Genomic DNA, 227,789 nt, shown 5'->3' with positions numbered 1-227,789 from the left:
GCTGCACATTGGTGGTGGTAGAGGGGAGTCCCCATTACCTGTAAAGCGCTTTGAGTGGAGTGTCCAGAACTTATTATAACTGTAAGAGAAGTGAAGTGAAGCAGCACTGTATTTATATTGTGGCGCCATCTGCTGGTGTCATACAATACAGGACACCAACTAGGGTACTGAACCCTTTGGATATGTTGAGAACCGATAATTTGGCCTTAAATCCAGTAGTAAATAGTAGTAAAAAGTGTCCCTTGGCCATCCTGTTTGCCAACTGAGCCATGTTTCCTATTCTGTTCTGTATTAGTATTTGAGCAAGCCCTAAACTGCTGTCTGTATTCTCAGTCTTGTGCAGTGAGGTCACCTTGCAGAGGTCTCCAGTGTCTGTGCACCACAGTGTGGAGCTTTCCAGCCCCCTTGGAGTGACAGAATGAGCAGCACCCATGGAGGTGGATAGGGTGAGGGTGGGCCATATGTCGGCACAGGAAGCTGCAGGTCACTCTTCATGCCCCGAGATTGGAACAAGCAAAGAGGAAACATAGCTAGCGAAGGGCAAACCTTAGACATTCTAGTTTAATAAATACTGCTGTCTTCAATGAATGAATATAACTTGGACATTTTGCATAGGTAATGTAAGATATATAATTCAGTTTTCCAGTGCTGCATACCTGCTTTGGATTAAATCAATGTTGAGAAAGGTTTCTGTTTAATACTCCATGAAGTTGTAGTTATTGTGTATCACATAAAGCAATGTCTAGTGAAATTTCTTTGCTGAAAAACATTTATAGCAGTCAAGCATATTATTTAAATGCTTTTCAGCCAGATGCTAGCTCTTTGCATGTTTGTAGCTATTAGTGGCTGCAAATCAAATTCATTTTTTTCTAAATTAGGTTTTTCACAAAGATCTCAAAGTGTTCAGGGTCACATGGAATCACACTGGTATCATTGCAGCAACAAATTACCTGAGCAGATTAAAAGTCCTGCAGATATACAGCTTTTGAAAGCAGATAATGGCTATTCAGTTTGAATTTAACAGAATATTTTGTTTAAATACAATAGTCAATCTCTTAATTTCAGTTTGCCATGAAATAGTACTGGTTTTATATTTCCTTGTTATGTGCAATATTTCACTTACTATTAATACTGTTTTGTAATACAAGTACCATAGGCATATATAATGTGTAGCACTGCAAAATATCAAAACTTTAGTCATATATAAGTAAACTTAAAGGAATCTTATTACTTTAATTGCTGCAGTTCTGTGACACTTTCCTTTATTACTTAATCTTTAATCACCATTAATTCTGCTAAATATGTCAGAAGCTAATGGAAATTTGCCATTATTTTGCAGACTGACAGGTAATATTTAAACTGTGTTTTATTTAGGTGAACATTATGTGCTTGGCAGGTGCAATGTATATAGCAGCTCAGAGACAAGAAGACTAATTTATAGTTATTAACTAGAATAATAGTATTTAAGCCCACAGAGTATTGTACAGCGGTCTCTCACAGATCCCATATAACCTCATTTAAGCAATGTCATGAGTCGGAACAGATCACTATCAAGTCTGTCACGCTTGTCATAACTCTGTACATAAATGAAAGACATTTCATCCCCAGAGGAAGGCCTAGAAAAAAAGTGTAATTTAATGGAGTTCAGGATCTGTGTAGACTCCTGGAGTTTGCATACATTAACATTACAACTGTAAGTAAGAGGGAACCTGCTGGCTGGTTTCATTTAGAACACAAATGAAGCATTTGGTCTGTGGGCTACTGGCTATTGGATGTACATTTAAAAATGTGAATAAAATCTCTGAAATAAATGGAAGTGCCAAGGAATGTACAATTCATTCCTTGAGAGCAGACAGCAGGAAATGATGAGAAGGAAGAGTTGTTCGCATGATAGTGTTGGCAGAATATGTGGGTCTTGTTTGTCATCTGAACATCTTACAGCTTTGGTAAAGGATAGTATAGTTTCATAACACTGGATTTGAATTACACTGAGATCCAAAATGCTTGAAGGAAATCTTCATTAATTTGGAGTGTAAAAGAAAAGGTACATCCAGGACATTTACCAACGTCTTTACTCAACAATGTATTTTCAAATTTTGCCAACTTATAAACATAGCTGTTTTAAAGTGATGTGAAACTTGAGTGATGAAAACTAATCACTTATCATGCAACACTTTCTAGAGATAAGATACATGTGTATGAAAGAAGTTTGAATGATGTCTCATATCGTCTGTTGACAAAAGCAAATATCTTCTCTGTCAACCTTTCAGGCCATGGTACAGCATATTCAATATTCCATTATAGCTTGTAATATTTTTGCCTGGTCTCCTGTGATTCTAGCAGTTTATATTTTCACGCTCTGGTAAAATTATTAGTTCTGCAAGATATCCACTAAACTACATTCCTAAAATGTTTTACTGATGCAGTGTTAAGGGAATATTCTACTATTAGTAAACCATTTTCCACAGTCTAAAACAAATTTCTGTACTATAACACTTTCACTAATGTTTTTTTTTTACTTAATAGTATTTAATAGTCAAGTCAGAACAAAGTATTATGCCATTATGTTTAGTTTACAGTGCCTTCTGTTTTCAGGTTTGTAATATTTCTATTAGTGCTATTTTAAACAACAACAAGTTGACATCTTTATTTTAGTTTCAAAATGGGAACAATATCTTAAAGAAAGACAAATAGATCAAGAACACTATCAGTACAGGCAAGTGTACTGTATATCTACTAGAGTACATCCATATGTAGAACTTTTACTCCTACATGAACCCTCTAGAGAATTATGCAACAGTAACAAAGGCCTAACAAGTCTGAAAAAAATAGAATTTTTCAGGTCTGTGAGCTATGTCTACCAGCACCCCCATCTTCCAGTTTTATCCTCACAAATATTCACTGCATCTGTGAGGTGGTCCAATACTAGTCATCTTCATGAATCCTTCATGAAACAAGAAGGGATGAATCTAGAACAGAAACAAAGTATAATTTTCAGAAATCAAGGAGATTTTAGTAATCTGTCATCTCAAATATTCTGGAGGTATTTGTGGGGACATTTCTTACTTCTATAATATTGAATATTAAGGTTCCAGGTGTACTCAGCTTTGCCTTGCTGTTCTCTAATGAATAAGAGATTATGTTGCTGCACAATACAAAATTGTTTTCTAGGGTGTGTCCCTTATGGAGGTTCAGTGTTTCTTGTAACATCATGCAATTGTGCTCACATTGTTTCTTGCACCACAGAATGAATAAGAATTGTATTTTTTGAGCCCCTGCCTCAAGAAGGCAGCCATTCCCATACACAGTGGGTGTAGAAAGTATTGACCTCTATTGTATTTTGTTGTTTGCTGGAAAACTTAATTTTGATAGGCTAAAAAATAAAATCAGTTATAAATAAAAACCCTAAAAATCTTATTAATGCCCCATAGCATTAACATTGTTTGATAAGCTTTAATATTCTTTAATATTTAATATTATTTAATAATAATTCTTTAATTCTTCTAAGTTAAGTTGCCTTCAGAATTTGCACAATATGTTGATTGGAATCTACCTGTGTGCAAAGTTATCAAGCATTCAGATTGAAAATACATGTCTTTGTAAGGTTAAATACAGTTGCACATTGCACAACAAAGCAATATGAACACAACACAACACAACACAACACAACACAACAACTAAGGAACAGAGTTGTGGACAGACACAACTCAAGCGAGGCATATAAAAAAATCAAAGGCACAAGGAGTACCGTTCAATTGAAGTGAAGGACACATAAAACTATTTGGAATTTTCAACAACACGGTCATTCTCCAAAACTCAGCAGCTAGGCAAGACGTACATTGGACAGCAAAACACTCAAAAGGCCAAAAACCACCCTCAAAGACCTACAATGCCTCATAACTGAGATGAGAGAAACCGTGAGTGAGTCAACAATTGCTCAGGTAATCTACACATTTAGGCTGTATGTTAGACTGGCAAAAAGGAAGCCATATTTGAAAAAGGCTTGCGTGAAATCTTGAATATGCAAAAAGGCATGTACTGTAGGAGCCTCTGAAATGTGGAAAAATATTTTGTGGACTGATGAGTCAAAAATTGAGTTACAGTATTTGGCCTTAATGCTATGAGTTATTTCTGGCTAAAGAAGAGCACTGCTCATCACTCAAAAAATAACATCCATGAAACATGGTGGCAGCAGTACAATGTTGTTGGTTGCCTTTAACTGGCAGGAATCTTAGCTGTGTCAAAATAGAGGGCAGAATGGATTAATGAAATATAGGCAGGTCATGGAGAAAAACCTGGAACAGTCTGCAAAAGACCTGAAGCTGGGACAGAGATTGATATTTAAACACGACAATGACCACAAATACTAAGCCAGAGCAATCCTTGAGCATCTTAAAAAGAAAGGTGGAAGCCCCTGAGTGGCCTAGTCAAAGTGCCTCAGTAGCCTGCAACAGCTGGATTAATTTTGCAAGGAAGAGTGGGTGAAAATGAAACCTGCAAGAGGTGAAAAGCTGGTTAAAATATACCGCAAAAGAGGCTGTAATTACTGCAAAAGTCTGAGCAAGTACATATTAAATGATTATGGTGTCAGGGGGATGAATACCAGGGTGTATTCAGAATGTCAGGGTGCTCTATTTTTCATAAAATTTGCTTTTATGGTAAGTATTGTTATGTTCCTTCAAAATGTTAAGTATGTTTGTTAATCCTACAAAAAATCCCGTTTTGAAGTTGTAACACAGCAAAATGTTATCTTGGGGGGGGATTAGGGGGTCAATACTAGGGGGTCAATACTTTCAACACCCGCTGTAGCTCATTCCATTCCCTCACCAGAAGACCTGTTTCTGGTTTGTTGTTTGTTTTTGCTTAAAAGGTAAACATAAATATCTGTTGCCCTGTCCACACAATTTTGTTCTGTTTTGTAGAATGGTCTAAATAAGCTGCAAAATCACTTATTAAAATGAAAGCAGATAGCACAATAGGAAAGAGCTGCATGGAAGAAATTAAAGATAGTAATAGAACCAGTCCAATGTATGAAATACAAACCTGATAACCTTTTAGGTACAGTATATTCCCCCACTTGTGAACACTGTCTATATTTCATCCAAGCACTAAGCGATCAGGAATTACTTAAATATTTGTCCTTAAGTCTAGTATTTAATGTACTGTACCTCAGTAATGCTAGGACATCTTCCATTTATCTCATTCCTTGCTGAGGATCCTGTTTGTCAGGTTGATTTTGTCTGTAAATTGTCAACAATTGTGTGTCTGGTCATTCAGTATACACAGAAAAGAATGAGTAAATATACTTGGTCAGGAAATCTGTGGTCTGTGACAAAAATTACATGAATATGAATGTGGTACAAAGACTGTGGTACCAGCATCATGCTCTGCAGGGACTTCAGCATTTCCAGGATTAGAAATAAATGTATGTACTGTATATGACATTTTGCATTACTTTAATAAGGTTAAATATATTTGAGGACTGCACACTTCCCTGATTGCCAGATTCTATACTTTTGTGTCACATATCAAATTAACCAGACCTGTGATTAATCTTCATACAAGGCAGTATCCAAAAGAGTTGACACATTATTAATTTACTTAATTAAATCTCTTATTAGATGTTGGAGTCATCCCCGATAATTACGTGTTCTCTGACTCTAAGACGTCTAAGTCACTGTGCAAATTGTTTGTGCAAACGGAATGGTATTAAAAGGATTAAATGCATTGTACTCTTTTAATGTCATTAGCGTCATGCAAAGAAATTGCTTTTATACACCTTGTATTAACCTTAATTCCAAACTGTCATTTTTTAGATAATCTGTTACTCTTTATTCAACACATGCCAGGTTTACAAAGTGAAATGCACTGCCTGATCATGAATAGCTAAGAGTTTATATTGGTAAAAGATTAAAAGCGCTTTACCTAAACTTCACTAAGTTATGAGAAGAAATATGACCAATTTTTAACTTTGCGACACAAACTTCTTAGCTTATGGGATATGACAAACCTGCTCATTGCAGAACACTGATAAAGCCAGCTTCTGTATAATTTAATAATTAATGGACACATATGATTTAATTAATATTTGTCAGGGCTAGTTTAAGAATCAAGGAACTTCTTGGATCCAACTATTGAAATGACTTGGAATGAAAAGTGAATATTTCAGTAACCCTTTTGTATCAATCTGCAGACAGCATTACATTTTTTTAATGCAATACACCATCTTAGTTTAGTGCCTCTTACTTTAACTGTCCAAAATGCATTTAAGAGACGGTGATCGTGCTCTGTGTAATCTTAGCAGTGTATAGACATTGACAATAGCCATTTAAATAACCAGGATCTGCACATTAAGAACATCTATCTCTATTTAAAATGATCTATTTAAAATCAAACTAACTTTAAAATATAATGTAATTTCTTCTCTGTAAAAAATAGCTACTTTTCAATAAGTAGTCTGAACCAACTAGTTTCAAGGTTATTCATATCATACAGTTTATTTCTTTCCATTGAACGCCAAGAACACAGAAGCTCTTTCATTTATGATAGACCTAAAGATCACTAAAAATCCACTATAAGACTTTATTACTGTATGTTAAAACCAACTTGTAATCATCACACCATGGTTATCTGTGGTGCAGTGCCGTGGGTGGTCTGACAGGAGACAGCACTCAGTAGCTCAATATCAGAGCACTGGTCTTGCAGTGAATTAAACCTTAAATGTGATGGTTACTTGATAGCTTGATTAGACGATTGACTGCCTGATGATTGTCAGAGGGACAGGGAAGCAGCCTGATCATGTTTTCATGGGCTTGGCTGAAACTAGGGAGTTTCACTACCACTACCTGTGATTGCCATAGAGTGAGGGTTGCCAGATAGAGAATGGTGATCCTCTCCTGTCATTGTCTGGTCTCCTGGAGTTTGGCCCACATGATCCACCAATCTCCCTTCAGGTCTCAGGTGGCTCTGTTAGCGGCAGGAATGTTCACTTGAGATGTGCTGCCATGGTAGATTTGCCTTCCATTCCTTCAGGGCCATCCAGCCCAGGCAGCTGAGGTCCCTGCTATGCGCAGGGAGGGCCCTGACGTCACCGTATCCGAACGAGCTCCGCTACGCCTTGTACACCTAAAGGGCATTCTACTTCTGTCCTGTTCTTAGTTCCCTGATATTATTCATGTCTTTCTGGTGTATCTTGTTGTGTAGCCTATTTACTTCCTGTGTCTGTTCTGCTCCTGGCTCAGAGGGTATGGATGTCCCGAGACCCGTCTAGCACCAGGTCACTCCTGTCCGTGGCCTGACGGCATAGGTTTCTTTACCAACATTGTCTGACCCCCTGAGCCTGGGCTAACCCCCGTGTTGCCCCTTTTGTCGATACGCATAGGGTCTTTACTGCTCTCCTTCTCATTCCACGGCTTGCCCTTCCAATATCCGTGACAAAAGGCTGAGTAAAATCTGGGAAGCAAAGAATTGGAGCTGAAGTACCTCGGTCAGAGGGGAAGGAGGATGTCTGCATAGCAAATTTCATTCTGCACTGGGTCAGAAATCCCTTGCAGCCATTCAGGTTGCTAGAGTACAGGAGTGGAGGGCGGATCTGCAGATCTAACTGGGCACCTGCCACGGTTTGAGGCTATGGTAAGTCTGCCAGGATGGTGACGTGAGGCATGGGAGCCTGAAGGTATGTACTGTAGGTGCTGACAGGGAGGAAACTGCATACATCATGTCCTTCATCTCTTGCAGGACTCCCCACAACATAGCTGTGCTTGCCTCTTGTTGAGCTGCTCCTAACCTGGGCATTACAGTAATGAAATTCAGTAATGTCAGTTCACGATGACCAAGGCAGATCATTGTGAGCAATTCATTTCCATTCACTCAGTGTCATTGTCATAAAAATCAGGAGGCAGTACAATGAAGAATATGAGTTTGGTCTACTTCAATTATACCAATGTTCTCCTGTACTCTAGTTGACCATTGTATAAAACATACAGAATTAGTTGATATAGAAAAATGTATGGATCGGTGAGCCCCAGTTCACTTTACTAAGCAGATGTTATCCAGTTCTTTAACAGCCTTACAAGTGAGATTGTAAAATCATTCATGCTTAAAACATGTGCTTATTCTATATCCTGTAATTAATTAGCCTTTTAATTAGTAATATGTTAGTACACATGCACACACTTGATGTCAATAAGCAAAGTGAGTATTGCTTACGACACACCAACCCCACTTTAATAATTCTATATTAATTTAAGAAAAAGAACAATTTATGTCTATTGTATTACTGCCTGTTCTGACATTTTGAATTGGTTGAAGGGAAAGTTGTCCTTTTTCTAACAAAATGTAACATTGATCAACTATTTTCTGCTAATACAGTTATTTGAAATTTAATCTCCATATAACCTCAATTTGTAAAATGGACAGGAAAAAAACACGTTTCAACGAGATATTTGTGAATTAATGTATGCTATTCAGCTAACTCTTATCCACAAAATGAGTCATAGCTCTTTGGCATTGCAAAATATCAATCTAGCAAGTTTTTGAAAGCACTTGACTACGGTAAGTCTGTGTTATGTCTAGATCCTTCATTAGTGAACTATTCAATATTTGCTAGTTTATTTGTGGCCTTGTACAGTAGGTTTAATAAGCATGCCATCCTTTCTGGGGAAAAAAAAATATAAAAAAAAAGAGTTTTAAACTTTTTCAGCTATGAGAAGCCTTTCTTAAATTCCCATTAATCTGGAGAAACCATTTTCTAAGGCGAAGATAAGGTGTAATTCAAATAGTGAGCTGTCAGAATCTCCACTCCTCATTTAATTAACAGGGCAAGATTAGAGTTTGACATCCTCCTGACTTTTTTGTTTTGAAATGTAAGTGATAAAATGAATTGTTAAACAGAAGTACATATAATTACATAGCATATAATTATCACACTGCATTTGGTCTCATCATCCGCAAGGTGATAGACCTTACCTTTGTCACTCCAATACCTTATCATTCTCTCTACGCTTTCCGACCTTTCAAATCGGCAGTCCTACCAAAGTTTGTCTTCTCCAAGTCAGGATGGAAGCAACTCTCTCTCCTTCTCAGACAAGCACCTCTTTCCTATCCACAGAAAACAGATAGCTCCCTATACCAGCGACAATGTCCCTCTTTGACTCCCATCTTTCAGATGTAGTCACCCCCTTCATGGAAGACTGGAACAATCACAGTTGCTTCCTCCCACCCCAGCCTTTCTCTTCCCATTTGTCTTTTCCATAATCCACTGTCCCTCCACTCTCTTCTTCACTCAGTTTCTGCTTAAACGCCCAACTCACTGCATCATTAACCTGAACCTACTCTATCTTCATTCCATTGCTTGTTGCCCTTTTCTCTGTTCCTAAATTAGCATCTATAAGCAGTCACAGTTGACTTTTCCCCCCATCCACTGGTGTCCTACTGGTGCAGTGTCTGACTTTGACTCTTCATCCCCAATCACTCAACAAGCATCCACCCACACTTCTATCTGAAGTGCACGAAGTTCTGCAAAGTAGTAATTCACTAGCAGTTCCTAATTTATTTCCACTGTTGACCTTGGCTTCTCTTTCCAGTTGGGACAACATCTTCTGCTACCCACTGCAATTTCACCTGTTTTTCTGTCTCTTCCGTCACTTGTGCACTGAATTGCATTCCATCGTCTGTATTATACACGGTTCTTATTCACTCCACACTACAGAGTATATTCTCTCATGGGTATGTCTATTAAACCTTGCATATACAGTACAAACTGACACAACAGAAAAACCTCACCTAACAATAGCTCTTTCTTTTACGTAATCTGTATTTTTGTTATTCGGTTAATCTTTTTTGTGTTTTTTGGACCTTTGAGTTAATGCCAAGCACTAAAATATTCCGTACACTATCTCTTTATATTCATCATCTCATTATGTTAATTAGAATTAGAATTTGATCGAAAGACTGAAGTGGAACTGTTAAACAAATGTTCAGGAGGATGTGACATTGTAATCTCATAGTATGAGTCATACTTTCTCTGTTTTAAGTATAAATACTCACCTGCTGAGCCCCCTTAGGCACATCTGTTCTAGCACCCATCTCTCCATCCCATCTTCACCCTTGCAGATGCCATCCTCTTTCATTCCTATAAGTAACGGGGGTTTGTCAGTCTAGAATTTAAAGCCAGGGATGTCATAACCTCAGCCAGGTGAGGTGAGGTCAAACACTAGAATATTCAGTATGCTATCCCTTTATATTCATCTTCTCATAACACCAGACTACTGAATCAGTTCCTGGAGCATGATTGCTGTTTATTTATTTGCAGAAAAACAGACTTACTGCTTTGAATTGTGTATATAGAAAAGGAGACCTAATACAAGAACTAAAAGCATCAATTCCTTACTATTACGACACACAAATCAGAACACCAAATTAAAAAAATAACTTTTTAAAATCTGTTGTGCTTTGTGTGCATATTAAAAGCAAAGTAAATATTGCCTGTTGAAGTCTTTTTGTAACTATATTTTTTAACCTATGATTCATTCCTTAACTGTGAACTGCACCCAATTTCTGCAATTATCCCATAGAAAATCTAGATAAATTAAAGAAAGTAGATCCAAAACATTTTGTGTCCATTACTTTTTCTCCTTTTTTATATGTAAAGTATCCAAGCCTAAGACATGAAAACATTTGAGTATTCATAATAGGTTTGCTTTGAAGTCACTGAAGTGTTGGTACATCGGTCACATGATTGTGCTGAGGAAAAAAAACCCCATAAAGGCCTTTTGCTTCATCAGTTTGGCTTCTGTTCTCCTTCAGTGTTAGCACTGAGCTGGCAGCTAATGACCCAAGGCACAGGATTTCTTCAAATATATCTGGACAGATACAATAGAAATAATGAACAATGCGGTTGTCTTTCTCAGAAACTAACAACATTGTTTTTTACAAGGAAAAAACGTGATACAAAGGGAGTAATTAAATTACTTTTCCCGCACAAAATGAAGCGTAAAAAATCAATCATGAAATTTAAAGCTGCTCTGCCATTGAAGTAATTATAATAATTGCAAAAACGTGTTTTTAATCAGGTCAGATCTACTTGAAAAAAATTGTAAAATTTTTAGACCTAGACTGAAGAACAGAACAGGAAAATGCATTTGTTCATTCTAAAGTAGTCATGAAAATTTTTTTTATGATTAAACACACTGTCTACCATTGAACCCCAAATATTTTATCTGTCACTAGTTCTAAAGATAATTTAATAACACAAAAATCTAAGATCCAAATTGGATTGTTGAAGGGGAAATATTAAACTTGAGATTAAACTTTTAAAAAAACTAAACATGCTGAAAGTTTCTGGTGCATTTTCTTTGATTGGAGTAAATACAGATTAAAACGTTTGAATGCTTAAACATAATGGAGAAAGGTTCAGCGCATTGGTTTTTGGGAGTCCCAGCATGAAGCCACCATCAGAGAGAAGGCTTGAGGGTGACTGAGCTTTCAAGGTTAAATATTACCTTCCTCAAGAGAGAAGATTGCTAATACAAAGCTCACAGAAAACTAAGAAAGAACCAGGTAAAGGCATTTCTTTGAGATTGATGTTGAAACACTTTTCTCTACCATCTCCTAGAAAGCTTTTGCATGGAATTTTTTATTTAAAAGTTTGATTTTTATGGAGACTTTTACCTTAGTTTCATATAAACATATGGCCCTGCCTGCTCAACATACATCTGAAGTGGAAATCGTATCCTCAAAATGATGTGTGAGTTCCTCGCTTGCTGATGACACCACATGTGATTGGGTTATTTTATATTCAGGAAAACATAATCAGAAGGTTTCAATTGCATTCCTATGACTTTTTAGATTGTTTGAACTGGATTCCCTGTTAGAAGTATGCATGGTTTTAGATATGGAAAACCCTGTCTGGTCTATACAAAACAGTAAGTGCCTCAGCAAGTCAGTTTTTCTTTTGTGTTTGTTATGTGAATTAAATTTCTGTTAGCCAGAGTTTCAGGGACCAATCTATCTGTTTAGTTTAGTCATTCTTTTTTGACCATTTCTTTGTCTTTTGCCAGTTATTTTTTTTAATTCCCAGTAGATTTGGATAGCTATGAACCCTGCAGCCGCACAAAGGAGAGGTATTATAGCCAAATTCCAATCCACCAGCCTTGGAGCCATTAATTTGTTTTTAACCCAGGCACCATGGCCCCTGGGGTACCCAAGGTTCAGCACTGATTGAAGAAGTGCCATGTCCCTCACTGATGGCACTACATGCCTGCATGTGCCCAGGATGCCACAGGCATCTCTAAGAGCCAGGAGAGTCCTGACATAACTAACGCCTCCTACCCTCAGTGCTCAGGGGAATCCCTGTCACATTTGTCTCTAGTGACTTAATCTACAGTAGGCTCGAATCCATGATCATAGAGCTCTGCCTACACTCAAGCATTTACCTTTCCAGATCAGCCTATCAAAAGGCCATTTTTTATTTTTTATGGTTGAGCAGCTATTGTAAAAAATCATATAATATGACCATGTGGCTCCAATATTGACAACTCTCCACTGGTTGCCAGTGTGATACAGAACAGTTTTAATGTTCCCCATATTATGTATGAAGCGAAGCTCTAAAAGGGCCAGTCTTACCTGCTTGAGTGTCCTTCTAATCAAATATACGACAGGATGCAAACTATCTTGAAATCCCAGATTCTTAAAAATCACACAGGATGTTGAGCATTTAGCTGGCAGGCCACTAAATCTTAGACCGATACCAGCCCATTTAAAAGAAGCCCTGTCTCAAACTTAATATACTGTATACAAAGTCATTGCATTTTGACATTTTTAATTTTTCTTCTAATAATTGATCCTTTTTTTCTTCATTTATTCATGGTATGAATTTAGTCTTTTGCACTATTTTGTCCATTATTCAACAGAAAATTGTTTAAAAGCCTTGCTTGCTGTCCTAAAATGAGTATATTCTGAATAAATAATACATTGTGAATGGCTTTAGTCCTTAAAATATTTAAAATGCTGTTGTTCATGAGGTTGTGCACCATATTCTCCGTTTCTGTCTTCTTGGTTTCATAGGACTGGTTCATTTTCCTCACAATGCACCTTTGTAGAATATTTATTAAGTATGAATTTTAAATGTGAATTTTATTGCAAAATGACTTTCAAATAAAACTTATGTAAACATTTAGCATTGGCTATATGACATGAATCTTCTTCAAAATTAGGTCCTGCACAAACAGTTTAGATCACAATAGAAAGTGACAACAATTATACATCACTGATACTTGGAGATTGTTATAGCAATGGGAAAAATGCAGAAATTAGTTGTCTGAACAGTTTTAAAACGGTATGGTTTAACTGAAGTACTGAATTTCCAATATGAAGTAGTTCTGAACTATAAAAAAGACAGATCAGGTACGCAAACTTTGATTTCCTGAACAGAATTATTTTTTATTGTAGACTTTTCTTTCAGGTCCTTTCTGAGATTCAGGTTCTTTGTGAAATAGTAGTGATTTCTCTGTTCAGCTGCCAGTTACTAAACATGGAAATGATAAGCTAGATCTATATGGAAGTACGACTCAAGAAGGCCTTTTGGGTAGCTATCGGTTTTTAAATAAACTAACACTGACATGCCTGTTCCCAGATGCTTAGTGAAAGCAGGATTGTGTTCAGTTTGCTTTTCACTCCATTAAGTAGCAAGGTATGTCCCAGTGTGGAGGGGAGGAGAAAAAAAACAACAAAACACATTGTATGTATACATTTAGATGATTGTTTACTAGCTGTAAAATTACTAGCTGTAATTTTAAGGATGTACTGTATACTGTATATACAGTACTGTTTTTGATGTTGAATAGTTGAATACAATCAGAGGGCAAAATGAATTGTGACTTAAAATGGATAAATAGGTGTTTGATTTAAAAAAATACTGTTCTAGCTCTTGTGCAAAAAATCTGATTTTTTTTTTTAATTTTGCATTCCAAGTAAAAAAAAAATCTAATTTTTTCAGACCATATAGCTCAGAGTTATGTGTGTACTGTACCGTATGTGTGCTGTACAGTACTGTACAGTACAGTATATGAGGAAGGAGATCTGTTTATAATTTCCATAAAACCAAAACCATGAGAAACAATGTTCCTAGCATTATTTTGTCTGGTAACTCCAGCTTGTCTGGATACTTTTAATGAGCAGATACATTAGATTCAATGTTGACCACAGTGACTTGCCGTTTTACCTGAGTTCCAGTCTTTCCTGTCAGTTTAAAATGACAATTACTGTATACCATGTGCCTTACCTTATCACCACATTTCATACCAAAGCACTTTACAGAAACTGACACAGACTGCATCAATGGGATAGGGTACGCGATCCAAATATTTCTGTGATCTGTTCATGAGAGGATACAGACTATGCCTTTTGATATTTGTTCTTGAGCTGTAATTTAAAGAGATTTGATTATTCTTTTTGAAGAACACAGTACAAAAAGTGTTTCACATTGTGGAATATGACAGCATTAGGATGCGGGTGGCTTGCCTGTCTGAGACAACCCTGGATTCATTCCTAAAGCTTTACTCTTTGTAATTATTTTAGTATGCCAAAACAAAACCTCTTTGTCTCAGCCTTATTATACATGTAGTATACAGTAAGTAACACCATTGTTTTTGAACAAAAACAGGTTGTTCTTCAAATTGTTCCATTCATCTAGTTTATGTGCAGTTCTTACATCTTAGTTCTATGATGATAGAGTGTTGTGTATTGTATGTTTGCTCAAATACTTTGATTGGGGTAGTGCCTTTGTTTTGTATCATGTGGTATCGAAGCTGGGGATTGTGATGAAGCACCTGCACGTACCTGTGACTAGTAAAGTAGTGAGTTAGACACATTCATGTGAAATGTCTCTTGTAAAAAATGAAGGGAAAGGCTTAATGAGCAAAGAATATATTAGGAAGTTACATGAAAAGACAATGTTCTTCTCTTTACCTGTCTAAGCTCATTCCAATTAAAATCTGAACTCGGCAAAACAAAACTACTTCAAAATGTGAATTATTGGAGAGTGTTTGCATTTAAAACAAGAATCACCTGCTGTGAATTGTATCACATTCACTGTTCTGCAAGAATTGCCTGTAATTGTTCAATGGTTTTTGGTTCACACTGGTTTGACATGTGCCATTAAAATAAAAAAAGAGATGTATACACTGCTTGTCACTGGGCTCTGAATGAAACTTACAAACAGAAACTTACTTACTAACAGACAAGCCTGCAAGGTTTCTACTTGCTGACCATCCTGGACCTACCAAACCATGAAAGATTCCAAGTAGGGATTCAGTGTAGTCTACCACTATCAGACACACCTTCGTGTCTCTAGAAGGTTGATCATGGTTCAGCCAATGTTACTGAACTTTTTGATTGGGAAGCAGTTGTTTTTCCTCAGGAATACAGGAATGTCCCAGGACTTCCAAGGCACTTCAGTGATCTACTTCTGGTGTCCTCTCCAGTAAGATGAGTCACAGTTGATCAACATGTTCTGTGTTATTAGTTCTCCAAATGAGATGAGGCTAATTACAAGCAATTACAGTCATGTTTCATACATTAGCACCACTAAAGAAAGACATGTTGTGCTTCATTAAAGCCGGCCAGAGCATTTTAGAACAAGCGTACCAATGTCATTGCAAATTAAGATTGTCTGGGAGCCAAAGTCTTCGGCATTTCATTTGGTTAAACTAATTATTTTTTGTTTTTAGCATTTTAGGTTATTGCAAATTTCAGGTATAGTCTAAAATGTTTTGAAAAATATATCCAAATTCACTATGCTTTTTAGGTGTAATGAAACAAGTTCTGCTCATGAGAAATAACAGTTTTACCACAATACTTTTTCATAATCACAACAGTACTCATGGTTTTTGCAATGGTTGACTAGCTATTGAAAATTGATTCTGCTGATCTTGATGTTGTTTTGCATATGTCTTCTTTTTATTCTTACAATTTCAGTATTTTGCAATGCTGAGGCAGTTTGCAATCAAGGTGTGAATGTTTTGCAAATAGACAGATGGAACAGGAAGTGGTGAGCTGCAGAACTAGAGGGAATATCTGCTGGGAAGTATCACAGGGAAATGCAGGAAAGGCATACAGTATCACCTCCTTTGTAAGATGGAATTGAAATATAGCAGTTGAGGAAAAGCAGCTTCAGTCCGATAACAACTTTTGATGAACCTGAGGTTCTGCCCCCAGACATTTGAAAAGCACCCAATTTCTCCATGAGCACATGACTCTGTGTTGTTGTCTGGCCTCCCTCACAACTCTCCCTCACACACCAAATGTCTCTCCACCCAGCTGGGCATTCAGTTGTGAATTCTTCACCTTAGTGTGCATGTTGATTGTAAGGGTTCTTTTAAGTACTGTACAGTATATCTGGTTCTTTTGTTTTTTCTGTATCATTTGTGCTATGATAGTTTAATTGCAAATATCACTGATTGGCACAAGTGGGAGAAAGGCAGTGTTTGGGGGCTATTTTAACTTGAGCTATGCCTAAAACGGCTGTGTTCTTGTTGGGTATAGTGTGCTTTTTTCCCTCTCTTTTTAAGGTCAAACAGCAGACAGTTATCCTAACAGAAACAAGTGATCCTCAATTCCAAAACACCTGTCAATTACTACACAGTCAAAGATGACACATTATCTGTGTGGGGATGTTGAGCCGGCTGTCTGTATTAATTTTGTGTCTCTTTTGTGAATCTTTATTTTTATGCTCATTTTTTTAAATGCTTGTGCTGCTGGTCTGTGGGTGCACTGGTGGTTCTGTGTGTCAGCCTGTGTGGGGTTGTAGCACCTTAGAAATTACAACTGTAGGTGGTGTAGGCGGCTACAATACTGACAGGGTGGGCACCATTTTAACACAATCATGGCCTCTGAGCACAAGATGAGTGAACAATATGAAAATTGGCAGTAATAGCAAGAAATGTGATGAGCTTAGATAAGAAAAGTGTTCGATAGACCTGCACGTGGAGAATCTTGTGCTTTGGTGGGTAGGTCAACGGGTGTAAATGAGTCAACCAAAAGTACAATAAGAAAAAGTAAGGAGTTGTTCAAGGACATTGTTGCGGGTTGAACTCATCACACATTCCCCCAGACTGAAAAATCAAGCAAAGACCAGACTTGGTAACAAAGCCATGATCAGTACACTCAACGTTTGTGAGTCAGGAGAAGTGAATGATTTAATATGTTAAATGATATAAAATAATATACCGTAGAAGTCATGATATAGAACTTATTAATATAAATGTTTGGTTAGCCATTGATACATATTGAACCATGGAAACCTAGCCCCTTATTTCAAGATGATCTACTGTAGTTACCGTTAGCCTCCCAAATTCTTGATAAAAAGTCCTGTTTACTGTCAAAGACAGGCTGCTGGTTGCTGTGACCCTCACCAGGAATAAACTGCTTTCAGATAATGAATAGATGGATGCTCAATTATTATTGTTTTATGGAAGTATAAATGCAATGCAAACCTAGAGTATATTAGGTAATATTATTAGCAACCTCCCCCCAAATGTCGTTGTTCTTGAGGAAGCGTCTGGGTGCTGTCATACATTTTATCTAATATATTATAATAGATTTTCTAATTGTGGATTGGAAATTGTTGAAAATTTTTGTATTTTGTATGCTTGTGATTCAAATAGCAGCTGAAATATCCAACACTTTCAATTTACTTGTCCATTCTCATGTGTCACACTTACTTTCCTCTGCTGTATCCTACTGTATGTGGCAATGCAAACAACTTACTTTTCATCACTGTAGTTTCTGGCACATGTAAGGAGACCCCAAAAACTCTCCAGAGCATAGATGTGCTCATAGAAGTTTCCAGTTTACAGTTTCTTCTACTGAGCCTAAGAGATTTGGCTAATTGAGTATGAGATGGACAATAATGAAAAGAATGTTTTTTATGCCGAATTTTCAAACAGTGTGGAGCCCACCTCACAGCGGGTGCCCTCTGTGCTGCATAAAAATGATTCGATGAAAAGCCTTGGCCTTGAGCTCCCAAAGAATCTTGTAAGGACACACCACTTCATGACCTTGTGAAGAACTGAAGAAACGTGATTGTTAAACTTTGTGTTTGGGCACAGTCTTTGAAATTTTCTCCACACGTCTTTTATTTTTGTTATTTGAATAGCATCCACTGAGCCTGTTACACTCCCAGCAGAATGATAAACCATATGCAATTGCGGGAATCAAAGACTGATTTTCAAGTGGAAAACCTTTTTTTTTCATGACAATGTCACACGCATCTAGTGGAATGCGTTCTGCAATTGTGAGCCACTCTATTTCATGAAAAAAAAGAAGATGTGGAGTATCTTCCTTTCTGCTACCAGAATAAAAGGGCACTAGAACTGCCAGTATAAGTGGAAGTCACACATCTTTTGTTCCATAAATGAATAATGTTTCTGCCTACAGTATATATTGGGGAAGAAAAAGAAAGATGTATTAAATGATGAAAAGACACAGGTACTGTATATATTGAGGATATCATCAAATATTATCACAGATAACTGTACTTATGTAGTACTAATGATAGATTAGTAATAGCTAATAATAGATCTGACACATACTTGATGTGCATTTATGGGAGTTTAAATTTGAAACGTGGGAAAACAAAGTCACTAGGTGAAAATGTTGTCAGGAATTCATCTAAATGTTCATAATATTGAGCATTAATGAGCAAATAGTTAAGAGTACTGTAACTAGGTAAATAATGATGCAGAATCTGTTATTAGACATGGGGCACCCTTGTTGAATTCAATGCAAAATCATTGCAGAAAATAATTAGAAACTCAGCAAGTATATTAATATATTACCTACATTTTTCAGCTTGGAAATGTACCAGTTCAGAATAAGCTAAAATATGACGTTTCTGAAGAATTAGAGTTTTACAGTTGGAGAGTATTTTAGCAATTTTGCATGGATGAGCAAAGCGTACAAATAGCATAGAGCAGACTATGCTCTATGTTATTTCTCAATAGCAATTCATAAATGTTTATTGAGGAGTTTAGGCATGTACTTGGTATGGGTCAGCCACCTGAGACAATTAAGACCCCTGTGCGGTTGGAAAAGTTAACCAAGGGATGCTGCACATGTAGAGATCGGGAGGAGGCATGAAGAAAGACCAATGCGAGCAAGAGAGGTTTACTGTGTTTATAGATTCTTGGGAAGGTACAGTAGATGTAGAATTCATGGAGTAAGAGTAGCAGAGGTGAGGGATGCCTTGACTGTTGCCATTCCTCCCGAGCTCTCATTTTAAATTCCATGTGTTCAGCTATGAAATAAAAGTGTCTAGTTGCATTGTCTTCTCTAGAATGTGGCTTTGTTTTCCATGTTCAAAAAACAAAACAAAACAGCAGGTTAGTATAGTTTACATTCACTAACATATCCTTAACAAATAATTTAAATATTTGTATTTCTTAAGTGAAAAACATTGAGTCTTTAAACTGTTTAATTTTAACGCCTCATTACTTTTATTGTGATCTTTCATTGTCCATAAAGAGCCTGAATCAAATGTGAGGACGTAAAAAAAAATGCTCATTCCACTTGCAAATTACTCAAGAAATGTTACAAATGCAAGATGGCTATTTGGCACATCTAATGAAGGCTGAAAGCCTTGAAGGCTCAGCTATTTTAATGTATATACAGTAAGGGGTTCTTATGTATTTCACCGATTGCATTTCAAGTTCAAATTGAAAGGAAAATGCATAATTAATACTATAAACTCTATCTGGGGGCTGTTTTGGAATGGAGACATTAAAAAGAGTACTTCAAATTCCTAGCAAACTAGCAGAGGTGTTGGCAGTAATGATCATGAAACTGATCCTTGATAAGACAGCAGTCATCAAGGGGAAATCTTTGTGTTGTTTCGGTGGTGCCTATCTGGAATCTTCAAAGACCCCCGAGAGATCACTTGATCTTAGGCTGAGATCAATTGCCCAAGGCAACTAGTTCATAGTGATGTCTCAATCCTTTTGGAAGCCCTAGGAACTACTGTAAAGTGCAGTTCAATCCACACATGATTAACATGATCCATGTCCCACTGTGGTGGGACTGGGCTGCATTCCCATTGGAATAAATTTGCCAACCTGTTCTCGGTGCACACAAGTCCCAACACATTGTGTGTTTTAGCCATTGAATTAGAGATGCTGATTTACAGTATATATTTGTCAGGTGAAAAACTCAAACTTGCGAATACTCTGGAGGTGTTGTGATGTAATTATCCAGTAGTAATGCCACATTTTATTCCAGGAAGTTTGCTTTCTGTCAAGAGATTGGGCCTTTGCTTTGGTAGTTAAATTATATAAGCATTCCTTCGTCCTTCGGATGAGAAGTAAAAGCGAGGTCCTGACTCTCTGTGGTCATTAAAAATCCCAGGGCGTTTCTCAAAAACAGTAGGGGTGTAACCCCGGCGTCCTGGCCAAATTTCCCATTGGCCCTTACCAATCATGGCCTCCTAATAATCCCCATCTATGGATTGGCTTCATTACTCTCTGCTCTCCTCCCCACTTATAGCTGATGTGTGGTGAGCGTTCTGGCACACTATGGCTGCCGTCGCATCATCCAGGTGGATGCTGCACATTGGTGGTGCTGGAGGGGAGACCCCATTAATCAATTTCCCTACGGGATAAATAAAGTATCTACAGTATCTATCTATTACCTGTAAAGCGCTTTGAGTGGAGTGTCCAGAAAAGCGCTATTTAAGTGTAAGCAATTATTATTATTATTATTATTATTCCTTAAAACCTTTGGGATCGTGGGTTTATTGCAGCTACTGTTCTTTTTCCTTTGGTTTCGTGCATTTAAGAATTGCACCCCAGCAGTACACTAAAGGTCAGGAATGTCAGGGGATCTGGGCAGTGATGTTAAGATGAATCTTGTGCTCTGTGAGCTTTAGTGTTGCAACCATCAAAGTTAATCTGTAAAGGAATGTTACACATTTTAGAATGACTATTCATGCATAGACGATCTTTAAAGTTTATGTTTTATGTGCTTTGTACTAAGCATCATAAATTGCTGAATTGAAGTTGGAGGTCTTTTTAACAGCACAATTACTATAACAAGGGACATACTGTAAGTTTGTTTCTAAATAATATGGGTGTTTCTGGCAGTAAACATGATAATGCATTCTCTGGAAGAAAAGAATGGGAGAACAGCAACAATTGTATATATATATAAAAAACCTTTTTTATTCTGGTAAGGCTGTATATCTAATGGAGGTTTCTGAAGATGTAGGCTATTGTTTTTTTCTCAGTACCACTTTCTCATCTTGTATTTATGTTAGTAAAATCTACCAACCAACAAAACAAAGACAATATAACATCTGCTATCAATGTCAGATGCTAAAAAAATGAAAATAAAAAATTAATTTTTGAAGAGGCCCAGGCTTTGATGCAGTCTAGTTCAGAATGAAGAATGCTTTTGTGTTTTGTGAGATTTATCTCAGCTGTGTTTTATGTCCAGAGATAATACAATGTGGAAAGAGAACCCCCTCTGGTGTTAAAACACTTCACTTGTCAACAAATAAAAGCTATGAGTTATATTCAGTTGTAGTTTTAAAGCTTCTCTGGGCCAAAACAAGTGCTGGAAAACCATCCAATACAAAGAGAAGAGATTCCTCTCACAATGTTCACTCTGGATTCAGAGCTGATTAATAGTAAAACTGTCCTTTGGGCATTGTGAAGAATTCTGGTATCACCATCTTGTGACTTCATGAATTGGATGAAGGTTTTGAAATTTTATATACAGAATATTTAAATACAAAGAGAGCTCCCATGAAACACACAGACCATGCCAACAGATAACTTAAGATATACTGACATTGTTTTTTTTCCAGTTTACTGGCAGAACTTGCCTGCCTTATTCCTGCAAAAAAGGCAACTTTTTCCTTGTTTTTGTTTCTTTTTCAAATCATCCAAAATGGACAGCTAAACCACTATAATGCACTGAAGATGTATGGCATGTTTAAGCAAAGCCAGCATGCTGATGTTGCATGATGGACCAGGGTAGAGGCAGAAGGCTCTATTTTAAAAGTTTTTCCATGTTGATTTCCATAACTTCTTTGTGCAGAAGATCCAGATATGATCCAGTTTGACCATTCATTGAGGATCCTTTTTTATATTGAAGGCTCAACATCTGGAACATACATTTTTAAAAATATGTGATGATTGTACATCCTTGGAATAGCTGTTGTATATGTTTTAAAGGAAAAAACATGTTTCCATATTGCAAAAGCCACACAAGATCTATAAATGCCACTAGCATGAGATGAAGTCACCAGTTCAGGACCCATTGAGCAAAATGGTCAAGTCTTGTTTTTAAAATCCTTGGCACCTTTTTTCTTCCTCAGAACAATTTCAAGTCTTTGTCTTGAATATCATCCTTTAGATCACAACATGAAGCATAATCCGTTCCTGTCCCCATGTAGTAATGGTTTTGTCCATCTTATGGAAGAGTTTGTGTTTGTTTTCTTTGAAAAAGCTCTTTGTTAGGTCCTGGGATGAATCTGAAAAAGATTTTAAAAAACACTTAGATCAAAATGCAAAGGTATACTCCATTTTAAGCTAATGAGAATCACACCCAGAGGAATGCTTTTATTTTGTATTTCAGAACAAGGAAATCTTTCAGCAGAACTATCCAAAATTCATCCCCTAACTGCTAAAACAGTTAGAAATACTAAAACAGAAACATTGCCTTTTAATGAATAACAAACATATCTAGTGCTCAGGGAGGATAAAAATGTTTAAACATGCAGTCCTGAAGCTCTTACAGTCTTGAATCATTGTGGCACTCTGTTTATTTTTATCACATAAACAAGACTGCCCTCAGCAACACTGTACCCATTGAAACATAGAAATCACACGAACTGTTCATGACCCTTTTGTTTTCCAAGTAATGTGTATATTTTTAACTTAATGTTGGAAGGGCTTTCAATTTTAAATCATTTTAACATATGACTGAGAATTACGAATTTATTCCAGGTTTGGATTAAACAGTTGTTTAAAAAAACTCTTTTCAGTACAGGAGAAAAGATAGTGCATGCTTGCTTGTGAAAAGTGTTCTTGTCAGAGCTGTCTGCCATAAGAAGAACATCAGGCATGTTCCAAATAAGGGCTTATTTCTAGTTGTTTCAATGCTAGACGCGAATTAATACAAACGTCTTCAACCTGAAAGAATCAAGGGTACAAGTTCCTGGAAACAGGGTATCATGGCTAAGCTCTTTCCAGACTACTACAATCCTTTGTGTAAAAAAGCCTCTCCTGTTTGCACTTTTAAATGCACGTCCATGTAGTTTCCTCTTGTATCCTATGTGTGTATAGCATGTACACCTAACAGTTAAAACCAAGTGGAGGAGTTACAGTATGCAGCTTTCATTGGCAACAGTGCAAACTCACAGGTGCCAGTCAAGTACTACAAGACATTTGTGCACAGATAGCTGGCAAATCCCTTTACTGCTGTCTAGGGCTGTAGCCCAAACATAAACCAGAGATGTCTGGACTATTTTGTAACTCGTCTGCAAAACAAAAAGGCATCTGCTGGACAAATACATATGAATAATATGGAGCTTAGCCTGCACGCTGTGTGATTTAACCTACTGTATATTGAACTGTGCTTAACAAATCAAGAGAATATTCCTTGAATGAAACTGAGGTTATAACCACACATATAAAAACAAGACAGATTTCATAGCAGTTATGGCTGCTGAAAGGGGGCCTAAACTACAGTTAGAGATGTCTTTTTAAAAAAATACAGGGTTTAATATTGCTCACACATTTTATGGTAACAAATGAATAAGAAAGTAATGATAAGTGCCAGTTATATAACAATATTGTATTACTCAAATAATACTGTATTACTGTACTATTGTACTACTGTACTATTGTAAATGTATTACTTGAATAAATGGGTTTACAAAATGCAATATTCTAAAGAAAATGTTTTATTACAAATACAATGATTATAATCTCCAAAGAATACTAGCTTTAATTTATTAAGTTTTGGATCTTTTCTTCTGGTTAGTACTGATTGGAGAGTTGTCATGTAAGAATGGCAATGAATTCTTGTATGGACATTTGTGATTTGACAGAGTAATGGTGAAATTTTACTACCCATGTCACTTCCATTGCCTAACCAAGCAAGTGACAGACAAATCAGAACAAAATACTATTTTTGAAACATAAGAATTTAAAACAAATTTTTATTAATTTTTTTGTTGTGCTTTTTTACCGTTTTTTTTAATTACATTAATACGTTTTTAAATATATGAGAATGATTGATGAAACTGTTCAAGATGTCGCCTAAGCCTAAGAAACAACATGCCAAAAAATGTATTGTACAACATGCTCTGAATGAAGGGCTGGAAATGCTTTGATACAGTATGTGTGCGTACGTATATACAAACACATCAACATTATTTGATTTATTGATTAGCCTTTCTGGAGAACTGACTACATTTTTCATTTTTCTATATCCTATTAGGCCAAATTAGACTCCATATTAATAACAGTTTATATTTCATATCTTAAAATTATATCTTATATATTTTTTTAGTCAATTAATTTATCTCTTTAATCCTATAATAAATGGTTCAAATCAAAACTCACACAAATAATCATATTAAATCAAATATTGAAAAGCAAACAATTCTGAAAAAAAAACACCTTCCCTAAATTTAAATGGATTCTGTGACTGTTGCCTAACCTTCATTGGTCCTGATGACAAATAAAGATGTCTTCTTGTTATAAAAGTGCAATTTTTCTGCATCACAACCTATGGTGCTATGCATATACTGATGCTAATTAAAATGACCCCTGTGGGTACATGAAACACTTTTAGCATATTTCTGACAATGTTGCATGTTCCCTCTTAATAAACAGCTAGGTATGCTTCGACTAGTCCACAGGGACTCTAATGTGAGGATTAATAAGAATGCTAAGGCCTAATCACTACTCCCAGGGAAATGTCAAACTCAACACATCTTATGGTTGAAAGGAAAGAGACAACACATCCATTTACAGTCAAAAATAAGCAGGAACATGTCACGCAGAGGGACAAGTCTGGACAAAGATAAATTTGTGCCACTGCTGTCCTTTTATGTTGTCATCACTGAAGACTGTGAGCAAGATGTGTTTTGATGGACAATATAATGAATTTGCAAGCTCATTTTTGCCTCTGCTGCTGTCCTAGGATCTATTCTTTTATTATTTCATTGTGTTGTAATTTCATTTAACATGACAAATACTGGGTGAAATTTGCATTCATAGTTCATTGGATCACAGAAAAAGGACTAGCACTTGAGATTAAAAGAAGTACAGGGTGAGATAGACTGGTCCTTAAATTCAGCTTGAAGGTACTTGAGAATTTGAACTGCACATAAATTCTTTTTTTTTTTAATTTTCAGAGGAACAGTTTTCCCTACTTCTAAAAAGAACTTGGCACTGCATGAGTTTGGGGCATCCTTTGTTTTTATTTTTGCTTCCTCTACTGGTACAGTATAAAGATGATCACGATCTTTAGTGTAGAAGAAAACTCCAGACAGTCAGATGCACCAAATTTATTTAATGTGAATAGCTTACACAGAAAATAGCAAATTAACAAACAGGCAGTGTACTGTAAGAAAGGTGTTTTCTCATCTTAAGTTTGCCATGTGAATTGATTCTGACTGTGTATCTATTCAGGCTCCTCAGGTTTGCTTGTCAAGTAAAACTACATAGTCCTGATATTTGTTAATAAACCATTTTTGCTCTGAAAACCAATAGCACACGCCTATCTTAAATTCAAGGGGCATTGAAGAGTCCCTTATGTTATCCTAATAGAAAACATGTAGCTTTTAAAACAGAATTTACAGAATGTACAGAATTTGTTAAAGTCTTGTAATTGTCAAAAGTCAAAATAAGAATAAAGGGTTATTTTCAGATGCACCAATAGACAATTTATGGTTTTGAGATTGAATTTGTTTTAAAATACTTCTCAGAGATCAAACATATTTTTTACCTATGACAGTGGGATTCAAAATGTAGTCACTGGACACAGTTTAAGATCTCCTATTTTTATATTGTAAGACATTGTATTCAATTTTTAATTTGTAAATTGTCTGCTTATAACAGACCTTTTTTTCATAGCCAAGAAATATAGCATAGGCAATGTTTGAATGGGGCTGTGGTTTCGACATAAGATAAACAAAAAGGAGGAAATTAACAATCTATTATTTAGCCACTGAAGAAGATCATGAAGATCTTGGATGGGCTTTTGATAGAAGGTATCAGCTGAGATCACTGGGACATCTCAAAATTAAGCTTGTCCCTGTATGGTGACATAGGCAAGGAAGTTCCCTCTCTGAAAGACATAAAGAAAGACAGAGAAAGACAAGGCCGTCAGGTGCTTGTTTTGAGGGTGCTAACTCAAGTGCCAAAACAAAGTTTCGATTGAAAAAGTTACTGTTGCTTTTCAGAGCAAAGTACTGTAGTTAGGTAGCCATGGAAATCTAGAGGATAATTTGATCAATCTTATGAGAAATCTTCAAGTGCTTGCCAAATGCGTTATATATTTAGACTGTTTAATATGAAAAATTCTTAGAGGAATGTGACTTTTGAAATGAATGATAAGTTGATAATATTAACAATAATTAAACCATCAGTCTATTTGCTTACACAGCCCCTGATAAATGAGGTCTGGGGGTTGTGTGAATGTCCTAGGGGTTTTGTCAGCAGAAAAGAACACCATGAAAGACTAAAATTTCATATTCACGAAGGAGGCAAATTGCTAGGAGATACCATCTAGACAAAGGGTTCCATTTTCTAGAAAGCCATCTTCCTACAAAGCTCTGAATTAATTAAAAATGCATGGATTAAATGTGATGGGATATGACCCTGCAGATCTGCAAGGCAGACTTGACAAGATTGAGGAAAAATTATTTTACGCTGCCAGTAGCTTGTTTCTGTTTTTGTACTTCAGTTTGTACAGGAAGAAGTATTTTAGTGTACTTCTGCATCTGCACCAGGACCACTGCCAGCATCTGATAATGTCACCAGAACAGAAGGATAAGCATAGCCTTCCCATGAGTCTTAATCCAACCATAGGCTTACATGAAGAGTAAGCATGTCAGAGATTAGGAGATTATAGGATTTGTGGATATCTCCACACATAAAAGATCAGACTGTTATGTTGTCTGCCAGACAGAACAAGCAACACTGGCAATCATCTCCTTGAAAACAAGACGTGTAAAAAAATCAGCCAAACAAAAGGACTAAGTCACATAGAGCTTTTGTTGGTCTGCTTGCCTGGGTGATATAACAACCTATGATCAATGGTCACTTGGATATGTTGCAGGATCATTTAGAAAGCATTTCAGATGGTGCTTTCTGCTGTGTAGATCTCAACATGAGAGATGCAAATCAAACTGAAATACAGCATAAATGAGTTGAAAATGTCTACTTAAAAAATAGGTCTAACCAATAAACAAACCATTCTATCATTCCTACTTAATACAGTATGTGGAAGTTATGACAGTATCATTTTAAAAATCTATATTGTGTGCAACTAGAACTCTGAACAGTGCTGGAAGGATGATAAGCTAAGCTATAACCTGTAACTATGCATGTACTGTATAGCCTGTACGGTATATGCACCTTTATGACTCTATAACATATAAGACATCAAGGAGATGACTTTCTTCATGTTTCAAGAGTGATTCACATTTTAAGGATAATGAACAGAGTTCTCTTTAATTTGTGCTAACTCTGAAATCGCAGATCCTAGAATTGTATGCTTTTGCTGAAGTTCTTAGATACATTTTGGAAAGGCAGTGCAAACCACAAAGCTTCTATAAGTGGCACCCTTGAATGTTAATGAAATCTAACATTCTTGAGATGCTGGGTTTTGCAGTGCAGTCTAGTTGTTTTTTCTTGACTTTCTTCCAAAACCTGGACAGTAAGGGTTTAGGTCTCTATCTCCTGACTACTAGATAGCCAAGCATTCTTGGGATCAAGAGTCTGATTATAGATTGATGGATTATTTACCTTCAGTGAATGGCTGTTCAGTGTGCTGTTCTGGTTCTGGTCCTAATGCAGCTTTTGCAGATTTGTGCCACAGGGGTTAAGCATCAGTGGAGGGCAGAATCAAAGCACTAGCCTTGAGTCATGCTTGCCTTCCCTGCAGGAGCACCATAAGGTTCAACTCAAAGTTGGCTAAAGCTTTATGGCACGGAGATCTCCATCTGGGCCTGTTCAGGGTGGGGGGATGTTAAGATCCCAGATTTTGGGATCAATTTTATACATGTACAGTATGTCCTGTATTTGGCCACCAGGATATCCCTACATCTGTTTGTTGAGAGGGTCTCTGTGAACTTTGTACACACTTGCAGAAAACGCAATATTTTATAAGGTGGACATTTAGAACTGGTTTGAACTGGATTGGAAGGATGCTGGACACATGGGCTACCATGTAATTCTATACCAATTTGTATGGGAATGCTGTGCCACAAACCTAAGTAACCAATTGTATTAAATTGTATTAAAGATGTTATCTTTAGCAAATAGTGAGGTAGGAAGATGTGTGTGATTTTGGAACACTGACAAGTAAGCACAGGGAAGCATGATAGATAGAAAACTAATGTATGTAAGGACTGTTCTAGTTTAATTACTTTGAGAAAAATACACCAAGCATCTCTGTGTGTTTTGCTCCCATGCGCATGAAATGCAAACTTCTTTTAACTTCTGAGACAGACTCCTGACTGTCTTTTAAGGGGAAGGGGGAAAAATGTCTCCAACATGATCAATAGAACTGAAAACTGATACAATTCATGAATGATGAGCCACGTTTCTTGGCAATAGAAACTTTAAATACAGGTACTGTATGTACTGTGTATAAAATGTAGGTATGCTGAAATGTCATTATGATTTGTTATTATTTACCATTGAAAATGGAGCACCAGCTGTGATTCTGATGATGAAAGGAAAGATAAAATGTACTGTCTGCCAAACTAACCTTTAAGAAAACAAATGCAATGCCGCACCTCTATTTTGCAGGATTTAAGGTCTTCTGTGTTTTGCCTCCAGAGCTAAAAAGATGAATACGGCTGGGTGTTCTGAAAAGAAAAGTCATGGAGAAATTAAATTTTTTATTGTTCCTGTCAAAGTTTTTTTTTCCTGCCCTAATGACCAAAAAAGTGATTTACCTGCTGTGTAGGCAAAATTGATGTGCTTCTATTTTGTGTGCTTGGTTTAAAAAGGAGGGAAAAAGAAAAGCATGATGTTGAATGCAAGTTAAGATCTGAGGCAGGGTTTGAAAATAACATCTACTACAATAGTAGCAAACACAAAAATGCAAAGATGGGTACTATCTTTTAGATGCCAGGGTTATAATTTAAAATCTTACCTTAGAATGCAGAAATTTGGAATCCAGTCAACTTCTTTTCACTCTAGCTGGGCTTGGAAAAGTACACAACCAGGAAGAAAATACTTTCCAAAATCATGATAAGTATCCTTTGCCTCTTAGAATTTGTAGTTGAGAAAGAAATTGACAGCTGCACTTTTAGAGATGCTTTTGCTTTTAAATGGTCTAATCTCACTTCAGATGTGAAGGTCATGTGTCCCAGTATTAATGGAAGTTGCTACAGTTATTTAATAAAATTATATTCTATCACCATAGCATGTTGTTCTGTGCCAGCATAGGGCTTATCATATGTTATATGAACTTCTACTGTGAGTAACTACAGTAAATCTAATGTATATATTTTGATAAGTAACTGATATCACCGTGGTTTCAAAAATACACTTTGTTTAATAGTGTTGTTCAGGAAACATTCCTATTTTCAGTATTTATTTCTTTTTTTTCCTTTATGTGTACACCCTGTATGAATGATTTATAAAGCTTGCTGATTTGATACTTAATTTCTTGGACAGTTTTTAGGCACACGTCAATATCATTTGCTCCACTCCTTAGTGACACAGGAAATACATACGCTAGGAATAGTCAGTAATCATGTTTTGTGTGTCCTCAGCTTTTTAAACAGTGTCAAAGCCTTGTGGCTCTGTGATTTTAGTTTCATATTTACGTTTTAGTATTATATTTGTTTTCAAAACAGAAAGAATAATTACTGTATATTCAAAGTCACACTTGCAGTACTTAAATGAAGACCACATCTCAAATAAGGATAGGAGCCCCAAAGTGTCTGCAGTAGACCATGACATCACCCTCTTTAAAGGAGAAAGAGATTGGGATAGTTGAGATGGCAGTCAAGGCTTCAAGACAAAATCATCCAAATGGAAATTAAACAGTTAAAATTGTATTATAAAATAAGTCTGCTCATGGAATCTCCAGATAATTTACACTGGGGAAATTCTCATTAGCTAGTGTAGTAGGTAATGATCGTGCAAATAGCTACTATTCTAGTCTTTCTGAACTGACGTTGTAGTCTGGAATATGTTTCCATTAGGCAGCATGGGTTGAAAGCAAATTACTGCTTATGTCAGTAAAAGAAAACCTTGTGTTGAGATATTTTATGAAGTATTTCAGTACAAATGCAGCCTCAGAAAAAAAAGAATCTATACCTGTTCTTGCTATTGAGTGCAGGTGTATTAGGTTTTCAAATCCCTAAAGATTGGTCTGGTTTGGGAACAATACCTCTCAGTTGCTTTTCTTTAGAACAATACTAACTGTGGTGGATGAAAAGATTAATCTTGAATTTATTTAAAAAGAACAAAGAGTCTTTGCTAAAGAAATGATATTTTATGATGTTATGCACTTTTACAGAATTAAGATGGCTTTTTAAAATCAATTTTTATTAGAATTCACCTACATTAAGAATCCTATTATTAATATAAGTAATTGTTGGCCTATACAGTATGTATTTTTTTTGTATATTTCAGAATAAATACGACCACCATACAGTTTAATTAAACAGCAGTTTTTGTATACAATGGATAGCAATTAAAAAACACAGTGAATTGGAACAAAGACATTAAAAGCAGCTTTTAGATGAAATTATATTTTTAATGAAGTATACAGTATTTACTGCATAATAGTATTTACAGTACATTATGCAGTAATTCACATGTATGGTTAAAAGAGAAGGTTGCAGCATGCAGTTTTCAGTGTTGTAGCTGTTATGGATCATTTTGTGTTACATATATATTTCAATGTTGCCAAAATGACAGGAAAAATAGTCTTTCCAACCAGCTGTACCAAATCAAACCACTTTCAAAGACAGGAAAGCTGGTGCCTGAAGCACAGCATCAATAAGAAGTAGGAGGAAGAATAGATAATTATTGTATTAAAAGGTAGATCTTTCTGTTTATTGCACTACAGCTTTAGGGATTGGTAATACTACAGTACATGATGAGTTTTGGGGGGGAGGGGGGGGGGTTGACTTTTAATTTTGAAGGAACGCATTAATGGTGACTTTTGTTTGGACTAGAGAGACTAGAGAGTTGTAACATGAGATTTCCTCAGTACTATACTGTACATTCAAAAATATTTAAAATGAAAATGATGATAGGTCCTTCTGTGTCTGGACCTTTCTTATGATACACTGATAACGGTGCCTTTCTCTATTATCAGATAGTGCCTCTATGATGAGAACAGCAACATGCTGGGAGGCAGTTAAGAAGGATCTCCTCTCGTTTTTTCCAAACGCTAGATAGCACGAATGCTGTAGACAGTTTTTGCTTTTTTTCAGAGAATATATATGTCATTATCCTCATTAGCTCTGTATTGCCACACCATTTGAATATAGTAGAAAACATTTTGCATATTTAACAGATACTAATGAACCCATATTCTTATTTTAAGACATATTTATTAACTTACTCCTTACGGTTTAAAGCTTGTCTTATACAATATTGTTTAAGGCATACGGTGTCATAATTCACCCTTTATTTTTGGATTAGACCGGTGTTATCACAGTACTATTAGCACTATTGTTAAACAGTTTTACTTTTCTACGATGTAAAGGTGGAAAGTTTTGAATGCTCACCCTTGTGGTCTTGATTTTGTTCCCAGATGAGCACATCCAGCCTGAATTATCAGGTAATGTCTTGCACTCCTCGCCTTCCAGGCACGGTTCCATCTCACACCACCACTTTCCGATCACTATGGATGCTGCAGGGGATGAAGAAAAGAAAGTCAAAGCTTAGCTAATGACTTCCCTGCCCTCCTACACTTTCAGCTTACAATCTTTCGTTATTTCGGCAATCTATTATTGTTGCATCTTTATACACAGTGTTTTGTGTACCTGTGTTTGTCTTTATCTCTTTAAACTTACCTTAGTCTGATTTTTAGTACACTGCTAATTACAAGGAGAGCTGTCTTTCCTTTACCATCTCAGCTGCTGAGTGCTCTGTCTTGTCAATTCCTCAAGCGCAGTTTACAGGTGATGGCTAGGACTTATCATTTCAGTCCTGCAGTTTAATAACAGATATACTGTACATGTACTGTATGCTGTTGGGCATTTATTTTCACCAGTTGGTGAACAAGACATTCCGAGGATATTCATTTCAACAAAATTGATATGGATGCCATGTACGGTGATCACCATTGCAATATTTATTCTACATATTATAAATTAAACATAATTATGGTTAGTAATGATTAAAACACCATCCTATATCCAGAGGGCAATGAATAAGTTAGTAAACTATTAAGCCATGTTAATTAAATTTTAAAGAGTGCCCCAGTGTTGTGATTGGGGACACTATGTTGTAGGAGATGCCATTCTTCATGTTAAATCAAAGTCCAGACTTGGTCATTAAAGATCCCATGACACTGTTTATAAGGGTAGGGGTGATAACCCCAGCGTCCTGGCTAAATTCTGTTCTGAGTTTACACAATCTGGCTAGCAAGGGCTTAATTAACTTTACAGATCTTTGATTACATTTGGTTAACAAATTTGTAGCACATGCCATTAGGTGTACAGTAGGCTTGGGCTGGACGGAATAAAGAGCCAAAGAAAGATTTAAGTATGTTCTGTATATGAACCTCTACATGTTACATTTCATGTAATATTAAATCAGGTCAGGAAGTGGCACTTATTGTTGTAAATTAAAGAAAAATTGTCAGTACAGAACATATCTCTATGACTGTAAACTAAATAACTATCTTTTTTACACAATAAAAGATAAAAAATTGGCCTGTAATATTGTTAATTAAAGGAAATTAATATGAAAGCCAGTGCAGAACAGAATATATTTATATGACTATATCTTGAATGATTAAAACACTTGCTGATATTATGTAACACTGGTCTACTGAAAAAGGAAAATCTTGCAGCTATCTTTTCAGTTTTTGCTGTGAACTTTCATACCTTTATCATTTCTCTGAAAGAGTAGAGTTTGTCTTGTTCTGTACTGTTCATTAACTTTGAACTTTGTTATCACAGCAGCTATCGCTGCTAATTATCTTTGTCGGAATCCTTATGCTATGACTCAACAGAAAATGTAAAATACTGATTTTTTTTCATATGCCTGATGGTTCCTTCTGTACCACATGAGATTGAAGTTCGGTGATGTGTTCTGCTGCCTCACTGTGAGATGGCTTTCAGATGCATCACATTACTCGGCTTCTCACAAGAGAAAATTGCTATAAATAAAATTTAAATAGGGAGCACATTTCAGATGCTGCCGGTGAAAAAGACTTTGTCAGCTTAATGAAAAGATATCAATTTTCTTCGCTTTATTCAATAAATTGTGGTTCATTTCTAAATGGAGTAGATTAAAAGAAAGTTCAGATTCCCGGTGAGATGCTTTTGACACAGAGGGAGTCTTCTGATGAGAGATGCACCACAGAGCTACTGAAAAAAACCTTTTAGTCAACAGAAAGGGATATAACTGCAAAAGAGTTTTGTGACCTTAGGATTACCTATTGCTTTAAAAGCAGAAAGTAACACTTTATAAAGCGAAGTACCATCTTTATGCATTTTTACAAGTTGCTGTGGTTTTCTGGGCAGATTGCAAGTTCATTGGGTCAAGAGATGTCTAAAATTTAATTTACGTGGTTCTCAAAGTCCTTTAAGCTGGTGCCTTTGAGCTTTTATTTTCTAAAGGCTTCTGCACCTGATCTTCTTTCCTATTACAGATAACACCTCCCCCATCCCCCAGGTAATTCAACTGGACATGGTTTTGTATCCCAAAATCTATACTGCATTTTCAAATATATATTTTTTCTAGGAAGGTATGCAGTTCTCAAATTTCCAGATAAAATCAGTACAAAATTAATTTTCATGAGTGTGAATGTAATAGTGTGGTATGCACACTGCTTGTAGCTGTTTTATTAATAATCTTGCTTTGTGTAGGGTTAACACTGTTTCAATCAAAATTTTTACTCAAATGTATACATTATATATGACATCCAAGAACGGTCTCTTCTTTACTTAACAGAAAGAAGAGCAGAAAAAAGGAATATGTGTGAAAGGAGAAATTAAAAGGAATATGTGTGAAAGGACACTTGTGGTGTCAGTTTTCCCGCCTAAAATAATAATAAAAAAAAAACATTTTGAAAGCTAAATGTATAAAATAACTGTTGTGTCTGGAAAAACCTACTCTACATATCTAGCATTGATACTATCTTCTTTATTCTTCCTCAGAAGCAAAAATGTATACTGTATATTCTTGCTGTTAAACTCAGAATTTATGTACTTAAAACCCCTAAGGCAGGCTGAAAAAAAGAGTTCAGGAGACAGGGATTTGAAGGTTAAATACCCAATATTTTTAAAAGAGTAATGTGGAAATCTTATGCTGACTGATCTTTTCCATTCATATTCTAATAACTGACTTTTTTACAAGGGAAAAGAATATGTAATATATATCCTGAGAGTATAACAGTGATTTTCAGTGATATGAAAATAATGTATCAGATATGTATGTATTAGAGAATGTAATTACTGTACTGTATATACATCTGAAAATAAAACTCTATCTTTGACAATACAGTATATACTGTAGTTTTAACACACATGTAGCAGATGTGTTTTAAAACAGCTTACTTTAATTATAATTTCAGTTGTAATTCATCTTGCTTATTTGGTTTGGTATGTTTGGTTTGGGATTTTTATATAAGATACAGTATGCTTCAAAGATCCATTTGCTTAAATATATATTTTCATTGTGGCAGGTTGCAGACAAACCAGGGATCAATAAGAACATGCTGTAAACAATACTTTCCTAATCCTTGTGTAATTGCCCCAGCAAACCGTGGGTTATTAAGATCTTTTATTCTGTTTGGCTTTTGATGGAATACCAGACTATTTTGTGATTGAAATGTTCTCTACAAGTTTAAATATCCTCCCCCACTCCTTCTTTTTGTCTTTTCGTCTCTTGAGAGCAAATGAAAAACATGTTCCTTAGGTAGTCTTAATAGGCAGCCCAGAGAGACGAAGCACATTAGTCATCCTTGGCCTTCTGTTGCTCTTCAGAGTCCCCAAGCCACAATACAATACATAAAGAGCAGACAGCAGTCAATTCAGGGTTCCTCACTGCAGCTATGGAGCCGTTCACCTCAGAGTCAGAATGTCAATCGGTAGAAGAAAGTAATTACAACACATTCCTCGCTGCTAATTATGGCATTTTCAAAATGCAGCTTTGCAAAGTATGTACTGTATGCAGCATTGCCTTACAGCCTAAATAAGATTGAAATCACCGTGCTGTGTGTAATGAAAATATGCAGTGTTTAATTACTTTAATCAGAATTCATTTCATTCAATTTTTTTCCCAAAATAATTACAGCACACATTTTTTGTTGTTAGCGAAAACAAGGTAATGTCTAAATCAGTAACCAGATAATTGTGGAATCTGCAAGTAGTAAAAATAGACAAATGTAAAAAATGACATGCTACGATGCCTAATAGAGATAGAACAGGCTAGCAATGAAAACTCTAGCTTATAGCTGATGCATGACAGTGGCAATAATCATTCATTCTTGCTCTGTCTTTGCCAGGGAATCAAGGTGTTTATTTGATAGAAACCTTGAGTGGAAAGCAGTGGCCAGGTTTCTAACAGACGCCTCAAAGCCAACTTAATTTTCTTGCCACCTGAGCAGATTCAATCTTTGAGAGTTGCCATTTGTTTCTGACACTGGTACCATGTTCTTCTATCGCCCTACACTAACATCTAACCTCTTGACAACAGACCTGGCCTACTCTTGCTTTGAGAGGTAGAAACCTGAACTACTAGCCATAAACTTAAAATAAATTACTGTAAGGCTAGATCTAATTTAGCAGGGGAACTCTGTGTCTACTGATGCACATCTTTAAGCAGCATAATACTGGGTTAATACATTTTGTAAGAAATACATTAGAGGTAGAGGTGATGTTATCTGTCTTCAGTATCCCAGTTGATATTGTTGCATGGTAATGCACAGGGGCTGTTTTCTATTTACCCATTTTTATTTTTTTGAAAAAGAAGCAAGGAACTTCTTTTTCATTACAATCCTGAGATGGATTTATATTCAACACTTTGAATGTGGCTTTCCTTTCTAAATTGAAAATTGTAAAGTATTACTTGGAAAGAGAAATCAATCTTTAGGGGGAAAAAAGGAAGGAGTATAGATTAAAAAGTCAGATCTCCAAAGATTTTGAAATATGAGGAGCCTGACTTTGCATGTAAGATTAATGATATGCATTGAGAGCTGCATCACCTCTTCCTCAATGCAGATCCTGTCACAAGAAAAACAACACTCATGTATTCACACATCGAATGGCAAAAACATGATATTAAGCACATTGATTTATATATACAGTATATATGTTTAGGTTATGTTATATTTTATGTTTTCCTAAACAAAGCATTTTCATCTCCTGCATTTCCCCAGAAATAAAAAAGAAAAGGACCTCTACAGTCTAAGACTGTATGCCTAATGCCAAAAGGCTTTATTTTTAGTGAGTGATGAAAGGCAGCTATAATGAATTCTTAAGTTTATTAGCACTACAGAGTGTGAGAAGGACATGAAGGTCAGGAATGAGAGATATATTTATTTCATTGACTATCCCCTGCGGTTGAGGATAATAGTCATCAATGAACTGGAAGGCCACTAATAAGACCAAGACAAGATCCGTGCACTTTCCAGGTTGAGCAGGTATTGTATCAGTATACTGTATATCTGGCCTTGTACTGCATAATCAGGTCACACTCAAACTTTTTATGGCTTTTTCACGGCTTACTCATTCTGACATCCATTTGACGTTTTGACTCATTCCCTGGCTTTCAAAGAGCTGGGCATCTTTCCCAGATATTCTTCCTCTATCAGGTTCAGTGAGGGGCCGTAGTCTCCAAGGAGTTTATATCAATATTGCGTTTCTTCATCATTGCTTTTACCATATTTTGAAAATGTTTCTTCTGACCTCCTCTGGAGTGACTGTCTTGGCTCAGCTGGGAGAAAAGGAAGGCTGACGATTGGAATACATGAGCAACATGTAGAGTAGATGGTGAATTAGGAGAGAACATTGATGCATTTGTCTGCCTACATGACACAAAAATATACTGCAGACTTGCATTGGAGATATGACTGATTTTCTAAATCCTTTCAAATGCTGAAGGATATTTTTCACCCCTTTACAGCAACGTTGAAATGATGACTGCACAACAGACCATCGGTTTGGCTTCGATTTTAATGCTGTTATTCTCAAATCCCCACTTCCTTGGAATGACAAAGGTTGAATCTGTCAGATTTCAGGTGATGCTGGACATCGTCATCAACATCAGCCTTCTATTAAAGAAGACACTCATGAATCTGAATCGATGGCACCAGTTTGGGTGAATTTTGAGCTTGCTGTTGGGAGAGGACATGGTCTTCTTAATGTTAAATGTATAGTAAGTCCCACCTATACTGTGTGTTGACAATTGTCTGGAGATCAGTTTCTGTCAATGCACATAGTGTAGTATCATCAGTATGCTGGAGTTTGAAGATTGGAACTGTTGAGGATTAAATTATTTACCATCCATTTCATAAATCATCAGAAAGCTTAGCCGCCCACTCATGTTCCCTGTTTTTTTTTCTGTCAAACCTGAAAAACTAAACTCCCATCACATGCAATTCCCACTTTGGCAGTCTTAAGAGTGTGGCCAATGTCTCATGCAATGTACAAAGCAAAACTTTATTTACTCTACAAAGCAATTGTACTGTATATATGCATTTTAATTTGTTCATTTTAAAATGATGACTTTGCCAAATTCTGTAATACATGTACCCTGTATAAATGTATGAAGGCACTCAAATTGAGCAATTCTGCTTTATACAGTAGCTTCGTTCACATCGGCATTTTGACGTCTTCTCACATGAATTTCTATGCTACCTGTATAAGAAACTTTATTTTGCTTGTTTCATACTTTTTGGGAGTTGTCTTTCCACGTTTATTGAACTTTAAACTTTTGAATGTTCATCTTAACCTGACAGTTACTGTAACATGTCGGTTTTCCATTAGTGGGCTAGAATTAAATAACGTCTTCAGGCTTTGTGCACCATCTATTGATTGATACCAATAGAAATTAAGAGAGGAAAACAATTAGGTTTAAAATTTAATGGCTTCCCACAGCTGTTAATTTACTGTTTGACCCAATCAATGTATCTCACTAGATAATGGCAAACTCTTTTTACATTCTTGCAGCTGTTTCGTTTTACATCAGTGTCTCACCAGCAATCAAACCAAACCATTATCTGCTCATTAGAATTGCTTAAAGATCACCATCAGCCCACTTGTAAAACTTAAGTTTGTCTTATTTTGAGCAAAGTAATTGTAAACTAAATTGCATGGGTTTTTCACTCTTTTTGAATTAATCAGGTTGCACTTCTAAAATGAATTTGTCTTATTTTCACTGAGAAATCTAAATTTTGCAGACTTAAGTAGTACAATAGTCATTCTGTGTGGACATAGTAGCTCAGTAGTAACTGACCAATCAAATAGGATTAAACCTTAATTTTAGAAACATGAGGGAAACTTTTTCATGCACTTTAGAATAATAATAATAATAATTGCTTACACTTATATAGCGCTTTTCTAGACACTCCACTCAAAGCGCTTTACAGGTAATGGAGACTCCCCTCCACCACCACCAATGTGCAGCATCCACCTGGATGATGCGACGGCAGAACGCCAGAACGCTCACCACACATCAGCTATCAGTGGGGGAGGAGAGCAGAGTAATGTAGCCAATTCATAGAGTGGGATTATTAGGTGGCCATGATTGGTAAGGGCCAATGGGAACGCCGGGGTTACACCCCTACTCTTTTTCGAGAAGTGCCCTGGGATTTTTAATGACCACAGAGAGTCAGGACCTCGGTTTTACGTCTCATACGAAGGACGGCGCCTGTTTACAGTATAGTGTTCCCGTCACTATACTGGGGCATTAGGACCCACATGGACCTCAGGGTGAGCCCCCCTGCTGGCCCCACTAACACCTCTTCCAGCAGCAACCTTAGTTTTTCCCAGGAGGTCTCCCATCCAGGTACTGACCAGGCTCACACCTGCTTAGTTTTAGTGGGTTGCCAGTTGTGAGTTGCAGGGTGATATGGCTGCTGGCTAGAATGGTAATATTGCTCTAAGTCTGTATTTGTACTTCATTTTCTAAACACTAAAAGCATTAACAGTATTTACTATTTGCAGTTTTTGCACTGCCTATGAAAATATACAAGATATATACAAATATTATAAAGATTATACAAATATTACAGATATCCTGAATTGAAGTGCAGATTTGAATCTGATTCATTGAATAGGTTCTGATTTTTGTAACCAGCTGCAAACTGCCTCCCACATGTTCATTGGGATCCTGAAAATAATTTACCTAATTCTTACCCAACCCAAATGAAAAGGGGGAAAATCTTTCTAACCTGAATTTTCTTTTAGAGCATTATAAGAAAGCCAAGTTGAGTAAATACAAATTTGAGGTGCCTGATTAAAAAGTATTAAATAGATCTGTACTATATACTGTATACTGTACATTGACATAATCGTACTAGATTCTGTCATTTAAAAAGCAGGTGGTCAAGTTTCCTGTAGCATAATACAGTGTGAGACACTTGTACATAAACATGTACTGTACAATCTTTTCCTTTTTAGAAACCATCAGCTCAGACTAACTTTAGAGAAAAATCATTTTTAACAACTACAGTAAGTAACTCTGGGTGACTGCTGGGGCTTAAGCTCCAGTGTGATCTACTAGTGTGAATTCGAAGCTCTAATATAGGGAAAACAGACCATGGGACCATGAAACCAATGGATCTGAACGATAACCACTTCATCAACTCAGCAATATTCCTTTGAAGAACAGTTTGCTCAAAAAACTACTGCAGTTAATAAAAATAGCTAATCATATTAGGAAATTTACTAAGACACTCTTATATTGCTTCTTAAATGAAGTTTAATCTCTGCACTAGGTTGGCAGTTAAAAGAGCCAACCAAATTAATAGCCATAATGCTTTGTTCGGCTTTCCATAGTGCAGCGTGTAAAATATAGTACAGTATATGGTTGTAGTTAGCAGGGATTTTAAAAACACATTTCTTTGTAGGTTTATGACAATTCTGGTGTACAGTATTTTTTCAAATTGTAAATTTGAATTACATTCAAGCAGATAAGGAATGTATGCACAGTAAGTATTTTTAGAAATGTCTAGTATTATACAGTATCTGAGTCCTTCAGTAATTAATCAGTTTTTTTAACCAAGATTGTCCATTTGAACCTTGAAAATAAATATTCATTTAATATTTCTTCTCCCACTGATATAATTTTGCTCCATTAGAGCTGAAAGGCTCCTAAACTAAATGGGGCGTGAAAGTTTTTTCTGAATAGATTAAATGAAGTAAATAATCGTATTTAACAATGATTTTTTTGAACTGTTAATGAACTAAATGGAGAATTAAACAAATGTGTTCAAATTTATGTTCATACTTATTTCATTATATTTTCATATATTTCACATTTATTTTTTGACAGTGTGAGCAAGAAACAAAACTCTTTAATGGATGTTTTGAACACCTCCAGCTCAGAACTACTACAGCACCTAACTTGTGCAAAACAATTATTTACAATACTAGCTCTCCAATGACCTGTACTTGTGCCTAGAAAGGGATGTCAATGGGTTCAGTGTGACATCTTCCTCTTTGTATACAGTAGTTCAAACTTACAGAAAGGCACAGAATGAAGTTTCTAACTATAGGTGATGCTTTTAAACCAGTAAAGGTACAGTAGCTCATGCCCTTATATCACAGGGTATTTCTTTAGCCATGAGGGAAAGAGCAATGATGAATGAGCAGTGTGAAGTGGTACAAACACTCTCTTCAGGGAAAATGCGAGATTCATTTTGTAGTACCTACTGTTTGGCACTTTCACTAAAGTTACTGGCTTAGTAATGGTCTGTTCATAAATGTGGTGTGAAAAACCAGTCCTTCACAAAGCACCCCTCCTTTCGTTTCTTTTGTTTTTTTTTCTAAGATCTTAGTCCATAGAAATCTCTGTGGACTCGTGATAAATGTGATCCTCTAAAGCTATTCAACACACTGCAGAGAAATTCTGCAAGTGCAAGTTATTGTATGCAAATCATTGAAAAGCACCATAACCGTGTCCACTTTAGCTAAGAAACTGCAGACTCTTAAAATCAGGACAGCAGAACAGAGGTCCAAACAAATGAAGACGGTTTTATAGATGGTGTTGAATCTTTGTTTTAAATATTAAAAAATAAAGATAAAAAGGTATACTGTAAAAACATAAAAGTTTACAAACAAGAGGACGCAATGTTGCCCAAGGTTGCTTGTGAAATATTCCCACAGTGCTTTCCATAAAGATATGCCTCCAATTTTGGGTTTGAAATGCACTTCAACATACTGTAGTTTCCACTGGTTTCTGTTTCACCGCTCATTCTGAAGAAATCTGTTGCATTGACTTTATCAATGCCTTAGAGTATTTTGAATAATGGAATCACATCACCTCATTGTCTTCTCTGTTAAGGACTGAAAAGATTCAGTTCTTTCAGTGTAGGACATTCCTATGAGTTCTGGAATTTATCCGACGGTCCCTGGTGCGAGTGTGTGCGTGTTTGTGTCTGCCCTGTGATGGGCTCCCTTTTGCCCATTGTTTACCAGGATAGGCTTCGGCTCTCCCCCGACCTGTATTGGATAAAGTGGCTAGAAAAAGGATGGATGATCTGTAGACTAAAAGAGGAATGAAGAATATAACCAGTATGACTACAGCAACTCAATCACTTGCATGTTGTGCTTCCTGTGTCCATATAGAAAAGAAATAAACTGTAGAAAGTAATGAATAGGTGACTAGAGCTCATTAGTATTTTAGGATTTAATCCTGGGACAAAGTTTTATGTTTCTAAACATGCTGAGCACCGAACAGCATATTTGGACCAATACTTAATTAAGTATTCAAAGGTTATCTTTATTAATCTTAACACATTGCATATTTATACGTTATATACTACTGTACTGTGTAATGTAAGGATTTTGACCCCCCAGGATTGCTTTTGCTATCATCTGCTCCAATATTGATGCTTTGAAAAGGCAATTAAGCGTGAAGTGAAATTCCCATAAGTTAAACAAAATGTCAATCTTTTTAAAACCTGTCATTCTATCTGGTACTCTGAACATATCGAGTGTAAAATATTTTCATTACATGAGGCTGTGTTTGTTAAGTAAACTCTTCTCATAGTGTGAAAAAGTACAGTTAAAGAAAAAAATCTCTACCTTGTCAAAAATATTTCCACGAGGAATACTGATGGACTGGTTAAGATTTCCTTGGCCTTTTTACTGTAAATAGTTCCATCAATATATTCCTCACATAATATTCTGTATGATATCATGCCAGTAAAAGAGAAACAAATTAAACACGAGAAACAGTCAGTTAAAGTTTAATGAAATGGTTATAATCGATACACTGATGAGTGTAGAAATGATAAACATTATGACTGACTAGATCCTTGTGGCTCCACAAAGGCTAGAAGAACTGTAAACCTCTCTCCCAAAGAGAGGTAAGAGTTACACGGACATAGCCACAAAAACATTTGGCAATGAATGAAGTAGGCCTGGTGATTCTCAAGTGAAGAGAAGAGATTCCCCAACACCAGAGACAAGGCCATAAATTTGCAAGGAATGCAAGGAAGGACTTTTGCTAAGCTTCAGTTTCATGAAAGTGTGCAACCATACCTTAAATTCATCCATATAAATTAACCCCATGTACTACAAACACCATTTTTTACCTTTCTGTTGATATAAAATGAAGAAATCATGTGGTCATACTCAAAACAAACATAACCAGCTGCAGTAAAATGCCCATAAATATAACTTATTTGGTCTTGAATTAAAAAAGCAATTTATAGATGAAACAGTCAGAATTCTGATTGCAACAAGCATTATTGAAAGGATGTGGAATTATTCTGATCCATCCACATTGATTGAGGGTCTAGGTTTGGAAAACTGAGTCACCCCTCTAGTGGTGAAATAGCAAATCAGACTTTTGATCCATTAAAATAGCATTCTTCATTCTATAATGATAAAAGACTGCATGAAGTACTGAATGTGTTGCCACATTATATACTTCATTCCTTTACAAAAGGTTAAACCCAAAATATTCTATTAAAATACAATATAAGACACCATAATTATTTCATGAACAAGAGGGCTATGCTTCTTTGGTATCAAATGAATGAGCAAAACATGAAGTTCAGAAATCTAATTATCAAACTTGTTTGTATTACACTGAAGTAGTAATGAGTTTTTGTAAATACTGGACATTTTATCCTTTCTCTTCTGTACTGAAGGAGAGCTATGCAAATCTCAGATTTGAATTGGCCAACTAGAACCCTGTCAGACAAGATGTTTGAATGTCTTTGTTTGAGGTTAATAAATGGAGCAAGCCAAGAACCACAATTTAGAAGTTACCGTAGGACCATGACCACAGAAGGTCTCGGAAGCCTGGAAGATTTGGAAGAAGTTAGGTCCAAGAGGACTGGACATCAAGACCCAAAGAAGCCAGCACACCAAGGAGAAGAAATAGCAAAGAGCTGAACTGGACCAGGGAAGCAAAGTCTGATATGTTGCTCCACCCTCTTCAGCCAGCAACCCATCTACTTGAGCTCCATCACCATGCCAGATCAGCTTCAGAGCAGGGTCACAGCACTCCCCACCTTAACAAATTATCCACAGATCAGGTGATGCCTTTACCGCTATCCAAGACATAAAGCAATAGGGACACACCAAGCTTTACTTTTCCTAAATAAATACTTTGCACTTACTTTGTGCTTGGGTTCAATACTTGATAGTAAAAGGTTTATCTTGATAAGGATTTAATGTAAACCTGTTGCCTCAGAGGAGTTTATTACTCTTACTGTTAGTGTTCTACTGTATATTTTAGCAACCTGCACTTTTCAAATTCTCCATTTTCCAACCATTTCCTCATCTCTTTCTATGAGTCTTTTGCTTGTTTTATTTGTAGTATTGATCATAAACTCATTAATTTTCATAAATGAAGCCGTCCTGATTTTAATTCACACAGATTATTAACCTCACTGCTATCTTCAATTCAGGTTGTTAGGCATTTTGTTAATTATCACATTAATCTGGCCGTGTTTTCTGAAGACGTAGCCATTTAAGGTTTGGTGTGATGATCAACACTAGGTCACAAGGCCTGTTTTAAACCCTTTCTTAGTGTTTCTGTAACGTCTTGGACACATGGTTTGGGTCTTGTGTTTGAAAGTGCTTACAACAGGGTCTAAGGTTTAGTCACAAATGCTATTCTCCCAAAATATGTTCATGATTGACTGGAGGTTTAGGAAACCCTCCTAAACATCTAATTCACAACTGTTTAGGCTGATAACTCAGTGGAGTATTATTGTGCTGTAGGTATCAGAAGATAATTCATACAGTGCTATGGATTTTCTCAAATTGTTAAGGGTTCTTATACAGTATCATGTGTATAAGAAGCTACACAGTGCTGAACAGTCAGTGTACAGTATAATTGAAATCCACTTTGCATGTCAAAACTAAATGAAGGTAAAGTTTCTAACAGTCTGTAATACTTGTTAATAGTTTAATATCAATTTCTAAAATACTCTGAATTCTAATATTTTTGGAGGGGGTGTGATGCTTTCTACAATGTCTTTTCTGTTCTGTTTTTTTTGTTAATACTCAACAAACTGAAAGTAATTCCAAACTTGAAATGCTAAATTTTGGACAAAAGGTAATGTAGTAAGAAGATGAAGAAGTATTTTGACTTAGTTTTCCCTAACAGAAGACAACTACTGTATGAATGTACAATGTATCCACACTGTACGTGAATGTTTTTTTTTTATTTTCTAACTTTAAATAAAACATGTCCTCTTTTTAAAATGTACCATAAACACAATAAATGTATGAACAGCTGGAAAATCAGTACATTTACAATACAGTCATATAAAGTAGGAAACAATTACTAATGAGAATCACTTGTTAGCATCAAGCACCATCTGAGGATTGAATCTGCATTTCTCATTTGCCTGGGGTTTAAATGGATATACAGATAGACACGTGTACACTACAGTGCCATAACTACCCGTGCAACATGATATTTGGAATAACTGAAACAGGAGGCTGTATTCAGAACACTGCCTTAAGAAATGTCTTTGTAGTGGAAATTTTAGAAAATGAGCACACTCCAGAGACGTTGTTTTGAATAAATCTTTTGTGTAAGTCAAAAAAGAAAATTGTGTACAGATGAGAACTAAAAGGCAATCAAATATACATCCCTTCTCCTGTAATGCTGTTTTTCTACATAGAAAAAAAGGCTTTTCTGGGATTGCTACATTTGTATATACAGTATGTAAAATGTCACTGTTTTAGAGCAGACAGACACAACAGTATACTTGTGGGTACTGTCATGGAAAAATGGATAGAGCGGCATACAAGAGATTTTTCTATTGATTTGGTGTTTATGTACCAGATCATTGTATTTATAGGAAAGTTTTTTTATGTTTTCACTTTTCAAAGAATGTAAAATTCTAGTGGCTGTAGATATACAGTACAGAATGACAACAGTTGGAACCCTCTTAGCTGCATTTTGTGGTTTTAGGTAGTTGATTTTAGCTGACTCACATTTTATCAATAATGGAAGATTAGGGCAGCATATTTCTGAAATTAATTAAAGCCAGAATTATCTAAGATTCGATGGTTACATTGAACATTTGTGGATCGCCTTTTCTGTATAACACATTTAATCTTTTCTGCTGTCTTCACTAAATTTTTTTTTTATGGCTGTTTTGTGAAATAAATCCTGATTTGTGAATAATTCAGCAATTTTCGGTATAATATCGAAGAAATTTGGATTTATATCCCTGTCACCCAGTTAGTTCCACACAACATTTTTCACTGGATTCTATCAAATAAAGCTTGACAACTTGTCATCTATGGCACTAATAGCCTCAGGCTGAACATTAGGATTTTTTTTCCATCAGTTGCTATCACCTACCTCTGGAAGGTGCTGTAAAACGTGTGTTTTTGTAACTTGTGTAGAGAATCCTGGGTGGTAAATGGAGGCTATCCTTACCATATTCTGTTCATAAACTGGTTGTGATAGAGAGGATACTGGTTGTGTTAAATATGATGTTCTATAATAACAGCTATTATAGACATTTGTTGTTCCTGACAGAATTGGGACACGTTTTCTCCTTGTCAAAGGTAATAATCAATAGCTGTAGAAAGCTAATTAGCTTGACACTTAAACACTCGTTTCAACACAAGTGCCCCGTTTAGCTACACCATTAAATCTTGTGTCATTTAATTTTAAAAACAAATGCTTGCATTAAAAAAAAACAATAAAATAAGATCACTTAAGTCAGAGAAATTAATTTCCATTTGGGTTTTTTTAAAAATTGTTTTAACAGTTTAAGTTGGTTTGTGGTCTTTCTTCCTACCAACACTCACAACTTATAAAGACTTAACTATATAATATTTTGCGTGTACATTTTTACAATTGTTAATGTTAGTGAAGGTACCTGTTCTGGGAAATTGCACCGTTCGACAAATATAGTCGTCCACGTTCGCTGCTTTGAAAAATGTGGATCTCTGGCATTGTTTCCAGCAGTGGAGCAGAAGGATGAGGCCCATAGATTTTCCCAGGAGTGTGAAATAATTCTCCAGGCTGGCTCGTTACTCATAAAGACAGAGCATTAATAATGTTGGACCTGAAGATTGCTGCTTATCTAGGCCGTAGCGGAACTAGAAGGATGAGTAGCTGACTCTTTGGATTTAAAACCACTTTTTGTTTTTCCTGAAGTGTGCAAAATCTAAAGAAAAAAAAGTAAAGTTGCTTGTTATAAATACTAAGTCAGTAAATTAAAATAAAATAAGTACAATGTAATAGAACTTGTCTATTTTGTATAAATTTTAAATGGCTGTCTGTATTTATTTTTTGGTGGGTAGGGAGATTTTATTTTATGTGTGAATAATTGAAATTAATGTGTAGATACTAAGAGGATCGTGTGCTGATTGAATCATTTTAAAATATTCATGTGATACGTATCTGTACTCTTTGTTAACAATCAAGAAATGTTACCAACATTCTTTTTTATGTTTCTTTTCTATATCCTGACCCATATGTTGCATCCAGATTCATTTTTAAGCTCTTAAATCTTCTTTATCGGTCTCTCTGATATATACTTTTGGATATAACTGTTTCAAAGTATGCTCTTACATTTATTACAAAAATCTGGAAACAGGGAAAAGTAAGATCTCACAGATGTCGGAAAGGACGAACTGTGGAGAGGCAGGAGAGCGGAAAAAGACCCACATGCGTAGCGGTGGAACGTGGGATTAGCCTGGGCTCAGCAGTTCAGGAGTCGTATAGAAACCAATGCCCTCAGGCAGCGGACGTGGGGCGACTTGGATGCTAGGCGGGTCTCAGGACATCTGAACGTCAATGCTGAGCGAAGGTGAAAGAGAGACCCGGAACTATATAGCCCCAGAGAGAGAGACACCGGAAGGACAGCAAAGCACAGGAAACTAGGGACAGGACAGACTAGGTGCGCCCTCTGGCTGTAGAGGGTGTGAGACTAGATTTGAAATAGTTGCATTATGTTACAATTTACATGATTTGTTTTACTTTGTAGAGAATGTAGAACTGATGTATGCACTTTGGAAAAGGACTACTTGCGTAACTGGTGTAATTTGTAATTTGAGCTGTTGAGGTTATTTCACTGTGGTTAATGATAAAAATTATTAGCCCATAATGATATTAGCCCATATTAGCCCATTATTGCCATTATTTTCTTATTTCAAGCACAAAAAGTGTTTGATCTTTTTTAAATAAACGTTTTACATTTCTCAATTGCGTCTATCAAAATCAAGGCCAAATTGCGTTATTCAGAAGTATCAACATTCAAGAATTAGGTATTGTATACTGAGTATATGTATTGTGTAGTATATTCTTAAATAGACTTATTCATTTTGGAGTTTTTTAGTTTCGTATTTTAGGAATCAGTCTGTGAGATAACTCAGTCTGTGGAAAAAATTTCAGGCTGTGTGGATCACATTGCAACTTAATATCTCCTGTCCTGTGTTCACTTCCATGGGCTCCTGTGTCCCCCTATTGCGAAAAATACATACTGTACCGGTACTTGCGAACTATTAATTGACTGGTCTTAGCCCCACTTTGTGCCCCACCATTCACTCAGAATGGGTTCTGATCTGTTGCAAAACTCATCAGAATAAAAGTGACTCATAATGGGTGGTGAATGGGTTTGATCCATCTCACTCATTTCTTGTGTCTGACACTTAAATGAATCTGACATTACTGAGCTGAAAAGATGGAAGGAGGTGTTTGAAAGTCTTTAGCATTTCTAACACTGTTAAAATGTTTCTTCATGCAGGAACAGTTCCTGTAGAATGTCATAATGTCTCTGCACATGTGATGCTTTAGAAATGTCCCTCTTGAAACTCTTTTCTGTCTTTAGGACAAACTGCAAAGTTTCAGAAATGATAGCAGTGAGCTAGACACCCTCTAAAGGGCAGTTGGAATATACAGTATAAACTGAAAAGGCAAGATTTTTTCACATTTGAAATGATAATATGACCTCTTAAGAAACCTTCAGGATGAGCTGTATATTGCACTTGGATCACTTGAATTACAGGATGAGACAGAGACTTTGGGTTGAATGACCCTGTGCTCAGTTGTTATATCCTGGTGATCCTCTCTCTTGGTCTTGCAGAGCTATAGAGTTTATGTATATAAAGCCTGCAGGGCTGAACCACTCTGTGAGGATCACTGTTCTAGGCTGTTCCTGTGCTTAGCAAATGAAGCTGCTGAATGTCAAAGGTTAGGCTCATTCCTCCACTGTTTCTTTCCAGACTGCCCTCCCTGAAGGCTCTAGCCTTTTTGACTTGGCAGTTACTTTGTTTTTTTGGAAACCTTTTAGTTGAAGAATCAGCTCTTTGATTCTCAGTAGTTATTTTGAGCTGCCTGTACATCTGATGATGACTTCTGCCAGCTTCCCAGTTTTCATAATGATGCCACCTGTGACTGCTGGATTCTTGACAAGATGGTGTTTATCCTTATTCTGTTGTGATATCACTGAATTGTTATTGTTTCTAAAAGTGTTATTATGATCTTTGCTGGTGAGCCAAATATAACCTGTGCGGTTAGCATTTGATTTTGATCCAATTGAATTTGACACCATTGCATTTCTTGGTATTTAACTAAAAAATAAAGGTATTTAAACATAATTTTGGCAATATCAAATAAATTTACCCATAAGTAGCACATTGTTGTTGCATACTTCTAAATCATTTGCAAGTCCATTTTCCACAATGTTTTTAGATCACCTAAGACCAGTTACACAAGTTTTTTCATTCTTTAAAACGTTTAGTGAGGATCAATCTTGAACCGATTGAAGTGGTGGTTTATAAAGCTTTGCAGGCAGCTTCTCTCTATTCTGCTCATTTGGAAAAGACAGCCAATATGTAACCAGAAACCAGAAATATGAAGCAGGATGGACCAACCACATCAGGGAGGATGGTTCAGGAACTGGGTTTAGAAGAAAAAAAGTACAGAAGCTGCCTGCTGAAGTTATTTTTGAAAATACTGTATTTAGGTAATGTAAATTAAGATTGTTGTTCTTTACTGGAGGATGAACAGGAACACTTCTATCTATGGAGTGGTATCTAATTTTATTTGTATCCAGCCACCTTAAGGACTATCAGCATTGTGATAACTGTGGCGAAACCTTGTCTATGTCTTCCTGATAACACAGTGTTTACAGCATGAAATGTACACATTTCACAATCATGAAAAAATACAGCTCCACAACATAAAAAGGTAAAAAAGGACATAGAATCTTGAGACGGAGTGGAAAGTGACATTATAAAAACGTTTTTACATTGTAGAATACTAATATGTCATTTTCAGATTTTTGGAACACTATGTTTAAATACTAAATTTTAAATTCTACCACATAAGATTACCCTTTTTTATTAACACTGGTACAGTATACTGTGTAGCTTGTTTGCTTATTCTGGTTCTCATCTCACATTCTGACATCACTTTCAAATACTGTGTGTGCAGTGTCCTTATAGTGTTAAACAATGGCTGGTTGAATGTGTCCTCACCAGACTTTGGCCCTTTTATATTTCTCAATCCTTATGAAAAAACACACAAACCTCTCATGGTACTGTAACATATTGGGTGTATTGTACCACTTTAAGATGTGTCCTACATAATTTGGCCAGAATGTTCTAGAAGGTACAAAATGTACAGAAGTCTGTTTAAGTTTTTTTTGTAATCAACATGGCAAACACATACATTTGTTCTTTCTCAAATGTATGAAAGTGAAACAATATGACAGTAACAGTTTAATTTCCTTATTTTTACTTATCCATCCATTTTCTAACCACTTCATTCAATTCAGGGTTGTGGTAGATCCCAGGTCTACTCTGGTATATTATTATTTATATTCATTAATAATATGCAGAGTTTCATTGTGAATTGTTGTGTTCATCCCTTTCAGAGCAGGGTATTTTCTCCTCCTACAAACACTGCAAATGCTTCTTTCATCACCTGGCTCACAGGTTGCCAGTAGGAGTGAAGGTATATGCCAGTGCAATGTCCTCTAGGTATTCCCACTTTTTTCCCACTCCAGAAGGTAAGATTTTAGAGTGCAACATCTCATGAGAAGTAGTTTTTCTTCCTGTTTTAAGTGTTCTTTTTTTTGTTGTTTGAACAGCAGGAGGGTCATTCTCTTGAGTAAAGAGGTCAGCACTTTTTCAGTTGTGAAAATTGCTGCTTATCCTACTCCTCTGACTGCATTGCTCCCTGCTGATCAGTTCTGGGTCCTGACAGGCGCTGTGGAAGTCAAATTTGTTTAACCCCTTTAATTCCAATTATTTTCCCCTTAAACCTTAAACACCAGAGATTCTTAGATTCTAATTTCTCTTTAGCTTTTGTACAGTATGTTCATCTTTCCTTTGGTTCAATAATTATGAGAAGAGGATATTAATATAGTCAATATTGACATACAGATGTAATGTGGTTTAGTTCATACATTCAGGGCAAGCTCTTGACTTTTCTAATAAGCTTAATTTACATTGCATATTTCATTAATATACACAATGAAAGGGCCCTTCAATGTTATTAATAGCGTTCCATGCTACTTGATTAAGTTTCAGCTAATTTAAAGCCCTTTAACTTTTAAAATCCAACCTAATTAATGCCGTTGATCATATAAGTATAATTCAGTGTGGCTGATTGAATCTTTGCTGAGTAGAATTATGTGTGTAACTTCGAAAGTGGTATCTTCAAGTAAGTGTCCCAAAAGCCCCGAAAATTGAAGTTACATTCTAGCAAGAAGTACATTTAATAACAGAACAAGAGTTATATAATGAAGATTTTTTTGCGGGGTGAAACCACAATGCAGTATTGCAAAAGTGTACATCTTTTGAAAAAGAGTTGATTTTTCTTTAGTCAGGAAATTATAGTACATTGTCTATATTGTATATCTGTGTGTCTATGTTTAAAAAGACAGTAACATCAAAATATTTGTTCAGCCATGATCATGATCATGTGCCAAATACAGAACACACAGTACAGTGCCATGCAAAAGTATTCACCCTCCTTGGACGTTTTCACATTTTTTTGTGTTACAGCATGGAACTATAAGAATTTTTGCCACTCATTAACACAAAGTACTCTATATGTCAAAGTGTAAACAAAATCCAGACATTTTATTGAATTAATTAAAAATAAAAAACAGAAAAGAATTGAATGCCTTAGTATTCACCCTCTTGCTTCGACACACCTAACGTACCTCTGAAGTAACCAACTCTCTTCTCCAAGTCACATAATTTCTTCACTGGAGTCCATCTGTGTGCAGTTGAGTTGTTAGGTTTGTCAAAGCAAGGCATTCAATAATTTTCTGTTTTTATTTTTTAAATAATTTAGTAAAATGTTATTTTTGTCACTTTGACATTATAGAGTACTTTGTGCTGATGAGTGGCAAAAATGCTCAGTCAAATACATCATGGTTCCGTGCTGTAACGCAATAAAATGTGAAAAAGTCCAAGGTGGGTAAATACTTTTGCAAGGCACTGTATGTGGCTGTCCAAAGCAACCCCTTCACATTGAATTATAAGTTGGGCCTTAAAGCCTTAAAGGTATTTGACTTGTATTTTCAGAAGGTTTTGAGATATTTTTCGTCCCAACCCAACTCATTCTTGCAGTAGGACCACCTTCAGTTGGGGCTGTGATGACGGTAGTGATGTGCAATATTGAACTGCACGCCTCAGTGAAGGTGGGGATCACAATTAAGACATCACCCAGGAGATAAATGGCCACACGGATGTGTCAGTGACAGTGGGCACTGTAGTTTTTGTGCTACAAGCTTACAATTAATGTGGCAGCCACCTGAACATGTGGATGCAAAGAGACTGCTACAGTGGTCTTAAACCCGCTGAAAGTTTAATTTGAACTTGAATTGGAACTGTGGAGTAATACAGTCCATCCTGCAGTGTTTTGCTTTTGATGGGAGACAATGAGGCCAGGCCCACTGTGAGATGTTACATTTGACCTACTACATATTTAACTGTTGGTTGTTTTAATTATTTTAGCTTTGATTTTGATGTTGCTTACTGTACATTATTAATACATTATCTGCTAATATGTTTGGTTTCATTTTGTTTTGCATACAAGCCCATCTTCCTTTAATGAAAGCAAATATACCAGAAGACAAAAACGACAGGCACGGCAGACAACTATTTCCATCTTATTTATAATGAAAAAAAATACTTGCCATCAACACACGAAGGCTTGTTTCTTGTCGTCCCAGCTACTTTCCCAGGTAGACAGGAGCACTTTACTGTCTGTGACCTTTCCTCGATACGATTCTTGTTACAACACCTGTGTGCTGCAATAACTTCACACGTCCCTCCTTCTGTCAACAGAGAGAAAAGAGTTTGCCAGGGCTTTGAAACAGACTGAGTCAAGAACTCCGGGGTGACGCAGGAAAGCACGATTTTAATGAGCACAATGGGCACATAAGAGCTTTTGCAGTCAATGGTTGTGTGAGAATGTAAAAAGCTACTTTTAGGATTTCTATTTACTTTACATTTCTTTAAATGTCATTGCTTTACATCAGAAACAAAATAAGTGGATCGCAATTCCTCCTCATGACTGAACTTGACAAACCACAGGTAAAGAGGATATTCTTTTGAATAGGTTCCAGATTTAAAAACAAAAGCCATCACTGTTCACCTTGCAATGCAGATTAGCAAATAAGAAAGGTGTCCTTCCTGGAAGTCACACTAATCTTTTTCTGGTGGGGTGGCCTGAAAGGTTCATTAAGGGAGCAGTCATCTGAGCTGTCCCTTATGCAGCCTGTGGGCTCTGCACTGATACAAAGGAGTAATTGAACGATACTCAGAGATCTGTGAAGTAAGATCTGAGATAGAGAGCAATTAGCTGCACTACCTTCTATTATGACACTGTTATTCTAAATCACTTCGGAAGTTTCAAGCATCTCGATTGTGCATATGAGTATATTTTAAATAACCATTACAGAAAGAGGTTACACCGCTGTCACAAGAAGAAAAAAACAAAACAAACATCTGACAGCTTCTGAAAACACCAGGAAAAAAACCAATGCTTCTTTGGCATGTTGTCCTGTCCACGGTTTAGTAAAATAACTACAAGCAAACAGGGGAGTGAAGGGAAATCAACACAAAGTGCTTAGAGAGACAGGGAGATTGTGAGATTCATCAAGAAGAACAGGCAGAAGCCTCCTGGAGCCTGGTCTGTTGCTTTGAAAAATGACAGTGGGAATGGAGTGTCCCCTCATACAATTATAAGGCATAAAGCTAATTTTGCTGGCAGGGATGCTAGAAAGGAGCCTTATATCACCACATTTCTCAAGTAGCCAAGGGAAAACCTTTCATCTCAGCTTGTCAGCCATCTTCTCATCTAACAATTAAACTCGAACTATCTGACCAAATAACTTTGCTACAATTATGTCACCGTGTTCGTAGATAAATTAATCCTATTCTAATGCTGTTTGAAGTTTAATAAAGACTTATCCTGTTATTTTGTGCATGACCTAATATATAGTGCCAGTTGTGAGCAACTAATTCAGTTTAAAATCAATGAGAAGATGGACTAAAACAATTTATCTAAAACTAAGCAAAAAAAAACTAAATTCCAAATATGACATACAATTAAGGCAGAATTTTCAAAAAGTGTAATTTTAATTTTTGATTCAGATAGGGCAAATTTACATCCTTATTTTCAGAAATTACGAATCACACTAAAGAAATTTCCATTACCTTCATTTTTTTAAACTTTTGCAGTAAGAAAGAGCACTTTAAGGAGATTTTATTACAATTGAACTTGCAAGTCTTATTGGGAGAAGGAAACATTTTGGATTTGTAAAGATATGATTGGTTTTCATAGTTCTATTAATTTTTATTTTGTTTCTTATATAAATATACTGTATAAAGGAAACCATTTAATTTAAGAAAACAATGTTTCCATTACTAAAGGCACAATGTAATCCATGGAATAAAGAAATGGAAATTTAAAATTCAAGGTGTTAATAGTGCATGCTTTGAAAGCCCTGTGAATTAGTTGACTGACTACTCTTGGTGTTCTTGAGGAATATTTTAAAACTGCTTTTCCAATTGTGCTGTTTTATGTTTAGTAATACCACGGCTGCAAAAGTTGTAGAAATCCTCATGTTTCTGTCAAGCAGTCTAATGAACTGAATACATTGTTCTCTTCCACTCTTAGATGAAGTGTGAATGTAAAACCACGGCAATCCCACAGCAATCTTATCTGGCAGCACTTAATATTACAGAATGAATGAGCATAGAACATGACAGCACCCTAAGCCCATATTCATAATAGGAGCTTTAAGGTAAGATAATACAAGAAGTGGCACTTGCACTGTCTATGGTTTTTTGGAGTCCCTTAATTATGTTTTGCTATTTATTTAACATTCTTTGCTATGAATTTAACATTTATTGCTCTACATAATACACATCTATCTCCTAAGTGGCACCGTGTCTCCTATTCCCCTGTTTTCCTAATTTAACCTGCATTTATAGTTGTAATGAGTCTAGGTTATTTATTTCCTTCATGTCCTCACTTTCTAATTGCTGTACTGAAATACATTCTTCCCTAGTACCAAGGGACATCATTCTTAATCACAGCTTGAGTATCCCAGTTTAAACTCGCTTGAAGCTCAGTGCTTGCCATTTCCTGACTATTTTTAATAACGCGACTGGGAAACATCCTTGGATGTAGTACCACAGTTCACCCCATTAATGCTGTTTGCAGCCACTCACCACTCTTATCAGCTGAACTCAAGGTTATTTGCTTCTTTTCCCTTTGATATCAAGACACAAGTTTTTTAGTTGCCGAAGAATGTGATATCATTATAGTGACACATTGCATGAATTGAGATGAATATTTATATGCATATTAAACAGGTTTAGATTTGGTTTGAACTAAAGTTGATAGCTAAAAAGTCGATATTTCATTTGGAACTTGGATAGGCTCTCTGCTGCATTGTGCCCTTTATATTATTTTAGCTCTTGCACATTTCCAGGCTTGTACATAGAAAAAATACAGGATTCAACATTCCAAGAAAAGCTTTGTCCTTTCATGTTGGCTTCGGTACTCAGAGATTTAACAATGTAACATCGGAAACACAAACAGCAGGCCTGATTTGTGGTAGACATTGCAAAATCACCGACTGTGATTCAGGAAAGAAAACATGACTTTTGCCATTGTCATTGATGACAATTTAATAGTATTTGGCTCTGCTGAGTTACACAAAGCATCCTGCAGCATTGAGGGCGGCTGTTTATCAAAATGATAAACAAGCTTTCATTTCCTCCCTGGCTGCCTATATGTGCTTTGAAAGTCTAAGGTCACATAGAAGTCGCTTATTCTGGCCACCAGGCAGATATAAAACCACCACGACCATCTGTGCCTGAAATGAGCCTGACTTAATGGACCCTCCTTATGATTGGTCAGCCATAATGAATAGGTTTGTGCATGAATGCTTGGGAAAATGGGCATTTGGTTATAACATTATCTACACTTTGTTCACATAATTATTTTTGATAAATAAGAAGAACAGACATTTTCAGAACGTGTGTATGGAATTCATTGCTTTCCTATAGAGGGGGAGGCAGCATTAAGAAGATTAAGAAATAATAGAATTAATTATTTTGGGACCTTTGAGTTTTTCCATACCTGCTAAATTTGGAAGGATTCTAATGTCTGTAACAGTGTTTGTGAAGACAGTTAATCTCAAATGCCTGCTGAGGTTTTCTAAAATATAAAAATGTATAAAACCAGTATGTGGAGAGGCTAAGGGTCCAGTGATTCAGATGAAGTGCTTGTTATTTTTTCACACCCTGTCTCAGCCAGTCACTCACCGCGTGTCACCTTGATCAAGTAACTTAACCTCTTTGTGATTCATCTGTGCTCCTTCAGATGCAAGGGCTTATAGTAAATTACTTGATTATGCAAAGCTCAGCCTCTAGTCTCTCTGTAAGCCACTTTAGATAAAGACATCAACTAATAATAAATGTTATTTTGTGCACTTTGATCTTTTGATGATATTCATATGGACACTATAATACAAAAATGTAATAGAATACAGAAGATCAGAGTAATACATTCAAATAATAGAATTATCTCCCTCCTTCACAGATCTGGCATGAAGGTCATTTATTTGGTTCAGAGCTTTAAGATGCACTGTTCTGTTTAATTATTTTTTTTCTAAATATACTATAACGTTTATTTGAGCTGAGTGAGCAAAGGCGATCTTTCATGAAGTTGAGGATTTCACTTAATTATGATGGTTTAGAAATGTATTCAGTTCTCTGCAGTCAACTCACAGCAGTAATACTAGATGTGAACTCTGAAGCCCTAAAGAAATTTGATTAATCATGAGCATAAATAGAGCATTTGATCTCACAACACTACACAGAACTTGCTGAACTCACTTCAGTAAGGCCCACTTAACATTAATTTCAGTGAAATCAGTGGGGAAACCAAGTAAAGTCTGACATCCAGTATGGTATACATTGTTTTTTACCTGAGATAGAATTAACAAATGTTTTCATAGTTTGTACATAGTTCAATGTATTTTACTTCAAATTTCACGATTCTTGATAACACAACAAAACTTAAGATACAGTATGACCCACAATGAACCTTGAAAACCTGTGACATTTCTGTAACAGAACTTGCTAAATTGTTCCATTTTTCTTTCCCAGAGGAATAAACCTCTGAAGACCCTTCCTTACTTATCTGAAGCAATAGCAATGTCACACACTAAATTTAAACAGCCCCCTTTGTGCATCAGCATTAGGAAACCAACTTGTCCAAGAATGAATTAGAGTTTCCCCAGAGCAGTTTTGTCATTTAAAAACTAATAACACCTGGGAAGAATCTGCATAATGAGTAAGATTGCAGCAGTAGTGTCAAATGTCTAGTACTTTTTCGGCAACTGAAATAACCCCCTTCAGCATGACTGTCTTTGTGTTACGATAACAAAGTACAAGCTTTCAAATAAAATTGATTATTACTTCCTGCTAGGACACTACTTTGCAATAACTGATAATGAAGCTAAACATGATGCATTGCCTCCTCTCCCAATATGACTTAGATTTGTTCTTGCTATGCTAGCATGATTGCAGTCTCCAAGCACGATGGCAAATTACCTGCAAGATGAAAGTCCTACAGTATATACTGTATATATAATAAATATCCAAAGGCTCTGGATACATTGGTCTCTGAATATTTTGACAATTGGTGTTCAGTATTTGCGTTCACATACTGTAGTTGACACCTGCTGTTATTGAATGAAGATTCTGAAAAGCTTTTGGAATAATATACATGATAAGACAAAGTATGCAAAACTAAGATTGTACTGGGGATGTTGTTGAGTAGATGCACCAGTAGTGATTGTGTCAGTAGTTATAAAAGCTGGTGTTTGTACAGCTGGCAGCACTAATTCTGACTCTTGTAGCATTATAAACAGGAGTTTCACATCCTCACCTGATGTTCTACAATTAACATTCCCTACATTTTAAATAAGATATTTTTCATTCACCTTTATTCTTTTATTCTTTTCAGACATATTAGTTTTAAGGAATGTGACATCAATGTTAAATGAGATGAAATGATTTAGTAAATAATTAATGACACATCAAAGTTTTAAAGCTTAGGCGCATGATGGAGGAGAGAACTCAGAATGTAGCATTTCAGGTCTATCAGAGGAAGTTATTAATATTAATTCTGAAAGTTGCATTTACCCATAACCCACACATTACATACGACCAAAAGAATACAAGCAAATTGTCACTTGGAAGTTCTACCAAAATAGCCTTTGAGAATTATGAAAGTACACTGAAATGTAATGGAAAAATAAGGGTTTCCTGAAAGTGACATAGGGCTAGATACTACTTGACATTTATTTCTGAATGTCAAAAACTCTTAGCAGTAGGTGCTGAATAGGCAAGATGTCATATTCTGGTGAAAGCAAATGCAAAATATATCTGTATCAGAGACTCTGGCTAGTTTCAAAGGCTAGAACATGTGTATACAGTATACAGTGCATGTAAAATTTAAAGACACTCTCTACAAAGCCAATAAAGGGGAGAAAGAGAATCAGATCCTTAACCAGAATGGAAAATGTTCAGATCACCAAACTCAACCTGAAACTGACACATAAAACATAAAACCCAACGTATTCCTTGTCATATCTGAAATAAAGCTACAGATGTAATCCAGATTCAAACATGATCATAAATATTATTTCTGTAGCATTAATGTGACATTTGAAGGTGGCATTTAGCACTAGAATGTGCGAAATCACTGTTAAACCGTTGTTATACATTTTATTTAAAAATGGTAAAATAAAAATGACTGGGAAGCAAAAATGTGTTTCTGCCACTGGGCCCATCTTGCTCATTTTGAGGCTAGCGTCTTAATGATCTGGGATTTTTTCTCTTTCCAAAAGGATCCTGATGAGGAGACTTCAAGCACAGGAACTGTGAGTTACTGTACTGTAGATCTGGACCCCCAGCCCTCCTCAAGAAATATCTCCTGTTTTCTCTCTGTAGTGGCCCTAAAATTAATTTCCATTTGCCATTCATGTGTTACTGACAATTTTGGTCCCCTGGTTAAACTTCATTAATGCCTTTACTGACTAATGATATTTAATTCAACTGAATATCTGAATGACATTGTCATTCAATATCTATGCCAGCCTAGAAAGATTCAGTTCCTTTAGTCTGCCTGAATATGACATTCCTTATGGCTCTGGAAAATTATTGCTTGCTCCGCTTCATACTGTCTGTAGAGCAGCGATATCTTGCTTGTACTGTAACATGGTGACCAAAGTGGAAGCATTGTACTTGTTTGCCTTTTTATCACTTCTCTACACTGTCTAGTTGAAAAAAAACATGAGACAACAAAAACATTGAGATGTTGATTCTTCCAGTGCTGTGTTATTACGATAATTGCAACACCATTTTTGTGTCATTAGTGAAATTGACATTTTTATTCACTGTTCCAGAGTTTAGAATCCTTTAAAGATCTACTGTATATTAAGAATAGCCGTAGTCCTTGAACTGATCCCTGTGGTACTAATCACTTCACCCCATTGTGAAGTAACTCTCAGTATCATTATCTTAGTTTTCTGCCTCTAATTCTTTATATACTATATGTGCAGAGGCTAACATGGATTCCTGTAGCATTAAATTTGAGGACCAGTCTTTCATGTGGCATCTTCACACTAGTAACTTGCTCAAAGAAATTTAATAGGTTACTTAGGCATGCTCTACTTCCTCTACATCCATGCTGACTAGCTCCTAGAATGTGCAGTAATTTTTAATTTAAATGTGCTTCTAATTTGTTACATTTTTTACATAGAGTAAGTTGTAATTTGTCTAGAACTATCTGGTCTATAATTTCCTGGCTCTGTTTAATATCTTTTATTAGCACATTTGGAATTTTCCAATGGGTGCGTGACTCCTGTTCTAATTGTTATTTGAAAAATTTTTGCAAGTGTTTTATGAATAACTTTCTTCATTGAGCACAAGTGAGTAAATATTTTATAGTCCAGGTGATTTATTTGTTGGTTCAACGTTTTGAACTGAAGGGGACTGACTGTTTACCTGTAGTATATTATTAATTTCCTTCTTTGTGAACGACTATGTAAAGTCATCACTGGAAATGTCTGACATTCCCTTCTCATCCTTCATATGGATCGGGTTACATCCCAAAAAACACTTTACTTCTTCCCTCACTGATCTTTTGCTATTGCTATATTAAAAACACCCTTGAAATTAGTTTTGGGCTCATACAGCTATATTTCTTCCTGTCTTTTTGAAGTTTTTCTTGACTTGTGTTTGCAACTCAGTGTACTCTTTGTGCTTTGCTATATACAGGTCCCTTTTGTATTCTCTGTAAAGAGTTTTCTTTCTGTTTATGTGCATCTGTAGTGATCTTTTAAACAATTTAGGCCAATGTCTTCAACATTGCGGTTTGTTCAATTCTACTATGATGTTTTTGTGTGCTTCTGTTTCTCTTAGTGAACTGCTACAAAATCAAGTTTAAACTGTGATCATAATGTGGTTTCACTGAGAGGATGAAATACAATACACAAAATATTTAAAATAATTTATGTTTTATTTAGGTTTTGCACAAGATTTCTTTTGTTTAAACTAACTGCTTTTCCAAAGAAATATGTTTTTATGCATATTAAGCAATTATGTATTTCTGAACCACAAACCTTTGTTTGATGCACATCTTTTGAATGTTGTGCTTGGAATTAAAAACTATTACAAAAGCAAGAGTTTCCCACAGAAGCACTGAAGTAGACAGTAGTATCCTGATTGCAAGGCCATAATGGGCAAAAATGAAATAATGCTACAAACGTCCACATGCTGCACCTCAGAGATCCTTGTATATACTGTATAGCCCATTTATTATTTATTTCCCCCAAACCCAAAAGCAATATTTAAATCTCTAAATAATGTACTATAACTATAATCAGATCACTGGTTATCATGTGAGTGCTTCAGTTGTAATGGATTTATCATTACCAAGATTTTCAGTTTCCTTCCTGTACTCTTTACGGTGCATGAATGTGTTAAAGCTATTTTTCTGCAAACCCCTTGTGCTATTTTGTTCTCCATGGATGTATAAAAGACAAAGTAATTTTTAATTTGTTAGATAAAGGACCACTGTTTAAGGAATCGGTAATCTTTTTTACTTAGGTTTGAAATGAACTCTAAAGCCAATTAAAATTCTTCACTAAAGAGAAACAGTTGCAAAGAATAGAAAGGCTGACTGGTGGATAGCACTTCATCTTTTTTATTAAAGAGAATATCATTTACATGAATTCTAACTATATATCACAGAGGCTCCAAACCTAGTGATATTTAGCCTATTTAGCACTCCAAAACTGTTCTTCAATGGTGTATTAATTACATTTTAAATGTGGAATATGGTAACACGATTAAGGATTAAGGACCTAAAAGAAACATATTTCATTGAAATATAATTGAAATGAGGAGCACACAAGCCTAGTCTCATTCTCTTAATGATTAAAAAAAAAGTTTTAACACTCTGTAACATGTACTGTATGATCAGACCCTTAATCAGAAGTGTTTTTTTTCAGCTACCTGAACACTTCAGCCACACATCTGAAACAACTCAAACTCATTGTACCAAAAGACTAGTCTGTTGATGGGGGGAGTTAAAGTCATCAGAATATAAGAACACAACAGGCAACTGATCATTGCAAGTCTTGTCTCAGCTATCTTGTATTTGAGATGCTGGTCCCTTGATGTGAGGCATTGGAATACTCTTTTGAGAAGCCAGAGAGGCGACATTATGGCTACAGACCTGTTAGGGACAGCAGGTTTCTGTTAAAGTTTGTATTAAATATTCTTCACATTCATATTCTACTTAGATGGGAAACTGAGATCAAATAAAACTGTATTGCCTTGCGTCACTAGCCTCAAAACAAAGGATGTGTCTCTCAGGAGCGTTCAACACCCTTGGTCCTTTGGCATACAGTAGCAGTTTTGATGCCTCATTGTGACAGGAACAGTGGTACTGTGACCCAGATCAGGAAAGCCATTGTCAAAAGTCATTGTAAAGATTGGAGGAGAACAGTATGACAGGCCTTACAGTGACATCACTTCTCAGGACTCCCAAGAGGACTCATGACATGGGCCTGGCCTTTATATATCATGGTTTTTGTAATTGACATTGCTCAGAGATCCAAGACAGCGATTTGAATCTGACCATCAAGCTACATATGCTATGTCGTTTCACTTAATAGTACCCAGTCCTACCTTATACCCATCTGTTGAACATAAAAGACCATCATACAGTATCTGCTGTTAACAATGAACTAGAGCTACTGTATGAATGAAGGACGAAATGCATTCACTTTTGAGTTTACAGAACACATTTATTCCTTCCTGACAACCTTTATGTACAGTTTGATTAATAAATACATTTTAAAAATAAATGGTTTTCATTGGGGAAAACAGAAAACTCACATTCATTGGTTCTTCTATCCTGTCTTTATTAAAAGAGCAATTGCTCCTCAAGCATAAAATTTAGGTATTTACATATAAATCAGATATTTATGAATCTGTGCATTTGCATCTGTAACTTAGTGAATGTTAATCACATTAGGTGTCACTTTTATTTCAACAAGCTGTTTTTTAAACAGCTACGGACAGTGCATAGGATAAGGAAGTAGCACATTTGGAACTTGCTAAGTATACCGTTGAGCTTAAATAAGTTCAAAATGACATTCCTGCGAGCTGTCTAATGATTTGTGTTTTCACCCTTTGGCATTAGTGAATTTGGAAACTGCTGGGTCCACACTTCTTAAATCTCTGTAGTTTTGACAGGAAGGCAATTACACTGTACAAGCTTCTGTCACAATAGTAATAATATTTGCTCCTGATACACTTCTCTCACCAGAATTAAAAGAAATGAAATTTATGCAGACATTGGTGATTGGTAATTATCAAGTGCCTCCGCAGCAAGTGGCTTTGAGAGACTCTCAGCTTGGCCACAGCCATTAGATCGTAATGTATTGAAAGATAAACAAACACAAGGGTCAGGCCAACCCACATAAATAATTTGAGCACATCTTATCATAAACAGCTTAATTATACTTGACACAGGTGAAAACTGCATTTTCATATCGCACTTTAACTCTGGGTTCATTAATATTTACATGTGAAGTTGAGGACTTATTCACTTCCTTCTGTATTGCCCAGATCTGTTTTTTTCTGTGTTGTCCAGTCCTTTATATTTATCTTTTAAATTCTGCTTCTATTCAGAAAATCATGCATGTTTGTTTTTTCAGAAATGGGTGGAAAATCATGTATCCACACATTGTGGTGAAAACTCTGAAAATGTTTTTTTTTCTTTTAGAAATGTACTTTTACCCTGGAAAAATGGCCCCAACCTTAAGGATTTCCTGATTTAATTAGATTGAATAACGCTGACATGTTCTGCTGTGTCCTCTGACTGTGCAGGAGTAGGACTTAACAAACTTCACCTTGCTCTCTGTGCTTCAGTTGGCTTGGCAACATCCATGAAAAAAAGGAGGTTTTAGAAAACTAAACACTGAAGAAGGCGCTCTGTTTTCAGTGTCACTAGGTAGAGTTTACAACACAGGTGACAAGCTACTGTATGCTTACAGTTTAGTCTGATTCATGGCATATTCCCAAAGGTATTCAGACGATCAATAATATTTCCATTTCTATCCATGGCCATATTTTTTCCACATCCACTTCTCTCAACAAGTGCACTCTCCTGTTAGGAGATGTTTAGCTTCTGTAGCACACAGTACAATAGGTGCCAGTCTTTCAAAATTATTGGGTGTGCTCATCTTCAAATGGATTTACATTAACAAAACATTTCTCTACTTCCTTTGGACTTTAACACAAATATTTATTATAAATGAAGACTTTATTATGTCAGAATGTGTTAAGGAGAATGTGATCCTACTGCTAATGAAGTTATTTACGGCTTCTCCAGTATCCAGTGAAACTGAATCTCTATGAACATGGAGCACTGAAATGCATTTTGTTCTCCTTAGCAGAAATTACTCTACACAATTATTTGCACATCATTATGCACCTTATTTTGTTAAAAACTTTGTGGTAACAGATTTAATAATTTTGGTAAAACCTTTTGGTGGTTTGCTTTTACAACCTTTCCATTACATGATGAAAATGATTGAATCAATTTACAGTATTTAGTAAGCATGAGATAAGAGTGGTTGGAAGAACATTGCGAAACTGCCAAGCTGCTGCCTGCTTTTTGCCTGTATTACTCTATCAAGCTGCGTGTTGTTGACCTCTTCCAAGTGTGTAAAAGTGAGAAATAGTTTGTCCTAAATTAAGACATGGTTTGCATTTCTGAGGTGCATTGAACCCAAAAAATGCACTGCTGAATGCACACTTTCAGACTGCTGAAATCTAGAACTCCATGTTCATTTGACAGATGGACATACTGATCTTGAGAGCTGGTGCCATATGCTACAGATTCATAAAATCTTGTTCCTTCACTTAGCTACTTTTGGAAAACTTCTTAATTTATTTAAGAAAAAGAGGTTCAGTAATTGAGGTTTACAGTTTGCTGCAAGTCAGGCCCAGGAAAACTCTGAATCAGCATTATCACTTGTTTTAATAGTAGCAGATTTGTACAGAGAACATATATTAGAAGAAAATGAACTGCAACTTTAAAACATGGTAAATGTCACAAATAAGCAAAAAATAAAACAAATAAAACCAGCACACAATCCAAGTATTAGATTTTGCCAAGCAGGAGCCACCCCCCAATAAATTTTCCTCTGAGGGTTCACTCAGCAGAATCGAGTAAGAAAAGCATTTTCTTAAAAAAGTATTTTCATACAGAACTGCTATATTGTTTTGTTTAGAAAAGCTCCCTTCAGTTTATTCAATCAAATTCAAGATCTAATATCCCCTGAGGGGGTTTGTTTTATATCTAACACAACAATTCAAGAAAAAAAACATCACCAACAATGAATTTGTGTTCGTGTTTTCAGTTTATGCAATTACTGTACAGTATATTAATTACTCAAAGTAACCTGGAGTACAAGTTAAAAGTACTCATACTGTAATTATAATTTAGTACAATACCTACATACAGTACCTTGTCTTTAATTTTGAAAGAATTATGAAGCCAAATGACAACTATAAAGATATAGAAAGTCAAAGACCTGTCGACATATGAAATTGTTTAAGAAAGTTTTGCTTGTATTATGCATTTAAGAAGTCAAAAAGTTGTGTCCCTATTAAATTCTAAAGTGCTGTTATGCTTACTTGAGTGACATTATTGTTGAGTTTATGGTAACTCAGAGTTAAACACAAAATCAATAAAACCAGAAAATAAGTTCAGAAAGAAGCCGTAATAGCTTATTCTAAGTGCATGATGCATCGAAGCAAATCAGGAAATAAGGGAAATAAGGAAAGGTTCTCTGCTACTATAACTGCATCATTAATGATTTTCGATATTAGGCTTGCAAAGAGAGTTAGCTCATTACAAAAACATGAAGAAAGAAGTTTCCAGATTCATTCTTATAATTATCTCAGATAATGTTTAAATGTAGTACAGAGAGAGAGAGCATATGGATTCCAAATGAACCAACATATCTTTCAGGCTGTTAGGTCCCACGTAATACATTATTCTGCAGTATATTGTCAACCACAATTCATTTTCTGTAAACATTCTTTCATTAGGCTACAATATAAATTACCAGAACAAACAGAATGAGTAAAAAGGAGAATTGCAGTGCAGAATATTTTTTAACCCACAAAACACAATTAAAATGTGTCTGGATTATACAAATACAATCATTGAGGTATTAAACAAAAGGACTATATAGAGTACCAGTATATACAGTATCAGTTTGTATAACTGAGGCAATTAAAGACCATTAAAATAATTAAAAGCACCATTAAAACTTCTTCACCTGGCTTGAACCCAAATAAAGATTCAAAGAGCAGGGCTGTAATTAACACTAAAAACCAGGAATGGAATTTGTCATTATACTATATACAGTCATAATAACACTTTTGCAGTTTTCCACGTTAATGCCTACAGTGTTTTTATGCTGTTTTGTTTTGCCTAGGGCAATGCTAGCATTTCTCTTCCACCTTGCACTGGTCTTTGTTTTTCATTTGGTTATTTTGGTGTAGGGACACAATTGAGACTGTAACTTATAAATGCATTGTAAGTATTCCAGTATAATGATGCCTGCTAAGAAAATAATTATCAGCAACTTTCTATAAGTAGAGCAAGACAGCATTTACACCTCTTACAGGAGTAACCCACACACCAGTCTGTCTAGTATCTAATTACTGTTTTTTGCTCTTGTGTTTCAGGATTACCTGAAATATGTGCAATATTATTATTCTCATGTCAGCGCTTTGCTTCTTTGCCAAACACATACTTGTCCTAACCCACAGCGCCACCGGCGAGGTCACATGAGGAGTGTTGAAAAAGCCCTACAAAACATTATTAACAGACATCGTACAGCGTGTACAATTCTTGTGTTGCGGTACATGAATATAATTATATCGTTATTAATTTCTTTAGATACACGATTCCATATTATATTCCCTCTTAATCAAATTCTAAAAGTATGCTTGTTGACTCCGGTATCAAGTTAGTTAAAGACTTCGATGCTTAAAATGTTTAGAGAGAAATGGAATACTGGTGTGTATGTTTTCTTTAAAGTACCGGGACCAGCCATATACTGTATGTTTATGTTCCAAAATTAATATCATTTATGGCCTTCACACGCGTTACAGTATGCTTCCATTCTTTTTATGCTCAGCTACTAAGATTTCCCTTCAGTGGTAAAATTCCATATAAATATTCAATACTTAAACGGGCACAGTAAAGACATTAAATATACAGTACATATACATACTGTATACAGTACAGTTTGCATGGAATAATATGTTTATGTTCCTAAATCAATCTCTTTTATGAGCATGTGAAAGGCATGGTGAATCGATTCTCAAAAATTACTATACTTTGCATGATTGGAAACAAATGCGTGATTGCGAAATGCTGTGGTGTTACTTTTACAAAGAGGGTCAATGAAAAAAAGAATGTGGACCAGGGCAATACTTTGAGTTTACAGCTTGTCCAAGGTCATTCATTATTAATACTATTAGTAATATCTTCGTTTAAGACTTTGATGGCGACAGCTCAAACATGAGAGGTTGAGCTGTATTAGCTCCACCTTGCGGAAATTCCGGATACTATTAATTTACTTGTGGTACTATAGGAGAATTTACGGTAACTCGCGGTAGACCGCGTAAAGCGCACCACAAAATAATGCGGTATCACCAGCTTGTTTTGAATGGCTGCATCTGTAAGTATTCCAGTATAATGATGCTTGCTAAGAAAATAATTATCAGCAACTTTCTAAAAGTAGAGCAAGACAGCATTTACACCTCTTACAGGAGTAACCCACACACCAGTCTGTCTAGTATCTAATTACTGTTTTTTACTCTTGTGTTTCAGGATTACCTGAAATATGTGCAATATTATTAATCTCATGTCAGCGCTTTGCTTCTTTGCCAAACACATACTTGTCCTTGCCCTCATATTTGTGTTACAGATTCCTTTAAAATGTACAAAGAAGAAGAGGTCATTTCACCCATCTTATATAGCTTTTTCTCACCCTGAGTTATTGATAGAGAGGTGAATTTATTCCAGTTTGCTTGAAGACAAAGGTGCTGCCAGTGTCACTTTACCATATCCAGTTTCTTAATATTTTAGCTGACTCAGACCTAACAGCTTTGCAAAGAGTCGTATCTAAGAAGGGACTCCCTCAGTTGGTGAAACATAAGTGATACATGATGGCACAAAGCCCAATAAACCCCCTTGGAATCATTTAAAGGCACACTAGAATACCCTGAGACTTTAAATGAGTCATCTGCCAAGATTTGAAGCTTTTCCAGATAACTGAAATCTCTATTGTTTTTGGGAATGAAAGGCTGACTTAAAACAAGATGGACCAAAAAGCAATTTTAGTTCAGTCAATGGCCTTGATTTATCACGGACAAACAAACTGTTAAATACACAAAAACACTCCTAAAAAGAAGCCTGCATGGTGATTTAGAAATCCTCCGAAGTGTCCTTGTGTTGAAAATTTCCTTGTCTTTATGAATGAAGCAATTTATTTTGTTCCATAAACAGGATGCTCAAATACCCTTTGATATTATTGTAAACAAATGCTTCTGCATGATCTGCATTGTTGAGTTTCTGGCAGCTTCTTGCTAAATTGTTCCTATGCCCTTGGTTTCATTAGTTTGAAATGATGATTGCCCTGTACTGTACCTGTGTACTATATGTACCGTATTACCTGAAAGTAGCTACAGTGTTTTTTCACGTGGATAAATCAAAATTAAAACAGTATTGTTGAAATCCCTGACATTACTATTCATGTAAAAGATAAACATCAGCATTTTTTAACAGCTTATTCCTGGTGAGGGTCACAGTGGTGACATGGTGAGCAGAGTAGACCAACTACCCTTTCCCCAGTAACAGTCTCCAGTTCCTCCCAGGTGTTTCCAGACCAGCAGAGACATAGACATATAATTCTCCCAGTGTGTCCTGGGGGCTGCCCTAGGGTCTCTTCCCAGTGGGTTATGCCTGGTACACATCAGATGCATGAGCCAACTGTCACAGATGTCGCAAGGGAAGAACCATGGAAAGGCAGGAGAGCGGAAAAAGACCCACATGCGTAGCGTTAGAATGGGGGATTAGCCCGTGCTCAGCAGTTCAGGAGTTGTATTGAAACCAATGCCCTCTGGCAGCTGACGTGGGGTGACCTGGATGCTAGGTGGGTCTCAGGACATCCGAACGTCAGTGCTGAGCGAAGGTGAAAGAGAGATCCGGAAATATACAGCCCCAGAGAGAGAGACACCGGAAGGACAGCAAAGCACAGGAAACTAGGGACAGGACAGAGTAGGAGCACCCTCTGGCTGCAGAGTGCATGACACCAACCTTAACAGGCTCTTCCCTATTTAGAGAAGCAGAGGCTCTACTCCAAGGTCCTCAGGACTGCCAGGCTTCTCACCATGTCACAGACAGTAAGCCCAGCAACACTAAGGAGAAACCTCATGTCTCATTTCTGCCATTCTTTCAGTCACTACCCAGCGCTCATGACCATAGGTGAGGATGGGGATGTATGGTACACCGACTGGAAAACCAGGAGCTTCATCTGAAAACTCAGCTCCAGCTTCAACACCACCAAAATCGGGATTACTGTAGCTGCTGCACCAATCTGCTGGTCAATTTCACAATCCCCTCTATAATCAGTCCAAGACTTCAAGGTACTTAACATCCTCCCCCTGGGGAAGCTGTCCCCCCCTCACCTGGAGAGAGCAATCCACTCTTTTCTGTAACCATGACCTCAGATTGGGAGGTCCTGACCCTCATTCCAACCATGTGACACTCAGCTGTGAACCTCTCCAACTGAGATGCGGCCCTTATGTAGCCAAACTGGATACACTCCAAACCTCAGCTGCATCTTAATATCCTGTTCCTGAAAATCATGAACAGGAGAGGGGACAAGACGTGTCCATGGCAGAGATCGACATCCACCTGGAAAAGGCTCGACTTAAAGGCTGAGAATGCGGGCACAATTCTCACTCCAAAAATACATTCTTTATATACCAGTAATGTACATGTTTCTGAGACTTTCATCGTCTGACTTCACACTTACTCTATAGTCTATACTTTTGTAGTGTGCTCTCTGAAGGCACCAGTTCTATAGGGTTTGGGCATTTACTGGGACAATTATTAATTGTAGCAGTAAATCACAAAATGATTCTTTTAATGGCTTTAGAATCCAACCATGCAATATAACTCAAACAATGCACACACACAGGAACTAATACACGAGGATACATTTTATTAATACATAGAATATGCATGTAAACCTAACAGATCTTATCGAGAGGGTTATCAGAATACAAAAGGTATATATTCAGTCAGTTACAAAGAGTTACCTATATCAAGAAGACATACGTTCAGTATATCATTCATTTAGACTGTTTCGTAAATGAACTTGGTTATAACTTCTACATTAGATACTCAAAACAAGTACATAACTCTTAGGAATTAAATTGATATCAACTGGTTGGGATAACAATTGAATTCTCGAGCTGTGATGTAGTGAAGTTGAATACTCATCCATTCTTTGGGGATTCAGATCTCTTGCGGGCTCTCTGGCTCCGTGCCAGGCTGTCCGGCTAGTTAGTGTTGGCTTTAACTAGCAAAGTTGTGCACAGGAGAAAAGATAACTGTGGGTCCCAGCAGGTCAGGTCAGGAAGAAGACCGGTTCGTTCCTGATGAAGCTCTAGTTCTGAATAGTGATTCAGCTGTCCACAGTTCTGACCTGTTCATGAGGCTTGCTGCTGATGCTAACCTCGGGTGGATCCTCTGGTTACTGTCTGGTAACCTCCGCTCTCGACTCTTAGAACAAAGGAAAGTGTTGGCACTCGGACACACTGGCCGTTTCGTGGTTGTCTGGGCTAAGTCTCAGGATTTTCAGGAGGCGCGCTGTGAGAATGTCCTGCCCTTGGGAGCCTTTCTGCTCCTGGGCTGTCCTGCCCTGGAATTGTCTCGCACCCCTGGAATTCTCCTTAGAATAGTTCTTTTTATTGTTCTCCTCGGCCCTCTGTGTTGCCCGTTTTTACCTGGAGGAACTTCAGCTTGTTCATTGGCTGAAAGTTTTATGGGCATCGTGGGTTACTTGGCCCTACCAGTCCCTGATTGGTTGATCAAGGTGAGATATGAGTCACTTACTCCTGATACTTAGAAATGCAGTCCAGATGTCCATCTGGCACTCCCTAGACAGATAGGCGCCAATGGATGACCATTGATCATGATAGCCAGGCTTAGCTAAGTGCATCCCCATTTGGGAGCTGTCCCTCATCAAAAGAAAACATCTTTAAATCAGCCTGCATGAATAGCTTCTCTGTGAAGAGAGAAATGGGGCCTCATTTGGGAAAGCACAGCAACACTTAATTCTGTCTTATTAATAAGCATCGCCGCTACACTTTCTAAATGTGAGGCTGGTGCTTTGGCTTCTGGAAGAGTTTCATGGGATTAATTTCTTAATCCTGAATTAAAAATTCTCAAATTGAAGTCTTAATCCATTACACTGCATGATGTGGAGACATGAAAGAAGGCAATGCTTACTCATGCAGACTACTGGTTCTGACATTTGTAAAAAACAATGAATATTTTATAAATGTATATATATATAAAGCCTCAAAGGAAACCCACAAAATGGGCTTCACAAAATAATTATCAGGAGGATGACAGAATCCTTTTTGTATTAGGTGCACTGACATGCAGTCAAATAGACATGACAAAGTAAATGCATTATGCTGATTAACATTGGTCATCAATAAATTTGATCAACAGGGGTTTTACAGTGTAAGTCACAGGTTATTAGTATGCGGCCGCCATTGGATATAATGCAATTAGCACATCTGCAATACATGCTTTGTGTTATAGGATTGTCTCATTCCTGTCTTAGAGCATGGACAAGTTCTCTTTAATGGTCTCTGAGCCCTACAGAACATATCATTCCAAGTCATCCCACAAATGTTCAGTGGATCTCACATCTGTAGAACTAGGCATAACTGTCCTATTCTCATCTCACCAAGAAGCTGTTGTTACTTGAGTAGTACAGTATGTGGACATGTGTTGTGTCACATCACGCTGCAGAAAGGGCAGAAAGTGAGGCTCAAGGACTTGATCAATATAATACCATACAGTTAGGCTGCTGTTAATCGCTACTAGTTGAGTTATGTAGCAAATTGCCACACATGCCCAGTCAGTGTCATACTCCCTGATGTCCAACAAAAAGGTATAAACAAAACATTGGTTCATGATGAAAGAGGACTTAGTTCTAATGAGGTGAGTCCACTTGAGATGTTCTAACATACAATAATTGTGGCATTAAGTTGTTGTTATCTTGATAATTGGGGAGGATTGATTCCTTTCTGTTTTTCTTTCTGTCTTGATGTTCACCAGGCTTGACATTCAACAGATTAAATCACCTCATCATCTGTACCCAATCAAGTCTCTCACTAATGAGGTGATTTAGTTCTTATGCAACAGTCAAAGTCACTGAAGTGTATCACGGTGAGTCATGAATCAGGTTGTCAAGAGTTTTGAATGATCAATTAATCAAAATGATGCCAAAAGCTTTAATCAATATCCAAAATCTGTACACGTTATAAGGCTCTTTTCATACACAGTTTATCATTTACACTATGGATATAAAACTTTGCTTTCAAAGCACAAAAAAGTGTTGACTTAGGTCAATGTGACAAAATTCAAGTTTTATTTAATTTCCGACTTACAGTATATAGACATCGGACAATTCACTGCTAAGTTGATGTGTATGTATTGTACTGTATCTTGCATTGTAATTGACAAAAATATGACTTACCGTAATTACTTAAGAAGGTATATGTTACGATATTTTAATGGAACTTAGAATCGTTATTAGGCACTTTGTTTCTAAAAATTCAAAATCAACAGTAATTGATTAACATAAATAATCAACATAATTTGACATTTTTTAACAGTAGCATGGCCAGTATTTCCAACTACTTTTTTAACTAGTATAACAGCCATTCAAATTCACAGTTTTAGTTGACAACGGTTTTTTAATCATTTTGTCAATATGTTAAGCTATTGTGTTCCACTTTGAGTAATTTTTGTGGGTCTTTCTGTAAAAACGTCTTAGATAACAGGAAGAAGACACCCAATAATATAAGACAAAAGGCAGAGGCATGTCAAGTGATAGGATTTTTTTAAAAAAGGTCAGATTCCAAGTATGAGTTTAACAGTGTCTTCTTAACTCCCCAGGGAACAGTAGTTACAGGAAACTACAGAACAAACAGACAAAGAAGAAGCTGCAGTCTTATACAAAGAACCTGAGGATTGATGAGGCATGCCTATGAATCTTCAAGGACAGACTTGAGCTCTACTGGCTGTACAGTTCTGTACAGTACAGTTAAAAGAAAATGAGGTCCACTGACGTGGCAGCTCCTACGATGCCGTTCATTGCGGCATTTCCAAAACAAATTCTAAATTTAACTCATTTTAAGGGTGACAATATGTTACATAAAATAAGAGAGACATTAGCCACACTAACCCTGGATTTCCAGAATCCATTGTTCCCAGACCTTATTTGTGTGCTATTGTGTTATTAATACTGTACAGTATTAACTACAGTAGTTAGGTGTTAAAGTATGCTAGGGTTGTGCATCATTTGCTAAACTGTAGTATACCATTTTTGATCCAATTCAGCATTGCCAGAGCCTATCCCAGCAAGCAGACCTACACACAGTCACACCAGGCCCAGTTTTCCCAGAAGCAATTTAACCTACTAGTATGTCTTTGAGTTGTGGGTGGCAACTGTAGCACCTGCCAAAAATGCACACAAACAAGGGAGAACATAGAAACTCTACTCGGATAGCACCCCAGATCTGGAATTTAACCCAGGGCCCCAGTGTTGCAAGGCAGCAATGCAAAACACTGCACCACCATGCTGCCTCATTTCTGAACTACTGTTACCAAAAGTTTTGTATTTGTATTTAGTTATTATAAATTAAATTAAATTCATGTATATTTAACAGGTTATAGAGTTGATAGAACAATATAAATAGTAACCGCTAATTATTGATCAGTAACCAATTTATTTATGATTTTACAGTACTGCATATACAAAAATGCCTTTAAAAGCAATAATCTCATCTTGCTTAAACAGTTTTCAATACCTTTTGCTAACAAAATTCTGGCATAGCTATAGATAAAAAGTGCTTAATTGAACATTTTATGAGTCCAAGTTAAAGTTTGATTAATTAATTTAGAAAAATAATTGAAGCGAAAGCCACAGGACATACTATTTCCTAAGGCTTAAGCTTGGGAACACCATATTAACATTGACACAGAGTTCCTTTTCCTTTGTATTATGCAGCTGTAGGTTTTATGTTTAAGGAGTATGATAATAAATATCATAGGTGAAAAGATTTGAGAAATTTCAGTCTTTCATAAATCTTATACAGACATGAAGTATAGTGAAGATTATTAGTAAATTCTGAAAGGAACTTGTCTGTAGATATCCTTAAGATAACACCAGAGCACTATGGAACAGGTATCTCAGCTAATGAGAGTTGCTGTACATTTGTTGACGAATATTGCTTGGAGCTTGTTGTTTATCACAAAAACTGTTATCAGGTCCCTAGCAATTGGGGCTCTTCAGCATTGTAATTGGAAACAAAATATTGTAAAAAGAGCACTGTGGGAATTTCCTTTTCAAGATTAATGTTTGGCTTGCTGGGATAGGTTTCGGCTCCCCCACAACCCTGAATTGGATGAAGCTGTTAGAGAATGGGTGGATGGATAGATTAACGTTTGACTTTTCTGCTGACATTCAAATTATTTTCTCATTTGCTGTTTACAAGCATGCGTAAATGAGAGCCTCTTTTTAAAATTCATTTATCAACTGACAGTGCATGGATGTTGTTAAATTTCAGAATCATTATTACTATATCACTTATATTTGTAATTTATTTTTATTTAAACAAATATGGATATTGTATATGCTGTATTTCCCTGATTCAACAACATTATTATAAAAACTCTATTTAACACTTAATGTCTGTCCTATGTAGATCTTGTCAGTTATTGATATGTCATTTTACATGAATTTCACTGTTTGGTGAGATTTTTTCCTTTATGCATTCTTAAATGAATATTGATGGCAACCAACAGCTTTTATAGTCATAATCACATAAAAATATAATAAAGGTTGAACACAAGAGAAGGCTATTTCACTCATTTTGATAGTTTAGTAGCTAAATAAGTCAAGAATTGTGTCCAGCTGTTTCTTGAAGGAGCAAAAAATTTGAGCCTCAACTTTTTGGCTGGGAAACCTGTGTCACTTAACCCACAATTGAGTATTTGAATTCTTTCTTATACTTACATGTAATCCTGTAGTTTTCACACATGACCCTATGTCCTTGTTTCACTACTGAGTATGAAATAGCCACTTGTCCTAACTCTATTAGTACTCAATACCTCAATACTTGATATAGAGGTGTTTTGTCTACAGCACTCAGAATTTATATACAGTACTGTACTAAAATCAAATTTCCTCTAAATCTTCTTTGTTCTAGACTGAAGAGATTAAACTCTTTTCTGTACATTACATGAATCTTCCCAGGTACCAAAGACCATTTTTACTGCTCTCCTTTAGACTCTCTAAAGCTACAATTTCAGTTTTAAGCTTTGGAGTGAGAAATTAAACACAAGCTAAACAATGTCTCATTGTTGCTTTGTGAATCCTGAGCACTATTTCCTTTCATTTAAATTCCACACTTTTTTGCTATATAACCATTCAGTTTGTTTGCTCTTTATTGCTTCCAAATATTTGTCTTGTCGAGGGCATAGAAAATCTACATTAAACCCCAGATCCCTTTCATGTAGACCCCTGCAGCACGTTTTTTAATTGGTGTTACATTTGGCAATTTTCCTATCTAAAGTTACAGTACAGCTCCCATTGTAAGTGAGAGATAAAATATGCTTGCCAGTAGTCTATCTAGTAACATTCATTTCCTTAAGTATGACTGGAGAAATACCATTAGGCTTGTGGTGATTAATTAGCCCATGAAAGTGTAAAGAGTTTTGGAGTGGTTAAAAGTCGAGAGTAGGACTACTGAAGTTCAGGCCTTGAGGGCAACAGTCCAGCAGGATCTGTACAGTATGTCTATTTAAAACCATCCACGATTTCAGGCCCTGGGAGGAGGGTTAAACTGCTCCAGCTAAGCCTTGATTGAACTAATTTATCCCTCTCCTTGAGATCTGGTGGTGTTGATAACTGATCTCACACCACAGGAGCTCTAGGTTCAATTCTTGACCTTGGGTCATATCTGTGTAGAATGGTATTGTTCTCCACATCTTTGCTTGTGTTTCATCCAGGAACTCCGGCTTCATCCCATGGTCCAAAGACCTACTGGTAGGTTAATTGGCTTCTGGGAAACATTGTCAGTGCTGTGAGTGTCTGCATTTGTTTCTGTGTGTGCCCTGTGATGGACTGATGTCCTGTCCAGGGTGTAAGCCATCTTGCACCCATTGCTTCAATTCAAGCTTTATTGTCCCCCAGGGAAAATTTGTTTTACGGCACAGTCAAATACAACACCATTACTTGTTGAGATTGGCACCAGCAACCCTGTATTGGATGAAGCTGTTAGAAAATGGATGGATGCAAATTTTCTGTCTGCATGCAGAAGATTTCCAAAAGTTCTACAAGTGAATTGCTGTGGTTTGAGTGAACTGCGTGAGGCTTTAGGTGTGCATGTGTCATGATCGCAAACCCCTCCTCTTAATTGTGCTCCATTGTTTGTTATTTTTCACCCGCACCTGCTCCCTGTTCCAGTCCCTTTCCAGTCCCTTAAAAGCCAGACACTGATGTTATTCCGGGCTCTGTATTGGTTCCTGCATTAAGCGACCCCGGGACCTGGATGTGCCCGGCCCCGTTAAGCTTTTAGTTTCTGTTCCTGTTCCCGTTCCCATTTCCCCTGCCGGTCCCGAACCGGTTCTGTTTTTTTAATCGTTTGTCTTGGATGGATCGCCTGGCCTTGGACTTTTGCTCTGTTTTGGATTTCCCTTTTGACTCATCCCTGGATTGTTTGCCTAGGCCAAACCTCCCCTGACCACCGGCACTTCATGGACACGCCCCCCCTGTTTTCATTCACGTATCCTGTATGCTTTTTTCCCCAATGTTTCCTCACTGTACCCTGGATTGTGTCGTCTGCACAGGGTCCGGAAAGAAAGAATCTTGACAGCATGAGCATTCCGAAATATATGTGATTTTAAAAAAATATATGAGGTAGGTTAGTACATCTACAGTAGCTATCTAGTATCTAGACTAGCATTAGTAACCCATTTTATACTGTTGATTTAATGACATTTTGAATAGAATGAAAATATTTTTTCCCACAACAATATTTTCAGAATGCATCAAAATGCAAGGTGAACGAGACAAAGCTAGGTTTTATCAACTATTAATATGTAATCATTAATTTAATCATCTTTCTTATCAGATTTACAAGAAAATCCAGTATCTTTAAAATAAATGCAGTTTGATGATCAATAGATAACAAAAAGTTATAGGAAGCCTAGTTGCAATGTTCTTTAGATAAGAGAAGGTTTTTGTTGATATCAGTATAGATAATATCATCAGACCTCTCTGTAGATATATTGTTTTTATTTGTTACCTTGAGGTCTAGATTAAAGTGCTGTAATTTACTTTTTATTATAATTAGTCAGCATTATCCCAATGTACTTACAACATTTTCCAATTGCTTAAATGCAATAGGTAATATATGACAAAAACAAAGCAATTTGCATTGGTAAAAAAGAGAATTGCATAGTACATTGATACGGTATGTTGTTTCTACCATGGGTAAAGACAAGTAGATTTCATTCAGATACCTTGAGAGAAAGAAATATAGAATGCCATCTAAAACGTTACAAAAAAGTTAAAAGCAGTATTTTACAGGTGATTACTGAACTGCTCTTCAGATATGTTCCTGGTATAGAACGCTGTTTTGACTATTACTCTTTTTTTTAGGCATCAAGACATCATCAGACTCCCTGGTTTTTAGGAAATGACTGAAAAAGGTTTCAGAAGCATAATGAAACTTTCTTTAAAGGACAATGTAAAAAGGAAAGTTATTATTTTAAAAATATGCAGAAAGCAACCTACTTTTAGAGATGAAGCTGTGGATATAAGAAAATGCTCAATAAGGTACTATAAATGATTTGCAGGGATTATATTTTTCTGCAACTTCATTGTGTCTAAAAGCTGTGTGAAGCAAATAAAATGTAAGGTAGTAAAGAGATTTTTTTTCCTTGGTACAATGGGTCTTTATGGTTTATCATTGGAAGTTAATTCTGGTGAAGTCGTAGACTCACAGATAAAGATGCTCAGTGTTTTTTTTAAACAAAGAAGCCAGCTTACAATGTGATTTCAATATTTTTTAAAAATACTATTTACCAGTGTGTAAGTAGGGTAGCCATCATGAACCTATATTACAATAAACAATATATTTGCTTCTCTAAATTGAGTTGAAAGATTACATATTACAGTACATTACAGTATGATACTTTCACATATAATATGCATAAAGATCTAAACAACTCTTGTGATCCTGACACAGATAAGGACACCACTGACTTGTAGAGATTTGCCCTGTGGTTTTTGTCCTTTATGATGTATTCCATAGTGTAATGTATGGAGTGTTGGGGTAAAGAAATTCTAAAATGTATCATATTTGGGATGGACTGTTAAGCTATCCTGTGTCACTTCATTGCATTTCTACTTTGACCAACAGAGTGCCTATCTCACTCCTTTAAAAGCATAAGGGGATCTCTGGCAATTCATAATTTAAGAGGCATAATGCCTCCTTTGCCATTTATTCATTCTAAATTATGTATGCATTTAAAATCCATATACAATGTATTAAGGAATGCTCCATCTTATAAATAAACAACTCATTTACTGCAAAAGAACAAAACAACAGGGATTGGGATCACATAATAACCCTCAATTTGTGATTGAAGCTAATTAGCTCTGATCTTCTTATACACATTATGTGTGTTTTTTCCGCAGTATTTATAGCAACAAGTTAGATTCCAAATGCTGTCTGCAAAGCACATCTATTATTTACACCTAATCTTTCCTCGTAGAATCTGTTGCAGTCTAGAAGGGTCATTTTTAAACAGCTATAATAATTTGTTTTCTAATGCTTTGCATACATCATTACTGCAAACAGTCGAGTTTACATTCTGCTTGAGTTGCAGCAGTTTGGTAATTGCAAGTTTTCATTTCATATTCCATTGCTCATCTACAGTATATAGTTAAAGATCGATCCATCTGCTCAAGGGATTTCCTCTGTAAAATGAAATAATGATCAATCACAGATAAAACAGCTTACACAAGTATACAAAAGGAAGCTGAAACACAAGGAAATTTCAAAGTGCTTGCATAGTAAATATTTTAAAAGATGTTCTTTATAATTTAATGTTATTGTACTACACTTGTGTACCTAGAAATCTAAAACTAATTTACTGAACAGATATGAAAGAAATCAACATAAAACCTTTACATTTGCTCTTGATACTTAAGAAATGAAATTGTTTTTTGAGTTTCTGCATTCCACATCTTGTGAAAAAGTCAAAGCTTAATTGAAGAGGAAAGTGTAAGGTTCTGATGGAACAGCTCTTGGTTTTCATCAAGAGCTCTCTTTGCTCAAAAGACTGTATTGAATTGCAAGCAAACTGTTAATTTCAGCATTTTAAGTGCTTTAAATTCCGCGTAGACTTTAAAATCCTCATGCTCACCTACAAGGCTTTACATGGCTTGGCACCTCAATACCTGTCTGAACTTTTATCGCCCTACTCCCCACCTCGCAACCTCCGCTCTTCAAATTCTGCCCTCCTTACTGTCCCCCAAGCCCGTCTACATTGTATGGGCGACAGGGCCTTCTCCTGCTATGCCCCCAAGCTCTGGAACTCTTTGCCCAAGGATATTAGAAAGTCACCTTCTCTAAACTCCTTCAAATCCAGACTCAAAACCTTCTTCTTCAGAAAAGCCTTTACTTAACTGGTTCCATTCTTCACCCCTCTGCTCTTCTTAATACCATCTTCCACGGTCTCCTCTATTTTTATTGTTGTATTGTTGTAATTATAATTGTGTCCTGTCTTGTGAAATTTTCTTATTTATTGTTGTAGTCTTCTTATTTATTGTTATTGTCATCCTGTAAAGCGCTTTGAGAAGCCACCTTTAAAGGCGCTATATAAAATAAAGTTTATTATTATTATTATTATTAAAAGACATGCTGTGCCTTTAAGGACAATGTTGATGGTAGACTATTATTATTATAGTTTAAACAGCCAACTGTTTATACAGTATATATTTGGAAAAAAAGGTTACATTAAACCCAAGCATCAATGCGTCTTTTGCTATTCTGCTCTTTCATAAATCCCCACAGTATGACACTTCTTACTTCCTTGCAGTTATATAGCACTTTTCATTCCAAAAGATATCAAAGCACTTTTATTTAGGAATAAGCCCACTTCATTCACTTCATCTGAAGGGCAGCCCCCACCTACTGTAGGTGATGCTTAACAGCCATTATTTTCTAGCAACCCTACTACAACAGCCAATCAGGAATAGAAAGCCAAGAGTGTACCATCCTGGAGAGGAATTTAGTAAGGGCACCGGCATTAGTCATTTCTACTCTTTTAAACTGTGTCATAGGAGCATTACTCACCAACTAGTCAAGACTTCATTTTAGCTTCTCACCTGAAGGGTAGCACCTTCTATAGTACAGTGTACAAGACCACTTGCAGCAGCAACCCAGTTTTAATCAGAGGTATGCAAAACCACTGCTGACCAGACCTAATCTGGCTTGTCTACTGAGATCTGGCAAAATTGGGCTATGTGAAAATGCTTTGGCAAATTTAGCACAGTAAGTGATATTTAATTTCGGCTGCTCTAATTTTGTATTTAATTAAGGCCTGCAAATTGTGTATTTATTTTTTAGGTTTAAAAGGAACCTTCAACTTGTGTTGAAATGAAGACTGCTCATTATTCTATATTTTTAGGGGTTGGTTATCCCTGAATATATTAAAAGACACAAGTTATACCATTTCCATTTACTTCTAAGAGCTATTATTTCTTCCAAAAGCTATAAAACAGACACAGTAAGACCACAGTTAAGGAAATAATTTATGACAAAATCCTCCAGTCTTCAGTATTCCCATTTAAATTGTGTTAAAATATGCTTTAATTCAAATTGCTATATTGACTTGACTAGAATATGCATGCCCATGACCATTGTTATCTCAGTGAACTTCCTAATCACATTGAATTTATTCCTTTAAGTTTGGCTGGCGTGGATTTTTCAGTGTGCAAATAGCTAAGGCACAAAAGAATGTTTGCTAACCATCTGAGGAAACCATTAGGCATACTTCATTTATTTAATTAGCCTTCAATTCGTTCTCTCAAGGGGCATTGACTGCCTGCTTTTTATGAGTTCCCATAATCCTTTATTTTCACATTTCCACAAGTAACAAAGCACGTGACCATGAAAAAAATACTGAGATCAAAGTAACTTGATATGTATTCTTTATCTTCTCTATCAGAGAATGTCTCGAAACTGCTTTGAGAGTTAAGAATGATGAAGCTCTCCCTAAACTATATAGTATACTCCTTTATCCTGGTACTAAGCTCTGGTACAGTAGGTATGGTGAGGAAAATCATACAGTACAGTATGTACTCTCTTGAATGTGGAAGACTCCTGGGACTCAACAAGCAATATCTTGAAACCACACCACACATCACCAACCTCTCAAGGTGTAAAAGTGTTCAGATAATCTGTTTCATTACAGATACCAAGTTTTATTACTTTAGTACCACAAATTGAATTAAAAATATTATTTTGGGCCAAAATATAAGACAAAAATAGAATGTTTCAGATATACTGTATCATTAACTCTAGAAGTTTGAATGTGAATTAAGGTACATGATTGAATATTACAGTGCCAATATACAGTATGTAAAATGCAAATAGCTTCTTTCAGGTAATGCTGGTTCCACACTTCAGATTCAAGGGCAAATTCATCTTTCTGAAATGTTGTGCATTGTTCTTAAATCAAGGTGTGAAGATTTGAGGATTTCTGCAAAATGGCTTGCCCCATTGTTTCAGAAAAGAGGCACATCCCCATGTACATAACCACAAGATTCTAAATGGTTTGCTTTGAAAACCATACATGCTGTAAACATACAGAACAGCTATAAATGTATCTACCTCTTCCAATAAACTGATTAGATCACATACAGTATATCACTCAGGCAAAGAGCAAAGACTAATCTAATTACAGCTAAACATATTGTGGACTGGCAAACAATATAATCAAATAAAATGAAAAAACAATTGTTTCCTGCAGGGCAGTCAATTTGACCACAGCCAAGGATTTTAAATATAATATATCTCCTTTATTTCTGCACTCTTTAGGCCATAGTAGACTTACTGTATAGCCTGACTGAACAACTTTGGCATGTCGGTGAATGCTGTACAAAATTCAAAGAGCATAATAATGATTGGAGTGAAAATTGAAATTCAAATTCAATTAAAATTTGATGATGTTTGTACTAATGTAATCTGATAGTACTTGCTGAAAATGTATTTATCAGTGGCACATAATTCCTATTTTTATCTGGATCTACAAAATATGTAACTTTTGCAGCCTCTTAGGTGCTATACATTTACCTTTGTTTGAGATTTGGTACTTTACTAAGTTAGCTGCAACTTTGACTTTTTGGTCTAGGATCAATAGGAAAAAAATATATAAAACTAAAAAAAATTTTCTCTCTTGTTTTTGATGCTGTATTTTTCTCCCACACACTCTGGTGATTCACTGCATGGTTGCATATAATTGATAGTCATTTTCCGTTTTTAAAGCATAAAATATTCCAAGGTGGCTACTATGTTCACTTTCTTAACAGCAGTGGTAGTACAGGAATACAATAGTTTGTATCTGCAAACTTCTGGCATTTTATGTCTTAATGGTTGCTTGTATCACACATGGTGTATGATTCTGTGTTCTTTCAAATGGGGGAACTCATGCAAATAGACAATTTGATTTTGTTCCTTTAGATAATCTAAGTAGGCTATTCGTTTCACTGGCATGACCAGAAAAAAATCCTATAGGACAGCAATGTGGTGCCAACTTCCCTGCCCACTGGGCGAAGTCAAAGATTCAGGGGATTTCTGGGAAAGAAAAAAGCCATTTTGTACAAATGAGACAGAGTATTAAAAATCTTGTCTGTGAAAGTCCCTGTTGGTAGTCATCCAGTTATTCTCTGGGGAAGATGATACAGAATCTACAGTGTGTAAAAGTTAAGAGTGTGAATGTGTTAGAGTGTTGTGCGTTACACAGCAACAAAACAAGAATTGTCTTTGTGAATCACTGGTTGGCTTAATATTTGGATTGTTTATTAGCAGGTTGTTAATCCCAAGGTAGTCTTAAAAGAATTTAAAGAAGAAATGTCATAAGGGAAAATATCAGTGGGAGAAAGGTGCTTTAGCGAAAGACAAAAATGTGTGGAGTGATACCAGATTGCTTCCTCTGTATATTTCCCAACTGCAAGCTTAGAAGAGTTTTGTTCAATAGCTCTTTCCTTTGCTCAGAAAAGTTCATAAGTACATCAAATAGCAAACTAAGCAAAAAAGAACAACAAAGAATCATTTCAGCAATTCTTTGTGGAATAGAAGAAATAAAAGATAAATTCAGATGCACCACTGTTCTCCACTCGACTGAACCACTCGACAATGGGATTTTTGCTTGAACATTACAGATACCTATGAAATGTTGTTTATTTACTTGTCTGAAATAAACAAAAAACAAATTGCACCCCAAAACTGGATATTCTCACTTTTGAAGAAAAAAAAAACTTGAGTGAGTTATCAAACAAGACTAACAATGAATATATATAGAGTAGCTTGTATTTGCAGAGTACATCTACTGTATCAATAGTGAATACATATTAGTATTATGTATTATTATTAGCATTAGTATCAGTATCTGTATTAGTATTGGAACAGATTCTGTACTGACTATATTATGTTTCCATGACTAAATCTAAACAATGATAGAAATGACAGTCAGGGGTATAGACTCCACAGAACTGAAAAGACACAAGTCAGATTTTCCTCCAATCTTTAATTATTCAAGTAATTGGGATTAAATGCATCCTCTACTTGAAGTATCTCAAATCCATTTTTTGATTATGGAGTGGGTAAGTTTTGAAGATGGGCATTGACTGACAAGGAAATAAAGACATAATGTGCAGATTTGTAAAAACTGGAATACACTGTATGCTTTATTTATACTTGGGCATTTGACTAAAACTTCCTCAATGCATTGTAGTTTAAATTTAGATGCTGGTTAAAAACCTGCAAATTACACATATTTATACAGTATATGTATTGATTTTTCTTTGAGAGACATCATACTTCACATTGTCTTGGATACGATATTAGACATGGTATTCAGCAGTTTATGGAACAGCCTAATTGTCACGATCGCAATCCCTCCTCTTAAGGGTGCTCCGGCTCTTTCTTATTTTGCTAATAACGTGCACCTTCCCCCAGTCCTGCCCCTCCTTATTTAATCCTGGCGCTCTCGCTACTCTGGGCTCTGTAGTGGAAGACGGACGCCCAGAGGCCCACCTACCATAAAGTCGCCCTGCGTCCGCGGCTTGAGGGCATAGGCCTCCTATTGGCGTCCTGACCCAGCTGAGTCCGGGGCTTGGAATGCCTGGCCTCATCATCCTGTTTTTATTCCCTGTCCCTGTACCGGTTCTTGTTCCGTTTTTTTACTCTGTTTTGTCCCGTCTCGGTTGGATCACCTGGTTTTGGACTTTTGGACTTCGCCTGGACTCCGTGGACTTATTCGCCTTGGCTACGCCCCCCCAGCACCAGTTCATCATCGTCACACCCCCCTCCGTCTATCAACCACTGATCGTCGTCGTCTCCTCCCCGTTGTCCTTTTCCATTTAATTCCAGATTATACCTGGACCTGCTCCCGTTACAGTAATTCAAATTAAGAATAAGGGGTACATTAACAGTTATAGCAAGATCAATAGTTTGGCTAGATCCTAGTGAATGTTTGAGAGAGATGAATATGTATAAAGTATTTGGCTAGACTCACTAAGGGAAAGGCAGGCTGGATATGCTTCCCAACCTGGACTCACTATTGTGAGGATTGTGCTATGGAGTTTATTGCAAGGGAGTAGATGGAGGGGAGAATGCAAGAGAGATATGTGAAAGGAAGACTTGAGAGCGAGACTTACATACGGTATGTAGACGAGCGGAAGTGGGCAAGATTAGGATCTAACCTTCCTTCCGAATTTCTTTATAACATCTGTTGTACAGTAACTCTAAATTGTATGCTTTGAATTCATAATTTGAACCTGAATGCCAGAGATACAACCCTAAAAAATGTCTCAATAATTATTAATTACTGAAAAGTCCTGACATCAAAGTCCCAAGTGCGTCCAGGAGCAGATAAGCAAGCATTCATACTGATGTACGGTAGTTGAGTGGATTGATAAAGTCTTCCTCTTTAGAAATAACAATCTATCATGAGATTTTTCAGAATTGCTACTACAGGTGGTAAACAAAAGGATTCCTGTAATTTGTACCACAAAGAAAGAGAAAACTATAACATTATATAGCAGTCTGTTGACAATTAGCACTGATGCACTTCACTTCATAGGCCATCTTTCAAAGCAAATTAGCAACATAGATATTCTGACTCCAGCCTCCTTGATTGTTACGTTCGTGAAGCAGCTCGTTAGAAGGCACTTCTTTCTCACAGGATTTTCCTTTTGAAAAAGGTAAGAAATAATTGCAAATCTTGCGCTCTGTCGTGTTCACTCAGCTCTGTCGGGTTTTTGGATTGCTTCTCATTATGCAAAGCCAGGTGTCTTCAACAGCCTCAGTTAGTACACTTCCATGTGGGTTAACTAAGTACAGCGATGGCCCATCTCCACTGCTGAAACAGAGAAACAAATGGACGTACTACAACCTCCATTACTGAGGGAACAGACTATGTTCATGTTGAGTTTCAAGTGGAAGCGCAGCCATACCTTACAAATGATCTATAGTTAAACAAATACGTTATTATATCTTCATTTTTTTCTGATTTACAAAACATTCTTTTTTGTTTATCTTTTTATCACTTGTCTACTCTGTCTAGTTGAAGAAAATTATGAGACTACATAAACTTTTAGATATTTACTTTTCAGACCAGTACCACCCATTTGATATTAAAATACATTATATGTTCTTGGTTCCTAAATGTAATACCTTGTCCATCCATCCACTTCTTAAACACGTCATTCAATTCAGGTTTGTGGGGGAGCCAGAGCCTATGCCAGCATGCAACAAGCACAAGACAAGATATACCCTGGAGGGGACACACAGGTCCATCACAGGGCAAACACAGACACAAACACACACACTCCTCACACCAAGGCCAATTTTCACAATTAATCACAAATAATTTCTACCAATAAATCTGCAATTAACCTTGCAGTTTTGGCCTGGGAGGAAACTGGAGCAAGTGAAGAAAAGCCCATGCAAACAGCATGAGAAAACATAAAAAGCCACACAGATAGCACCCCGAGCCTAGAATTGAACCCATGTCCCCAGCAGTGCTAACCAGTGCATCACTGAGCTGCCCTGGTTTACCAGCCATGAATAGAAATTCAGGTTTACAGTATGTGTCTTTCAGCAGGGCAAATTCTGAATAGCAGCTCTGACAATTGCCCACAGACTCAGTGAATGATGTGTTTGTCCACTGTTTTTGTTTTGAAGGGCAGTCCATTAAGCGTTTCATTTTTCCATCAGCATGGTTTATTTTTCACTTCTATGTTTCATCAACGTCTTCCAGAATGAAATGAAAACATGATTAATAATAAACATCTGTTGCATCTACGTAAATCCAGTTATAATACTGCACTTGACGGGTAGGAACAGTGCTGACAGATGGCTTTTCAGAACTACCCTGGTATAAAGCACTTACTGCTAATAATCATTTGAGGAAGAGGCTGTTTTATTTACTCATTTAGTCTTGTAATCAAAAATGTTGTTATTCTACTGCAGAATATTTTTCTCAGGCTCTCTCACACAGGGAAAAATAAATGATTTGACTGAACCTAGGTCACATTATCTTTTTAGTGTCACAAAACTAAAGGTCCATCTCTTTTATCATGCACGTACTCTCTGAACAGTTCCTCCTCAGAAATATAATTAATCATCCTCTGTCATGCTTTTATAATACCTTCTGCTCTCCTGAGCTGCCTTCTTCTATTCCTCCTTTCATTCATATTCCTTTGACCTTCTTCTTTTCTCTATTCAAGCAGACCTCAGGTGGATTTCAGCAGACTACTCCAAAAATGACTCGATATTGTTAAACCTATTTGTCAACCATATTATCAGCTCAGAACACAAGATTTCTGCATATGTTCTGCACTAGCAGAACAGCTTCTATCACAGACGCTAAACTGTCTGGCATCACTCATTTTGTTGACAAAAAATTAAATACTGAAGATACCGTAAATAATAACAGTCAGGTGACGGTGATTTCTCAGGAGCATGAGAGACTGACAAACATGATTTGCATACTGTGCTTCCAGCTGTTTCAATAGAAACTGTTTGCTGTAGTTCATTAGAGTGATTTGGTTTGTCAGGCTCCTACCTTGGGTGGAAGTATAGAAGCAGATTACTCTCATATTTAGACTTTATTACAGTAATATGAAATTCATCAAAATGTTGGATGGGCCAAATTATTTGTTACTTTAATCATCCTTTTTAATGGTATAGATTAAATAACACCACATTAAAATACGTCATTAATGACATGATACCCAAGGTTTTAATCACAAAATTATTGATACATTTTAACTGACTCAGTGAAGATGTATGAGCACCCTAGAGCTATAGAAAACTTTAATTAAGCTGCAGTGTTAGATAAGAGCTTCAGGAAACCATTAGGAGGTTATTTTACTTTGTTTGCAAACTACCAAGCAACTGTTTTTCTTCGCTATTACTACACTATTTGATGTTTGGGCAAAAAAACTATTTAATTGAATATAGTCTATCCCATTATATTTTTTATTAAAATGTTTGACAGTTATATTTGTATGGCTTTTTGCCTCTACTGTAAAATTATTACATATTGTGTACAGATTATTTAAAGAACTGTATGCAGATTGGAATGTAAGAAAACCATAGGGATACTGTAGGTGGTTGATAAATAAAATTACTTGTTTTATGGCAAGATTTAAAGTGTATATAAAATTTGAAAGCTTTTTGAAATACAGTACATGGTAATTCAAATATACTTTAATCCCTTTATCTGACATTCTACTGTATGTATTTGTTATTGCCTATGAACAGCATTATAACTTAAGTATTCTGATAAGGTAGATAATTTGGCAGATGTGTTCTAGCTTTGAAAGATATTAATCCAATTTGATTTTTTCCACTTGAAAAAGCTGATAAAAATTATTTTTGATATCCATTCTCATATTTTTTCTGCAGTGGTTCAGATAAATATTACAAATGAATCTGGGTTTTAAAAACAATCTTAAAACACAACTTTTTTTTTGCTTATGGATATCCAACTAAAAAAATCAAGCTCCTTCTGGGTACAAATAATTAAACTCAGAAAATCATTTCAGATGCCAGACAGGTGTGAAGAGATTATCTGCAGTGTTCTGGAAATGGCTGAAAGAAGGCAATGTGTTAATAATGTGCTCCATAAACTTTCACATCAAGGAAATAATTTAATACCTATTGCATTTGGGAATAGTTAGTTTGTATCCACATTATTTGCACCCATTGATATGAAATAATCAGCATCTAAAATGTAATTTTTGTAAAGAGAGAAACTATCATAGACTTACTTAATCCAAACATCTAGTTTTCAAGAGACTAATCTAATACAGCGTTCACAAACAACAGGCTGAGCTAGAACAGTGGTTGAACAGTATTTTTCATGGATGCTTTGCAGAAAACTGATTTGAATTTCCCCACAAATTGTTAGAGTGTATTAAAGAAAACAGAGAACACATTATTTATGACATTTACTTGATCAAATCCAGAAATACTAAGTGCTCCAAACATTGAATGTTTATTTTTTATCTTTCTATATCCCTTGGTCATCAATATGATCATACTGTATGCAAGCAGCTCTACAGTAGATAAACTTCACAATGTGCAGGGGTAAAGAGTATAATAAAACAGAACAGAAAGCAGAGGCAAGGCAAAATATCAGACCATGACCAATATGTGCAATATGTGCAATATGTGCAATTCTTAAATAAATTACAACTGAAGCTTTCCAGTGGTTATTTCCCCGTGTCTTTTTAAAACAATTTTATTCTGCATAATTACTTTGTGGGCAGCACAGTGGCACAGAGTTTAGTATTGCTGCATTGCAGTTGGGTTCAATTTCTGACCTGGGGTGCTATCTGTGTGGAGTTTGCAGGCTCATTCCATGTTTGTTTGGGTTTCTTCTGGGTGCTCCTGTTTCTTCCCACAATCCAAAGTACTGGTGTATTAATTGGAATCTGAGAAAACTGTCCCTTGTGTGAATGTGTGTATCTGTGTACTGTATGAGTTTGTGTCTGCCATGCGATGGCCAGGCATCTCGTCCAGCATGTATCCTGCCTTGAACCCATTGCTTGTTGGGATATGCTGTCTGCCATGCATCCCTGAATTGGAGGAAGTGGATAGCAAAATAAAGGAATATTAATTAATTTGTGAGGAAAGTTAGATATTGTACTGTACATACATGCCTACACACAAACAGATGAACAGACACACGTTTTTAGATGTATTTGAACTTTGGCTTAATGTGTTTGGTGTGGATTGGTCTGTTTCAGACCTTTGTTAGCTGTAAAGCTGTTAGCTGCCACTTTAAAACATGGCAACTGTGACTGAATTGATATGTGGTCACTCTAGTTAATGTTAATGTTGCATTTGCAAGCAGTCTTCAAGTGTCTAATGTTGGAAAATGCTTAAGATCAATTTACTTAAACACAAATCAACAGAAGTAGGAGTCTGAAGGACTAGTTACTACTCAGCTAATAATGCCATATTTTACTCTTCCAAGAAGGCAAACCTATGTATTCATTAAGGAAGCTGCGTTCATTGCCTTAGGGCATAAACTGTAGTGGCTACATTTGCTAGCTAATGAGCTGTGTCGATGAGTTTTAAACTATAGTAGAAGTGGCCAAGGTCGAGTTCATATTATGTTGTTAACCCTTTTGGTGATTATGTCGTTATGAATTGTAATTGTCTGCTAATTTGAACTGCTATCAAATAAACGAACCCCATTAGTGCCTCCCCCTGCAAATATCTTTTATCGTGTGAAGAAAAATTTCATGATTGTTTTAGGCATTAAATATAATTGTTTTTCAGATTAATGTTTGATTTGTTATTATCTTGCATTTAGAAAATCCTTCATAATGTCACAAACAAAATACAGTAACACTTAAAGCTTCAAACACTTAAGAAATTATTTATATGCACTGAATAAAGTTTTTTTTTAAAGCTTTCTAGGCTAATTGCATGTTAATAAAGGATTTGCAGCTCTTATTCTGGAGTGAGAAATATTTGTATCCAAGTAAGGACTTACTGGCTGATTGTAAATACCTCAGAAACAAAGCAAGCATCCTAAGTGCACTGTTTATGTTTCAAATATTCTTTAGTATTTTTAATTCTCAACAAGTTGCAGGTTAATAAAGCACAATCCATAGGCTCATTAGCAGCTAAACAAATACTTGTGAACCTTTTAAGTGATCTTCATATGTAAATAAATAATGATGGTTTAAAATACAAGAGTATAAAACCGTTTGTAACAATCTTAGCTTCATTACAATTAGGGACTGAGCATTGAACATACATCTTTATCTTTTCCCTACCGTACATTGTGCTGGAAATGTAAAACCAGTGAAGAGTGACTTGCAAAACTATACTTCAAATCAGTGCTCTAACCTTCTTCTCACCCTCTATCCAATTAAAGAGCCTGACCTCAGAAGGTTTATGTTTTTTCTTCCAGGGATTCAGAAGACGAAACTAGGACAGGGCCTGGTACTGGCTGAACACACTGAGTGTCAATGGAAAAAAGAGTATAATTAGAATTTTACTTCCTTGGACCTTTCTACATTAAGACCACGTTGAACATTTAATCATGTAGTACTAGTATGTTCTGCAAAACCATTGCCAGGTTTCCCATATTTTGCCTCTCATACTACTCAATAAAATTAATTAGTAAGTGTCTGAAAACAATTCGCCAAATATTTTTAGATACTATTTTTATGGAAGTGTTCCAATTCAGACAAGGTGGAAAGATCCATATTCTATAGAGCCTGAATGCTCTCCGTGCGTACAAGTGGTGACCCCCAAAGTTTACACCATCAGTGTTACTAAAGTGAATGGCATCTGTAAAACAGTGTGCCCCTAAAAATATTTAAAAGCATTAAAAATGCGTGTGGTTTTATATTTTCTGTGCTTTGGGTAAGATGCCACCTTAAGCCTGCTTGAGGGCTCTGAGATACAGCCTTCCACACAGTCTTGGTTTCTCAACACTAATGTGCAACATTTAATGCAAATTTCTGAGACATCACTAAAACAAACTAGGGGTAATTATAACTGGACTATTTAAACTGGTTTTACACACAAAACTGTGTGATGTTTTAGATCGAGCGGACCTTTATAGTTAAGATTCAGATACAGATGTGATATGAAGGCACTGGCAAGTCTGGCAATATCACCAAGCCTGCAGCCATATCACCCTGCAACTCACAACTGGCAGCCCACTGAAGCTAAGCAGGTGTGAGCCTGGTCAGTACCTGGATGGGGGACCTCCTGGGAAAAACTAAGGTTGCTGCTGGAAGAGGTGTTAGTGGGGCCAGTAAGGGGCGCTCACCCTGCGGTCCATGTGGGTCCTAATGCCCCAGTATAGTGACGGGGACACTATATTGTAAACAGGTGCCGTCCTTCGGATGAGATGTAAAACCGAGGTCCTGACTCACTGTGGTCATTAAAAATCCCAGGGCGTTTCTTGAAAAGAGTAGGGGTGTAACCCTGGCATCCTGTCCAAATTTCCCATTGGCCCTTACCAATCATGGCCTCTTAATAATCCCCATCTATGAATTGGTTTCATTACTCTGCTCTCATCCCCACTGATAGCTGATGTGTGGTGAGCGTTCTGGGGCACTATGGCTGCCGTTGCATCATCCAGGTGGATGCTGCACATTGGTGGTGGTGGAGGGGAGTCCCTATTACCTGTAAAGTGCTTTGAGTGGAGTGTCCAGAAAAGCGCTATATAAATGTAAGCAATTATTATTATTATTATTATAATATAAATACAGTATATTGCTGTGGTAAGAGAAAATATGATTGCTAACACAGAAGGAATAGACTCTTATACTAGTTTACAGGGTACAATTGTAAAGGCAAACCCGAAGTATTCTATATGTGGTTATATTATTTGATATGTGCTGACAATGTCGTTACAAACTCACCAACTATTTTGTCAAGCTCCTCATTATTTTGGCACATCAAGCAACATGGAAAAACATGATCATGCATCTTGATTTTGTCAAGCAAAGCTTCACTTTAGGATAACTTTTAATTTATAGTTGGTATTATTTTCTCCATGAGAATGGTGGGTGGCCTGCTCATGCCATTCCAGTTGTCACTTTACGCACTTAAAAGACCTGATTTCCTGCTGCTTTTTTGGGTTATGTGTGTGATTCTCATCTCGGATTCTATCTTGCAAGTTGAGCTATGTTTCCATTATGACAGTTAAATTTCTGTAACCTGCAATTACACCCACACCTTTGTGGTAAGGTTTCCTGAGGAACAACAGAAGAGAGGCAGTAAAGAATGGATAACACAAGTCTAGTACATGTGCAAGTTGTATTGAGTACATTGCTTGTTGTAGAAAAAAAGGTTTGTGGTTTATCACATAGACTTTAGAAGGTACAGGTCATGAAGAATAAATGATTAGCTCAACCAAATGGTGAGGATATATTAAACAAGAGTACTAAACACCTGTAAAATACTTGCACTGCAACTGAAAGGACACACAAAAACAATATCTACAGTACTTTGAATCTGCAATAAGCCTTTAACAGTATCCACAACAATTAAATAAAATCTACTACGTATTTAACTAATTAAGCCTCACATATTGGAAAAAAATCACATTGCCTGAACTGCTGCTGCCTTAAGTACTGCATCTTAACTCATTATTATGTGAATAATAACTCTCTTAATTATTTTCAACATACAGCACAAAGTTCACAAATGAGCATTAAAACTTACCATGGAAATGTCTAACCCTTATTTTACAGCATTATCTAATAATTAATTAAAAGCAAATTAGGTATTCCTTTGACTTATGTGCAGAGAAAATATAACCATAATATTAAAGAGATTTTAACTGCTAGGCAGGATGGTAATTAAAAAGCTGTCAAAGTGTGTTATGTTACCTGGTATGCTGTGTGCAGAGAATCTTTGCTATCCACTCAAAGATGGACTAAAGTTAATATGCAGCTTAAGTCATGAAAGGTTCAAAAGGTACAATTTAATTATTGTACCGTAAATTCCTAATTTTCAATTATTATGGCACAGGGGAGCTAACCTTGAGCAAGGGCGCCCAGAAGGCCTACTTTTCCCTGAAAGAAGTCAAAAATGAACCTTTCACAGCTTCTGTGTCTAAACTGTTGATCTGCATGTCACCTTCAGTCTATTACAGTATATACAGCACACATTAATGTCACTTTTTAGTGTGTAAATGCAATCCTTAGAGTTATGTACTGTACAACCATCCAGAAAGGCAAACATATGATGCTAGTGCCAGATTACACAGCAATACAATAGTTTAACACAAAAAACATGCCAGGTACTGTAATTAGCATTATGAACTAGTTCATCTTCTTTTGTGTTTTTTAAACAAAATAAGCATTTTACATTTAAAGTGTTTTGTATTTGCAGCTGCAAGAAAGATTGAAATTTGTATTAGCCATTGTTATAGCGATTTTATAGCGCAGCCATATCACCTTGCAACTCACAACTGGCAACCCACTGAAGCTAAGCAGGTGTGAGCCTGGTCAGTACCTGGATGGGAGACCTCCTGGGAAAAACTAAGGTTGCTGCTGGAAGAGGTGTTAGTGGGGCCAGCAGGGGGCGCTCACCCTGTGGTCCATGTGGGTCCTAATGCCCCAGTATAGTGATGGGGACACTATACTGTAAACAGGCGCCGTCCTTCGGATGAGACGTAAAACCGAGGTCCTGACTCTCTGTGGTCATTAAAAATCCCAGGGTGCTTCTCGAAAAGAGTAGGGGTGTAACCCCGGTGTCCTGGCCAAATTTCCAATTGGCCCTTACCAATCATGGCCTCCTAATAATCCCCTTCTATGAATTGGCTACATTACTCTGCTGTCCTCCCCACTGATAGCTGATGTGTGGTGAGCGTTCTGGCGCACTATGGCTGCCGTCGCATCATCCAGGTGGATGCTGCACATTGGTGGTGGTGGAGGGGAGTCCCCATTACCTGTAAAGCGCTTTGAGTGGAGTGTCCAGAAAAAGCGCTATATAAGTGTAAGCAATTATTATAATTATTATTATTATTATTTTACAGTATTCCGTTCAGTTTATAATCTGGATCCATTGCATTTACTATATTTTGAAGTTAGGAAGAAATAAAAAAGGTAAATAAATCTGTTTTAAATAAATATCAGTTAAAGACAATTACCATTCTTTTTAGTTCTACGCTGTAACAAGCATCTTGAAATGATGTATGCTTGATCATAGAATTCAACTCTTGTGTTTTGAAAGAATATCTCTTATTCACTAATGGTCAGCTCGGCAGGTTAGAAATACCAGAGTTTCACTATACAGGACCTTACAAGAGAAATGTGAAGTACAAAAAAGATATAACCTGCTGGACGCTTGACGTTGATTAAAACATGAATTGTAGGTTTGCCAAGTGCAAATGTAATGGAATTATGTAAATTGCATGTTTCTGTTTCTGTTTCTAAAACTCATACTGTATTTCAAACCCTATTTTTTTTCACAACTGTCAAGCTCTACTTTTAAAGGTAAGCAGCACAAAGGATAGATTTAAAATGCCTGGGCTTGAACAGCATGATTAGTGTACATGCATTTTGTAAAGTGTGGAGGAGGGCTATTCTGTCTTCAATACCTATAGAAATAAAGTCACTCTTAATATAATCAATCAGAAAAAAAATATACAGTGTGTCAATCATCTGTCTAATGAGGTCATTTAAAGCAGATTTTCTTTTCCATGGCACATTGAAAAAAAAGGTATACTACTACAGTACTTCATAGTCCCCAGAAATCATGGAATATTCCATGTACAGGGACATCCTTTCTACTTTGGTTAAAATGTGTTACTCCAGTGCAACACACTGTTCTCTGATATTTTAGTTGGATAACATATACTGTACCCATATGATAGTGTTACTTGGGCTGCTTGTCCATCTCAAACAGAGTTTAAGTCAGCTACTGAGAGATAGAAGAGAGCAGAAAAAAATCTATCAACAAATATGTCTCTCAAATTCATTGAAGTGTTTTTGAAGTCCACAAATGAGACAGATGAATTAAGGTTACAGAAGCTTTAGTTCGTTCTGCAAATGAAAGATGATTTGTGTGGTAAAATGACTGACACACAATTATATCAAGAACATCGCTGTTGTACTTTAAAAAGGTTGTTTTTAGTTGTGTATTTTTCTCATGAATGTAAGTATTCTTTCATCTATTCATTACACACAGAATCTTGGAAAAGCTTTGAAATCATGATGACCGTTAGCCCATAGAAAAGTGGATTTTTTCTGTAATTGTGCTACTTCTTAAAATGGGCTTTTTCACAGATAATTTGCAATTTTATCTCGTATCCACTGTAATGTACAGTACTTTATGAATACTAAGTGTGGTGATGGACATGGGACTGCTTATGTTATTTTTTAAGCACAGGACCTTGAAGTCATTTATGTCACACTACACAAAAGGAGGTGTGGTAGCTCAGGCAGGAAAGTCATCTAGCTCCTGACCTGAAAGTCTCAGGTTCAATCCCACGAAGGGGCAAGTGATGTAGCTTGCTCTAATTCCTTCCTGATAGCTCCTGGGTCCACTCAGCCTGCTTTCAAAATGAGTACTGGGGGCTAATAGGCCAGCTGAAGCCTCCACCTCCAGTGTCAGGAGGTCAAGAAAAATGGTGGTCATTACACCCTCATTCCCCATGGGCCTTTATGGCCTGGAAAGGGACCTACAGTACATCCAGAGGGTAAAGAACATGGTGAAAGACAGCCCCCTTTGCAGGGGTTTTAACTTGAGTTTGTCATCTTTTTAACCCTGGGTTAAATTCTGTATTTAGTTTCTGTATGGAGTGTATATGTTCTCCCTGTGTTTACATCTGGGTGCTCTTCTTTTCTCCCACAGTCCAAGGATATACTGGTAGGTTTAATTAGTTCCTGGGAAAATTGACCCTGGTGAGAGTGTGTGTACAGTATGGCTGTGACTGTCTGCCCTGTCCAGGGTCTACCCTGCCTTGCACATGTTGCTTGCCAGGACAGGCTCCAGCTCCCCCCCAGCCCTGTACTGGATAGAGTGGTTAGAAAATAGGTACAACAAAAATGGTGGTCAGTAAAACAGCATTTGGAAAAGAACATTTCTTTCTGAGACACGCTGCTGCTGTGCTATTGCAGCAAATGTTTCATCCAGATCAGGTGCTCTATAAATTGCATCACTCACGCTAATGTGGCCTAACCTGCTTAATGGGAAATTCTGAGAGAACCTGAATGCTGTTGTGCCCATCTGGAATGTTTTACTAGTCTTTATTAATTCAAGGTAATTAACAGTAAAGCCAGAAAGGATGTTTAGGAAAACTCCAGAGAGCTAAAGGGAAGACAATTCAAAGGAAATTGTTAAAGTGCAATTAAATGTAATAGCCTCAACCTAGTTGAAAGAAGAGAGCACACTGGAAAATTGCCTTTCAGCTCTTCTTTGAAAGATTTCTTGGAGACTGGGGAAGTCCTCTGGTGATTTCAGTCAGAATCGCATTTAGAAACGATCTGAAAAACATTAATGTGGAGGTGCTGTAAGAGCATGATTTCAGAATTATTATTTCCTTATTTATAGGTTCTGAGCAATTTTTGTGCAAATGAGTATCATGATCATAACAACAGCATTTAAGGTAAAGAAAAAGTGCAGCAGAAATTTTGGTTTATTGGATATCCCCATATTTGGTTTCAGAAAACATAAAATATATTCTCAGTTTCAGGAAACAACTAATACTGTACATTTAATTTTTGTAATTATTTTGAAAATAAGTAAAAAATGGTGAATAATCTTCCCAGTGTCACTTTAGAAAAAGAAGTGAGGAATTTGCCACAATTTTCTTTTTAAAATAAAAATATAGACTTAAAACCAAATACTATGAAAAAGCCTTTTTTAGTGCAAAGTTTATGTACAGCTTGATTTATTTCATACTGGCCTTGCTTTCTGAGAGAGGAGCAGAAGTCACTTTAACACAAATTTATTCCTTTCAAGCATCTCTTTGCATTTTAATAAAAAAAGCAAATAATTGAGAACCTTTACCCTTCTCAATCAGAATTATAAACCCATTCATCCAATTTCAATAACTTCTTTCAGTAAGGTTGAGGTAAGCCAGAGTCTAACCTGGCAGACAATGGGGCACAACAGGATACTACTGTACAGTATAAATCCATATTTGTTACATTGAATTATGTGTTATTTTGTATCATTTCAGGTTGACACATTTATTCATGTTCAGGTAGACAAACAGTATGTAACCAGCCCTCAAAACCCTCATTGCATCACATTTGGGAGAAATAAGAAAGTACAGTAGTTTTGGTAAATGTAAATTATTATGCTATTCCCCATTAATTTTAACTTTCCTTACATTCTTCAAGCTACAGACACATGGGTATTATTGCTTCTATGCATTAATCTGTGTATGATGAAAAATTCTTAAAGCCAGAGTCTGATTGTCCAAAGATATATGGTATATCTTTGAGTCACAAAAAGTTCATGCAAGCTGGAACTGGAATATTTCAATAGGGATATTGCTTCTCTATATGGATGAAGTACCCTTGGATGCTAGTAATTACAAACCAATTTTCATACACTGTGTTGCCAGCAAGATCTCTGATAAGGCCATGCATCAGCTCAGCAGAAATCTGAGCATTTCATCTTTAAGTGACAGCCTGTCTAGTGTCTGTCCTTTTGAGTTCTGGGGGATGTTTTTTAAAAGCTGAAGTTAAGGCTTTATCTTAGTCTCAGGACTGAGATATTATTGTAAGAAAAAAAAGCAAATATATTAAAGTAAAAAAAGAGGAAGCAGAATAAAGAACAATTAAAAAAATCAATTTTTTCTGCATTTCATAAAAAAAGATTTGATTTTTTATTGTGTTGATGCAACATATTCTGACAGGTGACTTTCAGTGTACTGTATCTTGCATTCTCATATGGAAGAAACCCTGCTGTGTTTGCCACAGTAGGGGTGCAACTCTGTTAGTACCCTTTTGTAACTCTCTTCTGGTTTCGCAGTTGGTTTTCCTTCACACATTCCCTGTTGGAGGTGGCAGGGAAAGTGTTGTACTCTATGGATCTGAATAGCACCCATTCTCATCCTCTCCCTACTAAACAAAGATCAGAAGACCAGAAGAAGAATCTTTGATTGGGGAACTCTGTAGGTCACAGCTTGGATGAATCATTTATTCAGCTACAGCTGGGCAACCTGCTAATCACAAGTGAGATAAAACAATACATTTAAAAACATGTTTTAATTCCTTATTCTGTGATGCTGAAGAAAATAACAATGCCTTCTCTGTAATAATGTGAGAATATAAAGCTTTGAATACCACTTGTAGCACAAAGCACTTGAACTGAAGCAATAAGCTGCAAATAATAATAATAATAATAATAATTGCTTACACTTATATAGCGCTTTTCTGGACACTCCACTCAAAGCGCTTTACAGGTAATGGGGACTCCCTTCCACCACCACCAATGTGCAGCATCCACCTGGATGATGCGACGGCAGCCATAGTGCGCCAGAACGCTCACCACACATCAGCTATCAGTGGGGAGGAGAGCAGAGTAATGTAGCCAATTCATAGAGGGGGATTATTAGGAGGCCATGATGGGGTAAAGGCCAGGGGGGAAATTTGGCCAGGACACCGGGGTTACACCCCTACTCTTTTCGAGAAGCGCCCTGGGATTTTTAATGACCACAGAGAGTCAGGACCTCGGTTTTACGTCTCATCCGAAGGACGGCGCCTGTTTACAGTATAGTGTCCCCGTCACTATACTGGGGCATTAGGACCCACATGGACCGCAGGGTGAGCGCCCCCTGCTGGCCCCACTAACACCTCTTCCAGCAGCAACCTTAGTTTTTTCCCAGGAGGTCTCCGATCCAGGTACTGACCAGGCTCACACCTGCTTAGCTTCAGTGGGTTGCCAGTTGTGAGTTGCAGGGTGATATGGCTGCTGGCAAATGACAAATGAAATGTCTTAAGAGCAGAGTATTTAGGTCTAGTGGACAGTCTATGACCTTTATCAATCAATCTAATTTTTATGAAAACTTGTGTAATCATAAGAATTAATTTTGCTCTTAATGCCAACTATTTCTTTGGAAATGAGAAATTATTGGGGCCTACTTAAAATTATGAGATACAGTATTACATGTAGAGATTTTATTATTCACATTTTTTCTCATGTGAAAGGAAGGATAGTAGATATACAGTACAGTATGACCGATATGCTATATCAAGGATTGTGGACATTGTTTTTGGTTTGAAAATGGTACTGAATATAACAATATGGTATACAACAATAGTGTTACAATATGCCACATAGCAAACAATTGTCACAGTACTTGAGGTAATATGAAGATTAATTATACTACCTAATTAGATGAGTGATACATCCATGTACTGTAAAGGTTTTGATATTGATTGGAATGGCTTATGTGGAACATGTTTCTTAAATTGGAGATTTTCATGCCAAAATAACAACAACAATACAGCACAGAAGAACTTGGAACCATGAAGACTGTAACTATATTACTTTGCATTATTATTTTATTTATTTAGCATTATTTTGAAAATAATGCTGAGTAATGGGAATGGCTAAGAGCAGTTTTATGGTTTATAGTCCTGAGTGAGCAGTGCAATGGTGTCTTAAGGCATTGTGACTACAGTGTTAAACACCATACAGTTTGTTCCCTGTACTTAGATTGTGGAGGCACATACAGTAAAAAAATATAATATGAATATGAAACAAGATAAAAAATCTTTCTCACACTTTCCTTTTTGATCCATCCATCCATGCATCCATTTCTAACCACTTTATCCAGTACAGGGCCTTGGAACCTAACCCGACAAGCAATGGGTGCAAAGCAGGGTACGCCCTGTACGGGATACCAGTCCATCACAGGGCACACACGGACACAAAAACACAGATATGCATACACTCACACCAGGGCCAGTTTTCCCAGAGGCCAATTTACCTTCTACTGCATGTCTTTGGACTGTGGGAGGAAACTGAAGCATCTGGATGATACTCACACAAACACAGGGAGAACATACAAGCTCCATGCAGATAGCATCTCAGGTCTGGAACTGAACGCAGGGCCCCAGTGCAGCAAGGCAGCAATGCTAACCACTCTGCCACCCTCCCTTTTAAGTAGTTTTAAATTGATAAAACTAGGAAATCAATTAAACGCACTTGGAAGAAGAGTTAAAGAGACCCAGAATTCCATTGTGACAGTAATATGTTATTACAATCAGTTAAATTTTTCTTATTGAAATGTGAAGATATTTCTGTAAAGCCTCAAAAAGTGCAGAAGTTTGAACAACATTGTCTCATTGTTCTGCCAGAGCTTTGAAGTCCAGTACTTTATCATGATTTATCATATATGGATCGCAGTGCATGAAACAAATATATCCCTCTTAATCTAGTTCTTCCTTAGCAAATTTGATTTTGCTGAATTTCATTTATATTTGAATGTTTGATTAGCATGACTTTACTGTATACTTGATGCCAGCTCACTTTTTTAATGCACTGTGCGAGTTTCTTGGATGTCAGAAAAAACAGTTAAGCATTATTGTATCATATTGTATCCTAGATTTAGCTTGAAATGAGAAAAGCAAGGCACATTCATATATTAAGACCTGAATGGCCTTCACAGACCAGACTTTCAATCAATTCGAATAAATTATTTGTAATCAAAAATAAAAATCTTAATCATTTGCCACCCATTCGATAGCTCTGTTTAAAAGAATGTTTTAGTTTTAGAAAAAAAAATGTAACTGTAGAGTTGTTTGTTTGCTATAATTAAGCAGAAATTCAAGGAACTTTCTTTTAAAAAGTGTCATGTCAAAAAATAATCCACCAGTAAGTTTTAATGAATTGTCAATTGAATAGAAGCACACTCCTTATGATTTTTAAAACTGAATTCAATAATATAAAAATTGGGCATACATTTCCTTGTGAAATATGAAACTTCAAGATGGAAAAATGACCAAAAATGGTAGCTGCAATTAACGTTGGTGCATTTAACTTTAGAGGCATAGTGTGGAGCCTAAACGTCACACATTTCTGAATTATAATCAAAATACTGAAACTTGTTTGCCGAAATACCCAGAATGGTTTAGCAGTTGCAAAGATTAAAGCAGGGAAACATACATTACTGCAGGGAAAATAAACATTAGTTATGTGTAAAAACAACTTCATGTAGCACTAAAAGGGTTTTTAGATATAATGGTTTTATCAATATTATGAATGCATAATAAAGGTTTTCCGAGCTAATTATTGACAAACCCAGTGTCAATAAATGACTGCAATAAAAAGGGATGGCAGTCTGTAATTTTTATGCAAGAACTAAATGAATATGTCAATTATTTGGCGGCTATGTAAGACAAAAGCTATTTTCTTTTTTTTTTTACAGAGGAGATGAATGCATGCGCTTGAAGAAGCTGCCTTGGGTGGATTTTCAGAAGATGATTTGGTTCATTGGATTGCTTAACCACAACAGATATAGATGAACAATGGTCAGAGAAACCTGCAAGGACAGCTTGCAGAAACAATCAGGAGAAAACCATCCATCTTTAATCTCAGTGGAAGATGAAACTGTTATATCAGCAAAGGTTACCCCTGGATTGCCTCACAGTGGTAAGTGCTGCAAGAGTGGGCTGGCTGGCTTTCTCAACTGACTTGACCATGAACAAACACCTCAAAGGCATGCTGCAGAGACAGTTGTTTCTCCCACTTCATCACGAGGAACCACAAGGAAGATGAAACTGTGGGTTTGAAATAATAGCAGCCCTTTTGTCAATGTACAGTACAATCAAAGCTATGGATCAACAGGCCCACTGTTCAGGCTTTACAGAAGAATATGATATAAGTAAAGGAAGGTTTTTCTGTTGTACAGCACAGCTGCAGCACACCAGTGGTGGGACTAATGGTGTAGATGCTGGGCATTCCAAAAATTACACATCCTCAGAGGAAGAGCATGTTGTGAAACCAGGACTTTCATTGTCGTGAAAGAGGCTTAATGACACATTGTGGTTTCGAAGTTAAGGAGTTACTTGTATTTTCTACTTTTCAGACAAACAAAATTGCTTGTTTCTTTGACGAATATGATTCTTGGTGACAAGTTGCTGGATGTACTATACTGTATGTGCTCAATACATTTTTAAGTTGAATAAGATTTTTTTATGTTTTAAGATGCCACCATCTTTATGGAGTAGTACAAATGGCTCATCTGTCTTACTTGTGTTGGATATTAGACCTTTTAAAAGATTCAGCATAATAAATTATCGTTACAGTAGGTTCCTGAATTGTTTAGCTATGTATTAAAAGATGTAGAAACTTTTACAGTCCAACTACACTGTCACTACTATTAGTGGAGCCTGGAGTTGTACAGTAATTTTGAGCATACGGTTGTCAAAAAGATTTCTACTGTATCAATTACCACACCAGATCCACACCAGAATCTCTCAGTTGCTAGCCTAGTGTGTGTAACAGACTTCATTGTGGCTGAATAGCAGAATGTCAAGATGAATGTAAGGAACCTACTTTTTAAGTCTTGATTTCATTATAAAATACTGCTTATATTGCTGAAGTATTGTACAGTATATGGAAATTTGCAGTTCTCATATGTCTGTCATTGAGTTAATAAGAAATACTTTGAGTAAAACGCAGTCACATTTAGTTACACCATGTTGCATGAGATCGTCAGATTCTTTTACAAGGATAATAAGCTTTGTATTGGCCATAAACACATTTCTCCAGAGAATGGCTACAGGGAGGTTTTGTAATAAAGAAAGAGAAGTGTGCAGTGCTGTTTGAGGGGAATGTATAAATGAATGCTGTTTAGGAAGTCATAACTTTTCCTGATAACACGCTAAGCTTTTTTCTGTGTTTAATGACATTGTGAAATTAATTAGGCATTTGCTTGCCCTTCGTAGTCAGTCTGGCTTATAGTACTTTTCTTCCCTTTGGGCATTTAAAAAAATACCTAAGACTCATCAGTGCCTAAGGGAATGTGAACAAAAATATCATTCTGCCTTAATTACAACAGCACTTTCTGTCCTGCCTGTGGAAAGCATATGGCTTTTTGTAATGCGGAGTATTACATGAAACATTTTGTGAACCAAATTTTAAGTGATTTGTGCTGACTTGTTTGGAAACAAGTGACATTGTACGTGATGTTTGACCACCCAATAACGGAACTAAAATGCCCTTCAGTTCTAAAATTGATTTTACATTTAGTGATTTTACATTTTTGTGATTTTTTTTTCTAAACAGTATGTATTATTGCACTGCGGAATTAAAACACATTATGTCAGTGTGTAACAGAGCATTTAAAGTGCACAGTCCTGTATGTCAAAACTTAAGTTACAGTAAAACAAATACAAGATGTCTTTAACTTGACTCTTTAACACTGCCTAAATGTTCACATAATTTTTCATAGGAAAAAAATATCAGAAAGAAAATCTATTTATATTGACACTTGTAATAATGCTGTGAAACCTGTTTAATGAAAGATAAGTAACTGGCAATAACCACAAAGCACAGTGCAGGAAAAGAGAATTGAGTCCCACCTTTATGCATAACAGGATCCAGCACAGCAGGCAAGAACATCTCATTCTGAGCTAAAAGTGGAATAGGATTTTGTAGATATAGCTGTTCTACTCCTCACTATTACAGTCTATTTGTAAAGCTAACCCAGGGGACTTAATTTAATGAGTAGCAGACCCTTCCTCAGAGGTGCTTAGGGTTTAGAGACACTATGCTGACTGACAGACTTTGCTGGTTGCTTCCTGAATCTTCAACTAGCCTCCCACATGTCAAGGTGCCGTATTAACAAAATTTATTACATTTTACCTATAAACATTTCCTCTAAGCTCACTCCAGCAAGCAATCGCATGTTGCTACTCATAAATATTGGGCTCGGCTAAGTGAGAGATGAAAAGGTCCTTAAGGGCTGACTTGGCCTCATTGCTTTGTTAGTGCTTAAAATATCTAAATCATTTTCCAAGGGATTTACAGTTCTCTCGGTGAAGCAGAGCTGTGGGGCAACATGTTGTTAACCCAGGTGTGTGGCTGAAGGGCCAGTACTAAAGTCCTCTCTCTGGATTAAAAATTAATCACTGTGCTTTCTGCAAAAATTTTGACACAAAGTATACAGCTTTATGGTTACCTTGCAGACTAAGCCTTGACACATTAGAACAGCACGCACACATTTTGCGTTTTGTTTTTTTGCAGTTAACTCTTCTGTCAATTAGCCAAACTTTAATGTTGTCAGAACATGTCCTTAACCCTAAATACTTGAAAATATTTTACAAATAAATGGAAAATTATATGTAATTACTATTCCTACCTCAGCTACTCTTTCAAAATAGTTTTATCCTGTTCATGCTTGCTCCCTATTTTATGATGGTTTTCTTTTCCAGGTTAACAAATCCTGTGTTTGAAATGCCTTCTGTTTTCTTTAAATAAATAAGTCAATCTAGCTGTGAATATGCTTACAGCACTATCTTACCAGTGCCTATTGTATATTTTTGTACTTTAATTTTTAAAGGGAAAAGTATTGTGGAGTTTTGATGACATTTAGACAGTGCCATTATTTTCCTTCCAGGCCCACAGTAAGGTGTAAGTCAGCACAACAAAGGATTCTAATCATTCTCCTGCATCTGGGAAGGTGAGGAGCAGAGTGATTTTGGATTGTCCATTCGTTTGATCATGCACGGTGATATTGGAGACTTAAATACAGTTCTGAATGAGTCTGGGAATCAGAGGGACATGGGTTTTCTTGCAGACGGGGATTTTTCTAATTCAAAATCAAAAAGATATAATAGCCTTAATGAAGGCTTAATGAAGGATATTGCAGCTTTACTGTATGCAGAGTATTAAAAGCATATTTTTATAATTGCTGTTGTTCAGGAAGAATATGTCATAAATTAAAAACAAACAAATGTATTCTTCTAATAGTGTCTAAAACAAAGGAGAAACATTTTAACTTTGTCAAAATTCTGTTTATCGAACCACTACAGAATCAATATTTGAGTTACTGTGGAATTGTACACAACATGCTTTTTTGAAAAAAAAAAAAGCTAATTGCTGGTGTCATTTTTAGACTGAAAGGTAAAAAAAAGTCCTTTTTTCCAAGGTACAGAAGAGTACAATAGTGTGAACACCAGAGAAAACGGTGTCCTGGTGTCTCCAGGTGTTTCTGATCATTAGCTCCAGGTCAAGAGAGCTGTATTGAAGGAGGCCTCCAGGAGTTTACAGGTGTAGACCAAGTCTCATACTGTATGCCAAACCTAGATACTGTTGATTATCACTCTACAAACACACCTGGTAGTGATGCTTTTGAAGTCAAGTTAAATTCCTGTCAGGGCTTTAAATCTGTAGTCTTCAGGATTAAATGATGATACCCACAGGTTTTGCATTGATTTGATTGTGAGAGACCTTGAAAGCAATGCATCCTTAGTTAAATTCAGTTGATGTATATTCTGTTTACTCTTTGGGCAATGCTGTTATGCAGTCTTGAAATACAGGCAGGATTCAACAAAGTAAGAAACGGTCTGTGGGTTTGGTCGATGTTCTTGGGAAGCAGCTGATCTCCATATTTTTTTCCCCAAGTAATTTCTCAACTTTTCTAAAAAGCCTGATGTGTCCGTTACACTACATTTTCGTAAAGGTTCTAAAGGGATTTGGCTGTTCCGTCGCGGAAGGCCAGTGTTACCATGGCACCCAATGTGTGAAAACCCAGAACAGGTCGAGCTGGAGGTACGTGTTGACAGGTGGAGAATTTCTGCATCAGTTTCTCCCTGAAGCTCGTGTGTCCTAACGTCAGTGGAGCAATCAGTTCTTTTGCATTGCATTTATATTCCAAGTCTCTAGCCTGTCTTTTTCGCCTTGCTGATCTGAAACTGCTGAAGTCCATGGTCAGGAATTCCCAGCAGAGACTGGCACATTGTGGAATTGTCTAGCTGGCACAAGGAGGGGAGACCACGGATTTCAATTACATTCTGAAGTACCTTCAGAGTAAAGCTTCCGAATCCTGGTTTTTAAGACCCCAGTGTTGGCTAATTTTCATTCCAGCTGAACCCTCAGTTTTTTGAGCCCCGAATGTAACCTTTTTAACCCTACCGTTTTAGATTGAATTTTTTCAGTTTGTAAATTATTTAAAAAACAAATCTATTACCAGCTAGAAAGCCCCACATTTGTAAAATACAAAACAAATACATGTAACATTTTATAAAATAAAGCATTAGCTTTAAGAACTAAACACTCAATTTTCTTTTTATGATTAATATCCTGTTCTGTTACTGTGGCCTTATGCTGTTTTGGAGTTTGATGTTCATTAATGTATGTATAGATAAGTCTAAAGAGCTCACAGTTACAGTGCTTGTAGCAGAGTGACGTCACTCTTGGGACACTGTGTGCAACATACTTTAGCACACATAATGTCATGCACCATATCCTCCCAGAAATTATAAAAGACATACTGTATTGTATCTACTTTACAATTCCAAAAAGAATACTACTGATAGTACTGTCATTACTATTATTTTATCGACTCTAGACATAGGTCATACATTTCTTACTGTATATATTGTGTATAATAAAGGAGTAACAAAGGAGTAGGTTTTAGGCAGGAGTTATTAAAATGCTGCATGCTATGTCCAGAGAATAGTAGCAATATCCCCATGGCGTCAGACAAGTACTAATCTTTAATGCCACTTAAACTCCCAATAAATGTACATGCCTTGTGTCTGACTGCCATGTAGCATGTGAAGTGTAAAAATATAGCACTATTAAATTAAAAAGCTAAAACATTGGCCAATAACTAATGATTATTCCTGAGGCTAATCCTCTTCTAGTAAAACACATTCTGCCCAATTTTAAATTGATTTGCATATTCTTATGAGCTGATAAAATCTTTAAAATACATGTTGGCCGAAAAATAACGGACTGCACCATAATAATTTTAATGTAAAATGTATTGCAGCTGAAGCCTATTGAGAGTGATCATTTCTGTCAGGATGTATAATAGTAGAATTTTTATCGTTTTCTGAAAGATACCCTACATCTTTCAAAACTGAACACTGGATCACAATTATTCAATTAGACAGGCTATTTTATGTGATTTTGGTTTCATTTTGCCTAACTTCAACAAGATGGCTGTGTGCTTTCCCAGTAATATAGCTATATGGCTATATGGCGATAGCTATTATGCAAGTCTAGATGGTCTAAAGATAGATGAATTCTCTTTTCCCTTCCCTTCATTACTTTTGTGATATATTGTTTCCTGGTTGAAAAAACTACTGATTGTGAGACACAGCTCTCATCTTCTTTTGCAAAACCAAATTTGTTGTGAGAGACAAGCAATTCATTACAGTGACGTGTTTTTTTTTTGCACCATGCTCTAGCATGGCTGACTTGCTTCTTGGCTTGCACTTCTTGCATCCAGAGTCTCAGAAAGGTTTCTCTATTTGTAACATCATGCAGACTTGCGCTTAGGTCTGGCTAGCCTCCAGCTGCATTAATTTGACATTCTCTGATCAATCAAGCTGTCTCATTACAAGCCTCTGCCTGCCTTGTCATAGCAGGCCAACACTGACGAGCGTAAGAAATGAACATTGCAGAAGGTCACCTTCAGAAAATCTTAAACTTAATTGTAGCAGACCTACTGCTAAGCCCAGGAGTTATCCACAATTTTCCTAGGTGTCTCTCTATTTTACATGGAAAGTGAATTATTACATAGAGGCTCCTGTAGTTCACAGATGGAACTGCGCTTAAGGATTTATTCAAGAACGACCCTAAGTAATTGTCATGGGTGTTAACGTTAGGGAAAGGTATTTCATTCTTAATCCATCTCTGATAGAAGGGGTGGGGAATCACAAATTGGCCCCGACACACACTTCAAGGCACTTCAACAAAAGGTGCATTCAAAAGCCCTACCTCAATTGAATCATTGCACCATTCTTGATTCTTCATACTGTCTGTTTTGTTATTCTGTAACGTCATGGCAATTTTAGAGCCCTGCAGGCTGTGTGTTTTTGAGTGTGTGATTACAGCATAGCATACTGCAAATGTAATTCAAAACCATCTCTCTTGACGTGCCGATTGGTTATAAAAATCAAGTAGTCTCTCAAACTTTTTACATGCAAGAGCTTCAGGAAATCTTCTGCTTATCATTCTTATTTGACTCGCAAAGCTTAATTCTGCTTATGTGTATCCACTGTTCGTGTTTTTGTTTTGATTTTCTGTCCTTTAACAATGTGAAGAAATGCATTACTTCACTACCATTGCTTGTTTATATTGCACTCCAACAACAGCGCCTATCCACTTTCAAGTGTCTTAAATCAGGAAAGCAGCTTACATTTAATATCAGCCTCCCTTGTTGGGGGAATTTATTCCATTTGCCTGCAGCTCCATTAGAAGTACTGAGTTTGCAGCTGATGTCTGTATATTCAAGGCACTAAAAGCTCAAAAGGGGAGAAAAGTAAGAAACACAATGAAGCAGGATGGATAGCTGGGTTCTCCAGTGACTTAAACTCTCCGAAAGTCTCTGCACTTACAGAGGCAGAGATGTCTATATCACAGTTATTAATAAATCCATTAATTCTGTATCTGAGTAATTCTTTTGCTCTCTTGTATGGAAAAAGAAGCATTCAGAGTCCTGTTGGGGCTCAGTTCCACGAACTACACAACTGTGCCTCACTAACACAAGGTCATTGACTGATCATTTAATAATGATGTAAAATTCTGCTACAGTACCGATCACAATTAATGCAGATAAGGATTCATGGAAATGTTTGAGAATTACTTTGCACTTACCTATTTCCATCATTTTGCCATTTTTACTTTAACTAGTTTATTTATACAGCTACTGCAGGTGTGCTGGTGGTGCAGTGGTTTACGTTGCTGCCTCGCAGTGCTGGGACCCTGGGTTCAATTCTTGCTTTCTGTTGGTATGTTCTCCCCGTGTTCATGTGGGTGTTTCAGTTCCCTTCCACAGTCCAAAAGCATACTGGCAGGTTAATTGGCTTCTTGAAAAACTGGCTCTGGTGTGAGTGTGTGTATGTCTGCCCTGCGATGTACTGGAGAGTGCTGCCTTGCTCCCTGCTGTAGCTCCCCCCTAAATCTGATTTAGAGCAAACAGTTAGAAAATGGATGGAATGATTCCAATGTGACATGGGTGTCACGATCGTCATCCCTCCTTTTAATGGCGCTTTCCTATTTTACTTCATTATCTGCACCTTGTTATTATTTAAAGCCTGTCGCTCCCGTGATTCCCCGCTCAGCATTGGAAGACGGACGTCCGGAAGCCCACCTACCACCGAGTCCCGGAAAGACCCGACAGCATAGACTTCATCACGACGTTCTGACCAGCTGAGATCGGGGCTCAAAGCGCCTGGCCTCGTTACTGTTTTTATCCTCCTGGTTCCCTGTCTCTGTTCCTGTTCCAGTTTTAATCTTGGCTGTCTCAGATTGGATTTCCTGGCTATGCCCCGATTTCCCATTTGGACTACCTTAGGACATGTTCACCTGCACCACGCCCCCAGAGCACTAGATCATAGCTGTAATGCCCCCCTTTGTCATCCCGTCCTGCTCCTGCTGTGTTTCCCCCGAAGTCTTTTTCCAGTCACTTCTGGATTATATCGTCTGCATAGGGTCCAAAACACGCACTACTCAAGAGTCAGGACAGGCTCCCGTGAAATGGATGTACTTGGCCCTTGGGTGTCACAGATGTGTTTTACCTGGGACTTGAACTCATAACCTTCCAGTTATGATTCTAGAACAGTAACCACTGCTCCACACTACAGTCCTAAAATGGCTTTTCAACATCAATCTCAATATTGACTGTACCACATCCTACAGTATATGTCACGCCCGACATTCCTCCCCTAGAGAGTGCTCCACTACGCTTGTTAATGTTCCTGTGATTGTTGCTAAGCTCCCCAGGTGTACCCTGTTATGTGTATTATTTAAAGAGTAGCACCTCCAGTCCTCAGGGGTCAACAGTATGGTAAGGATGTCATGAGGCCCGCCTAGCACCAGGAAACCCTACCTCAGTCTCCTGAGGGCATAGGCCTCATTCCTGACACCTCCTATTTCCTGAGCCCTTGTCTGGAGGATCTCGCCCTTTGGACCTCCATCTTTTGCCCGTGTTCATGTTTTCCCCTTCCCAGGTATTTTAACCTTGTTGCGTCCCAGGATGGATAACTTGTTGATGAACTCCTGGACTGTGCCCTGACCTGACCTGCCTTTGGACCTTTGGATTTGGATTCCCCGTTCACTGTCTCGCGGACTGTCACTATTAAACCCCTGTGTGTTCTCCCATAACACGCCTCCTTACCACATCGCATAGGGTCTGCTACAAGACACAGACTTCTGTCCTTGGTCCGTAATAGTATACAATGGATCTAGAGCTCAATTGCCAGCATACACCTTTATAAGTGTTTAGAAAAAAGTAACCTCTGGAAACTAAGCTAAAGAGGATACAAATTAATACTGGTGTTAATGTGTGGTAATATAATTCTGTTATAACACACACATCCTTTAGCTGGCTTTTAGGTCCTTACCAGAAAAGGTTATTAAAGTTTTGTAAATATCCATCCATCCACTTTCTAACGTCTTTATTCAATACAGGCTTGAGTGGAGGCTGGAACCTATCCTGGCAAGTAATGGGCACAAGGTAGGATTACTTTACATCCTGGATAAGACGCCAGTCCATTGCAAGGCAGACACAGACACACTCACACCAGGGCCAATGTTCCCAGAAGCCAGTTAACTTACTGTATGTCTTAGAACTGTGGGAGGAAACCCACACAAATACAGCAAGAACATCTAAACTTCACACAGATACTGTAGCACCCCAGGAATTAAAACCCATAGCCCCAGTACTATACGACAACAATGTCACCGTTCTGCCTATTTAGTAAACCTATTTAATTTCGGTTGAATAATAGTAAAAATGTACAGTAAGGCATCTATTGCACGGATGCAAACAAGTACAATAACAAAAACGTTATTATAAAACTTATCAGGCTGCACTTTTTACATTTATTTTAATCTAGATCAAGGGTCATGCTTGGGCAGTCCTTAGGCCGTCAGTGGCCCTTTTTGTGGTCACCCCAAGCAAATGGTGAAATCATCTGCACATGCTGCAGGAGTCCTTATAATACGCTTTTATGTTTCTCGCTGAATAAGCTAAGAGGTTGTGGAAAATTAGCTTCTGTTGTGAGTTAAGCATGTACTGTATTTCTTAATTATAAATTCTTTGTGAATCGTAAGAGCGCTATGCTGTCTAATTTAGAGAGTCTAGGCAATGCCTTTTGGCTATGTTGTATGTTGTTTTGGCTCAAGAGATTGATAAGACGTGGGAAAAATATTTATTTCAGGATGTTCGGATGACACGTCCGTACCATGTTACTTAATTCCATTATCTCTGCATGGGCTAGCTTGCTGAGCTCCTGACGATGGAGCACCACAGAAAAGCTGCCCCTCATCTTGGTCTGCCATCTCGTGTGCATTTAAGATTATCGATGTAGATACAGTAAGTAACATTTATTCAATCTCCTGGTTTTCCTTATAGCTGTACTCTAACTTGATAATTTATGTGATTTATTAATTAGATCTATCCATTATTTTCATCTGCTTAAATCTTGTGGATTTATGTTACTTGAGAAGTAAGTATACAGTTTACTGTATACTCAAGTATACTTTAATAGCTGAATTAGAGTTATACTCTAGAATTAAGAGCTACAAATCCTATTGATAAATTCTTTATAACCCTTATTATGTTAACGAACCAGGAATGCATGACAATGATTAATTGCATGCTTATTAACAAAATAAAATCATTTTGCATATGTAAGTGTATTTTAAATGTAAAAACTTGCTTGGTAAGCATTTATATAAAGTTCATGTGCAATCCTTAAAATGAAGTGCTAACAAAATCACTGAAAGACTAATTTAATTATTATTCTTATTAATTGTTGACATAAACTGTTACCTTGAATTAAGTTATTGACCCCAGTGTCATTGGGACAGGGATTTTGGGGACTTGTGTTGAGTTCGTATAAGACAGCAGTGTGTAATGGTGTTTAGGACTCTAGACTGCAAGGCTGTAGATTCACCTTGAACCAGGTATTTCAATCAGTTCGGTTCAGCAAAATGCCTGGCTCTTTAAATAGGTTCTGTACAAGCTTAAGCTGTTTTAGATTTTAACACTGTCCACCTAAATTAATATTTAATTAATAATTACATGCAAAAGACTTCAAATTGATGAATATGGTTAATAGTATCAAACACCAGATTCTGCCATCTATTCTGCAATGTTATTTCTACAACAAGTACAGTAAACATGACATGAAAAACAATTCAGTTAAAAACTGTCTTGCACTAGCGCAGAAAATACGTTTTGCCAGAATGTTTTTGGGTGAAAGGCCTAAGATTTGTCTATGTGATGCTAATTAATATAACATTATTTTCAGTTCTTTCAGCTTTTGCAAATAATAACAGTTAAAGACAAAATACTTTATATGACTTTAACTAATAACTAATATTACTACAGTAAAATAGCACATATTATATATGTAAATATCAATTTAAAGCTGGCATTTAACCATTGTGCTATAGTGGGGTGTGGGCTGGACTCTGAGTGCAGGAGAATGTCCTCAAGCACTGATTCTAAATTTATGTCACTGTCTCCAATTTCCATCCCCTGTTGATATGCTGGACATCTGCCATGACCTTTTGGTAAGGTCTTATACTCCAGAAAATGTCCTACAAATGTCAGTTTCTTTATGATTTTCCTTTGGAATGCCCCATAAATCTGCATTAATTTGCAGCCATGAAAAGTCGCATGAAAAGTGTTAAGTGTTAAGAAATCTATACAAGTTTTAAACTGTATAATAAAGTGCAACTGAAATTTTATTATTGCTCTTAGTTTTGTCCTTGCTAATGGTTTTATTAATCTTGTACAGAGGAATACACTGGAAGTAAACAAGGTGCCCAGCTTGCAGTTATTTTTATTGCCCTATCAAGCTCTAAGATCATTATGCTTAGCCTGTATTTTTTATGTATTATATCCACTCAGCAAATGTGTGTTGGCAAAGGTTTATGTTAGCTAGAAACTGTTCTGTTTGAAAAATATTCAAAATGCTTTCTGCTTGGGCTCATTTTGGCTTTGAGTATGAAAATATTGACGTGCTTAGCAATGCCAGATAATATTGTAATTAGAGAAATTCAAGGGTTTAAGACTCAGTTTTACATGCTCACACATTCAATTGTACATTCACATTTCTCATTATCTCATTTCAGAAACAAAATGTTTGTGCTGTAGGTTCACTACACTATACTACTGTGTACTGTAATAACAACACACTGCTACTACAAGCAGTAACAGCAAAGACAAAAAGACCAGAAGAATGTATAGCTCTAACACCCAGTCATGCTGATTCACTATTTTGGTGATTTTTGAAGACATGAGGGAAATATTTGAGACTTCTTAGGTTTGTGAAGAAAAGTCAATACACACTTCACGGACTGCCAAGATAGAAAACGCCTGTCATTTGTAACTGGAAAGAAAAATGATGGCCTTCTGTCGTCAAAATGATGGAAGTGTCTCACGTCTAAAGTAGGATAGCTCATATTAATTACATTTTTGAAAATCATATTAGATTGATTTATGCCAGCCAGTCTCAGATTATTAGCTATCCTGTTTCTTCTGAAACACAAACAACTGCACACAACAAAACCCTACACTGGGACTGGGCATTTATAAGACTATAAGACTCAGACTTATTCCTTTGTCTGCATTTTTATTATCCTGCCAACATTTATGTGTCTTGAACATCTACTGTATGTCAAGAAACCAAATAATTTGAAAGAAACTAAAAAACAAATATACCATTTTGAAAGCTCACAATCTATCCAAATCACATACCACATATCAAAGGAAGACGTTGGACACAATCTGTTATTGAAGCCATTGGAGCAAACAGCTTAGGTAATAATGCATCTATTTTCTAACCTCTTCTTCCATTTCAGGGTTAGCGGGGGAACCGGACCTGTGCTGGTAAACAGTAGGCAGAAGACAGGGAACAGTCTGGAAGGGACGCCAGTCCATCACAGGGCAGACACACAGACATAAACCCTGACACACACACACTCACATGAAAGCCATTCTTCCCAGAAGCCAATGAACTTACTACTGTGGTTTTGGACAGTGGGAGGAAACTGGAGCACTTGGAGGAAGTCCAGTTAATGAACACATTAAAAATTCCTCACTGATAGCATCCCTGGTCTACAATTGAGGGTGGCAGGGCTGCAAGTGTGACTATTGTGGTTCCGTGCAGTCTTGTTCCCCCGCCGGCTCATCCCGCAACACCTGGGGAATGAACCCGGGTCTCCAGTGTAACGCAACAGGGAACCAACCGCATGAGCTAAAGGAGACCTCCCTCAGCCCAGCCGGCGGAGGTTCCTGCTACGCGCAGGGAGGGAAGTGATGTCTCCATGTCCAAACTAGCTCCGCTACACAAGGCAACAATGCCACACATTGCATCTCCAACAACAACAACAATAATAATAATGATAATAATTTATAGTATCTACTGCAGTTGTTTGGTCAGTGAGACTGCATGTATTGTATATGTTATTTAAAGCCAGAAAGAATCGCTAAGATGCAACAATGTCTATCAGTCTAAGACTGAAGAAGATGGGATTAGGGGACTTTATCAACAGACGGTTCTCATAGTAGGAGAGGATAGCCAACACGCGCAGCAGTCAGGAGGGAGACGGTACAGCATATGTGGTGGCCTGCATATACTAACTCAAGGTCACGAGTGCAATCAGAGGCAGACAGAAGCTAAAACATAAGGTAAAAAAAATGTCTGTGGGAATACAGATTCAGCGGGTGAAGAAGCAAAAAAAGTACCATTTACCCGATTGAAGGAAAGAACAATGTCAAAGAACAAACTTGACTTTTTAAAGGGCAGGTGTTGCATTTCATTAATAGGTGCGAGCAACTTGTGCAAAAGTTATTTCGCACTTCCATATAATGTAAGCTAGTGGATCATAGGACAGGACAGAATGCTTAAAAATGGTAATAAACGATTATATCTGTTCCGTGCCCATAGAAAGTCTACACCCCCCTTTGACTTTTTCACATTTTATTGTATTACAGCATGGAACCATGATGCATTTAACTGAGAATGTTTGCCACTCATCAACACAATGTACTCTATAATGTCAAAGTGAAAACAAATCCAGATATTTTACTAAGTTAATTTTAAATATAAAACAGATCATACTTGGTAGGACCACCTTTGGCATCAATTTCAGCTGTGAGTCTCTTTGGGTAAGTCTCTATCAGCGTTACACATCTTGAAACTGTCACGCCCTCTGCAGCCAGTGGGCGCTCCTTCTCTGTCCTGTCCCTAGTTTCCTACCTGCTCTCCTTCCGGTCCCTCTCTTTCCCTTGGGCTATACTGTATATTTCTGGGTCTTGCACTCTGCCCTCACTCAGCATTGAAGTTCGGATGTCCTGAGACCCGCCTAGCACCAGGTCGCCCCATGTCCGCTACCTGAGGGCATAGGTTTCTATATGGCACTCCTGAACTCTTTGCACGAACGAGCCCGGGCCTTTTTCCCGTTCTGCCTCTACGCATATGGGTCTTTTTCCGCTCTCCTGCTCTCCACGGTTAGTCCCTTTGGACGGCCGTTACAGAAATTTGATTGTTTGACCATTCTTCTTGGTAAAATTGCTCAAGCTCCATCAAGTTGGATGGGGACCATTTGTGAACAGCAATTTTTTAGTAATTCCACGGATGCTTCATTGGATTGAGGTCTGGGCTTTGACGGGCCACTCTAGGACATTAAGCTTTTTGGTTTTAAGCCACTCCAGTGTGGCACTGTATCTCTCTCTAAGATAAATGTTAAATTCCTCCACTATTTTCAGTTTGTTAGCAAACTGCTCTCAGAAAATCAGGTTCTTCAGGATAATTTGGTTATCTTACTGAAAAGCGTCAAAGGAGAACTCATGAGGAGCCATATCCAGCCGTTTTTGTCTTTATTCAATTTGACAGACACAGCCTTACGCAGAGTTATGTTTGGTAGAGTTAGTAGCATAAGTCTGAGAATTGGCCTCAAAGATCCTGTCTCTGAGACAGCAGGTCATGTTGTCTTCATGGTCAGTATACTGTATGTGGGACTCAGGTCCAGTGCTCCTAAGTATAGACTGCCTTCGGCAGAAAGCAATTGAGCTGCTCTGTCCTTCTCTTTCTGTTCCACATTGTTAGTTGATGATATTTTGACATTAGCTGTCAGGAAGCCGGAGGCCACTTCACATAATCTTTCACAACTTGTCCTTGGACCTCTGATTTAAACCCTTCTACATGCAGAACATTGGTAGAAAACATTTTTTAGCATATACTATTAAAAGTATATAATGAGCTGTTCAAATGTCTTTAGCTTTATGTTTTTCTTTTCAAAAACATGTGTCTTGGTATTTTTTCAATGACTGCTTCAATAAAGATGTCCAAAGTCAGATTTGTGCATTTTTCTCTACACTGTATGAGGGTCATTCCCTCTTAAGGTCTCTAATGTGTTGAATTTTTCAAATTATTTTAAAAACATATTTCCAATGTACATTTATATTCAAGTCTATCATGAATGGGTTACTTTAGGGCATTTTTTATTTTTAATGGAACTGCAAAGTAAAAAGCAGGGTAAAATATTACTCAGGTATCACTTAGCTGTTTTTTATTTCTAGATGGCTAATGCTTTTATGATTTCTGATTCCATTACAAAAGTTGAACTGATCTCATCAGAATGCTTTCTACAGTCCTGGCCATGTCTTGCTTGCATTTTTTCCCCTATTGTGTCATTAAACATTTTTGTTTTTCTTTTTGACACATTACTGTCCATGAAAATAGTTTCTGAGTAAACTATCCAGTGTTGTTTCATGTTCTTTTGATAATCTTCCCACGCTCGGTTTTTCTCGGTTCCATCCATTATCTGCTATCTACATGTTTGCTGTGGTCTTCTCTGTTGTATCTCTGCACTTCTGTTGTGATATCTTCCCCTGTTGCTTTTATTTGCTGTTTTCGCCTCCTTCCTGATGTATTGCTCCTCCATTGATCTATTTCATCCAAGGACTACCATAACTGTTTCATGTACTGGGCTTGCAAAGCACGTTCTTTAAGCCATTGCTCCAGTCCAGTGCTATTCACTGTCTTTTTTCCCCTACACATGCTTTTTCTTTCCAGTTAAATAATAGTGTCTACTTTCTATCAGAAGCAAACAAACATATCAATAAAAAATCAAACCAGTGGACTTAATTCAGCATGCCTGTGACCTTAAAATGAACACCAGGTCAGGGTGGCAGTCTTTACTAATGTATCCTTTAAAGTAGAAAGATTTCTAAAATACATGCGGTAATTATGCGTGAATCATTGGCCAACATCAGCCATACCATGCTGCTGAGCTCTAAAAAGGGCAAAACAACTGTCTGTGGCTGTCGTTGACAAGAAATGTATCTCCTCTAGCTTTGTGCTTGAACAAAGAACTGATTAATATTCATTGCATACATTGTATTCATCTACTGTAAGTATCCATCTGTCTTTCTATATAAATATTTTTAGTGGAAGTTGAACTGCAATGTAAAAATAAATGGCTAAAGTAGGGGTGTGTTTTGCGGATGCTTTGAGACAAATGTCTGTCTCCAGCTATACAGAAATGTTCCTGTCAATCCACCTAAAAGTAACACCTTTCTATTCAATTCTTTCATCTTCAAATCATATCACCAAAGCTAAAAGAAAGACCATAGGATATTAATAGAGGGTAGAAGAGGAAACACAGTCATTAACATTGTTTTTGCATTATGAATGCTACTGTGAGTTCTGGATGAAACAAATCATTACAGGGTTTTAATGGGACTCCTGAAACCCTGTAGAAAGTGCTAGTTTATCATCTTCTATCAATACCACTTTTCACTAACATACCACTGCAGTGAGTGTAGTGAACAGTACAGTATATACAGAAGCAAGACTCCTCCGTCATTTAAATTGTTTAAATTGGGAGCTCATGGTCTAAAAGGGTTAGGCCTTCAAGCATCTTAACTAAAAGCTAAACTTTTCAGCTTACTGAAAGACAACTGTGAATTGACATTAATGGTGGAGAAATACCATTTGACTACTGAAAAAACTCTGCTTTTGACAAATAAAAGTAACAATGCTTTTATTATAATATATGCCTCAAAACTATGTTCTTTTTGACATTTAATTTATCTATACCTGTCGATTTGTATGGTCACAAAATAACTCATCAAAAGATCTTACATCAGGCAAAGAGCAAATATAAAATAACTATTGGTTCTGGCCATGAAATGATTCAGGACTATGAGAAAACCTGACCCCTTCTTTTTAATTTTGTCAAACCTGATTGCTTTGTGGGACAACGGGAAAGGATGGCCCTCTGGAGGCTGACAGATCAGACTCTTTCCTATCAATCAAATGTTCTGTACTGTAATTTAAATTCTATAGGGGTCATGACACACATAGGAAAGCAAAAGACAAATACATTTCATCGTCTGCTCCTTGATTCCCAAACAACAGGGTGAGAGAATTGCTCTCCTGTTCTAACTTAAACATCAAACATCATTTTGCAAGCAGCGTGGTATCACGGTATCACAGTATCACAGCTCGAGGCTCCTGGGTTTGATCCTGAAAAAGATGCCTGTCTGTATGGGATTTCCATGTTCTTCCAGTGTTTTGCATGAATGCTTGCCAGGTGCAATGGATTCCTCCCTCTTCTCAAAGTCGTGTTGTCTTGTTTGGATTATCTGTTCTATTATAAATTAACCCTTTTCCCCATGGCTCTGTGATGGGCTTCTGTCCATTTTAGATACACTGTGCATGTACTTTACTAATGATATATGTCATATACTGTATACGTACTGTGCATAATATAGACATATATGGACAGATGGATGTACGGATGGACCAGCAGACAGAGAGGATCTGTTTTTGCTGAATTCTGTGTTACTGTTATTATATACAGTATACAGTACATGATGTGCTGTACAGTATATAGACATATATGGACAAATGTACTGTACTGTATATACAGAAGGATGGGTAGACAGAGGGCCAGTCTGTGCTGAATGCTGTTTTCCTGTTATTACTGTATGTATACTTACTGTTCATAGTGATACAGTATATGGACAGATGGATGAGTAGACAGAGAGGGCCATTCTGTACTGGATGCTGTGAAATTCAAGGATGTATATATTCTTGCTCCGATTAACACATCACTCTATTACGCATTCTAATTACAGTAAAAAAGGCTGTAAAAAGTGTTTTTCCAGTAGATAAGAAGATTTAAGATTTACACTATGAGCCATTTCAACAATTCCTTCACTTTCTGTGGAACAATCACATTTTACAGTTTCATTCTCAGCATCTGCTCAAGCAGCTGCATGGAGCTGCACAGACGTCTTTGATTAATGAGATGAAAGAATAGCAGTTTTTCTGGATGTTGGTTAAAGGCCACTGATACAGATATATATATGGATGATGATGGTGGTAGTGGAGATAATAGCAATGCTCTAAAGCAGAAAAGAAGTATTTGAATCTATCAGTAATGTACAGTAAATACATTTCAGAAATGTAAGGTTTGGAGCATAGCCTGTACTGTGTTGTATTAGTTGGCAAAAGCACTATGAAAGGCTTCTGCAATTTTCTTCACTGCAGTATTCAACAATATATAATTTTTTACTTAATCTGCTTAATTATTTATTCTCCATTAGCATTAAGCAATACAAGGGAAGTGACCTAATTTCTAGCTTTTCTAAAGGCAAATGCTCAGCCAAGTAACCATTCTGGGCAAATTGCCCTCTCACTGCCAAGAGCTGGATCTAGTTTCAAGGTACATGTGTGCTGTACCTACCTACTGTATGAATTCCTTGAAGTTCTGAAGCCAATGATTTGAAAAGATCTACCACTGAAATAAAGCACCCACAACACAGAAGGTCAAGTATGGAAATGTAAATTGCTTTTCAATTTCATTAAGGAGAAACTATAGAAAGTCCAGTTTGTACAAGCTTAAAATAGAACATACTGTAGATTGGAGACCTAGATTAACACCCAATTGGACCTTTAACGATCTTGGTTTAATGTGCCACTCCAAAAACACCGCCTCCTACAGGTACGGTGTCCCCGGTCACCATAATGAATGGGGCATTGGTCAAGAAATTTTGGTCAGAGGGAAGAGTGCCATCTACTTGTTCAACAACACCATTTACTGGTTTCCTTAGTGGTCTCCCATGCTAAAACTGACCAAGCCCAACTTAATCTTTTAATTAAAGCTTAGCTCATTTGGCAGGTCTACACGCTGAAGCACTACTTCGTTGCAGGTCACACACCATTGGGCATTCTGGAGGAGACTTAGAGACACCAGCTGAACAGGTCAATATTTTAATGGGTAGAAACTGGCGCACCTGTACAAAACAATAAGGGCACAAGGGGTACATGCAAACTCTCCACAGAAGCTGCTCGAGGCTTGAATCAAACCCAGAACCATAAAGCTAATTGCCAGGCCACCATGCCATTCACAAGTTCTATCTATTTTAATTTTTAATGGAAATAAGCTGTCATCAAACACTAAATAAAAAATAAAATTATATAATACGAAATTATGCGTGGGATAATTTTGCTCCTTCAGCTCTGTGTGTGTAGGATTTTGCAAATATGCCTTTTTGGCTTTTAAAGAGGAAAAAGGGAGACAGCAATTTTTACATTTGCAGCTTGGTGTATAGAATTACTGTAGTGTGGAGTTCATAAAACTTCAATAAAAAAAGAAACACAGGATTTTAAAAAAGCTTTGAAAAATACAAGTACTGTAGAGTGTGTATCTGTAGCAATACCTATAGCTTCTTTTATCCCTGGATGTATAAATTCTGAGTCAGTTCAAGTAATTGCTGTAGAAATATATCTCTATAATGCCTTACAAAACATGCTGCCCTTAAGTAGCAGAGTTACTTGTATCTTACTTATTTTTTAGATTTGCTGGTTAAAATCCACTTATCTCGGCAGACCTATTTGCTTTTAAACTTCCTAATCAAAGGTCAATTGTCAATTGTTCTGATCTTACATAGTGTGATAAATGGGCTCTATAGCTCTGGTGGTGTGATAAATGTGCACACTAGTACTACAGAGGGAACCTTGACAACAGGGAAGGCAATCTTCATGCTTCCACACCGAGAAACTGCGGAGGCACATTAAGGGATATACACAGCAAACAGAAAACATTAGGATCTCCCACCTGTAGACATGCTGGGTCTCTATGAGTAGCACGGACAGGTTGATCTGCATCAGACCTGTGTTCTACAAGGCTACAAGGTGCTGAAATACTTGTAGCCCAGTCTCATTCCAGTCTTCTCCTGGGATCACCAGGAGGATCAGTTGTGGTTCTGATGAGGGCAATGGTATTTGTGATTGAACTCTACTGCATCTGCCACTGTCTTTACCTGCTTACAAAAGGATTAAGATGTGGGAATCATTCTGGTCAGATAAGGTTAATGGTTAATGCACCTCAAGCCACACATTGCATGTCTCAAAAGTTGACTCTTCTGGGAGATTTTGGCATTTTGAGCCAGTGAGTCCATAGTATATACTGTAGTACTATACGTAAGTGGGACTACTGTAAATTAAAAAAACTAGGTACTGCAGTGTTTTTTTTACTGTGCTATTTATCTGAAATACTGTATTAATTTGTTGCCATTATTTCAATGTGTTATCTAGTAGAATACTATACTATACATAAATAAGTGCTTGGAACAAAAGTTACCCTGGCAAAGCAAATATTTGCTTTTTCATTCTCTCTAGCATATTTCCTTGACAGACTAGTCACCTGTACTGTAAGTACTGTACATTGTAGAGAGCTGTTTGTCTGTGACAGCTTCATCCATATGCTTAGTAGAGAATATTAAATATAATGGGTAATTTATTTGTTTAATATAAACGTCTTTATTTTTTAGACAATTCACAATAAATTCAATGCTACAGAAATGGTATACTTACAAATTGTCCTGTGGGTACCATAAAATGAGAACATCATACTGTTTTCCTCATCCTTAGAAGAAGCCAGAGACTAAGTTAATTAATTTAGCTCTGAATGTATCTATTCAACCTGTTTTTTCTTTTTAATATATCACCAATACATTCAGTGCATTTCTATTACAAGAATCAGAGCAGAGGTGGAGTACTTTTGTGTTCTGTGTGGCTTCACTCTTCTAAGAATTAAAGTAATCTCAAAAACAAAATTGGTATATTTTCCAGAAGTGCTGCAGAAATGGTCCTGATGTACATACAGTATGTCTAATGCACGTCTCCGGCTCTTTTATAATCTGTAGTCTGGTTGTGAGCTTTACAGAGACTTTTAACTATAATCACTGCAAGCTATTGCTAAGACAGCAAGTATCTGTACAGGTTCTACTAAAGGCCAATACCAGAATGAGGAATAGATACAACAGAGCAACATCACTGGGTAGCTGTCTTAGTCGGGATATTGACTGCTCATTGAAATTATTAGACTATATTAATTATTAGATGTTATATATTATTACAGTATATATTAAAATTATTATATATACACAGAGGTGTATATACACAGAGGACACAGAGGTCTCTGTGGTCTCTGTGGTCATTAAAACTCACAGGGCGTTTCTCGAAAAGAGTAGGGGTGTAACCCCAGCGTCCTGGCCAAATTCCCCATTGGCCCTTACCAATCATGGCCTCCTAATAATCCCCATTTATGATTTGGCTTCATTACTCTGCTCTCCTCCCCACTGATACCTGATGTGTGGTGAGCGTTCTGGCGCACTATGGCTGCCGTCACATCATCCAGGTGGATGCTGCACATTGGTGGTGGTGGAGGGGAGTTCCCATTACCTGTAAAGCGCTTTGAGTGGAGTGTCCAGAAAAGCGCTATATAAGTGTAAGCAATTATTATTATTATTAAGATTCCTAGTCTGTCCTGAACCTGTTCTCCCTATCAGTAACCAGTCTCCTACATACTGTAGCAGACCAGTGGTACGGTTCCCCACAAATTTCCGTACGATGGCGCAACCCCCTTGTCTGCATCTGCCCTGAAACCTGCATTTATCTTCAATCCTGTCAGATCTTAATCACCATCTTTTTCTCAGTATCTTCTCCTGTCGTCATCCTGCCACATATAAGTGTAAGCAATTATAATTATTATTATTATCTGAAGCCTGGTTAAAGTTTTCCCTTGTGGTTAGTCTAAAAATTACATCCAATATTTACAGTATATCCCCACTGACAAATAATTTGAAGATGCCTGTTACAGGAAGACAAGAGTCAGAGGAGAGAAAGAGAGAGAGTAAACATGGCATCCTTCATCTGCTGTAGGAAAACTGCTAAAGCTAGGCTTACCAGGCCATGTGGAACTCAACCACAACCACTATTACACTACAACAGAATGACACAAGAAGAAAGTGCCAGGCAAGGTCAGGCCATTAAGAAAACATTTGTGTTCTTGATGTTTAACAATCAAGAACCTTAAAAAGAATGTGATAGTACATCAGATTTTCTTTAAAAACCACCTCTCTTCAGTTCCAAATCTACTTGTGGTTAATTAATTGCGTCTCCTGGACCTAATGTCATCATCATCATTTACCAAACCACTTTATACCATACAGTGTTGCGGGAAGACTGACCCGGCAAGCAGCAAGCACAAGGCAGGGTACACCCTGGACAGGACGCCAGTCCATTGCAGGGCAGGTGCAAGCCAATCATACATGGGGACAATTTGGAGGCCACGGTAAAGGACGAGGGGAAAAATTTGGCCCGGACACTGGGACAACTCCCTACTCTTATGAAGAAATGTCTGGGGATCTGTAATGAACAATGAGAGTCAGGACCTTGGTTGAACGTCTCATCCGAAAGATGGTGACCACTACAGTATAGTGTCCCCGCCACTACACCAGGGCATTAGGACCCACACAGACTGCAGGGTGGGCGCACCCCACTGGTCCCACTAGCACCACTTTCAGCAGCAACCATAGCTTCCCAGGAGGACTCCCATCCAGGTACTGACCAGGCTCAACCCTGCTTGGCTTCAGTGGGTACCCAATTGAGAGCTGCAGGGTATGCCTGAATCTAATGTTTAGTATTTAATTGTACTTTCATATAGTATCGTTTGTAGAACAGGGTGCTGATCTGCAAACATATTGGTGTTTTATTGCTCAGAAGTCTGAAGAGATCTAGGCTTACTCATAGTTTTGTAATTGCAAAGAGTTTGTGACTTTAAAACTTAGGACAGGGACATTCATTTTTAGTTCAAAGTGAGCTGTTGAAGGCAAAGTGCTAACTTTTAAGCTGTTTGAGCAGACAACTAATGCATTTAAGAAATATGTTCAATGTATAATGCCTGTAATTTCTCCCAATATAACATTTAATGTGACATTTGTTCACATGGGTGGGCTGCAATAATTATTAAAGCTTCAGTGCACTGGAGTGCTGATATTACATGTGCTGTCACTCAGACTTAATAAACAGTACAATTTCTGTCTAATGATATCAAAGATTTATTTTAAAGAAAAAAAAACAAATCTAGCACTTCAATGATACATGAGAAATTTCTTCCTTAAATTACAGCTGATTGTATGTCTTGTTCAGAATAGCTAATTTCCTCATCCTGTCAAGAGTTGTTCTAAACTACTGATGACAATGCCTCTCAAAATGTTTCAAATAAAGAAAAAAATTATATTTATGATTTCATAGCCGAGGATATAATGTAAGGGACTGAAAGCAGTTAAGAACAGTGAAATGCATCACTTCTGACAACATTTGAAACAGTCTGAAATACCTTTCAGCTGCAAAATGAGTATTATTCTGGTTATATTCTTTAAACAGTTATGCAATATTCATGATTTGCTTTTCATGATTTAGATGATTTGTAGTTCAATTTAAATTCAGAATGAATTTCGTTTTGCACTGTCACATTAATGATAAAGACACAACAGCAAACTTATTGATTTCACTTGAGATATCTCAAGTACAAGCAAAGCACATCCAGTATTAGTAAAAAAAAAACATTGTAACAGAGAAGAGACCATACCATATACAACCCAAATGTACAGTTTTCGACTGGAGAATAATTCTTACAGTATATCTGTGCTGCAGGGATAAGTCAAAAGAAGAGATTTAGCAGGAGGATTCTCTAGCATTTTCAACATATCAGAACATACTTTTTAGAATACAAAGGCCATAAAATGAACTAGCACCAGAAAAGGGAAAAAAATAAGTTCATGTAAAGGGTATAAAGATCTTTAAAAATAACTGTGATCCTCAGGCAAAGATTGACTTATAACTTTGGGGAAAATAAAGCATTCAATAGAAATAAAGAATCCTTAACTCTATAAAAGCTTCACTGCATTTCTGAGTAGCCTTTGTTGAACAAAGCAATTTTTTTGCTTAACGTTAAACACTCTGTTACCTTTCTCTCTATCCATTTTATTGTTACCGACTGTCTAAAGTACTCTGAGGTGTGAAACTGTTTCTTTTTTTGCAAATTGTGAAAGATAAAGCTGTGGAAAGACATATTTTAAACAAAGCAACTTTCAAGGTCAAAACACTTGCAGAAATAAATACTAGTGCTAAAAGCTGAACAAATTTTACCCAGTAACTAACTGCTAATAATGTCTGAAAAGTATTAGAAAGTATTGTAGGCTATTAAAACTGCCGCAGGGTGCTTATAATAAGCTTGTCTGTCAGTATGTGCTGTTGTGTTTTATTTGGTTGGAATTCTTGAAATCGAGAAAATTACAGACCTCCCCCAAACTGTTGACCTACCCAAAGTCAACCTTGTATGTGTTGGTTCTGCTAATGCTGGGCATCTTCTCTGGAGGATAAAATCCTGATGAACTCCTACAGTGTATGTACAGTACAGTAATGTGCTAAGTGAGAGCAGCAGGAATTCTTTTGCACAATTTTTATTTTGAAGAGCAATTTGATTTGTTTTACTGAATGCGAAGGACTGAACCAAACCAAATCACTGCTGGAAAACTAAAAGTGCACTGCTCTACAGTTACTGTTTTCCCATGAACAGGGAAAGCAGAATATGAAGAGATCAGCATCATTTAGTGAAGCATGTGCTATTATGAAGCCTATCTTGATGTCCCTTATAATTACAGGAGTCAGTCATATCTCAAGTGATGCCACCTTTGTTCCTAAAATAGGAGGAAAAACGCGAAAGAGTTAGTTTAAAATTCCCTTAGGGAGAAATGTATACATTGGGGAATGAGGTTTCACTGATTAGACTGTCATAAATCTATCCTTTATAATGACTCCATTAGATAAACCATCCTAAAGATACATTGGATACATCCCTATCTGCCTTCTGCTATTTGCATCCAGTTTTCCTATGAAGAAAACAGGCACAGAGAGCCTGTTTCCTAATGAAATATGAGTGCAGCTGACAAGATTGAGAGGAGAAGATTCCATCTGTTTCAGACATGCTCTTCACAGATCTGTGGCTTGAAATTGAACTGGGTGTGTTATATTGCTTGCTTACAAATCTATTCAGATTTGTTTTACTTCCATTTATATTCATCTCCATGTTCTGTCGCAGATCGCTGGGCCAACATACTGTAGGTTACAAAATACCATTTGCTACAGTTTAGAGCCCCTCAGAGACTGGAGCATGAGGAGTCTACATTGGGCTAATCATTATACATCATAAAGTTTACACATCTTTTACAAACTATTTGTCTTTTATAGTTGTGAGCCTCATTGCTCATTTTCCATGTTTTTTTGTAATTACAGAAAACACCTGTGAATTTCCATCCACGTTTTAATCATATTGTAAGTTACGACTTAAGAACATTTTTTAGGGAATTTGTGTAGTGGTAATGCTTTATTTGAACATGGTCTTATACAGACAGTGTAAATACCTGAGGCTATCTTACAGTAGATCTGTATAATGGCATTGGTACATTTTATACTCATTTATTCAAATGACATAACTTTTACTGTTTACCAGTAATCATGAGCTATTGTACCAACTCTCATGCTATCCCTAATCAAAATACTGTACATTATGACCTCAAAGGAACAAGTAAAGGTTTATTCCATGCTGACAAGAGAAGAAAAGAAACACAACTTTTTGTCTGAAGAAGGCTCCACAGCCAAAATGTAATGTTTCTTTTCTTCTCTTTTACTTGTTCCTTTGCAGTCCATGCATGCTGACGCAGCTACTGTACTTACTTACATTATGACCTCTAATATGACAAATATTATTTTAGTGAACACATACAGTATGTACCTGTTATTACTTTGGTAAGAATAGTTAGAAAGAATTATCAAAGTAATTATAGCATTACTTTAAGCCTCTATGGGTTAGTAAAGCGCATCAAGCACATAGTGTTGCAAGTTTTAGTTTCAAGAGAAGAAATGACTGCTTGATTCTTTCAGAACCCTAGAAAATTTCACTCTCACAAAATGATAAAGGTTACAAAAGCACAGACAAAAAATGAGTTTAATTTGTTTCTTTGATGATTTGTTAGAAATTAAAATGTTACATTGTTTTCTTCATCAAAAACACTGCTTAATGATCTGTAATGTCATTCATTAATAAATAATAAATATTCATTAAGTTTATGATCTACAATGTCTACTCTCCTCATGTTTTCTTTACAACTCCCTAATATGCTTTAAAATACTAAACTCTGCATATTTCCATATCCCTATATCCATATTTCCATTAATAGGTGTACTTAATAGTCTGTAATGTTTTTAGCTTTCTTATATTATGTATAGAAATCCCTTATATGGCTTTATCCTGCACAATTTTATTGGATGCACAGAAAACATATAAACTTGTGTGGAAAAGCATAGCAAAACAAATGTCCTGAGTTTCACTTGAATGCTATGATTCTGGTATAGTAAGCATTACATTTACATATGATTATCCCTCTGTAATGAAGCCTGTCATAAACTGACTGCTTCAGAGAGTAGTAAACCTGTAATTTTACTAAAAGGGTGATCAATATCAATAAGACAAGGTAGGCTCCCACTGGTGCCCAATAAGTTGCACACAAACACAATCAATAGATTTCTGATGGAAAGCTGGGGACATTGTAAAACTCATTTTTCTCCAGCTGCAGCTGAGGTCGACTGGAAAGGAGCTTGATGTAATTACAAGCTCCTCTTAATAACACGAGTACTAGAGAAAGCTTCTTGTTGTTTTCATGTATTTACAAGGAGTGGGTGGGTTGACTTTGGGCAAACATTAAGAAAGCCAGTTTTTCTTATTTTTTTGGTATTATTATTTATTATTTATCATTTTCTCTTGCCTTTGATGTGTGTGATTATTATTTTGAGTGGCTCTATGAATGCCATGGTAGTGATGAGCTAGAGTTTAATAATGGTGATTAAAACATGAGAAAGATATTCACTGTTGTCAATCAGGCATGGGCTGTGACATGAAAATCCTTCTGATTTGATTTGGTGTGTGAAATTATGATACCTATGCCAACCAGTTGCTAGTTTCAAGGGTTGTTCTAGAGCAACTGATTTCTTTTAAGAGATAATAATTTTGTTTTTTTATGTTGAATCCACAAGACATAAAAAAGTGTAAAATAAAGCCTCTACTTCACAGATCATTTTAAATTGAATACAATCATATATAATAGTGCTGAACTAAAAAATACATAAAATTGCTGTTTCATTTTGACCCCAAAACAGTAGGATGCCACTTTTTAGTAATGAAATATTATAACATTTAAAATCACCAACCTTTTACCAGGAAATAAGGTGAACAGAACAATAAAATACAAGTAAAAAAATAAATTATGCTTAATGTTTTTTATGTGTATGCATTTTTGGATATTCTGTATGGTGCAGGTAGATCAACAGTAAGTTTTATATTTATTTCTCTACCTCTAGCTGTACCCTTGAGAAACTACTAATTTACAGTTGTCACCCTACTGAGTCCAGATGTACTGTTTGTTAGTATCACTTTAGCTACATTCAGGTGAAACAGCTTCCCTAGTCTTTTGCCCTGTACAGGTTGTTAAATCCAGTGTTAGACATTAGAGTATGTTCATATTTTGTTGTCCTGTAAATATCCTGTACGCAACTGTTGTTATAAGGAGCCTTGCCACTTCTTTTGTTCCCTGTGTGGCATAATTTAGCCTCACTCTGCCTTTGTGATGTAAACCACCTGCTGCTTCCAAATGTGCCTTTAACTGCCTCTTCAGAAAGCAGTAACAGCAAGACACATCATACAAAATGACATCTCCGAGCAATCCATTTAAATACTTTAACAGTCCATGAAATAATCAGCAAGGAAGTAAACACATTTATTCTGAACGTATGAGTCACAAATGGGACAGCTCGCAGTTAGAGCCCCTTGGTTTTAAAAGGTTTGACAGTGTCAGGGACTCAAGCTTTGTATTGAGTGATGAGCAGGATCAAAATCCAGTGGTGGCATGAGGATTGATTAAAGCTGAGCTTCCAGGACAGGATTCTGGGATGTCCTTGTAAAAGACTCATCGGAGCAAAAATATTTTAAGGTGATAATCAATAAAGTTTTAAATAAAAAAAAATGTTCAGCTACGTGGAAGGCAGGTGTTATTTTTAAAGCCAAGTCAGACCTTGACAAAATGTCCTCTAAATAAATCATGAGCTTATATGTGTGAATAGAACCACTGCATCAAAATGGATATGAGTAAAATGTTTTCTTAACCCATAAAGGACTGAAATTCATTTTGGAAGCGATCTACTGTATGAACACATATCCAGAACATATCCTGGCAGAGACCCTTATTGCAGTAAATGTGCAGTAAAAGTGGAAAATGATGCTCCAATTAAATCATACACTCCCGTTTCCTTGCTGGGCTTTGAATTTGATGATTGGGTTGTCCATTTATATTGTATTTGCTGGATCTCCAGTTACTGTACCAAGCATTATATTTATGAAGTGCAACAGGACAAAAAATTCAATCAACATACAGCATAATGTGTGCTGTTTGTCAAGAAGGACAGAGGTTTTTCCATTGGATGAAAAAATCCTAATCAATTTAATAAAGTCTAAAATCGCAAGGATATTATGGAGTGCTGCATGCTTTTTTGGCACTTTCAGATTTTCTTTTAAATACCTCCAGCTACTGTACCTTTCATCTTACTAGATTGTTAAGATATGCACAATCTTTCTACCTTGCTTCTCTTTTATCAGCAACATTAAGAAATGGGAAAACAACCTGATCAAGTACAGTAGATTTATTTTGCCCTCTCAATAACTAACGATTAATTGTTACAGTAGTGTCTACTGAATGACTTCGCACACTTCAGAAACTGGCAAAAAAAGAATGGTTGGACACTTGGTTACTATTAATATGCATCACACTTTTCATCTCACCAGAGACAATATTAAGCACCATAACAAATCATGATGTGTTATAGTGCATGATAATGCACACCCTCCAGTTTATTATCTTCCAGTTTTATGACATTGCTCTTCAACATTTGGACCTAATTAGGGACTCAAGATGTTCCATTACTAATTAATGGAGTCCGATTAATGATCATTAACCTTTGCTCTGCCTCATGCATTCCATGGACAAAGCAGGATGCCAGCAGTCCTGGGAAAATGTTTAGAGTCAGTCTCGTGTGACATTCATGGAGCGTTCCAAAGTGCCAGCGCCATAATTTGCAGTTCAGCTGTCAGATAGTTTTGTGGCTCTGATGTGTGATTCCTCAGCAGGTGTTTACAACATGTTGACAAACAGAAAGAGTTGTAAAATCCCACATATTGTTGTGTTTGCTGTTGCAGTTCTATCAGTTAAATTACTCTAAAAGCCTAAATATTTAGTGCTTGGGTATCATCAGATAATCTTCAGTTTACTATCTTAGTGATGGCACATGATCTATTTGAAAATAAAAGTGCTTTTCCAATCAGCTTTTCCCATCAACATAAATCCAATCCCTTGACACACACAAGCAACCCTTAAAGAAAAAAAAATATTTTGGACACATCTCAGTATATAACAGAGATGGGCAGAATTATAATTTTACTATTCAGAAAGTGTTTTCCAGGAGGATAGCAACTGTACAGTATATGCTCTCAGTCCTGGCACTTCTGGGATACCAGGATGTGGCTCACAGAAATCGGATGGATATTTTCTGGGGCAGAGGTGTTCACTGAGATTATTAAAACAAATGAAGAAGAGCTCCAAGAATTTTATGGACTCAACTATAATTTGTAGGAAAAAATAAAAAAATGGTTCACATGGTCAGAACAGAAAATAATTTGTCATACTTTTCTACATTTTTTTGGTTCAGTTTGTTGGTTTGACATGCATACAAGTACTTGAATCTGATTTTTAATTGATATTGTAACTAGAGTGCCCTGACAGTTAAACAGTAAGTAAACCAATACATACCCTATCACCACAATATATCAATATATATACTGTTCACAAAAAAATCTTTTTTTTTTTTGCATTAGTAAATTTCAAATTGCATTTCTCAATTTCCAGCCCTCAGAAGGGTCAAAAAGCAGAGAAGACACAGTCTAAAACAAGCAAGTCACTTATTAAAATTAACCTTACACTTAAACAGTGAACAATCTGAATGGTCTAATTTATGAAAATTCTTTGAATTTCTTACTTTTTACTCCTAGTTCAGTTACTTCTTTTTTCACACAACACATAACATGAATTTCAATAAAGCATTGCCTCAGTTCCATTGCTGCAAGCTCAGAGAGAAATGAGAAAAACTGTCGCCCGGCTTCAATACTAAAGTACAGTATTAACTATTAACACAACATGTCGTGGTAGATCTGAATTTCTCCTTTGAAAAGCTGTGCAGCATTAGTAAGAAGATGTTTAACCTTTTTCCTCTTTTTTGTGTCCAGCAAATTCCTTGAGAATGATTCAGAATAATCCTGTATCACTTTATAAAGTAATGCTATCAGGGCAAGTTGAAAGCATTTTATAACTTACCCTGTAAAAAAATGAAGTTTAACATAATATCTGAATAGTATAGATAATGTTAACTTAAGTTGCCATTTCCATCTCACCATAGAGAATTGGATTAGATGTTAAGAAATGGTATGTTTAAAATGTGAATTCTTTTAAATATATGCATATCTAGAAATAGAAGTTGTGTGAAATGGATTATGTCTTGCAGTTGCTTCTGATGAAACAAGAAATAATACAAAATAAAATACTTCAAATAATGAATGGTGACCTTTGATGGACTTAATAACATATTCTAACTAAAGCCATTTCTCCATTTTATGGTAATTTAGATGTGAATAAGCTGGATGCATTACTATGATATTCTCAGTGTAGTCGGAGATCTTTTCAACCTGTATATCATCAAGCGCAAACATTCTCACTTTTGAAACTGCTGCAGTTATATGCTGAACAAATTATTCAAGAACCCCTGTCTTATTTTAGTTTTTGTTTTTAAAAAGTAATTTAACTTATTAAATAAAACAATGGTTAATTCATATATAAATACTGATAAAAATACAGTACATACAGTGTACCTGTATATAGAATCAAATAAAAAAATAGAAACAGAATAAGACATTCAATACAAAAATACAATATTTTTGATTTCTTTAGAAAAATATTTGCGGGAGCTTGCCTGTGCTGAACAAATTAAAAAAACTAAACTCAGTGAAATACAAATCTAAAAATCACACAACAGTGCTTCACAAACAGTTCTTTCAAATATTTTTAAGAACTTTAAAGGCAATTGCAATAGTCCTCAACCTGTATTCTGAGACTTCTCCCTTATCAGAGAAGGAGTGACATACTGTACACACTATACTGTACACTTTTCCTAGGCAAGTCTGCTGTATGGTACATTTTTATTTTGGTGTCCTCTTATCTTAGGTCAACAGAGATTCTTTGAGGGTAGTATCATTCTAGTATTAAAAAAAAACAGGCAAGTGACAAAATGAAAAATATGTCTCTCTCTACCTCAGCTTAGCTGTCAGGGAAAAGACACTTTATCAAAATGAGTGGCAAAGGTTAAGGCAAGTTACAAAGACAGGTGCATCTGACAGCAAAAATATGACTCCACATATATTAATGTCACCTTCATCAAATTAACACAGCCATAAAAGTTGCTGTTTAAAATGATTGTCAGATGAAGTTAAGTGGTTTTTAAGGGTCTTGGGACAGGTGTAATGCTCAATTTGTCTCTCACCATCAGAGTCTGGGACCAATTTCAAAGGTATTTGCACAGGAAGTGTGCTACAGATCCCACCTGATCCATGATATATTTCAGACTAATAACACAGGCTTTTACAGTTTCCTATTTATAGATAGACAATCCCAAGTCTACAGACTGAATTTAATACCTCACTTGTAAAAGGCCAGTGGATGGTTTTCTCTTATTATAGTAAGTTGACACTAACAGGGTATATGTCACACCCGGCGATGCCTGTTTCTTTATCTGAGCTCTCATCTGTTTCATTGCGTCTGTAATGTAAGCAATTATTAAATGTATCAGATTTTTTCTTTTCATTTTCAATCCCTAAAAAAATTGAAAATTTCCAGTCACTTGTAAAACTGTAGAAGGCGTCTGAAATTACCATCCATCTGAAAACAATGTGATATTAAAAGATTTAATTATGTGGGCTGAATTAGTTCAATTAAGGACAGCCAGTTCTCTTGCGGAAAAATTCAGGAGACACACCATTAGGAAGTCCTTTATTATACCATCATATTGCTGCGAGTAGTCAGAAGGCATCTGTCGTTGTTTAATGGATTTGCTTTGAATAGGAAAAAATGAGTTAAGGAATGAAAAAAAAAATCAGAAAGAAAAGTTACACAAATACAGTTTCCATATCTGCCAACATTAAAGAGCGATTCCATCCAAAAAAGAGGCTGACACCCACGTAACATAGCAACAACAAAATCTTTCGACACTGTCCAAGCATGAGAATCATATACTGTACTCTAGGAATATACTGTACCATATGAGCATATGGTATACTGTAGGATAATGGGAAAAATATTATGAAGGGGGTTTCAAAGTTTGTACAATACAGGGAAACATCAATGGGAATTATATTGCTGGGCAGCATAAACAGAAGGGAATTATTGTGTACACACCCTACTTCCTTAGACAAGATGATGAAACAAACAAGATGATGACTACAGAACAGCAGCAAATGCTTGTAAGGTAATGTCCAGAAGTGCCACAGAGATTGACTAAATCCATAATTTCTGGTCATTATCCTAAGCCCCAAAACCTGAACATGGAACAACCACGGCATTAGTATCCATTTATTAGAATGTAATAAAATTGTGAATGCAAATTACCTGTACCTTGGCATCAGGGGCATAATAAAAGACTTGTTACCCATTTTATTTCTTAATCATTTGGAGATGGCTCGATAATACAATATATGAGTCTTTTTGTCCTACAAGGGAAATTTAGTGTAATTTTATAGGCTCTATATTACACTCACACACACACAATGTATTTTATTCACTTTAATCCTTTTCAAAGTTTAATTACAGCATTCTCAGTTGCTGAGGAAAGCAGATACAGCACATAACTCTTTGTCCTGAGGCAAAAACACAGATGGGCTTGGAGAAAGTACATTCGATTCCAACAATGAAAAGCTACATGTTTCATTGTCTCCGTTTTGTTGATATAATCAGGGTGTCGTTATGAGCTTTTATACAGGCCTTTCAAATAATGTACCGATACTAAATTCCATAGAGAAAGCCACGTTAGGAACTGCTCTTAAAATAAATGAAACTATTACCTTCATACAGCTATTGTGCTGCGTTTTGCCTAATATAAGATAATTGTTTGATCAGCAAGCTAAATTGAGCATATAGGTGAAATTAGAGGCAATTTTAGGGATCTCAACTTGCCATTCAAATTCTCCAGCTACCGCTTTCTCTTTAGCTTCTCTCCTGTGCTACAGTAATTACGATTCCAGAGAAACTATGCTAGTCGCTAAATGCATCACTCTAGCACAATCAAAGTCACTGGAGCATAAGATATTGAAAACTTAAAATTTTATAGAAGTTTAGCTATTAAATGTTTGAAAGCATCACCCTTCAAAAGCTATCTGTTCAAAACACCCCCTGGTGCTCTCCCAGTTTTCCTGACTAGCAATTTGTATGCATGTGAAACTCAACACTGATGAAAGTTGACTAACATCAGGAGAAATGCATGCTGGCAGTAAGCTGTGAGTTCCCTGTGTTTATAACACATCCTTTACAGACCAGGAATTGAAAAACATGCAAAGCCCAAGATTTTGATGCTCCTGTGTGTCCAAGGGTCCGTTTTGTTTTGTCATACTGGATTTTAGTAAAAGACTGGAAATATTGGGACATAGTATTCAGAAAACATAGTATTCCACTATAGATGCACTCAATGCTTATAACTGTTGAACAGTTGCTGAACATCAAATACAGTACAATTCAGTTTTTAGATTAGCATAAATTAAAACATTATTCTCCAGTTGAATTGAAAAGTAAGGCTCATGTAACACTCATACTGTAGAAGTCTCTGGTACAAGAATTATAGTTAAACTGATATTCTGATGTCAGCTCTTGTACACCTGCCACAGATAAGTAGAAGAGCATCAGTGAGCTCTGGCTCTTCTTCCTCCTTACTTTTTAATGTATTGTTATCTTAAGTATATAGTATTAATGTGCTAGAAAATCTCACAAACCTTCAAGGTGTGCATTTAAAGTTCACTTGTTTTCAAAAAGCAGCTATCATCGCGCAGGAAATCTCCCACTTTTGTGTTTTGTGAAAGCTGTCAGGTGTGCAGTCACACAAAGTGCACACAAAAGAAATCATCTTTAAGGAGCATTTTCAGAAGTCACATCTACTGAAGGAGCTTGTGATACATGGCACATGGATGTCTAAGCGAAAAAAGAACCCCATACACACAGCACTAGATTTAACATAATGAATCAACTGAATCCTATGAAAAGGCTAATAAAATAAAGTGCACTGTCAGCATAAGGATTTTGAAATAAAAGATGTCCCAGCAGCTCAATTACACTCAACAATATCAGCAATAATGCTCTGTGGGAGGTCTACAGTATATGACACTGTGAGCTGTAGATGGGAAATTTGGCCAGGACGCCGGGGTTATACCCCCGCTCTTTTCAAGAAACACCCTGTGATTTTTAATGACCACAGAGAGTCAGGACCTCAGTTTTACATCTCATCCAAAGGACGGTGCCTGTTTAGAGTATAGTGTCCCCATCACTATATTGGGGCATTAGTACCCACATGGACCGCAGGATGAGCAACCCCTGCTGGCCCCACTAACACCTCTTCAGGCAGCAACCTTAATTTTTCCCAAGAGATCTCCCATCCAGGTACTGACCAGGCTCATACCTGCTTATCTTCAGTAGGTTGCCAGTTGTGAGTTGCAGGGTGATATGTCTGCTGGCTATAGTATAGTGCTGTATTTGTGACTATAGTATCTAAGTCTAAAGATTGATTCAGTTAACTGCACAGTACAACAGTCATTTAATGAATTGTGGAAAAAAGGAAGGAGACAATAATATTCAGATACTTTGTACTGCAATCCATACTGTGTAATATAGTTTGAATACACTGTATTTGCACTCAGAGCAAGAACCTCCTAAATCAAGTCTAAGAGGTGAAAATAAAGTACATTACATGAATGTTTTTCATTAGTCTTCTAACATCATGCACTTCAGAAAGCATTTAGTTTAATACACAATGCTGGATTTTACTACAATTTTATGGAGAGAAAATGAAAAGTTATTTTAGCTTAAATGAGGGCTTAAGTTAATTACTGTTACTAACAACCCTGGTAATCTTATATTCTGTTCTGATTAGAAGGTTTCCCCCTCGTAACATGCTTTAAATGACAAACAGTTCTTGGTTCACTAATTAGCATGAATCTACAGTATAGCTGAATGAGCAGTCTGACATACAGTACAGTATGACATTTGCTAGACCTCTACAATATTAGGGATGCATAATTACTCTTATTGGGTGGGGTATTGTTGTCAGCTCTATTACAGTATGTGATCACAGTACAACTGACCTAATTATTTACTCCAACACTCCTATATTTTGTGTATTAACAGAAGTGGTACTCATAGTATACTCTACATAAAACATATGCGGTTTTCAACTCTTTTTGTGGAAAAATGTCAGCAATTGTTTTTTTAATGTTAGAATTCTGATAGCAAACATGGTTAAAAAAAGATTCCATATATAATCCTATTCTGTTTTGTGGAAATTGTCCATTTCTGTTTAATCTCTGGGAGTGGATTGTGGTGGTTGGGGTGGGTTGAAACAGCCTCTACAATTCATCATTCGGCATCATAATGTCACAGAGCTGCCTGCTCTTCTTTTAGCCACAGAGCGAGAGCAATACCCAAAGTCAGTATGAAATCTGTGCGTAGGTTCAGATTTAAAAAAGTGTAGAATAGATCTGCTCTGCAAATCCACTGGCTTGCCGCGGCTCACAGCAAATTGTGCATGCATTACATTAGCAGCACTTGTAGCCTGGGCTTGAAAAACCAGGCCTTTCTATAGGTTCTCTCTTAATTCAGCTGGAGAAGTAGGCTTTCAAGCCCCTGCTGGCAGGCAATGACTGCTCTGTCTCACCCAGGTGGGTGCTGCTCTTCAGCAGGGGGTGATGTGGGTCCACTACTATGTGTAAAGTACTTTGAGATATTAAAATACTGTAGAAAAAGCTCCATAGAAATGCAAACAATTAGTACTATGTTACTGTACTCCTATAGTAATAATTGTGGTGGAATGTGGTGGAATTAACCACAGTGCAACCAGGGCATCCAGCTCAAGCAGAAGGCACTGTTTCTCCCTTTGTGTGCAGCAAACGGACCAAAACTGAGAAATTATCAGGTCATGTTTATCTGATTTATTTTGCCTCTAATTAGTACAGAAGCTTATTAGCGCTACAGGAAAAATAAATATTGTGTGTATGTAAACGACATGGTATTGCATTTCCCTAAACTTCCTGTTGTCACGAAGTGTTCTTTCAGGACCCTATGCAGACAACACAATCTGGGGAAAAAGTGAAGAAAACATGGGGAAAAAGGCATGCAAGGGTCTGGAAGGAAAACAGGGGGTGTGTCCATGCTGCGCTGGTGTTCGTGGGAGGTGTGGCCAATGCAAACAGTCCAAGGGAGTCCGAGGCAAATCCAGGAGTGTAGCAAATGTCTAAGAACAGGTAATCCATCCTGATAGACAAACAGAGTTAAAAGCCAGAGTGGGATCTGGAGGAGGGTCGGGGCAATAAATGGGGGTGACAGGACCAGACGCTCCCTAATCTCAGACTCGGTAGGTCAGGACGCTCCTAGACTCGCAGGTAGATGGGCTTCTGGATGTCCATCTTCCAAAGCTGAGCCCCGATAGGCAGGAACGTCTGGCTTTTATAGCATGAGGGGGAAGAACCGGAGGCAGGTGCAGGGGATCAGTACAGAGCAAGGAAGGGCTTAAGAGGAGCGGTTTACGATTGTGACACTCGTGGCCAGTCTGCCTCAGTGAAATAACATCATAACCTCTCAATCCTATGATGCATTATTACTGGAGCGCAGTATAATGTACATGTTAAACAATCATAGGCGCATGAAAAGTGTTCTAGTCTGTTCTAGTCTTTATATGATGAACACAAAACTTGAGATTCAATAGAGTCTCTATATTTACAACACCACTTGTTAGACTCGTACTGTATGTTATTTAAATATACTGTAGCAGGGGAATTCAGTCAAGATTATCCGATTTATTTTGCTTCTACCTACAGTAGATCTTTACCCCATTATTTTATTTTTCTGAACCTTTGGTTGCTTCTGTTGGGCTCACATACAGTAGCTAACTGTATTAATATACTGTATTTACTTAAACAAAATATACTGTTCTAATTAGTTATATACTAGCTTATTAGTATAACTAATATTGGGGCATGATTATAACACCCTTCTAAATCAAAACATCAGAATAATCAACAACTACAAAGGTCATTTTAAAAATATAAATCCAATGATCTGCTTTTTGTCTATGGTTGTGCTGAATGCCAGGTAATGTACTATATGTGGCACATGCACTGCAAAAACAAAAGAAGGAAACAAAGAAATTTAACAGCACAAAATTGCTTGAGTCCAAGGCCAAATACCATTGATTTTTATAAACATGAGGTTGAGGCCCTCACCTTAAACTGTCAAAAGAGTTAGTGTAGCCCAAAGGCTCCAAGAAATAGCACAGTATTACAACATCAGCTGGTAGTTTTGATGAATTTGCAGAACTGGAAATACTGCAGCTCTGAAAAAGACATTTTGAGTTACATGTGAACAAATCTTTGTCAACCCACAAAGCAATAATACTATTAATATTAATACAAATGTTTTATTAAAAATGGCATGACAGCTTTGATACTGCAAATCCTTTTCATCATGTTACATTTTTAGTCTACAGTATATCCTTTTATAGTGCTAACAGGTTTATGATCATTTTGTTGGGATTTTTTAAACCTCAAGCAGTAAATACACTTTTGTTTTTATTTATTCAGGTTCCTGTTGCCTTTTATATATGATTCTGTTCTGCAAGCACATTTATATCAGTCCGAAATATTAATGAATAAGTAAATTCAATAAAAAGAGGAATACCTTTAAAGCATGGCTATGCTGCACTGATGATCCATATTATTAACTGTCTGTGTCTGCTTACTGTAAACTGGAACAGAATTACAATACTCTTTTTAATGGTTCTGGTTTCTAATGATGAATACCAGTATGCGTCAATAAATACTGTATATGCCTTTATTATCTTAGAATAAACACCCTTCAATGTTAGGGTGGGAGTTTAGCGCAGCAGTCACTATGAATTTTGGGTATGAATATTAACCAGTTCTTTATCCAATCACAATACTACAGCATACTGGATTGTCTTTTGACTTCTCATTCTGCCTAACAGTCTGCTCTCATGATTCATTGTATCTATGATTTTCTTCCCGTCCATTCATCTAAAAGAAATCCGTTTTATCTATACTGTCTTCCACAATTTCTAAAATGAAAGCTGTAAAAATTTACAGTTAAATATGAATGTGTAAATGCTACCTTGGAAGTATACAGTAACAAATAAAAGGCCAATGAAAAGGCAAAAATGCTGGTACTGTATGTGCAAAAGATATAACCTTCCATTTAATTTGGTCTGTGGTCTGTGATGTGAACCAAAACTAGAAGTACTAAAATGTGAAACTGTGAAGGTCAACTAGTATATTATGTAGTTTAATATTGAGGCTCCAGGAAATGACCTCTGTTGTCTTTTTATTCAAGAGAATAAATATGTAACTATAATGAATGTATTATATCCTGGTGCAAAAAACATGACAGGGATCGTATATGTGACACAACTTCATGCTCCCAACAAAGGGAACTTTCTGATGTGAGTAGTGAAGCGTTTATAATGAGGAGATTTGTGTCACCAAACACATATTTTTTTCTTATTGCACAGTGTGTGGATTAGTGTTCATGTTGCCTGAGGCTGAGATTTAGTGTAAACATTGCCTGACCCAAGCAACGATTCTTTTCTTACCTTTGGAAATGGCTTGTTCTGCCATCTGTCTTATCAGTAGACAGACAGCAGAACACCATGCACTTGTTTATCTTATTTTTTTTTAAATCTACTGTATGGTTTTCTTCTTAATATTTTGCACATTAAAGCAATTGAAAATGAGATGCATATACATAAGTAAAATGAAAATCTAACTGAACAGACATTAACCAAATACAAGATATTGTAATGCTCATAAGAAGCATGTTGGTTCAGACAGGTCAGTCCTTTAAAAACAGGAAATAATAAGACCTAGTTAAATAAGACACAATTTAAGCTGATTCAATGATTCACCCTGTCATTCATAAATTGAAACTTGACAGCTTAAATTCTCTAATAAAGAGAGGATCATATTAGCCCAAACCTGTTGATTTATAGCAGATATGAAGCTGTTCCTTTGTATGCATTCAAATCTGTTCAGAGCTGTAAGAATTTAGATAATCTGTGGTAAAATGCTGATGCTGGCACACATACTGTATACAGAATATACACATACACATATCGTTCTATGGCAGTGTTACTCCAGTCTTAACTCTAAGTGGCCTGCTGTGACTGCTGTGCCTCTCAATATATGCATTTGTCTTCTCCCAAAACTGCCTCTTCTAACATTTCAGTTCATGTGAAAGGGCCTGCAGTATTTAGCAGAAGGTAAGTAGGTGGATATCATCTTTGCGAATGCTGTCTTCTCTGTACCAAGATTTAATGAGGAAAGAAATGGTACTCTAGGAAATGTTAATGTACCACTTCAGCAGCAGAGGGTTACAAATATACAGCTTGAAAGACAGACAAATCGATCTTATTGCTTATCATGTGGAAAAGTGTTTGTGTTGCCTGAGGCTGAGATGTAGCTGAAACATTGCCTGACCCAAGCATCATTTCTTTTCTAACCTTTGGAAATGTCCTGTTGCGTGGGTCATTGTGCACATACTGAAATTCAGAAGGAGCTTCTGTTTCATACTATACATCCGCTCTATGTGTGTACGTTTCAGAAAAATAAAGTAAATTGATTTAGGCTATTGATATATTTGATTAACGGATCATTCATGTCTGACTGTGTTAGTCTTGACTGCACTCGTGTAACTCAAGCACTAAAGCACTTCATTAGTGAGAAACATGATTGGACACAGGTGATAAGGTGATTTAACCTGCTGAATCCCTAGCCTGGTGAAAATCAAGAATCATCAAGGAATGAATATGCCTTGCTAATAAGAGAACAATGCCTTTTTGTCATCTGTTAACAAACCTTCTGAGGTAACAGCAGTGGGGCCAAGTCCCCCGCCTTTGTTTCTGTGATGGGCAGTGAGTACCCTTCAGGGAGTGTGGTACAGACATGCAGAAAAATAGTGTTATGAGACAGAAGGGTGGGGGAGGTGAAGGTCAAAATATAATCACCCTCTGACACCACTTTACCATATAAGACCACTCGCCCCCCTTTTGTTAAGAATGTAAAAAGATCACTTGTACTGACATGGTTTCTTTCTTCTTGGCACAGAGAGGCAGCAGAAGAATGAACAAGGAAGCAAACCTCTCGGACAAATTTTATTTACAACTCAGCATAAACACACAGACTACTATTGTGTTGAATAGAATGTCAGACACCTGCTGCTAAAAGATCGCCATGAAGACTTTGTTGAATGTGTTTCCGTTACAGATGATATGGTTTGAAACTCAGTATATGTATAGCATATTTTATACAGTTTATAACTGAAAAGCCATGACTAACAGGGTGCAGAAGAATAATGTGAGTTTACACAGAGCAGTAGAATTGCCTTTGTAGTATTGTTAGCATTGGCTAAATTTTACAGCTTAAAGTATATGCCTCCCAAATGTGCTCTTTCTGAAAGTGAATTAGAATGGTGTGACATCAATGTGGTGACTTTACAATTATTCATGTTGAGTTCCTGTTTTGGTCACATTATTACAACAGCAGAAAAAAGGGAATTTGATGAAACAGGCATAACTCATTTGTCACTTCATCCCCAAACTACAGCCAACAGATAAAAGTATTTTTTGTTTTTTCCCCAACACACCAAATCCCTGAGGCAATACTGTATATTGTATGATTTCCCTAATTGGTATTCATCAAGTCATTTCCTGTGGTACCAATAATTCCTTGAATTTAGTGTTGTACTTTAAATGAAATGAGTGTGTGTAAACACGTATTTAGCCATAGGGAGCTTTGCACTGGGAACATGGATTTTCCTCTAAATTTTTAAATATGTAACTCATAATACAGCAACAATTTCCAGGGCTAGAATAATTAAATACTAATTAATGAGAAGCTTTGTTTGCCCTTAAATACCATTAAATAACCCTTTCTCTGCAAGAATGGTTTTTACGAAATATTATGAATAATTTAATACGAAACATGACACAGAATCAGAGTGGTGAATGGCTTAGATTTATTTTTCAAATTAAAAAAAGTGTATCTTAAAAGTTGTGCTAGTTAAAACTTCATATTATCAATGTATATCTGATAGATGCTTAAAGCTTAAAGGGATCTTGTCTCTTATCTTTCAGTGATCTTATCCTTCTCTGTACCTGTTTGCATTTGCTTATTCTAAGTATGAATCTTCAATCAAGAGAAAAAAGGATTATTTTACGTTCATGCACAGAAAAACACCTTTGGTAAGTAATTACTAATTTACCCTCTCCTAAGAGTTTGAAAGAAAATGAAACACAAACTATTAAGTCAGTTGCTTATTCTGCTTTCTTTACTTTCCCATTTTATGAAGCACTTTGGAATTTTTTTCTTTAATGTCTGAACACAAATGCAGTTTTGTTGTTTAATTTAATATGAATCAACAAAATATCAGCCCTGTGACATCTTTAACATCACTTATTCATGACAAAACATCTGAAATGGCAAAGTCACTGCCAGGAAAAGCATAGAGGAATTTAAAATTTCAAAATTCCAGCCAAATTGTATGGTGAAAAATTGATATTCACCCCTGTACTAAGGACAAAATGTAAAAAGTCTTGTACATAATCCATTGAAGCAAAGGGAGCATTTTAATGACAAATAATCCCTCCTTGGATTTCAAATATGTTCTCATTGAACATACTGTACAGACACAGTAATTCTGCATTTCTAAAGTAACTGGTCTAATTCTCATTTACACAGATGTTCCTTCTAATGAAAAAGTCAGAGGTTGTCTTCTTTTTCGGCATTACTGGAGACAACCAAATCAAGACAACAAGTGATTTTAAAAGTTGGCAGTAAATACCAACACACACAAACATACTGTATACAATATAACAAGGATCAGTAACACTGAGCTTGATATGGAAGATGGCATCACACTCTTGGAACTTGGATAGAACTGAATCTCCCATGTCAGGACATCTGGTCTTGCGGTGTAACAGAATTCACCACTGTCTGGAGAGAGTTATTGTGTGGCGTTGAGAAGCTAGAGTTGCAGCTGTAATTGAATTCCAGCAGGGGTAGAGATGCACTCATCACACACACAAAAAGAGGTACCCAAGACATTTAAATATTAATCCAAATACTTCTCAGCCTCCAAACAACCTTTGTTAGAACCACAGCTGATAACAAAATCTGTCTCAGCTGTGATTTATTTTAACATTCATTATTCTTCTCTTTATTAATTTGAAGTATCTTAACATTTGAGATAAATCTTTCCAATGAAATACAACAGGAGAAAATGAGCATCTAACATCATGTACTGTATGGAACAAACTAAGATTCTCTATAACCTGTGCTTTTGGGTAGGTTTGTTGGTAGTCACACTTCATTTATGGCTCAACAGGACAGTAGTAAAATGTTAAGATCTACATTAAATGTTATGAATGGATTATAATGTTTTCTTCATAACAATTAAAGAGAAACTGGTGTGTTGAGTTATTAAACTTTTTATATAAATTGCAAAACGCTGCACCCTTGCTAGACTGCCAGTATGTTTCACAGTTGAAATTAACTGCTATTAACTTAATTGAGTTAAAGTACATGCAATACAAGGCATTAAATGCAATGATAATTAAATATCTAATAACAAAATCGCAAAAAATAGGCTTTTACTGAAAACATTTTATTTATTTCAAAGCATGAATTGAATCCCGACCATTCACAAAGTTTACAAAGTAAAATGGCTTCCTTTAGAAATGTATCAGAATGAAATGTAACAGATGGTCAGAATTCTGCCTTAACAACATGTTAGACAAAGTTAACACAATAGGTTTGTAGGAGAGCTTTTCAATCCATGCGGTCAGATGAAATAAAATCCCTCTCCTGACCATAATTTAAGAATATTCCCAGCTGCTGGACCTCGTAGATCAGAGCTCAACCCCGAGTGGAGGGAAACTTTTATTTCTGCAGCCATCCGCCTCCCTGGTGTTTCCATGAATCGAAGCTAACCTTGTTTATCTTTCCAATGGACCAACAAATCTGAATGAGCTTTATTGTTTGCCAAACTGGTTTAGCTAATGAAATGTCCATGCTATGTCTCAGATCAAAATTGTGCTCCTCCAAATCACCTTGCAAGTGGCTAAGCCATCATTGTGGAATCACTTTAGTTTTTTGCCAGCAGGCTGAGTAATACCAGCTACACTGCTGTACAACCAAACAACTTCTTCTGCCTTGTTCCTGCCATTCAGCATACCTGTTGTCTTCAGTTATGGGTGCATCACTGCCCAATGTCTAGTTGTATTAAGGCACTGCATTTTTATGCCCATCAAGCATTTAGAATATGACATCCCTTCTCTTTTTCAGGTATTCTCAGCTTAGGTGCATTAAATTACTTAACAGCTTCTTCATAATGAACTTCTTGATCCCACAATTAACACCAAATGTAATGTAATACCAAATGTAGTCTCATCTCTTACTAAGAGATGAGAAGTTTAATAACTTGGTTAAATATGGTGATGCAATAGGACTGGCACACCAGCTTCTTTAAGAAATGCTAAAGACCGAACTTTTACCTATACTATATGCAATAAAGAATAAAAAGTGAAATACCTAATAATGGCAACACATTTTCTACAGGACTACCACACTCAATTCAGTCAATTGCTTACTGGGGGTTTGATTGACAGTCCAGAGTGTCTGAGGAATCCAAATAATGTACAGTATACCCCAGCAGCAAGCATTGGGAGAAGTTGCTTCATTCCACTACATCATACCATTTTTATTGTTTTATTGTCATTTATTCGCAGTAGAAACTGACCACAGCTGACTAATTGGAAATGTTAGCCCTTTCCTTACCTGCACTACAATAAAATCTACTGTAACTGTCCAGCTAGAACCAGGAATTCATTTTATCTGCAGTGGTTACTTTATAAATGTTCCTGCAGAAGTTTGTTATATTCTGTTAAGTATCTCAATCAAAAAATCTAATTAAAATCCCTGTGGCACGTTTATCGATGTTTAGATGACTTAGATGGCCTTGTTTCAGTTATTTCCATTACTTTTTTTCTATCATGTTGTTCAATTGCACAAGTGGGGAAAAATAAACGTATTCTTTATTTTAGTTGAGAAATCAATACACTAATAAAAAAAGCAGTATTCAGTCTTTCGGGTCATTAATTTAGCAGAAAATGAATTCTACTTAGATGTCACTGGATTTTATTTTTTAAAAGAAAGCCAGCAGGCTTTCTTTGAACCACAACTGTTTTTCATTACATACCCAGTTCCATCACTGAACGACTTTTCAAAACCATAAAAGAAAGAAAAACATAAAAAACCTGACACGAACTATTGCTTCTGTTAAGCAGTAACCGAAATTTTAAATGAATTGAAACACAGTATTGAGCATTTTTTACATTCATCTGTTTTCTAATTGCTGTTCGGCTTCCAATGCAGGATCACAGCTTCACTGCACAGTGCCCTGGGTTCAGTTTCAGACCTGGGATGCTACAATATCTGCATGGAGTTTGTACAGTATTTTCTGCCCATGTTTGTGTGGGTTTCCTCCCAGTGCTCCAGTTTCCTTCTACAGTCCAAACACATACTGGTAGGTTAATTCGCTTCTGGGAAAAGCGGCCCTGAGTGTACAGTATGCGTGCTTGTGTGTGCCATGTATTGGATTGGCAGGCTGTCCAGCATGTACAGTATCCCACTTTGTGCCCATTGTGTGCTGGGATAGGCTCCGATTCCACTGGACGTAGTGGTTAGAAAATGGACTGATGTATAAAATACTTTAAGGTACAGTATAACAGTAGAGTAAACATTTCTGCAGAATTGTTTTCTGTATTTGGTGTTGTGTTTCACAGGTACCGTACGCTGTTAAAAGGATCTGTTGTGCAGAAATCAGACCCCTTGTTCTATAATAAACTATGGTTTTCTGATAGCAGATAATAGAATGTATATTTCAGGGTGTTGAACATAAGGCTGATCAATACCCCTGCTGAGTCCTTAACTCAAACAATAATGATTTAAGGAAAAAAATGTAATGTCATATATTTTTCTTTTTACTTTCTAATATGTACTGAATTTTCAGTACTTAGAAGTTGATGTAATTACCTGATCTCTTTACCAATGTCAGAACTCTTATCATTTTACCAAGCCATTACTACCATGGCATGGCTTGGCATTTTCTATTATAGCATGACAGCTTTCCTATAGCATATTAAAACATTAATAGTTTCTTTTCTTTCATCGTTTTACCATTGGTTCTCACCATTCCAAAGCCTGTTTCACAAAATGTTTTCTCCTCATAAAGTTTGTTCTCTGCTCTGGAGAGACATTTTCTCTGAGGAATTAATTAAAAAACATATTTATAGGAGAAATTCCTGCAGAGAGATGCTTTGTGGGCTCTGTACATTATTGGAATGTACATTTGTGTGCTCACTGTGACAGAGTATAGAGTAAATTTGTGGGAGGGCGTTAGCTTTTCCCTCATTTTGTGGCTGTAGTAGAAAGAACTTGTCAGAAAAGACTGGAACTACATTTCCCAGTGGGCAAAGGTATAATTAGGGTCAACTGTAGGCCCTCTGTAGGGTTAATCGAGCACAGGCATTGTCAATAAAGTACTGTACTGAGTGTGAATAAGGCTGTGGCAGACAGGTGCAAAGAGTTTGTTGTTTTAGATTAAGTAGTTATACCAAACATTGGGTGCCTTTGACAAACTAATAGCATTAAGGAAAAAAAAAACACTTTTTATTGGATTAGAATATTATTCTGAAGAACAAAGACAGGAAGTATATTTTTCCCTTTTCTGGGATTCAAATTTATGTGAAAGTAAAGTTTTGTCTGCAAAAGAAGGAGTATTTATTTTAGTGATAAGGAAGCACTGCAGGTACTGTAGGTCCTCCATTTTGCACTAGCAGAGCACATCCTCACCCTATATGCTAGAGGACAAGCCAGGAAAAGCTCAGCTGTGGTGACCAGCAATCCCCGAAGGTCTCACAGTGTATAAGCATTCTGACTTGTATGAAGCGTAAGCAGTCATTTGTACGCATACTGTAAACGTCTACCCTTTATTCAAGGTTATTCACTCATTCATTTTTGAACTGCACTATAGTTTAGGGTATTAATGGGGTTATTAAAAGCAATTATTTTCTCTAGAAAAACTTTTTTATTGACTGTTCATCCAATGCTGAATCAAGCCAGTTCAATAGTTTAAAAGTGAGGGTCCTATTTCATACACAGTCCATAAACTTGTGATGGAAAAAGCTAGAGGGGCTTAACAGTGGCAACGTTTTTTCCAATGAAATTACAATAGGTTCCATTGCAAAACATCTAAGAATTTATAACATTTTATTATGTATCACAATTCGTCACAATCCCTAAAGATTTCCACCTCCTTTTTATTTCAACCTTAATTTTTCCATTTTTCATGAGGTAGGTGGTGGGTAATGTGTACTCTCTCTCTCAATAAACACGTTCATTTGAGACTCTTTCAGTCCCATACTTTCTCTCCCCTCTTTCAATGGAAAACAGGTTCATATAATCAATAATTGCTGCAGTCAATCATAACATTTAGTTATTCAACAAGTTCAATGGATTCCAATGTGATATCTTTGTGAAAAAACTGTAGGACTTGGTTAATGTCGGCCTACATCTGAAGGAAATTATGCTTTAAAATTCCACATGCTGGAGTGGTGTAAAGATGTTGCTGTATGTGGCTTCTTGACATGCTGTCCTCTTTCCTTTAAAGTATGTTCTGTACTCTGTGACCTTCCACTCTCTTTGCAATGTCAGAATTCCATTGGTATCAACTTAATATCTGCCTCTGTGAATCTGTGAATCAAAGATTTGCAAAGGAATCAGTGGAGGTACAGCAATCAGTGAGGCAATCCCTCTGCAATATTTGGTCTGTTACCTTAAAAAAAAACATCCTAGATCCTACTGTATATCATAAAAAATCCCCCTTGCTTCCTATATGAAAACTCTGTAAGTGCCAAATTTATTTTTGGTATGTAGACCTCGATGTTCAAGATGGCTCTATAGCTCAGCGGAAGTTCTGTAATCCTGCATGTGAAAATACTGTAAATTGCGTACAGTATAATGTATCTGTTATTTTAACAAACTGTACTGTCAGTACAAGGACCAAATTCTCACCATTCATGACAATTTTAGAGGTCGCAAACTGGTACAACTGTTAGGTGGAACACCATAACTGTAATTCATTCTACATAGCCTTTTGAATGTCATGGTTTATTGTGTCCTGCTTTATTAAATTTATACTTGGCTTTGTTACATATTTTTGCTTTCATCTAACTACAGGATATTTGGCTACTGCTTGGTTTTTATCTTGAAATATGGCACAGAACAGGAACCTTAAAGGGAAAAAGTTTCAATGTACATTTTAGTGCAATTCATTTCATTTACTGGATTTCTAATGATTTGTTGAGGCATATCATCAAAACATACCAACACGGTGCAGCAGTAGGGTGCTTTGGAGACCCCATTTATTTAGTATTAGGTAACCTCTAAATATCCTTTGACTGCTTGAAACTTTTTGATTGCTCACCAATTTCTATGGCTAATGGACTTTTTGTGTAGCAACTTTTTCTTCACAACTGTTAAAGCTGTGGGGAAGGTGAGATGGCTCCAGATAACTGCCTGAAACTTCAGGAGCTACCCAGTGTGTTTATTAAAGCATGTAGATCTTCCTGTTGAATGTTTCTGCTGCTAACAGCTGGCAAAGCCGGGGGATCAACACAGCATAATTAATTAAGCTGTGGGCTATGTAAACTCTTTTTTTTTCAAATACATATATTCCTTATTGCAGACCGAGGAACACAGTAAAATCTTCCTTGTTTTTATTCACTTATCTGCACCGTTCAGCAAAGAAATATTCTAAACAACTATAAAGTTTCCTGATGTAAGTCAGGTCTGGTAATAAATTGATGATAATGTCTTAAAACCTCAGGTCTGAGTAGTGTTTAATTGCAAAATGGGAATGGCTAGACCACAATAGCCTCCCCCCCCCCAATAAAAAAAATACTACACATCAAAATGGCAGAAAAATAGCAAATGAGCTTCAAAATTATTTTTAACTTTTTTGGGATGGGTTTTACATGACATACAATAGTAGGCAGGACCATAATACAGTACAGAAATAAGTCAGCACAACGTATTTCTATTCTCATTACTCTGGAACTCTAGAAAATGATGTGCAATTTAAAACTTTGTCATGCAATCCAGTTGCTAGCTTTTCTGCAAGTGACGTATAGAGTTTCTTCTTTATGCTTTTGATGCTCAGTGCTGTTAACCAGGAGGATTTGTTTCAGATCTTCTATTGACATACTGTAGAATCCTGTGTGCTCTGGCCCTTTGGCTGATGTGCTCTAGGATAATTAATCCCTGCGACTCATGTACCCTGGTGATTTATTTCAACTATGTATTTCCTAATATTTACAATAAGCTCACAGAATCAGATTTTAATATTAATGTGAAGAACCATATCTTTACAGCTGATGAGGTCAGGGTTTTTGCTTGCGTGATAATTCAGAGGGGAAGATGCAAGTCCCAAGCTGCAATCTTCTAAACTGAATGAACAGGTACTGTAACTTCAGAAGAACTGCAGCTGCAGCTTTTAAACTACAAACTTCTGAGCTCATATCCCCAGGTCTCCTCATGCAGAGCTGCAACAATGATCCCCCACTGCTAAAAACAACACACACACAATCTCTTTGCTCCCTGCAAGTTGTTTAACTAAATAGTCATGTTTTGTTAGGATCACTTTTCTGCATCAGGGGAAAGGTAAACTATTACATGCATTTACATTTGTTACCATGACTCCCAGTGACGTCACATCAATTCCTTCACCAGGTTCTTTTGTGGAACATCTCTTAAGTATAAATAAGTAAAAAAACTGCAAGATCTAGACAAGTGTTCTGCTCTGTATGTTTTGTTTTCCGCATATAATAAAGAAGAGAAAGCAGGCATAATACTTATGGAAGCAAGGCTTGTCTCTCACTGCAAAGGAGCAAATTGTTAATTTTTGTATACTGGCAGAGGTGTTTTGGTCATTTTAAGGCTCTTAAAAGTGGTTTATTTCTGCAGAGTTGTTGATTAAATAGGTCCTTAATGGTTCTTTTCAGGAAATGTTGGATTGAAGCAAGCCGCTTTCAGATGTAATCATCAAAGAGGATTCATTAGATGGAGGGTGACTAATTCTTTTGTTCCAGCAGTTACAGTACATGGTTATCTTCTCACAAAGCCACAGAAATGCTTCAAACTGGAGAAATATTGCTTTTAAGCAGCAAGACAACTGATTTAAATAAGGAAAGCCCAGTTTACAAGATAACATAAAACAGATTTTGGTTATAGTCCTTGACTTAGAATGATTTAGAATGGACTGCAGTGGACTGGAGACCCAACGTAGGTGTACCCAGTGCTTCTCTGGACAGTCTCCAGGTCACCATGACCCTGAACTGGATAGGCAGTTATTGGCAGTAATGGTGATAGGATAAGACATAGAATTTCTCAGGAATCAGACCATAGTATTAATGATGGTTATTTTTTCACTTGTTTGTATTGCATTGTAAAGAATGTGCAGTTTAAATGTCAAAATTGCAAGAAGATGATTCAAAATATTCAACATATGCTGTATTTATCAATATCAGGATAAAAAAAATAAAATGTGGAAAAAGAGACCAAAAGCTTGTGTAACAGTTTATGCTGTAGACAGTTTCTTGCTCTGGGAAAAACCAAAACAAACAAAAGGAAAACTTGTATGGATTTAATTAGGGCAAAAACAAACACTCCCTTCAGCAGGGAAACTGATTTGGATTCTGACAATGTTGTAGTTATTAACATCCTTAATAGCAAATGCTCCTATCTGTTCAAACTACAGGAGTTGACAGTGTATCCTCTCATGGTGTCTGATGAATTGCTTTAAAATGAGATTCAGTGCAATGTTTCTAAACTCAGCCTAATCAGGAGAATGTATTATGGTTACTGTTATAAGTGTTTCAAATGACAAAGACATAAAATAACCAAAGATTTCTGATCTCCCTATGTTACAACTGCAGAAAATGCTTAATAAAGTAAATCACCCTCACTACATCAAACTGCCTCCCCAACTGCTTGCTCCTTTCAGGGTATAGCAGAGGCTAGAATGAAAAATGATTGTGTCTAAATATGTCTAAATTTATGCTGCAAAGAGTCATCACCCATTTCTGCAGTGAAGTAGATAAGGAATGTATTAAGACACAATACAGGTAACATGCTAAAAGAGAAACACAGAAATTAGATGTAATTAATGCTGATATGACATTAAACAGGAAGAAATTCAGAGCCTTAATTATGTTTCCATGCTTTTGATTTTATAAAAGTAGTATGCACAGCCACACGAATGCGAAGTCTCATTAAATGTGAAATGTGTTGTATTCACATCATACGAATTAGAGACTGAATACAAGTTAGCCTTAACATTTCACATTGTGATATATATTCTCTGATTAGGAAGAGGGAAAATATTTGCATGTTTGAATACAGTACTTTTCAACTTTCTGTTTTTCTGTTATTTTGAATTTAAAAAGACACGCAGAGAGCCCCTGCATTTTATTGTTCATCCTGCCTGCTGTGTGCAATCTAGAAAAAAAGGTAAAAGACAATTTAGTCAGAAGTCAGAAATTAACTTCCTTGATATTTCTCAATTAAGTAGAATTAGAATGTTTCTTCTTGTATATGTACTTTTTTATCTCAGAATAAAATGATTCCTAAAATCATGGGGAAAATATTTAACGGAATAGTTGGCAGTATAATTTCTTTTACAAAGTCATCAGTGAGAAATAAGTGCATACTTATACAGTATATGAAATTAGACATTCAGCTTGTTAGGAATTAAGTCATCAATTGGAAACATGAAATGCAAGGCTTACATGTATGACTTCCTTTAATCATTATGAGTCTTTATTTCTCCAGAGGATTATCTTTAAAAGGACAAAATATGTTTATTAGATGGGCTCTATTAAAAAGTCAAGTCTAATGTCTAAAAAGATTTGTAATCCTTTTAAAAACCTACTTGTAGGAACAGTGTTGTTCCAAAGCATGCAATTACATAACTGTACATACAGTATGTCTGATTATAAAGATTTTGAGAAATCATTATATGTAATTTATATACTGTAATTATTATGATCTAATTATTAATTGTTATAAAATAATTACAATTAATTAATATTGTATACATATTATTATATAACAAAATACATTGCTAAAGAGAAAGTGCTGCAAATATATCTTTGATGATGATGATGATTATTATTTAAATTTCCTGTAAATCATTCCTTAACAGTCACAGAACTGCAAATTGCTTAAAACATTCTTCTTATACACACCTACAGTAAATAACCAACTAAATGTACTGTAAAAAATGAAATAGTTCTGTTTTTCTCACTCTAGGGTATCTTTCCTGTCTGAACAAGGATCTGAATCTACCTGGAACAGGACAAGAGTGATTGAAGTGTCTGCGACAAATATACAAGCTGAGGGTTTTTTTTCTATGTCAGCATATTAAAAAAGCACTGCACATTTAATTGTGATGGTGGAAGACATTTATTTACTACTTTTAGCAATAGTGCTTTGTTTGCTTTGAGTAAATGGACACCACTGTCATATTCTCCTCCCTTTCTGTTGTTAATAGACAGTGCCAGAGAGGCAGCTGAGCACTGTAGTACAATTACCCTGCGTTTAGAAAGACATTAGCTGAAGCTGCATGTTAGATATCTTTCTAAAAGCTTTCAAGGCAAATTCTGTTTAGAGATCAATATCGTAACCTTATGTTACTTGGTTACAACAGCATGATACCTGTATACTGTATGTATTACAACACTTAATTACCCTTTTTTTCATATCTGCCCACTCTGTGGTCTGGGGTCAGACATAAGATAGAGTATTGTTTGTATTAACCTGGTTGTATGAAGGTACTGTATCTACAGTGTCTTGTTCATAAATTTTTACCATGGCCTGTAAATCGTGCATACGGGGTTGACCTTATTACAAAGCTGTGACAAGCCTCCCTGGGTCATGAGGACTCAGCACATGAAAACTCACGCTGGAACAAAGTACTGTGCAAGGAGTCTTTATTCAGCATCAGACTTCCTCAGCTGCACATAAACTTGGTCTTCAAATAACCCAGCACCAGTTAACATGGCTCACTCTTTACATCCAAGCAGACCTAATTCCACCCATGTGAGAACATTTGTTAAACCTTTACCAAATATCTTTTTGATAATTATTTAATTCATTCCACCTCAAGCGTCACTATTTCTAAATATAAGAGGCCTCTATGGAGATCTACAATCCTGACTAGAGCTGGCCTGCCACAAACATTTTACCCAAAAGGGGAAAGCAGAAGCTTGATATGCTTCCATGCAAAAACAAGAGCCAGCCTTAAATTGCAGTATGGAACTGGGAAAAACATTAATCCATTTCCAGTAAAATCTGCATACTTAAAAGGCTGTGGTGCAGCAGAGACTACACTCCTGCGATGCTCAGTATTTTTTTGGTTTGGGTACTAAAACCTTCATATTTAATCTAAACATTCCAAATGGAGGAGCTAAACTCAAAATATCCAACAAACGGCAGGCATTGTGTGTTGAAAAGTGTTTGCTCTGTTTTATTTTGGTAGCGATGCCATGACCACATACTACATTACTTGTGTAAACACAGGTAGACTAAATTAAACTGACAGGATGGTAGAGTTGTTAATGATGCTACATATTTTTAGTTTGTGAAAAAGCTTAGATATCAAAATACAATATTCAGTAGCACTTGACCTTAGAAGCTGCACATAATGCAATGAATACATAGAGAACAAAACTTACTGTTAAGTATGCATTTATATATGTGGTTCAAGTACTGTAGAACGCCGTGTCAGCATGTGTAGGCAGCAAAGAAACAGGTAGCGGGTTTATTCCATCCTGAAGCTCAACCCTGAAGAAGGCTCCACAGCCGAAACATTGTGTTTCCTTTCTTTTCTTTTTAGCATGGAATAAACCCGTTACCTGTTCCTTTGCATTTATATACAGTATGTGTACAACCTAACAATTTTAATAACCATACAATTAACCATTAGTAGGGCTCAGTTTTGATCGAGTTATTAATGCTTTATTATTGTTCTTAATCTATGCAACCCCTTAAGTATTAATCCAGTGCAGGTTATTTGCATTAGAACATGGTTTCCTCTTGTGAAATAGGAATTCCAGTTAGTGAGACCACTGCAGAAGAAGGTCCATTAGAATCGACTTGTCCTAGTGTGAGTGATAGAGTACCAGAGCCCGTTCCAGAGCCTTTGGAGAAAACCCACATGAATACTGGGAGAACACATAGACTCCCTACAGAAGGCACCCAATTATGATATAAACAGCAGTGCTAAACACCACGCCGCCATGCTGCCCTCAGTGAGAACAATTCCTCTAATTTAGTTAAATATGGTGTTCTGTGTTGTTGAACTACTCCTATAAAGCTGTTTAATTTTACCTTCACGTTACTGTTATTTATGGATCTCTCTATTCTAAAACTAACATTTTCTCTCAAAACATTAAGTCCAAATCTTATGCATTGCTTACAATGCTAATTATTTTATTAAAAGACTTGCTAATAGCAATAAAACATTTTATGTGCCTACCCCCATGGCTATTTCTATATGAAGCCTATTTATTTAATCACAAAGATCTTGAATTGAGGGCAAGAGCTGGTCCCACTTACATTCATTTGAGAGTATCATCCGAGCATGACTAATTCATACGGTCTCTGTCAGAATGAGAACCTCAGCCAGCTCATTGAGTCCTTGCAGGTTTAAGATACTTTCCCTTTCATTGTTAATCTATTCTGTCTGCCTTCCAAATTTCAAAAACATCACTGCAACAGAGAATATTCATTTCCTTTTACATTAAGGGACATTATGCATAAAGGGCATGTTTACAAAGACCAGAACTAGAGCAGTGGAAATAACTTTATTCATAGACCAAAGGTAGAAAAAGCCTACATATAATCACACATTGAACTCAGCTGAGCCTTCAAAGGAAGATCTGATTCAGTCAATTGTATACTGTAAGAACAGTTATATAGAAAAACTATCCAGTTATTCAGCAGACACTCAAAAGCAAGACGGGGATTAAGTCATACCCTATACATCAAATACTGCTGGGTCAATTACAGAAGGACTTCAGTTTTACATCTTATCCGAAGGACAGAGAACATGGGGGTTAAGTAACTTGCTCAGGGCAGCGCACTGGCAGTTCCAGGGATTGAAATAGGAACCTCCTGGTAATAATCTCTTTATCCGGAGCTGTGAGATCACATTGCTTCCTATACATCTGATTTCTATAAGAGCAGGATGGAGTATGATTTCATAGTTTCTTGTTTTAGATGTATATTGGAAGACAATGTAATCAGCAGGACACATATAATCCATTTTACATTATTTGCATTGGACTAATTATATGAGAGCCTATCAGACACAATGAAGTGCACATTTTGGTTCTGTTCTCCATCTCATGAATTAGGGTCAAACACTTTTGTCTGGATGACAGAGTGCTAACTGTTTTCATTCATTCCATCACATTAAGTATGGATTTTGATTGAGTGCAGCAATCTCAATGGAAAATCCTGGTGAGCAATATTGTATGGTGGTGTGTTATTTACAGCCACCTCTGTATATTGATTTTAGCTCTTGTTTTCTCTTGGGTGGTTTGGGTTACTAATGATTCCCACAGTTATATTCCCACAGTCCAAAAAGTCTGTCAAAAAGGGAAAATGTGCCATCTATGTGGGATATACTGTACTCATATGGAGTAGAATCAGATGTTCAAGATTTCTTTGTGTTGATTTCAACTTCCAGACTACAATTTTTAAAAATGCCAAGTTGATCGATTTAAATTCCACAAATAAGCTTGTTACCTCCACCATAGTGCTCAGTTTTCATTATAGGAGAACCTAAATAGGAATTATAATTGCTTCTTTTTGAAAACTGCTGCCTGTATTGATGATGGTGTTAGGGAAAAGATATCCAGTATTTTTCCATTTCTTCATTAAAATTCAGCTGCAGTTAGTGTTAAAAGATCCAAAAGACGTACAGTCCTTTGGCACTGAAACATTATGAAATTAATATGAGCTTCTGAATCTTTGGCTTCATTTTTTGCTCATTTTACAAAAAAGGCATTTTTTTTAAATTGGTAAAATGATGTACAATACAGCTAAGAACAATGGCAGAACTAATCCTGTCATCTTTTCATAAAAATTACATTGTTAGTCACATTGATGAATTGGAAGACTAATTTATGTGTAGACAATAATTAGAATTAAATAATGACACACAATATAGCAATAAATTATATATTATTGAATATACAATTAATCCATGAGGTCAGTTAAACTGACACTTTCTTGTTAAATTAAAAATAAATAGATAACCCAATTTTGCATGTTCATATATCTGGTAAAATTGTGCAGCACTTAATTACTGATGAAAGGACAAATGTAAGGAGTGCAATATGGCGTAATTTTTCTGACTTAAAAGAATAACTGCATATACTGTACAATATACCTGTTTTTAATCAGTTCCTTCATGGACATTTCTTGTTTATTGCCATAGCAATGCCGGCTCATGTTCAGCACAGGAGTTTTGATTAAAATAAAAGAAAGAGGAAGAAAAGAGTCTGTGTATTGAGAGGTTAGGCACTATTTCTTTTAAAAGATAACAGTGTCTTTGAAGAACATTTAAAAAGGGAACATACTCATTTGCACATGAAGTGCTTCTTGTAACAAAGGGAATAGCATTCCTCCGCATACGGTATACTGTCAGCACTGAATGGTCAAATTCTACTTAAAGGACATACTGTATAAGCTTATCCCATTCTGGTTGATTCTGGCCTTTATACTCCACCAAAAACCAGGCTCCTCAGGATGGAGTGATAGAGCTTTTTTTGTGTGCAGCCCCATGTCTGTGAAACTTGCATCCCACATCCATTACAGACTCTGCAACTGTCAGGTTTTAAACCTGACTTAAAAGACCTATCTTTTCACTGTAAATGTTCAATTTAACTTTAAATTGACTCTATAAAACCAAGAGTACAGTGTGTTTGTCTTTTTTTTACTTCTGACATGGAATGTGGAATGTTTCAGAAATCAGATAATGCTTTGAGCTCCTTGGAAAGTGCTTGGGTCTTCATCATCTTAGAGACAGACCCTCTGAAATTAGTATACTCCAGGTAAAGTTTTGCACAAGCAAGTGAAAAGCCCACATGTCTACATAAAAGAGGTGCCAAATTACTCCATTGCTTGGAATAAAGTGTCATTTTCCCCACTGAAGTCAACCCTTTGATTCGCCAACTTTACATTCCCTGCCCAAAGAAAGAACTGCTGAGTGCTAGCTATCCAGATTTTCAAATTAAGCTAAAACCAATCTCCTAACTTTGTCAGGATGCAGGATGACCCAGTTTCTACGCTCTAAAGGTTCACCATACTTTAGCTGGGCCAGTATTCTTTTATGTTCCTGTAATTGCGGTCGTCATTATTCTCAATATTATCAGGAGGTGCACTACACACGCTTCTGTGATTGCTATTATAAGAAAAGGGGGGATGTTTCTTTTCATTGAGGATTGGAGTTGAAGAACAAGTGGCTCCCCCAGGAGAAGTCTGGTAAAGCTGAAGGCCTGGAGATGTCGTCAGAGCTGCTCATTGCTGTGCTGGAGCAGAGTGAGGTTGGCAGGCTCCAGATGTAGAGTGGCCTGGAGCCCTGGCTGCATGTCTCTTTCAATAGCTGCTGCCGAAGAGCAGGAATGTCTTAAGGAAAGGATTAAGGGATATTATTGGGGGGAGCAGAGATGGGGGTAGGAAAAGGTCTAAAAAAGAATAATATGACCCCAGGAGAAAAACTTACATAAAGCTATTAAACTGTCAGATGCTTGGATCATGCACGCAGGAAGATAACCTTTGTTTGCAGGCTGATGAAAAACCATTCCAAAAGATTCTCTGTACACCAGCTTCATTCAGCAGAAAATGTGGTTTCAGGCAGAGAGTTTGAATGCCACACAAGTCCACTTTCTGAAAGAAGGTCAAATTTACGATACCTATATCAAAGTTCTTGAGAAATCCTGAAAATCTTTTTTTGTTTTCACCGAGGTGTACTTTTCTGGGCAAATCTGTTGACCATTTACTTCTACAAACACATTACTATTGGTTCAAGTCATATGAAAGATCTGTGTGAAGTTTTTGTATTATGCACGGTATCTCAATTAAGAAGATCACATGGACAAAAGTGCTGTTTTCATCCTAATACAACACAGCCAATAATATGATTGAAAAAATATCTGTTTGTTGTGATTGCTTTCTTACATTTGTTTTCTTTCAAAGCCTGGCTTTCCTTTAGCCAGCGACAATGTCTGGTAGCTGACAGGGTTTATTTGTCAGTATAAGTCATTATCAACATAATATACTGGATCTGTCTTCATTAGTCATTGTGAGATGTAGAGTGTTGGAGATAAAAAGCACTCTCCTTCACTAAAAAAAATATGTATGACCTGTGATGTCGAAACGTTCTCTAGAATTTGACCTTTCCCTCACAATGGCACTGATACAAGACATTGGCAAAAGACTGTGATGGTATTGAACACCAGATAATGAATTTTTCCTGGCTGAAAATATAACATTTAGCAGCACCTTTAAAATTCACTAGTTAGAGGTAGTAAAGATAAAGGTATGTTTAAATAAAGTAAAACCTGGAAATGGCATCTTCCAGCATAGGACTAAGGAAATATCCACTCCAAATAGTATAGACCTAGTTAATTAATATCTTTTTATTGTTGACATCACTATACAGTATAATTAGTGAGGTAGAAAGTGGCACTGCTTTTATCACAAGCTCGCTGTTCTCATTGAATTGCAATACAGGTTTAAAACATCCCTCTAAAAGATGAGGGGTCATCTGGGAAACAAAGGTGAGCTATTTTGAAAGTCATTAGCCTGATTAAGATATTTATTAGGTACCGTAGATGATATTGGTTAGAATTGCAAATATCCAGAGTTGCTAATGTCAGAAAATGAAAAGCCCTTAACAATGTTCCATTAAGTTCTCAGGATGGTATTACTTGTGGCTAAATAATATCGGCATTAAATTCTAGCTAAAAGCCTCATCTATTCTTCCAGGAGCAGTATGTCTCTCCAGTGAAAGGACCATACTGTGTGTCATAGAAACAGCTTGATGCTGGTAAACTCAGCCCAGGATTCCCAGACCTGTTCATCAGTCAATGCCAGCTGCCCTCAGCTATGACTGGAGCTGGGAGATGGTTTTGGGGTCATGCATTAGTCAGAGACCTGGCAGTACAGTATGTCACTCGGCCATGTCTTCTCAGAGAGGCAGAAACAAATATGATCCTGCCATGACCTTCAGTCCCTCTGTGGAGAAAACGTATGCTCTGTCTCCCATACTGTACATGTAAGAGCAGTATAAAGTAAGCGTTTACTTATTTTCACGTGCTTCCTACTGCAGATTCAGATAATTTTATTTGCTAAGTGACACAAAATGGCCCAGAAATGTGCCCTGATGTTGTCAGCCTGTCAAGTCAAACATTACATTATGGAAACAGATGACAATGCCACACATATGTTTCAAACACGTTGCATAAGCTCTAATGTGACAGTCTGTGTGACTGCCAATAAAATTGTTCTTGAAAACAATTAATTTCTCCTTTTGTAGATCTATTGCATTTGCTAGAAGCTGAAAGAAATGGCTGACAGATCTGCAGCACTAAACCTAAGTTTTATTTGCAGCTCATGCAGAAGGCAGCAGGGTGCATAGAGCTCTGGACTCCTGATCAGAGGCTCGTGAGTGTACAGTAAATCCCAGATGAGATACTGCTGCTGTAGCCTTCAATGAAACACTTTACTCCTGTTGCACTAGTGAAAGCACTGGTCTAAATAATGGGTACTCTAGGTTGTTATTGTAAATGAGGATTTCTTCTAAATTGACTTCTCAGTTAAATACCAGAAGTAAAACAGTAAAGCGGCACAATAGATTTTCAAATCACACCTGACAAAGGCCTAACATACTGTAGCAAATCTTGTGTAATTTCCTGCTCGGTTTTTGGTGTGGAATTAACCTAAACGTGTTCATTTGTGGCTGACACAGATCTCTGCTTGGATCTTGATGGTATATCCCAGCCTAATGGATCACATATGAAAGTTAGAAGAAAAACTGAAGGTTGGCAATACGACGTGGATGTCAGGTATCCTCAGGATGAGCTGTGTAGGTGTATACAGTATGTACTGTAGGGAAGCAAACAGCAGCATACGGACGAAATACAAACTGCGATACAACAGAACTTCAGTCCACCCTGGGGAACCCATCTACAGCACAGGGCTTTACATAATGGTACTTGCTGCTGGTTTTTATTTCAGCTAATTACATTTAAGCAGTAGTCCGAAGGGATACCTCAGAGGAAGCATGTGTAATGCAAACACCAAGTCACTTCTGTAATGAGCAAAATAATACAGCAAAGCAATTTTTCTGTCTTCTGTAATATACTGTTTTGTTGTAGTAGTTCAATTCCCTTCGCATTCAAGACAAATACATTTCAAGGAACACTAACTTTCACTTATGCTGTGTATCTCACTGTACTCCCCCTCCTGATCATATATCTACTGTATATACTGAACATATACACTTGATAGATGTACTTGTAGCATTACATAATTCTAATGCTTGCTTTGATATGTTTAATGTGCAAATGTATTTCTCGTATTTGTTTTTAATTATAGATTTAATGCTAGGCTATGCTCGGTAAATATTTTTTCCTATCTGCTCACAAACAGAGACAGAATCTTTTGAGTAATAGCAGTAGATTTGCAAATATATTCATAAATTGTACTGTATATTCTTACATTTTAATGCCTGTGCTTCCTCTGTATGCAAAAATATGAAATACCTGGGGAGGCTGAAATTTTAAGCTTTTTTTTTCTTTTTTATGTTGATGAACCAATTATAAAAAAGGTATGACTGGTAGGTAATATAATACAATTTATGAGTCACAGAGTGATAGAAATGCATTAATATTTTACCGATCTTAGCAACCCAGAAGCATTAAACTGATTCTCCTGCATATAACATCTCAAAGCCCTATCTCAAAGACTTTAATTGCTGTCTAAGGAATCGCAGAAGGAGATCTTAGGAAGACCCCATTTACTGCAGGAGTTACAGCGTGGACACAAGTGGTCCCCCTAGCGTAATTAAATCATATATTTGAATACTGTGCCAACAGTACGTTTCCTAGAACTAAACATTGACAAGCAACTTACCTCATTACGTTACACATTTTTACCCTTAACAGCAACATGTGTCTTAATAGCTTGTTAACAGCCTGTAAGTATACCACAGGCAAATCCTGAGGTATTCTGTGGGAGATTAAAGCAGAAGAAACTTCAAAGAGGTGCACGTTCTCTCCATGTTTGTAAGAAGGTGGCACTAAGCTGGATGATACAAAATATCAATAACAAATTGAGCCCAAAACTGTAAAAATCAGGGATGGGCAACACCAGTTCTCAAGGACACTGCTGGTTTTATTGAGACTTTTTAATTAACAACTTATTTAGGGAGAAACTTACTAACTTACAGTGTTACAGTCTTTTTGTGCTCTTTTCCAATTTATAAATAGGATTTACTGGCCCTGTTGTTGCATTTCCTTGATAGAAGGCAATACAATCAAAACACCTCTTTCCCTTAACTGCATACTGTACACTAAAAGTGATTCTTACCAGCAAAGAAAATACCATGTTCTCAGTTGCTGCTGCTAACACTTTAGGCTTGTTAAAGGAACAGCAATTCAATGTTTTATTCCATTTTCAAGGGATACAGTCTGGCCAGAATTTTTGTATCTGCACCAATTTAATGACATATCTGTCAGCAAAAGAACAATATTTTAGTGAGATTGGATAGCAATTTCCATTTCTGATGGTAAAGTAAGGTAGGTACAGGTCAACTTTACAGAGATAGTTAAGGTTTTTGGCAGGGGAGAGGACATTTATAAATGTCTTTCAATTAGATTTTGTAGACCAGTATCCTTTTTTTTTGTTTCTGATCATAAAACCTGAAACAACCTTAAGTTGAACAAGCAAAACAAAACAACTTTTGATCTTTATCAGCTATTCAGAGAATAAAATATCTAAATCTTGTGAAGCTCTATACTTCCTTTGCTTGAAACATTGCCCTATATTTTCTTGTTACTGGATCATCATAGAAATCTGTGGATTACGTTCTGGGATAAGTCTGTTGTTATTTTATGTTTCTTATGCTTTCAGGTACACAATTTTCTACTGAATTCTATACATCAACGTTTGATTTGGCAAGTGCATGTTTCCATTTTTGTGCAGCATGGTGGCAATCGTTAGCACTTCTGCATAACAGTGGTGGGGACCTGGGTTCAACACAGGACCTGGGGTGCTATCTGTGTGGAGTTTGTACGTTCTCCCCATGTTTGCATTGGGTTCCTTTGGGTTTTCTGTTTCTGGCAGTCCTACTGGTAGGTTAATTGGCTTCTGGGAAATTTGGCCCTGGTGTGAGTGTGTGTGTTTCTGTGTTTCTGTATACCCTGGACTCCATTGTGTATCCTGCCTTGTGCACTTTGCTTGCCAACCCTGCGAGCTGGACCGGATAAAGCAGTTAAAAAATGGATGGATGGATGGGTGTTTTCTATTTCCCAATATTGATCAGTTTCATAATATTGCTTATAATTGTTATCTTATAATTCCACCATTGTTTACCTTTTATAATGAGTCTCAAGTGTTAGGCTTCCCAAAGCCACATTGCTTGATTTTTTGTCACAGACATTGTTTTCTACTTCTAGTTTTCTACTTCTTTCTACATCCTGTAGCTTCCCTTTCAGTTTCACAACCACGGGAGATCCATACCTAGTCCTCTCATTGACATCCAGGTATGGCTGACTCATGGTGAAAGGCTGCGTGATGTAGTACAGAAAATAAATAATATTTGTTGTTTTTTTTTACTTTTCATAAAACGTGTAAGATGCTACTTTTTCTTATCCATGTTTACTACAGTATAGCCAAAATGTAAAATTAAGATATTATTTGTGTATTCCCTTCCAATAAATAAGGATAATTAAGCAAGTTAATATGTATTTTTTAATATGTATTATCTTAGCAGTGATTGTATTAAATGTTTTCTCTGGCTTGCTAAGTACATGGCGTTTATACAGTAAGTTCGCCCCGTGTTTGTGTAGGTTTCCTACAGGATCTTAGGATCTCTGCCACAAAACTGTCTTCTGTGTCAGTGTGTGCACCTTACTCCTGTTGCTTTTCAGGTTAGGCTATGGCTCCTCCAAGCCTCGGAATTGGATGAAGCAGTTTGAAAATGGATGGATGTATTCTCTCTTTTGCTTCAGATTATCTGCCTGTTCATTTCCATAAGCTGTTATCACTGCACACCGGATGCTCTTTTGCATACTGATTCTTATTGGACGCTTGACACGTGCTGGTAAGTTTCCGTCACTGTTAACGTGACAGTACGATCCGACCCTTACATCATTTTTTTTTAATTTCACCATGTGGTGTTGCAGGCTGGCCTGATCCTTTCTTGACCAAGACCTGCTTAAAATGAGATAAAGTCACAGTCTAAGTGATAACACAACATCAGGACAACAAATCTATTCATAGTCATTGCAAATACACCATATTCATGTTCCCCTTTAAAATATGAGTTTGTTTTGTTTCACTGTTCAATATATCCTATGTATATTTATGAAAAAATATAAATGTTACCTATGCTCTGCTTACTGGTTTTAGTTTTATCTTCAAAGGATTTTTCTTTAACTCAAACTAGCATTAAGTGTAGCTTTTTCGAAGTCTGTGCCCAACATTTCATTCAACTCGGCCCAGGTAAATGCTTCCATAAATGGCATTTCTATGTTTCATAAGTTATAATACGATCTGTCATTAGACTTCTCAGAAGGCCCCCTTTCCTGCTGAATCATCTAAACTGTCTGTCAAAGACATTTAAGAGGTATTTTATCACTTTCTGGAACTTCATACTTCCGAAAAAAATCTCCCTGGGACAAATTGCAAGAAAATTGCAAGGTCCTATTGCAAGAAAAAGAACTGTTGTTTCAAATTGTATTGGATCTTTAGTGGCTGTCTTTTCAACAACTGACTGGCAGTGAAAGTCCATGGTTTTCAAACTCTCCTACTCAGGTACTGAGGAAAGATGTCTTCCTGGATTAAGCAGCCACTGGATTTGATTTGTACCTTTAATGCAATCGGGGGCTCTCTTCTGAAGAGACCTACCTACAGTATTTTTCCATATAACAGTAATAAAATGAGAGTGAATAATTCTTCAGAATGAACAGTGAAATATGAATCACTGGACACAAGTGGAAACTACAGAGAAAGGCATTTAAAACCAAAAGCAGTTTGCCAAAACGGGTGTGGAATACTCTGTTCTTTCAGGAAATGGTTGTATGAGATCTTAACTACCAAACGTTTTAGATGGGCCAAGTGGCCTCCTCTTGTTGTTTCTTGCATCAGTGTTCATTCCCTGTCTATGTTGTCCCACATGTTCTCATGATTGGGACAACATAGATAGGGGATGAGCACTGCTGCCTTATAGTTCTTGCATCCTGAGTTTGATTTCAGACTGGGGTGTGTTCCGTGTGGAGTTTGCATGCTCCCACAATGTATGCCTGGATTTTTACCAGATACTATACTTCGGTTTCCTCCTACAGTCCAAACACGCTCTCCTGCTCTTCGGGTTTGTCCTCTCTTAATGGCACTTTATATGTGTGTGCTCCCAGCAGTAGACCCTTGTCTCATCCAGATTGTTGCCCTGTCGTGCACCCTGTGTCTTTCAGATTGGGCTCCAGCTCGCTGTAACTTGTGAGTGGTCACTGAAAATGGATGGATGGGTGGAATGCAATTAAAAAGGGATGGCTAACAATCAAGATGATTCATGATCCATGTACTCTGGACAAGGGATGATTCGCACATGTAGAATCTGAAGAGGCTGGGTAGTTCAAAAGCTAAGATATTGCGGGACTAGCTGTTACTCACTTGAACCACAGTCACACCCCCATCGCATGCACAAACTCCCACACCACACATACTGTGTATGGAATGAGAGACAGAATGCAGAATTGGAAAAACCTCTTTGTTTCAATATACTTTCATAATGTTTTTTGTGGAGGACCTTTTTATCTGTTTCTCAGCTGGCGGTGTTTGACATTTAAAATGCCATTGATTTCCAGCCATAAAAAGAAGCAAAGCAAACACTGAAATAAAAAAGGCTGTGTAGCTTTTGAAAAGCAGGCACATGCAGGGCTGCAAGCTGCAGTAGCTGGTGCAAGTGGTCATACCATCCTTTTAAACTCAGCCTTGCTGTCTCACAGATAAGAGAGTTCCCTCAGTGGAAACTCTGCGTATGTTTGGAGACGTGCACTCATCCAAATGCAGAAAGTGATCTTGTGATTAGAAATGTGGAAAACTGTGGCATTATATGAGTAATTCATTCATAGGCAGGGTAGGAAAGGCAAACAGCATCCAGACAAAATGTCTTGTCTGTAAGAGGGAGGCTGTGGTGTCAAGATTAAAAAATTATGCAAAGATAAAAGGCTCATCATGAATAGACAGAACAAATGCATTTTGCATTACTTTGTGGATCACTTAGACACCAGCTGATTAAAAAATAATAGCATGGAGTTCGGATATGGTAACACACACACACAAGACAAGTGAACAGAGCTGAACTGAATGCATTGAAGAGAGAAGAACATCATGCAGGACTGCAAGTCCAAAAAGAGGTGCCAGGACTACATCTGCACAGCACAGCAGTTTTACCTCTGCTGTTCAAACAGAGGGCTGTAGATTTGTCCTAGTAGTTTGCTATAGAATTGTGCATTGTGATGCTATTGCGCAATAAGTGCATTTTAAGGGATACAAGGTCAAGAAAAATGTTTTAAAAAAATCTAATAAAATACTTTTTCAGTATAACAAGTTTTTTTTAAGCAATTATGTTTCAGAAGACTTTGTGAGGATAGAAATTCCTTTACAATTATGATAGATTTTCATATATTCAATATACAATTAACATGATGATTTTTAAAGGATGCAGTTTTGTATTGAAGGTAATCAAGAGTTCAACCCATCATTTACAGTGAAGACCATGAAACAAGCTAAGTTCATAGAACAAAAGGAGAAGCCAGAAAAGGTAGCTTGTTTTTTTCTTTTGTAATAAGTCATCGGAAAAGAAAATTGCACTCTATTGGACTTTAACAGGGTGTAGTCATTTGACTGCATCTCAGGCTACATGCTTCTCAAACCAGACACACTTTCAACTCCCCTGACAGTAACTGACACTTGACAGCTGGACAGATTCTCTATCTGAGTCTAGGAAATGAACAATGCCCTCAATAACTGCAGGTGTCTTTTATTGTAAATGACAGTAACAATTTACCATTTTGTTGTGCCACATCTGCGAGCACAGATTCAACATTTAACAGCAAAATTGTCAGGAAAAAAGCACTACCTTAACATTGTTTATGCTGCCTCTGATAGCTTTCTGTCATTTTGCCTTACTAAAGTAAGTGGTATAATACTTAAGCTCACTCGAAACGATACACAAACCCCAAATCAGCATAAAACTGTTTTGTTTTCAATTCACCGTGCTTTGGTCTAATCAACAACATGATACTCTACTTACCAATAGTATTTTCCACAGTGAAGACTATCTCTACCTACCTTCTTTGTGAGCTCCAAAGAAACTACACATTAGTAATATTTCATGGGTCTAACTGGATCAGTATATGACAACTATTCTATCTATGCTGAATAATGGAATACACATGAATACATTGTGCTCTCTCTGAGGGAATTATAGCAATTAATGGACTGTAATCATTAATAAGCCCTTGCTGAGCACACCTTCAGATATTCTTAAAGTTGATTACTAACAAAAAAATAATGAATAATAAAATTGCTGATATAAAGTAGATTGATATAAATTTAATACTCTTCAGGAACATATGTCTATCATTAGGAATGCCAATTCCAAAGCTTTTAACTTTATTAAGATATAATCAATATCATCTAGGTTTCCTTTTATCTAGAACATATAGTCACTAATTTTGGTTTCTTTTATCAGATAGTGAAAGAGTCGTCTTTCATTTCTGTAATATGACAGCGCCACTCTTAAGGAACCAGTTTCTTCATTCTTTCTCCTTTGCTATTGCTAAATTAGTTTGAGACTCTCAGGGCCAAGTACTAAGTAGCTGACACTTTCTCTTGGCTCGAAAGCCTTGCTGGGTCTGGTAAATGTTACAGATTATAATCATCCTGGAAACCAGGGCATCTGTCCAAGGGTTCTTTGGCTGACATTATAAATATGTTCTTGGAGACAATAAAATGAGTTTTTAGCTCTGTATTTTCTTTTTTTTTCCTGGACTGGAAGATGACAAAAATACTAATGCTAGGATGCCACTAACATACAGATTGCAGATCGCATTCACTCTCTCTTTAATGGAGAATGTAAAGGAGGTACTCTCAGTATTTTCTGTACCTTCTTTAACCCAATATTTTACTATATACTACTTTCAATGGATACTGCAAAATTTTTAAAATTCTCTCCTACAAACCTCTAGTGACAGAGTGTCCTGTTGCTTTACTCTGACACTGGAATTCTATGCTGAGGTTATTGGAGTCATTTTCTTTGTTTTAAACAACTTAATATTATTATATGCTATGAAACATTTTATTGGATTTCTATAGTGGATATATTCAGCGATTCTGTTCTGGTATTTCTAGGAATTTGGGATAAGTGTGACACAAAACTGAAGGTGGCTCTTCGTCAAATACAAGACAGTTTGGCCATAAAAATTCATGGTCACCAATAAAACTGACTGTAATCTAATTACCATGTTTCATATTGCATCCAGGTGTAGAATTGTCATTGTTTTACGGCATTTTAAACAAGAACAAAAATGTTAAACTCCCTTTTGTTTTCATCATTTATTCCTAATTGTGTGTTACCATGTATTACTTGATCAAAATATTTTACATTGTGCAGGCAAGTATGGAAGGCAAATAATCTCATATTTACATTTTTCATATCCCTGACCTCATTCAGATTATTTAATTTCTTTCTTTTCAGTGCTTCAAAGAATTTGTACACTTCAACCACTTTTAGCCTTTGTTCCGCTACACTCTTGGCTGTGCTCCATTTATTTTCAAATGAACCCGTGAAACAACCAAATTACGCAATTCTCTGTATGATGTGTGGCCCTCTCCGCTTTAAGAACTCAACCCAACCTGCAGCTGGATTTTTTAAGCTGTACAAAGTGTCACACAAAATGTCTTTGAAACAGAGGTGTGGGTGTTGATGTATGAGAATGAGTGAAAAGTTCTATTCTCTTGACTCCAGCCCGCTCATACTACACCCACCCACACAGTCCAGCAGCCAATCATGTAACTGTGGATGAAAAAATACAATTGGGAGTTTTTTCTGTCCTTCACTCTGCTTATCTTTTCAAAGAACTTAAATACTCTTTATGGCCTGTTTAGCAGGAACTACCTACTGTATGCCTTAGGATCCAATAGTTTACAGAAGAAGTGTGGCGAAAACGATACCATCATTCTCATTTACAGCATTTGAACATTTAGACATTTTTGCCTGTATAAGAGTCTAGGTTCCTCTGTGTATCAACACTCAACATTTGTAAAGCCTCCTTTTTCAGAAATCTATGTTCAGCAGAGCTGTATAAGGTTTCAATGTTGTAATAGGAGAACAAGCCCATCTATTCCAGTGACTGGCGTCTCAAGTGCTTGAAGATTGCAGGATCCTCTGGTTTATGTTGCAATTTTATAACCTTTAAGTGTCACCAAAGTTGTACCCTGATTTTAGGAGATATCAGCAGTTAACCAAGGCAGGGCATTGTCCCATCCCTGTAGTTGATACCTCCTTAGGATAACCAAATTGGCACTGTAAAGAGGGCAGTGCCAGAAGATACTGTACCTGTATATGACACTCTTCCTTCTGGTTCTAAATGTCCAAATCCATTCTGATGGTGACACTGTGGAGGTGAAGCCCTTCCATTGAGACATTAAACCTAGGTCCTGGCTATTTGAGATGCTACTCTCTCTTTGTTAGAACAAAAGTGTTAACCACAGTGTCCTGGATGAATTTATCTATAGACTCGCACAATTTGACCTCACATTTCTCTTTAATTCTAATAAAAACTAAAATGCCAAGTAAAACTAAAATTACTCATTTACAACTAAAATAACACCAGGACTGTATATATACTGCATACAGGTATATGTTATATACATACTGTAACATATTGTGTATATACTTGTACATGCATACTCCGTATACATATACTGTATATACTGTATTATCGTACTGTATACTGGATAGTATTAATCATCTGCAATACCATGCAAAAGTATTGAGACCCTTCCAATGATGTCCCATTTGTTGAAATTACAATGATGTGGAAACATTTAAAATAGTATTTTATAAAAAAATTGAATGCTGAAAACTGAGAAACCTAAGACATATAAAGGTACAGTAAATATGAACTAAAAAAAAGGGTGAAGGAGAAAAAAAATGAAATATATTGATTGCATAAATATTCAGACCCATGAATTTATACTGTATCTGCAAGATTTTTACTTTACCATCATTGTGCAAAGGCTTGGTACAAGGTTTGGTGAATTTCAACTTTTGGTAGATATGCTTAAGCTCTTTCAAGTTACCCAGGGGTCTCTTATGGACAGCAGTTATCAAGTCTTTCCACAGATTCTCAATAGGATTCAAATCAGAATTTTGACTGGGCAATTCTAGGACATTCCCTTATTTATCCTTAAGTCACTCCAGTGAACTTTGTGCTTTGGGTCCTGATGAAGGTTGAATTTCTGTCCTAGTTTTCGGTCTCAAGCAGGTTTTCCTCTAAGGCTGGCCAGTACCTTGCTCATCAGACATAAGCTTCTCAGTTCATAGTGATGAGAGAGAGAACTATAACATAATGTAACAACCACATTGCTTGATAGTAGAGATGGTGTTGACTGAGTGATGCACTAGGCTGGGTTTGCATTAGATGTATCGCTTAGACCAAAAAGTTCCATTTGTCTGACCACAAATCTCTTTGCCACATGTTTTCAGCATCAATTAATTCTCTGTTGCAGACTCCACATGAGATTTGAGATGTGTTTTCCACTATGCCATACAGGCCAGCTTTATTGATGGCTAAGATATTGTAAACTATTGTTAATAGTTTGTTTTTTTTCCCTTCTCAGTTATTGAACTCTGTACCTCTTTCAAAGTTGTTGTTGGCCTAGCAGGAGCATCCCTAACCAGTTTCCCCATATTCCATCAGATATCAACACTCTGGAAAAATTTGTATTTGTATTATTGCCTTTACATAACTTATCCCTGAGTTGTTTAGAAAGCTGTTTCTTCCTGGTTGAATCTTTGTTTAAAATTCTCTATTATTAATAACCACTATTATTACACACAGAGGCCACTAAACTAAATGTGTGGTTCATTTATATGAGTTTAGGTTTGCCACAGCAAAGGTTTGAAAAGTAATGTAATCATGACTACTAATTTTTATTTTATATTAATTATCCATTGACTTTTTTGCTTTGTTTTTTGCCTTGAATCTGTAGAGTAGGTAGTGTACTATCGTAATAATGTATTAACAAGAATTGCTACTTCAAAGTGTCATGACTGCAGACTTTAAAGTAACAAAATATGAAAGCTGTCCAATAATCGAAATACTTTGCAAGACACCCAACGTCATTACAAACTGTCTATTAAAATGATTCATAGATTTGAAGTTAATATAGACTAATTACAGCAGGTGCTCTTTATGTCTGGATTTTTTGTATGTTTAGGTATTTTTTGTATGTTTATTAGGACAGCTGTCTTGAAAAGCAGAGTATTGTCTTCAGTCCCAGAAGAACTACTGCCTCGTAGCCTGGTGTCAGCTCTCAGAAGCTAAGCAAGGTAGGGCCTGATCAGAATGGTATAGGAGACCTGTAGATAAACAGGTTATTGTTGCAAGTGGTGCTGGTGGACAGACAGCGGAAGGTCTTCTACTGCATCAACATTTGAAAACCAGTAAACAAGTATAGTGACCGGGAGCACTGTGCTCTAAGAGGTGTAGTTTGAATGAGACATTAAATCTAATTTCTGACTGCTTGGCCATTAAAGATCTCATGGTGCTGTTCATAAAAATAAGCATGTTTATTCTGGTGTCTTGGGTAAATCCCGCTCTGTGATAGCACAATCTGTCCTTCTTGAAAGCTCCCCATTAAACTGGTAAGTAAATTTCTTATCTCCACCTGATCTGTTGTGAAGTGGAAGTCTGGCTTAATGGCATGCAATGGCTGACATCCAGGTGGGGACTAAAATTCATGGGGGAGGTGAATTGGGTCCTCCCCTATATGTTATGTACTTTACGATCCTTTGGGACGGTGTAAAGTATTGTATAAATGTAATTATTCAAGCAGAGATATGTTAAAGCCTGTGTTTTGTATGTTTTTAAGGTCCTATTCAAGTGCAAATTGTAATCACCAGGTATTTTGTAAATGATGGATGGAATTGCCCATCAGTTCTTCCTGAACAGAAAAATCTGTTGAAAATGGCATGGTTTTCTAAATTCGTTTTTCAAAACGAAACATTTTAAAGTTAGTTGTTAGCTGTTATTCTGTAAATTACCTGCTCTATCACACATTAAGTCAGTTTAAGCAAAGGGTAAAGCTTTAGTGTATTTTATCAATTTACCACGGTCCCACTAGCTCACCCGAATTCACTGAGTGTTTTAATCAGGATGAAAAAGAGTGCAGTATGTTTATGTTTGTCTGTTTATGACAGACAGGGATTGTACATTCATGTTGCTTTTCAACACCATTTGCTTCCCCATATGCTTCAAAGTACTTGTAATGTATTTAGTTTCTACAGAAACATGCTCTCAGGCTCAAAGTACTGTAAGCCAGATAATGCAGCAGCTACTGTAAGTATTCCCTTTTTTCAGATTTCTTTATAGATTTGAATTTAATTTTGGACAGGCTGATTGAGTCTGTCAGTTGAATTCTGGGAGACAGTGGGGATGTACTGTATCACAAGTTTATAACAGTGTTTGGCAATATTCTGAAGTCTGAATATCATCCTGTATTTTGCCGAGTGTGATGCTTATTTTCATGAATTGAACGACATGGTGAAGTGTTTTATCAATGCTTGTGTTATATCCTGAAACATAAACTGTTGAGTAAATGTTAATTAAGCAGTACATAAACTCTCAATTAAGGAACAGTTTTCTCATAAAACTCTCTTGTTGTTGAATTATTTTTAAAGGGCTAAACATGTTTCATATTGCTAGCAGGGTTTCTCAGACTATTATGTTTCAATGAAATATTAATGCACGCTCATTTGTCATCTTTTAATTAGAATTATGATCCGTGGGATGCCTATACCACCACTCAAATGTTAATTAGCTCATAATTTATGATAAACATTCCTTTATGTAACATAGGGCACAATCTGATTTAACTGCAGAAAGAAAACGTCTTCTGTCGTGTTTCCCTCTGTTGAATTATTAGCTAACAAAACTAAACAGCACTTCAATATGAATAACCAGCAGTGACAAAGGCTCACAAAAGTGCTAGAGAGAATACTGTTATAATTAGATATATTCTGAGACAATAACCTGGCATTTGCTTATTATAGAGGTGTATATCCACTCTGCATAATTGCATTAGATCAAGTTACACATCGGTTCTTTTTTAAAATAATTGTGCAATACGTACAGTAATAAACGTCTTTTTAGGAAGAAATAAATGCTTCATTTCATTAATAACATATTAAAACAGTCTGGGTTTTCTACCATTTTCTACCCCCCAACTCCTTTGAAAAGCAAACTGTTTCTTGAAGAAAACCGTTTTTAAAGCGTTATCAGCTAAGACTGTGTTTACAGCGCCACTATAAAAGTAGTTTTATGTTGCACCATTAAATACCTAATATCATGATTTAGCTCTAGAGGGCTGTCTTTTTTTATTACGTGCATGTTTTTTTTCTGCCACCAAAGATTAGTCTCTGTCTGTTGCTCAGGGTGAAAGTTGTAATCTTTTATCTGAAAATAAAAGGACATTTTTCCCATTAAAAACCTTCTAAATGTCTTCTGATGTCTTTTTCAATACAATAGTAAGTGTGATGTGTTTGCATATATGCAGTAGATATTTACAGTATACTGTACATGCATACATGCAGTATGTGACTGTATGCACATTGGCATACTGTATACATGTAGAAACAGATTTTTAAATTTCAAATTATAAAGCAAATAGAGGGTCTTGGGGGAGCTGGAGCCTACCCAAACAAGGAATGGGTGCAAGGCAGGACAGAATGCCAGTACATCACAGGGCACACAAAGACAGAAACACACACACACACACACACACACACACACTCATAAACTAACACCAGGACCAATTTCCCCAGAAACCAAGTAACGTACCAGTATGACTTTGGATTCTTGGAGGAAACCGGAATTCTTCAGGAAAGCTGAGGGCAACCCATGCGAGCACAAGGAGGCCAAACAAACTCCTTACAAATAGAGCCCCAGGGTTTGAAATTGAACCCAGGGTCCCAGCTTTGCATGTCAGCGATGCTAACCACTATGCTGCTTGAAAATGGAAAATGGCACACACAGATGCAAACGCACACAGTCACACCAGGGCGTTTTCCTTTTTAAAGCTACTGGTATTTCTTTGGAATGTGGGTGGAGGAAGGAAACCCATGTAATCATGGGGAGAACATACAAATCCTATGGAGAGAGCACCATAGGAATTGATCCCAGAGCCCCACCTCTACAGGGCAGTAATGTTGACTATCGGACCATCATGCTACCCCTCTGTCTTATTACTCATTACAAAAAGACGTACAGTGTTTTGAGAAAACCAAACCTCATTAACAAAATGATCTGAGCTAGCTTTGCCATCTGGTGAAAACTGATGTACAGTAACTGTACTACAGCAGATCTGGAGCCCAGCTACCCAGTGCCTTGACAGAAGAAGAGAGTAATAGTTTCTTCAGGTCGGGATTGCTTTAGACTGCATGTGAAATGCGTAGCTAGACATGTCACCACAGAGGAAGCTGGTCAGTGGCTGGTATTGTCCATGTGCTTGCACGAGGACTCTGAGCTCAGTTTACCTCTGCAAACATGAGCAGCACCAGGTACCTGACTCCAGGTAGAGCATGCTTAAGTAATTCTGCAAGCAAGTGGAAGAGTGAAGAATCCCAATAGATGATTATGTTATGCTCTCAGGTAATCCCCATTTAGATTAGGATTATAAACCACTATAATGTACACTACTGAAATCAGTGTAGCTACAAAGAAAAAAAGTTCCATCTTAGTGTCATGGAGTGCTGTGACATCCAATAGAAGCCATACTGTATACTGTATGAAGCTCTGTTTTTTGTATATTTCAGTGAACACATTATCCTTGTGCGCTGACCTGGTGAAGATCCTTTCATGCACTTTAGAAAATTCCACCTGCACAAACCAAACCTAAGGGAAAAACAGGACTCTTAATCGATTGGGCCTGAACTTTGTCAGGATGCTTATTGCCAGGCCTAAAGTTAAATGGACCGGGATCCATTTAATGATTTTTGAGTTTTGTGCTCCTGTGCGTTTGTCGCTGGGGAAACCTGAAGTCATAAGTATACAGTTGCAAACTTCACAGTTTTGGCTTAGGAAGCTAAATTCCAGTCTGATGGTCTGACATCTCAGCATGTCTGGATGCATGGATATCAGTTGATTTACAGTATAAAAGCTGAATACTGTATGTGAACATACAGTAGGTTACTTTGTTCAGTTGTGATTTAAGTATGTGGTAACATTTTGCAAATGTGTTCAGGTCTGCTTTAACACTGACATTACTGAACACTGATATTTTTGGCAAACAGTACATCAAAGACTTATTAAAATGCATATTTTTTCACTGCATGTGGATAACCAAGTCCCCAGACTGTTTCAAACAGTGTTGCTTGATCTGTTAATTGCACTATGGATATCCGTGCACGTGTGGATGGTGTTCCATTATATGATAGTTTTTTAAAGCAGTTGATGAAGTTTTCATAAACAAGTAATATTCCTGACAGGTATTCTTTTAACCTATCCATGCTTGGCAGCATTACTTTAATAGAATGCACACCATCTGTCTCCTGGCACATGGCCTTGCTGATAAAGGTTGGTTATTATGGTGTGCACACTAATGTGTTGGCCAGTGGCAGCTGCAAATATCTGATCCAGGCTTTCTGAGAGCTGGGATTTGATTTTGCAATTGTGTTTGAAACATAAAAACCAGATAGTGGTCATCTTCAAGCCAATGGAACCAATGTCCAGACCATTATGGCTTTTGCTCAAGTTTTGCTGTTAGATTAAAACAGTCACAAATTGCACGCAACTGTGAGAATAACAGGAATTTTGCAGTGTTTCTCATTTTTAGACGAAAAAAGTTATTAATAGTATTTTTATTAAAATGATGATGTTCAGGTTATCACTGGTCACAGTTGGTGAAGGCAGAAATCTATTATGAGGATGAATATTAATGAGTTCTTGCTCTTTCACGATGCTGAGGGGGTGGAACTGTCTAAAGAGACTTCCTTTTTCACCATTTGCTATCTTTGTACAGTATAAATGCAAACGATGGAATTACTAGTCTCTTTATATCTTGTGAAATGGCAAGTGCAAATTAATATTCATACCCCATAATCCATAGCAACTGAACCTATCTAGATTACATACAGTATGCATGCTTGATGACTGCTTAGTAAAAACCTACTTCATTACAATTCATATAACACCTGAGAATGAAGATGAAGAGCCCTTATCTGTGGATTTAATACGATTTTCATTGTATCACAACTCAAGCGCTACTAAAGCCGATTCCACTGTGCCACAATTCTTAACAACCACTGCCATAAAATCCATTTTTTAGAAAAAGATTTGAAATATTAAAAGGATGCATTTCTCTCCATTATTGCCCTGAATTGAGCTATTGGATTGGAAGAAAGCGTTTCACCTTTCGCATTCAACACACTGAGCATTTTAGGTACAATTGAGCAAGAAAAAAAAATAGGTTTATTTACATGCACATGGATCAATAAAAATGTTCTTCATTCCCTTTGAATTTTTTTAACTATATGCAAGTTTATGTTCTCAGTGTCTGGTTTTATCTTGCATCCAGTGTGCATACTCAATCCAGAGCTATAAAGGATGCTATCAAGACCAATCCATGATCAAAGTTAAGCTAACCTAATCTGGCAAACGATACTGCACTGAGGGAAGTGTGCTGAGGCATACCTGCCTTTGTTGCCAAATCCTATGTGCCAGTGAGCTAGACAACAGCATGCAGCGTCTGATAAACAGTAAAACAAGTAATGAAATCCTGTCAAGAATTATGCCTTTGAAATGAATAAAAAATGCTATCGTTTCAAATGAGCTCAGCTGTTGTTGAGTCTCCCTCCTTCCTTTAACTCCACTCTGGTATTTACTTGACAACAACCTTCACATTATTATAAATTGTCACAACCTTTGAGCATAACCCCACGAGCCCATACCTATTTGTATTATACATGACATTTCTAATTTACTTGGAAGTTAGAAAAATTGAGCTAGCGATATGTTACACAGCCCCATCCAAAATCGGTGTAAAATTCTCATTAGCGTACTAAAGAAATCTGAAAAGAAGCTGGAACCCTTAACAATAGACAGTGAATAATGCTGAAAACAGGGCTAATCTAACATGCATTTTAGAGGACTATGACACTTCTTTCAAAAGCACATTGTCATTTCCCTGAATGAATCATTTAAAAAACAGGAATTGATTCTTTCATATTTTTAGACATAACAGACTCTTGGTGAAAGAGAAGGAGCCATTCCTTTGTTGGTCTATGAAATTATTAAAGTAAAAGATGCTTGGTGGAGAGAAACTACAATTATTGAAAAAAAGGTCAGAGTTTCTGCAACGGTGATTTAAAATTAAGGTATATTCATCCAGAAACTGGAAGGTATATATACAGTACAGTAGATTTTGTATGAGTCTATAACTAAAATAAACTTAAAGGAGCCAAAAGACCTTTTGGTGGTAATGGCTAATCCTTAAAATGAGCATTGTGTCACTGCAAGTTTTGAAATAGTTATCTAAACAATTAATGAATATGAATAATGTACAATGTGATTTCAACCTTCATTTTGTTTACAGACATCTGGCAAATGAAACGTTAAGCATGAAATAAAGGAAAGAAGGATACTACAGTATGGCCTTTTCAAATTCAGGAAGATTCCAATTGGAAGACATTTGCTAAAGGTTTCTGTTCTATTCACCAAATATTCATCCTTGCTGAACACAACAGTTTAAATCAAAACTTTGGCCCAGGAACAAATAATGACAAACTTTACATTTGATGGTAGGAAAGACAGAGGCTAATGTGTCAGTAGAAGGATGTAACATGGGTTTAGTGTCATCTGCTTCAAATATAAATTATACAGTGCAGCGAAAAGGTTTTGAACCCACAACATAATCCATTCATCCATTTTCTAATCACATCATCCAGTTAAGGATCACGGGGAGCCGGAGCATATCTCGGCAAGCAATGGTGCAAAAGTGTATAAATAAGTGGGTGACAAGTGCTGAAGTACTGAATATCTGCAGCCATGTCCTACTTAACGGGCAGAAACATTCTGAATTTAGTCTTCACCATACAGGTAGTGGAAACATGTCATGCCACTATAAAAAGAGATTTTAGAGCACCTCAGAAAAAGACTAATTGATGCTTATTAGTCTGGAGACTAATCATTTGAAAGCATTTGGGTTGCCACTCAGATGCCATTGTGCAAATATCTGCAAAATAGGAAAGACCATGGTAACGCTATCCAAGACTGCTTGTCCAGCCACAATCTTCCAAAGAGCAACCTGAAAATCACTCAGGACGTGGCAAAGAATCCCAGAATATCATCTAAGGATCTGCAGGTCTCTCTCGTTGTGGCTAATGTCTGAGTTCTTGCCTCAACCATCAGTAAAATACTAAAGGAGAATGGTTTTCAGGGGATGATAGCCAGGAAGAAACCATTGCTCTCTGAAAGAACACTGAAGCTTGTTTCAAGTTTGCTGCAGAGCACCTGGATAATCAAAAAGACTATTGCAAGAATATTCTCTGGACAAATCAGTCAGAAGTTGAACAAACTGGCCACAATGAGAAATGTTTTGTGTGGGGAAAAGCAAACATTCTGGTTCTCAAACTCTCAAGCACCACGGTTTGGGACCACTTTATTGCCTCAGGACCTGAACTGCTTATCATCATTGACAGTACCATGAGTATATGAACACTTTATCATGCCATCCAGCTGAAGGTGAGCTGAAAGAGGGTAAATGTAGCAAGAAAATTATTTTAAACATGCAGACAGTTCTACAACAGAATGGTAGAAATGGAAATTCCAGGCTTTAAGCTTATTGAAATGTAATAGTAGGATTTGAAGTGAGCCTCTTGCACAATGTGATGGTCGAATGTCACCAAGTTAAAGATGTTTTGTAAGAAAGAATGGGCCAAAATTCATAACCCACCCCCAAAAAACACTGAATAGCAGTTACAGGAAATGCCTCATTGAACGCACTGCTGCTCAAAGATGTGTCACCAGCTACATAAGAGATTCTAAGGGTTCACATACTTATTCACATTAAGCTATTTACTGTCAGATCATTTCGTTAATTACTGTAAGTGACATTTCATAGAAAATAATTTTCTAAAATTGTGGTGTCTTAAATGGTGTCAGGGATTATTTTTTTCTAAAAGAAACGTCTTGGAGATTGTACAGATGTCAAATTGTAAAGCGCAGTTTGCAGCTCGGTTCCATTTTTGTGAGCAGGCCATCAGTTTTGATGATGAATGGATCTGTTGTTTTTTTTAGGATTGGAGGTTGGATTTCATTTCTCCCTTTGCTGTAAAGGTGTGATAAACGCTCCTTCGCACAAAAAGCTATTTTTTAAAAAATAAGTAGTGGAAAGTATTGCTTTGCCTCATAAAAATAAGGATTTTATTTTTTCCCAAAATTAATCAATGTACTTTTTAGGTAATGATTGGTAGAAATGCAAAACCAATTATATTTTATTGATGTAGCCAAAAATAATCAATTTGAACTGTGCATATTATTAATTCTTTATATTTGTATACTGTTGCAACCTTCACTCCAGCAGATCTTGCAACACACAGACATCCAACAGTTCCTCAAACTGCAGATTTGTACATATGACACACAAGGTTTGTGGTCTTTGTTTCCTACATGTGGCATAAAGTGCTGTCTTCCACGGGGCTTTAGCTCTAAATCATATAAGCCATCAAATAATGCTTTCTGTTTCTGACTCGATAGCATAAATTGCCAGAAGCATAACTGTAAGAGATGGTATGCTCAATGAACCAACCCAGAGGGACTGGACCTGTTGGTCTCCTTAGTTTCAGATATAAATTCTTTATTCACCTTTCCATAGCAAACACATTTGATTTCAGTGTGAAAAACAGTAATGTTATTTTGGTTTCTTTTCAGCATCACCAAGCAGACTGGAGTCATACAGTACAAACCATAAATAAATACCTAATGAAGCAAATCATTGTGAGCTTGTGTAATATCAAGGAAAACTGTAATAACTTAAAAACTCTCAGGATTTATGAAATAAGATGCCTATTTAAAAGGCAAGTTCAGATAGTTAAGATGTTAACAGAAATTAAGCTAGAGATAGCAAGGGAAATTTTGTGTGCTTCTTTTTTGACAGAAGAGGATGAACACCACTTCCAACAATAGCTTCTAATAGCGGTTGACAGTTAATGGTTCTTTGTCATTCCTCTGTCCTAAGGGAATGGCATAGAAAATCACACTTTCAGAAAAGGTAAATTACAGAGTGTGTATTATTGTGTCAAATAGTTCTTATGCCAGAGTTTTTAACCTTTACTTTAACACCTTGGCAGTCAGCATGTACTCTTGGGTCCTGTGGGCTCTGTAGATACAGTATAATCTCTGGCCTTATTAAACCCAAGTTAGGCTCTGTGTTGATCTTGATATCAACACTACAATATTTGTTTATACCAACTAGGAAGCAGAGGTCTGGTGATCTATGATGCTCCTGTGTATTTAAAATTTAGAGATAGAAGGGTTGTTGTGAGGGAAAATATCCAGTGGTGCCATCGTAACAAACAAGGCTTTCCTGTGTTAAACCTTATTATCCTACATGGAATGTGGGTTTTCAGGAATAAAGCTTTAAACTCTGAATAGAGACTTTCATGCTAAATTGCTCCCTGAAGCAGTTTTTTGATTAGAATACTTGGTGTTATTTCTATTGCAGCAGCAAGAGAATCTTGAAGACTGGTTCAAAAGAACTCAGAGCCAAAGCAATGCAATGAACATTTCTTGGCAAAAGACAGACTAATTACTTGAAATGTCCTTTCAAAAGCTTTGCTGGCAGAATTCACTCTTTTCTATGCAATCTAGCCAAGACTGAAACTTTCCATATTTGACCGACTTCCTGTATAAGACTCCTATTAACATCCTTCTATTTTCTAACCTCTTTATCCAATACAAGGTCACAGGATACCTGGAGTCTATCAAAGCAAGCAAAAGGTGGGATACACCCTGGATGGGACTCCAGTCCCTTGCAGAACACACACAGGGACACATGCACTCACACCAGGGTGAATTTTCCCAGAGGCCAATTAACTCACCGGTATGTGTTTGGACTGTGGGAGGAAACTGGAGCTCCTACAGGAAACTTAGACGAACATGGAGAGAACATGCAAACTTCACACAGATAGCACCCCAGGTACAGAATTAAACCCAGGGCCCCAGTGCTGTGCCGCCCTACTATTTACATTTACTGTACTGGACATTTAGCAAAATAGTTAAAACATACACTACATAAAATCTAGAAAACATTTGGTTGTAAACCCTGAATTCAAATATGAATATTTACCTGGTAGCTTTAAGATCGTAAAGAAAGATTCATGTGAGGGTACCCCCTTTGGATTGTTTAGTAAATAATTGATCCACGAATCTCATCCAACCCTTTCCTGAAAGAAGTCAATGTAACAGCTTCAACCACATGCCTGTGTAGCTTGTTCCATGAATACACTGCTTTGAGTACAGGAGTGCCTCCTGTTCACTGTTCCTTTTCACATGCTTTCATGTAGTTTCCACTTGTGTCCTCTAGTTGGTGTTTCACTTTCTTTTGCATGTTACGTGCACAAGTAAATTGAGAAAGATGTTTCATTCTGGGAAAAATATAATTCCCAACCATAGCCAATACTGTATGTGAGATGCACATTTTAACGATGTCTAGTCTCTGGATTCCCTATCTGTAATAATGAGACACTGTAGACAAGACAAATTGAGTTAGAATCTTTCAATTAAAATGCCCCCCCCCAAAGCCACTTCAGTGATCAAACAAGTAATCATTTGAATCATCATCTTCAACAGGATGAAAGACACTCAAGGAAAAATGAGTTTTAACCATTTAACTTCCAAAACACTTTTTGAAGTTTGAGGGAAGCAACGCATCGGAAATATTTATTTCAACTGTGAATAAATGACAGACAAATCAAAATGTAAAAATGTACAGCAAATACATTCTATTTTATTTATAAAGGTATAGTCGTATTGCCTAATTTCAATAATGTATGGTCATAGTTTTAATGCTTTCATTTTTACAACGGCTGAAGCTGCAAATATATATATATTTCATTGCATTATGTGATTTATGAGAGAGAGGTTCAAAACCAAAGGGAATGAGTATGGAGAAGTACAAATGAGCACTATAAATATTTTACGAGTATACCTTGAACAAGGTGCTGAGGGAAATCAATAGACACCCAAGGCAATACTTCAATTTTTCTATGAATTGTTCCATCTGTTTTGGTTGGTAGGCTTTTCAATTAAAACTATTCTGAAGTTGTACTGAGAATAAAATATTGTGTATACCCTGTAGTGCATTTTATATATAAATAGAAAGAATAAACATAATTGCAAATAGACCATCCTGAACTCAAATATTTGTCCCAGCACAGAGCGCACCAGTTACTTCTAATCGTATGGTGCACTTTCACATTTTCAGTTCAAATAGACATTAAGTTAAACTGTATTACATTAATTTTGTTTTCTTTAATGGTAAACCATTTCTGATGATTTTCTGTAGAACAAGAAAGTTTGAAACAATAACACTAGGAGTGTATTGTTACCACTCTATATTAGTTTGCAGAAATGTGGTCTGAATTGAAATTTGACTTTCTGTGGTCAATGATATTGATCTACAGTACATCTGCAGTGTCTTAATTTCAAGATTAGTTCAGAGTCTAAGCTCTTGTGGTCTATAGTGCTTGGTTTTCTGATTTGTGGGAGTAAAATAGGGTACCGTCTGGACAAGACCCAGTCATTGCAAGGTAGACACACACACAAAAACACCACCATGCACACATTAACACCTAGGGCCAATATTCTCAGAAGCCAATTTACCTACCTATACACTATGCTTTTAATAATAATAATAATAATAATAATAATAATAATAATAATAATAATAATAATAATAATAATAATAATTGCTTACACCTATATAGCAGTTTCTCAACACTTCACTTCATTTAGAGGTCATGGAAACTCCCCTCCACCACCACTGATGTGCAGTATCCACCTGGATGCTGTGGGAGGAAACCAGAGCACCCAGAGAGAAACCACACAACACAAGGAGAACATGCAAATTCCACACATATAGCACCTCAGGTCTGGAATTGAACACAGGGCTCCAGCGCTGTAAGTCAGCTATGTTAACCACTGTGCCACCCATACTGCAATGTCTTACATTATAAAAGAAAAACAATTAAATGTATTTAAACAACACATGTCTTGTTCATGTTACAAAAACATAGAAATGTATATTGACTTCCACACTGCGTTAACAATGCATTTAGAAAGGCTCTTTCAATACACAAATTACATGTTTGTCTTCTAGATAATCAATACTCAAACTTCAGTCCACACTGGCATTTGTTCTATGAACGCAGCTTGAAGCACCGTCAACGTTCCATCACAGAAGTACTATTTGTGTTCAAAAGAAAAAACAAAACCTTTCTTAAGCTGGGAGTTTGTTTTTTTTAACAAAAACAATATTTCCCAGGAAATGACAGTTTAAATTTAAGGATTTAAAAATCCCAAGGTGCTTGGAATTCTTTTAGGATCATTTATCTTGCAGCTGTTGTGCTAAGATAGGTAAATATTTAAGGTAAAATATTTAATAATATTTTTTTTTAAAGAATGCTAACACTACAGGCAAGATATTAACTTCTTATTGAGTTTTAAACCATTGCCAGAGACGTGAGATATACAATAGTTATAACCAGTAGTTATAAGCATGACCTACTTTTTTATGTCAATATTGTGATGTGTCAGGTGAATATCATGAAATGAAATTACATCCTAATAAAGAAATTCTACGTCTTCTATCTTATGTAGTTACACATTTCACTTGTTTTTTTATAAATAGAAGGAATGTATTCCTTAAGATTTTAATTATCTGTTGTGTTGCAACTATGACCATGCAAACTGCAATAACTTTGAAGTGTTTAGAAGAAAGCATGTAACAATTCTCATGCTCCAATTTATAGATACTATACAGTAGTTAAAAAAGGCTTTAGTCAGCAGTTTTTGTGTTTTAAGAAAAATATATAAAATATAGATGGTACAGATCCATGCCATAAATAGTACCCTAATAGGATTCTTCATCTTTTCCAATGACTGATTCTACTATCGCAGAGACATTTAAGTGCATTAATCCATGACAAATTGTTTCATCTGATCCATGACAAATTGTCTGAATGCCAGATAGAGTGGAGGAGATCGAAATGTGTGAGAAAATCGTGTACAGCACAAAAATGATCATCACTTTATTGTACAGTTTTAAAAGGTTGCTTTGATTAGCTCAAAGGGCAAATGGAACAAGAAACCTGACTGAAGTTTTTTTGTGTCCCTATGGTTTTGTTCATAATTGAAAGAAAAAGCATTTCTAGCTTCTAGAACTACAGTACGTAATTTAGTATTCAATGCACTTAGAGATTGGTTTGATTTTTCTGTAAAAAATAGCCCAAAAAACTCTAATAGAGCTTGTTAATTGCGATGAAAAAACAAATCTGTTTGTGTCATTTGTTAAAAAATAATAGGTACATTTTTATAGTCATCTCACTTAATCAACCATTCATTATCATAATTAATTGTTTATTTATTAACATATTTTGAAAAATTGCTGAAAAACAAGTGCCTGTGAAACAGCTTTGCCAACAGGATAAACTGTTTTTATCCAATTAACTAAACTCTGATTTGTTTCCATTAATACAAGTGAGCATAATCTAATTTGTTTTGAATGCCACTTCTGTTATAATTAGTTCCAACAAATAAAATGGGTTTTAAATTAGTCTGATTTATAACAACAGTGTAGTTATTTTTGTGGCAACACAGATTGTTGTGGTTCTAGTTTTTTAAGCATCATGTATAGCTATTAAGACATTGAGTATAACAAAAAGCTAAGGCAGATACTGTAAGACCAACCACAAACTGTGTCTAATGTACATTTCAATTGTCTGAAATACAGAATACAAAAAAGATTAGGCTCAGATAATGCATAGTATAGTATTGAATCAAGAACAGGGTGTTTCTGTGCATATATGCTAGAGAATTCAACCATAGCAGACTGTCAATTCCAAATGGTATCTTATCTATGGAAACAGATTTTACATAAAAAATCCTAATAAATTCTTGGTGAAAAATTGCGGGTGACGTGCTGCATAGGATTTTGTCTACATATTTTCTGTACATATTGTTTGAGTGATATGACAAAGAAAAAAAAATGTTTGTCCGATTACTTAAAACACAAAATACACAGACTCAATTCTGTCTTAACTATGCGTTGGAAGGACAATTTACTGTAGAATGGTTATGCACAGACCTCACTGTGTTTTTCAATGCTTGACAGTCTTTACAAACTGATGCTCAAAAACAATACTATTACTTGCAACTGTTTGCTTCTGAGAGTTGAGATCCAAAGTTTTAGCCAAAGATTTGTATATATTTCATTACTTTAGACAACACTCCCTCCGCAGTTAACCTCTTTGTCTGTGTTGAAGGCAGCTATCAGAACCATGGACAGCAACACTGACATGCGTGAAATACTGTACAGTTAAACAATTATGCCAGTTCTCAAATGATTTACCAGAAAAGACAGCCTAATTTCTGGCGAAAATAAGTCAGTGTATGACAGTGTAGCACCAAATCCTATCCATAGTAATTTGTAATCATTTACAGTAAGTAGTTAAATAAAGTGCAAGCTCTTTTCATTTTATTTTGGGTAGGGTTTATTGGGAGGTTGCGTGGTATATTTTACAAATAACCCACATTATTGCCATGTCATCTGCTTTTGAAAAATAATGATTGATTCTTAAAATTTACTCAAACCTTTTTTTCTGAAATTAACGGTAGTGTACAGTAGATACTAGTAGTATAGAATACAAAATTCTTAGTAGTCTTAAGTATGGAGCTTGATATAAGGGCATCTTTTCACTGAAGCACAGGAAGCTGGCTATTCTGAACATACCCAACTACAGATGATTAAATCATGTTGGCATTCCTCTATTTACATAATAATTGGTCCTCAGGGGGTGCTAGCATTATTGCTATTTTTTGAAGGAGATGAACAGTATACACTTGATCAATAAAGTCACCCACTTTAATTTAAATGTGCAATAATTCAAAAGTACAAAGTGACTTAATATACCGAACTTTTTCTATTTAACATTTGTAAATCTCAGCATTTCATGTACTTAATGTGTTCTACAAAGCACCAGATTGATTGCAGGTCCTCATAATCTGAATTCTCTGCCGTAAAATTATTCATTCTGCTTTAATCCTGAGTCACTGGCTTCAATCAGGAGATCAATGGACTATCACTAGCACCAAGCTAACAGTGCAAATCATGGCCTGTCCACTCTAATACCCCAGCCAATTCAACAACTGCAAAACATTCAACATAAGAAATGTCTCACTGTCAGATATGCATACAGTCACCTCCGTTTATATTAGCTTGTAATGTATTAGATTCATCTTAAACCCAATCAAACCACCCCCAATACCTTAACTGAACAGGACATATAACACAGCTAGGAAGAAAGGAAGGAAGTAATTTTCATATGTTATACCATTTAAGGATTGATATTTAAATCAGTAAAGACGGTTTAGATGTTTTTGCTTTTGAAAGGCATCTACTGGCCTCTATTCCTATTACTAGTATAGATGATAATAATGATATTGTAAAATGCCTTGACATCTCTTCTGAAGCAATCATGATAAATGCATACTTTATGTGCTAATGCAAAATGCCACAACAGGTAAGCTTAAATTGTTAATAACATTAGTAATAGCATCTTAATGAATGCCGTGTATTGTGTGTCATTTCAACAACTTCAACATTTCAACAATAGCAGATTTTTATATAAAACATGTGCATGAGCAATATGTAAAATACATTGCAGTCAACTTCAGTTCTGTTCTGAAAATAAACACTGATCCTGGAGATATACCCATAATCAATCAGAACATGTCTATATTTAAGAAAAATAGACAACAGTGCTGAATTTAGTTAAAAAAATAAACATGAGCTGTTGCACTCGATTCTGTTACTCTTTTGAACAGAAAAGGATAGATCTTGTACTGTACCTCAGTGATTAAGAATCTAGAACGTTATAGGGAAGATGTTCAGAATATGGCCATTAGATGGGATTACGTCCATGTTTTTCCACAGAATAGTTATCGGGCTGCATTTCAGGGGAAAGCATTAAATATTGATAGCCCTGTAGATGAGTGTTTTGACCCTGTGTAACTAACTCAGGTACAATCTGAAAATCTCAGCACAGGTTTTCTCTGAAAAGTCCTCATTGGCTTTCAATAGGCAGGTGCAGAGTGATGTGAATGAGACTTGCGTCATGTCAAATTCCGCTCATCTGTCAATGTAGTGGATTATTTCTTGAGAGACTAGAATTGGCTGCCTGGAATCAGAACACCATCAATCTTACTAGTGCAGGGTGCAGGGAACCTGCCTGGCAGAGGCTCATGGGAGAAAGCAGTGCTGTTTTGGAGCAGGTGATGAAGCAGCTGTAAAACCTTTACTCAATCTGTATCACAGACCTGACTAAAATATGTCATTTTTTAACATTTTTTTCCCACATATTTAGTATGCACACGGTGTCTGATCTGCTCCTGTTTCATAATGCAGGCAATTTTTCAAACTTGAAATTTGATCTTTTTCCACCCCTTCCCCCACTTTATTTTGTGGTTTGTCTCATTTCTTGTTCTTATCATTATTATTGCTTTTGAGTAGCTTTGGGAGCTTGAAAGTGAAGTTCTCACTCTTTCTTGAATTGTTTATAAAATTAAGACCTAACTATAGGTCTAATTTTCCAAATTAAGCACATTATCTCCAGCATGGGAAGAGCAAAAAACTACTAGAAGGCCTGTGAAATGGAAGAATATCCTCAAATTTAAAAAAAGAAGCCATGTTAATTAAAATATTTATCACAGCATTTCAATTCTGGGAAAGTAGTTCTGGTTAGATCAGTTAACAAAACTGGAACTGACTCAAATTGCTTTTAGCTTTTTCTTTGAAGAAATACAGAGCCCACAGATGGATGCTTCACAACAAAGGGTACATGGAAAATACCCAGGTTTTTTCCTGCAAGTAAAGAGATGATACTTCACCTCATTCTGGCTGCTTATATGGGGACCATCAACCCGAATACTTGCCTTTTATCCAGGTAGTTGCAATTGTATCTTAAGATCCTGATGAAACATCTTATTAATGAGATGGGACAGTATATTTTCTTCCTCTATTTCAAATATATTCTGAAAAGGATTAGCTTTCTTAGAATGTAAGATTAACTTATTTCTCCTTTTGCAGTTGTGCCTGTATGTACAGTGGGCTCTGAGTCCCTGTTTCCCAGTTTTTTCCCTGGGAGTCTTGTCTGGTTATTTTTTGTCCTTAACAACTAGCTTTCAGCTGTCATTTGCATTAATGGAAATAAATAGTTCTAATCTATAAACTGTCTAGTTTTTGAGCTCCTTGAGGTTGAATTCTGTTTTGCTGGCCTTTTGCATAATGCAAAAGACACTGACTGTAGGGCATACAGTTTCATGTACAGTGCTGGCACCAAAAGCTTCCAAGCATGAAAGGCCTGGAAGCGCAATTTTATTTTTTTTCATTGTTTCTCTTCTCACACCCCTACCTCTGCTAAGAACCATCAGTAAGACTATTGTGCTTCCATTTAAATAGCAGGCTTATAACTCAGTGCTTAAACTGCATAGTGCTTTTTGGCCCACATAATACCTTTCTGTAACAGGTCTATTCTGCAATTTCCTTATTTTGTGCATGGTATATAACAGATGTTTGTATGGTAACGGAAATGTCACTCAGAAAAAAAATCTCTGTATATGACTATGCACATCTAATACAATAAGAATAGCAAAAACAGACTGTTGACATTTCATTGATGTTGTAACTGAAACTTAGACATTAATTTTGAGCACGTTTTAAGATTGTTTAAGATAACCCATTTCCCACCGGAGTAACAAAGCAGCTTGGAATGGCTTATTGTGCACCACAAGCGTATATCATTTACTTTTTACACTGTTGATTATATTAAGCCAACCAAACCAGAATAGGTATCTCTTTGGACTTCCATTTCTATCTCATTCCAGTTTAATTACTTTTCCATTACAGTAAGACGAGAATGTTCTTTCCAGCTATACAACAGTAACACTTAATGGAAGCTCTTTACTGTAGTCCGGGAGGGATAACGACAACCAATTCACTATTGCCCAGCTGTTCCAAATTGTAACAGATCACCAATGTCATGTTTCAAAAGCGTTTTTGTGTATATCATACACAAATCCCCTTTTTCACATTTTGTCTCCTGCATCCCATCTTAACCTCTTTAGCTGCCTATGGTTCTCTTTACTCTGCGGGTGCTTCACCCTTCTGGTCCTCTGGCCAGTGGGGTGGACCTCAGTTAAACAGGTACAGTAAGACTGAATCTCACTATCTCCTCAAAGATATCTAATTTTTAGGTGTTGTTATCCTTCTTGAAGGTTTATAATTCTTTTCAGAATTCTCAACATCTCTATTCATTGAGCTTGGGGTTGGTTAAATGACTGCCCTCTTACTAGCGAGTGCGGGATTGTTTTAAATTGTGAATAAAATAAAATGATTGATCTAATTTGCTCTTGGTACAGACAAAAACCTTACGCATCTTCTAAAGGGAAAGAGAAAAGTGTCAAGTTACAGTATTTTTCCAAGCACTCATAAAAAATTTCAAAGTGGAGGCAAAGCTTGAAATGACAACTCCATTCTTATCAAGGTCCAAATGTGGAAATGTTTGATCCACATATGGAAAATGGAAATATTTTCTTTTTTTAAGACAGATTTTCAAAGTTCAAAAGAAATGTTTAGAGAAGTAAAGAAACCACAAGCAAGAAGGCATTGGTGATCATTGATATGGCACAAAGAAATGGGGGTGACTGAGGAAAAAGAGAGTAGAATAAAAAAATATGTACCTAGGATCTGGATGGCACTCCTACCTGGCCTGGGTAGGTGGTGCTGCTGTATGGTGTCGTAAAAGCTCGCTTGACAGAGCAGCATGGCTCCTGCACTAATCCACATACACAGGAACCAGGACATTGCAGGGTAATTCTCTAAAAGGATAAAAAATATCAATACTAATAAATATGCTGCTAATAATACATACGCACATCAAGTTTGTCCACCAGTTATCTGTGGCAACGACACTATCTTGTTTGAAATGAGAGCTAGTATATTTATGAAACCAGATCTTTCGAAGTTAGCTCTGATCAAGTGTGCAGTATGTGGCACAAGGCTTCAGAAAACTTCAGTCATTTATTACGATTTGAAGACTTAACATGAGTGTCAGTCCAGGAGGATCATTTTGTATTCAGCGCAAAGTAAAAAGAAGATCAGAAAAAAAAAATGAAATGGTGTCTTTGACATTTTTTAGAAAATTTGCTCATTAAGTAAAAAAGATGCATGAGAATTTATGAATGTGGCCCAGTGGACACTATCTTTCACATACTGTACAGTAAGTCTCTGATATTGCACTTACAGTAGTTGTAATTAAAGCGCCTATTTTACAGTCTCTTTACTCTCTGCAATGCAATGCTTCATTTTTTATATGGTAGAGATCGTTTAAAAATATAAAATTTCATAGCTAGAGATGAAATGTGCTATACGTATTTTGAGTAATCTGTTAGGGTTATGAGCGTCAGTACGTGCAGATTTATTTTAGGAAAGTTCTCATGAAGTGCGTGAAATACCTTAAAAATGCTAATACTTTTACTAGCTGTTTGGTAATAAGAGCAGAATAAATGCCACAGACTGACATGTCATACAGTACATAGATACTGTCTTTGTGGAAGACAGCTGCTAAAATGTTGAAATATTAATCCTTTTTCCATTTAATTATTTTAAGGACATCTCTATGCCACAAAATTAGCATGGTGTTGTCAAATCAATTATTTTTGTGACAATGCAGCTGCTTATTTAGTACTGTATATGAAATGCATATCAAAACTCCTACACACATTTGATAATTAACTTGTTTTCTGTAAAGATGGGATTAATTGGGTGAATAGTGTTAATGTATTACCCACTCAACTCAATGAAGTGTCTCTTATTGAGGTGATAAAGAACGTAAGCCTAGTCCTCATTCTGAGATCGTTTTTGCTTAGCATCTATTTTAATTAAAAAATGTGGTGTCCTCAGTCATGTTTATTGCTGAATCTGATGGTGACAAAAATGGAATTATGCCTTGCACAAGTTGTCCCCGACCTATCACAGTTTGCATTTGTGCCATTTTGATACTATTACAGTATATAAACATTTCCATTGTATTTTAAGATTACCAGTGTTAAATTGATACATACTGTATAATTAGTCTTTTTTTAAAGAAGAATACCAATTTGATTTATGCTTTTAATATTATAACTCGGATTTAAACTTCTGACATGTTAAACCTCTGTCATTTCTCTATTTTTTTAATTATGTTTTGCCTTTAATATTTGTAGCATTATTAGCAGTACTTTTTGCATTCTTAAGGGAACAGAGTTTTTCAGAGCAGGTTGGAGTTACATTTTTCAGTAATTATACATGGGTAATGGCAGAATCTACTTTAAAACAAAGTAACTCTTTACTAGAGAGAACAAGGACAACAATGCAGTTTAAAAATCAATAAACTACTGAACACTTGCTATTCACTTTCAGCGATGATGAGCCAACGTTTTTTTTTTTAAAGAAGTGATCTTGAATGAGTGGGTCAATTACGAGCCATAAACATCATCCTGTGACAAAGCACTCTCATTTTGTGAAGCACAGTATTGAATTCGAAAAGAATCTCCCTATACCCTCACATGACATTGAAACTACTATGTATGAATATGCACGGTCTAAAATTAAGCATATAATTATTAAAGGCTCATAGTAATCCCCCCTGTAACACTAAATCCTTTCAGTGCTACAGTTTTGTGGAAATGCATATGATTCCCTAAGGAGCTCTTTCAGTGCATCGCATTTCTCACTGGCAAACTGCCTTCATCATGAAAAACTTCCTTTCTCTTCCCAATGAAAAAATTAAATTTAGAATTTTTTTATCTATCCAACAGCGGACTGACCATTTGTTTAATTGTATTTTTATTTAAGTGTCTAACTGCACGGTAATCTGTATTTCTGAAGTATGAAATAACAAGCAAAGAATCAGACCTAATATGCATTTAAAAAAAATAGCCATGTGTTTACAGGGTCGTGCATAGGAAAGGACAGCTAAATTACAGTATTTCCTAAGTTATGCTCCATGTAATTTGAACTGTTCAGACAGCAATGCAATGTTGACACTCATCAAAATAAACACACACCATTTGATTGTTTTTTGATAAATTCCTAGTTAAGTGGCATGTCTTGTGTCGGTTTTGCAAATTTGCAGATCTATTTAATGGTCCATTTTGTTCCTGTTCTGCCACCTAATTAGTACATTGATTTATCTTTCTGTGCTCATTACACAAATTGCAATGACGTCTGTTTTTTTATGGAGGTCTCATTTCTCACGTGCTGTTTGTCCAGCGCAATAGCAATTGTTCCTCTTTGCTTTGATCATTGTTCTTTCATCTCAGTCTGAAAATAAATCTATATTGCATACTCTTTTTGCCACATTTTATATTGTGAAAACATGACAGAAAGATCATATAATATAAAAAGAGAAACTATATTCCTAAGCTGATGTTTTGGTATGAAAACTGTTGACCACATAAGTTTTCAATCTTTAATTAAGTAGTATGAACTACTGATAGAAAAATTAATGTTCAACGAAATACATTTCAAAAATATCTGATGACTTTAAAAAAGAAATAGATTCAGTTATATTTTGTTTGCTCTTAAAGCATCTCTGTTCTAAGTATTTGGCAGAAGAATGAACATAAAGTATTGATTTGGAACTTTTTTAGTTTAAACTAGTTTTCCAAAAGGTAACAAACGTAAGTATAATGAATTAAGAAAACAAACTTAAAAAGTCACAACAACTGGCCTGTAGCAGGATGTTCTCAAAAATGTATTATGTCAGTTAGTGAAAAATAGACGAGAAAGAAGGGACATTTTTTATTAAGCCTTTAAGTGAAACAATAACATTGAGAAAATTGGGTCTTGAGCCTCATATAACTCCTTAGAGTAACTTTTGCATTTCCTTACCTTGCATTTCTACAGTATATTGAAACAAAAGAAAATAATCTGTTCCTCATTAAATAGTCTCCTTTAACGCTGTCCTCTATTAAAGTACAGATTTTTACAATGCTAAATCCTATCAGATCCCCCTTGTGTTTCTTACTGGTGTTGAGATGTCACAATCATAACTAAATCTCTTCGGCATTGTACAGTACTTCATTCAGATCAAGGGGATAATGACCAGTTTTAGTTAGGTCAAAGATTAGAGCTTGCTTTGAATCCTAACACTTAACCCTGGCAACCTAGACATGCAGTTCCAATTATTAGCTGAAAAGATTTACACCCTAAATGAGCTTAAAAAGACTCAAATCGCGGAGACCAAAGCTCTTACCTGAGTAATCCAGCCAGTAGCAAAGAGCCCTATTAGTGTTCATCCAAAAGATTTAACACATTGTCTTAAATCCATCCATTCCACGGCAGGGATTCCGATAAGTTCCTAGAATAATCTACGCAAACAAGGATTAGGAAAAACTCTTTTGTCCCCTTCTTCTCTTCAGCTCCAATCCTGCGTGCAGAGTGAATGAAATATCAGTGCTGAGATGCACTGTCAGAAAGTAGCCTGGATTTAAGGGGTGGAAACCTTGTCATTTCACCTTTAAATCATCTCACGGCATCACCTCTTTACCAGAGGGGACCCTTGAAGTGATCTTGAGTTAATTTGCAGCCTCGCATTTACTTAAAGACGAGGATCAATCCCTGTTTAATGACAGACCAGCCTTCCCTTCAGTTCATTCCTCCCATTGAAAAAGCTGCTTTAAGCACCAGCTCTATCTCCTTTAGAATGTACTAAGTAGTGTGTGTATTTCAATAGACCCTTACTGGAGCGGTATCACATGTCTTAAAGCTAGACTGCCCACTATTACAGAGCAACTACATTGTATAATGAAGCTTAGTTATTAACCCTTTGACAAAATCAGCAGGAATGATGCGGAACACATTAAGGAGGGCACACGGAGGGGGTGTGAGAAGAGGCAGAGGGGTGGGGGGGGGTGTCTCTATAGTACTTACTAAAAATGCCTTGCTGTTTCACTGCAATGTAAAGATCTGACTTGAGCAACATTAATTAAAAAGAGTCAATATGCTTTCAGTGCAAGGATGAAATTCATAAAAAATGCAGCAGGCTATTGTTCTGCCCATTGTACCTTAATGCCTATTTGTTTTAATGCAGAATTCTTGTGTCTATCTAATATCTCTATAGCAAAGTTCCTTTGGTGATGCTAGAGAAAAAAAAGAGTGGCAAACATTCCCTCTATTTTTTTGCAACAAATTAGAGCCACTACTACACTATAAATCACAGTGTTGTTTCTTTTCTTTTTTAATGGACGGCAAAGGAGAGATTGCACCAAATCTAGATCACTTCCACTACCTTACCTGTATTTATTCACTTGGAGTACCATTATATTACGAGGCAGTAAATTCCGATTATTCATCCTGACATTAGGAATTGCAAAATAAAACAGATCACCTTACAGTATGGCTCATATCACTGAATCCCCTAGAATAAATATTTGCTGAATGAGTAATGAAGGTAAATTTAGTATAAAAGTGAGAAATTTGCCTGTTCTTTTTTTGTTTCTGAAGGTGGTTGAGTGGGTTGGGGATGCTTCTCAATGGAAAAGGCACCTAAATGCTTGTTTCACAAGCAGCGTTGTGCATGTGAAAAAAATACCCTGCATTTTGTTTTAAAGCCTTTATTTGCCTTGCATGGTTATGTTTTTATGGAGTTCTGAGCTATAAAATAGGTGTGGCAAATGTACTGCCGCAAATAGCTGGGGCATATTTATTATTCTCTCAGTATTTTCATATAAAAGGAAGGAGGCAAAGGTTGTTTTTGCAGCTCAGATTCGTGAGTTATGTTCTATCTGAACCAACATGATACAAAAACCTGGGTGGTGGTATACTGATCTCTGCTGGGTTTCACTGCACCTGAGGTCTGTATTACATAATTAAACCCTTTTACTTATCTAATTGTCTAATTAATTGCTTAACTAATCAGCTCCTAAACTGTTGGAAATTTCAGGTTACCCATAGATTTTTCAAAGATAACGTGAACTAGGTTAGTGTCTTTCAGGACCCAATGCAGGACCCTATGTCTTTCAGGACCCTATGAAGACAACACAATCCGGAAGGGAGTGAGAAAACACGGGGAAAAAAGACTAGGATAGGGGCTGGAAGAAGAACAGGGGGCGTGTCCAAGGTGTGCTGGTGTTTCGGGGTGGGGTGGGGTGGGGGGGTGTCCAGGGCAAACAAGTCCAAAGGGAGTCCATGAGAATAACCCGAGTAAGCCAATGTCCAATGCCGGGTGATCCATCCTGACACAGACGAACAAAGTTAAAAGCTGGAGCGGGATCCAGCCAAGGGTCGGGGGAATAAAAGGGGGGTAACGGGGCCAGGCGCTCCCAGTCCTGGACCCAGATGGTCAGGACAACGTTGTGAAGCCTATGCCGTCGAGTCGCTCCTGGACTCGCGGGTAGGCAGGCTTCTGGGCGTCCATCTTCCAAAGCTGAGTCCAGATTGGCAGGAGATCAAGAACAGATAAGGAAGGGCTGGAGTGTCCTTAAGAGGAGGGGTTTACAATCGTGACAGCAACTTCTTGTGTGATTAGTATGCATTTACTATTTTAGCTTATTAATTTTTAGCATATGAATTTTTCTCAAGGTGACATACTTACTGACTTGCCCTGAGAGATTCTGACCTGTCCACACATACTGTATACAGTGCCCTGTACAGTACCTTATTCAATGGAGTAACTGTCCGTATTGAATGAGGACATCATCATTTTAGGAAAACAAATACAATGAGTGATACAAGGATTTGTAAGCAAGCAAGATGAAAGAAAAAATAATTAAAATGTTTATGGATGACTCTTTTAAATATATTATTTTTATTCTTTTTGACCAAATCATTATATTAAAATATTTTATATCAATTTACAGAAACTAATTTTCATTCAGTTCTCTTAATATTATTCATTCTTTCACTAATGGTATTATAACATATTAGAAAACAGAGATTTCAGTTGATATTAATTAACCTATAGGTCATTCTGTCAGATGAAGCTCTTAATAACTATTAAAAAATAGATTTGTAATGGGAAAACTCTAACCTTTTATATAAATAGTCATATTTCAAAAAGACAGGATCACTGCCCCACACACATAATATTTAGTCACTTTTGTCATGGTTATATGTAGAATATCTTTTTATTTATTTTTTTTTGTATAGTACAATTAATTTTAATGGTTCTTTTTATCTTTTTTTTGGGTAAAATGATATATGAGGTTGTATATATTAGCACCCTGGGTTTGAGCGTTTGAGGGTTTGAACTCACACAAAGAGTTAATTTTAAGGAGGCTTTCAGCAATGTGTGTCAAAATTAGATACCTTTAAGGCTGCACTGCCTGTCACAGTGTGTTCCAGAAATGTTCCTCTGTACAGCCCAGTATGGGGTCTCAAAGGAAAACTTACAATAGGAGAGCTTCCAACTGCTTGGTCTCATTCAAGTGTGCCTTTTTCAAAAGCAACAGTCTCTAATTACCTCTCCCCTGCTTGCTGTTTTGAAGTTCGTCAGGTTCTGTCTGAATTTTATTAGTGTGATTGACTTATTGATTAATGGATTTATCATGGCTTTGGAGTTGTACCACACGTGGTGAAATCAAATTGAAAAAAAAAAAGGTTATGGAATTTTTCTCTTTTTCTCTGTCTCTCGTCTCTAGGGCCGTTCCCATTTCCAAACAGCTGTCACCATAGTTTGCGCCAAGATGAATTAGAAAACTGGGACCACCAACAGCCACAGATTCTATTGTGTGCACCCTGTGAAACAGCAGCAAGCTATGCTGGAGACTCATTTGAGAGCAATAATCCAAACTCGATGCTTAACTCTGTGTTCTGCAACCATATTAAGGGAAACCTCTGTGGATAATATTTTCTTGCAAGAATACTTCCAATATATAGTAACAGATCCTGTGTCCAAATGAAAAGAGAAAAAGTCAATTTCAAAAATGGTACTGTTATACTAATTGATGAGTAATTGTGAAGTCTTACGGTTGGAGTGAGGAAATGGCACTATACTAAAACACATCAGAAACCACAATTACAGTATGTTTAAACACATTCCTGCAGCACTAAATGGTGAACTAATCTTTATCTAATCTCTCCATTTAGTTACAGATTTCTACATTCCACTTTTTTCCCTGGAATTTGTTTTTTAAGAGAATTTGTAACCCAGATTTACATCTGTTTAGCCCCCTTTTCACCCGTCCTTCCCCATTCTCAAATTTTCTTTAGTTTTCTAATCTCCCTTATGTCTCATATTTCTGCTCTTTCCTTTACATACCAGAAAAAGACACAGCAGCTGAAATGTAGTGTTTTGTCTCTTTTGTTTTTACTTTTCTGAGAGGTATTAAATTCTACTGATGTCTTTCCCATAAATTTGATTGGAGAGATATATTTGTCTAGTCACTATGATAATAATAATAATAATAATAATAATAATAATAATAATAATAATAATAATAATAATAACAGTAATGATCTATAAAGCTCAGCAGTAACCCATATGCACTAAATGAACACCATGTAATTTTTTTAAATATTTAGAGCATTGTAATTAAATACCGTAAGATAAGTTAAATATTTTAAGTTGCAGGTATGATAAGTTGCTAACAAATCCAAATGCATGGGTTAATGGAGTTATAATTACAAATTAATCTATACCTAAAGAATCCGTCAAATGAATCTAAATTTCATTTTCCTCATGTGTCTGTAAATATGATTACTTGATATAAAAGTCAATATTTATAATACCTTTAGGTGGTTGTTAATTGCACATTATTACTGGGGAGTAATATAAAGCATTATTTATTTAAAAGTAGACAGCATTGAAGGCTTGTGCTAATTAACATTTATACCCTGACGGGGCTGGTTTCTCTCGTCTTTGGTTTAATTGACAATCGAGTCTAGAGTCTAGAGGAGAATCTCCAGTGACTATAGAGGACAGGAGTACTAGGGGGCTTTCTCTTTCCCACTCAGACTGGTTCATTTCACAAAGAACCAGAGGAGGGCTGACAGTGGTGCACAGAGGAGGAAAAATCAACACATTCCTTTGCTGTACCTTTGTGGCTTTGGAAATGAATTACCAGTACAAAATCCATCTTAAAAGTGGGTCAAAGCAGGTTAGTTAGTAAAAGCTGTGATTTGAGGATGCTTGCATCTGAGATTCCCTGTTAATCTCAATGGAAGCAATGACGTCGAAATGTGTGAAAATCTGCCTTTGAAGCGCTATGCTCTGAGTCTACATTTCAGTGTATGAGAGATGAATTTGTTTACTCTTTGTTCAATATTTTACTTGAATGGTCAAACCAACACACTCTAAATCATACTACTGAAGCTGCTTGCACAAAAAAGAGGAGCAAAAAAAAATATGAAAGAATACCTATTAAAATTAATTTCCCTTGATTGAACCAGATATTGCGTTTTTGAAATAATGTCTCCAGTCAAACAAAAGAAGTTTCAGTTAAAGCAAAGGAATACAATGAATTGCAAGCACGGAGAAAATATAATATTGTACTAAGAGAGAAATTAAAAGGAGTATTGCAGAAGAGGATAAAATAAATAAAATGTTCTTCAGAACTACAACAGAACATGAAGCAAAATATAATGTATCTGAACCCTAAGAAACTTAACAATGACAGGGAAGTGGCTGATATACCAAATGAGTATTTCACTCAGGTGTTCACTAGGGAAGAAGTCAAAAACATATCTCAAGCAGTGGAAGGACAAAGTTCTGTATTAAGTAGTATTAGCATAGACGAGGGGAAAGTAATCCAGCCTACTCAGCAATCACTCAGTATTAAAAACTCCCCAGGGCCTGCTGGTATCTTACCAGATGTACTCAAGAAAATAAGATGTTATTCAGAAGCCATTGACACAACTCTTTCAACAGTTGCTTAACCCATGTACTGGAGAATTGCTAATGTACTGCCCATCCACCCAGTACATTAGCAATTAACAAGAAATTAATTAACAAGAAAGTCTGACTTATTTTGCATGGTATGTGATTTGTATATGGAAATCACATACAGTACTTACTGGTAAGGGGGAAAAAAAAGATTAATTCCATGCTGAAACACGGAAAGAAGAAATGAAATGTTTCTGTTTCTGAGCTTTCCTTGGGTGTGTAGGAACTGTTTTTGTATTTGAGTATTTGGTATTTGAGTATTTGGTTGGAAAACTGGTTAATAAGAAGAAAAAAGAACATAAAAATAAGGAATGATTACTCAACAAGGTGGTATAACTGATATAATAAGTGAAATAAAAAAGGATTGTTTTCTAACACAACTCATCTTCTTAATTTATACCAATGAGATTCTGTTGAAGTTAGTAAACTAGCCAAGTTTGCAGATGAACCCAAACCCAAATTAGGAGGATTGGCACCTACAGTAACACTGTGGAAGGAGCAGATCAAATTCAAAATCTAAAAGGTTAGCTAAAAATATTAGTTTATGCTAAAATCAATATTGTGCAAATACCTGACGGAGAACCTTCCATTTAGACAAGTGCAATGTTTTACATACAACAAAAAATAAACTATAAATACAAAATGAGAAACACCCCAAATTACTTTTTTACTGTGGAACAGGATACTTACTATATGAAAAGGACTAAGATGTTTATGTTGACGCATCATCTTCTAAACTGTGTGGGTCCTAAAGAAAAGTTAGAAATGCAAATCAAGTGATGTTAAAATTGTACAACACACTAATAAAACTTCATTTAAAATGCTGGTTACCTAAATACAGAAAAAAAGATATTGCTTTAAGGGGGATCCAGATACAAGTATTTAAAAAATCCTCAAAAACACCCACAAAGTATTAGAAAAGTACTATATAGATATTCAAGTGTTTTTGACTTATCATATGGCCAATAAATGAAATTCCTTCATTAGTGAAACAAATGCTTTAAAATGGGTGATAAGGTTATTTAACTTGTTGAAAAAAAACCACAGAAAAGAGGAAATATACATGACTTATCCAGAGAACAATACTTTAGAGCCTAAGTCTAGGTCTAAGTCAATGTACTGTTGACTGCCATATGCGAAATTTACAGTCAGCAGATTCTAACCTTCCAAGATGTCAAATAAACTGATTATCAATGAGAGGTCATGGTCTGGGAGATCACAAGTCGTTGGCATTTCACAAAGATCAATGGAGAGGTCCAATTGCGTTGGTATGGATAGGAGTGCCTAGTGGCTACAGACCTTTAGTGATTGATGTCTACCTGATTCACAATGCTACTTTGATCATGTCCTGGGAACTTACTTGCTGGCTTTCTTGCAGCACATTGAATGTTTATTTGGTGGATGAGATGTTATGGGGTATCTAGGACTGAGCAAATACTTGTCCAGGCTTAGACCCCAGGCACATAAGACCCCATGTTTATCAATCCTAATCACTTGAAAATGTAATCAGCATAATGAATGTTCACTCATATGTCACATCTGTCATTAACAGGACAGTTCACCTCTTACAAAAAAATGTTTTTTCTGATGATAACTTTTTTGGAAATGTGTTACACTAATTTTTATGGCCCACAAACCAGAGCTCTCATCCCTAGAAAAGAGGGTGCAATCCCATGAGGAGTCAAATTCCAACTGGGGTTATATGGACTCTCTCAAGCCAATTATCCCAATTACCCCTCTTTCATCCAATTGAGTGTTTCAATCATCAGTCCAATATACTTAAACACTGCTCTGCCACTGATTTGGAACTCTGTCATTGAATACCGGTAGACCATAGTACTGCGCTCAGCAATATTAACATGTGTCACCAAAGGAAACTCTGCGATAATCCACCCTTAAGCCAGCAGCCATATCACCCTGCAACTCGTAACTGGCAACCCACTGAAGCTAAGCAGGTGTGAGCCTGGTTGGTACCCGGATGGGAGACCTCCTGGGAAAAACTAAGGTTGCTACTGGAAGAGGTGTTAGTGGGGCCAGCAGGGGGTGCTCACCCTGCAGTCCGTGTGGGTCCTAATGCCCCAGTATAGAGACGGGGACACTATACTGTAAACAGGCGCCGTCCTTCGGATGAGATGTAAAACCGAGGTCCTGACTCTCTGTCTAGCCTGTCTTCATAAGCAAGCTGCATTGTAACATGTTTATAATTTGATACTTACAGTACATACAGTAAACAAATCACTTATAAGACATTTGAGTGTGAAGCTCAACCTGGAGAAGGCTCAACAGTTGAAACATTGTGCTTCTCCTTTATTTTTCACCATAGAATTTACCTTCACTCATTCCTACTGTATATCACTCATACTGTATATGTGTGTGTTTATGAATGTTGTAAATACTGTGTGGAAATTGCTCTACCAGGTTGTTTAGCAAAAAGAAATTGGTTTAAAGAATCTTAGAAAAGTATGCAATGATTGTGTCCAGGCAATGGTATTGAAATTATTTTATTCTTGTCTGTCACATACTGTATATGCCATTAAATGCAATTAAAGCTTCACTGTCTCAGTGTGCTGTCAGAAAACACTGGCATAAATGTTAAAGAAATTATCAAAACATTTTAGTATTGTCATGTTAAGGCTGAAGGAGGCTATTACTGACAGAGAAGAAATCACAGTAGGTAAAAGTAGAGTATTATATGAAATATTTGTCCTGACACTGACTTGTCCTGAAATATTTGTCCAGACACTAAGCATTTCTAAAATTAAATTAAACTAAAACACACACTGCAGGTCAAAGAATGCTGACCAAGACAATGTGTCCTGTCTTAATATTCCATAAAAAAATGTCATGTTGGAGAAATAAACTGACAATTGTTTAAAAGACAAAAATTTATTACAAAAAAGCTATAGACAAAACCCCAAAGCACACAAACTACTATTTACAACTGGATGAGATCTAGAGCCTGGCACATTACTTTAAGCCCTCCTCACTAAATCTCTAATACTGACAACCATTTCACAATCAGAAATAGACATAATTCATTATAAGGGAAAGTGAGACAGCTTTCATTAGATATCTAATCTTCCACTGGTGAACCTGGCCTTTAAACTGATGCTAACAAGGAGAAAATATTTTGTTTTCTATGAAAAATGTGTTTAAAAACTAAATACAGACACTTCAGGGCTCAGTACTTGATTGGTTTTGATTTGTCAAAGAGGAAACAAGAGGTGAAGATTATAAAACTCTCTCTTCTGCCTAGTCACTTCTCCTCTCCTTCTATATTGTCTTCTATTGTTTTTACTCCCATCTTCCTTTTTACTTTGGATTTGACAATTGTAAATATACCATGGACAATTGAGCTACTGTGAATCTATCAATTTCAGCCTTGTACATTGTTGGGCCATCTGGTCTCCACTCAGCTGGGTTCTACTTATCTACAGTAGCTGCAGTAGATACCCCTGAGTTTCCAGGCCTATCACACTCAATCGGTATCTGTCACGATCATCATCGCTCCTCTAGAGGGTGCTCCTACCTTTTTGTATTTTAGTTTCGTTATGACGTGCAACTGCCCCGTTTGCTGATTACTATTTAAGTGTGGCGCTTCCGTAGCTCTTGGCTCAGCCTCTGGAAGATGGACACCCTGAAGCTCACCTACCAGTGGGTCCAGGAGTGAACTGACAGCATAGGCTTCAGAACGGCGTCCTGACCATCTGTGTCCGGGGCTCGGAGCGCCATGCCTCGTTATCTTTTTAACCTCTTTGTTCCTGATTGTGTTCCCCCTTCTGGGGGATTTTAATCGTCCTTGTCTTGGATTTACCTCCCCATTTTGGATTCTGGGCTGTGCCCTGGTTTCCCTTTCTGGACTGTGTTGGACTTGCTCACCTGCGCCGCACCCCCAGAGCACTGGATCACAGCTGTCACTCCCCCCTGTCTGTCATCCCATCCTGTTCCTGTTTCCCCTGATGTCCTACTGTGGTCACTTCCAGATTTTACTGTCTGCATAGGGTCCTAGACAACACATTTGGGAGCCAGAACTGGCTCCGTTACAGTATCCTGTCCATCAGCCAGAATGACAATAAGCATAATCATCCTACATATTCATATTCTGTCCAACATCCAAGAATATGTTTTGCTTTCAGATAAGGTTACTTCTATATTACTATTTTCTTTTCACAAAAACATTTGAGGTATATATGAGTTTTTTTTTTAATCAAGAGATACCATATTTTGGAAGAGAAAGGAGCACGGAGTGCAGAGGAACAGAGCAAAAGAAATATACTGAGACTCAGACCTCTCAGCTCTTCACTATCTCCAAGAAATTTACAATGCTCTGCTAGGATCCCAGAGGAATCACAGGGAAATTGACTCTTAGTTGCTTTTCAATACATCCCCTCCTGACACTGATGGTCTGGTATTTAGATGGCTACATCAGAGGTTCTTTTTTAAAATCAATTATTTAAGATTAATCTAGGAAGCTGTCCATTTATCATCCCTAATTGTAACATTCATCGATTGTTTCACTACTATGTTCTGTTTTAGTCCAAAAAAGTAGTTAGTTTTTGGAACATAAGTAAATTATTTTATATCCTAGGTGGAAAACTCTATCATTATACTTTAATTCATTTATTTGAACATTGTTTTGTAATGTCCTCCACATATCTCAATTTATGTATCTCTTTTTTACAAAGGCAGCTTCTATTCCACTACTTGCAAAGTTTGAAGGAGAAGATATAAGTTCATTACTTAGAAAAATAAAAATTCAGCTCTATTAGAAGGGCTTCTTTCAAGATTATAACCCACTTCTTGACTGTGGAGTGCCCAGAGTCAATGCCCAAATACCATCTTAGAAAATTCCACAGGTGCTGTGGAGACTTTTTTATGTAGTATTTTTATTTAAAAGCCTAAAACATTTGCCTAATGTACATTTTTCTTTCTTTCAAAATTCATGGGCTTTCCATAAATTGACAAGTTTCATTAAAAAACATACTAAATTGGTTCTACATGTACAGGTAGTGTACAGTGTATACTGTAACTGTAATGTACAGTACACCCTACAGTAATTTTTAATGACATTGGAGATCCACAGTACTACGTACAGTATATATACCTGTACACCAATATTTGCTATTACCAAGTAGACTAATCTTTAAATTAGACCTGGAAGGTGTGCATATCAACCAGAAATATCCACTGCCAGACTATGTACAGTATGGCACATAATGAATGGAAACACAGGTGTTAGTTAGATAAACGAAAACTCCATAAATACATTAACCTTTTGCAATGTTTAGCTCTCCAAGCTGTTGTTTACAGTGTTTCACAAAGCCAAACATGTTTTCTTGCCTTGCTGTTTGTAATAACTGTCAGAGAATGTTAAAAATATTGACTTTCGTTTTGTGTGTAAATCTCTCTCCAGAAGTTAATGTGCGTGGTAGTGTCAGTATTCCAGTCGTGGTAGAGTGATTTTTTTTCCCTCCTCTGTAGAATATCGTTGTGCATAACTTGAAAAGCATATTGCTTCACTAAATTTATATGACACGAGAGACATAAGAAACTAATACGGTATATGCTTTACCTTTTCTGTATGTAATGCTGACGAGCTGTGCGTAAATCCTTCTTCCTAGAAAAGTAATTTCGGCAGGACTATGGCAAATGCTTATTTCTGGCCTGTTTTCCTCTGCTTTGGGAAAGCTGTACTCTGTGGATGCTGGCTGAACTGTTAAATCATGCCATGAAAAGACTGATTGACAATTTGCATCCAGCTCTTAGTCCATCAGCAGGACATTATTAAATCCAGTGAGCCAGAACCCATTAGGACTATGCTCACGTATGAAACAATGTATGGACGGGCTTGTACCCAATTTCATGTGCTTCTATAGGACTATAAATATTCATTGTAACTGAAAGTTATCGAGGGGAGAAAAAGAGAGCCAAAGAAGCCATTTCCCTTACTTTGTAGGCAGCATCTGTTGGGAAGTTATTCATAGATTGCTGTAGGGCTTGCAGTGCACTGAGCTTGTGGAAAAAGATGCCATTGCAAGTAAATTGGCCAAAACTGCAGTGGTGAGGCTATTAAATTTGATTCAGTGACAGACAGGGAGTGCTCTGGCAAGGGGCTGTTTTATGTCTTGTTTTATCGCTGGGACACAGAAGTTGCCTCCGGCCACAGATACACACAGTTCAGATTTGAGATGCAAAGTTTTAAATTTATTAGGTCTAATCAGTGAATACAAAACCTGAATAGGAATGCGCTTGCACAGAGCTGTGTGAATGGATTAAGGGAGTTATGAAGTGAATATTGGAGAAGGTGATTTCCTTGATTCACAGGTTAAGAGCAATGTCACAGCTCCCAATCAGCTATGGTCTCAGCCATGGAAGAATCAATACTTGATACTGGTGAAAGAGAAAGAGGGAATGGGAGGGAATAAAACAGATAAAAAGACAGCCCTCCAACAGTAACTGGTGATTATTCCACTAATTCCATGATTTTTTTTAATCTTCCTTGTCTAAATTTTGTGCTGGTATTTATTTCCTTTAAATGTAAAATATATTTAATATTTTTTCTTGAGTTAAATGTACATAAATCATAACTGCATTTTTGCTCGATATTACTATTTATACTGTTATTTGCTGTGCCAAAACGTCACTGCTCCCTCATATTCACTAGCACAATGTTTGTAAGACTTTAAAACTTAAACCATTTTTCATTGCATGTTTATTTTCAATTAAATCTGCCTTTAAACCAACTGAATCACTGCAAAGCTTTTAAATCTGAGTACTGAAGAAAGATTAAATCAATAGTTTACTTTCAAGTAGAAAAGAAACAATTTTGCAGTGCTATTTTAAGTAATGAAAGGTCAATTAATAAAAGTCACATGACAAAAATAAACCTTAACTATATTATGGCAGTAGCAATGTGGCGCCTACAATAATGAACGTACAGTATAAGTTAACTGCCTTACGTCTGTTTATTCTTTGAAAACCTAATGTATCTGGTGCCGATGACTAAAAGCATCATGTCATTAAAAAGAATTATGGTTAAAATTCTTTAAATGACTGCTGAATCTTCTGAAATGAGAGAGTGAGTATTTAATTTACTTTGTGTTTTTAATGTCTTGGGATCATTAATGGGAGATACCTGACCAGTTTGTTGAACAGGACCATTAGACTGGCTCCAACAAACGAGTTCTTTTCTTCCCAATTTTCTGCTATTTGAAGCTTGAAATAGAGTTAGTTAGTGCTCATGTTTCAACTGAGGAAGATTAAGTTATGAATGTTCCAATTAAAGCCTGGAGTGGCTTGAAATCTTAGAAGAATAGCAATGCTGGAAGTCTACAGTTTTCATGCAAAGAATACATCTTTTTCAGTTCCTGTGAATAAGAGAGCAGAGGACAATGTTTCTATCAAAGCCATGTACATTTAATGGTTTTATAATGCATTTTTTAAAAGGACAAAGAGAGGTCAATACTTTATTCTAATTAATTAAGGAATAAATACATTTCTCTTTAGAGAATAAAGACTAAATTAAGACAATCTTTTTGACAATGTTAAATGTATGCTTGAAATGTAGACTAATACTGAGAACTCTGTTTCATGATTAATGTACTGTGTTTCTAAGAGTACACGACTCCTGATATCTTCTTCCATGATAGAGTTGCTGGCATCTGTCTGAACATATGGTTAGTACTCTCTTCATAATACCTTTTTTTCCTTGGCATTAAATGCATGTTTTTCATTGTTGTTCTGAGTTATGTCGCTAAATCAGAGGTGCTCCACCTGCAACCCTTCCAATCCATCCCATTACAGAATTGTGCTAAAACCTGCTGCTTCAGGATTTAATTGATGTTTAGCAGGGATGATGGAATGGCGAGAGCCCTAGACTGAAAAGAGGATTGAAAGAGCCACACGCTGAGCCAGCTCTCAATATTTCTCAGGTAGAAAAAGCTTCCTAAATTACACTTGAAATGTGTAGAGAAGAGAAGCAGACATGAACCCTGAACCTTCCTGTTCCATTGTGGGAACTCAAAGATTGAAGTGGAGTGTCACCAAGGAAGACTCCTGGGACAGGGCACAAGGAGAGATTGTTATGACTTGAACTTAGAACCCGAAGATGACAAACAAGGCCCTTAATTCTGCCAAATGGCTAGTCCTACTTTTGATGAGATCAGATATCTATTGTTAGAAGGCAGTATTTCAAAAAAAGAAAACATTTCTCTTTCTTGTCAAACTTCAGCATGATGTTCAGGGATTAGGGGTTAAACTCAATTTTCACTCAATTGTTGAGTGGAAATGAAATTCAAAATTTCCAAAGTGCAGGCAGACTTTAAACCTGATGTTGCATTAGATTACCCAAGAGATTTCCCATACGTGCAGCTCCACCTTGACAGGTATACAAATGTTTGTTCATGGTCCCTAGATTTGCCACAAATGAACAAGACAAAGAAAAATCACTTTCAATCTCTCATTAAGTCTTGTTTCCTGACCAACACATTAAGAAGTACATTTATTTGACACTTGGGCTTTAATGGAATGAGTTACTCTAAGTCTTTAACAGTTTAAGTGGTTTTAAAATTTAAAGCAACACTAAAGCCTTTTACTGCAATTGTTTCCTGCTAGACAAATAATCGTTAGAAGATTACTGTTGCTTTATTAACTTAAGTGGGAAAGTTGCAAGCTTTTAAATTAATGCACCTGCTCCTGGATCATGATCAAAATGTCACCTTTGAATGCTTTAGTGGTTTAGCTAAGACTATCTTTTTGTTCTAAGGAAACACTTAAGTAATTTTACTTACTTTCACTTGTGATGTGCAATTATGTACAGGCCACTTGGTTTGAAAATTCAGATATTGTCTTAATTGTTTACACTGAAACTTTAAATACCTATTCACACATTGTAGGCAGTAATGCATGCTCCAGAATGATTTGTTTCAGTATTTGCATTTTCATGTTTAGTACCAGGTGGCACAGTGGTTAGCATTGCTGTTTCTCAGTGCTGGAGCCAATTTCTGGGGTGCTATCTGCTTGGTTTGTATGTTCTTCCTGTGATCACCTGGGTTTCCTCTGGGTGCTCAGGTTTCTTCCCACAGTCCAAAGACATGCTGGTAGGTTACTTGGCTTCTGAGTAAATTGACCCTGATGGACCGGTGTCCTGTCCAGGGTTTATCCTGCCTTGCTCTTGTGGTCTGCCAGAAAAGGCTCCAGTTCCACTGTGACCCTGTATTGGAGATAGCAGTCAGAACATGTCACACTCAAATGTATGAACCGGTGGAAAATAACGAACCCTATGCGGAGCTAATAGGAGTAATGTCAGACTAACAAAGGTTGTGGTACAAGGTAAGAGGTCGGGGTAGCCAGGCGAGGTCGGTAAACTAGTGGTCAGGCAGCGGGGTATCCAAATCCGGAAGACGTGAGGGAGAGACGTTGTCGGGGTCGGAGGCAGAGTAAGGTCTGGTATCCAGAGGCAGCGAGGTATCCAAATCCAAATAACGCGAGTAGAGACGGAATCGTGGTCAAAGGCAAGCAGGGTCAGTATCCAGTAAAGAAAGTGAAGGCTATCTCAACAGTGAGTGAGGAGTAAACGGAGTGAAGGTGTACGGTATATACAGTATGAGAGAGCGGGGAGTGATGGACTGATTGCTAAAAGCAGCGCAGGTGTGCATGCCGGGAGGTGCATGCGGGAGTAAGATTCTTGACAGAACATGGTTGGATGTTTAGTACTTGAATTGTAGCACAGTCTAAAACATTATCACCTTATAAGCCCAACAAAACAAAAAGAAAATCAGACCAGAAGCTTACTCCGCCAAAATGTGCACAAGACAAAAGCATGCCAATATAATGACCTTGTAAAGAAAAAAAAACATTACAATTTATTAAGCAACTTTTGTTGATGAAAATATTTACAAATACATTTTTTTTAAATAATTCAGTTGAATCTTACAGTCTTATAATATGCATTCACATGACGTGCACCTGTCCAAATTCATTCATCTTTACAAAAACGTTATTTAGAAAGTATTCTTACTGCTTCTAGGATTGGATTCTTTTCATGACTAAAAATATAACAGCAAAGTATATATTTGGACTATTGTAGTTTCAAATATGCAGTTAGTATAATACAGTATATATTCAAAGTGCATTTTAATTTGCTAACTTTTTTTGCTCCAGCATATCAGATTGCTTTTTCCAAAGTTTGCAAATATGGCAATTGATTTCTAAAATGAGAGGTACTTGTTTTTTAAATCGTCGGTATGATCTGAGAAAAATACTAACTTTTCATAATGGTGTTACTAAAATGAATTAATTGAATGTTCAAAAGTAAACAGATCTATGACTAGATCTTGAGAGGTATTGTGAACAATACAAGGCAAATCTATATCAATTATCAGAATTTTCAAGCAGAGGGAACTGCATTTTCCCTCTCGCACTTCAAAAATCAAACTCTCCAAACTTCCAAAATCTGTATCGATTCTTTATTTTAACAGAAGAAGCACAGTACTTCTTTGTGAACATGAAAGGTGTTGATTAGGTGTCAACTGTAACACATTTACTGAGTTTGAGGATCCTGGATGCAGGGAACTGCACTTGCCCCGATTTCTACATTTACTCCTTCACCCTAAAGCCATTTTCCGCCTGCTTGGAATCATGCTACACAGATAAAACTCCATTGATTGAAAACACTCTGCAAGCAGGGAGACAAATGAAATGCACTCACAACAGGTAATTCCAGAGGTTATGGGGTTAATATACTGTAGTTTTATCTCAGATACTGAAACAACTTTTTTTTTTCTCTCTCCAACCATAATGCTACTGCATTGTTTTTCTTTTTCTGGAAATAAAAAATAAATTCAATTCAAATTCTGATCACCACAGTGCTTATTAGTGATGGTTGACAATAAAATAGCCAATTTCAAAACTAAAAGTGTTTCTGTGGCTGTAAAGCCCCTTAAGCCCAATCTAGAAAGTGGACACAATGTAAAGGCGACAGAGAATTGACATTTCCATTAAATAGAGAAATGGCCTAACATCTCGATGATGTTTTCTTGTTTGAATAGTGAGGCCTCTAGCAACGTGCTGGAGAAGGTTATATCAATCTGTCTTGGGAATACAAAAGATCTGATCTGAGAATGACCCCCCCTGGATATTGTGGAAATGTTTCTGACTATATTCCTGCCATATTCAATGTGATGTCCTCTAGAAAGAAATAATTCCTTTTAGGGACTGAATTTACAAACCTGCATTGAAATCACTGTTACCAAAACCATGACAGGTTAAATATATATATATTGTGGCATTATTTCTAAACTAAATAAGTGTCTTCTTCCCAAAATATTTGTGAATTTGTAACTAGGACAGGCCTACAGTTAAATATTGTTGAGGCTGTAAGGGCCTATTAGAAAAAGAAATATTGCTGCTCATTGCATTGTGCAGTAGTTCATATTACTGATCGGAAATGCTGCATCAACCTGCCTATACAGAATAATGTCTAAGGGAAAATGCTGCCAGCTCAATTTCTTTGAAATGTTAATTTTTTAAGTCTGTCATTGTCATAAAGGATAAAACAACATTTACATATGTCTAACTCATATAATGGTCTTTTATAGTTACTTAATATCCTTATTATCCTCTTATTATAATACATTTAATAGAACAAAAAAGCATAATATAACTCTGCAAAATAGGATTCATTAAATTTATAGCTTCTAGAATGTTCTTATCATGATTTAGGTGTACTGTAAATGAATGTGATTTTCACGGCAAATTCATATTCTTTATATAGATTTCTAAGACTAAGTTGTGTTGAAATTAAATTGTGTTGAAATTAAATTTAAGGTCTTACATTCTCTATTACAGTTGTAATAGTGTCGGGTTCGAAAGGTTACTGCCTGAACACTGGCAGAGCACTTCTTACCCTGGGTCAGGGAGTGAGCGGTGTGCCGGTGTGCAGTCGTCTGGTAGCGCGATCCTTCTTCGTTATACAAGACGGGGATTTTTCACTAAAGAAAAGGCTAATCCTTCTGAAGCTGTTTCGCAAGTGCTCTGGTTCTAAGCTTGAACGATGTCTGCGACCGCGTGGGTATCTCAAATAGAAAACCTGATGAGTCTCAGGTGTGGAGGCGCAGAGTAGGAAGTGCAGTGGGAGGTGTGCTCCACTGTCACACGGTGTGACATAAAACTCTCATCTCAAACCTGACAAAGGTAGGAAACTCAGTAAACTGATACTTGAAACAAGTATCAGTTTATCTGAAACAGTGAAATTTCTGGAATATTCAAGAAACTGGTAATTTGTTTTATTTTATGAATCCATGGCAGTATGTTAATGCTTCTATCTTAAAATAGCACTAAGGAAAATTGAATATTTTTTAGAGGTTAGAGGAGAAATATTAGTTCTATGTTGAATTTTACATATAATCAGGCTACGTCCTAAAAACAGAACCATACTGTATACTGTAAATATATCTTATTTGCTCTGTCAAAGCTGTTTATGCATTGTTAAACAAGAAAGGACTGTACTTTTCCTTTTTTCAAGAATCTGTTTAACAGTTACATTTTCAAAGATAGCACACAAGTCCCATGATTTTACAGGCAGCCATCAATATTTGCTTTGTCTAATGTGTAACATACTGTACAGTACAGTACTGTATATGATCCATAAAAATTCAATTTAATTACACCAGAGACAAACATACAGTACTTGAGGCGTTGCCATAAGCTGAATTGAAAGAACAAATATTGTTTTCACATATTTGGCTTTTGTGGGTGTTGTTTCATTATTTTCTTCCTGGATCGTCAGTTGTATGTGCTGGAATGACACGTCTCAGTTAGAATGCATGGTTCAATCTAATCTCAACCAGGAGAATTAGTTGTCTTCCAAAATGTTGAATTGTCTCAAGGCCTTTCCATTTTGATCGCATATACAGTACGTTATTTACGTTGCTAGGGTATGTTCAAATCACATTGCTAAATAATTAGTACTTACTGAAATAGAATGACTTAATAAAATATGGTGATTGTTCTGTAATGTGATTGACTACCATAAACATTTAAAAGTGTGGTGTGATAAGCAGAGTGTACAGTTGTTTTCAGCAGCTTTTCCTTATTTGTAGCTCCAGTCAAGCAGCCTACAGTAAATCAGTGATAAACTAAATGTATTGTTTCTCCTGCTTCTGGATGTCTTTGACATTTTATCTATACATCTATACAGTATGTGAAGAATGTTAAAAGGTTTATATTACTTTTAAAGTTTTCTCTCCAGATAGGTGTGCACTTCACATGTTAGCCTCACAGAGATACTTTAACAAACAAATAACGGCACCTGGACAGGACTGGTAGATCCTTCCCAATCCCATATTGGAAAGAGCAGCGAGAAAATGAATGGATGGACTAAAAGGTTTTTGATAGATTTTCCAGTTTGAAAAATATCTAGTGTTTTTGCTACCCTGCATATTATACTCTACATTAAATGTTCTCTGCAAGATGTTTGCCCAGTACTGAATTTCGGTATAGCAATTTTGAATTTTCTTTGCAGCTTCAACAATGTTAGTTAATCCTTGCAGTTTGGAGTCATTTGTCAATCTGACTAGTTCACGTACAGTACCAGAATCTAGGCCACTGATGCCAATTTGGAGGAGTGGTGGTTCTAATCAGATCCCTGTGATACTCCATTACTGACATCAGCCCAATTTGAGCATTCACCCTTATCTGTACTCTATTTCCTATCAATTATCTAGTTCTTAGTCCAAAGACATTACTTTGAATGCCTACTGCCAGCCATTTAAGTATTAATCTTTTATGAGGAATTTTATCAAAAGCATTCTGGAAATCTAAATATACTATATCATACAGTTCTTTTTGTATCAACTTCTATTGTTGCCTTTGTTCAAAGAACTATGGTAGCTAGATACAGTAGATCTGCCAAATCCATGTTGACTATGCCCTAGAATCCTGCAGTGTTACAAATGATCTCTTACTTTATTTCTAATTATTGCTTAAAGAATGCTTAAAAGATCAAAACAACACTTTACTGCATAACAATGACTTGTCTCAATCAAATGCATGATGGCCAGCATATGGCAATCTCTACATTTCATGCTTATAGATCAGAAAGAAATGTCATTTCCCTTAAATTGTTTTCCTCTAAGGAAAAGAAAGGGTAAAATTGATTGTTTTTACTTTTTGGCTTGCTGTTCTCTTCCAGGACAACTGGATGCAATTCTGTCACATCTTGCCAACATAAGATGAGCTATAAAAAGAATTACGATATTACAGTATATATTCACAGACATGAGATATAAAACCGAGGTCCTGACTCTGTGGTCGTTAAAAAAATCCCAGGGCGTTTTTCGAAAAGAGTAGGGGTGTAACCCCGGCATCCTGGCCAAATTTCCCATTGGCCCTTACCAATCATGGCCTCCTAATAATCCCCATCTATGAACTGGCTACATTACTCTGCTCTCCTCCCCACTGATAGCTGATGTGTGGTGAGCATTCTGGTGCACTATGGCTGCCGTCACATCATCCAGGTGGATGCTGCACATTGGTGGTGGTAGAGGGAATCCCCATTACCTGAAAAGCACTTTGAGTGGAATGTCCAGAAAAGCGCTATATACAGTAAGTGTAAGCGATTATAATTATAATTATTATTATTGTGCCTTTGCCACTATGAACAATAAGAGATTGTAGAAGTTAACACTGCTGCCTCACAGTTTTTGGATCCTGAGTTAAATTACAGAATAGGGAGCTATTTGGAGTTTGCATGCTCTCCCAGTGTCTGTGCATTTTTGCTGTTTTTTCTTATATGGTAATGGCCTACTTAATGTTTCCAGTTTTTCCCTATGTGTGTGCCTCAGGACTACAGCCTTGCCTTGGGCTCTGTGCTTCCAGAATATACTGTGGGTCACCACAACGCTTACCAGGAATAAGTGAATGAATAATAAGACTGGCCTCAGAATTTTACTTTTTCAGGGTGATCTTTGGATGTGAGGATTGAACTGGCTATTTATGTTTGATAGCTACAGAACCTGGCCTCTTATTCTGAATACTTAGTCTGAATACTGCAGCCATTATATCCATCACTTGACATTTCAATTTGCTAATTAAAAAGATATAATACCATTTTAGAAAAGGGCAGACCAAAGAGTTGCAATGAGTATGAGGCTTTATCTCTGATCATGTGAAGGGTAGGAGTTAAAAAGGTTGTGAACGTTTTAGGATGTGGAAATTCTAATACTGTTTATGTCTCCTGATACTGATCTTAATTAATTAGCACGCTCCTCTTTGGTAAACAGGATTGCCTGCAAGATGCTAGCTCATGGTGTAGTGGTTACAGTATGTCTTTGTTGGCTGTTTTGCTATTTAAAGTTATATGTGAATGAGAATAAATGTAAAACATATACTATCCTGTCATCCATAGCTGTAACCTAGAATACATGCACTCAATATACAGTACTGTATACTCACATTATTCCTTTTTTTTCTACTGGTCATGCACTAGCTACAAATAGAAAAAGAATGCCTAATTGGAATGAACTGCACATGACACTTTTACGTCATTATATACCGTGGATAAAGCTTAGCAGCAAATCTAGCTATTTTATACAACACGTTCCAATAACACATTCCCTTTTTACAAACGGCTCAAAATGGTGCCATAAATTGGATAGATCCTGCCCGATAAAGAGACAAGAATAAAAACACAGCCCAAAATCTAGTCAGGTATTATGTACAGTAAAATGAATTCAAAAATGTATTATTGAACTAGCTTCTAGAAATATATTTTGGCAACACAATACATAAACACATAGCCCCCTAAGCAGCTGTATCATATAGGGAGAACAGAGAATATCAGTGTCTCTACCATCGTTTCCCTTTCTTCTCTGCCTGAGCTCAGCAAACAGGTCTGGAGCATTGGCAGGCTTTTTAATGGAACCTATTTCTTTCAGTGCTTCCAGACACCAAACATCTAATGCATTCAACACACAACAATTTGTGCTAGCGCTACCTCTTGCTATCAGGCCAGACAGAGATTCATATTTCCTCATTTTTGCTGTTTGAATGAAAATCTCCATATCTCCAAAAAGGTCACTTCATGGCAATAATTTGTTGTGTCCTTTTCATTTCAGAAGAGAGGGAAAAAAAAGTAATGCCGGAGATTAAAAAAGGCTGTAAAGCCTGTGCATTCAGTAAAAAACACTGTACAAATCACAATAATTTGCAATCAATAATGTTATACTCCAAGGAGTGTGTTATCAAAGGATAACATCGTGGGTGGCTCAAGGTGTCTGATTCGTGACAATAGTTACTCAAGAATTTTTAAATGTGGATTGTCATGGTACCTTCTAGGCCAAATGCCTTTCAAGGTTGTGAATGCAATAAAAACTTTTCTCTGAATGTCCAAACAGTTCTAAGAGATTTGAGGACAAATGGTAAGTAAACTGCTTTTTCTTTATTAATGGTTTATCATCAACCTGCTACAGTACAGATCTTTTTAAAGAAATACTTTTTGGGGGAATATTAATCCATATTTTTTCATTGTACAAATCTATTTTATTTTAATTTTTAAAATATAATAATAGATAATGAAAATAAATGCAAATGGTTGAATTACATTCTTTGAAAAGCTTTAAAAAGGCAGAGATACAAGCTTATCTTTTCTCAATATAATGCATATCCTTACTGGAAACCAGTTTTTACTTCCCTGGCACCCATCAGCCCTCTGCTGTTGACTGAATTGAAGTGAATCCACTTGACTTTGCAGTGCTTCTGAAGTCAGGATGTCTACTCAGCTACTTCTTCTTCTAGAAGTCTTCTGTGGTAGTTGCATTTTTGAACTTGGATTCTTTTTTCAATATGACTTCAATATTATTTCTCCACTTTGTATAATTTTACATATATTAGCAGATATGCTAAAAGCATTTCTTACAGTATATATTATATATTACAGTATATTTTTCTCTCTTATCATTGCAGTTTGCTGTACTTTTCCAGTCAGCTCACCTCCTATAACATTTATTCAGTTTAATTAAAATCACAACTTCCAATAAGCTAAACATTCTGCTTTCACATATTAAAAATGGCACACTGAAAAAAGAAAAAATTCAATTCTTTGTGCTTTTAGCAGCTGATATTTTACATCAAGCAACATGATAAATGTAGCAATATCATTTTTATTTATGTTCAGCGCAAAATATTATTCTCTATGGACACTGCAGCATAAAACAAAAAGGCTTTCATTACCACTAGCAATGATGTGACATGCCTGATAAATGCCAGTTTAAGACTCCACTGGGTTTCTGTCTCCCCTTCACTCTTATTTTCAAGTTCTTAATAGATTCCGAAGGTATGACTGGTCATCATTTTAGAGTGTCATTTGCACAGAAATGGCAGAAAAGTAAAATACTCATCCCCCCATACCTTTTCCTTAACTAATGACTATGAATAATACATTTTTTCCCATTTTGCTTGTATGATGCCCAGAAGATGGATCTGATAGTAAAGGTGATTTAGCTTGAAAGCCGAGCAATTTTCAAGTGAACCTTTCATGGGGAGGAAAAACTTGATTTTCTAATAGCGCCCACTAAAGGGAAGTCAGTGAAAATAACAATTTAAATTCAAATTAATAATACTTCATGGCTGGCTTATATCTGAAGTGGGTTCCAAATGACAGACCATGGTCTCAGATTTCTAATGCAGTTAACTTTGAGTGAACGTTATAGCCTTTTCCAAGATTGAATAATGGTCTAATTGATTTATTGTCCCCAATATAACATTTCTTATTAATATGAATTTAACTGCAGAAAACTAAAACATTAGAGAGACATCCAACGTCCAATTCTTAACATTAGAGAGACATTTGGAAGGACTAATTATAAATGTGAAACCCACTGGTTTCATGTCGACAAATAATGACAAGTTATTATGTTATATCAAGTTATATGTAGACAAAGGCAGGTTTACACTAGGTCTATAGATGACATCAACCAGAAGAACAATATGCAATGAAAACACGATGTCCACAGACAGAACCTTGTGGAACACCACTTGTAACTTCTACTGAATAATCTACAATTTGAGCATATTGCAAGCAATCCAAAAAAATAAGATTTAAACCAACGCCCCAACAATCTTCAACAACAGACATTTTCAGGGTAGTCAATTACAATTGAATGGTCTGTGGTGTCAAATCATCATACTGTATAGGTCTATAAAAATAAGAACAGAGATAAACCTGAATCCCAAAATCATAACACACCTTTTACCACTTTGATAAGGCTATTTCAATATAGTGGCTGTAACATGTATCATGTGATTGAAATATGTCATACATATTGTGTGTGGCAAGGAAAAAGAACAATTGATTTTTCACCATTATCTCTAACATTTGTTGATAAACTGGAAAGATTAGAAATTAGCCTAAAGTTACTGAGAACAGCAGGATCTAAACAATAGTAGCTTTCCTAAGCATAGTACTGTATATACTGTACTTCAAAATGGCTAAACAGATTTGGCCACAGCAGTTGATATGTTTTTTTGTCTACATTTTTTTAATTAAATGGATTCAGAAAATCATAGCTGCTAACAGTTGGCATATTTCTGTAGAAGCCTTGTGTTGCTGGTTGGTGAGTGGAGCATAGGCACTAAAAACAAATGGAGGATTGTTATTGTCTCTACTAAGTTTGAGCGATAAACTGACTTAGCAGAGGGCATTGCATCCTTGTAATTTAAGACACAATCTTTTCAAACACAGCATGTCCAGGCTTGTAGCTTTCCATCCACATTCTAGTTTGACTTGTTTGTTTGCACAAACACAAAGGAACATTTTAGATTTTAGAGGTGCTAGCATTCAGGATATTGCTTAAGGTAGTGTTAAAGTTATGTACTGTAATGAGACATCAACTGGACCTGAGTTGATAATGCTGATGAGGACAAAGCATCCAAAAATGTATTGGTGATTAAAGAGTTTAGTCACAGAGATTTAAATGGTGTTCCTGGGGGGGTTACTGGGTAGTAATAAGATAATAAGAGAATGATCTTATATTATAGGATCGCAAGGCAACGGGATTAAGTCCTGAATGCCAAGACCATAAGTAATAGTTAGATAGAGCTATTACTTATGTACATTAGCATTACAGTTGCTGAATGAAGCATACAGACTCAGGTAAAGACAGAATATTCATTCCAAGGGAATATCCCTCTCTGGGGGCAAGACATGTACAGATCAGTATATTAAAATTTCCCAGGACAACTGAAGGGGTGAAAATCATGGTTTATAAATGAATAACTTAAGTAGGAATTTGTAGAGGGTTTATAAATCACAAGTATCTGACTTCAGTTAAAAAAATAACTGCAGTATCCTTCCATTTATTTTTCAAACCAACCATTTGTCCACTCTGTCGTAGGGGGGTCAGAGCCCTCTTGGAAAGCAATAGGCGCAAGGCAAAATCCAACCTGGAGGTGACACCAGTCCATTTTACCAGAAGACAATTTGCTTACTGTACCATTATAACTTTTGGCTATGAGAGGAAACCAGAGCAGCTGGACAAAATGCTCGGAAAAACACAAGGAAAGCATACAGACTGCACACAGATAGCCCCCCAGGTCCAGAAATGAACCCAGAACCCAAGCACTGCAAGGCAGCAATGCTATTCACTGTGCCACAGCACCTCCCGAAACTGGAGCTGGAATTTGAATCTGTATGTCTAGAAGCATTCATGCATGCAAGACATGGTGGTTTAGCTTATTGAGCTATCTTAGCTCAAAATGTAACTAATCATTAGTAAATTTACAGTCATGTTGTTGACTTTGTATTAACTCTCTCTCTCCATGTTTTCCAGGTTATAGGAATTTTACCCATGTACTGATGCTTAACCCAATTTTAAGATATTTGATTGCAAGACTAGACAGGAATTCACCAAAGTGACAAAAATAGAGAATACGGGACCTAGAGGCTGATAAGGAGCTAATTAAATATCTGGCTATGGTTTTAAAGCAACTTCAGAGACTGTTCCAAAAATTTTAGCAAGACCATCACTCTGAATTATGGGACATGGCTTCTGATGATCAGGGAATTCATCATGTTCTCTGGTCACAGCCAAGACTCAACTAAGGTCAAAGTACAGAATCTGGTGTACAGTCCAAAATAAAATCATTAATTAACAAAGATCTGTTTGAAAATTATCAAGTATTTAATAAAGTCATGCCAGCTGAGGCTGTCCTAATGCCATAAAGCATACCCCCCAGCTTAAGTTTTTATTCTGATTTCTAACACATGGATCCTGGATAGGGAGCAGAGTGTTACAGCGAAGAACAGTGTGACAGAGGAGTCTGTCACAGGGAACAGATAGCACAGAAAATATAACATTCATACACCTTCCATTGAGTGGTTGCTAGATATGTTCCTGAGGGTGGACACTCAAGGGCTTGACTAGTAACTGCTATTACTAAATTTCATATACATTCACATACATAAACATACCTAATTTCACAAACATTCAAATACTTAAACACAGGTATGAGTGAGCATTGTGGTGTGAATGGAGAGTGCTCTCAAAATAGATGTTACTCACAGTTTGTTTGGTGTTGATACTTCCAGAGTGAGTCAACCAATGGTGGCCTTAGAATGCCAAACATAACCCTTGTTCTCAAGGGGTATTTATGGAAAGGGGAAAAACCACTTTGAATTAAAGAAATGGTTTGTTCCAGAGGGGGAGGGGCTTACAAGCTATTTAACCTGGCTCCTCAGCCTAAGTGGGGTGTGGGTATAGAGAAGGTTTATCTTTATTTGAATAATTAGATTTTTTTTGGGGGGTGGGGTTTGTTTTCTGGTGTGGGGGACTGGGAACACTGTAAATAGACTGCATTTGTTTGCTTGGGTGCTTTTGTGGTGGAGCCAGTTTGAAATAAAATGGACCTACTTTGGCCTTGCTCAGGCCATTGTGTGACAAACAGTTACAGTCTTAATAGGATAAACAGTTTGGTGAATTGGACTTCATAGTTGTGGCCTGAGGGTCACACCACTAAGCACAAATTATTGCAATGGGTTACTACAGTGCCTTTTATTCAGACCCTTGTGGAGTTTTCAGTTTTTGCTACGAAGCTTGAAGTCATTCCACTTTGAAGTAGCAAATAATATCTGTTATACAGTATACAATCTACTTTAAAAAGCAAAAAACAAAATAAAAAGAAAAGTAAATACTTCCATAAACACTTAAACCCTTAATTAATTTAGGTGTACCTTAAAATTACTTCAATTTGCTACAGTAAGTTGAGTGGCTTCTGCCCATAAGATTTCAGAATAAATAAATTTACCACTGAAAACGTCCTTAGTCAGATAGCAAATTTCAAGTAAAGATACAACCATGAAGCCAAGGAGCTTTCAGGAAACTGGTTAGGGTTTCGACCGTGAGGCCATTGGCAGCTTTGAAAGCGTCACAGACTTCAGTGGTTGCGAATGGAGATAACGTCAGGTGCTAACAGTATCCTGGTCACTCCACAAAGTGGATGTGTCCTGTATTTAACTGAAAAAATGTTTTCCTAAAACTGAAGCAGTTTTATCACTGCTGACAATGATCCAAAGCCCAAGGCCAAAGCTACTATGGCTTAAAAATAAGAAAGTGAGTGCCCTTGAGCGGCCCAGTCAAAGTCCTGACTTGAATCTTATTGTGATTATTTAGAAAAACCTGAAAACAACTACTGGCCATTACTGACAAGTAACGTGAGAGAGCTTGAGCAAATCTGCCAAGCTGAATAAGCAAAAATTGCACAAAGCTTTTATCTTTGGAGGCTTTCAGATTTAGCATTAAGCTTAAAATTTAAAATATTAAGTTTTAAAGAATGTGTATGTATTTTGTACTTTCACAAAATGGAACATCATACAGCACAACAGGCATCAATACTTTTGAAAGGTGCTGTATATTGACTGTTACTCTAAGTGTTACCCATTGATTTAGGTGGTGACCGTTTTTTGGAGGTGCCAGGTCTTTCCAAAAACCTATCACAGTTATCCACAAACCTCTGATACTCCGATGCACATGAACTGGCTAACCAGGGATGTAGGGAAGACAGCCTGCAAAGGCTGCATACTGTATACCCTGTTAATAACATGTAGAGGGATGGAGATTTCTTTGCCTTTTGACACTTTTTCTTATAATTCGTGCCACCATGGACAATCAATGTGGATATTTCATCATGTTTTCCAGCCAACTCATCTGAAAATCTCACCCCTTGGAAAGCAAGGGATAATTACATGTCAGGAGTCAACTCAAGAGCCCTTTCTTTTCACAAAAACAGCAAGTAACTGAGAACAGTGCATTCAGCTGATACATTGAGTATCCAATATAATGTACACTGTAGCATCCTCAACACTCCCCAGATGGATGAAAGCCCCTAATGTTTGTTTCTTTACATGACTATGATTTTTGTGGGAGAATGGCTTTTTTTCCAATGGTGGGAGCTGAACTCATTTGCCATTCACTGCCAGACCGAGTCCAGTAAATTAATTCTAAGCAGATTCCCCTTTCCCTGCCAGTTCCATTCTCTGGGTCAACAGTCATACCCACAGAGTCTGAGTCCATGACTGCACAGTGCCTGCTACAGTCCCAGACAGGGTACAGAACAGGACAAGGGAAATGTACTGTAGCAGCCAACACACTCCTATTTACTCATAACCAGCCCTCTTCACTTTATCGATGCTACAGGTACATGCAAGGATGGGGTGGGGTGCGGGAGTGCCTTCGAGGCAGTGTCAACTCATGGCGACCCTATGGGTAGTTTCCCCATCACCAGCCAGGCTTTTCTTCCACACAGATAGTGTTAGTGTTGTTGCTTTTGATACAGAAACGTGATCCAATACTGCTCTTCACTGCTGCTGCCCAGTATGAGTTATTAAAGAACATTGTGCCCGACGTGGGACATGAACCCACTACCCTGAGAGTATGAGTCTCATGCTCTACCAACGGAGCTAATCGGGGCTTGACATTTGCCCGTATATTTTTTTTAAAGAGTTGCTTTCATTCCATGTGCAGTATTATTGGCTTTTAGCTCATCTTGTATAAGAAGGTTACACAGGAGGTATCTTGAGAAATCAGACTGTCTCATTGTTGGTTGATTCCGTCTTGTCCAGTTAATGGCAAATTGCAGGAAAATAGGTTTGGGTCACTATATGTGTATCATAAAACCTTTGAAGTATATTGATATCTGTAGAAATCAGCACAAGAAGTACAAAATCTTTTTACAGAGTGATTGCAGTCCTTTGATTTTCTTTAACAATTGGCATTACTTTGTTTAATGTCTTTAAAATGCCCACCTTTTAGTTGCAGGAATGTGGAATAAATGGTGATTCTTCTGATGTTCTGATGCGATTTCTTTTGCCCAGTTCATTGACAGATATTGTTCTGAAGAATGTGGAAAGATCAAGGCATGTACTGTGGATTTTATCTCCCACACTTTGGCAGGGCCAGAGGCACACAACAGTATGCATTGTTGGGATTGTTTTGGAGCAAGAAGAACATGAGATCTTGACCTCTATTAAAAAAATAAAATAAGGAGGTTTGTCATTATCATCTCTGGTCATAACAGCAGATTTCTACTTTGAGAAAGTGTGGCCCAAATGAGAATTTTCATTATTAACTCAAGAGAGTACCCTGAAAATCATGGTTTTCCATTTAAATAATTACTTTTAATTGAACAGTAGTAATTATTAAACATATCAACCAGGAGCTGGTATATACAGTTGAAAGCAATTGGACATCTACTTTGGACATCACCTTTGTCTACCTTATATAAAAGAATAAACTCCCAGTTACCCAAAAATCCAATGGCTTCTCAAACATTCAATAAATGATCAAACTGTTTTTTTCTGGCAAAATTATTAGATTTTCTACTGTAGGCGACTCCAGCAGTACGTAGAACTCAAGGGGATACTTCAAATAGTCTAAAAATTCTTATGTCACCCACACGTTTAGTCAAAACCAATCAGGTTTAAGGTGATTCTGGCTTCTGGACTACTCATTAGACCCTGAGTAGACTGGGATTTTTTGTTTATAAAAAGCCAGCTGGGTAGCAGAGCAATAAATTGATTCCCTGCCACTGTTTATGCAAGTGCAGAGCCTAGCTCCTTTTAGCATATGACTATGAACCAGAAATAGTTTTGACCTACTTGGAGATATTTACACCATCACTGACTCTGTAGCTTTGCATGTTGGTATGAGCAGAAGATAAAGGTAAGCATTCTTTCCACCTTTAGACAGTAAATCTTCTTGACATTTTATATACTTGCCATCATTTTTCATAATTGCCAAGAAATCTCTCACAGCATAGCTCAATTATCTTTTTTATTGTCAGTTTCTTAATCATGTATACCATAGGGGAACAAAGAATGAATTAGGATGTTAATTTGAGATAGAAACTACGGATGATGTGATACCACAGTACTATCATTTTTTTTGTATTCTCCTTAGGCTCTACCTAATATTTAATTTTTTTTATTGTATGCAAAACTTTTGGGAGGAGGGAGGACTCTTGTACAGTATGCCCACAAGTTATCCAAAAACACATCCTCATGCTTAGTGGGTAAACAGGTAAATGTACACTCTCAAATGATAGAATAGCAGGTTTAAATGTTTCTAAGGCAAGCTGTGTTGAAACATTTTGCAACTAATTCGAACACTTCCACATTGAAGAAAGAGAGTTTAATCTAGGAGAACATGATATTTTTTTTACCTTCTGTTGTCAAAAGGTGCAGTCTGAGCAGGGGCACTATGTTCTGTATTCAGTAATAAAACTGTATTCAATTAGTCCTAATTTGCAAAAATGACCTGGAAAAAGATGACTCCCATTGAAGAACAGTGATACACTTGTAAACCTTGAACCAGTTTTCTTAATTTACTGTATTTACACTGACAATTGGAAGATGGAGACAAAACAGACAGCACCATACACCATCACAAAAATACAAGAAAGGTTAGGTTAATTTGAATACAATCCTTTGTCTATAAGGCAGAGGGTATACATGTTTCTTCCAGATGGCAGCTGTTTCTATACTAGAAGAATGTGAAAAAGAAATAAAAAAACATAAGAAGAGATAAAAAGTTGTGTATGACTCAGTGTTCACTGAAATTTTAATATATACAAGCTAGATAGATAGACAGACACATCAATTTGCCTTTAAAGTATTGTGAGTAGCTGTATAAGTAATGTTGTTTAATGTTCAATAGAGCAAGCGATTGTGGTGTAATTTTTTAAGTCTAAGATGTTATGTAATGCAACAGTGCAAACACTATTTTTAAAGCTTTTTTAAGGACTGCTCTTTTGGATACGCAAAGAAATTGCATTTTCAACAATACATACAGTTATCACAGAATAATAAAAGAGGCATAAAGAAAATGTGATGTATACTGCATGCATTGTGGGTATATTTAATTTAAAAGTCTTTTATACCAGGTGAATATTACTGTCAAGAATATGTTCAAATCACATATGCAATATACTATGCTGTATGAAAAAACTTTCGTCCCTTAAGGTTTAAAATAGTCACAGTCAGGTCTTATAGTATACATTTCAGGCACACTACCAAAGCACAAATCATTCTGTGGAGGCATGATACAGCATAGCAAATTTTCACAGGTTATCGTTCACATCTTTCAGCAGTTTCTGTCTTCAACAGATGATGTCAAGTGTGGGCTGCTGGTGCTGCACTTTGCTTAAAACTTAGAATTATTGCTAGTATCTTAGTTTTGTGGCACTGGTGGAGGCTGTCTAGAACATTTATAGTTCCAGAAATCCTCGTAAAAGTAGGCAGGGATCAAGCGGTAATTACTACCACAAAGATGCATGTTGGTTACATTACTGTCCTAATGCTGTACTAGAATTTGTAAAGAGCAGTATTACTCTGGATGTGTTGACCACATAAGATGCACTGTGGGGCCAAAAAACCCAAATGCATCATCAATGATGAACCAAAAATAGCTGACTATTTTTTGCTGTCCGAGTAATGAACAGCAGGCTGCTGCTTGCTTTGAATTACTAAATATCACATTTTGTTCTGGTATACAGAATATATATTTTAGAATATACTGTATACAGTTATATACTTTTCGTTTACATGGGTATTCATGCTATATCTGGTCAAAAGCTTTTTCTACTGCCGTCAGTTGCAGCCCAGAACATGACTCTTTTTTCACATGTTGACAAGCATAAAAATTTATCTGACAACCATAAGAAACGTAACACCAAAGTGCACTTTCTTAGTTGGTGTTCAATTTAACTGTAACCAAATATCTGTAATTAACAAGTAGTAGCATAGATTGTCTGAACTATTTACCTCTTTATTGCTTTGGCACACTTTATCAAAAGGCACTTATTTTATAAAACTGATAAAGAAATAATGTTCTTGTCATTTTTCAATATTTGCAGTTATAAATATAAAGACCCACAATGAAATGTGTGTGAAAGACAATATTCAGTCACAAGTATTTACACTAAATACTGTATAATGCAGAATCCTCTCGTAAACACACAACACACTATATAGTCAAGATGTTCAAACAAGACTTGTTGCCAAGTGTACAGTTTTACTATAGGGAGTTTTTAGAAACATTCTCTAGGTTGTAGTTTTTACTAATATTTCCCATATCTACTGTCTACATGACAAACATCCCAAGGACAAACCTAAAGGGTGAAAGGCAACAATTCATCTCGAGATTGAAACTAGTCATTAGCAACAACCTTAATCGCTGTGTAAGACACAAAGGACTTACACTTTCTAATCCTCCCTTTTGGTTGTGATTTAAAAAAATAGATTTTCATGATTTAGATTTCTAGGTATTGAAAACCAGATACCTGCAGTAAGGTTATGGCTTGTTCACCAGATATACTGCACTACTGAATTGTCTGACATACCCTTATTGTAAAAGGTACAGTAATTATGAAACAGTATTTAAAAATGATATATACCCATTGGGTAAATGGCATAAATAATGATGGCGTGAAGGGGTGTTTTCTTCTATACGATGATATAATTAACTTAAAATTGACTGGTGTTATCAGTCTAAGCCAATACCAATT

At 36.6% G+C, this 227,789-nt stretch overlaps 1 protein-coding gene across 9 annotated transcripts; it reads right to left on the bottom strand.

Annotated features, from left to right (window-relative positions):
- Nucleotides 1-19,091: 19,091 nt before the first annotated feature.
- On the bottom strand, nucleotides 19,092-195,610 carry tafa1 (TAFA chemokine like family member 1). Of its 9 annotated transcripts, none has more exons than XR_011189474.1 (6): nucleotides 195,108-195,610; nucleotides 191,575-191,688; nucleotides 53,254-53,394; nucleotides 31,994-32,118; nucleotides 29,005-29,104; nucleotides 19,092-22,525 (listed from the first exon to the last, which is right to left on the bottom strand). XR_011189474.1 is itself a non-coding variant. In XM_015347100.2 (6 exons), the coding sequence occupies exons 1-5, from the start codon at nucleotides 195,148-195,150 to the stop codon at nucleotides 29,078-29,080; spliced, it is 474 nt and encodes a 157-aa protein (XP_015202586.1). In that variant the 5' UTR covers nucleotides 195,151-195,604; the 3' UTR covers nucleotides 19,092-22,525; nucleotides 29,033-29,077. The 9 variants fall into 9 exon arrangements, 5 of the variants coding, with proteins under 5 accessions (XP_015202586.1, XP_069045454.1, XP_015202589.1 ...); XR_001478411.2 differs by having other exon boundaries at nucleotides 53,254-53,391; nucleotides 191,551-191,688; nucleotides 195,108-195,609; XR_001478409.2 differs by having other exon boundaries at nucleotides 191,551-191,688; nucleotides 195,108-195,604.
- Nucleotides 195,611-227,789: the final 32,179 nt, after the last annotated feature.

Source organism: Lepisosteus oculatus, chromosome 4, assembly GCF_040954835.1.
Source record: "Lepisosteus oculatus isolate fLepOcu1 chromosome 4, fLepOcu1.hap2, whole genome shotgun sequence".
Lineage (NCBI taxonomy): Eukaryota > Metazoa > Chordata > Actinopteri > Semionotiformes > Lepisosteidae > Lepisosteus > Lepisosteus oculatus.
The sequence above is the reverse complement of the archived record's forward strand: the minus strand, read 5'-3'. Positions and strand labels throughout refer to the sequence as shown.

Coding starts and splice junctions, on each gene's coding strand:
- tafa1 (XM_015347100.2), bottom strand. CDS start 195,150: ATGAACACTAATAGGGCTCTTTGCTACTGGCTGGATTACTCAG. Junction 191,689..195,107: donor CTACTGGCTGGATTACTCAG/GTAAGAGCTTTG, acceptor TTATCCTTTTAG/AGAATTACCCTGCAATGTCC. Junction 29,105..31,993: donor ACAAAATCAAGACCACAAGG/GTGAGCATTCAA, acceptor TTTTCTTTTCAG/AACACCCAGCCGTATTCATC.